Raw genomic sequence first — 288358 nt, forward strand, 5'->3', positions numbered from 1 at the left:
ACTCTCTACAACTTCCTGAAGGGTGGCTGTAGTGAGCTGGGGGTCGGCCTCTTTCTCCGGGCGACAACGGATAGAACAAGAGGACACAGTCTCAAGTTGCGTCAAGGTAGATGTAAGTTAGAAGTAAGAAGGAAATACTTCACAGAAAGAGTGGTCAGAAACTGGAATCATTTACCCAGTGAGGTGGTGGAGGCATCATCCCTTGAAGAATTTAAAAAAAGACTGGATGTGGCACTTGCTGCCATGATCTAGCTGAACAGTTAGAACATCGGCTGGACTAGATGATCTTATAGGTCTCTTCCAGTCTTGAAAATTCTGTGATTCTGTGATTCTGTGATTCTGTGATTCTGAAATACAGATTTTTTGGCAACATTTCACCAAAATCCTAGAGTGTCCAGCTCTTTTGTCAAGAATCTTACTTTTGAATACTTTTTACTCAGAAATGTTTGACTGTCTCCTACCTAGTTTCTTTTCCTAGCTTTATTTTTGTTTTGTGATATATGCATCCAAATGTGTAGATGCACCTCCTAAGGCTTAAGTCAAATGGTTACAGGGCCAGTGGATCAGTCAGTTGCATGTACTGGTTGTTGATCAGCAAATTATTGAAATTGAGAAAGATACAAAACAAGTTTTATGTGCAGCTGCCAAAATCAGACTTGGCATCAGTTCCAGATTTTTATTTTTTAGTACTGATCTTCTTGTTCCTCTTAATGTTAATGAGACTAAACTGTATATGCTTTAAAAATAGCCGTTTCTTTGAATTCTGGACAAACATTAATTCATCCCAGACAATCTATCTTTTTAAAATGAGAGCTGAATCTGTATCTCTACTTGATGTTCCTGATTACATGTTTTCTTGCTTTTGAAAAGGGGTTTAGAATACATATTCTTCACCTTAAGAAATCTTTGTCTGAAGTCTGAATTCAAATAAATAATTGATTTTTCAATACTTAAGTTACCTACAGTTTTTGTTCAGTTACTGGGCATTGCAAAAATCCTTCACTTTTTCCTAGGTTTCCTGTATCTTCTGTGCTGTTTTCTTTATATACTTCCAGTTTCTGAAGGATCACTTCTTAAGGTTATATATAAACTGGTTATATATTATTAATTTGTTCTGGTTGTTGTTTTGTTTGTTTGCTTTGTTTTTGTGTTCTGCAGAAAGCTTTAGTACTTTTTTCCTAGTTGAATTTGTTTTCTTTTCTACCTTATTCAGAAATTAAGCAGTTAGATATGGCTTTCTTCTTGATTTTGTCAGAGTAACACAACAGTTTAACAGGAAAAAAAAACCTCAAACCAAAACAAAACAAACCCAATAATTTTATGCAAAAGCCTGAAAAAGAATGAATGTGGTGGACCTGTATCAGTCAAAAGGGGAAAGATAACAAAAGCAGGACGCATCAAAATCTAGTATTCTATTTAAAAAATAAAAATTGATGCTTTTGTAGTGCTCTTTCTTGGTTATTCTAGGTTGAGAAAATGAGTGAGGTGTTTTTATTGTGATTTTAGATTTTTTCTTTTGCCATTTGATATAACAACAGGAATATTTATTAATCAGCTGAGGCCCCACTAGGTTAAGATTCATGGTATCAGCAATAGAAATAATCACAATAATTTTCTGATAATCTCTTTCTTAAATAATCTCCAAAGGGAATGTTGTGAGTTTTTTCCAGCTATCACTAAGTGGTTTATTTTGAAGTGTGAAATTTATGCTTTCTTGTTTGGCAGGTAGGAAAGTGCTGTAAGCATAGGAGCATCTTTATATTCTGAGGTTTTGTATTATTTATATTCTTAATTCTTTTATTTAAAGATGCTATCTAAATCAAAATAAAACTAGGCAATTTTTCTAATGTGCAATACAGAATTCAAATATTTGTGTCTGATGTTTTGAGAGGTACGTGAGAATGACAACAATCAATCATATTTTATTAGCTCATGGTACACTGAACTTGCAGTAATTAAACAAGATATTAGTGCTTACTGATTAGGATCGCAGATATTGTGAGCCAGCTGTTAATCACTTTTCTTGCAAGGCTAATGTTATTAGCAGATATGTATCCCTAAGGCTATTTTTTACTATTGAATGGGTGGTGATGTAAGGAACAAAATAGGCTTTTAAATTTTATATACTGAAAGCATCTTTTCAAACTTCTGTTACTTTCAGTATGGCCCTTGAAAGTTTAGGAAAAATTGGGCTGAGTTGTTAGAAAGTGGTGCTGTCATGCTGCAGTTAAAATTTTCTAAAGGCTTGTAATGCTAATACACCTTTTACAACTGTGTATATTGAAATGTCAATTCATAATATTGGATTGTTATTAATAAATGCAAATGTAAAAATTTCTTTACCAAAATAGTGCTATTGAAGTTGCACATTTCAGATGTAGTCAATGTTTTTGGGAAAAATTCACTCAAATATGTCCTAAATATCTAGTTTAGACCATCTTTATTTCTGATGCTGATTCTTATCAAAGAGTGCATTTAAAATTTACAGTACGTTTTAATTCAGTGTCTTTAGTCTTAATTGACTTACATGAGAATCAATAGTGTCCACCAAATAATATTTCACTAGCTTTGTTGTGAATGTGAATCACCTTTCTGAAAGTAGTTGTCAGAAATTTGTGGTTTTCTTCACTGAGAATGATTGTGAACATTATGAAACTCTGAAATGGAGTTACAGCTCTAATAAAAATGCATGATGTATTATACATCTTAAAAAATGGTATGACAAACACAAGTACTTTTACTAGCTTCTTACTTAGGCTATGAAGCAGTTGTGGTATTTTTCATGTAATTTCCTGTGCCTTTGCTTGTGGGTGTGCTTATTTTGAATAACAGCTGAAAGAAGCTGTGTATGTTCCCAGTAAATCATAAAAGTTGGGTAGCTATTAGATCAGTTTGATTGTATAATATTCTAGTTTACAAGGTGGGGGGGTTTTATTGGTTTTGTGATACTAAAAATAATCCAGTGTTAAAAATTAACATTGGCAGTTTCTTTCCAACTGGAATGAAATTCCGACTTAACTTGCTTTTATCTTAATTTGAAATGTTTCCCTTCAGACATGAGCAGTAGTGCATGGGTTGGAGCACTGGGGCAGCCACAGGTTTCATCATGTGCAGCAGTGCTGGTGTTGGTGCTGTTTCCCAGCTGCAGGGCTTCTCCTCTGGGAAGAGAGGCAGAAGCAGCTGCTGGGGGACAGCGTGTGGGGCTTTGTGTGGAAGGGGGATTGTGGCCCCTGCCATGGCTGTAGGTGTGTCCTGGCCCTTGGACTCTGATGGGTGGGCAGGTCTGCTGGGTCTAATGGATGTAAAGGCATTGCTGCATCCTTCTGTACATGGGAATTGGACACTGCTGAAAGTGGGCAGTGGTACTTCGGAGCAGAAAGATACCTGATAGTGGCAATAAGCATGATGTTTTTTTCCTGAATTTTTGAAAATTAATGTTTTTTAATGCATTTGTGTCTTAAAACAAAGAATCAGTTTTATTATGAACATTGTTATTGGTACTAGTAGTATTTTAGTATAAGGAAATAAATTTTAGTATAAGGAAATAAATATGTTTGTTTGCCATAGCCTCCATCTAGATGGGTGGGTGGACAACTGCTTCCTTGCTCAGGCTGGAGGTAGTGCTTAATGGGGTATCCTGTGTCCGGATTCTTTTGGCAAGGGGTGTTTTTCAGATGGGTCCTGTGGCCCATCTTCTTTAACATTTTTGTCAGTGCCCTGGAAGGAGGCTCAGAGGGCTTGGTTCTCAGGTTTGCTGATGACACCAAACTGGAGGGTGCAGTCACTATACCATGGACAGACACCTAGGCAGGCTAGCAAACAGACTGCCAAGAAATTCATGAAATTAATGAATTAAATTCATAAAGTCCAACAAGTGCCCCATCCTGCACCTCAGAATGAAGAGCCCCTGGCAGTGATACAGACTGGGGCCTGTGTGTCTGGGGAGCAGCTCATATGAAGAGTCTCGGGGGGTCCTGATGGGTAGTGAGTTGTAGCTGAGCCAGCAGCAGAGAAGTGAACATTATCCTGAGCTGTATTAGGAGGAGCACAACTAGGAGATTAAGGGAGGAGTGTGTCTCTCTCATCCCAATGCTTGTTAGACTGTATCCAGGATACTGTATGCAGTTTAGATTCCCTTAGTACAAAAACAGTACTGATAATACAGAGAAAGTTCACTGTGGAAGCTGACTGGGGCTGGAAGCACTTTCTTTGTGAGGGAGCTGGGCTTGTTCGGCCTGGAGATGGCTTCATCAGGATTTAAATGGAGCATTTCCATGTCAATGAGGAGATCAAGAAGATAGAACCAGGCTCTTTGTAATGGTGTCTGGATGGACAGGAGACAATAAGCGGAACTTGGAATGGGACACAATGAAAAGCCTTTCCTCATGAGGACAGACAAGCAGTAGAGCTGGTTGCCCAGCAGTGGGGAACAGCCTCCATCCTTAGAGGCTTTCACCTGGGCTGGTCACAGAATTTCCTCGCTTTGAAGTGGGCTTCATACATTTCCAGATCCCTTCCTACATGTGATGGTAAAATGATGTTTTCTCTCCTAATAGAGGAGTCTTGAACTACTCTTCCAAGATATGGGACAAATCCATACCATTTCTCCTCCACAACATTTTTTGAGATGCTTTTTCTAACTTGTTCTCAGAATCCCTCACCCTCATAGTATTGGGGAACCATAACCTATCCTCCAAATAGTCTGTTTAATGGCTTCATTATCATTATAGTCAAAATTTGTTAAAGGAAGGAGTACTGAGGTTAAGTATTTTTGTCTCTGCATTTGTGAAACAGTCTCATTAGATGTAAAACTTGTATGTTAAAGCTGAGAATAAGGACAACTCCATGTGTTATTACAGGAAAAAACATACTCTCTAAGGGAGCTCTGTATGACTGATTTCAGCAAGTTGTAGTTTATTTCTGTCTGCTTTTAGTTTTATTAATTGTTCTTTGTGTCTTTGTGGTGCTAATGGAATCGTTGATTCTCTGTGTTCCACAGATGTGTTACAGCTCTCACTTATCTACTGCCTTATCCATTTGTCCCATGTTGGTCCATTAAAAAGTGTGTATTTGTGCTCTTACTCAAGGCTCCTTAAGCCTGGAATTGTCTTTTCATCATGAAGGACATGAGCACATTTCTTCTTAGGTTACAGTCGTCTTTCAGATTAAGTGCTATGAAAATTATGATTATTTCCACATGTTGTAAATGTCACTCATCCATTATCAAGACACCTAAGTGATGAACTTCTTTAGGCCTTAATAGTTACTTTTCACCCATCCTATGGCATTTGCAAGTTATTCATTCTGGGTGTCCTTGTAAAGCCAGTCAAGTTTTCTCCTGGATTCAGAAGTTCATTCATATGCAAGAAGTCACATAATTTTGAATATTAGCATGAAGTAGATCTAAAGGAGTATTTCTTTTCTGAGATTTTGCCCTGTGAGAGGATTACTGATACCATTTGGGCAGATGTTTGTTCAGTGTTCTCTCAGAATCTATTAGCGATGGATGTCCATAATTCATCCAAGCACTCTGTTCAAGGACTTCGGTTTCCTCATAACCGGAATATGTTCAAAGGAGGAAATTTCTGAATTATTTTCTTCCTGATTGCTCTATTTGAAATAGATTATGAAGTACTTAAAACTGTTCTTATGGTCTCATATGTGCTGTCTTGAAACAAAATAACCTGAATTTTTCTTGAATTACCTACACATCCTATTTTACAGATCTCTGACCGCTTTTAATTTTTTTGTTTCTTTCATGACCCTTTTTAGCTCATTACCTCTTTGATGTAGTGTAGCCATGAAACAACACTGACATAATACTGTATAAAAGGAAACAATATACTAAGATGTATTAAATGCAACACTGGTGATGGTTACTTAATGGGCATGAAATTTTGTTCCCTCACATTCAGCAGTGTTTAAGGAACCTTCTCTAGTACCCAACTTTACTTTTATTTGTACAGGAAATAATGTGAAAAAAGCATTTGCCTTTATTGCAACAACAAAATATTGATGCCCATATTGTTTTGCCAATCCTCAGTCCTACATACCTGTTTCCATTGTTTAAGACATGGTGAAGAAGAGCTTTTCTTCTTCCATACAGGTGGATGTTCTTCCTATAGTGTAACACCTTGCACTTTTTTCCCCTTTATATTTTATCCCATTTTTAATCTTTTTATGTTAGTCAAGGATACGTTAAATTTTAATTTCTCTGAGAAAGTATCTTTCTTTTTTGATCATGATAGGAAATGTGCTGTAGAAAACATCAAACCAGTTGTGAGAGAGAAAGTAGATTTGAGCCTGCTGTAATGTAGTGCTCAGGTCACTATGTGGGACTGCCTGAAGTTCTATTTCTTCCTAATCTTAAATGATGAAGGATAAAAATCAGTGACTCCAGTTCCTATGTGTCTTCAGCAAGTTTTCCAACTATAAGTATACCAAAGAGTTAATTTAATTTTAAAAAAATTAAATAGGATTAGAGAATTTTATCACTAGACCTATGAGGTATAAATGCTGCTGGTAAAATATTAGTTTGGAAATACAATGTGGCATTTCAATGGGAAAAAAGTTCAAATATAGTGCTTAAATAATTGTATTTACAAGTAAAGGAAAGTCATTTATGAATGAATTTTAGCAGATAAAGTTGAACTGCAGTGCCCTTGAAGCTACGGATGTATTTATTAAGGATCAGCAAATGGTGTTTTCTGCTGGAGAACCAAAGTAACTCAATGCAAAGGAATTTTTTTGCAAGCTATTTCAAAATAAAATAGCAGTGACGACAAGTATTTTTTGCCAGTAAGACTGAAGTTTGTTGTAGAGATGCCTATCTTGAAACATAATTTACAATTGTGAGCTTTAAACTGAAGATATGGTGTATTGAAAGAGTGATGTTACATTGAGTAGGATCCAAAACATTGTGCTGAACCAGGGAATGCTTCAAGGCAAGTACATTGGCTAGGGACCTTCTTAAGTAGTCAACAATAAAACTGATAAAAAGATTCATCTGCTGTTCTAGCTTTCTCTAGAGATGAATGTTTTCTGTGGTATTGACAGTTTTTGAGCTGGTTTGAGAACATAGGTTTGTGGTTTTCTTTTTTTCAAAAACAGAGCAGTGTCTATGCTGTTGTAAAAGTCACAGCTACGGTGATGCTTGTACTACTGATCGTCTCTCTTCCTCCCACCACATGGTGAACATGCACATGAGCACCCACACATTCCTCTTCCTGAAGCCAGTGTCTAGAAAACTAAGAGATATGAAAATCACTATTTGATTTCTTTTTCTGCCCAAGTGAATTTAAATTCGTATTCCCCTACTTCTCAATATAAACATTAAAATCCTGTTGAGATGCAACTCACTATGAACTTTCTGGGTGCTTTTTATTACAAAATTTATGAGCTCTAACAATACTATATAATTTTGGGGAGTTATTTTGACTTTTCAGTCCTCAGTTTTTTATATCAGTTACATAGAATGACCACTGTATAGACAGTTTTTAAATGAGAAATCAAGATGAACATAGCTAGTTAAAATGTAGGGTATACATATACATGCAGAGACTAAGTTCTCATTTCAAGTTTCTTATTTGAAGAACGCTTTGTCTGGACTGGGATTTGCCTGCTAGAGTAATCTATCTCTTTAAAACAAAGAATGAACAAGGGAATGTGCTGAACTTTGATTCAAAGCTATTTATAATGGTCAAGAAAAAAGCTGACTTGAAAGGCTGAGAGAAATCCAGATTAATCTTATTGATTCTGAAAGCAAATAAGGTATTGCTGCACATCATCTTGGATCGCATCAGCAGTTAGATGAAGTGTAGTGTAGGTATTGGATTTTAATAGTAATAGATGAGCTTCAGTGGGACTTCATTCGAAATAGTGTGATGGCAAATGCTAAACTATTTAACAAGTCACTCTGCATATTTCATTTGTTACCTGATCATCTGTTACAAATGAAAGTTCAGAGTTTTTTTCATCGGGATTCTTCTAAACATATGTAACAATTTCTAGCAAGAGAGTTGTTCTGTGTGTAAGCTGTATAAAGAGTGCTCCAGAGCTCCATTCTTGCAGTGTTTCTGTAAAGCATGCTCTGTACACAGCAAAAGTAACAGTGGTCACCAGTCCAGATTGGACAGTGATGCTCAACATCTGAACAACAGCAAAAATCAGGGACAGTGGGTTTTTAAGTCTGTAGTTCCACTGTTTGGAAATACTTCCTGCTGGCAGCATGGCTTCTAGGCAGATGGTACTGGCATAGTTTTCATATGTTGTCATTCACAAAAATGTATTGATAAGACATTCACATATGCTGAAAATGTGAAAAGACTCAAAGTCTTGGAAAAATAAATATTGGATTCCAAACATGTGAGAATGATTGAGGCTTTATACCATGACTGAACTTTCTTACCCTTCAACGTACCCAGCAAACACTGAATAGGTTTATCTTCCCACAATTAGACAGTTATATTTGAGCTGTTATTTATATTTACCTTATAGTTCAGAGAGCTATGACTCACTTGTTCCCTTCTAGATGGATGTATAAAAGACATCAGATAGAATCATGCTTCAGAGGTGTCTGTTGCTCATTGCTGCCTGGACAGATTCTAAACAGCTGTCTTAGATGTGGGTTTCTCTTACAAAAACAGGCTGAGAGAATTGGGGTTCTTCAGTCTGGGAAAGAGAAGGCTCCAGAAAGACTTTAGAGCAGCCTGCCAGTATCTAAAGGCCCCTTAAAGAAAGCTGGAGAAGGACTCTTTACAAGGGTATGTAGTAATGGGACAGGGCAGAATAGCTTTAAACTGAGAGAGCATAGGTTTAAGCTACATATTAGAAATAAATTCTTTGCAGTGAGGGTAGTGAGGCACTTGAACAGGTTTCACAGAGAAGCTGTGGATGTCCCGTTCCTGGAAGTGCTCAAGGCCAGGTTGGATCTTGAGCTTTGAGCAATCTGGTATATTGGAAGATGTTCTTCCAAAGTATTGGAAGTACATGATTTTAAAGACCCTCCCAGCCCAAGCTGTTCTGTGATTTCTGACTGTAAACCTTTTATGACATCCATTACAGGCTGAAGATACCTACATGTGGATGTCTGCTGATGTGACCAATGTTTGTATCTCATTATAAACATGGAAATCTGGTCTTGCCTCCAGCTAGAAAAGGACCTGGTTGTCCTAAAAAGCCTGTGTCAGCTTTACATGCGCAGAGGTCTTAGGATATCTCAGTGTCTTGAATGGCAGAAGTGACCTACATAGGGACAATTGCTTTGAGCTCAGGGATAGCCCAACTACATGAACAATTAACCTAAACAACTGTTGTGTATATAATGCAGAATAAATCTAATTTCTGTCTAGCCATTTTCTATTTCTACTGTAAGGGAGGTTATGACACTCAGTTACAGCATAGAGCCACATCAAAGTGTTGCCTAAGTGCCTTAAGCTTAACCTGATTCTGTTTTTAAAGATTGAAAGGTTTTATTGGCAATCACCGCAGACCTTTCTCCCTCTTTTTATAGAAATAGAAATAATTTTTTATGTTTAATGTTATTTTTAAATCCCTTAAGCTTTCATTCAGTACACAGGACATGTTTCTTCTTTAATTCCATTACTCTCTTTTTTATACCATCTACCATTTAAGAAAACATAGATGAACAACTTCATTTTAAATCTTCTTTTTAAAAAAAATACTGCAGCTAAAACTTAAATCATGCTTGATTTTTCTTCACTTACATAAAGTGCAGTGCTGTGATGATGCTGTAATATACATTACAAATTAATAAACAAATAGTACTTTTATATATGATCATTCATTTCAGAACAGGTGTTTTTGTCTTCTGAGCAATGAATGTAAAGATTTGAAATTTCATTTGTCTGCATATTTTGACAAATTAGGACAAGCAGTCCTAATACCACAGTTTTTGTTTGGAAGAGGAAATATCTGACTGAATGTTAAGGGAATAATGAATGAATATCTGAATGAATGTTAAGGGAATAAGCCAGAAATTAAAGTTTCTTTTCTACTGCTAATGGAGAAAACATTATTTATACCAAATAGTTGACTATCCTATGTAGTTTACTAGTTATTAATCCAGTGATGATGTAACTTAAGAAATGTATGTTCATCTTATCCTAAACAAAATAAATTCTGCAACAACTGGGTTTAATAATGTTTTACATTGTGAAAACATAGTTTTCTGCTGTAACTCTGTATCTTAAGGACAACTTTTATGAAGGGTACAGTTCTTTTTCTGATAGAGTGGAATGAACATCTTCAAGACAAGAACAATATTTCACTTCCCCGCTTCTTGCCAAAAATGGAAAAGGTGTTCACATACGTTTACACATACATATCTGTTTCCAATATATTTTCATAAGTCTTTGTATAAATAAAGTCAAACAGGACATCATTACATCATTATTGGCAACACTTCTTTGTGTAACAATACAATGGAGAAAATTTTATAATTTTTTTACTCTTTGCATATTAATGTCTACTTCAAAGACCACTTATCCTGTATTTTCCTGTACAAAAGAGGCTTTTTATGTCTAATCCATTTGAAGACTGAAAAGCAGACCAGTTTTCCTCTTTCCTCTTTCTTTTCCTCATACAAATAATGCCCATTTGTATGCTTTTTATTTATTGAATGGGATAGAGCTTGTTTTTCACCATTATGAAATGTTAATATTCTTTAATTTTTGTGTATGCCTTTCTTTTTTGCAGACTAAAACTGGTATTGCATTGTTGTATGATGAAGTATCTGAAAATGCTTATGACATCCGACTGAAGCTTACAAAAGAGGTATTAACAATTCAAAAACAAGATGTCGTCTGTGTTAGTGGAAGTGATCACAGTGCAAATGTAAGTGCTTCTATATCTCTGTGCTTTTGGCTGCCCACTTTAATGAATTCTGCAGAGGACACCTTTATTGTATTGGAGTGCAAGAGATTTTATTGGGTAACAAATACAAGTAATTATCAGTTGCTTGGCTCTTCTGTGCTACCTACATTCAGAAGTATAAAAACTGCATTTCTGACCAGTGCTATACATACTTTATGATGGCATTTATAATCTTAATAGAACCAAAAAACATCTTTAAATACCAAGATTAAAGCATTCTTCCCCAGATATTGCTGGGCCATTAAATTATGGGAGAAAAGGGAAAAGTGTTTCCCAGTGAAAGCATTTGAAGAGTAAACTGATACACCAAAGTTTTCTTCATTTGTGTATCAGACAGGATGTCTGTTCAAGGGCTTTGAGCTGACTGAGAGAACACTTGATGGGCACTTATTTCACTGTAATTCTCTTTCAGGCACAAATGGAGCTTAATCAGCGCCTGCACGTATGTGGTGCTTTTTTTAACCAAAATTCAGTTATGCTGCATTTTCAAAGTCTGTGGTGCCTCCAAGCTATAGAGGAACCTTCTGTGTGACCATTTGGTAATGTCACTACATAAACTGGTGATGTTTTGCATAAGCAGTACAGCTAGGGTGTCTAAGTTATCAACATCCTTGTGGTTGGTTTGCTGAGATAAGTATAAGCCTCATTTCCTCATATAAACAGTGTTCTTGAATTTGGAATACATGTACTTAATTTAACTGAGTAAAATTGATTTCATGAGCTTTGTTGGTGTTTCTTAGAGTGCACAATTCATGGCAGCCTCCTCAGAGTGGGCCAAGGGAGAGTATTTCTGTGTGCTTGCTGTATTGCATCCTGTAAACTTAAAATCTGGCACTTGGGGACATCAAGTGGGTTTGTGATACTCCACTAAGAATTAGAAGCAAAAAAGCATATAATGGGTATTTTTGTGTGTATATGTGAGTATGTCAGAGAGTCTGCCTCTATAATATGCAAATATTTCATTCCTGCTGCAGTAAATATTTAAATTGTTTACTGTCACACATAAAATAATTTACAATAGCTTTTAGCAATTCAAAACATTAAGTACCTGTCCATGGAATTCTGTGGAACATGACTTGCTCTTTAAAATGTTTTAAAAGGTTGATGGGTGACAGGCATGTCCACTTGTGGTTGGTTTGCTGAGATAAGTATAAGCCTCATTCATCAGCTTTGCATATACTTTCTGCTTCACTGAGAAGTATGAAAAAACACAGTTGTTTGGGTTTTTTTTTACCAGGCATTGCTGGTAATGCTGATAAGTTGTATGCAAACTAGTTGCAAGAGTTATAGTAAAACATAATGAGACTTCAGCATATAGTATTTGTGCATATAATTATACATGATTGTTATGGACTCAATGGTGTTTAAATGCGTTGTGTATGCATCTCATAGAAGAAGAATCACAGTTTTATCCTACATACGTTATTATGTATGCTATTTCTTGATTGAATTAACATAAGCTAGGTGCATCTGGGAAAATATTGTATCAAATCTGTGTATGTATTGATCAACACCCAAAATACAGCAAGTCACCCCCCACCCAACATTCTCAATGTCCAACCTAAAGCAGTAAAAAAACCTGCCCTGAACAACACAAGTCTGCCTCTTCTTTTTGGAATCAAGATTTGGGTTGATTTTGATGCCTTTTGCCTTCTACATTTTATGGGTACCCTAAATAGTATTTCCTGATGAAAGACAAGGCAGGGAAGCAAGCTTTGAATTGAATTTTGAAATAAATTCTGGGAAGTTATAGACCTTGCAGAGGAGGCATAGCTGGGATATGCAGCCACTGCATATAAAATGAGTCCAAGTTTCTTTGTTGTATTTCATTGCCAGTAGTGATCACAGTAATGGGTAGAGCCTTGAAAGAAGTGATTTCCAGGACTGTGGCAAGAAGAGACAGTTTTTCTTGGTTGTATATGTAGTGTTAACATGTAAAAGTAAGTGAATTTCAAGTATAATTCAGACAGTAATTTAGGTTAGGATTGCAAAGTATTAACGTGGCTCTAGGTATGACACCCATTCAGAAGAGATTTTTCCTACCTCACACTATTGCGAAATAAGAGTGGGCAGTTCTGCCAAGCTGCCCTTTCCTGGAAAACATTGTTAACATTATCCTTATTTTCCCTAAGTTGTCTCACTGGAGACACTGAAAACTAAAATTTTAGGGTAGGGTCTGATCTATTTTTCTGTTATTTGCAAGATATTCTCAAGGTCCCTTTTCTAAAGTGTTATCTGCAGTCCTCACAGGATTCTGTTGTCAAACTGATGAGAAAAATGAATTAAACTGTCTTCATGGCCATATTCACTTTTTCTGCATTATATTTTGAACAAAATAAAAGCTTCTGGACTGTTATCATTTAATATGAACACAATTTTAGTGTAACGTGAAGATAAACATTTTTTTATCTTGTATAAATTTCTAGTACATAGGAGTTTAAGAGCAGAATTTGAAATCAGGCTGAAATAGCTGGTAGTTGTCTAGTGCTGAGTTTGGTAAGTTTTACAATTACATTTACATGACAGAAATTCCAGAGATAAATGGTTTATATTTCAAGTGGTTAAAGAGAATAGTTTTCATCTCTGTTCTGTATAATTCAAAATATTAATAGAAAATTGTAACCTGAAAGTCAATGCTATAGCAGTCATAAATGATCACATTCTCTTACTGATTTATTCTCCTTTCTCTGTACTTTTTCATTCTCAGGTACTCCTAGTTAATCTTTATTTTACACATGGCCATTCATCAAATTAGTTCATTTTCAACAAAAATAGAAATAGCTTTGGCCTTCTTTTTGTATTCACCTCAAATGCATGGGAGGAGAAAAAAACTGCACATAGAATGACTTTTCCTCTTAGGTGGGATATTTGAATGGAAAATTGTTGAAAAGTTCTGTTTCTACTTGTGGTAATACTTTTTCTTCAGCCACTTACATCGGTCAGCATTTGTGGGATGCATTTTCTTCCAGCCTCCCTTTTACTGACAGGTTAATCCTGAGGAACACTGAGGACAGAATTTGCAGCTGTGCATATTTAGTTCTGCTGGTCCAGTGTAGTTCTGAATGCTACGCTGAGGACTGGCGAAGACATCAGTGATCACTAAAGCTACTGTGATGAGTGGGACTTTCAGCAGTAGAGATTCTACCCAAGCATAAAAGACTCTTACTATAAAATGCATTTTACTACCATCATCAAGGTCTGTTCCTGTTTCATATTTTGTCATTTGCCATTCATTTAAGAGATACTTTTGAGCATTGAGAAAGGCTTCACCTTTGATGAGAAATTTTTTATCTGGCTCACTGTAATTTAATGATAGTTCAGCCCATTTCACTTCCTGCAATCTTGGACTTGATGAGAGAGTAATGAGAGAAAAACATAGTTTTGAAATTCAAGGTGTATATAGACAAAATAATGTAAAATCAGCTGCTTTCTTTTTGGTATTAAATTTTTTCACAGTAGACAAGCTGCTTTTAAGTATCTCTAAATATCCTTCTGGATTTGGAGCTAATTAGGGAAGTAATATTTTACAATGTTTTTTATACAATATTACACTAATGAAAATAATTGTCTATATAACTATTTATAAATATTTATATAATTTAAATTTGTATACTAAACCTGCAGTCGTTCCATCAAGATGCATTTCAGATTTTCAAACTTGGCAAATTCTAGCGTTCTAAGCAAGTCTTCATGATTTGGTGTAACGTTTGGGGTGTTCAGATTTCAAGGATAAAGGGTGTACGTAAGTGTATGGGTGCATCAGAATCACAGTGGTGGAGTTACCCTCTGTGTGAGACAACACTTGGAATGCATCAGGCTCTGCCTTGGGGTGGGTGATGAGCAAATTGAGAGCCTCTGAGTTAGGGTAAAAGGGCGGAGTGGCAAGAGTGACGCTGCTGAGGGTGTTTGCTACAGGCCCCTGGTCGGGGCAGGGAGTGGGCCAGGCCTTGTACAGGCAGCTCGGAGCAGCCCCACAGCCACAGGCTCTGGTTCCTTGGGGGGCTTCAACCACCCTGACATGGCTGCAGAAGCAGCACCGTGAAGCACAAACAGGATGGGAGGAACCTGGAAAGCACTGATGGCATATCTCTGACACAGCGGAGGGTTCCACAAGGAATGGTGTGCCCCTTGACCTTACACTAAAAAACAGGGAGATCCTTGTTGGAGATGTGAAGGTTGGGGGCAGCTTTGGCTGCAGCAACGATGAGATTATGAAGTTCAGTATAGAACAAGGAGAAGCAGGGCAGCAAGTAAATTGTAACCTTCAGCCTCTTCAGGGGTAAAGAACTACCTTTAGCCTCTTCAGGGGATCCTCTTTCCCATGGGAAAAGGCCTTTCAGGAGGAAGGATTGCTTTCTCCAGACTCAAGAACAAACCATCCCAGTGAGCAAGGAATTGAGCAAAGGGATCAAGAGACCTGCATGGTTAGAAAGCAACTCCTGTGATTACTCAAGTGTAAGCAGGAAATGCAGAGGAGATGGAAGCAGTCAGACCACTTGGAATTAATGTAGAGAGGTTGTCAGAGGAAGTTCAAATGAAATGAAGGCCAAGTTTCTCCTGGAATTAAATCTGGCCAAAGATGTCAAGGACAACCAGAAAGGCTTTTTCAAATTCATCAGTAACAAAAGGAAAACTAAGGATAATGTGGGCCCATTACTGCGTGGAGAGGGGTCCTCATGACAAAGGATACAGAGAAGGCAGAATTACTGAATGCTGCCTTTGCACTGGTCTTCACTGGTAAGATGAGACCTCTGGAATCTCTGACCCAAGAAACCAGGAAAAAGGACTGTTGGAAGGCAAACTTTCCCTTGGTCAAGGAGAATTGGGTTAGAGAACACCTAGGTAAACCTGACCATCCACAGATCTAAGGGCCTGGACGGGATGCATCCGCAAGTGCTGAGAGGGATGCTGGATACCACAGCAAGGCTGCTCATGATCATGCCTGAAAAGGTGTGGCAGTCAGGAGAGATGCCTGAGGACTGGAAAAAAACAAATGCCATCCCAGTCTTCAGAAAGGGAAAGGAGGAGGATCCACACAACTACCAGCCAGTCAGCCTCACCTCAATCCCTGGAAAGGTGATTGAATGCCTCATTTTGGAGGCCATCTCTATCTACATGGATGACAAGCAAGTCACCAGGAATAGTCAGCATGGATTCACTAAAAGTAAATCATGATTGACCAATCTGATTGACCTCTATGATGAAACACCTACCTGGATGGATAACAGCTGAACCTCAACTTCAGTAAGGCTTTTGTCACTGTCTCTCACCGTATCCCCCTGGGCAGGTAACCAAGCACTGGAACAGATTGCCCTGAGGGGTTGTGGAGTCTGCTTCCTTGGAATTATTCAAGAACTGTCTGGACACAATCCTGTGCCATGTGCTGTGGGATGTCCCTGCTTGAGCAGGGGATTGGACCACATGATCCACTGTGGTTATTTCCAAACAGACTCATTCTGTGATTCTCTGAATTGGTGAATGCTCATAGAATACAAAAGAATACAAAAGTATTGACAGAAATGGTGAATTGAACATAAATAGACAGTTTCCCTACCTGTCAAGTATTTTTAACAGAAGATGCTTTTCCCTCCAGGTTTAAAGTTGAACAATACTCACAGAAATAAATTAAGTGCATGACAGAGAATGATCAATTTTAGTTAAAGGATAACCAGGGAAGCATTATTTTTTAAACTTTACTCCATGAAGCTATTACTGGACTTAGACTCTTTCTCATTTTATGTGCTAAAATTCATTTCTTACATACAGTACCTCAACCTTAATATTCTTTGTTTTTCTTCTATGCATATTGCTTCGTCCTTCTCCTGTTGACAGTCCACAGTTTTATGCTCTCTTTTCATAAACATTTTCTTTCTTTTATTTTGTATTTTGTTTTTCTAAGAAAAGGAGCAGAAATCCATCTGGGTTTTTTAATCAAAATTTGTCCTTCTCACGGAGCTAAATTGTCTCTGAATTGGTCATGGGTCAGGCAAAGAGTTTTTGAATGCAGGTGGATGGCATTTTGATTGGAAGAGGACTCCTCAGAGGCTTGAGTCTAATAGAATTAGTATACCAAAAACCTTTGTATGCTGGGTACTCCATGTTCCAGCTTCACAAGCTGTGTCTTAGTATGAAGTAAAGTAAGTGAATAAGGAAGAAAAGCAGCAAGTTTACTTGTTTTTTGATTAAAAGAATAGAAACAGTGTCTGAAAATACTGTTCAGATCCCTGATGAGATTTCTATGGCTTTTCCTTTATACCTCAGATGCTAATAATGACACAGAAGAATGTTACCTTAGGAAACCTCTAGGGAACAAATCTGCAAAAAAAAAATCTAGTTTTTTATTTTTTAAGCTAAGGAAATTTCTTTCTCAATAACTGCTAATATTACAGTTTGCCCAGTGCCTGTTCTACTATTGCTGGTGTGGTATTTTAGTCCATTTTTTTTTTTTTAAGTGAATAATAAACAATTTTTATCTTTTTTTAATATCTTGTTTTAAGCATCAAGTAAATGATTAAGAGTCTTCCCTTTGAAACTAAGATCACTTGTATGGAGAAAATACATTATTTAACCGTTTGTTAGTTGTTTTCCATGCTCTGGAAAGCTGACCTAGATACTTAGAAGAGAGCTATCAAGTAATTCCTTAGGAACTTTAGTATGACAGAACATACGCTTGTCTTGCTGCCAATCTGAGAACAGTTAGAAGTTTGCATCACAAAATAAATATTTTTCGGCATGACAAAACAACTTTATTATTAAAGATAGAAAGAATAAGTAGCTTAAAAAAAGACTGCTAAATAGAACAAAAGAATGCAAAGGACACTGAATACCCCTGAAGGACCCCTGGGAAGAGTCCACCCTTAGCTGGACTCTTTCCACATTTCAGTCTCATCCTGAAATGTGGAAAGAGTCCAGCTAAGGGTGAGTACTCATACCAACAAGATAAAAGAAAGGCATCATAATGTTGATAAGCCACACATACACATAAATATGTGTCCTTTATTTGAATTTTCAATAAATCTATTACACCTGAAGATATGACAGTATCAGGACTGGTAAATTGTAGCTTATACACATTGTGAGAGATCTTGTAGCAGTTTAAAACTTTCAACAGTTAGGAGCAAACTGTCTGACTGTGATGGAAGCGTGAGGCTTTCCACTATCAGAACTTGGGATATTGATGGGTTCAACCTCTCTTGTTCATCTTCACTATGGCCAGCCTTTGAAATGCTGTGCAGAGTTGAATGCAGATTGGCATTACTCAAAGAAAAGCTGTATTCTGGCAGGATTTAGTTAATTTGTTGTTATGTGATTCCTTTTAAATTGAAAATAATCAGCTAATTTTCAATGGCTAAAGTATTATCATACACAGGGACTTAAATGTGTTATTAGTAACTCTGGAAATACGTATTTTTAGATGATCTCCATTGAAGTAATTTGTATCTGAGAAGAGTCTGGGATCTTTTCACACCACTTGCCAGAAAAAAGCTCTTGTCCCAAACTGAATATTTGACAACTCAGTGGAGGAGTACCTGAGGATTCTTCTGAAGTCATACTGAGACTGTTTCATTCATTAATATGATTCCTTCCCTCAGAGGAATAAAACACCCTGGGCTTTGTCAGTCATCCTAACTAGAATAAATCGTGTAATAATTTATTTTGAAAAGGATCTCTTGAGGTTGTCTAATTCAACCCGCTGCTGAAAGTGGTGATGACTTCCAAATTGCTTTGTCCATTCATGTTTAGACTATCTCAAAGGATGGAGGTGCTGCCAGCTCTCTGGGCAGCTCTTGATGCTTAACTGTGTGAAGTTCTTTCCTATGGTTATGCTCAGCTGGAATTTCCTTTCTTGCAAGTTGTGACTTTTGTCTGATGCTTTTTCTTTGTGCACCTGTGAGAAAAATTGTTTTGTTTTGTTTTTGGATTTTGTTGTATAATCCTCCCTTAGCTTGGCTAGGTTTGTAGCAAAATGAATGACTTCATTTTCATCTAAAATCTCCACAGAAATTTGCCAATAAAAACACTTTCCCCTTAAAAAGACCCCAAAATAACCCACAGAAAAACCCCACACAAACAAATAAAAACTAACCGACTTTTACCTACAGTAATAAGATAATATAACATTTGCAGTAAGATAATAATGTAAACTGATGAAAATGTTATCATATTTAATCTGCAGATGTCCCAGGTCTGTTTTAGCACATGAAAAGATCTGCTTTGACTGTATACAAAACTGAACATCAACTGACATGCCTTAGTTATTTTTAGTGCATTCTTCCTGTCCTTTTAGGAGAAGGTGAGAACCTGTGCAGTGCAAGAAGTAAAGCTTCAAACTCTCACATTTAAAATAATATTTTGATTTTTGTCTACCTGTGATAGAGAGGAGGGGGGGTGACTCCTGCCACAGTCAGCCAGTAGGTGCATGGTAACCTGCAGCCAGCCACTGGGTAGGTGGAATTTTGCTGTCAATAAGTGAGGGTTGTATGAGCAGAAGTGGAAATATCTATTTGAAAAAATGCTAAATACACACTGAACCATTCGCTCAGGAAGCTCAAGGTTTGGAGAGGTGGAGGTTGTGAGCTGAGAAGGCCCTCATCATGGGTACTCCCCATCTTGAGGAGAAAATTTCCTGAAGTATTTCAACATATCCTTGCTCACCACATCCTCTTTTCATCTTTTTGGATGTTTAACAACCAACAGGATGTCTGCCTTTTACTGCCTTTAAATTATACATTTTACTGGTTCTCTCATTCTTACAAGATCTGTTTCTTCAGTCATTTGCTAACGTGTAAATTCCTCATGGTTGCTGTCTAGAGTCACTAAGAAAAGGAACATGTGGCTGATATGTTAAGTTGTAACAAGAAAGCTAACTCTATCCCAAGTGAAACGAGGACAAACTATCTTCTTACCCCTTCAGGTATCAGACTGTTTCTTCCCTTGCACCCATGCAGGACAGGTCACAGGCTTCTCTTTTAAGTCTTATTATTGCACTTGTTTTGCTTTTTCCTTTCCCTTGTATGTTTCCCAAGGGTGGCAAACTGCATTATTTTTCTATTGCAAACCTGCCATGAAGTATCTGTATTTAATTTGACATCTTACTTTCAACAAGTAAGGAGAACTTCTGAGACTACTTCTTTCAATAAATACCAGATGCAAATTTAGAAGTTGGAATAAATGTCCTTTTAAAAAAAAAATCCTGTAAACAATGTAGCAATGATTTCTTTCTCTTTATTCACCTTTTCCTATCTTCTTCTTTGTCCACTTTTTATGTTTAAGGAATAGTCTGCTATCTATTTAGGTAATAGTCTGTTGTGGTTTGAGTATGGGGCCATGTTTAGTCATGGCTATTTATCAAACACATATCCATGTTCATTTTCTGGGTTAAGAAAAGGTGACTAGTCTCCTTGGCAGAAAACCAGTGATTTTTCTCTTAATTGGCAATTTTGATGATGTGTCATTGTACTGAGCCTGTTGGTGCCCTTACATTCCATGGGATTTGTTGGTGTGGCCATTTTTATGAACATTCCTGTTGATAATAATTGTTTGACCCATTTTTGCCAATATCTGTCTCAAGTAGTATAAGGCACACAGCACCCCTTGATAACTGCAGAGCTTAGCCCAACTACTCTTAGCCCAGGGGCACAGACTCAGGCTAACAAGTGGAGTTGGTACAGGAATTTAACCTTGTAATGTCATTGGTCAGTGAAGCCGTGGACTGTGTCAAGTGCCCCAGCCTTTTCTGCTGTGTACTTCAGTTTGATACTTGGAAATAATATTTGTATTCATTAATATTTTCATGCAGACTGGAACAGAAAAGTAAAATATTGTACAGACAGAGTCTCTTTTCAAAAATGTCTCTTTATATCAATGATTTTGGAGTGCTTCAAGCAGATTCTTTTTCTGAAATCCCCATAGTATATTATTCAGATAGATAGATAGATAGATAGATAGATAGATAGATAGATAGATAGATAGATAGATAGATAGATAGATAGATAGACAGATAAATATGATACTTTTTTCTGATGAGAGGTCTTTTACTACAAGTATCAGTCCTGGGTGTTAACAACCTGGTACTAATGACATATTAGGTAGGCATTGGCCTATAGGTGGATATAAAATCTTCCTAAAACACAGTAACAGAAATAAGCACTGCAGTTGCCTTCTCATGTTGCCCATTAAGCTCCAGTAATATCACTTCACATGAGCAAATAACAAGACATAAACGACCTTCCCAGAGATCAAATTTTTCTCATCATTGTTTTTTAACAGAATCTAGTAAGTCTTCTGTGTAGAGCTACCTCATACCTAAAAGATGGATATTTGACCATATAGTTCTCCCCATATTTGTAAATATCTTTCAGTTTGCAGCTTATAAAAGTATAGCAATTTTTTCAGCTGCATTATTCATTTTAGGTGTTATAAGCAGCACTGCACCTGTTACCAAGTTGTCTCTTCTCTGTACAGTGGCTGTAATAGTGTTCTTTTGAATGGTGTCTGCATCTTATATGGATAAAATTTTCTGTTGTATCTGCTTTTCAATTTATTCCCTATCTGACATCATTCTTGGAGTTCCTGAAATTTTCTGCCTCACCAGTTCACAGCTTGCAACAATAAAAGGTCTCAAAAATACAGGAATATTTCATATTGGTATCCTGCCAATTACAGCTTTATTTCTTACATTCTGTATATTCAAATGCATCCTGAAGTTTTATGTGGGGTACTACTTTGCCCTGTAATCTCCTAGAAACAGGAAGCAAATCAGACTTTTGTGCCATGTGGGGTACATGATTGCTTCTGCTTGGTAGCACACCTGTAAAGTGTGATTGTTGCAGGGTACACATCAGGTGCTTTGGAACCCATGAGAATAAAGAGTTTCAAGAAGCTGTAGATACTATTGAACAAAATAAAATGCTATTTAAAAAGCAAAAAAGGTTAATTTAAAAGATGTTAATTTCAGCTTTGCTGTTCTGATTTATAATTAGTAAGACTGTCTAAAGAGCTTTCCTTGCCTATAATGAAATAAAATTACACAGTCAACTATAGCATTGTTTTTGTTATTTTTTAACACAGATACAATTGTCTGTCTCCCTTCCTTCTAAAACCATAAATAAATTCATCTGGAAATAAAAATTATATCTAGCCTGCAGGCAACCAAAAAGTGAAATAAGATGTTTGTTTGTTTGACTGAGACATACACATTGGGTTTTCAGCTGCATATGTGCATGACATTAATGTCACAAAAAGATAGGTTTGTTTATTTCCCCACAGACATTGCAGTTCAGTTTTGGCAAGACATTTTGGAGTAGAGTTTTCTTTCACAGTTACTTGCAAAGCTACTTTGGGTTTCAGTCCAAATTTCATAGTCATGAAATTTTATCCTCGCATAACAAATTCAGGATTGATTCAGACCTAAAGTCTGCTGAACCAACTGTCCTTTTTCTGACAGCAGCTATGAATGTTTCCTTAGAAAAGCCAAACAGGGCAAGAAAGTTGTTTTTCTAGTCATAGCAAATTATATATGATCATAGAATTGAAATAAATTTATGTAAATTATCTTGATCATGATACTTAATCATGCTCAGCTTTTAGCATTTTACTATGCAATTTGAATATCTTGAAAAGAAGAAAGTTTTTGCAGTTTTTAAACATAGCCTTTACTTAGCTGTTATGTAGGAATCATTTAAGTATGAGTTTAATATCTTGTTTTAATGGAAATATTTGAATACCTGTAATAGGCAATACTATGAACTATTTAAATAGAAATATCAAGATTATACAATGTTATGCATTGGTATATTGCTTTGTAAGACTGTCTATCAATCATGTAAAAATGCATGTTAGCTCTATTTGAAAGTATAAGATGCCAATAAGTAGTTCCCTACTTGTCTTTTTTATAAAACTTCTAAAGCTATTCACATTGCAGCTTTCTGTTTGTTGTATGATCATGCTAAAGCAAACAAAAATGTGAAAATATGTATTCCATTGTCTTCTCCTTGTGATGGGATATATTAGGATAATATATTTTCAAGGTGTGAGTATAGGTGGAGTAAAAGAAGAATTAAGTAAGCAGACAGCCATTAGTTCCTGGAAAGCATCTCTTGGGAGTGAGTCCCTGAATTCAAAGTTAGTGATGTATTCTGATTCGGATTGGATCTGAACTTTTCTAGCGAGTGTGATAATTTTGATAAAAAGTTATGATGCAGTTTTAAATGAAGAAAAAACCTATAAAAAAATTGCACAGATTTCAAAGAAATTGCATTATATCAGCTGAAATTTAATCATATAAATCTTTTGACATGTCAGGTGCCATGTTCATAATGCAGCAGTTTTCAATTTTTAGCACAGACTAGAGAAGTACAGTATTCATTGGAACAGAAGCAATTTTGAAAATGTATGAAAAAATTCCTATTTTTTTTACCATAAGGATTATTTTAATCCACCTAAAATGAAACTGAAATTCCAGATACATTTTGTTTTGTTTTCCCCTGAGTCAACATGAACATATGTCTAGCATGATGAGTGTTACAAAAAAAAAGAGCTATATATATTAAAATAGCTTGTTATCATAAGATTCTGGTCTTGGCTACTAAAATAAAAATTTATGTTTATTTGAATTGGTGAAATTGTAAAACACACAGAGAGAAAGTATACATATACAGGAGTAATTCTGTATACTATTTCTAATGTACAGAGAAAGAAAAAATATTTAATCCTGTATGTTCTGGAATTACTGTAGAGATGGGATTCTATCCACTACTGTTCAGCATGTTCCAAAAAAAGTTCCCATCAACTGTATAATTATTGTCAACAGATGAAATGCTGTTATTATGTTGTCAGGCACCATGAGTTACACATTATTGAAACGTCAAATTCAGCATACTGTTAAACATATGATAGGTTTCTCTAGAAAAATATTGATAAAGGTTTTTCTTCCTTACATACTTAAAACTGAAATGAAAAAATTAAACATTTGAAGTAGACTATCACTAAAAGTTTTTCAGCATATGCTACAAAAAATATAGGGATCTGAAGATATAGAAAGCACTATTTTTGTTGAAAAACTAGAACAAGTATGCATACACAATAGTTATGAAAATATACATATCTGAGTTCTTCATATAGTTTTCTCTTGCCAAAGGAAAAGTATGTACAAATTTCTGTTCAGGAAGAATATCACTTCAGAGATGGAAAAGCATACTAAACTCTGAATACATAACTCACAGGTTCTGCTCTCTGTGATAAAGAATTAACTAAGTTCCTGTAAATCAATATTGAATGATACTTCAGAACTGATAATTCAGATTCTAGACTACTTCTAGGAATTTTTTTTTAAGTAAATGAAAGCCTAGGAAAATCTTTTATGCTCATTCAGATATTGTGTTTTCACCTAAATTTATTTTTTCTACAATTTTTTAAAGCACAGAACTGTTACACTTCGTCGACAACCAGTTGGTGGCTTGGGCTTAAGCATAAAGGTATGGGTAACATCTCTTTCCTTCTTTTAAATTTCAGTATGACCGCTTCAGTCTTGAGATCTCATGGTTAATATCTCTCTCTTACAGGGTGGTGCTGAGCACAAAGTGCCTGTCGTCATATCAAAAATATTTAAAAACCAAGCAGGTAACTTATGCTATTTATTTATATCGTACCCTAGATACTAATAGTTCCAGGAATCTGTTTTTATTTCAGTAAGACAGTTATGTTATAAAGAAAATATTTAAAGTGACTTGCAAAAACATAAGTATGATAGAGGAAATATATTGATGTACATAACTTACATAATGCAAAAGATAGAAAAAGTACAAACCAAATTTCTTTTCCTCACACAGTAATTCACAACCATATGGTATGACTAAATTCTGTGATTCTGTGACTAACTGTGCCTAGGTGCCCCCTGAGAGTAATTTGTTATGTTTATTATAGTGAAGATAACACAACACCTAAATCAGTACAGTCTATCTCAGTTAAGTATTACATTGATATTTATATAGCAAAAGGAACCTTTGGGAGACCTTTTCAGACCTGAAACTGAACTTGGCAAGTTGGAGAACTGGTCTGGAAAACAAAGGGGCTCTTTAGTGAGGAAAAGTTGCATGTGGGTGGGCAGTGCCTTGCTAAGGGTCTTGGATGACCAAAAGCAAAGTTGTGTTCTGTTCTCTGATGGGTGTGGACATGAGGATAAGCTTGTTCTTTTGTTTTCTGAGGCATTCATTTACATATTTTAAGATTCGTTGTCTTCCAAAGCTTCTATGTGTTTCCTCTCTTCCCTAGTATAAATCTACCCATCTCATGTAACCTTTCCTTCAAAAGAAGACAAAGATTGTGATCCTCAGTGCATGTCCTGCTCCTTAAAGGTCTCAAAGCCACTGACATGATCTTTTTCACTCATCAGGCTCTTTTCCTGCTTTGCTGTAATGAAAGTTAAGCACATTTGATTAACACCATGTTTAGACTCATGCTTTATTAGGTCACATACTGTGCTGATTTTTCTCCTCTGCATCTTCTTCAGGGGGTCCTTTTTGTAGTTGAAAGGAATACCTGATTTCATCTGATACCTAATGAATATTGAATGGATTATTGTATTTCTGTATCCTATTGGAAACACTGCTTCAAGTTTCCTGTGTCCAGTACTTACATTTCTTTTTGTAATATTGTTTCTGCAGAGAGGAAGAGAAGGTGTTTTTATATCAACTGTATTACTGTATATGGAATAGTGATACGCTCCTTAAATACACAGTATTTATAACAATACCAAGAAAATGTGCATTAAAATAATAACAATAAATTAATGTAAGCATTCAGATCGAAGGGAAGTAATTCAGGAAATTAATCAACAAACAAGGAAAGCTATGTCCTGCTCTCTTAGGCCATAGTACTCTCAACCAAGGTTATTAGTGAGTTTGTATATAGAATACTTACATTCGAAGTTTTGTACGTTGTGAGTAATTGTTCTTTATCTGTATTTATTTGTAGAGAAACAAATGCAACAACAATTTTATGGGGTCAGCTTTTTACTTCAAATTTGAAAATCACTCCTCAGAATGTGCTTGTTTTAAGATCTTATAATCTTTTGTCTGAGGAAACTCCAAAATCAGTAGTGATTATAACCAGGGGCACTGCAGTATCACACTAAGCCCACATGAAATGTTCCTGGCTGGATCAGTGAATGGAATGAAGACTGACACACCTGGCAAGGTATGAAGGAAGTAGTCAGGCAAGTTCCAGTTAGCTTCTGCATCCCTTCTAGCCTGAGTGAGTCTGTGATTCAGGTACTGCTGCAGGTGCTAAAGATCAGAGATCTGAGATAGAAATGCTTTTGGGGGCACGTGGCTTATAGCACTCCATTCCAGTTACTGAATTTCTGTGCAAGAGAAAATAGAGTGGAGTTTTTGTTTGCTTGTTTCTTCCAGAAAATAAATATTTCTAAAATGTGTCAAAAGATTTTCAGAAGAATTTTGGAAGTGCTCAACCTTCTTATACTGCAAATCTTTTTTTTTTTATATATATATGATCTCACAAATCTCAGAGAGATGCTGTTACTCAGTGCAGGAGGAAGATAATAACAGGGGCTATTAACAGTGTTACTCTTTTGGTATTACACATAACTGGAAATTAAGTAAGAGAACATGTCTAAATTTATCTCACAGGTGACATTGAGGCAATATTTCTGGTTTTAGATTCTAGTGATTTAATGTAAGAGAAAACAATCTGGCAAGGGATTAAGGGAAAATAAGACGTGTTCTATAAATATGTGCATTCTCTCTCCATTTATATAATATATATGTTGATACAGACACGCATACCAAAATACAAATGTATTTACATAGAAAAGAATATCTGTAAGAAGTTTAATATAATGAGACACTAATGCGCTATATAATGTTAATGTATTGAGAATATAATGTGTTAATATAATGTGTTATCCATGACAGAGAGATGAGACCGGTGCAGATTTATCTAAAACCAAGCTTTGGACTGAAAATATGTATATTCATAATGTAGATAAATCTCTAATGGACTGTCATTTCACAAGGTACTAATAACAGTGAAACTGATTGGCTGGCTTTAAGAGTGGCCTTTAGTTAAGCAGTGAGATTCATTGCTGCTTCAAGAAAATAAACTGAATTTTAAAAAATAAAAAAAAGGCTTTATTGTGCAGTAACATTAGAAAATAAATAATTTACCTGATAAAAAAAGCAATTTCTTATCAGGCATTTTACTCTTTTCTGTACTTGAGTAAAATACCTGAATGTACATGAGTAAAATTCTCCTTAATAACTAAAAAGCTGAATTTCCTAAAATGGTTGATAGTTTTTGATACTTTTCATGAAATTTAATGCCTTTTATATGGCAACACTATAAAATAATGTTTTCAACCTTACTTTGTATGGATATAGTACTATTTTTAGTTCCAAAGGTAGAAGCATAATAAAAAAACCCTATTGTTTTCTCTTTTAAATCTCTGTAACCTTTCTGCTACCCATATAAAGTAATTAGTTGTCTATTTTTATACTGTTTAATTTTTTCAAACATTGGATAAGTGATTTTGTTGGCACTGACCTAAGCATGAGCTGACAGCATTTCTGCTTCAGTTTTTGAAACAGGATGAACATTTCAATCGGATTTCATTTCATAATTTCACAGAAGCACATCCATAGCAGCTGTGCTTATAAATACTATTCTTATAGTTTTGACCTCTCAGCTGTGATCCTGTGTTTATCAATTTCGAATTAAGTTATTCTAGATCTCTCTTCTTTCCTGAGCAAGTTCACTGAAGCATACACAGAAACTCAGTTAAAGAGCATAACTTTGCATTTTTGAAATAAAATATTTGGTCACTTAGTGCTGGAGACTGATGTATTGCAAATCACAGTAAAAAATACACTGAGTTTTTCCTGAGCACGTCCTTCTCAACAGTATTGGAGCAAGTTTTGCTAATTCAAATGACTCATAACCAAGTCTGGCCTTTTAAATATTTTCTGTTCATTCTGCCTTTCACTCTAGCAAAGATTAAATTTTTTTTTCCTACGTCCAAAACTTTTGCTAAAGTTAATTGCAGTGGGAAGAAATTTTTGTGTCAGAATGAGGAAAAGTAAATGCAAACTTTAAAATATAATGTAGAGTTATAAACTCAAGAGTAAAATGCTATAATTAGCCACAGAGTAATTTTTATCCCATAGGAAATAGTTTCACTTCCAAAATCAGGTGTTTTTCCTACCCATTTATTAAATCATCAGTTGGCTCAGGGTATTAACAACATTGCTGGTAATCTCCCAGATTATTGAAAGAATTATTGATGTTGAAACTTCCAAGTAATGTTCTATAAGCCTGATTCAGGCTGGTTTGGGTTTGGGATTTTTTTTAATGTAATTTAATACAATAATGGTTTTGTTTTTTTCCTTTTGAAACTGGCTTAAGATGGAGTACATGGTACTTGTTGTACATTGATTGGTGATTTGCTATTAGTTTCTAGGTGTGTTATATTTTTATATATGTGCTAAAATCATATTAACAATGTATTTAAGGCAAATAGTGCTGTGGACTTCCAGTCAAATAAATGTAGAATCCTATTCTTAGAGCTATGTAATGTAATGTCCAGAACTTGCAAAGGAATCATATCAGTTAGGTTTTCTTGTTGTACAGTGAATCGATTAGATCAACTAAAAAATACTTCAGGGAATCTTCCACATGCTGTATGTGGATAAAGTGTACAAGACTTCATGTGTTTACATCTTGCAATGTGTATTCCCATTTTTAATTACTGAAGATTCTTTATGAGTTTGTGGAATCTAGATGGTGGAGGTTGTAAAAATGAATGGATTTTGAAATCTAAGTTCATCCTATGTATAAATGATTTACCACATATAATATTGGAAATTCTGGCTGTTTAAGCATGAAACAATAAAGTACTGTTTTGTTGCAGAATTATCCAGTTGACAATCACATTTTCATCTGATGCAACTTCTCATTTTGTGAGACCTCTTGCAATAATTTGACTACTGCTGTGAGTTCTCCTCATACCTCTTGTAATATGTGAAGTCAGACAAGCAGCAGTGATGAAGCAGAGCAGTGGATTCAGCTCATGAGGCTTGATGAAAATATGTAAATAAAATTTAATAAAGTGCAATGGAATAGGATTAATTTGCAATGTGCCAGTTTCAAAAAAATCTTCCTTAATAGCCAAAATTAATTAAAATCTTATTTTGAATGCATTTTCCTTGTGTAGCAAAAGTTGACTCATAACTCATGTTCTGCTGTGTTGAAAAATCTTCTGTTTTATGCTAAGTGCATTTCTAACTGATGCTGTCCAGGACTGGAATGAACACCAGACATTCAGCAACTAAAACATCCTTGGCTTAAAACTGTGAGCTCTGCAAACACAGACTGTGTTCAAATATCACATCCTGGACTGTCTGGAGGACATGGCATCAGTTTGATGAAGACTTTTAACAGTTTCCCATGCCAGAGATGTTTCGGTGTGAAATTGTCTGTGATACTTCCTCCATGGGTATATTTCTGGGGTTTGGTGTTGACTCATCACCAAAGGGCACAAGCACAGTAACCCAGCCCAGTCTGAACAAGCTGGTGGGCATGATGTGAGACTGCACCGAGCTGCGCAGCATGGTTCCATCCACACCTGATGCTCTTCATCCCTGCAGCTGTAGTCACCTTAGCTTCATCAGCTTTGGAGATTCATTCCACTGAGCCAGCCAGCTCAATATTAAGAATGAGTTAAGGGCATACAGAGGTATTTAGGTTTATAAGGAAGCCAGAATGAATCAAAAATTTGTTACACCCTGTGCTAATGAAGGTGAAGACTGATTACAAGGCCATCTTTGAACATACAGCCTCATTAGAACATAAGGCCTCATTAGAATATCAGACAGCTGAAGCTGGGTGGTGTTTAATTTTTAGATATTATTTCCTAATATGACTTTAAAATTTCTTCAGGTTTTTGTTTTAGCATTAATCTTATTTTCCATCAATCTTTTATTGTCTTTGATATGCTAACTTCATATATCATTATTAGAAAGCTTATGATATATGAAGTTAATATACTCATTGTTCTTTCTCATGGACCTATGCCTCCATCTCTAAACTTGTTTTCAGAAGGCATGGAAGAACATTGTTAACATTTTTGATTTCTTTTTAACTGTTGCCTTCTCAAGACTAGACAGGCCGTGAAAGGCAGTACCTCTTAACAGAAGGAAGATCTTAATGAACGATTGAAGATCAACAAGTAAAAGCAAAGTATTTTGATCTCTGATTCAGGATTTTTTTTTCTATTCAGCCTAGGAAGAATTATTTATGGTCCAATGTCTGTCAATAATTGAGTTTATATAGTTGTGTTTGAAATCACAGATTAAAGATCTTGCTTGCAGCAGGTGTATCTTTACAGTCAGAAGTGTAATTATGTCCAGTTCATGGAAGAGGAGGGGAAAAGTATATCTGGATATATTGAAGTTGTCTTTTGCATCCTTAATACTAATTTTTCCAATCTCTTAATTTCATCCAGTTTCTTAACTATTTGGATTTTCTTCATGCATTTAAATACTTATGCATATGTTTAATGTTAAGCTTGTGAATTGAAAAATCCATGAAGTCAGTGCACCTCACCGTGTGCTTTAAGCAGCATTTTTTGTCATAAGACATAGTACCTTGAATGTTTCTTGTGTGATTCAGGAATTCAACAAAAATTGAGTGAAAATATGTACTGTGACTAATCTTGAAAAATATAACGACATCAGATTATCTAGAGACTCAAATCTGTGTAGAGATGTTCATCAATTAAGTAGTTGTAAGTAAGTATTTCCAGAGACTGTTCAGTAAATTTACCATTTCACTACCTTGGAAATTTTGGAAAATTTGATACAGCCTTTCTTCAGTCTTAGTGGATAGGAAAAGTAAGCAAAGCAAAGCCAGAATTACTGGTTCTTTTCCCTTCTCACTGAGTGCAAAAGAATTTTAATAGTTCATGGCTTAAGAGAGGCTGGGTTTTTTAGAGATTAGAATGATGGATCATTTACATTTGGGAAAATTTTTCAAATCTATTATACACAAAAATAAGATTTTAGATTTTTTAGTGATTATTTTCATACCATTACTTAAACATAAGCCCTTTTAGGTTTCCATCCAGCTTTCCTTTGTTCAGTATTACTTTTGAATTTAATCAAGGTACAGCATTTAATCAGCATTAAACCTATTTAAAGCTACTTAAGATGAAGAGTAAAGGTGATGTAGCACTATTTTTCAAGTAAAACTTCAAGAGGCAAACTGGAATCTGAAAAAGTTGCATTTACTTTTTCAGTGAATAAGGTTATATGTTCTGTGGTAGTGCAAAGCTCTTTTTTGAAGTATTTTGGTTTTAGTGTTGCTTCATTTTACACGTAATGACTGATACTTTTAGAGTAGCCTTTCATAAGCACCTTTGCATTTGAGAATGTTGCCAGCGGGAGAAACTTTGATAAAGTGTGGAAGACTTTACTTAATATTTTTGTCATGAAGGGAGAATGTGATTTCATGGAAACATCAATAGATGTCTTCAGGTTTAAAATATGTCTTATAGAAACAGGACTGACTTTTTCTGTCCAAATAGTTTTTCCAGTCACTTTATTTCTAATATATTTCTAAACTATATTGTAAATTCTGCATTGTAGTGACACACCCTCTACAATTTCATGTATGACAAACGTATTTTTGAGCAACCATCATTGATTTTAAATTATAGACCATTGCCTAAACCCAGAGACTTTCATCAGAGACATGTCAGCAAGCAGCAGGAGTCCTGTTTATTGGTTTAGTATGCAGCATAATCCACTTCTAGAAAAAATTCTCTGGTTGTCCCAAAGGCTATACTTGTTTCAGTTCATAGAGTGTTTGGCATTGACCACATAATGCTCCTTCTCTCATTTGCTTATGTGGACAGCCTTGATTGTTTTTCAAGATTCTGCAAGCAGGATAGAATTGCTTTGTGCTCCTAAACTATAAAATTTATTGGCTAACACACATGAGGTGGATGGGGATATTGCAGTATTCATCATCCTTGTGGAATGGGCAATGGGTCTTTGCTGATCTGGCAGCCAACAGTCCTGGGGCAAAGGTTCAGCCTCCACTGCTCCATAGAAGACAAGGGAATTGTCTTCTATGCTGCCAAGTTACTATCCTCCATTTACTCAGTTTTCTTCCTTGAGGTTTTATACCTATTCATATCACTGCTTTTCCTTTTTAAGCCTTGATCTGTTAAATAGGGTTATTTCAAGAATTTTAGCTGTGTCTAGAATTTAGTCTTTCCTTTTTTGCATGAATACTAGTGTTTCTTATACTTTTGTTACAATGAAGAAGTTTTCTCAGATGACTTAGACAATACTGCACAACTGTGCTGTTGTGTCATTATGCAGTGTATCACAAATAGATGAACATCCAGGAAAATGGTAATACCTACCTACATGCCCACAAATCTTCATCATGCACCTTTCCATCAGGATCTTAGATTTCACACATTTTCTGGTTCAGGATGATTTGCTTTCTTACCCTACATTTTTCTGTTGCCACCTCTTACAGAAATTTATTTCCAAATTAATTTCTTACATTTCCACATCTCTTTATTTACTATGCTTTTTCTTATATTGCTGTTTCCAGCGGATCTTCCCAAAAGCAACAGCAGCTTTGACTGCCCAGCAGAGCCAACAGCACAGGGCCTCAGGAAAGCAGCACTGCTGCTGCCCATGTGCTGTCCTTACACATCTGTGGCCCACAGATCAGCTGACTGGTACTTGTTGGAGAGCAAACAGACGCATCTGCCTTGCTGCAGGGCTTGGAGCCTGAATCCAACTGTGACCCCTGCACAGACAGAGTAACATCTGAGGATTGGCTTGTTAGGGTTTTCCTCCTCAAGGAGGCTGAGGACACACTGTCCCTGTGTTTCACCTTGTTTGGTTGCTGTCCAGGTTCTGCACTGATTCCAGTTTCCGGGACTGTTGCAGTACTTGTAAGCAAGTCTGCTTCTGCCTGCTGGGGCTTCTTGCAGCTGTTACTGGCAGCAGAAGTGCCCCACAGTGTGGCACTGGTGTGCCCTAGGATAGGCTGCTTAGAGGTCCAGGAAACAGAAAGTTTTTTGTACTAATTTTCCTTGGTCAGCTTCTCTTCACTTGAGAGCACTTAGACTGGACGACCAGTCTGATCTCGTTTAAAATCCCTGAAATTTACAGTATGGATATAAGGAGCCTCATCATCAACTGCTTTGATTCATGACCTCTTTCTCTTCTGCCTCTTCACACGTGACTTTTGTGTCCTGGTTTTCAGCTGGGATAGGATTAACTTTCTTCTTAGTATCTGGTACAGTGCTATGTTTTTGATTGAGTATGGGGATGACGTTGGTAACACACTGATATTTTAGTTCTATCTAAGTCGTGCTTTCCCTAAATCAAAGACTTTTCCCTGTCCCATGCTCTGCCTGCAAACAAGTGCACAAGAAGTTGGGAGCAAGCATGGCCAGGAGAGGTGACCCAAACTGGCCAAAAATATATTCCATGGCAAAGAAATATTCCATCCCATAGAACATCATCCTTGGAATATAAACTGTGGAGAATTGTCTGGGAGCTGCCAGTTGCTGCTTAGGAATGGGCTAAGCATCAGTCAGCAGGGGATGAGGAATTGAATTGTGTATCCCTCGTTTCTCTTAGGTTTTATTGCACACTGTCTCCTTTCCATTACTATTATTATATTATAGTTCAAAAATTAAACTGTTCTCGTCTCAACCTACAAGTTTTTATGTTTTTTTTTCAAGTCTTGTCCCCATCCCTGGGGGCTAGCATGGGGTAGAAGAATGGGGTTGGAAAGGAGGGTTGAGCAAATGGCTGCATGGTAAATAGTTGCCAGCTAAGGTTAAACCATGGCAGCTTGCTGATACAAAGAATGCTTAAGATTTCTCCACTCACTTCTGAGTCAATCAGACACTGTGGACAAGGCATGCATTCTTTGAATTCATCCTTTTCTTCTTTGCCTCAACTGGAATTTCAAACTCACCCTCTTCCTTCTGTCTCCAATTCAATGATGCTTCCACTTTTTTAAAACAGTCCAATGGCCCTAACATAAGCCCTGAATTAAAAATTGTTCACGTTTTCCACTATTGGTGTATGTATTACTAACATCTCAAATAGAAGTTTATTATTGAGATGCCCACAATAATGTTCATCACCTCTACCAATGTATGTACCCAGAACAGATTACTTCTGATTGCTTTGTGACAGTTTTGAAATGCTTTAATTCCCTTAAATTTCTGTACATAGATGTCTTTTCTATGGAAGCTAATAAAAATTATAATAAAATAAATAAATAAAATGTAGGATGAGAAGTGGGGTAATGACCTCCAATGCAACTTGTATCATGATTTTTAAAATACATAGAGAAATATTTCCTAAGTATTTACTAATGAACTGTAATTTTTATCTGCCAAAAGAGTGATGAACAATTTATTTTTTAAAAAGTGCTATTTTGTAAAAAAGGCACATTTGCAGTAGCAACAGCTAAATTGCAGAAATCAAGAATATTCTATTCAGTCCTTTCTTTTTTACTTCTATTTTCTTTTCTCATAGTACTCTCTTTGTTAACATTGATGGCATTCTTCTAAGCCTCAAGGTGTGACCTTAAAGGTCATGTATAAGACTAATAGGCTTTCTTTAATACTATCAATCTTTTAAGGATAAGAGCCTTAATTTTAATTAATTATGCATTTCATGAGATAAAAATCCTCAAATTCCAACAAAAAAAAAAGTTAAAATTTAGAAAGTTAGTGAATAGACCTCAAAATAATGTCATTGTTTGTATCTATGGAGAGTTGATTGAAATTTCAACATGACATTATCCCCATTAATTCTGTATGGCAGGAAATATGCAAATTGTAGATCAAAATAATGTTATTCTTTAGGACAAAACTAACTCAAACTTCAAGTTAGAATTGTATTAAATTCTAGTCACAACCTCTTTAATTACAGCAGTCCCTGTTTCCCTTTTGTGGAAGAATAATGAAAAGTGTGAATCACATTTTCCACATAATTTATTGAAATCTTTCATTAGTGAGAATTGACATTTGTATTCCATACTAAACAAGTTCTTTATGCTTGGAAAGTAGCTCTCTTAATGTGTTTAAAATTGCTAGGAGTCTATTACCATTTTGGATGAATACTGATTGCTGTGCCATTGGTATTTTCACGACCAAATCAGTTTCAAATGAGGATTATGAAGAGTGTATTAAAACAATTGCTGGAAGAGAATATAGCATTTTTTCAGTACTACTATCAATTAAAATTTACTCCTTCTATAATCCCACAGCTGAACAGACAGGAATGTTATTTATAGGAGATGCAATAATACAGGTGAGTAAACATTTGCTTTTTTCCACAGACATTTGTTTCTTACTTGCTTTTATTTCAGTAAATAACTTCCCATTACAAATCATTTTCTCCCTATTGTATCTGTTTTTAGGTTAATGGTATAAATGTAGAAAGTGCTACCCATGAAGAAGTGGTAAGTCATTCCATTTTGATTTTTTATTGGTGTACAAAATATCTTATGTCCAAACAGTTCTGCCTCTGATCTTGTTTCAAATGAATTTACTCTTTTTTACTATAAATACAGTGCTATTTATCAGGTTTATAATTTATTTGATTATTAAAACTTTTCCAGTTATTTAATTCCATTTTGAAATCAAATTTGCCATAATGCTTGGTCTAACCTGAAACAAAATAATTGAATAGTGGTCAGGTTTTACAGATTTGCTTCATTTATCAGACTGACCATATGATGACAAAGCCAGTTCACATTCACTTGATGTGCAGTGCTTTTCTGGTCTGCAGTGCAAGGCCTTATAGATAAAAATTGTTACCCCTGTTGCCTGTTTATGAGCAGTATCTCAGAATAACATCTGTAGCAACCATAAATGACATGGGCTTTGGCAGTCTTATCAGCAGGGCAGAAATTACATGGGCAAAGGAACTAAACTTGCTTTTATTACTTGAAGGTGATCTCTCTAGGTCAAGATAAAGTGCAGCTGCATGATCTTGCAGTCCTTTTCTTGGTGTTGATTAATACCATCAAGCTGACTCTCTTACAGACAGTCTCAGTAATAGTTAGATCTATTGTGTATTGGTGAACTGCCCTTCTGCTGCCTGTGTTATTATTGCACAGAAAAAAAATTAAACTTCCAGAAAGCTACTCCTCAGAAAATGGTAAGCTACTTCCATTAAGAATTGTTTGTAAAAACTAAGAAGTGGTCCAGAACTGTCAGTGTAACACAACAGAGATGAGGAATGAGAGAGAAATGCATAGTGCTGCTCCTTTCCCTGTACATGGGAATTCAGTAGAAGCATTAAGCATAATTGCTACTACCACAGCCTGTTACTATGATGAGAATAGGGTTAGAAGAATGTGTCAGGCAGTAGACATAAGAAATGTTTCTATCAGGTGAGGTTGTCTGTTGGCAAAGCTCCTCAGAGAATGGAAGATTTATTATTTCTTCTTTTATCAAAATTATGTCTTTGCATTTTTATGAAATAATGGTTGAGATAAAGTTCTCTTTATTTGAACATTGTGGGTTTGCAATTTGAAGGAAATGCTTTAAGGAAGAAGGTATATAGCATATTAAGCTTGTTACAGTATATTAAGCTAGTAATATAGAAATGTAGTGATTATGGGTAATTGTCCAAAAAGCAGGAGGTTAAGGATGAAGAACTCATTTCTTTTAGAAAATCATGCCTACATCTTCTCTCTCTGTAAAGGATGCCCTAAATGTCACTCAGGTTAAATGAGAGGTGCTCCAGCCCTTCTATTCAAAACACATTCATTAGTGAGGCTTGGGTATTCTTAATCCACTCTGGGTTCAAGTTTACCCAACCTTGTTAACATAATACAATGGAAGTCTGTCAAAGGTTATTGAGTCATTCTTTTGGCTTGCTCTATATGCATCTGGCATTAAGGGGCAGAAGCAAATATGTTTCTTACTTTTTTGGTGTTGAACTGTTTTTTTCTGGGTTTTTTTTTTTTTCTGTTTGTTTGTCTTGTTGTGGTTTATTTTATTTTTTAAATTGTAACTCTAACAAATGCTTTCAAAAATTTTCTCTCAGTTTTTTATTTTGTTTGTTTCACGATGGCATTCCTTTTTCAGACTTTTTTCTCTGTTTTTGTTTTTACTTTCTGCCATTCTAGAATGTCTGCTAGTTCACCCTTGCAGGATGTGAGGAGGTGCACACAGTCAGCACACTCGAAAAACCTTTCTTTTACAAAACTGAAGCTTAAGTGTAATTGTACATCAGTATGGCTCACAGGTGTTAAAGACCTGAAACCCATTGGGGTTAATTCATGGGAGAGAAGGCTACAAAATGTGAGAACTTTAGGAAAGGAGGCCAGTGTGTTCTGCCTGCTACCTACCATCTTCCTTCCTGAGATGTTTATGGAGTTAGCTAGTCCTGATTGTACCAAATGGGGAGTTTTGTTTCTTGAGCCATGAACTTCAGCAGTGTTAAAAGGTGATTACTTCTGGGCAAACCAAACAATTAGCTACTCAGTCAGCAACAAATGAACAACAAACTAGCTCTCTGTTTTTCATTTCTGATACTAGAATTTGTTTTTCTCCGCAATTATTCAAGCTGCCACTATCACACATTAGTTCTGGCTAAGGGTATGGATAGAATAAATAATTCAGAATCAGTGCCAAGAAAAATTCTGCTTTTGTAGTAGGTAATACAATAAGTGTTGAAAATTGAAAATAATTTCTTTTCCTTGAAACTTAAGTTTATTTTTAGAAATAGTCTATTGGTGTGGAGAATGCAGAAAATGTTGATTCAGAGATTAATATAGTTTCTGTATTGTGTATCAGAGAGGCAATTTAATTTTCTTTCCCTGGTGGCTAATCAGATTGTCAATGTGCATAACATGAAAGGAGCAGTCAGATCTCCTGAGTGGAGAGAAAGAGGGAAGCAAAGATAAGGGAGTATTTTGGTTGAAGTTCACAAAAGTGTGCCACTTGGTGTTCTTTGGCTGGGACTTCAATTTTCAAGATATAAATACAATAAACTGTGAAAGGAAATGAAATATGAGATTGCAGTTTTCTGATTCAACAGAATTTTTTAGATTCATAGAGTCAGAAAATGGCTTATTTGGAAGGGATCTTGAAGATCATCTACTTCCAACACCCCTGCCATGGGCAGGAACACCTTCCTTTACACCAGGTTGCTCAAAGTCCCATCCAGCCTGGCCTTGAACACTTCAGGGATCGGACATCTTCAGTTTCTCTGGCAACCTGCTCCAGTGCCTCACCATCTCCACAGTAAAGAATTTCTTCCTAATTTCTACTCCGAACCTCCTCTTCTTGAGTTTAAAACTGTTCTCCCTTGAACTATCACTACATTCTCTTGTAAAAAGTCCCTCTTCAACTCTCTTGTAGCCCCTTTAGGGTCTGGAAGGTCTCCCTTGAGTTTTCTCCAGGCTGAACAACCCCAACTCCCAAAGCCTGCCATCATAGGAGAGGTGCTCCAGCCCTTTGAGCATCTTCTTGGCCCACCTGATACTCACAGAGCAGAGCAGACTTCTTGGCATTTTGTGGTGTGAGTCTGAGTACTTTTCTCTCCCTGTTCTTAGTGAAAGAGAAAAATTAGATTCAGAAAGATTTTTGTGAGTCCCCGAGGTAAGCACTGCCCTATGCTGAAATGTGCTAGAAGTACCTGCTTGTTTCCACCACAAGCAAATTGTAGGAAATGTGATGAAAAACCATCTCTGTTGCCTTTCAAAGGGGAATTGGACAGGGTTCTACATAATCTCTCTTGAAGACTGTTTTGTATGAATCTATGATTAGTTCAGATTTAATTTTGTATGAAATTAATCCTATTTCGAGGATTAATAAACTGATTATTTCCATTAACTAGAAAATGCAGGAGAGGGTGTTTAGTTATACAAAAATGGAAAATTAGGTGTTGCATGTTATTTTTTTCTTACTATATCTTATTCATGTATTTCATAGTATTAGGATGTTTGACACATTTTTAGTATTCCATACAAATGTTCATCTCTTTGGAGTTTTGCCCAGTGATGCAGGAAAGTACTTGGAAACATTTTTTTCTTTTTATTTATGAATATTCTCACCAAAGGAAATTGATAAATAAACAATATCCATTAAAACAGAGAATCTAGCCATTAAAACAGAAAATCTATTCAGTACGAATAATTTTAGATCTTCAGAATTTTAAACAGGTTTTAGTCAATAGTAATTTTTTTTTAAGTATTTAGGACTTAAGATGTTTACTGTAATGCTATTTAATGTGTCATTGGCATGTCTGGCTGGCAGTGATGAACATGTTCTTCATTAGGCTGATTAATTGAGATACAAGGATTGAACCTCAAAATTGTTTATCTTCATTGAGATACTGAGATTTTATTTTCATTTGTGAATTAGCTATTTTGGCATTGAAGTTCTCTTCATGTTCTTCTGGAATTCAGTTCCAAATGGTGAAGCACAGACTATGAATTTTATCCATATAATAACAGAAAAAAAGAGATCAAATAGAAAAACAGAGGAGAATACATAACTAGAATAGGCACATAATGGTTAATTACTCAACAAATACATCAAAACTAATAAAATAATAAAAAACATAGAGTTAGAGTGATGGATTAATAAAATAATTATGAAATTATATATATATATATTAATTATAATTATATAAAAATAATTATGAACTAGCTTTTCAGATAGATGCTTGAGAAGTAGAAAAAATAATTTTTTATTTACAAAGTTTACTGTGTAATAATATCTTACTAATATGACTATATTTATAAGTAGATTTTATTGATTTATTGCAATAATTAATCTTCCAACAAATTAAGATATGTATTTACAATGTGAAAATTACAGTGTTATGCTCTGTTGATTAAACCACATGTTAATATTGGACTACATAATTCATTAATATTTGAGGCAACAGCTTTATGACATTTAGAGAAATAAAAAATAAAGTTTTTATTTGATATGCACAGAAGTTTTAAGATTACTGCTAGAAATAGTCAGCAATACAGATCAGAGCTCAAGGAAATTTTTTAGCTAGATTGCCCAGGTAGTTGCTACACTAACATATATAGGTGCCCTTACTGACCTACGCATCTTTCTGACCCTAGACTCACTATTAGCTTCAAATTACTTCTTGAATTTCTGAAGTTTTTCCTGTGGGGTACTTTTTGGTTTGAACATGATTTTTCACCCAACAGAAAAGATGTTCATAAGTAAAAAATGAAGAGTGTAATTGAAGTACAACAAGTATAAAATGGATATTAAATGAAGGAAAAATGACTATTTTTCTGTGTAGACAAAGTGTGTATGTTTCATTTCTTGGAAGTCTGTCTTAATGGTAATATTGAAACTTCACAGTACTTTTAGCAATGCTCTGCATGATTTACTTGAATAGTTCGTCCTTTGTCCTGCAATTTTTTTGTTTTCTCAGCATAAAAGAAATACTCTATTAATATTAGAAGGGTAATTCAAACCAGATCCAGAAGAACCAGAAACTGAGTTTTTTTCACCTCATGTGAACATTGTGTGATTCCTCTGCATGTCATGAAACCGTTTGATTTCTTTCTTCAACTGCATGGCTCTCACATTTTCTCAGTAATTTCCAGGGTTTGCTTTAAGATTGCATAGATTGCTTTTGGTTTTTCAGATGGTTTAGATTATAGTAAACTATTTCTACTTAGTGTTTAAGCCAAAACCTTTAGCATCTTATACTTTTCTCACTCTAGCTAATTTCCAACACTGACCTACATTGTCATTAGGTATTCAAAAAGACATTAAGAGGATTCCAAATATCAATTTTTCTATGACTAGTTTCTGTGTAAGAAACTTCATCTTGCTTTTGATTACACATATTGTCTTCTCAATATGGTGCTTTTATAATTTTCTTTAAATGGACAATTTAGGGTGTGGAATAAGCATATCTTGAGTGGCTTAAGGTTTTGATGTGCTCCAGACTATGAGAGCATCTCCAGTTACCCAAAGGTGTGTGAAGAGAAACATCATGAGTAAAATCCATCTCCCAGAAGTATTATTAACAGGGAGCTTGCTGAAATGATCTCAGACTAACCCCTTGCTTTATTATTAGGAGACATATTTGGTATCAGCCAGTGTGAGCATATAGAATTGGAACTGTTTGTAGGTTACTTTCAAGCACAATGCAGTTTTGACACACAGCTGTTCAAGAAACTGCATCATTTCTATAGGTTGTTTTTCATTGAGAAGCTCTTTACACATGAAAAATTCATGAAGTTTATGTTTAGTTAATGCATTGTTATATATTTATAGGACTACAGACACACCAAAGCAAAGTTATCAATCTTTTGAAGATTTTACTTTCTTAACTTTATCTTAGTAGTAGTTCTCATGGTCCATTTGTCATTGCCTCAGTCAGTTCTAAAAGAATGCTTTAGTCATCTATAATGTGGACAGCAAATACCTGTTAATACTGAATATATATCTGCAGGACAGCTGCATGCATCAGACCTGAGGCAGGAACTGGGAGAAATGAACCAACTTTTATTGAGCAGCATTTATTAATGAGTTTAGTGTAGTGACTTTCATTAAGTACTGTGTACTTCAGAAAATTTGCTGTTGCTATGTTGGTGGGCAGAAATAAACATGAATAGCAAAAAGGCTAATATGTGATATTTGCTGGACGTAGTTTTCTTTCAGTTACCCCATAGAATTTTCCTGAGCTACTTTCATGGAGATTTAGTCACAGCAGAACAGAAGTTATCATGACAGTGAGACAAATAATTTTAAAAAGTTTTTCACCTTGTTTGGATGAAACTTATCTAAATTTAATTTCCTTTCTCCAGGTGCTAATTTCCCACAAGTATTCTGTATCCCAGCACCGCATAAAGATAAAGCTACCTCAAATCATCAAAGTACAATATAATTTTACAACTTTGTGGAATGTACAATTCATCCTCATTGTTTCCAGATGCTCTGAGAAGTGTGATTATTTCCTCACTGAATGCATCTGGCAACATTTCTCACTAAGAAACAAGTTATAGGATACTTTTGGTCTCCAATGTCTTTCACATGCAAATGATAAAACTCACATGCTTTAAAACATGATTTTGCCTTTTAAATTTGCATCCATTTGCTCCCTTACTGTGCTTTTGTGGGAGATAGCAAAATTTCAGAGAAAGATTTTTTTTAAATTGGAGTAACATAAGTACCTGCGTAAAATTTATGCCTAAAATATTATGAAGCTTTTGTAATGTAATTGTGGAAATCAACTTTATTTCAAGCTCTAAATATGTTAAGAAAGTATTTACATTAAGTAGTTCATATTTCAGCTCTGCTATTTTACCTCCATCATTGCACAGGAACTTAATTTCCTACGTTAGAGTAGCAGCAAGTACTCTGGCATTAGGAGCATTCCCAATGTGCATAATCTTTGAGCACAAAAGCAGAATTACTATAATTAAAACTGATGGAAGAATTCAGGTACCTCACACAAAGGAGCTTTAGGAAGAATTGAAATCTTTGTTAAGCTATGGATGCAAAATCTAGCACTTAGGTAAAGCACAACAGTGTGGCTGGACAGCTACAATTTTAAGTAATTTCTAAGGGTACAAGGAGTTAAGATATTTAAAAATTTTTTTGAAAGGCCTTTCTTTTAACCCTTTTAAATTTCTATTTATTTCTTTAATAAGTGTTGAAAGACGTACAAAGGATTTATCAGAAATTATACCAGCCACTTTATTCATAAGTAGAGGGGCACTTTCTTCCATCTCCTCCTCCAGCTCCCACCTGTACAAAACTGAGTACCATAGAGGTAGGTTAAATACGTGAATAAAAAAGGGACTTGGAATAAGAACAAAGCGTGTAAGCTATCTGTGGGTAAATCAGTGGGGAGGTTGGGGGGAATTGTCTTTGAAAGTGCTGGTAGGAAAAGAAAAAGCTACTTCATAGCTTCATGAACAATATTGTAATATGTCTCTTGTTATCCTTGATAATGAGTATGAAGACTCCTGCTTCCTTTGATCCTTATTCCTGTGCCCAAAGTAGTCTATCTCTTAGTCACTCTGCTCAGTTTCCACTCTGAGCAGTATCTCAGAGTGGAAACTAAACTAACTTAAGCAGTATCACCTCCATCTCATTTCTCTCTTACACCTTCATTTTCCTATCTATACAGTGTTTTCTGCTTTTCATTAATTTGCTGCCTTACATTAGGTGACCTTCGGTATTTAATCAAGGTATAGAGAATTTTGAAGTGCTCTAGCTCAATGTTATCAACATAACATAGCTGCAGGCTAATAAAGAGTTAGTGTGCACCCTGGTGATTCCGAAAATATTAATTAAATAAATGTTTGTGAAAGATTAGACTTAGGCTGTTTACATAAGTGAAACTCAGTTATTTTGTGTCTTTAAAGTTTGTTTTTTTTTTAAAGGAAATATAAGTTATATTATAAGGAATAAGGAAATATAAAAAGGAAAGGGAAATATAAGTTATATAGAGGCCTTACAACCACATAAAATTAACCCATTAATAAAATTGGTGTATTTCTGATCACAAGAGGGATTTACTCCTTTGAGATCACAGTATATATTGTACATAAGTACTGTTTCTCTTCAAAAAGTTATTGATTTAATAGGATTGGGATCTAAATAAGTGAATGGATCTTATAGGTATCACTGATATTTCAGACGCATTTGTTTAGCTGCTGACTTGAGGGTGAATAATAGCACCTATGCTTGTTCCTTATTGTAGAGAGCAGACAAAACAGTCATAGAGCAGAAGTGTATTCATACACTTCAAATGGCAAATATTCTACCACAGTGCATCAAAAGTATTAAAGGATTGGATTAGAAAATCAACAGGGTTTTTTGGTGTTTTTTTTTTTTTTTTTCTGTCTGATATGATATTAGGCATCAAAAAGTCTAATACAAAAATGTCTGGAAGAAAAAGTATAGCCCTGTATTTAAACAGTTATGGCTCTGACTGTAATCAGCTCTCTGAGGGAAGAGAGACCAATTCAGGAGAATGCAACATGACAGTGGGATTTGAATGCCATTCCCCTTGTCAAATAGCATGTTATTTTCCCAGTGAAGGAAAATTTTAGTATTGAATAAAATAATATACTTTATGGCGGTCTATTCTGAAGTTGAATGCAGTAGCAAAAGTACAGGGAATCAATAACAGGTCTATAATCGTTCTCAGGATTACAGTCCTGAGACAGTATAAAGAAGTTTCAGGTATGGGGCTTTTCCTAAAAAAGATTTCTCCCTGATTTGTGCTGAATATTGCAGATGATCTGCAGGTTTATGTTGATAGTAGCACTTTCATGTCTGTGGAATTGGGGAAACAAAAGCATTAAGGACTAGCATAGAGGGGTTCTGCTACTATGAAATAGTGCTGAACTTTATCTGCAGGTATTCCTCTTATTCTTTTATGTTCACCTACATGCTGTAAGGTGGCAGTGGACACACGACTGACCGAAAATGGTGGCAAGCATCAGCCCTTTATTATTCCCCCATACCACTTTTTATACCTCTTTTCTCACATGCATAGCACCAGCATGCTCTTTTATCTTTTGTGATGGGTCAATACACATCAGCTTTCCACACTTCTTCCTTAATGCATGTCTTATACAGCTGCACCCATTAGGGATGAGGCTCTGCCATAGCCCCATTTCTATTCTCCCACAATCTATTCTCTAACAGTAGGGAGTTTAGTAAAGGAGAAATGTTTTTGTGTTCTAGGTACCTCTGTTCTTTAACTCTGAAAGAATGAACATGTGAGTGATTATAAATAAATTCTGTGGCTGATTCAGACTGCAGGGCACTCTGTTAGACTGATCACTCCTTGGGTCTTCTGGCTTGTGCTTCATCAGCTAATGTGTAGGCAACAAAAGCACTTCTTGGTGCTTCCTATCTTTAATCCTGTATTAACTGTAGAGTAGGCTAGAAGACCTAGATCAAAGGGATCATTGTGGAAAAGTTTGTTGTGAGAAAAGGAAGAAATGTCCAAATTGTTAGCAATTTCTAAACCCATATGACTTGCTGGGTTTGACAACTTCAAAACCTTCTGGTTTTGTTTTTACATTTGATAGCACAAGACAGCCTTTATTCAGTATTGCCAATTCTTCAACTGAAGTTACCTTTATCATCATTTTATACCATTGCCATTAAACGATGGCAGGGTTTTTTGGTGGATACCTCTCTCCTCAGAAACTTCAGGTCAGATAAAATCTGTTTCCGAGAGCTGTGGAGGTGTTAGATACAAGCAAACAACAAAGAAAATTGGAAAGTAATGGCTACATGAAAACCTGCATTTAGTCTTTTTAGCTCAATCTGTGCTCCTTAGAGTTTGTATAAACTCAACCACTTAAGTATCATCTAGAAAAATTTCTATATATACTTGAAGATTATGAACCTGCAGGGTTAGGTTGTTCCAATTTCTTTGCTTGAAAATGACTGCAGAAATGGGTTTTTGTGACAGAAATGTTTGCAATTCTATGGGTACTGATTCCACTTTACCATATGTCTTTGCAATCACATGTAGTCAGATATGTCTATCTCTGTGTTGTGAGTTTTTGATACCTGAGACAATTCTTTCTTTTTACAAGTAAAGCAAAACATCAGATAAGCAGTAAAACATACTGCTTGTTCTTTAATTTTGAGTTCTGTGGTTTTGAACCCTTTTTGTTTATAGCACACTGATCACAGTTGAGACTGACCTTCATTTCCAGAGAGAAGTCCCCATAATGTTCTGATATTCTTGGAATTTTTTGAAAATTTGACTTTCTTAGGAATGGGTCTTCATGTTTCAGGTAATAGTTATCCTTAAGCAAGTTTATTTAAACTTTTATTGCTTCAGGGAACAGCCAAGTCGACTCAAAATTTATTTTCCAATGCACAGCATGTAACAGCACCTTTGATCTTCCAGACAGTTTTGCAAGCATTGTTTACACAATACTAATTACACACTAGAATGTTTAATTAAATAGAAAAATATGTACAGAATAATGAAAATAAAATTGAAATTTATTTTTTTGTTCATAATGCCTGGTATTTATATCATACAGAAGCAGCATTATTTGTTTAAATTGATACTGAAGCTATCTGTAAAATATTTTCTACTATATTTATAGGCAGAAATTAGAGAAAAGTTAGAAATTAGTAAACTAATAAGTTTAAGTAATGAAATTACTTAATTTAGAATTTAGAATTAAGAAATAAGTAAACTAATAAATTGCAGTTAAGTTTAAATCTGTGAAAATTTCCAAAGGCTACATTGACTGCCATTTTTCCTAGCATATTTGTATAAATTGTTCAGACACAAAGGCTTGCTTTGCATTAGCCAGCTAAGCATTTAGAAAGAGATTATTGCTCACTGAATAGTGCAATGCTAAGGAAAAGAAGAATCAAAAATATTTATTTGAAACCATTCCATATTTGACCATTGGAAAAGAGACAAGAAATTGTTGTTTCTTGAATTAACTTAATTCTGCTTTGTGGTCTTCCAATATGAATTGCAATCCAATTTTAATTTTAAAAACTATTTTTAAAGCCATTTTGTGTCTACTATAATTTTAAAATCTACCTGTACTGCAAGGTGTCTGTCACACATCTCCCTTGCCTACTCATAGACAGATAAGCACAATACCAGATTTTTTAGCCCTGTTTGTATGCTTTGAGCTGAAATTGCCAAGTTTCCTGAAGTGCTTCAAAGTATACTTTTGCTTAGGAGGCATTTTAAGTGTTAAACATTATCATTCTGTCTGAAAAGTGAAGAATTTTTTAAAACTTTCAGTTTTCTATATTTCATTGGGGTTTTTTTGTTTTGTTTTGTTTTGTTTTTTTACTATGATATGTTATGGTCTAATTCTTCATATATTTTACCACATCTCAGTTTTTTATCTGCTCTGTTGCAGGCTTGTAAATAACATTCCACCCAGATACTTTTCAAGTCCAAAACTTGCATTTCGTGTGAATTTCAAGTGTTTTATTTGGGAAATGCTTGTACCTCAAGCTCAGGCATTCATCAGGTGGTTCACATCCTTCTACTTCAGAATTTTTGCTTCAGACTTTTAGTCACATTTATGTACCTAAATATTCTTCAAGGCATGCCATATAAGATTAATTTTATCCAACTTCCTATGTTTAAAGTGTAAGGTTATCATCCAGATTCTTTTTATTTAGAGATTCATATCTGTGAATGAGGATTTCTTTGTATCGTAAGATCTTTACTGATTTCTAAAAAATATATTACCAAATACTTTCGAGTTGAATCTCTTAAATGGCCACAGTGAAATGATTTGACTTCTGCACTCAGAACAGATATTGGCTAAGGGGCCATATGGGTGAAATAATTCATCAAAATCATTCTCATTTTCAATTTTAAGTGCTGTTCTTAATAAAACAGAACCTGTTTCAAACAGCCAAAACCTTTTCTAAATCTCTGAGCAGTGTGAATAATAATGTTCAGATAAGTTTGAAGATTTAGATCAAATCACAGTAAACACAAAGAACCAGAATTTAAAAAGAATGCCAGCAGCTTTGCATTGTGCCATTGGCTTGTCTGCATAGAAGTATATAGAATTCCCCTTAACTGGGTGTTGACAGTAAAAATGAGATGACAAAGGTTATTAGGTTTTTCTAAAATATGAGTAATATTTTTCTCTACAGACTCTCTGCTGTACTTAGTTGAGATATAGAATCTCCTATTTATATTTGTAACATTTTCTCTGTTCTGTTCCTGAGAAATGCATGTGAGAAAGAGAAGCGTAATAAACCCTGGGCTGATAAATGTTCTTAGAGATAAGCAAAGCCTGAAAACTGGAGCCAGCATGAAAAGCAAGCTTTTCAGCTGAAGCCCTTTTTTCCTTTATACACATGAACACGAGTAAGTGCATGAACACAGACACACAGAGTCAGCTGCACTAAATGCATTTAATCAACCTTTGGAAAACAACAAAACCCACTCACTTCTGCAATTCTCTTTTAATAATTTTACTACAACAGTGTGGCAGTGAATGTTACTCCAAAGATACTGGATTTGTCTTTTTGGACCTAGTGGACTTTTGCAAAAGCTTCAGCATCACAGAGCAGTGCATTATTTAGTGACCTTCTGACTGTTAAGACCTTCTTGTGATCACTGAAATTGATTTAGTTCTGTTAGTATGTGTGTGGTTCAACACTCTGGCCTCTTCAGGCACTACCCAAAGAATACTAAGCAGCTTCAGAGAGTATGATACGGTGTGAATATCTTTTAAGAGACTAGTGATGCTTGGAAATTTTAAACCAAATCATTAATATTTGAAGTTATTTCCTTTTCAAAGTATAATTTGAAATAAAAAATGAAATCTCATACTCTGCAACAGTTTCTAGTCTACTGTTTTGTTTTGTTCCAACAATTTTTGGATTTATTTTTGTAAAATTTGACTGATGTCTTCCAAAAGTATATTAGGCAATCTGTCATGCTGTCTCCTCTCATCTCTTGATAAATATAAATGTTTGTGTGAAAACATTCCTTGCTTAATTAGGAGGAAACATAGTTGTTCTTCTTTGTTTGCAAAAGGTTTATTTCAATTAAGAAATTAAAATTCTTTCCTGTTGTTCCAAAGGTAAATTTAAACTTCTTCACTTCTTTAGCTTATTTTAAAAGGCAATCATGAATAAAAAGTGAATTCTCAGTATTAATTTTATTTGGTTTATATTTCTTCCCATTAGATATATCAGGACTACAGTTAAAATCTCTTTGGTTTGAAATTTTCTATTTAATTATGCAAAAAACTGTTGTTTCTGTACTGATCATAAACTAAAGTTGGCATTTTTAATAGATTTACCATGTAGTTAAAAGTAAAATGGTATTACAAGAACAGCAGCACTTGGTAACAGGATCTTGTATTTTTTTGCCAACTGTGACTTCTCCCTGCCCTCATACTTTCTGACATTTTTAATTTGGAAGGGAATATCCTTGTAAGAGTGGAAGGTTGTCCTATCTTTGAAACAGTAGAGTGAGACTAGCAAAGCTACCAATCATCTTCAGTCTTTATTGAGTAATAAATAATGTCTAAACTAGGAAATAGGAAATTTTCTGTAGGAAATAAGGGGCAGAGGAATTCAAGAGACATAGTTTTCTTGCACCTTAGAATTTAGGACACACTGGTTTGCTTTGCAGCCCTAACATACTTTTCTATGACCTTAAAATGCATGCTACATTGTCATTCTTGTTTCCTCCTGTTGTGACCATCTTCAAATGGTTTAGTCAGAAATCTTATGATTTTATTATTTTTCTCCACAATGTTTTTCCCCACAGTGAGACCTCAGGTTCTCTTATAGTCAGTTGTCCCCAAAAGCACAACACTGAGATTTCTGGGGCTGAGTAGGCAGCACTGGCTGTTGTATTTTTCATAGTAAATCATTTAAAAGCAGATTGAGTGAGGGGGGAGATGGGGGTGGAAGAAAAAAGAGAAAAAGGGTTCTTGGTTTCCATCAGACATAAGCTTGATATTTTCATGCAAGCAAATACATCAGTCTCTGGTGTAAGCATTATTTTATGTACATAAGTGGAAAACTTAAGATGTCTGAGGTAATCCTGCATCTGATGATGTTGGCCAACGTGGCATTGTGCTAACACAGTGGTCTGGAACAACACTACCACCAGCTTCCTCCCAGCACATTAAACAATTAAATGCATCTATATAAGTCAGTTTGCTACAGTTAGTTCCTTTTCTGCTTGGAGGATGAATGCTCTGGTTGTGCTCAGATTAGAGGCCACAAGCTGTAGCATCCATTTCTGACAAACTGGGTCAGGGATATGCAGGCCCTGTGTACAGGCCACATGCAAACCAAACACAATATCTGTTTCCTGAGAGTCATGGATATGAAACTGGGGAACACCTCTGCCCTGTAGTAGGAACTGAGTTCCATCAGAGATCCTATGTGTAGTTCTGCATTTAAAAAAATACTTTATGTGATGGCGTACTATTCCCCAAAGTGAAGTCTGATAGTTTAAAACATGTCTAGAAGTGTGTATGTGTATGTGTTCCCTTTTGGTTAACAAATGCTTACAGACAATAAAGACACAAAACTCAAGACTGTATTTGAATCACAAAAGTGTGCTTAACTTGGTACCCAAATCAATCAAACCAAATACTTAAGATCAAGATATGTATGATGTATTAATACATTTCCATATATCTTTCTGTTTGTATACAGACAAAATTAATGTATTTTATCTACATAGACACATATTTCCCTACTATCCTATGTCAGTTTTATAAAATCAGTTAGTGGAAGTTGTGTTCAGCTGGTATGTAATATCAGGTTCCCCAGCAAATTATTTATTCAGATTGTTCTACTGGTCTGGCCTACTCTTTTCTATTGTTGATGTGACTGGATCCTCAACTATTCTACATTCTAAGCCAGAAATACTTACACTGAATTTATTATAGATCAACAGAAATGTTGATTTCATTGTAAGTAATGTGCTTTCCATGACTGATCGTTCTTTGGTTTAAAGTAGTTGTTATTTGTCACACTTGACAGGTACACCTACTGCGAAATGCTGGCGATGAAGTTACCATCACAGTTCAATACCTCAGGGAAGCTCCATCATTTTTAAAGCTCCCATTAGGTAAGAGGAAATTAGTGAATGGGAGTAATTTGTTTTCCTCTTTGCAGTATTCTTGTAATAAGCTGACAGTGACAGAAATAGAAATCCAATCCTTGAGTGCTTCACAGGAAGAAATAGAAAATTGTCTGTCTACTTTACTGTTTAACATATAAGAATCAAATGCATACTCCCTTGCTTCTTATGTATAATTTATTCAAAATAAAACTTAAAAAAATAATTAAGATGCAGTACAGTCATGGGTGATAGCTGAAAGTTTTTCAGTAGAAGCTTTGCCTGAATACAATAAATAGTGTTTGCAAACATTTGAATCATACATTTACACTGAAAGTTACTTTAAGGACACTTACCAAACAAATGGATAACATTAATTATGTAAATTTCATTAATTACTTTACTATTTTTATTTGTTTTGTCAGCAGAATTATGTTGAGACAGCTGAGTAGTTTAACAGTAGCAATACTAAAAAGTGTATGAACAATACAGATCATGGAAGTTTGGGGCTCTTTTGATTATCAGATAAAATATTCAAATTGCACAGTTGTCATCAGTGTTGCAAGTAGAAAAGTGTTCATAATAAATCACTTTATTTGATCAAATTAATAATTTTGCACCAGTTTATTTTAGCAGATTATTTTCTCTCCAAAATAAGCAAAAAGTTTTGAAATGTGTCTTGTTCTTTGGATTGATTTAGATTTTATTTCTTTAAATTGCACTCAACTATATACTTGTGTTTTCCTATTTTCAGCAGACTCGTAGGTGTCATAGTTTAGACCTTGGCATTAGAAGAGTGTCATTCATTTAATCTAGATTTTTATACCTGTGAAAAGCCAACTTGACAGGCCTCTACTAAGCTGAACTATACATTTCATGCTGGAAACTTTCTTTCAGTGTTTACTGCTTATCATTTTCATTTGAAAATATATGGTCAGTTTTTCTTATAATGAGTCTTCATGTGTTTCTTACTTTTCCTACTGGATCATCAGACAACTCTAAAATTGTGTTGACTGCTCCTTGGATAACTATGTCCAAGCTTAAACATGAATTTGGCAAATTAGCAGCATCTTATCAGTAGTGTCTGTGTCATTGGGCATATTTATTTGTGACTATGACAGTGCTACTAGAACTTGTATCTCATCTTGTAGACTGACATCACATACTTGAACTGTATTGCCTGTCATTGGTTAACCTCCGCTAAGAGCCAAACTCTCATTCAGACACTCTCTCACTCCCTGTTCTCAAACAGAATGTGGTGTACAAATAGAACAAAAAAGAGATTAGCTATTAATTACCATCATGGCCAAAGCAGAGGCAATGTGGGAAAACTTAGACAAATGTATTGTCTATTAAAATAGATTCAGGCAATGAGAAACAAAGACAAATAAATTGTCCATCACCTTCTTCACTGACCTTGAGGTTCATTTGATTTTTGTGTCACTCTTTCCCTTGCTATTGTCTCCACCCTTCTGCATTTTACCCTTTGTTAAAGAGTTTCTCAGAGGTGCTGCCAGCTCAGCTCCAGGGCCCAGTGGTAATGTGGGATCTGTCTGGATCTGTCTGTGCCTGGCCCAGGGCAGCCTCAACCATTCCCCACTTCTGGAGACATCCCAGCCCATCAACCCCTGCCACTAAGACCTAATACACACTGCACAAGCTGGCTGCCACCTTCTCAACTAGTTCACGTAGGTCCAGCAATATTGGTGCCCTCTTTGTGCATCATGGGGAGATTGGCTTTCTCACCAGGAGCATCTCACTTTCTGCAGCATCTTTGTCTGGGAGCCTGAGAACATGGCACTGCTTCCATAAAGCGCCATTTCTGGAAATAGAAAGCAGCTCAATAGAAGCATACTCAAAAAAAAAGAACTTGCTAGGTATGATCAGACATGTAAGGAACTTAGGAAATGAGCCTTCTCCTGAACTGAACCTGGACCTCCACAAGAGCTTACATGCACCTCTCTAGAATGTTCAGTGTAGCCATTCAGTAGAGGCTGAAACCAAGGTTTGTGAGTCAAGTGATCTTTGGTAAATTACTTGCTATAAATATTCATTCTTGTAATGATAAAAGAAGCAAATAAGGTGTATGGAAAATAGTTAGGACTTAATGGAATATATAAACTGGAGTTACAGAGAATAGCACCCCATTTCAAGAAGAGTTTTTCACAAGTCCGTGCACAAAAGGGAATTCCAGTCATGAAGCATTATGACACATTTAGAAAGCTAAGTAGCAATTGCATTATGCAATAAAGAAATTCCCAAATCACACTGCAGGCAGGATTTAAGTGCGTGCATGCATATTCTGAAGTATTTTGGCTACTCCAGCCATCCCAGAAGGCTCAGGCACTTGTTCCAGCATTCAGTCAGACCAGCTGCTATGCTGGCAGTTTTAGTGCTGTGCTGTGTTCATTGTAACTGCAATCATACTGTGTCTTCCCATCAACCCATATCATCACCATGAGCACATCATCAGGAGTAGCATCTGCCTCCCCTGCTCCCTTCTTATGCATCTCCCTTCCCTACACCATCTCATGTCATGGCAAAATGTCATAACATGGAAATATCTACCTACAGGTCTCACAGCATTTTTTTATCTATTTGACTCCTTTGTTATTGCCAACAAAAAAACCCAGAATTTGACATGGGTTTATCTGTAGATACTGATTAAGTATCACTTAAGGATGAGACAAGGACTGCTTGTTTTGAATATCTCGTTCTCAGTGAAAAAAGGCTTAATCCTGAAGACAGTTAAGCACACAAAAAGACCCCATGAGCACAGCCCCTCTCAGATGACATCTAGAAACCTTTTTTATTTCTAGACATTAAATATAGTGTATGGATATTTAATTGTCTGACTTTCTGAAATACAAGTAGTATTTCTGTCTTGGTTGGGGGAATTATATTAAAAATTCTTCCTGTGTTTTACAACTGGAATAGATGTTGTCTGATATATACATATATTTTTAACATCAGCAGGTTTTTTTTCTTAACTGATTTCCAGGTTCCCCTGGACCATCAAGTGATCACAGCAGTGGAACTTCATCACCTCTCTTTGACAGTGGCTTACATTTGAATGGAAACTCAACTAACACGGTATGCAAATGAATAATAAAAGCATAGTGGATGTGAACTTTATAAGTTCTTTTCTCATTTTGAGCTTCAAAATGCTAGAGTAAGACTAACTTAGCTTTGTTTTTTTTGTTGTTTGCTTTGATTGATTTTAAGTGCTTATACTGTAAAATTGTGTACTTACAAAGTCCACAACACACAGCCATGAACTGGTAGGTTTTTGCTCTGGGACAGTTGAGACATTTGGAAGAGTGAACACAGTAAGATGTAATCATTATTTAGACATGAATTCATGTGAACTTTTGTTATACTTTGTTGCATTATACTGTTTAATTTAATCCAGCTGGAGATGCTGAAATGCAGGTGAAATTAAGAAAATAATGTAAAGTTGAATTTTTGAAGAAAACTTTTTTAATAGGAAAGATAGGGAGAGAAAGAAATAAAAGAGGAAAAAAATGTCTCTTTCTTTTACCCAGAGGATATTCAGTTCTTCTTTCTGTAGTGAACAACTGTGATTAAATTAATTGCAGCACTGTGTGGAAAGAAAAGAAAAAAATTTTTCTCCAGGAAAAGTGGTAGTCACCAAAGAGCATAGGGTGTCTTAGCAAGCAAGAGTGCTGTCCTTTCAGTAATGAAGATTGAAGATGTAAATACTAGCTGTACAAGGACATGGACCTTCATGCTCAAAACCTGTTTGACACCTAACAAATCTCAGCTCTAGTCTTTCAGTTGGATATTAAATGATAGAGAAAGAAGACACACTGAATGGACAGAAGCTTCTCCTCTGTTTTCCCTTTTCTTCTCAGACAGTAATAAAATTGTCTGATGCTTACTGTACTTCTCTCAAGCTTTGCACTTCTTCAACCACTGTCTCTCAATACTACTCCTTAAAGCTTGTTTTCATCTGCTAAAAATACATATATTCATGTATGATGGTATAAAGGCATAATGTACAATAAATAAATAAATAGAAATATGCTTTTCTGTGCTGATACCTGTACCTCAGTGTTTGGTGACCAAAATGGTCATAGATACAAAAGGTTTCATGTTTATTTGTTTGCAGTTATCCAGATGACTGTTAATTTGGACTGCCTTGTACTGTTGTCTTACTAAAGAATCCAAACCTCAGGATCCAGCATTCTGCTCTGCCTGTCCACCAGGTTCTCTGCAGGCAAAGAAAGTCCTTTCTGCAAAGAGCTTACATGATAAGAAAAGGGCTATGGTAGTGATTGCATTATCACATTTTAGTAAATTAGTGCCTACTAAATGCTAGAATGAGTGTGTTGTGATCATTTTTAACAATCATTATGACTGCTTTGAGAACTGCACACTTGTAACTTCTCATATTATAAAAATATAAATAAGTGGCTGGAGTTTTGCAGACTTGTAACAGAGTAATTTAGAGTCAGCACACAAGATAGTACTCAAAAGACTGGGTATAGGCTTGAAATATAAGAAGAAAAACAAAAATTAAAAAAGGTGCAATAGTAAGGTACTGGGTTGATTTTATACAGCACTTAAGTTTTCTGAAGCCTGACATAAACTCATGTGAAGAGCTCATATAAACTAGACACTAAACTCATATAAAATAGACACTATGACCTGGAAGTGGAATAAACAGGACAATCTACATCATAGATTGTAAAATTCATGATCTCCCTTCACAGAAAACAAAATGAAAAATTGCTAGAATCTTATTGTGAAACTCAAAAGCAAGGCCCTACATATTTTGAGCAGGAATGACTGGATGTTGAGATGATGCATTGTATGGTTAAACTTTTCCCTAGCTGTGAGTGTAACTGAGCTATGATCATATCTTGAAAAGTGGTTATGAATGTGTTTCAACTACCATCTAGTGAACACTTCTATTTTATTCAATTAAATATTTTCAGGTTTATGGTAAAGTAAAAGCAGAATTGACATTTCCTGTAATGCTATTGCCTAATGAGACTAATGATATTTAAATCCTGTTTTTACATCACCCTGGCAGGGGAGATCTGACTCACTTTGAGCACTGCATCTTGCAAGTTTGCGTTGCAGTTTTATGTACCTTCCTAACCACACTCAGATCCATGCCATAATAGACAATGCACCTATATTTATAGGTGGAAGTTCTACTCCAAAAAGCACACCATGTAAAGGAAAGGACAGGATTGAGAGCTAAAGAATTACTGTCACTCCAGGTTTACCAAGCTGTCATTTTTGATGGCTTGTAGCATAGGGGCGGTAGTTTAGCAAGCTCTTTCGGCCTAAGAGGATTGTACCATTTTCAGTTCTGGTGCTGTCCTGCCTCTGTTGGACCTGTCTCTGTCACCTCTGCTGTGAAGCATCTGTTGTATGTGATGTGATACCATCTTCAGGATTTATATACATGTTTGTAATATCAGAGCAGTTTGCAGTACAGCACTTTAACGGGGTTCTCTGAAACCCAGAGAAATGAGCCGGAGTGCTCTCTTCACACCTGATTATTTTGTGCTTGGTCACTACTGTGACAAATGCTACAGGGATTGACAGTGGCAGTCACATTCATCTGTACCTTATAAGTAGTTTATTAAACACAATGTAAGCTTCCAGAAGGGAACATAAAACATACAAAGGAGGTGGTTTCAAGGCTAGTGGGTACAGGTTGTTTTCCTGGAGAGTTCTAACTCTAAAACAATGAAGAAAGTGCTTTAGAGATCTACTACCAGATTTCCAAATATCCTAGACAGCTTTCTGGAGAAATTAGTGGTGGAGAAAAATATTGTAAATAAAACAAATTACTGTTTAAGACACCATGGGATAATTTGACAGTTACAATGCAAAGGCAGAATATACTATGTTTTCATTTGTTTGAGAATCCACCTTCCCTGAATTGTCTAAAAATGGTATTCTGATAAGTGAAGTGAGACCAGAATAAATTGTTGTTTTCTGTGTGTTTGTGTAATTTGAGAATTCTAATTTTTATAGTGTATGTTAAGGTTAGTTGGTTAGATTAAGCGAAACAAGCACTTATATTTTTCTAAACAGCTTCAAAATATTTTTCTTTGATGCCTTTGTTTTATCTGCTGAGTTAAATAGTTTTGCTTTAAAAAAGACATTGCTTACTTCATCATCAGGTTTTTAAAAAAGAAAAAATACAAATGCTCAGCTTTTGATGGGACCAGTAGAATGCTACATCTTTAATGTCTATGGTAGTCCTAGTTCCAGAGTGATAAAATGATATGACTCAATCCCAAGCGCTAAATGGCAAAAAGGGAAGAGGATTCAAGACAGGGAGGTGGACACCCTTGGGGAATGTCTGACCAGAACATTGAATTGAGATTGAATGGATGTCCTATGTATGAAAACTTCAATACTCTTGCTTTTTTGAATATTCCTGTAGTGTCTTCCATTTTAGTATAAACACACCATTCTTAAAACTTATTTTAATCATCCTGTAGCTTGCTTTAAGAGAAACTTCAGAATTTCAGTTCAATATCCTTTCTTTTGGAATGATTTCATGTGTTCATGGTTTCAGTTGCCTCTGCCAATTCTCGATCTGAAAATCCATTATTTTCTCATGTAGTATGAAAGCAAGGTAGCTTTGAACTGACTTCCAGTTCAAAGTGTATTATTTGGCAATGTAAATTCATAAAATGATTAATGTAATAAATACAAAATAATCTCACGTAATGGCACGCAATGGTTACTCATTAATTGTCACCATTCCTTCCATTTTTTGCTGAAGTGAAAGATAAAACAGATTAAACACAGCCAGCTGCACTTCAGCAGTTTGCTCTTCTGCTGTGCTGAAGACCTTTATGAAATGAGATGAACACACTGCAAATAAGTTTTCCTCAATTAATAAAATATGAAATTATTATAATGACTCAGTGAACGATAATCCAGATTTTCTGCTTCTGATTATACCTCTCAGAAATCATGGCAATAGAAGCTAGAAGAAAACTTTTAAATAACACCTTCCTACTTTACTACAACAGAGTTGTAAGGAAAATCTTTTGGATTGAAATGTTTGTGTAGATTTAGCTGTACAGAAGTGCTGTTTTTCTAATTGTGATTGGAGTTGATTGGGACTTTCACTATGACATTAATGAAGTGAATAAAAAGTATCTTTAAAAGTCTCATCCTTTCCTTTTATTAATGTCCACAGCCACTGCTAATCCTTTCAGCAGAGTTATTTCTTCTAGTATTTGATTAATCAAATTAACATTTGATTGATCACCTTGATCATTTCTTCTGCACAGAAATTCCCCAGTTAGGTATCTGGTTTTAGTTCTTAATCACATATATTTTCCCCATACACCGCCCTTGCATGTGAATACATTGTTTTTTACAGTTCTTATGAATTTTCTCATTTCAAGTTTTCAGCTGCAGCAGCAGCAGCAAAAAAGAAAACGTATTTGATGTTAGCATAGGTGAACCTTGGCAGTCCAGGTACACATCTATGTGGTTTATAGAGAAAACTGAGAGTAAAATTGAGGTTACAAGATCTCCCTCTAAGCTACATCCAGTGTCTTTCCACAAGTTCCAGCAGCAAATTGACACTGATCTCAGAGAGAGAAGCAAGAGTCAAGGCTCAGATTTTTCCTGAGGGGTGTGCAGACTGTGTGAAATTCAAAGAGTTTCCCAAACCTTGAGCTAATTTTTCTAAGCAAGGACGGCATGCCCCATTTGGGGATATAAAAGGCTGGCAAAAGCTGTTTCTAACAGCTGAAGTTTGATACACTTGCATTTATAGTGTAAAATTATAATGATCTCAACCTTGTATCTTTTATTTTCCTTATATACATTTAATGTTAGGTTTTGAATTCTGACTGCTATTCTAGTTTTTGAGCAGTCATAATTACTTTCTACTTTTTGTGCTGAGATTTGATGTAAACTAGTCTGGTCCCTGTCCCCTACCCCCAAAGGAAGAATTTATCTGGAAAGGTGTTCCAGGCAAGGTTGTTGAGGTTACTCAGAAACCAATTACATACTAGCTTGAGGGAAACAAATTAAAGAAAAAGGTGCAAGATTCTGACAAATAGTCCATATGTATTCTCTAAAAATATCTTACTCAGGTTTTTATGCCATGGGTTCATTAAAAAAATAAAAATGTATTAGCACCTAGCAGCACAGATGCAATGAAATTTTCATAATATTTCCATTGTAAATCACCTCTAGAGAAATTTATATAATTGAAAGGGTTTTCATTTGTTCCTCACTGGTAGAATAGTAATCCAATTGATTTAAATGCATAGCTATTGCATTGAAAGCAGTGTAAGTCCCCAGCAAGTACTGCTCTATGTAAACATTATATATAGGTGCTCAGTGTCTGTAAACTCATGTATTAATTAAAAAGAATTACATATTTTAAAGAGCAGTCATTATATTTCAAAAGCATGTATCTGATGCAACATTAGAATGAAAAGTATTTATTTTCTCTGGTAGGAAAGGAGGAGTTTTTCACATGCTTTTTCACCTTCCTCCCATTTAATTAAGCATCTGTCAATTAAAATATTGTAGATAGAGCTGTGTAATTAAAAGGTGCTTTCAGTGAATTTTGAAGACATCATATTACAACTTCAAATTGTTACTTCACCTGAAAGAGCATGTTTCCTCTATAGAAGACTTTATCTATTAAATGATTTGGTGATGCATACTTTACCAGATAATTACTGTCTTCTTAAAACTGTCACAGAATTGTGCACCTGCATCTATGAATTCCATTAAAAATAAATAAATACAGACCCTCTTCTGAATTCATGCTGCATCAAAGGATGCACAGGTATTTTGATATCGTAATTAAATCCCTCTGAATTCTGAGACAAGTTGAAGGCTCTGACTCCTATCTACAGTAGATATGACCATAATTTGTTTTGTTGTCTGGGCGTCACAAGAGTTTTATTCATGTCTCTACTTCTGGCTATAAATTTGGTATTTTTGTTGTTCAATTATTAAAGTGAGCTAATGTGAGATTCTGATTGCTAAATGGATCAGTCATGTTTTCTTCTCCAGTCAATGGAAAGCCCCTGCTTTCTGTCTGTCCCTGTAATAAGCATTAGCAAACACTCAGCCATACAGAGGGCAGATAGGTTCATTGATATACAGAAAATCAACCTGCCAATATATGTATATATACATACATTTCAATCACAGACCAGACTAAAAACTGTAGAGAGACCACATTGAATTCACTCTGAGTTGAATGTTGCTGGTGTTGTTGCACGAAATTATGTGATCCTAATTCTGTTTTTTTAGAATAAGTGTAAGACAAATCTGTCCATTTGAAAAGTATATTATATTGAAGGCTCTTTTTTGAGTATGCTGAAGCATTTTTAGTAACAGAGCTTTGACAAAACACATTCCAGTTGGCATCAAAAAGATGCATGAAAGCCAGTATTTTCTAATCTAAGAGATTGTCATGAAATCCACTGAAACTTAATGACCAATGTTTTCAGTTATAGCTTAAGGCAATGAAGCTATGCCAAGCTATTTTAGCATTTCAGAGTTTAAGGCATGTCTGGAAAACACTCTTAGTCATATGATTTAATTTTAGGTAGTCCTGTGAGGAAAAGATATTTAAGTGATCCTTATGGACCCTCTCAACTTGAGATAATCTGTGGTTTTATGTTTCTATAATTCAAACCACAGAGTTGTTTTTACATCATAAAAATATATCAATATATAAATATCAAATATGTTAATGTTGCTACCATTTTCATATACATGTTTTACAGAGGGATATTTTATATTCTTTTCAGAAATTCTCAGCAATCCTCACTAAAATGGAAACAGCAAAAATTACTTTGAGAAATAAATAACAGCATCATCATTATCATCTCTTTTTGAACCAGTGTTGACAAAGGCAGTAATCAAGATTAGTCATACCTCTTACATGTGCTCTGTAGAAATATAAATTTACAGAACAGGATCAAGGCTTTAATGATGTACTTTGAAATATTAAATCCTCTAAAGCAGAAATTTGATAAAGTTCAAATTATCAGTAAAAGGTTATATTTTTTCCTAATGGATGGCACACTTGAGTCTTATTTCATAAAATGGTATAATCATAGACACATTTAGGTTAGAGAAGACATCTAAGATCATCAAATCCAACCTGAGCTTAACCAAGAATGGCCGAGTCCAACACCAAACCATGTCTCTAGGTGTCCTGTTTATATACCTTTGAAATATCTCCAAGGACAGTGACTCAATCATTTCCCTGGGAAGCCTGCTCCAACCTTGACAACCTTTCTGTGAAGAAGTTTTCCCTAATATCCAGCCTAAACCTCTCCTGGTGCAACTGTGCAACTGAGGCCATTTCCTCTTGTTCTATCACTCGTTATTTGAGAGAAGAGACCAACCCCTACTTGGCTACAACCTCCTTTCAGGTAACTGTAGAGAGCAATAAGGATGCCCCAGAGGTGCCTTTTCTCCAGCCACTGGCCTTCTTATTCACCCAGGCACACCCAGGCTCATGTTCAGCTGTCAACCAGGACATCCTGGTCCTTTTCCACCATTCCAGGGACTCTGCCCACAGCCTGTAGCACTGCAGGGGACCATCATGACCCATGTGCAGGATCTGGCACTTGGCCTTGTTGAACCTCATACAACGGATAGAGTCTGTCCAGATCCTTCTGCAGTTCCTTCTACCCTGCAGCAGATAACACTCCCACCCGACTTGGTGTCCTCTGCAAACTGACTGGAGGTACACTTGATCCTCTCCTCCAGATCACCAATAAAGATGTTAAACAGGACTGGCCCAAATTCTGATTTGGGGATCACAACTTGTGACCTGCTCCCAGCTGGATGTAACTCCATTTACCAGCACTCTCTGGGCCCAGCCATCCAGCCAGATTTTAGCAAGTGATGGGTGCACCTCTCCAAGCCATGGGCTGCCAGCTTTTCCAAGAGAATGCTGTGGGAGGCAGTAACAAAAGCTTTACTGAAGTCCAGGTAGATAACATGCACGGCCTTTCCCCCATCCACCCAGTCTTGTAATAGAAGATCAGGCTGGTCAAGCAGGACCTGCCTTTCCTAACCCTGTGCTGGCTGTACCTGATCAGCTGGTTGTTCGGCATGTCCCACATGGTAGCACTCAGGATGATTGCTGGTCAAAGCCCCATTCAGCCTGACCTTGGATACCTCCAAAGATGGGGCATCATTTGTCTTTCTGCAAAGCAGACACTGTAATATGAGATTAAAAATACATTTAAAACCAAGTTTAATCTTGCTGAATAATGGGACCCTGAGTATTTCTGATTCCAAGTAAATTAACCCAGCTTCAGCCTTCCTGAAGCCCATGTTTTATGAAAAAGGCTGCATCAACTCAAAATAACACTGTGGCTGCTTTCAAGGGAGGGCCCTAGAAGTAGCTGGAAATTAAATTACTAGAGAAGGTTCAGAAAGACTTTCTTCTGATGACATGATTTTTTTTTGCAGAGATTTAAAATCAATAACAGTTTAAAAGAAAGGGAAACTGAGTTTCCCAAACTCTGTGAATTATATGGCACAAAAAGAGGAAAATTTGACAGTCCCAGCCAGCTGGGATCTTTTCCCCTTCCTTCTTATGCTGTTAGTGGAAACTTAACTATAGAGACATGTCTGATTACATCTCCCCGTTAGTAGTGGACTTTCTGAACTTATTCTACCTCTTGGAAGACTTTTTTGTTGCACCATAATGACTAGTTATATAATTGTTTAAGAAAGCCTAAAACACTTGCCTACAGTGTCATTCATAGGTCAGTGATTGCTAATGGGATACTGAGTCAGGCCCTCCTCCATGTCAGCAGTGCACAGCTGTCCCAGGTAGGTAGTGATTATGTGTCATTAAAACTTGATTCTTGTTCACTGTTCTGTCAAAAACGAGGTTTTTGTGTTCAATCCATTTCTTAATGGGCAGGTGTTAAAGCAAATTGGCATTAATTGGCAACATTGTTGGTGACCTCAGCAGAAAACTGAAGGTATGAAATGATCAAGAGCATAAAAGCTGTGATTACAGAGATGAGCTCTATTTTAGTGCTTTGGAGGAATGATGTGAAGAGTTTTCAAGATGAGCAGCAGTAGCTGTTTAGTGGAGAAATGCCTTGAAGGTCAGCCAGCTCACTACACTGGGTCAGACCAAAGAACCATCCAGCCAAAAAGCTTGTTCCCAGAAGATGCCTTCAAGAGAATGCAAGAACAGAGGAAATATGTGCAATTATTTCTGGGAATATTTCCTGCATCTCTGGTGACTTCTGACATAGATGCTTCCTGAACCAGTTTGTTATATAGACTAACACATTCATTCTCTGTTTTTATCCTATGTCTTTTACTTCTAATCAATACCCCTGCTTCTTATGTGAAAATACCAAGTGAACCACTGTTTCTTAACCCCTTTCTCTGTTATTTATTTTTTACACATCTCAGTCATACAATTCCCTCTGCAGTTTCTTTTCCAGCCCAATGAATCTTTGTTTATCTAATTGTTAAAAAAAAAATTTCAAGATCTAAATTTTGAGTTGTAATCACCTGTTCATATCCCATAACAGTGGGAAAAGTTAATATTGTTTTTCGTCATGTGCATTGCTCATGCATGCATTGATCATTGCATACATTTATCTACTATATTTTTAGCAGTTCTTTTATCTCTCATTCAGTATATTGAGCTTCTTAGACAGTGCTTTCTCTTGTTTTTTTTACTTGCTTCCTTCTCAATTTCTTATTTTTATCCTTGTGTTTTGCCGAGAATATATCACGGAGTCTCAGATTGAATTGTTCATAGATTACAGGTTAAATAGAACAAAATGAGCTGCTGGTCCTATGATAGAATTTTGTTTCTCTGCAATGGTCTTATGGACATAAGTATTCCCTGGTTTGCCCTTAAGAAAATGAAGAGGAGTAATTCCAACTTTATGCTCTACAATAAACTGGTTAGTAGAGTATGGCTTCATAAGAAATACATATTTGACACTTAGACTAGCTTGACCCCTTCATACCCTTTTGCTGTTCTTGGCCATTAATGTTCAGATCATGCAGTAGGGTCTCTGCAGATATAAGTAGTTTGGAACTGTGGGAAAAAAATAAATTATTCCTTCTAGTGTACTTTTCAAATATCAAATCTTTGAAATTGTCTGGGGAAGACCCATTTGCTTTAGGAGTTCTCAGCAGTTTTAACAGTTTAGTATTTTGACATGAATATTTCTATGCTGCAGTTTCATAGCTTTGGGGTTAATAGATATTTGACCAAGTGATGTTGGCCAATTTTCCCTTTCAATTCATTAACTTAATGAATAGCTGTGATGTACATTTTCTAAAATTCTAGGTTTTCCTTGCATTGAGATACTTTTTCTTTATGCTGATACCCTACTGAAGCATTTGATTGAAGTGCAAGGGACTCAAATGGAAACATTAAATTGCCTATGTGGCCTACTAATTTTTTTTTTCCTGCCAAATGCTCTTAAATTACCTAGAATATTACAGAATATTTATCAGGATGTTCAATAACCTGTTAAAAGAAGTAAAATTAATAATTCACAAGAAAAATATATTTATGTTTAAATTCTCTAGATGTTTTCTGCATCTTGAGAGTTTAGAGTGTGGGAACAATCAATGATGTTGTTCCAGGAATTTTTGTGTTCCTTTATTTTCTCATTCTTGCATTCAGTGATCATAATCAAGTATTTCTATACTTGATATAAATGTCTGGGAATAAAACAATGTCTTGTTTTATTCCTAGACATTTTGGTTTCCAGACAGACAATGTTAGATTATGTTGATCCTTTTCAACTTCAGATTGCATGGGTTTCTGTCAATTATTTTGGTTCATACAGAATTCTGTAATAAGTGTCAGATTCTTCATTGTGATACTAATAAATTTATTCTAGATTTTAAAGTCACCTTAGCTTTTTGTGTCTAATTTCATAAAACAAAATTAGTGTGTGTACTTGATTATGAAATACTCATACTGCAAAAACACCAGGACATCTCAGTCAAATGAGACCTGTATGGTTCTAGGGGATAGCAAATGCTCTAAATGAAATTCTTGTCCCCAAAATAAATTCTGTCTAAAACACTCCTTTATGCTACCAACTCCAGCAATTTCATTACAATTTGTTCTTTTACTAGGAAATTATACTTCTGTCATTAAGTCTCAGTCATCCTGTTAGAATTTGAAACTCATTATTTTGATTTATTTAAAGAAGTAAATAGATCAGCCCTTGTTGACTGTAAGAAGGGGCTTTAAGGGGGAAAATGTAATCCTAAATCCTTATGAGCAAGTAAAAGAAACAGATCATTCCTAGAATGCTTTTTATTATGTGTAAGTTTTATGGGTTTTGAACACCTGGCAGAACAGAACTGAATTTGGGTCATTCTGTGCTTTCTTTGCTTTCATAAATACTACTCAGTGATTCTGAACAGCTCATATAAAAATAATTAACTTTCAACTCTGTTTTCTACTGGAAAGTTCTCCGCTCAGTGTAGGATAAAAAATTTTGGTTTGGAAAGAGCACAAATGCCTAACTTTGACCTAAATGTATGTGTCTGTAAATCTTTCTCAGCCAACTTTGTGTAAATTTTACTGGTATCTTTATAAAAGAGTGAAATGCTCAACTCTTGCCTTTCTAGTAGAGACATTTGAAGAAAGACTTCAAAGATAAAATTTCAAAAGTCATCCATCTATAGTATGATAACACAGGAATAAGAATTTTAAATCTACTCCTAAATTATATAAGAGCACAATGCACAAATAAATATTCTAGTGTAGTATTTAATTAGGATATTATTTCTATCCTTTTCTCTTGATGATAGAAGGATGCAGAAGAGTCATACAGAACAAATTAATTTAAGCTACAAATGTATATTATGCAGCATTTAGAATAAAATCATGGTATTTATGGCTGAAAGCTCTTTACTTTCTAGTATCAGTTATCAATATTAACAAAAATTTAGATGTGTTTAATGTTAAAGCAATCCTGAAATTGCACTGAAGAGCAAAATATCAAGATGGGTAACATACAAGTTTTCATTTCTCTACTCCACTCTGAGTTTCTTGAATACTTTTATTGTGATGATTATTCACTTCTGAGACAAACAGAGCCAGAGATGCATATTCATGGGTTTTTCACTCTATTGTATTCTAAGCTCTCCTACTGTTTCTCATTTATTCTGCACAGGCTCCATCATCACCTTCTTCACCCATAGCTAATGAACCAAAATACGAGAAGCGCTGGCTAGACACCTTATCAGTTCCTCTGTCGATGGCTCGAATCTCGAGGTACAAAACCGGAACAGATAAATTAAGGTTTGTAATCTGAAAGGGGAGGCACTGGGTTAGTTAGCTGTACAAAGTGTTTTGCTGTGGATTGTTGGCTTTACAGGACCTGAGTGGAGATATGCAATTCTTCTTATTAAAAGCTATGCAGTTCATCTTCTCCCAAGATTAATGGTATTCATGGTGATTACCAAAGATAAGGTAAAGCTCCTACAAATACATTTCTATAATCTGTTGTATCTTGGGAATTCAGTTAGCATCAGCAGCTAGCACAAAAGTTAATCCTGGTGCTATGTGAATGAATTTTGAAGCTACTACATTCCCTTCAGTATACCTAATAGGATACTTCTGTATTCCCCAATTCTAATATTGTCAATTAACTCCCCTTTTTCATTATAAATGATGACACAGTGCATAATCATCATGCCTGTGCTATCATGTCATGTAGATATACTTTTATCAGTGTCATAAAGAAACTCATATTGATGAGATTTTGGCAAAGTACATGGTACAAAATACTGGATTTTTGATCATAGATTTTTTTTTGCATCTCAGAGACATAACTAATGGTTAATAAACTGTGGAATAGAATGTCAGAGGCTATTTTACTGGGCTGCAGGAAATATAAAAGCAAAAGTGAAGTTTAATAAAGCTTCAATAAATAATATGCTTGAGAAAGTTTTACACATTGCAGAATACATAAGCTTTTTCTGCAAACCATTCTATGGTACAACTCTCTCAAATCTACCAGTAGTTGTAGGCCAAGCAGTCTATAGTTCTCCATATGGATCAGAACAGGAGTTTATTCACTGTCCTTATTTTCCATGGTCTTTAGGGGTTGCCCTATTTTTATTTGCCTTTAATCCATATTAAGGAGATAATTGGAATCTCTATAGAAGAATCAATGTACAGGTCACTTGCTATGAGGAGGTACCAGAAATTCGTGTGAAAACCTTTATTGACTTCTGCCAGATTTTTTACCTGTTTCCTCAAAATGACCTGAAACACATTATTTTTCTAGTAGGACAGATATGCTGCTTTAACTTACAGTAATTCATCTTCTAAGGCAGTTGGCAGCTCCTCTCCCAGACTTTGTGTTAAAGCATCACAGGTGAATCATAAATTGTCCAGAAAAGTTTTAGCTTCTTCCACAGACTTTCTTTGAACTCTTAATTCTCTTCAACTTAGTGTCTCATCACTTCTCCACCACTTTCTTCCTCTCTACTTCAACTAACAATTTCTGCTGTTCAGTGTTGTCCAACCTATCACAGACCTATTACATTCAAGGCTTAGACATTCAGTGAATTAAATAAAAAAATCTCAGTGTTCACATTTAGGCATCAACTTATCATCAGTGTTCTAGAATATGAAGGATAAATGAAAGAGGATAGAACATTTAAACCTCTGACTTCAGTTACCACCCTGATAAATTTCATTCCTGTGCTGTGTACTTTACACATTGGGTGGAGAAATCCCAAGGGATTCCAGTTCCCAGAAGAGTGGCATGTGAATTTTGAGAATTCTCTGAAGTAAAACGGCTCCAGCTTTGTACTGGCTCTGGCTGAGATGGAGCTCATCTTCTTTATAGTAGTGCACATGGTGCTGTGTTTTCATTTGTGACTAAAGCAATATTAATAGCATACCAGTATAGTGGTTGTTGCTGACCAGGGCTTGCAGACCATCAAGGCTTTCTCTTTTTCTTGGTCTGTCCTACACAGTAAATAAACCCAGGGTAGGCAAGAATTTAAGAGGAGGCATAAGCAGGACCAGTGAACCAAACTGACCAAAGGAATATTCCATGATGTGCAGTATCTTTGCTCAGCAATAAAAACTGAGCAGAGAGGGCGTGGGGAAAGTGAGCCATTTCATGGAGACTGTCAGGATATCATTCTGCTTGTGAGAGATAGTGAGTGGTTGTATTTGCATCACTTGCTTTGTTGTAATTTCGTTAGATGGGGGTTTTCCCTCTTCTGTTTATTTATTAAACTTCCTTTATTTCAGTTTATGATGTTTTTTCTTCTTCAAATCCTCTCTGCTATGCCTCTGGAGAGGGCTGGGGGAGTGAATGGCAGTGTGGATTCCTGGCTGCTGGCCCGAGATCAACCCATCACAGATATGTTTTTTGTGTAAGATCTGAGGAACTTAGTGCTTTCAGTTTTAGTCTTGGAGAGACATATTCTCTTGTGATGTATCTCACTCCCATATATATTTAGTATATATTCCACTCTTCTATTATTAGTGGGTGTTTTATTATTGTTGTATACACTCTGAAGGAGTATGAACTAATGCCATAAAGCCTACTGTCATCTCATGATACTTTACTTCTAGAGTAAGTGCTCCTTGCTTGTTTTGGTGAACCGACAAATCATCTATATGAGCATTAAAGGGATATTGCCTTGAGGCTAAGTGTGGATGAGGCGTTTCCCATATTCTTACTAAAAGTGGGATTTCTGTGCCTGAGGACACCAGACTCTTCTTACCATGTACTGAAATGCATGTATGTATTTTTGTTATTATCCAACTCATATCCTCTTTTTGCATTTCCCCATGTTCATATATGTATAGTGTCCAACATATGTCTTCTGTAATTACTCTCTAAAATCAAATATTTGCTCTGCATGAAATAAAACCCCTGATCAGTCTAGATAAAAATCCAGCTTTCAACCACATCTGCCTGTCTTTGTTCCCTTTTAGATTGCAGCCATCAGTCTAAAGCCATTGGAGTGAGCACAAATTCATTCCCCTGAATAGATCTCAGATCCTTCTGACTGATTTCCTAATTTTACCATATTTATTTGGAGCCTATTTTCATACATGGCTTGACAGCATGTTTGTTTTGCCTGTACTACATGAGTCCATGAGTCTGTCATAACTTGTATGTATCCGGCATGTTCTTGGGCTGTATTATATCCTTTGTGGTTAAACTGTGCAGTTTAAATTCTTCTGTAGTTCAGTTGAGTTTTCTAGTAGCTTTGCCCAAAAAAAAGGCATGCTTTCAGCATACTCTTGTGTCATGAGATGGCCAAGATCGCATGTATCTGTTTGATTCTAATTTGTTGTTCATGTGAAAAGAAAGGCAACTTGCCTCTGGCTTTTCATTTCACTTGACTTTTTATTGTATTTTTCACAGGAAGTCTTTAGACTGTGACTTAATGACACAAGAATATTTTTTTCATATATTTTTAATTCTGTTAACACCATATGCATTAACAGAAACAAGAGAGAATGGGATAGGTATTTTCCTTCCATATAAAGGAATGGCTAAAATACTGCACACTGGGCATGTGAAATATGTTTATCAATACCACAAAACAAAAGCAAAAAAAATTTCCTCTGAATATTTTAAAGGAAAGATAAGAAACATTGTAGATGTCATTCCTGTTTTCAATGGAAGATTAAACTTTGTATCAACTACTGAAATCAGCTTGAATTAGTGTATTTCAAATTCTTGATATGGTTGGAGTCTGTCTGAAGGTATTTATATATGTAGCATGCTAATTAGTCTTTTTGGTTAGTTAGAAATTCATCATTTTTTTATTCATTTGCCCTTATTATATAGCACTTCTGCTTTTATTATTGTAGACTTCTCACTAATCCATCAATGTAATTTTTCTCTGTGAGAAGTAAGGCAGTATAAATGTAGTGAGAATGCTATTGCTGTGAATAGTCTTAATTGCTAGTTGGCAATGGAAGCATTTTTTGACTGTTGAGGATTGAATTGGTCAATAAATGTGATGTAAGCTTAACAGAGAAATAATACCAGTAAGTTTTTCTCACCCAAAGGAATTTGTGGTTCATATTCTAGTTTGAGATGGTTTTCTTTTTTAAGATAGAAAACTAAAGATAGGTAGTCTTTTAGAAGGTGAGGAATACAGATCATGCACTGCAGTCTTTCATTTTTGTTATGGAATTTTTATTTGGGGAAATGCAGATATTACTGGTTTTAGTCCTTACAGCTGATACTGGTAGTAATGTATAATGATTTTATACAGTGTATTGGCAGAAGCTTTGAGTAAAGGTACAATACATATAACATCTTGAACATTATGAGTTGAGAGACTGAAGAAAAAATGCTTATTTCGAATATGGGAGACTGAAATAGTGAGTGGAATGAAAGTAATTCATGCCCAGTAGCTATGAGCCCATGTAACTGTGATGTCAATTACAAAACAACCTAATTAGATTTAGTGCTATTTTTATTTCTTGGTATTCTGACCATTGCAATTACTCCAAAGTATTGTGTGTTTTTAATTTTTTGTTAATGTGTTCACTGGGTTCTAACAGATTTTTTCTGAAGAATGATATTTTCCATTTATCATTTCAGTAAGATAACAAAATGCCTTTAATTAGGTAAATAAATTGAAAAGTAAGAAATTGAATGAACCATTTTGAAAAAATCTTGAAATTAAGCACACTGAGTTACAAAACTAAATGAACTTTCTCAGAGTTTTCTGACACATCAGTTAGAAAATATCTGTAGAAGTATATATGTTTGCCTTACTTCAGTTATCTTATTTGATTTCTATAACTGTAATGAAAATAAAAGTTACAATACTGGAATCAAAATTTTCCCCCCAAAACTACAAACATAAAATGAAATTAAGTTTATGTTTAATGTTTTGATATCTTCTGAGCTACACGGTTTCTGTTGATAGTGCAGTTATATGCTCACATTTAAGCATTTTGTAAGGTCCAAGGTTCTGTGACATTTACAATACAAAATCCCATTACTTCTAAAATGATATTTCAAAGAGATTAAGTAATTCACATCCTTCCTTTTGGAGGATTTCCACTCAGATCTACCCATAGTCCTTAGAACTTCAGTCTAAGTAGACATTCTAGCAAGAGGGCCGTGTAGTATTATAAACAAGCCACAATAAAATGTTGTAACAAAAGCAATAAAAACTAGCTCAAACATAAAAAAAATTATACAAACAGGAGGAAGTACTGATTCAGGACCTGGGAAGATGCAAAGCTGATCAAATCCATCTGTCTGTATCAGCATGGTAGTAAAGATGAAAGAGTTGCAGTCAAGCCTACATCTAGATTTTTGTAGAAATATCTATGTAATGAAATACCTATATACGTCTAAGAGAGATGGCTTCACATGCTGCAGATACTAAAAAGTAAAAATATATGCTTTGCTGGATTTCTTAGCCTTCAGTAAAGTAAAAGTTCAGCTCTTCCCATTTCAGCTGGCACTGAAAATAGTTTTTGTCTTAGAAAAGTCTTCGGATTTAACACCTCTATAGCAGCAAACTGCTTGTATGGAAAAATTTCCTTACTAATATTAATTAGTAGTACTTGTTTGAATGTGTCAATGTCAAGAAGAAAACCTAAAGTCTTATCTGTTATTCTGACTGCCATGCTCACAAAGAGTGTTTATTTTATTACAAGAAATTAATACCATAAACAAACTCCAGAAGAGACCAGGAATGCAGATCTATTCATAATTTCACCATGAAAGTGAGATAGAAAGACACTGAGTATTGAAAATGGTGCCTCATGCTCCTTAGCAGAAATGCTTGAAGGAAACTAATTTACAGATAAGGAGAAAAATCTCAAAGTAAGAAATGTGTTGGCAGTGCAACACAAATTTCTAGTATTTAGGAAATGCAAATATTAATTTCTTGCTCTAGTTGCAGTAGTCAGTAGCATAACTTCAGTAACAGAAGATGTAGAAATTTCCTCTGTCTGTGTTTTAAAATCATCTTAGGGCCTCAGGGAAAAAAGAAATACAAACCAACAATGAAAATAAAAACCTACAGCAACTTTATAGCATCTTGAAACCTTTCAAACTTATTATTTGGTATTAAATGGAAAGCTCCTCCTTGACAGCTAGCAGGAGTAGGTGCTTTGTTGTGTCTTTTTTTTCTTTTCTCTGTTTTGAGGAAATGGCAGAGAGAAATGCATGTCACTTAAGCCTGTAGGATTTATTTTCTTGTGAATTCCAATGCCATCTCGGTGCTTGCTTTGATTGTTTCACTTAAAACAAAAGCCTTAGGATTTATTTTGTTAAGCTTTTGTTTTTAGTTTGGATATCTGTTTTTACTTGTAGCCTTCTGCACACTATGCTTTTTAGAACACAGTGTGGTACATGGAACAATATCAATATATTATAGGATCTTCAGAGAGAAACTTTTGTAACTGAAAGCAAGAAATAAAGTAAAGTTTGTAGTAAAGTTGATTAAGATTCAGGGCAAAATCACCGTGTTACTACCATGACTGGCATATATAAACTTTGAAAAGCACTGGCTGTTTTTTTTGTCCTATGTCATTTACACTGAACTGCTTTCTGCTAAAACCACCTTCCTGCCAAGCCAGCCCAGTGGGGACAGCAGTGCCCCAAAGGTCTCAGTCTCGTGTGCCAGGCAGTGTGACCACCACTGGCTCATCAGAAGCCTTGAACCAGCCTGAGCCCTGGGAAATGAATGTCCTGGTGTCCGTGTGCTGGAGCAAGGGAACGAGCTCTGCAGGCAGGGCCTGGGGACCTTGGCAGACTCCTCACTGAGCAGGAGCCAGCTGAGCACAGGTTCAGTGGTGAAGTCCCATATAAGGGGCTGTGTTAGCAATAACATAGTCAAGGGAAATGGTTGTTCTCGTCTATCCTCATCTACTTGCATTCCTGAGGCCACACCTGAGGTAGCTCCCTCTGTGTCCAATTTTGGTGTTCCTGTGGAAAAGATTTGTATTTTAAGAAAGTTAGTGAGGAGGCTGGACTAAGGGACTAGCAGGATTCCTCACACCCTATTTGATTCTGTGCAAATATCATGTTACTGAAGTGTTCGATCTCTGGATGAATATTGAATATTATTAACTGTCTGTAATTGATCACTATATTTCAAAAAAGAGTTTTAGTGTAATCCACTCTATCACCAGCACCCTGTTTCAAATGGTAAAATATTCGGTGATTTTTATAATAAAAGTTGATTTTTAAAGTTTTGATTGCCTATTTTGGTTGCCTCAATTGTTGACCGAGGAGTTCCCTTCTGTGATCTTTCATCAGCCACATAGGGAACTTTGTGCCACTGGAATAAGGCATTCAGGTCTTTGTGTGTCTGCAGAGGCTGAGTTAGTATCTAGACACCCTGTAGCTCCATGGAGAGCACATACTATTGCTTGGCTCTCTTAAATGCTCTGGACAGCCCTCTTGCAGTGTAAGGATCCTACCATCTTAGCTTTGATATTTGAATGAGATACCTAAGCTGGACATTGTGAAGGGCTCCTCCTCACAGCATTAAATTAAGTCTGTTTGCAGGCACCAGTGTGTATCAATGCATAAGGGCTGACAGATTCTCACTGTCTCAGTGGGATGTTGAGGAAATGATACCATAAGTCATTTTATTACAGCACTGTTGGGATCTATGTCAGAACCTTAGGTAAAAAGAACAATATGTTTGGGACGTGATTATTTTACTCAGTTTACTTGAAGGCAATAGAAGGATTTTCTTAATCTTTTTTTTTCTTTCTGAAGAGGTGAAAGAGATTACTGGAATAAAAGTGTCACAGAATTGTGCCACTGCCATCAAGTTTTAGTAGTTCCCATGATTATTCAATCATGAAAGAAAAATGGACAATTGGCTGATACATATCTAAGTCTTTAGGCCAAGCATGTTAATTTTTGCAAACAGCAGATATAATGCTTTACAGCTTCATTAAAAGCAAAGCATCTCACATATATCTATTCAAATACATTGTTTTATTTATATTGTATATAATGGGTAGTCCTTTTCTAGCAAGTATATAGAGTTCAGTATTCATGTTCACCATCAAACTCCCTACAAATGACAAAGGTTAGGTTAATAACTTTTTTCTCTAAGTCAGGAATGAATAACTGCACATAAACCACTATATGTCATTTAGAATGTTGACATATGTATGTCATCAATTAAGCAGTAGAGGATTTTACCTTACATCAAAGATCCCCAGGAAGACTCAGCAACTTCACAGAGCAGTATTCTGATTCATTAGTTAGCTTTCTTCTAGGTTGGTACCAAAAATGGGGCAATATAGCATATAAGTATAAATATCTAATATACAAATGTAGAAGGTGGTGGTGATATTCTCCATACTATACACAAAACAAATGTATGCAAAATCATTGAGCTAATTATAATTGTCTTTCACAATAGTATATAACTAAAATCTAACTCTCCTGGCAATCATAGGCATTTAAATAATCTGGTTGTCTTTCAGAAGTTTAGTTCTTGCAACTATTGTGTGTCACTTTTTTTAAATTTAGACCACTGTACTTTCATGCCACTAGTTAATGAGCTTTTGTGGTTCCTATAGGAAAATTTTAAGAGTTAAAAAAGCATATCCCACCACCATTCAGGTGTAGGGAATTTCAAAGGTACATATGCCTTACTTACTGCAGATAGTGAGGGAAGGAAAGCAATGGCATTTGCAGAATAAAGTTGCTGTAAACACATAAAAGTTGCATTAAAATTTAACAAAATGCAGTTGCACATTAGCCTGTGCCAATGCTGTTTTGAGAAGACTAGGGAAAATTTTTGAAGAAGCTTTTAAGAACGTTTTTCAAATTCCTATGACATAAGAGTGCTTGAAGTAAGCATTGCTTTGAATACCACATAAAAAAACTTTAGGAATCTAAGAAATGGAAGCTAAGGAAGACAGTGCTTTAAATCTTCATACATTCCCAGTAAATGAAGCCAAAGTGCAATAAATAAAATTGGCATTTTGGTTTTAAAAAACACTATTTTTGTCTTTAAAAAGGCCCAGTGCATATTTCCTGAATACACTACCTTAAGTTCAATAATTACGATTATTATAGACCCAGGGGAAGTAAATGATCATCAGCACTTGTATATATTGGTACAGAGAAAATACTTCTTGTATCTGTTACTCTTGGTACTGCCCTATTATCCTTGGGTTTGTTGCCTTTCTATTGATTGGTAAATTAAACAGTCAAAAACTTGTCAAAAGGCATAAAAATCACTTGAACACTGATAAATATTGGGCAGTTTCAGAAAACTGACATATCTTCCTTTACGGATATATTTCTTCTTACTGCAGATCTAATGCATTTGAAGTGCTGGCACTCGATGGAGTTAGTACTGGGATACTTCAGTTTTATACAGCCCAGGAGAGTGCTGACTGGCTGAGAGCAATGTCTACTAACATCAGTGATTTGACACTTCAAAATGTATGTTACTTTCTGCATATTTTCTTGTTCATACTATTGTAAAGTTATTTCTAGTTTTCGAAAGGTAAAAAACAATTCACCTTTAAGTACAATATATAAAATGCTTGTGTATGGGGAGGAAAAAGAGAAAGGGCAAAATAGGGAGAGCTGCCTGATCAAAAGTATCAAGAAGTTTTCAAGGCTTGCAGTGTTAGCATAGAACAGAAACCAGTAGAAAATCAGATTGCATTTATCATTTTAAAGATTTTTAGGTCAAAATATGTGTCAGTAGTGGTCATTTCACAGAGCTTTAGATGTGACCAAATATTTCATTTTCACATTTTTGTAGTTAAACCATGCTTGAAATTAGCATTTGTTGCTTTTTATTTTTTATTTTACCTTAATAGTCATGTTCAGCAGCTCTTTGTTAGATTTGTTTATTTTGAAACAAGCATGTGAAAATTCTGTAGCTAGTGAAGAATGATTTACTGAGACTTACTGGAGACAGTAATTTTACATCTCTGAGTTGTCTAAGAGTTGATTTATTTAAGGACACATTATTCCATCTCACTTCCTAGAAGTATAAAGATGCCTATACTATTTTAAGTTACTCCTGTAAATTAATAAGTAACAATTGTCTTTGCAAACGGAAGTATTAACTAGTCCCCAGAGAAACAGAAAATTACTATTTGGACAGCACATCTATTATTCCATCAAAGAGCAGCTAAAAAACATTGATAATTATGGAATTAATGATGAAGTTAAATAGGGAACTCAATAATGTACAATTTTGAAAGTATATTTGTCTTTAAAAAATGATAAAATTCAGTGATGAAAATGCAATAGCACAGCTGTCCCTGAAAAAATTGCCTCTGCAAGTTTTAATATTTTCTTTCTCTACATGTGCATAGTCTGTTAACTTCTTTCGTAAATTATGATTTAGTAGCCTGACTTTTATTTGTGCTTTGTACTCTAAATGAACTGTTGCTTAGGTCTCCAGATTATATTGTGAAGATTTTGTATTAAATTTCAACATAAATCTTTAAGTCTGTTGGTTAAAACAGACTTAAAATTTAATTTGTTTTCCTATTCTTCAAAAGCTACATGAATCACATTTGATCATAATAGTTCATTTATTCCATTAATTCTTTTAAAATATTCAATTGCTTAAACAATCTCTTTGTCAAAATCAGACATTTTTCCTTATGAAGTGTTCTTTTCAAATACTATTTAGTGACTCAGATAATGTACAGGGTATTATTACGTAATAATTCTAAGAAAGTGTATGGTAATATTTCTAGAGAAATTCCAATTCATAGTTACTAAGCCTTTTTTTTTTCTTTCTAGAGAAATTCACTGAATAAGAGCCATTCCAATGATATAAGGGAATAAGAATAAAAACAAATGCAGGCAGCTTTTGTCAGTCATAGGGTGCTAGTCAGTTTTTTCCAAAGGACTATGTGCAGTAATTATGTGTCCTGACACAGTATCTTCACTGTGCTGTGACCTGTCAGCAGCAATATTTTATTAAGAACTGAGGACTTTCTTAGTCTTCTCCACTATCTTTTTCTATTGAATTCTGTCAATAAAGTAGTCCATCTGGTGTTCATATAACTGGCAGTTCCCAGGAAGGACCTGAGAAACAACAGTCATGATGAATATCCATGTTTTGTGTTCTTAGTGAGTTACAAAGCAAACTCATATAAGTTCATATGAGAAGCATGTAAACTTTTTTGCTTGGACAGTGGCTTTCCAGGTTTTGTCAGGCGTGCAGCCTGTGGTACAACTGGAAAGGTCAGGCCAGAGCATTTATTTAATTATTGATCATCAGAAGGGGAGATGAAGTAGTCAGTGAGAATCCCTTTTGTTGTCCCTCTGACACTGCCATTGGGGAATGTATCTGTTATTCCTTCAGAGCTTCTTCCTGTCTCTGCACTTCTCCACTCCTGTAGAGTGTCTCCCCATTTGCCAGGACCAAAGATAATCACTACTCATTCAAAAATTATTTCAGAGAGCTCCTTATCTGGTTATGGATTATTTTCATGAGTACTTGCTTCTCCAAATAGTTAAACTATTGATTTCCTATTCTGTCCCACGCCATCATCTCAGTATGGAAATTAATTACTAGATACATGGTCACAATGGACTTCTTTTGCTAACACTGTTGGCATAATGTCAGCATCCTTACCTGAGCTACTATGAGGTTTTTAAGCAGTACTTACCATTATTCATGTTTTACTTCCACACAGTTTTACATTTTGTTTTGTTGGTAGTGGTTTCATGACTTTAGCTACTTTTCTCATACCTTAGTCATTCTTACTTAAACTGTGCCTATTTGTGTTACACTTATCTACGCTTTTTACCCTACATATTTGCATGACATTTTAAATAATTTCTTTTAGAATTTTAGTTCTTAAAGAGCTCTTAATAGGGATTTTTTTGTACAGTGCACCCAATCTTTCCTGTATCACTTTACCCTAATATACTTTATTTTTTTTTTTATTTTACCCTAATAAAGTCATGTTCAGCAGCTCTTTGTTAGATCTCCTGCTGATGCCAGGAGACAGTCCTCGTGTAGGTAGTGCAAAAATAGCTCTGCCACAATGTGACACTTCTGCTAATGTCAGACTACTCTTTTGAAGTACTACTGAAACATCTAAGTTCTATACAAAGGCAAGCTCTCTGGGGATCAAGTGTATAGGAGGAGTCATCTTTCAACAGTGGAGATGTGAGAACTTGTCACTGCATAGGAGTGCTGTCCCTGTACGTATTTAAAGGGTGTTACTTGGTAGATGAGAAATAATGATTCTGGTACCAGCCTGGACTTAATTCTTAGATAACAGAGGCGCACAGAGAATGCTACAATGTGGAGAAAAACCTAAGAGTATCTTTTCAGCCCTCATTGCTGATACATGCTTTGTATGTTTAGCTCAGAAAATCTCCTAGTTACAGTCAGCTTTACAAGCAACATGCATTTCTGAGGACCCTTGCCCCAAATTATTCATTTCTCTGTACATATTCTGTTTTTTCACATACTTTTCTACCAGCATGAAACTGCTCTATCATCGTCCTTTGTGATTCAATCCTCATTTTCAATATTCTCAAAGCTTTTTGCATTTATCCTTGGCAGAAATAAATACAGGTGAATCAGCACCTGAGATTTATTTCTTCATACACCTCTTTTCTTGCAGAAGGAGGTGCAGTTGAAAAAACTGGGGGAAGAGGAGTAACAGAAACTGGCAGTGAATCTTCCATGATTGAACAAGAACCACAGGAAATAAATTATTCTGCCTGTGCTTCTCACTGCTCCTGTTCTTAATTTCTTCAGCTGAAGGGTTCTTTGTAGGCTGAAGTGACAGTGCTATAATGGCTCTGACTTTCTAGGAGAAAGGTCTTTGGGATAATTTATATATTTCTCTCTCTGTTTTTCACCATTCAGATTGACAGCTATCAGATATATGCAGGTTTTCTCATGGATCTTAATTATTGTGAAATATAGCACTGAGTATAATTTCAGTCTTAATCAGTAGAAGCACCTAAACGTAATGCTGTCAGTTCATTTACATTGTAGAGATTTGTTTCTTATATATAAAACTTTCTCAAGGTTTTGAGGTTTTTTCACAGTAAATTTTAATGGTGTTATTGTTTAAAAAAAAATTGTAAATAAATGAGTAGGTCATAAGCAGGTCAGAGAACAAGTTATGATGCTCTTGTTCCACTTTAAACATTATTTATGATTTCTATAAATCATTCCAGCAGTTTCATTGGAGGATGGTAGAAACTTAAAATTTGACATTAAAGTGGAGTTATTAATGCAGATCACATTGATGCCCATGACATCTTTTTTAATTGTATATGTTATAGTCTGTAAACCTTCTCTTTTATTTCTTCATGTAAACATGTATCTGGGGATATTTTGTGTTGCAGTTGTGTGAAATGTCTGTTGTAATAGGGAGAGACTTAAGAAATATGAGCTCTAAACCTACATTAACAAAAAAGAAAGAAAATTGAGGAGGTTTTGCTTTCTTTACACAGCAGATTTGGGGTACATGTAGATGGAAACAAAATCCTTGTGTGTAGGAAGCAGTATACAAATTCGACTGCCTCAATGATTATACAAATGGTTCTATTCCCAGGGTGAGAATGCATAATATTTCTTCACTGATGCTTTTTTGTTGTTTTAAATGCAAAATTTCCAGTTGAAAGTACCACAGTTCAAACTGTAGAGTTGTAAAGGGTAGTCAGTAGGGATAGGACCCACATCCCCTAAACTTGGTCAAGCAATAAGCAGTCACATAGGATACTAATAACAGCCAGGAAAAAATAGGTGCCTGTGAAGATCTTTCACTGTTTTCCTGAAAGAGAATAAAGGTATATTATATGTGAAATAAATCCCAGCCTGGGAGGCATTTAGATTTAGGTAAATGGTTCTGAATAATTTTAGGTCCTTCCCTGTATGTATCCATTTAGAACAGAGTGTAGGAATTACAATTTGCTTAATAGTTCCTTTTCCAAGTAGCCTGCAGTCTTTGCAGACCCGGGATTTTTTGTTTTAGTTCCCCTGCTGTGTCCAGCTCACATTTCTATACTGCACTGCTAGCAAGGTAAATGTGTCCCATTTGTATTCCTGCCTGTCTGCACCAGTTGTGGAGACATGTGAAGGGCACACGTGGTGCTGGGTGAAGTGAAGAGTTCTTACTTCTCAGCCCTGTGACACTGGGATGTAATATGATATAGAAGCAGATCTTTTTCCTCTCCCCACAGCAACATCAGGGCTGCAGCCATCCTGCTTAGAATAGGGAATGAGTTGCCTGTGCAGTGAAAAAATGTGGAGTCCAAACATTCTTCCCTATTACCCTTTCCAATGGGAAGCTGAGCTGGTTATTAGGGTGCTCTTCAAAATATTCTACCTGCTTGGTGCAGAAAATCTTCATAGTCAGTCTGACAAACTTTTTTCCAAGCACATCTGAACCCATTTACTTGCACTGGTTTGTGCTATAGTAATATTATTATTGAGTATGGCTTTGAGACACCTGAAAGGAAATTATATTTTCTGTGTGTCTAACATGGCTTTTCTGTAGTTAATTTGTGTTTGTATTTGTGTCTGAGGCACAGGAGAAAGGTTGGTCCTGACTATGGGCAGGGTGTATCAGCATTTCTACTGACATTGAAATATTCCAGGTGACTTTTCATTATGTCCTGCACAGCTCTTCTATCAGGATTAAGCCCACCACCAAATCAGACTGGTGACTGCTTCCTTCTGCAACACTGGCCATTTCACCAATTTGTTTTAACCAAGTTAGAGAGTGAGGTTCTTGAGTTCCAGCTGGTTTGTTACTGATGGGGCCCCATGGGGGACTCTTCTCCCAGCCAGTGCTCCAGACCCGCTCCAGAACAGTGCAGCCCTGCAGTTGTGCCAGGCTGAGGAAGGCACACCTGGTGCATGATCTGCCAGGAGCCTTGCTGGGGCCCCTCTGTCCAGTTAGCAGCCAAATTCCAGTTCCATCCTCCTGGTTGCTCCCTGCCTGTGCTAAGCAGTGGGTGCCAGCTCTGCAGCCTGTGCCCCACTGCTGTTGTGGTGGGCCCTGCTCCTCCTCTAGGGTGGCCAGGAGCTGTTAGGGCCACTTCAAGAGCCTGGCAGGATCTCCCAACACACAGCCCTAAGTGACAGCCAGGCCTGGCAGATGACCCCGGCTCCCAGCAGCTTGGCCACCTCTACCTCAGACCCTCAGTCACCCCCCGCTGTCTGACCCACCAGCACATCTGCACCATTTAACTGCACACTTCAATTCCAAAGGGCTGCAAAAGTGAGTGTGTGAGGGAGAAGAAACCCTGATGGCCCATGATGGGTTAGGATTGACCAGAGACCTCCTGCAGCCCTGAGCATTGCTATCACCCTCTGTCCATACCGTCAACACTCCTGTTGTCATCCTACCCCTCCACATTGCCTTTTTTCCTAAGGTCATTTTGTTTATGATCATAGATACTTCACTCTGTGGAGGACAATGATTTGTTATTGTCCTCTGTTAGTTGCAAGAGTGTGTGTGTGTGTGTGTGTGTGTGTTTGTGTGTATAAACCCTGACACATCCTGAGGCCTGTGTCATTACCATGACACAAAGTCTGTTGGCCCATACAAGTGTACTGAGCCTGGCTGGGATGGGGGGAGCTCTCTTTGTATCAGCAGGTGCTATGTTTTGTATTTGTGGCTAGAACAGCATTAATAACACACCAGTGTTTTGATTGGTGCTGAACAGTGCTTGCATGGAATGAAGGCTTTGACTTTTTCTCTCTGACTCACCCCACCCACCTCAGCAGAGGATGGAACAAGGAATTAGGAAGGGACACGGATGGGTTAGCTGAATGAAAGTGAGCAAAGAGATATTCCACACCATTGTGCTCAGCAATTGAAATGGCATCATGGGGAAAAGAGGTGTGGGTTTATCTTCCAAGGTGGCTGTTGCTTGAAGCTTGCTTCTGGGAGGCAGAGAGTGATTGCATTCACATCACTTGAATTTTTCTTGTTTCTTTCACTTAAGCTCTGTTCATCTTGACTCAGAAGTTTTCTTGCTTTTGCTTTTCCTATTCTCTCACCCTTCCTGCTGGGAGGGAGGAGGGAGTGAGCAGCTCTGTGAGTGCTCAGCTACAGGCCAGAGCCAACCCACCGCAGCAGTCAATGGCATCACCATATTATCATGAGTTACATCCACAGGTTTGATCTTAAAAATCTGGTGTACCCAACATACAAACAATAGCCCTGGAATTCTTCTGTTCATTTCCTATGGCTGTTGGAGTTTTCCCTGTTCACAGGTGTAGGGTTTTGGTCTTCCATCACAAACCTTTCATTTCTAATAAAACAAGCTTTTTGACAACAAGGTCCTTTGGAAGTACTAATCAACTCTAGGACAGTTTTCAGCTTCCTCCTAGAATGTAGGGAAGCCTGGTTTTACACTCCAATATATTTCTTTCTAAATTCTTATCTACACTTAATAAAATTGCACTTTAAAAAATGTTACATTTAAGGAAGTATTTGTGTACTATATATTTCAGTATTTGTCCACCACTCATATGTGCAAACTATGACTGCCAGAGAAAAATCAAAATTATCAAAACTCTTCATTACCTAAACAAAGAGGAAAAACTTTGTCTTGAAGAGTAAACTAACAGGAAAGCCCATGCAATTTTCATTTCATCTGTAAATACATCTTACACTTTATGGTCCAAGGACTTAATTGCAGACATCATTTAAGAATCTGCTTAAGCAATTGTTTAATTGAGATCTAAGTGAGATGTCCACAGTACAATATAGTATTTTCACTCAGACTGGCAAAGTTAAATTCATAAATGCAAATCTTTATGAGGTATTTAAGGAAAACTGATTAAAAGCTTTTGTCTTTCAAGTCCTTGGTTTTGCAAATTTGCTATAATAATAAAAATCTACTATTTAAGCACTGACTGATAAAATTTCTTACAAATATAATTTGGAAGTATAATAACTAAGTCAATCTATGCTAATTCCATCACAGAAACTCTTCAGCATACCAATAACTCTATGTGTTCTTCCCTCTCTCTTTCATAGATGAAAATGGCAAATAAATGCTGTTCTCCCTCTGACCAGGTAAGATTTCCATTATATTATCAATTTTTTAAAATTTTTTGTGATTGGAAGATTTGTAGAGCTTGCATGCACATGTAGTCAGTTTTAAAACTGCCTAGTGGATGGACTGCAAGATCAGTGATGGGAGAGCAACGTCCCTCCCACTGTAGGATCAGATTTGTGACCACTTCAGGAACCTGAACATGCTTAAGTCTATGGGGCTTGATGAGCTGCATCCCAGAATCCTAAGAAAATTGGCTGATCTAGTTGCAAAGCCACTCTCCATGTTTGCAAAGTCATAGAAGTCAGGTGAAGTCCCTGGTGAGAAGTAGAGAGGAAACATTGCACCCACTTTTAAAACTTATAGAAAGGAGGAACCCAGGTACTACTGACCTGCCAGCCTCATCCATGTTCCTGGGAAGATCAAGGAAGAGATCCTCCTAGAAGTTGTGATATGGCACTTGAAGGGCAGGGAGGACTTGGGGAGCAGAAAGCCAACTGTGTCCTGGGCTGCATCAGAAGTAGAGTCAGCAGGTCAGGGCAGGTGATTCTGCCCCTCTGCTCTGCTCTGGTGAGACCCCTCTACCTCTGCATCCAGCCCTGGGGCTCCCAAAATAAGAAGGGCATGGACCAGCTCTAACAGATCCAGAGGAAGGGCACAAAGATAATCAGAGGGATGGAAGATCACTCCTGTGAGGAGAGACTGGGGAAGCTGGGGCTGTTCAGCCTGGAGAAGGGAAGGCTCCAGTGTGACTTTATTGAATCCTTTCAGTATCTAAAGGGGGCCTATAAGAATGACTGGGACAAACTTTTAGCAGAACATATTGTAATAGGACCAGAGATGCTAATTTTAAACTGAAAGAGTGTTGATTTAGTTTAGCCATAAAAAAGAAGTTTTTCTTACATTAAGGGCAGTAAACACTGGCAAAAGTTGCCCAGAGAGGTGATGCACACCCCATCCATGGAAACATTCAAGGTCAAATTAGTGGAGCTCTGAGCCATCTGATCTATTTGAAGATGTGCCAGCTTTTTGCAGTGGGATTGACCTCCATTACATTTAAAGCTCCCTTCCAACCCAAACTGTTCTATAATTCTGTGATTTAATTGCTCTCTTTGTCATGACTTTTAATTATTAATTAAACCAATATGAAAACCAGGTGATTATGAATGCCCGGGGAAAAGGTATTGGATTCGGATATCTTTTATTGGATTAACTATCTACTGCAAGTGCTTTAGTAACTATTCAAAGTTTTTTCCTTATCAGTTTGGACACACATAATGAGTTCAGTTAAAAAAAAGAAGACATACTCTCCTTCAATTTTCAAAAAATTTTGGAGACAGTCATACAACTATATACATATCACTAGATACATAATTTGATTTCCTAAATTAATTGCCTAGTCTCCATAAACTGCCTAAATAATCAGTGCAGAAACCTGTTCTGTTCCAGAGAACTGTGCAAGTGTGAAACTTGGTATCAGCGCTTTAAATCATCCTTTGGAGGAGTCACTTTTGCTAATCTTGACTTGCCTCAGCCTACCATCTAAAGTTAGGCAGTACAAATCTATTTCACTTTTTCCATTCTGAGTATGAAAGAAGGACAATTAGGACCTTAATTTCAGAAGTTGAAAATTTCAGGTACAACTGAGAGCAACAAACATTGGATTGTTCTCTGCCAAAAAGTGAGGAAAAAAAGTTTATAATGAATTTGGGCAGATCAAGTAAACAAAACTAGAAAACATAAAAATATTAAAAGAACAATTGTGATCAACTCAGACTTTACATATCCTGTTAAAATTTGCTTTAAAAGCAATCAAAATGTGACTTCTCAGATACATATATCACAAAGGCATCATATAAAATTTGGCAATGATAACTGAAAGCAGAAGAGAACCTTTTCTGACCTAGATTAATGGAGCCTATTAGTGTCAGTTACATAATGTTTGTACAGACCCAAATAGCTCTTATTAAGGCAATTGGTTTAAAATTTAGAGGAAAGATAACCTTAAGAGATTGAAGGTCACTTGAAGACCTGCCTTGAAGTAAAATTTTTGATAGCTGCAAATTTATCTTTCCTTTTGAGCGTGGACATTCCTGAAGAATTAAACAGGTCCTTAGAGTTTCATTACTGTGTTGCCTGCGGTGAGTTTTCTTCATTGCTTTTAGAGTCCAACTTAATCTTTCACAAAGGGAGAAGGTTAGATGTGGATAGATTCATTCAGATTCTGGTTTTCATAGGCCATTAAAAAACTAGGATTCAAGGTTATCAAGAATGTAAAAAATTACTTTGTTAAACCTGGCTTTCTTCTTTGTCTCTTATATTGCCTCTGATTTTTTTTTTTTTTTTTTGCAAACTGAATCTCCAGAACATAATGAATTCTGTACACATTTAAGTAAAGAAAAAGGGAAAGGACAAAGATGTTGGTTCTTGGGTCTAAACCAGCTTTATTTATGGGTCTCTTTGCCAGAAGATGTCAAACAAATATGGTGATTCTTAGCCTGTGAAGGGCCATAATTTAGACTTTGATGATGCTTGTGGATCCCTTCCAGCTCAGAATATTCTGACTCTCTGATTCTATGACTTTGCTGTGTGTCTATGACCCAAAGTTAGAGGTATTAGGCAAGGTAGTAGAAGCTGTAGTTATTATTGATATGTTTATATTGTTAAACATATCAATTTATATTGACAGTACCAGGTTATGAAGTTAATTGGTCTGGCTACTTCCACACTTTTAAATTCCTTTTCCCCACCAAAGTAGGGTGTTTGCATTTAAACTGCCTATTGGAAATTATTTCCACCAAAGCTAAAATCCCAGACTATTTGTGGAAATTGTTTGGCAAGTTCTAATTATACTAGGACATGTCATGATAGTTACTCCAAGTCAAGGACTACAAGGTTTTAAGAAATATTCAAGGTTTACACAAATTTGAAAGGCATTTAATAAGTAGCTCTGCTGAAGCTCTGGTTCTTTGTGTAACCTGTGTTAATGATGAAACACACAGCATCTAAGCATCATAACTTTTTCATTTTGCTTGATATTGTTTATTATAATTCTCTAGAGATTTGAAAGCACTTGATTCTTTGTTAAATTTGGGACTCAATTTTCAAAAATACATGCTGCTGGATTGCTTTTTAATTTTTATTAAAGTAAATTAGCCAATTCTCTCTCTGTACAGATAAAAATACTTGCAATGTTTTTTGGTTTGTTTGCTGGATAGTTTTTATGTTTTAAAGACCTAAACTTTTATCGTTATTATTTCAGGGGATTTGTGTCTGCCAAGTATCATATCTAAACATTAGGAAAGGGCAAACATTATGGTTGCTAATGGAATAAAGAAGGAGAAATTGGACAATTAGATACTACTCAATTTGACTTCAATCCCTCTAAAGAAATTTGAAATAAATAAACAAAATACCTGTGTGGAGCAGAAAGATGACAAATGACTGCTCTGAAGGATTTTTCAATAACAAATCATGACAACCAATCTAATTTTCTCTTGTGAACATGTAAATCCTGTGGATGTGTGACAGGAGGTTGCTGCAACATATCTTGATTCCAGCAAGGTTTTTGACAACTTCTGACATTAAAATATTTTAAACAAGTATTATATGGATTTGGTTGTACAGATTTTGTTGGATAATCCAATATTAGGTATAGATGGTTCACTTTCCAAACTGACATATTGACTAGAAGTGCTGAAGATGTGACCCAGATCCAGTTCCCTTGAATACTGCCTTCATGGTGCATTAGCAAAAGTAAGCCTACTAATTTTGCAGACATTAAGCTTTAAAACACCATGTTAAACATATGAATGATCTTGCCTTATTGAAGAGTGAGTCTGAAAACCAGGATTGAAGCCAATTAGTACATGGCATATATGCAAGAACAATTAAGTATATGCAAAACACGGGGAAAAAAACTGAAGAGGTTTTTGCTGCAAAATGCTTGATGGTTTTCTGGATGAGATAAATTCTTTTAGAAAGGTCTGGTTCATCCCCCATTGTTTTACTAGAACTCAGAGATGACCCTATCTGCACAAGCCAGTCAGATAGAGATAATATGAAAAACGGGTTCATATTTAAGACTTACTACTATGATTTATTATTACAGTTTATTATTACGTCTGTATGCTGTAATCAGGTACAGGATTGACCAACAGACGCCCCAAAAATTTGCATTCCTCTGGTATACGTAATATTCCTTCCCCCCCTCCCTTTTTCTCCTTGCAAATAAGGAATTCACCCACAATTTACTGCTTCTCCAATGGCCCTTATTTTTTCTGAATTTTACATGCTCATTTGGCTATTTCAGCCTTAATCTGTGATAGCACCACAGCTGTCTGCAAATCAGTCCCCTTTTTCATTATCTTTTAGCATTCTTCATCCATTATTCACTTTCTTTTAGTGTATTTCACCTTCTGGTTTGCCCCCTTATTGATGTTTACCCCCTGGTTGGCTTCAGCTTCCAGCCAACTCCTCCCTTCACACTGTGAGCGACGTCCAGCAGTTTCTCACACTGTTACCTGTCTGTTTAACATCAGAATATTGTTCAGAAAATGTTCACCTGCATGCCAGAACAACCATGGTGGCTTTTGAGAAAGGCAGGCACTGTGGGCTGTACCTAAGCCAGCTACTGCAGAACATGCTAAGCCTTCCTGTTGCTGTAAGGCCTTGGCCAGAATGCTGCCTCTGATTTTGCGCACTGTGTTTCTGAAAAGGCATTGACCAGAGGTTTTCTGTGGCCTCTGTGGACAGGTTGAGAAAAATACAGAGGTATGAAAGAAATATTCAACAATGATAACTTTTTGCTCAGAGAATAACATGTGAAAAGCAGCAAAGAATGATGGCTACACCAGCTACATCTCCTTGTTCGTCTATTTTTGCACCATTTGTGAACTAAGTTTTTTAATTCTTCCACTTTAAGGTGAAAACCATTTGAGTCTTTAGTGGAAAGGGCAGTAATTATGATTACAGTGAGGCTGATTCATGCTGGACATGAGAAATAAAGTGCTAGAATAGATTACTGAGAGAAAATAGGCAGCCTTCACTATAGGAGAGGTCCTGAGAACATTAAGGAAGCATTTTTTAGAAACAAAATACGTATCAGGGCTACTGCATTTTTGAGAGGGTAGGATAATTAGTTTCTCAGAAATAAGTTTCTCTTTTCTACTCTGTGTTGTATAATTATAAAATCATAATTCTAAATAAGAAGCTTTTCAAATATGAAGGGTTTTCTCATTGTTCCTCAGAGCCAAACTGCTGCTGCAGGTGTGCCATGGACATGTTTGCCTGACTTCATCCTGCAGCATACAAGAAGCCCTACACCTACTCTTGAAATACCATTTTTTCTTCCACTTCTCTTTCTATTTTTTTTTCTCAAAAAAGAGAAAAATGTTTCTAAAAATATAACATATAGGAATAAAATTGCTTTATCCTTATGGTTAGTCTGGGAAAGTTAGGTTCTTGAAGACTATAATTTTACAACTTACACCTGTAGAAAGGGAGCAGGACTAAATTCCTTTAAGCATAAAGAGACCACATAGAGATAGAATTGAGATCTTCTTTGATTTTTTTTACTTTATTTATGTGGGAGGGCAGCTTTTATTTCCTAATGAAATTGCCTTGATTAGCTTCAGAGACTTTTTCTGGCACTTCAGATCCACAACTGAAAAAACTTTAACAGAAGAAGAATCACTTAAAAACACTGAGCTTTTTAACCCCTAGTCAGCTGATATGCAGTGCTGTGAGGTATAGATGCTCTGTGAGATAAACAGCTATAGTTTGAAATCATTTCTTCTTTATTTTTCTACTTATTGTTGTAATATTGCTAAAATACAAAGCAGACATACAAGAAAAAAAAATTTGTGAAGGACAATCATTTTTCTTTAGTTTGCTTGATTCCTGCTGCATGAATAGTGCTACTGATCTGCTATAAGAATGCATAACCATAAGGCAATTTACTGGTTGTAGCTGTCTTCAAGATAGTGTTTTGTGCTTTGGATCCTAGCTTGAACAAGAAGGCTGTAATGAGTAAAGGTGAGAGGCATCAGGTCCAATTTACCAGCCTCCTGTTAAAACAAGAAAACAAAGAGAAGAAACTTTTATTGCTACCCAAAAGGACTTGTAATCTAAATTTTGCCCAGGTAGACAATGCCTGGGAAGATGCATGAATTCAGGTACATGCCTATCTTCATAGTTCCCTTCAGCATAGGGTGGATATGTTGCTATTTGTGGTGTTCAAACTGTGCCCAGCTCGGAGTTACAAATTTTGTTCTTGAACTAAAGCACAAAGAGCACTTGTGTCATAATTTCTGAGTTCCTCTATGCTTTGCTCTTTAGAACATTTTGTTTTGAATAGCAGCCATTCAGACATAACTGAATGCAACTGGTGTAAAATGGAAAACAGTAATGTAATATATCAAAACTTACAGCATTACAATCTTATATTTTATTTTTATTTTGCTTTTAGTTAAACTTTATGTATGTGTAAGGACTGATTGTCGTCCCCCCCCCCCCCCAGTCCTGCCCCAATAGCTGTTTTCTTCAAAATATACCATCTACCATTGTTTTGGAAAAGACCCCCCAAAATGATTTAAGATGCCTCAAGATGTACTTCTCTTTGCTTTCTTAATTTGTTGTAGTTCCAGTGTGCCTCATTGTATGACACTGGTTCTTAACTTGCAGGTCAGTCTAGCATCTCTTGTAGATTATTATCCCACTTAAATTACATAAGTGTATCTGTCTGTTCTGATGTGTCATACACAGATATCTATTTGATTTTCTTTCTTCAATTCCCTCCTGAGTGTTTTGCATCACTTACTTTTCATAAGTATTTAACTAAAATACTATATACAAAATTTACTGCTACTACAAAACTGACTGCTTTATTAAATTTAACACATTAAATTTCCAGTCATTGCAGCATCTAGATGCTTTATTACTTCAGGAAAACAATAAGTGCAAATAAGAACTTTCATTTATCTGCTATGATTGGATTACATTTTGTTAGTGACTTGTTTTATCTCCTTGTAATGAGTGCCATTGCTCATTTTCTTCTTACGGGAACTTTTGGAAGGTGTATTAAAGCATGTTAGAAACTTCATATATCAATGATATATGATGTAGTGAAAGCAGAGCTGAGAAGGGACAGTCTGTTGTATAATGCCTTGCGATCTCTCCTGAAAACTTCAAATGGCAGGTTTCAATCAAAAAAACAGAATATTTTTTATCCCAGACAAACATTCCCTCCCACATACTAAAATCACATTAAAATCTCAGTAACCCAGTAAGCCACAGACAGCCTGTAATTAAGTAGCAACACTTGTTTGCTTTTGTTCCATAGAGATTTTGTTGAAGTGAATAATAATTATTTCTCCATTTCTGAAATCTAAAAGACCATTAAATAAACCAGTCAATAGGAAAGATATGTAGAAAGAAAGTAAAACCCCCTAAAACTATATTGGATATAATTCTTTTTTGTCTGTGTGATTTGATATTAAGACCCTGACAAACTGAATATATAATATCATCTCAGTAGAGTAGCAACAATTTTTATTTTTATTTTAAGTAATGTGATGTCTGAATATCCTGCTTCAACACTTTTGCTGACTACTATAGAAACAATGTTTTGGTGAGAATTATTCAATTTACAGAACAGCAAATCAAGAACTGAAAGGGCTACTGTATTTATTTTGCAGTTTTATAGATCTCCTTAAAATGTTAGTCCTGGAGCTCAGAAGAACAGTATGGTGAAGGATTGTCTGGCTCAACATACTGATTTATTATTCATTTATTAATAAATTGATTGACAAAAGACATAATTCGTACATTAAATACCAACATTAGAAAGCAATTTGTGAGGTCTTCATAATATAGGTATGAAAATTCATCCATACTATTAGTGAGGGCTTTGACATTTCTTCCCCCTGTAAATCATTTCCTTCTCTAAGTGTAGCCTTAGTTGAAAATGAGCAAGCTGCTCAGCAATACTTGTACACTCAGATTGGTGATTCACTCTAGATTTAAGTACCTGTTTCAAGAGCAATATGTTCCTCTTAATTTATGCAAAATGGAGCCTGGAATGTTTTTGCTTTGTTATTTTTCAGTAAAGACATTTATGATATTCTGCTACTATACCATGGCATTCTTATTTATGGCATTTCGTTATAAATTTGTATTTGCCTCAAAAAGGAAGCATGCAATCTTACTTCTCCATTTCATTTTTTCTTAGCATTAATTTATCCGGAAAATAAAGGCATGCATTGTAACACTGCTAACATTGTCTACCTACTGGATTTGATACCTAACTCTTTGAAAACATGAGTGTGATAAAGCATATATGAAAATGCATAAACTCTGAAAGACAACGAGTGTGACAAAGACTTTAACAGTTGCAGACATGAGCCTGGTGAAAGCTGTTTGATTTCAGATAAATTCAGTGATTTGTTTAGAGGTATTTTTTTAGAGGTATGTGTAATAGAAATATCAGTGTGTCCAAGTTTGCTATATATAAGGTATTATGGTTTTATAAACTGCTGAACTACTGAACTACTTTGGTACATGTAGATTTTCTGCTGGCTCAAATGAGAGTCTGCTTTGACCTGCCTAGGTGGCTTTTAAAACAGGGATTATTTCAGATAAGATTCAGACTACCTGTACTACAAGTTTAAGTCTCTTCAAGGACTTGTGACACACTGGCATTGTACTGTATGCTTCAAGAATATGGAAATGGTTGCAAGGCAAATGTGAAGTAGATGATGTATCCCATGCTACTAAAACCATGATCCACTGAGAAAGAGAACTTTAATTTTCAATTTGCTTTTACAGGTCATACACATGGGATGGGTAAATGAGAGGCTTGAAGGAACTGGTTCATCTCAGCTCTACAAATTCAAGTTTCTGGCCCTGAAGGGTTCATCCTTCTACATTTTCAGCACTCCACCGGTAAAAAAATTGATATTTTTTTATCAGTTTCATTGTAAATGGAAACCTGTTTGTTACGTCTGGGTTTGTTTTCCTTTATCAAGCAAAGTTTCCAGCTGAGATTTCAATGTAAGTTAAAGTCACAGATGCCACTGAATTTCAATAAACTGTAGATATTTAGCATCTTTCAAGGTCCTCTGAAAAGTTTGCTGTATATTTTGTTTTTGAAGTTGTCAAGGTCAGGTTTTATTTTGGTTGGTGAGGCCTAATATTTCTTCCTTTATTTATTCTAAGGTATTTTGTAGATGTAATGAGTTGGTAGTTACTCTGCTTTCTGAAAGACAAGATGCATCATGAAATAAACCATCCATACATTGGATGATACTTGGGGATTTTTCACACAAGCAAGGGATCAAAGTGCTAAGCATACAGTTTGGGCAAGTCTTGCTTTGATCATTTATATACCTCATTACAAGAATTCTGTTTCACAACAGGTGCCTTATAAAATGTTTTTCTAAAAATTAATTTAGAAGGGTGAAATGGAAATGAGCTGTAGAATTCCAAAAATGTTTAAAAACTACCTATACTTACCACATGTAATCCTTTATTTAATTTTTCCAGAAAACCTTTGCCTTAAACAAATGATAAAAGAATAAAATGTGGACTTAGCATGAAATTTCGATTATACAACTTGCCTACAGTTTTGCTCAGAAGGTGCTCAGTCTCCCAGTTTTGTCTGCTGGTACAAAGAAAATCTGATCTTTTATATATGTACTCTCTGCAGTACCATTGAGAAGTGCATACTTTTCAAAAGTTATTTGTGAACCTCAATGAAATGCAATAAGTAAAATTTCCCCCTCTCTAGATTGAAATTATTAATCCAATGATTCCAATTAATTTCAAACATTCTTAAATGGCCAATAGTATTCTTTTTAAAATGAGACAACACATGTGGGAAAAGCAGGGGGATTCCCCCTCTGAAAATTGGGGGTTTCATATGTTAAGCCAAGGAACTAAAATTTGATACAATTACTACAATATAATTAAAATGTAATATCCAGAAATATTAAACAAATAAATAACACACCAAATGAATTATATTCCTCTCTAAAGTTAAATTATTGTCTTCAGACCTGTTTCTAAGACACATTTTTGATATAATTAAAATTGTACATATATATGATACTAATTTGGGATAAACTACTTCATTTTCCATTTTCAGCAATATACTAACAACAGGCAAGTACGGATGACTGCTAGTAGAAATTACTTGATAGAATCTATTATCCTTTTACAAATTTTTGTTGTAGGATCCTTGGCTTTCAAAAAATGAACCAAGGGGATCCCTTTGATCAATGTGTTGTGCCACCTCAATACTATGATGCACCAGTAAATGTGAAAGAGTCTATAAATCATAAAACTTGTTGACCGGTTTTCTTGCTCGTTTAACATGCCCCAGATGTCTCTCATCAAGGGAAAACCCCCCCAAAACTAAAGGCCAAATTCACAGTTTCCAGTAACCTCCTATGTGGAGACTTCAAACCTGGATCTAAAGCTTTGAAGCTGATTATCATTCTCCTGAGGCCACCTCCAGCCCTGGCTTTTGTTGATGTCCCTCCCTGCAGGGCAGCAGGGCCAGTCTTGGGCCCCACAGCCCTGCCCAGCCATGGTCCCACAAGCCAGGGCCACCCAGGGGCCCATGTCCAGCCCGGCCTCAGGCTGTCACTGCTCCCAGGGACACGGCTGGTGCCCCGAGCTGGGGCTGGCCCTGTCCCCATGGCTGCCCAGTGCCCATGGCTGCCCTGCTCCTGCCTGGGCCCTGCTGGGAGGGGGCCGCCACTTCAGAGCAGCCCGTGTGGCAGTGGTTTCTTCCTGGGGCTAAAGCAGAGCTAACACAGCCCTGTTTGAGCCGATGCTGCGCAGGGCTGGTGCAGCCTTTCCATTCTCTCTGCTCACCCAGCAAACTGCCTGGGGCTGGGACCGGCTGTGGGGGCAGAGCCAGGACAGCTGATTTACATAGAGCAAAAGGGATATCCTGTACCATGAAACATCATGCTCAGCAATAAAAAATGAGGATGTGATCTTCAAAAGTAGCCTTTGATTGGAGAATGGCTAGGCGTTGCTCTACTTGGGGTGAGCATTGTGCGATTGTCTTTGCATGAATTGATTTCTTCCCCTTTCCATCACTTATCAAACTGCTGTCTTCTTGCCCCATGTGTTTTCTTGATTTTGCTCTTCCTATTGTCTCTCCCATCCCATAGCAGGGGACTGGGGAGTTAGTGAGAGGCTGTGTGGGTATTTGGCTGTGTGACAAGGTCAATCCACTGCAGGACCCTGAGCTGGGACCTGCCTGGCAGGGACCCTGCCCTGACAGACCCTGGACAGCTCCCATGGCACTGGTTCTGTGCCACGTGTCCCAGCTCTGTAGCTGGAAACACAGGTCCCCCCACAAAACTGTGAATAGAGCTCTTTCACTTCTTTTAGAGACATTGGATGCTACTGCTCTTACTGTTGCTCCTATGGAGGCTTGGTTTTTTTTTTTTACTATTTTAAGCAGGAAAAAAATTAAAAAAGAAAGACTGTTCACAAAAATACAAATGTTTCAACTTACTTGATCTCTAGAAGATACAAATTTAACACATTTTATTTCAGAGATGTTGCTATTGCTATTTATATTCTAAATCAGTTGCATATCAGTGTATCAATATCGTGTGCACAGAGCAGATGACCTATAAATTCTAAACTTATCTTTATCCATAATTTTACAACTGCTTGTAAAAGGATGTAGTACAATTTCCACTCTTTTTCTATTTCATTGTGGGTAAAAGATGACATGATTGTAAATACAGCTGCTCATTTTCATAAGAATGGAAAACATAGTTATATATGAGCAAAAATAAAGAAAATTGTGGAAAATAATGGATACTTTACTATGAAATAAATCACTATGGCAAGTAATATTCTATTTATATGTTATTGCTACAATATCTCAGATGGTGATTCCAGAAATGTCGAGGCTTCACCACAGTAGTAAATATCAAGGATCATGTGATTAACAGATAAGGGTCCTTTTGCATCTCTGAAGTGGCTTATCTGATTGTATTTAAGAAATTTACAGATTTCATTTACACACTGCTGTATTAGAAATGTGACCCATTTCTAAAAACTGAATATCTGAAAAACACTGCTGAACCAATAAAAATTATTCTTGTGTAATTTTAAATATACAAGCAGTACTTTTAATGCTGTCATGTAAGTTCTAAATACTAAAAATTATCTTTTTTTTAAAAAATTCTTGGTTTTCTTGGTTTGTTTTTTTTTTTTTTGTTTGTGTTTGTTTTTTTTTTCCATTAAGGAGTGAAAAGATTATTGAAATTAATTACTCTTTACTTATAAGTATTTCATCTTCTCCTTAGACCTTTTTAGTACTTCTAGGGAGGTTGGATGATTCTGCTGAATTCTCAGATAATACAGCCTTTGCTGTATTCCAGTAATAAATATTATCAGCACTTCAGTTTTTTTTCCTTTACATTTATTCAAATATTTTTAATATTTTGGGGGGCTCTGGAGACTTCTAGAATCAGAGTCTGTGTTCAGAGAAAGTCCAAGAGTATGTTATGTTAATTTGATTTCAGTGATTTTTGAAGTATGATTCTCTTTTACATTCACACCATATTTCTTTATTTAATAGTGATCTCTGAGCAGGCATGAAAGTCTTTTATGCCTATTGCCAGTTCTTGGCTTCTTTTCTCTGCCTCTGTTGAGGTCAGGATTGAAGGCACTCGAGATTATATTTTGTGTTCAGACTTAGGTGTTTATTTTTTCTTATCTATGTTACAGTCTCACAGGCAGTGAGTTCTGCAGTATTTCACTAACAAGGTGCAAAATGGCTAACTATCATTTCTTACAAGGTCTTTTAAGGCTAACCTATCCAATTAAAGAAATGGCACCTAAATTATCTTCACTTTTAACCCAATAACCAATCACTCAAAGTCCGTAATGCAGACTTCTCTGTCCAATTACAAAATACCACCCAAACCCATGCAGAGGAAGGAAGAAGGTAAAGAAGAAAGACCAGCCTCTGCCCTAAAACCTCCATCTTTCTCCATATATATTACTATATTCTAAAACCTTAAACTCTTAAGTTTTACACCCTGTGATGTTGCACACTTCTAATCAAACTACACACCCATAATCTCAGTGCTATCAATCAGTTTGGGAAGCCTTCTCCCCAGCCTCAGGTCAAATGCAGTGCTCTCTTGGGAGCCAGAGTCTGTCAGCACAGAAAGTCTAAAATTCTCAGCATCCAGAACTCCAACACCTATTTTATAATTCCAGAGTTCTCTTACAGAGCGTAATTTCATGAGCTAATTGCTTACTGTGTGTGTCAAAATGAGTTTAACTTCATTGTTTTCTCTCTATTTTAAATAATAACTTTTTAAAGAAAAGCCAATTATTAACTCACATATTTAAAGGTAAATATATTTGGAATTTAAGTTTGGACTGATGATAAGATCACCTGGTCTATGTAAAGCTAGATTTTTTCAGTTTGTTTATTTTCAGAACTCCACTGTAATGCCTGTTTTTAAACCATGAGGAAATTGCAGAAACACATGCTAAAGTAAAAAGTTTTCTGCAACACTTGGAACTTTTGTAACTCTATATACCTCTTTTAGTCTCTCATAAGAGACTTGCAATTGTAATTTCAGATTCCTATTTTTTGTAACCGTGTTTGGTTTTATTATCTTTCTGATCAGCTCAGTGTTTACCTGTGAGTTTACAAATGTCTTAGTTTTGCAATGTTCCTGAAAGGATTAATATAGCTAAATGTCTGCAGAACCAATTACTCAACACGTACTAAACTGGGTTAGCTATGGAAGTGGTCTGCCAATAATATAGATAACAACATTCAGCTCCTCTTGGTCATAAATTCATATAGTAGATGAACACAAATTAAAGTAGAAACTTACTGAATGCTAATTGAAACTCTCATGCAGTTTGACGCTATTCCTGAAACTGTCTGAACTAAATTCATATGAATGCAAGCATGTCTCATTGAGTCATCTATTCTGAATGGAGCTGTTTGAAATGTTTTGTCAAATGCTTCATAAAAAATAATAACACTGTCATGCCAAGAAATTGCAATCTATAGAATACCTGCAGGAACAATTCCAAGGGGAAATAATGAGGAAAAACTACTTTATTGACTAAGAAATATACTTGGGTATCTCATTTATCTTAGGTACTTGTTACCCAGTTATTACATGTGTGATGATGGATAACCTGCAATAAACTGGAACATTCTTTAAATCAAATGAAGGATATCACAATTTTCATGAACTTTCCTTATTATTTCCAGGTTTTCTTCTTGACTAGGACTGTATGGTTATTTGTGGGGTTTTAAAAGTAAAGCAGTCTGTAACAGTAACATTTTAAACTTCGACATGCTATGATAGTGCTGATAAAACTATAAATAATGTCAGCTGTCTGTTTAGATTCTGGTATGTAATATGTTTATTTTGCCTCCTTAAAATTCCTCTCAACATGCTTTTTTATGTTCTGAGCACCTTGCACGCAGTGGTATTCAGACTGTTTCACTCTCTAAGTATGGCAACCTTTCTCTGACAGACACAGGTAAAGAAAACCTTGGCTTATATAGGTGACAGCAGCTGTCACTATCACTGCCTGCCTCTGCTGAAAAAGTCATATGAGGTTACACAGCATCAAAAGATGAAAGAGATGTGTGGAATAATGGGAAGAAATCTGAAGCACTCAGAGTAAATTCAATGGCACAGCAGTGTCACCTTCATCCATCATTAATGGTGCAAAGATCCCCAGCAGTTAAAATTAATCTTCAGGAATCAAAACAAATGATATGAACAAATGAAAGTCCATTCATATCTCAACAGGTTTCAGGTCATAGCCTATGTCACCAAAGCCAGTGGCACAAACAGCAAATGAATCAGTGCTTATGCTTCTATGTCTAGCCACTTAGAGCAAAAAAGGTTCTCCTGCTGTTAACTGAGATGGAAAATATCCTTTCCCTTTGAAAAATTCAAGACAAAATAATAAACTAGACTCCATTCTACTCTAAACCTTATTTTGAAGAAGCATGAATATCCCTTTGGAGTATCAACAGTAATGGGCCAAAACATGTATTATTTAATTATTTTCTTTTCAAAACAGCCATCAAAGTACAAACTATTTTTCTGGACATAAGATTAATCAAAGACCTGCAGTGCTTACTCTATTGTGAGCCTGTTAAAATGTACATTTATCTATGAATTAATTTTATAAGTCCTTTGTTTCAGTTCTTTCAAAACTTAGGTTATTTCTTATTTGTGCAATAATTAAATTGAAAAAATCAAATAAATTTTGAATGGACTTACAAAAAAATAAGTAGAAATGGAAACCTAAAAAACAGAAAGATATGTCTTTAAAAATTGCTGCCCTTTTATAAAGGGATGGGAGGACAAGTTAGTACCTAGAATTTCTTTACATTTCTTTTCTAAACCAGCTGACATCAGATTTAAATTTGAAAAAGTTTAAGTAGTACTATATGCTTTTATCATGTAGCTTTAAAATTACCTGTATGTAATGTTTTGAGCTTTAATTTTTGAAACATTTCTCATAGTAAAATAAAGTGCGTAATCTCTTTTATATATTCTAGTGGATGTATTGTGTTCAAGTCATGTTTGCCATTTGATTGTTAAGATATAGAAATGATGAAATGGAGAATCCTAGAATGTGAGTCCCTCTATATCCTGAAAAGATGTGGTGCTAGAATTTCTAGAGTTCTTCAGTCCCATTTCAGTCGGCGATTCATAATATCTAAATTTAATAATCCAAAAAAACTAATCTAAACCTGAGAGAAGTTGGGGGAAGATTAGATTATTAGATTTAGTTCTTAATAATTAGATTATTAAGAATTAATTCAGGTTATAAGATTAGAAGGAAACTAACACCAAGTTCACATTACTCCTCCAAAGGACCCTGAAGTTACATTTCATAACTAACAGAAGTCCCATTAGAGTCCTGTAAGTGTTGTACTGGTTTGGAATCTCATCAAGTTATTACAATTCTGTTTAACAGCTTAGAATTTTAAGACACTTGAAAATTAAACATTAAATAAATTCTAAAAGAACCAAAACATGTTGATATCTCCATGCAAATCATCAGGAGAAATACTAAATTTTTTGAAGGTGAATTATGTGCTACTGTGAACACAGAGAAAAAGAATCTGTGATTGAAAATGTTTTGACAGAAAAGTCAAAACAAGTGTGAGTTCTTTTTTTCTTTTTTTCTTTTTTCTTGAACAATATAGGCTGGGTACTGTTTTTAAGAGAAAACAGATTATCACATCATATCATGAAGTAGAATTTTAGTAAAAACTTCAGTCATTCTTGCTATTTAGATTTTAACAGCCTGTCATGTCAACAGGATTAGGTAATGAAATCAAAAGAAAAGAAAGTATAGGTGTTTTCATATTATTGAGCACGCAGTTGATATTTTCCTTGATTTTAAATATTGCAGTCACATGGTCCTTTTCCAGTTTTAGAATAAATATTGAGTTATTGCCTCCCTAGTGCATGTAAATTCAAAACTGAATTTTGGAATACGTCTTGATGTATTGATTGTAAGATTTTTTTCATATTTAGACATGAAGCTGAATGACTCTGTGTTTGAGACCAAGTTCTCTGTGTTAGCATCTTGAGAAATAAAATTGCTTATGTAACTAACCACAGAGATTACAAAGACATTTCCATCATACTAGGAAAAGAAGAAGTAAATTATTTAACACGTTTTAATTCCTGCTTCTGTAAAAATTTAATACTATTTGCAGTCTTTTCTAAATGCTGAATATTAAATGTAGTGATATGCCTATATTTAAAAGATCCAGTAGAATAATGATGGGTGAAATATTTTCTTTTTTTTTATCTAAACATGATTTTCAAATTAAAAATGTGTTAATAATTTTTTTTTATATTATAGGTGAGCACACTAGACTGGGTACGAGCTGAAAAAATCTATAACCTCTGTGAGGTTCTATTTAAAATTCACAAGGTAGGTTTCCCAACGATTCCAGTGATTTTATTTAGTAAAGTTAAGCTTTTCCTGTTGATGATAAGCTCAAATTAATCTCAACTAGGAATAACTAGTATTCAAATAGTTCATCTGTTGTTATAAAAAGCTATTTGCAATTGCTAAGGCATTAGCTGTGGAAGTATAAGAAAATATGGAAAAGGGGGTAAGCTCCAAGTGAACAAGTTACTAACATGTTTTCTTATTGAAGAAAGTTTTCAGTATTAGAGCTGAATATGATACTTCAATATGAAATATCAGTGAGACACACTGCTAAGCATAATGATATTAGTTTTTTCTTAGTGGGTCAGATTTTCAAGCAAACATGGTAAAAAATGCTCTTGCTGTAATTCTTGATCCATATAAAGATATTTTCATTTTTGAAATTAAAAATATAAAATTATGTCCTTGTTGTATCATATGTATTGATTGTTGTATCAAGTATTGTAGTGGTTTTTTTCTTTATAAAGGGCAACATGTCGTGTTTGTTTCCCATAGAATTAATTTTCTTCCCCCAACTAGAAAAACTCCATGTTTTCTGTCTAGCTTGTTCCAATTAAAAATTTGCATCAAAATATTAGCACTTTATGGAAATAATTGGCTTATGGAATATATTGTCTAATAAAATGCATCAGATAGATTAATTTTGTTCTCCAACAGAAACAAAACCTTCGCAGGTGAAATAAGGCTACTGTGAGAGCCTATTTGCCTAGGAGAGTAAAGAATATTTTCACACAAAAAAAAACTATCTTTTCAGATAAAATAGTATTTCAGTGAAAAATTAAAGCTCACCTTTAGTTCTCACCAGCTGCTGCCCTTCTCTGCTGTTTCTCTTTGACCACACACTGATGTGGTGGAAAAGGCAGGTTGTTGCTGTTACCTGTAACATATCCTGCACTGAAGCAAAAGTGCTTAAGGTTTTTGACTTGGTCTTTTTGGGAGTTGTTTGGTTTGCTTTGGTTTGGGGTGTGTAGGGGTTTTTTTAGTGTTGTAGGGGTTTCTTTATTTGTTGGGGGTTTTTTTCTGATGCAGGTTATTCAGGGCATGGAAAGGAAGTGTTTTGGCAGTGCCATGCCAGGAAAACATTAGTCCTGGTGTTCAGGACTAGAGCACAGGAGGAGAGCCATATTCTTGTAGTCCTGGCATTAATTTATGTGACCATGTCTCCAGCTGGGAACATATGGGGAAATTCAGGTCCTTCCCATCACTAACATACCAACAAAAAGTAGATGTTCTGTCACAGATCATTTATTTAGTCTCTTTCATATTTTTTATAATTTTAGTTTTGGCTCATAAATAAGTCAGGCACCAATGAAATATATAGACATTAAGCCTTTTGGGAAGATATTCCTGTGGCTTGGGTTTTGGTTTTGGTTTTTCTCCTATAATTGTTACTGCTAAAACTCAGTTGTTCCTGGAATATTATGGTAATTTCAAGGATATTCTGTCTTTCTGCAGCTTCTGCAATACTTTTTCATTAAGAAAAAGAAGTTGGGAAATAAACTACTCATGGTTCAACTCTTTAATGTTCTTGACATTTTAATAAATGAATGCCTAATTGCCAGTCTTCATGAATAAGTAAGCTAAAGTGCAAAAGCTCGAATTGAACTCCTTAACCTCTTTTCTGTTGATTCTTTGGTATAAATGACAATGAGGCAAACAGAAGAAATCCAAAAAATTGTAAGAGATTAAGGTTTCTGCATTAGATATAATAGGCTTATGTTGTAAAATCTGCCATTTGGGGAGGGGGGTTCTTAAGGATTTTCAGAAATGCTGGTTAGAACTAGTGCAAAACTGTGGGAGTGTGTGTTTTGTATCTTCTCACGAAATATGGATTTTAAGGAGAAGTGTTCTTGTTACACACCTAATTGTAAACTTCTCATCTATGTTTATTATGATGCAAGAGTTAAACAGGGAAAATATCAATCCAATATGGAACTTAAATTTTAAAACAGAATGTTTGATATATTTTAGATTTGGATGCATGTATACATAAATATAAATACACAAATATGTGAATTAAAATTCATAACTATAATATGCCTTTGCATATTTCTGTTCATTTGGTGGTAACAGCCAGATGATTTGAAATGTAATGTCTTGCATTGCATGTGTTTATTCTTATAGCTTGCCTCATAATTCAAACTCTTACTGTGATCCTGTACATTTTTAAAAGTCATTTGTCTTAAGAACATTTTATTTTCTTTTATTGTCTGGTATTTTCACATGAAAATTTAAAAAAAATGCTAATATAGTAGTCTAAAAGCCAGGATATGCAGCACTGAGTCTTGAAGCATATGTAATATCTGTCACTCCATAGCTGCTGAACACCAGAATATATGCAGGAATTTTGTTCAACTTCCTTTTCAACAGTGCAAAGTGTTGTAAAATAACAGAGCTTCATCACGTCTGTTTTCTCCTCAGGTAGTAGCAGGGCCAATTTTGACAACACAGTGCTTTGTACCCTAGTGGCAATATGTGGTGCTCCCTAGATGCCCCATGAATCATTGCTAATTATTTTGGGGTTTCAGTCTTTTCTGCCCCATGATATCAGAGAGAAATGGGGATAGGGAAGGATTCTATCTGAAAAACAGAAAAGTAAAGATATGTGTAATTTGGAAATTCAAGCTGTGAAAGTACTTAGATGTATAAGTTGTATCTTTTTAATTTAGTTTTATTTTCCTCTATATTTATGTTAATCAATGAAGTCTTGAAATATTAGGGAAGTTTCTTGTATTAATTTCTTTACATTTACAAAACATTGTATTGCAGGTATATTTTTTTATTATGAAAGTTTAATGTAAATTTTCTCTGCTTTATCTTGAAGGTGATGGCAGGATCTTGTTTCAGTCTCCTTGTAGTTACAGAACAGCGTTGACAGCTATTGGAGGACATTCCCCTGTTGTCATTTCTAGAATTAGCCCTGGGGTGCTTGAAAAATTACTGCATTCCTTGGGGTTTCACATATTGGAATCCAAGTAGAATGGATTAATTATAGTCTCCTGTAGAGCTGGTATACAGCTCCTGGAATGTATTGAAACATTCAGGGGGTTTCCTTCTTTTTTCACTGTAAGCAATGTATTTGTACAAACTCCCTTTAAATTATAGATGTATTCCTTAGGTAATTTTGACAGTACTTTGGAACTACAGGAGTAGCATGGATTAAAAGATAGGGAATAAAGCAAATAAGAAGCAAAGAGAAGCTGTCTTTGACATAATTATTTAACTCCTAGAACATTTCTTCAACACAATTGTTGACATAATGGCGTAGTATATCCAAGTACCCATCACTTACAGAAGGCAGTGTTGCTTCCATTGTTTGGTTTTGCCAGATGAAGAATCACTTACTGAAACATATCTTTCAGCTCTGGCTTGCTGAGGATTGCTGGCTACAAGCAAACTTGTATTTAGGTATTCACCAGGACTTTGATCTTGAAGACCAGAGGCCGTATTGTTTCAGTGTCATGGTTGGGCATGGCAAGAGCCACTATTTCAACGTAGAGCTGGGCAGTGAATTGGCAGTGTGGGAGAAATCATTCCAAAGAGCAATTTTCTTGGAAGTTCAAAGAACAGGGGTAAGTAGTGAACAATTTAAGTCATTTAATCTGCAAAATAAGTATAAAATATTTTGAATTATTTGTATGTTTAATAATTTCATTCAATTGATGTCCTCCATGACTAAGGATCTGAGTACATTTAATACAATGAAGGCTTCTGAAAGCTTCATCATCACATCAATATTTTTCTGACAATGACTGTGTAGTACCAGTCAATGGGCATGTTATGACAGATTGAAAATTGAAAGTAATCATTTGTAAGTTCACCTTGATTATTAAAAACTGGAAATTAATATATTTTACCACTGGAAAACTCTCAGAAGTTTATTTAGTCCAACTTGAACATTTTATTCCAGAAAGCTAATTTTCTTCTCATGTAAGGTAAATATTATATGGTTTACATAATGCTTCTGTATTCAAAGAAATATTTTGCTCTTATATTGTTAATTGTGAATTGGGATTGGCCTTGTTAACACTGGAAGAGTTTGAAGACAGTATAAAAGTGAAAAGAAGTTTGTAATAGTCGTGAATTCTCAAAATTAAACAGTAGATTTTCACTTTCTGCTGGCTAGTAAATCTAGATCCATACTCTCAAGTAAACTGGACGAATGTTAGGGGAGTGTATTCATTGAGACTATAGACCTCCTCCAATTAAAATTACATTTGGACAGTTTAACACAAATGCAAACTTGATTTGGTGTGCTCAGGTTTCCAGTGCCCTGTGAGCCTCCTAAAGACATTTGAAACACTGAGAACGGTGGATCTCACCATTGTATAAACACGACTTGCAAGGAGCAGGAGTCCTATCGCAGGTGGTTAATCAGCTTGTCTAAACTTCCAGATCTCTGGGATTCTAAACAGGTTTCCGAGTTCTTACAAGGTACTTAATTAGAACCCTTCTATTTGTCTCTTTGGACTGATGAAGGAACAAAAAGATTTTTTAACAGTTCTAAGTACTGAATTCCTGAGAAGGAATGCATTTCTTCAGGAAAATATTGATCCTTATATATATTATCCATATAAAACCAGATAACATGATTGAAATTAAGTATAACAAGCATGCAGATTAGTTGGCTCTTTATCTGATTAAATTTCTGAATATTTATTGTTAAATCTCAAAGCTTTTCCTTTACATCTTTAAAATTAAGGAATGATTCTTTGCTTATGGAATGATCTTTTGTCATTTGAATCAGTCATCTAGACTCATTTCACACAAAATACATTAAATTTCCTGCAGCTGTGGTTTAACCTATCTGAAACCTCCAGGAAAGTAATTCAAATAAAATCTTGATTATAGTGCTCAAGTCTCCATATGTGTTTCCTATGTCTTCATTTTCTCTCACATAGTAGGATACATCCAAATTTACTGTAAACTACAATGTCAGTAGAGTTCAGAGTACTATGGTCAGTCTCCAGCAGTGAAAAGTCTTTTTACTGCACTATTTTCTTTCTCCATTCAAAGCATAAATTCTGTTGTGAGTGCCTTTCTTTTCAGAACAATGTCAAGAGCAGTGTGAATGAGGTGCAATTTAATATTACATAGAATATTTCAAGTCCTAGAAAAAGAACTGGCATTCCAGTACCCAGAAAATTCAAGCTTTTCACTGGTTATGTCAGTGTGTAAAAGTTCTTTCTTTTGGAGAATTTTGGAAATTATTTTTTATTCATAAATGATTGGGCAAGATTCATGGCAGCTGTTGGATTGCATTGTGCCATTTCAGCTATTCTTATTTAAATGGAGCTTGGTCCTGTTTGATGTAGAGTGTAGTTAAGATCTTGCCTATGAGTTTTTGTTAACCCTTTCCTGTACATACCCTTTGTATTTGGTGTTTCTATAATAAGAGCTGTACTTCTGAGAAGATTCTGTCCTTACACAGTCCATGAAGAGAAATGCTAAGGTGCAGTGCTCCTTTTGAATTTTATCTGCCGGTGTTATGTCTTTGTTTTACAATTCTTTTGAAAATGGCAGCAGCAGTAGATGACAGAAAGAATGCAATAAAGCAGGAAGAAACACCCCTCACAATATTGCTCCCCTTTTAGCTATCTTAAATCCCTATTTCTAGCTGCAATTGTTTACAAAAGTTTTACCAAGAAACTCTGAAATTTAGTGACCCTGGTGAAATTAATCTATTTGCAGACAATGATAACAAACAAACAGATGTTGAATCCATGTACTAGAAATACATGGGGTTTTTTCCTAGAAAAACTATTGTAGTTGCTGATGGCATAACTTGGATAGATGAGGGCAATAAAAATGCAGGAGAAGTGAGGCAGAAAGGCAATTGAAAGAGAGAAAAAGTGTTGTTGAAAAGTATTTCCATGAGGCTGGTAATAAAAGTCAGCATTGCAATAGTGGAAGATAGGCAATGAAATCCTCTCAGTCATATACTGAAGTTAAATTACCTCCTGCAAATCCCAGCATGAATACTTGTTTCACCTGGAACATCCTAAACAGTGCAAGATAAATAAATGATGCTATGATGCTCATATTAGGTAATTTTTCTTTTTTTTTTTTTTTTTCCAAGATTTTTATGGTGCAGAAAAATCTTAAAAACTAAGAGATTGGTACATTTTCCAGAGCTCTTACTAATTCTTTGACCCTTCAGCTTGGTCTTGTCAATAGCATAGGATATTATTCCACATTGTTTTCAATTATGTCTTTTTTAAATTTCTAAATCAGTATTCTTGCTTTGCCTCAGACTAGTTTTTCCAAAGGAAATTATTTTGACTCATCTGAGTCTTGGATATGGTTATTAAATTAATGCAGAAACATCTCAAAGGGATGATTTGGATCAGTTGTGTTCAGTAGGAGGATGGAGGATAATACTGGAATAGTGGAAAGAGTGACAGTAATGTATTTTACCGTCAGCTGTAGAAAAATTGGACCAACAGTTTTGTCATGTTGAAACCTTGTACATGTAAGCTTTGTTTGATGGCTGGAAGAGGACAGAGGAGAGGAATCTTCTTTACAAATGAAAGAAGTATCAGGAGACTGGAAAAAAACCATGCAATGGGAAAATAATCTACCACAGCGTTTCTAAAGTACCTGTGGTGGGTATATAGTGATAAGACATGGTTGCATACTCTCCTCACTAGCAGTTCTAACACAAAAGAAAGTTTTCCCTTCATACTTCCAGCTGTGATGAAGATGCTGCAAGTTCTTTCCAATCCTCATACAGCTGAACAAATGTATTGAAACCATTTTTGTTGCTTGGACAAAATATTTGTTTAATGTGAGTTACTCCAAGGATTAAAATAGGCTGGATCTCATTCAGTTATAACAGAATAAGCAAGAAGTTTTGATGCCTCATTATTTTCCATGCTTAAAGGTAAGTGCTTCTAGTTAACTTCTTTCCATTTTGTTCCATGATTCAGTGACTAATATCAACAGAGAAATAAACCCTTGAAATACAATTATTATTTATTTTTTAAGTCAGGGATATGAATATATAGAAAAATGCTAGCAGTAAAATTCATATTCCTGGAATGATACAGGTTCCTCATGTGAAGAATATACATTACTATAAATCAAAATAATACTAATAAAATAAAATAAATAAATACTAATAAAATCAAAGTAAACAAAGCAAGCAAAGTAAACAAATGAAGATTAATGAATGTTCCAACATATTTCAGTTAACACAATTGGAAATCCAAAATTATTTTATAATGAACATAAATGTATGATGCATTTTTCCTGTGCTTTCCCTCTTTTAAAATCAGTTAACATAAACCACATATTCTGTGGATGTTTTATGTTCTTTTATGCATTTTTAATATGTCTTTTTTTTTTCCGAGAAGTTAATACCAAACCATTCTCTATAGAAGGATTCTTGATGCTGCATATATGACTCAGAATCATTGTGACTCAGAATTGCTCTCAGACAGATAATGTCTGTTCCTGGACAAAGCAAAAATAATTATTGTGAATAATTGTGCATGCAGACCTAGAGCTTCGTTTCTAGGGATTCCCACATTAGACTTTTAATTTTATTTCCTCAAATATTGTGCTGCTAAAACATCATGATGAAAATTCCAAAACATTATATAATAGATAAGTGCAATTGATAATTCTGTTTTGTTTTTTAAGCAACAATTAATTGCTTTTGCATATTAGTTATTCTATCTAGTTACTGTTTTCCTCTGTGAACTTGAGTCTTCCATGCTTAAAAAAGGTGACAGACATGAGAATGACATAGCTTACACAATGCTTAGTTCACCATCTTCCTGTTGCACTTTAACATTTCCCCCTAAACACTCTGTCTTCTTCTGGCTGATTGGTACAAAGTACGTAAGGAATCTGCAGTCATGTTGTTGATGATTAAAACCAACCAATCAACCAAAAAGTCACATAACTATTTTAAAGAAATGGTTGACTCAATAACCTTTCCTCAGCTTTATATGTCTTTGCCTTTTTGCTTGATGGACAATTTTTCATTAATTATCTGGTCCTGGTTATCTTTGGTATCCTCTCTTCTATCCATCTTTTAAATTTCTTTATAATACGTTGTCATAGTTTTTGCTAGTTCATCAGTTTGAATTAATTTCTAATGTATTCATAATATGTTCATTTCAGAAAATGAAGGTTTTTTCCATGAAAAAGATATTGTTCATTGTACAAATCCTTTCAGAATACTGTTGACAGGTGTTGATTTTCACCTCTTGACTTTCTAGTAAAGATTTATGGGTTTAAATATTTTATAAAACTTGTCCATGTAATGCTTCTTTCTCATCATTCCTTCTCAGCTCAGGAAATAATCAGTGCAACCTCCTCATTACAACATCTGCTTGCTGTTTGTTCTAGACCATTACTTAATTTTAGATGCATATCTTTGTTTAAAATCTTCTTAAAGGGTTAACTACAATTAATTTAAGACATAGAGAAGTGAATAAGTTCTTTCCAATTGACTTTAACAACATTTCAAGGAAACCATTTTTTTGGTCATAATTTCCCTTTAAAAGCATTCAGTTGACTATATTGTATAAAATAACAGTGTAATAGTGACTGTATGCATGCATGCTACTTACTAACCAGTCACAACCAATAATTGATTCATAACATGAAAAGCAGTGTTTATATTTTAAATCACATCATTGCTTCTATGATATGTAAAACCACATAATGATGAAAGATCAAAAAGAAAGAATTGCACAAAATTGCACTGATATTTTAAGACTTCACATTTTCGCAAAATTAATGGATAAATAGCTCCCATATCTTGAGCAGCTCAAGAAAGAGCTAAAATTAATTTAGTTAGGCATTTATTCTTTGTCCACTGGAGATAACTATAAATTACTCATGATTTCAAAATTAGGAGCCAGATGGAGAAAATCCCTTACATAGAAGCTCAAATGGCTTCTAAATAATTTTTTTTGTAAACTGAATTTCAATGCATATTTTATCAACATGCCTTCATATTTGCTTAATGCTGAGTGTTCAACGAGTCACCAATAAAAATAGTGATGTGTGCTGGTCAGGGTTATGGATTCCTTGCATTCCCAGCGTATGGAAACCAAGCTACACGGAAATGTGGAATTAGCCCACTCTGAAACTATTTTTTTAGCATGAAAGGTACAAGTTCAATTGAAGATTTTGGATTTAGAGAAAACAGAAGAGTTTGTGATATTCATACCAAGACAGCCTACAAGAAATTCAGTTCCTGTGTCTCCTTCCTGCGACATTACACAAAATGTGCTTTCTAGTCATTCACTAGTGGCATTTTGAAATGATCTTACTACAATTCAAGTTAGATGTAATCAGAATAGATTTTAGAGACTGTGTCCCCAATGGAACTTGCTCAGAGATTAGTTGTGTTTCCACTTATCTACCACAGCTTACCTAAGTTTTCCAACTTGCTGACTCTTGAGATTCTCAGAACTTTGACTTTCTCAGTAAGGCTGACATCAAAACAAACACACTCATTGTTTCTGGGCATCTTTGGGAATTAAGTGCAGAAATAGGAGACTAAACCACTCTCGGAGACTGAGCCAAAAGAAGTCCACTGAAATAAACAAAACCTAGCAGATATTAGGTGATCTTGATAGGAAGCAATTGTCATTTCTATGATCCATTATTGGACATTTATGATTTTTTTAATTCTTCATGGTGACCTGAGAGGTAGAAGAAATCGTGATTGGTTGATCACAATGTAAGCCTTGTGAGCTGCAAATACTGTATTGAATTGCAAAAATATTAAATACTGTTGGCCAGGTGTTTGGTTTTTGTTTTTTTTTTAATTCTGTGATGATTGCCAAGCATATATGAAACGTGAAATTATATGTAGGAGTCCCTTTAAGAATGGAAATGTCACCATGTGCTAATTTCAGAACTAATTTCTGAGACAAATATTTAAGCAAAGGATATATTCTCCTTATATTCAGGCGAGATATTAAATAGCATGTAGATTAGGTGAGATTTATAGTGTCATTAAAAGATACTCTCCAGTTTGTTACAAGAAGCACTCAGTTTAATTGCACAATTAAGTTTTAGATTGTTTCATTATGCACAGAAAGCTTATTACAATTACAATTACAATTTAACTGGTCACCTTTAGAAATGGTGTTAGATTCTAATTCTTTTCCACACAGATGCAAAAAACTCACCATGCTCTAACACAAAGAAAGGTTCTGAGAACCATACAGATTAATAGTAAATACATTTTCAATAATTATTAATAATTCAACAATTCACATGACAGATGAAAATCAAACAATGCATTTATTAGAACTTTTAAAACAGTGAATATACCAATTTTCAAGGCTATTGAACTCAAACTTGTTTCTATATTCTGTATTTTTGACATGATTAACATGAAATGACCAATATTTCTGAAAATATAATGTATTCTTAAAATTACATTTATTTATATTAAAATAATAAATCTAAATATTTTTATATTACATATAATTCTTTCTAAATGCAAATATTTAGATAAAAATCATGTCATGGGAATCTAAGCTTGTTATTATTTTCTAGAGGATCTTATAGACTGGAATAAGGAAGAAACCAAAAGAGAACGGTACTTTTTCAAGAGCACATAGTGATAGAACAAGTGGGAATGGCTTTAAATTGAAAAAGTGCACGTTTAGATTACATAGAATTTATTAGGAATAAATTCTGTACAGGAAGGTGGTGAGACACTCAACAGGTTGCACAGAGATGTTGTGGATGCCCCGTCCCTGAAGGAGTCCAAGGCAGGTTGGACAGGGCTCTGATGAGCCTGGTGTTCTGGAAAGTGCCCCTGCCTACGGTGAGTGGGCCCATTTTGGAACCCTTCCAACTCAAACCATTCTGTGATTCTTTTAAATCTGTCAAGAATTTGCTGCGAAGAATATTCTGTCATGGCACTTCAAATTTGTAGAGTAATATTACCTTAGAAATTTACTGTCGTGGAACTTCAAATTTATAGAGCAACATTACCTTAGAATTTTGATGCTGGATTTTATGGTTTTAATTTTGGTGTTCCCTGTCATTCTCCACCCACCATTTATAAGAATCAGGCATAAGAAAATCCCAGTAAAAGTGCCACTGATTCACAACTGAATTGTGTACTCAGAAATGACTTTTGATGATATTTCTGATTAATTCCCTTCTCAACTGTGAAATCCCAGAATTTACAGATCACCAGAGAAGAAAAATATTTATTATTATGTAATAAAAAACTGCATCAGCATGACATTGTTGTCTTTGCTGAAGTAAGCCAGTAGTGGTCTACTGGTTCTACTAAATCAAGCAGTGTCAGCTTGATTACTGTGTTTACCACTGAGAATCTGCCTCAGGTTTATGAAAATATGCTTGGGACATGTAGGAAACAAATAGGAAATGTAGGAAAACATGTAGGAAACGCTTAACATTGAAGTCACTGTTGATTCTTGCTTTTCCTTATGGAAAAATGAGTTGCTGCAAAACAATGAAGGTATTCCTCAGACGCAGAGAGGAGAAAGCACAATCTCTTTCTGACATAAGCAAAGGCTAAAGAACACAATTTGAATTTTCCCTGCTAGAAGATAACCATTTCTTAGTTGCTACACGTAGATTTTCATCCATTTTGCTCACTGCTTTTTCCTACAACCAGTTTAAGCCATTTTCTGTCTGTTCAGCAAAGAGGGCAGCAAGTCTTTTCTTCTGTCAGATTTACTAGAGTCATGGGTTCATATCACAGAGAGAATGCCATGGCCAAAAGTTGGCATCCACCACTGCATTATCTGTCTTGCCAAGAAATAGCTGAACCTACAGGTTCACCTCAGTCTTCCTACAGGAACACAATTCCCTGTGGAGTAAAGTTCACTTGTACATGTAATCCCAAATGTACATGTAATCCTAATATTTGAATCCTAAAATCCCACATTAATGTAATCCTAATATTTGAATGCTGGTTTAATGCTTTATCTCAGTGATGTTGAAAGTTTCTGAAAAGACAGTCTGTCCAGTGAGTGCTCTTCTAAGCAAACCATTTTTGCTGTTAGCTGCTATAATGTCATAAGCATTAAAAATTAAAAATTACAAATAGATCAGATAGTTATTTCAATAGATGACCTAAAAGGAAAAGTTTCAAGTTGAGCTGTATCTTAAGCATTAAAAACATGGATGTATTAAACCCAGGTATTATTTTCTAAAGCACTGAGCTAGTCCCACTTCTACTGAAATAAATAGAAACTTTCTTTAAAATTCAGTGAAAATATAATGAGCCATCATTTGAGTCCTTTGAAAAATCTTACTTTTACTGCCAGAGTGTCTCTTGTATACATATATGCTGAACCACAAATATACAATAAATGTTTTAAAACAACAACTATAACCTTCTTGAAATCATCAGATTACAGTTCCATCTTTTATAAGAGAATGTACTTTTCATAATACCAACAAGGTATGCAAAAAAGAGTCATTTTAGGATATTAAGATGTAATTCCTTTGGCAGCAGAAACAGCAGATCTTGAAGGAATGTACAAGATTTTAAATCAGATCTCATTTGTTTAGATTAAGTGGTTTTATTTGTATTTGTCCATAATTATCAAAGTTCTGTAACATTTTAATTGTGACATGATGAATTCCTTAAAGGTATGGGCAAATAAGTGGATCTGCCATCGTTTTTAAGTGAAGATTATATTCATTTGATCACTCTCACTGAAATTATTTCACTGATTCTTTTTTACTGATATATGGAACAGGAATACACCTGAGCTTTGGGAGTCTCTTTTAGATGAAATTTCTGAAAACTCTCATGCTTTTGGTGAATGATGGATTTCATTGTTGCTTCATTTTCTCGTGTATAATGTGAATTCGGAGTAACAATGCTTTTGGTGTACTTTATAAACATGTTCTGAAAGTTTTGTTTTTTAAAAAAAAGACTATATATAGAATATTTTATGCTAAAACCCCAATTTTTTAGATATGAGAAAGCCAAAGCATCTACATTTGTAATTCAGTGATTCTGCTATTTCAAAGGTTTTAAAAACATTTCAGTTTAGCACTATTCATTCTACGCAGAAAGACTCTTGGAGGTTTTGCAGGCTGTGTTCAGAATTAAGGGGTTTAATTTTGCCTTCTAATACTCTTTCTATGTGTGGGCTGATATATATTTCTCAGTACAACCATAATAACTCTAGCTGCTCTTATCTTTATTTTCATACCCTGCTTGGATTTTTTTAATGCTAAAAGGGAAATTTTCAAAAATACTTTTTTTCGACATATCTGGTCCCATATTAAAGCTTTTGCCAAACTCTATATTTTTGTAAATACTTGGGATGCATTAAGACACCTTACTCCTGTCACTCCTCTATGATTCAGAAGCTTTTAAAAAGCTGCCATATAAAGTCTTAATGCAAGAACCTGTGTTCCAAACAATTTTTTCCCTCCCTGTCACTATATCTTAAATGCTGGTGTATATTATGTGTATTTCTAATGCAGAATAAAATAACACATCATTTAGGTCCTTCTCTCTTTCATGCATTTGAGTTCCTCTGACAAGTCCTACAAAGTTCCTTTCAGTTCCTTGGCAGAAAGATGAAGAAAAATATTAAATGTAAGGTGGTGATAGATTTGGTCTTAGAAGTAAAAAGAAACAAATAGAAGTGATATTTGGAGGATGCTAAAATTTTATCAGTTCAAATTGGCAATGCTGGAGTCTTCTACTCCAAAAATAAATTCCTTGGCTTCATAGTATAATTTAATTTTAATGTAAATACTTTTTCTAAGGAAAGGCAAATTTTCAAAAATATTTTAGCATTTTTTACATTGATGGCATATTATTTCCAGAAGCATAGCACATACTTTAAGTTAAAGTAAATGAATACAGCATGCAGTAGATGCACTGCATAGATATGGCTATTGCCTAAATGCTGTCCTGTCTGGTTAGAATTTAGTTTTAGAAAATGTGTGTTAAATTCTATATCATGAGTATAATGAGAAATACTGTCTGTGATCCCATTTACATGTAATAAACCCTTACAGCTCATCTTAGAGCATATGGATATCTTTATCTATAAAGTAGTTAACAGCATAGCAGGGAAAATGTATAGTTCAAGCAGGAAAGTGTAATGGTGCTGCCAACTTTCCAATTGCTTTATGGAAAATAAACAATCAAAATAATATACATGCCCAATTTGTATTCACTTAGACTAGAAGGTAGGTATTATTTTTGCATTTTGGCTGATTAAAAACACTAAAATTCCTGCTCATTCAACATGGCTGAGTCCAAAATTAATGAATACATTGAATATCAGTGCCGTAGTTAAAGCAAAATGAGGGCTTCCTTCATGCAAGAAAATAATTAACTGCAATGTAGCCAATCACCAGCTAAATTTTTGAAACACTAAATCTGATGAGACTTTTGGACCAACAGCATTAGAGTTGTAAAAGTAATATCCTTTGAAATGAATATACACTGTGTCATTTTTCTGTGTTACACTTAGATGAGCAGCATCACTGAGTCTCACTTGATCCTTAGAAAACTTACTGCCATGAACTTAGGAAAAGGAGTACTGACTGAAAAGGTTGGTGCCCTGATTCTTAAAAAATTATGTGAAATGGTATTTTTTATTAAGAATCTTTGTTGATGATCTCAGAATATGCTATCTCAACTGAAAGTTACTGTTATTAATCTTGATTTTAAATAATTTTACTGAAAAACAAAAGCAAGTTGAACCCCTGTTTCTTGGACAGAATACAATCCCCCATCATTAAGTAACATTTAGGACTCTGTGTCTTCAAAAAAGAATCCAGAGATACTACACTGGATGCCTGTGGCAGAACATGGGCAAATCCAAGTCCTCCATCCAAAGCACTGCAATAAACTCATATTCCAGCAAAAGTCTATTGCCAAAAAATCTATTGCATGTCATGGTTTATTTGGAAGCTTTTGGACTTCCCAGTCCCAGAAGAAACCAAATGTACTTATGGCTTTACCCTACATGGGAGACCAACAAGTGTGGAGAAATCAGAAGGCCTCTCTGTGATCCAGGGGGCCTTCATGCTGCCTTCTGCCATCGTACTTCAGCTGAAAGGGGACAAGGACACCAACACAAAGAAGGAAGCTGAAGAAGAGAAAGGTTCCTCTTTATTCCTGCCTTTTCTTCCCCAGACTTCTGTGTCTGGGCTGCAGCAGTGCTTGCTACCCATCCAGTCTTTGTGCTTCAGCCTCATCACAGCCTGGTGACTCCCCATGAAGAGATTCCTCTTTCTGTTTGTCCCTCAGGCTTTGTCTCTCACACATACCTGAGGTATATTGGTGCTCTCCTCTCTGAGTGGAAATAAATCCCTCTTGTAATCTTTTCCCATGCGTTCACTTTGCAGTTAGAGTGTTTACTCACTTCTTGTATTGGGTCCCTGACACCCATAAACCAAGTTCAAAGCCCTTCTTTTTGTGTTAGCTGATCTATTTACAGACACATTCTCTCCCATGAGGGAAAGAGTCACAGTAACTCATAAACATAAAAGCTGGTTTTGGAATTAATTGGCTTGTCATTGTTTATATTTGTAACATCTTTTACTGTTAGACAGCATCCTATGTCAGTCTTTCTTTTAGAGTACTGAAGCAAACTGTCCCATGTCCTTGCCTGTTTGTAAAAACTGGTGAAAAGGACCTCTGAGATCATCAAGTCCAACCAGACTGATCACCACCTTGTTAACTAGACCATGGACAACACAGACCACATAGACCAAGTGCTATGCCTGGATCCTTCTTGACCACCAAGCATAGTTCAAAGCCGAATTATTTCAGGGAAATCTGTCTGTGGGAATGAAAATGAGTGTATATGTGTGGTCATTGTAACTATTAAGCCCTCTCAGTGTCTTGGAGGACAAATGACAGAGCCAGAGATAGACAAGAGTCACGCTTCTGATCAGCAGCAGGCAGGCTGTCTGAGGAATTCTGACATAAATGAGTCAGATACAGTTTCTTTTGGTATTTGAACAGTGGTGTTATCAACTTAATGATCTTTTTATGAGTTAAAAGAATATACATTGAGATGCTGATACCTGAACATTACACAGGTAAAAGTTTGTTATTGTCTTTTTTTAAAATATAATATTCTATGTATCTTTACATTGCTCAGAAAATATCAGAGATTGATCTAGGTCATATACTACAATTTTCTTATCTACTGCACTGTGAGGCCTTTTCTTCTCTCTGTTGTTTAAACTGTTTAGACTTAGCAAGCTGGCTGATATTCAGTGCTGCTTTTTTTCCCCAAATTCACTTAAAGACACCTGAACCTAGACCTCTTGTGTTAAATTTCCACAATTGTTGTAAACAATCTTTGTAGATAGCCAAGGGTGATCACAATTGCAAGTGTATGGGAAGCTTATTCCAAAGGCAAAAATGGAAAGGAATAAGGCTCTGCCCTAGAGTCAATGAGTCAAGATAAGGTTCTTACCATAGAGCTTTCTGAGAATCTGTTCAAAGTCACTGAGGAGTTGCCAGAAGCAGGATTTTAAATTTGTATGGCAAAATACAAACTAATTCTGTTGTAAAGAAAACCCTGTGAGTTTTGTAAGTACAAAACACATATATATTTTCAATAATGGTGAAAATGAAGCATATTATGTTTTTCTCCAGTATTTGTGAATAATTTCAAAATTGGTTCCATTATTTCCCAATAGTGAATATTTTTAAAGTACTCCAAGATCATTATTTGTGCACAGTTCATTTTAGTATTCACCATTTGTGGCTGAGCAATTTGATGCTTACCCATTAGGGGAATCTAATTTTATTAGTTTTAAAAATTGCTTTGCTCAGCCAGAGCTCAGCCAGCATGACCTTTTTAATTGGAGAATAATGGAGAATAAGTTATGGCTGGTGCTTAATGCCACCTTTTAATTACTGAATAAAATGTAAGGATATGTAAATGTCATTCTAATTGAAAATCAATCACTGAAATATTTTTAAATGCCAAATAATACAGTCTTTGAACACCAATGAGCAAATTAATTTATTCAGAAATATTATACATCTCCATTATTGTGGAGATGATTATAATACTAATCTGCACTTATAAACTGATATTACTCCTAGCCCTTTCAAAATCCTTTTTAAAATGTCATAACTGTAACTCAAAAATGCTTGTTTTAGTATAACTAACTTTTTTTATTAATACTGGAGTGAGGAAACCTTTACAATCATCCAGAAGTTTTAGACTTTACTAAAAATTCTTAGAAAACCAATTAAAATGGCAGTTTGCCTTTTAAGCAAGTTTTATTAATGCTTTCAGTCTTCCCTAGGGAATTCTTGCATGTAAAAGGATGTCGGGGTCTTTTTGGGTTTTTTTTTTGTTTTTGTTTTTGTTTTTTTTTTTTAATTAAAAGAAACTATCCAGATACAAAACTTCTGTGTAAACAAATGTCTAAGCATGAGGCAACATTGAGATTTATGATATATCAATGACAATGAAGTAATGCTTCTTTGGAAGAAACGAAAAAAAAAAAAATCCAAATTTCATATGGCACAAGGGTATAATCTTAAAAATGATCTTTCCTATCAAGGAAAGTCTTGATACAGGATCTGATCTCTACCTCTGCTGAAGGCAATGGGCTTTTTGCTATTATGGCTGTCAACAGTGAATGTCATCAGGCTGCTCCATGTTACAGGAAATCTCACTCATGTCTTTCCAGAATCTGTCACATACCTAAGTTAATTTGCCTTAAAATGCCTGGAATGGGTTAACTGACTTTTTACTGTAAAGCTTATTCACAAGTTTCACCATAACTTCTGAGTTTTGTTACTAAAACAATTTTTTTTCCTTTCTAATCTGAAAGTTTCTAATGGAATTGGTGAATAGATAGCAGTGTCTGGCAGGTATCAGTGCTAACCAAGATGTGATAGCCATTAGGCCTTACTATGAAATTACATTAACTAACTTTAGCATAGGGCTGTGCCAGCATATCACCAAACCCAAATTAAACAGTGTTGTAAAACAGAAAGATTCTCTACAAAGTTTAAATCAGATGGAGAGGTCAAGCAGGCAGAGCACTTTTCTATAATTAGATAGCAATGACTAAACATTTAGGCACTGTTGCCTGCACATTTGCTGGAAGTGACATCAGAAGTCATTAATAGTTCAGGTCTAAGCAGTTTAGAGTAGTCAGATCTGGTTTTGTGTGTTCTGTGTTGCATTTTGCAAGGGTTGGTTTTCAAGAATATATTCATTTTGTGGAAGAGTGACTTGAATATAAAAAACCTGCAGTTAATGTCTAGCTGGCAGATGGGACACTGATTTACAGTCAGAAGTTTTGACCATTTTCAAACATAGTAATATAAAGATGTACCAGTGCTGTCAGCTGAGTGTCTTACCAGCCAAAAATACCTGCATAAAATATTATTTGAATATGATAATTTACAGTGATGGTTGTCCTCTCAAAGATCATACCTTTTTTTTTCAGTCTAAAACATATATGTGCAGTTGGCAAGGGGATGCCCTGTGTTTCACAGTCGACTTTGCTCTAGGATTTACCTGTTTTGACAGTAAAACAAAGGTAAGAGTAAAAGAAAAGGAAAATATAACAATTAATTGTTATATAGTTATTGAAGTTATCATCTATTGCATTTTCTTTATGTTTATGTCCTGTATTTATTCTTCCAATATACTGTACTATTTATTTATTTAGCCCTACTGAAATGTAGTCAGTTTGGGACTTCAAAGGGGTGATTTTAGTTGCATAGCATGTAAAGATGAATTTTGAAGAAAGAAATAAAAAAGTATCTTCCTTTTCAAGTAACAAAAGGAAAGGAAAATTATATTTAGCAGAGAACTTGGTTTATTGAAGAAACTTAAAGATTTATAAAAGATTACAAGTCATGAAAAAAATGAAATGTCACCTGATTCTATTTGTTTTGAAGCTACAAACATAAAATAGGATTAATTATTCTTCCATCATAAGAAATTTAGGTCATGTCTAAAATAAACAGAATAAGGGCAAATGTTTTTCAAAGTGAGAATCTAAAAGATTACATGCACTTGTCTTACAAAAGAGTGGCTATACAGAAAGTGCCTATAGAGAATGGCTAATGTACATGCCATCTTCCAAGACCTGTCTATAATGCTACTTTTTTCTGTATAACTTAGTGGTACTTTAATGTATATTATTCTTAGTAGATTTTGACATTTTTTTGAAGAAAACAAATATACAAAAAATGTTTCTGCATTAATAGAACTGTTCAGTAGAAACTTGGTCTTCTCAAATATTTTTTAAAAATTCAGTCAATCATTCTGAGAAAAGAGGGAACACGCTGCATTTTGAAATACTGATGCAGGATCTAGTTTTTGCATGTTGGTATTTTGTGGGTTTGGGATGAAAAATGCCCCCAAATTTCAAATCTATCGAAATCTTACTGCAGAGAAATAATGACCAAAATGGCATGAAAATTTAGACTAATTAAGTGTGCATCCCATGCAGCAGGATAAAATTTCAGAACATACTTTAGTATACACTTTTCTCCCTCAGGTGATACTGCATTCTGGAATCCTGCTCTTGCACAATTATACACATTTTGCATGTAACCACAAATTAACTGTGAGAAGTAAGCTCTCTAATGTATAGAAGGGGTTTCTTTTAAATGTGAAGAATGATTGCACATACTCTCACCTTTAAAATTATAACCTTACTCTATTGATAGGACTTTGTGTCACAGTACCTACCTTCATTATTGGTGATGAGGAAGATTTAGATGAATTATTGTTGCTTACCTAAGGAGAAACACAGAATACCAGCAGACAGACCAATTCCATTGCTAAACAGTAAAAATTCTGGAGAGCTCAAGTACATTTATTCTTCGTCTGTGTGAGAGATGGGGATGTTCTCTGCATCCTCAAGCCTGAGAGGCAGTAATGGGTGACTTCTGCAGTTCATCTTGCTTCCCATAATTGCCAGCTGAAGTTGACTGTGTTTTCCTATGTGCATAGCTATTTTAGAATATTTCCTACGGATGCAAAAAAGATTCTTAAAGTGGTCAAGCAATTAACAGTTCATTAAGGACACAGAAATTTTACTCAAGAATCTCTCTTTTTCTTGAATTTAATGAAAAAAATAAGGTCTTCTATTGATTTAAAGAATGCTCTTACACCCCAGCAGGTGTTCAAAGAGGATTATTAAAATAAAGGCTAATTCCTTGTCTGCTCTATGATTCTAAATCTGGATCTCAAATTTTGGGCAACCAGCTCATGTAGTCATTGAAAAGCAGTCTTTTTTACACTTTGAAAAACAATTTTAAAAGGACCTTATTTTTACAAATTCTGAAACAAACACGACAACAATTGTTTGCTTTGGAGAGTGGGGGGTTGACCCTGGCTTCCTCATGACTCAGGCAAATGAGAGGAAATACAACTAAAGGCTTGTGGATCCAGATGAAGGCAGGGAGAGGTCACTCACCAGTGACCATCATGGGCAAACCAGACTCCACTTGGGCAAATCAGTTTAATTTATTGCCAGTCAAGTCAGAGTATGATAATGAGAAATAAAAAACAGATCTTAAAATACCTTCTCCCCACACTTCTTTGCTTCCCAAATTTCTTTATCTCCTCCTCTCCAGCAGCACAGGTGGGTTGGAAATGGGGGCTGTAGTCAGTTCGCCCCATGTTGTCTCTGTCCTTCCTTTCTCCTCAGAAGGAGAACTTCTCACACTCTTCTCCTGCTCCAGCATGGAGTCTCCTCTACAGGGGATGCCCCTCCAGAATCCAGCATGAGTCTTTCCCATGGGCTGCTCCATCAGTCCTTCATGAACTGCTCCAGTGTGGCTCCTTCAGGAACAGCACCTCTTCCCCCTTCTTCCCTGACCGTGGTGTCTGCAGGGCTTATTCTCTCCCATATTCTCATTTATTTCTCCAGAACAAGAAAAATATCTCTAAAGAACTTTTCTAGAAGAGTTTCTTTTCCTGCATATTCTATTCCAGGCTCTTGATGGACTTAATTCATTCAGCTTTTATCTTTTTTGGGCTCATCACTGAACTACTTCTGCAGCGTGCATCCGCTTTTTATCTCATTGTAGAGATTCTTTTTATCTTGTCAGCTTGGTAGGTTCACCTTCCCCATCCTGTGCCTCCAGCCTCTCCTCCAATATGAAGGGATCCCAAAGTGTGCATCTATTTTCTGCCATCTTCCAGCTCTCTCTGCTTCTCTTCTTCCCCACTCGGTGTCAACTGTTCAGGGAGATGATGACTCCAGCAATGCTTATTATTCCTAAATTGTTCCTAAGTTCTTGATTTGTCTCCACCTTAGCAGTTATTACATAGCAAACATTCATTTATCCTGTTTAGACCCAAACTTATTTAAGCTTTTAGCACTTTTCAGGTGCTATAATTAGGCCCTCTGGACCCAGGTAAAGTCTGTTCATGAATGTAAAGTTTAAGCACCATCACGGTGCTGTAGCATACTTCAGTTTTTCTTCATCTGTTATATCTCTCTAAGAACTCAGTGACATTTATGTCTGCAAGGAACCAGGAGATAGGTTTTTTTATAGGACATTCCATTTTAAACTGTGAATAGGGTTCTGAAGCCCACTGGTAGCCCTGGTCTGCTTAACAAAAATATTTTGAGAAGAGGCATGTTGGAAAATGGAACAGAGAAAATTTTTTCCATGTATGCTTTTGAAATAAGCTCCCAAGTATTTAAATTGTGTTTCTTCAGCAGTGTCCAGGAACTGAAGCACACTTCAACATGTGCAGAGAATTTTCATTAAGATCATAAGTATTAAAGGAAACATCAACAGAAAGTCCAGGTGCAAGTTGATTAGCTTGTGGGGTTTTCTTTAATTATGCATTTTCAGATGATGAATAGAAAACATTCACATAAAATAACCTTGATTTCAAAAATAATTTCCCAATTTTTTTTTACAAAATATCTCCATAAATATTAAAGCATATCTGTCAATCTAGAGTTTGCCAGCACTACTAAGATGCCATGGATAAACCTGTGGGAGACCAAGAAGCTTAGAAGTCCTATATTTTACAAAGCATTATGTAATGTAGGACACATTTTTGTGGTTTCTGAGACTATGTTCAATAATAATATTTTTGCATTTCTATAGCTTTTTTGAGAACTTCAAACCACATTTCACACATCAGTAAGTTCAGGTTTGCAATATCTGTGTAAGACACAATTATCTATGTTATGCAAATGAGCAAACTGAAATAAAAAGAATCGAGATACGGCATGGAATTGTATTCCTAAAGAAACTGATACAAATGTCCTCATGGATCTTTATGGAATAAGCTTTTGCCAACTTTATGTGATGTAGGCAATTGAAACATTTATATCTCAGAGAATTTCAAAATAGTTTATTAACGAATTTTAATATTGCATATTTTGCTTTCACAAAGGGTACAGAAGTGTTAATTTTAACTGCTCTGCAAAGAGCCTGTTATCATGCACCACATTACTGCTATAGTGCTTTATTTTAGTACATGAATATCGATCATCCTTCTATAGTTCTAGGTAAAAACATGTAGCAGAGTCCTTAATCAAATTTCTTTTTCTTTAGAATGTGCTGTGGAGGTTTAAATTCTCTCAGCTTAAAGGCTCATCAGATGATGGGAAAACAAGAGTAAAGCTGCTTTTTCAAAATACAGACACCAAACAAATTGAGACAAAGGTAAGCAACATCCTCTTTTTCAATTTAGCTAAAGATGACATAAAATTACTGTCAAAGCATCAGAAATCCCATTTACTGGGACATAGATATGGTGAACACATCACAGCTTATCTTTTTTTGCCAATTCTTTAGAAACTCCCCAATAAACGGAAGCAATGTAATACCCATAGATTTATTGCACTATTTCTACAAGCCAGTTATTATGTTATGTTATGATAGTATTTTACTTTTTCAGAAAGATAGTTTATCTCAAGTTATTCTGTCAACCTATAGTAGATATAATGTCTAAAAATTGTGTTTATAAAAGATAATGTAAAAATAAAATTTGATCCCCAGCTTGCTGTTGAATAAAAATGACATTTTTTCAGTTATGTGGTTTTAAAAAGAAGGAGAACTTCGGCATGATATGACATAGAAAAGGAAGATGAGACTGTGGTTCAACTGGCTTTTGGTTGACAAAAGCCAGTGAAACAAGAGAAAATATCTGAAGACCTGTGAATGTTTCCAAATACTCTTACCTGAGTTGTACAGGTTAAAGTCACTTATAAATTAATATTTTTCTGTACTGACCATACGCAAAAGATATATGTTTCCTATCCTTCTAATGTTTAAAATAATTGTAAGGAAGAAGTCCATAACCTTCCTTATTTGTCACAAAGTTACAGTACATGCAATATATCTTTCTTTATACATCTGTATTAGTAAATTATTCAGGATTTCATCAGCAAGCTTGACCCGAGTTGCCTCTTGGCTCTACTGTGAAAGATATTATAAGATCTGTTACAAAAGGTACAATACATAATAATTTATCCAGTAGCAGGTCATTTCCACTTCATGTCTCACAGTAGACCTTGGAGACAAAAAAAGGACTACTGTCTTCATTTTGTATGTGATCATCTGTTGCTGAGAGCTTACATAACTTGTTTCAGGTCAGACAGGAAGATTGTACTCATGCATAAACTACTTTGTGTATCTCTTACATTAAATCTTTAGATAGCCCTTGTGTGGGATTAGCCAAGGGCTGCAATTCAATGGATGCAATTGTGATGGAATTTTATTACTTTAATACTGTATAATTCCTCTTTTTGTTGTAGCAAGCAATCTGGTTTTTAAAATTTTATTTTCTTTTTGTTTTTGTGCAAATTAGCTAGTTTGTAATTGGTTTTACCCAACTTTACTCTGATAGAAAAATTGTAAGTGTTAGTATTTTTATGAAAATTTAGTTATCTGTAAAATTGTTATAAGTGAATCTTTATTATAATTTTGCTGTAAATTTTGATCAAGAGACAGATTTGCTAAAACACTAAAATTATTCTTTTACATAGCTCTAATGAAAACCTCTTGTAGTTGGCAAAATTCACCTTCAAAGTATCAGATGGAAGTTGATATGGGATTAGTTCATACAGAATTCTTGATATCTGTGTACCCAAAAGTACATATGTGTTGCAAGATCCCAGAAAAAGTTCATTAAAGGCCAGAGGAAAGGCTGATACAGAGTAGCTGAGGATTTATTAGAATTTAGGTGATTACACCTTTTACAACCGCCTCTACAAAGTGCAATGTAGCCACTAGGATTTCACATTTAATGGGACTGAGACACAGCTGTGTAGCCTCTCCACTTCAGATAACTGATATATATCATAAACTGTATGCCCACCACCTAATTGGAATGAGTTCTTAGACTTGAGAGTTACAGGCTGGCTGGAAAATGCCCAGCACTAATACTCATAGTACAATCCAGTAGTTGCCTCTGCTTATTGCACTGAAAGAGATTTCATAGGGCCAGATGGTGCTATATGGTGAAATGCAGCCAGTAACAAGAAATAAAAATGTTATCAAATAACAGAAGTTTCATTTTTCTTGGGTAAATGAGCCACTATGCACAAAAGAAGCTTGATACAGATGACTTATATTCCTTTGGTGGAAAAGAGAGTCAAGGTTGCAAAAGAATTTTTCAAACTGTATTTAATTCTACATTATTATGAATTCTTGGGAGTAAAAAAAAAACCACACTTGGGAATTCTATTTTTGTATCTTGTTTAGTAGCTAGATGTGATGTTTCTTCTCTTATTTTGGCTTAAGCCAAGTACTTCTTCCTGTGCCCTTTAGTTTTAGGTGAACAGTACATTCCTCCATTTAAAAAGTTTTCTGTTGAAGGAAGATAATAAGGAAAAGATTCCTGTCAGTTTTTTCTCTTTCAGGTTCTTCATATTCCCTACAACTTCTAATAGTTTCCCACTTCAGTGGTTCCCTGAACTTACCCTGCCTTTAGTATTGAGAAATTACAAGTAATCTTAGTAATAGTAGATATTCTTTACCCAAAATGTCAAGGTTTCTCATAAAAAAGAAAAAAACTAAGATCAACACTTCCATGTTTGTATTGATGCTTTATTTCCCTTCACTAAACTGTAGCTATATATCTGAAAAATATATCTGAAAAGTATGACTTTTTTAAGTCTTTAAGTCTTAAGACTTTTTCAAGCCTATTTGAATTGAGCATTTATTTCCCTTTTCTTTTCATCTTACTTAGTCTTAAATATCTGTTGAAGAAAGATAAGAAACCACTGTGGTCAATAGAGTATTGTGAGCCATACTGGAGTCTCAGCTAGATGTTGCTGGTCTCATAAATCTCTTGTCTATTATGAGAAGATAACTTAAGAACCCTGCATATTCTTTTCATCCATGATATGGCAACCAAGCCCTGCTATATTTGCTGAGATATAGAATCAAATTTAGAATTCTGGTTTCCATTTTGACTTTGACGTTGTCTGCAGCTAAAACATCTTTATTTGGGCTTTTAATCTGAAAAAAAACCCCAACCCAAACCACACCAGACTAACAAACAAAGAAACAAAAAACCAACAACATCAAAAACCCACAACAACTAAAAAAATCAGTCTGATTGGAAAACATATCTTGAACAATACAGTGGTAACAGTTCTATTCTGGTCAACAGATAACATACACTGAGACTTACCATTGTCCCTAAAGTCGTGAAATGCACAGGGCACAACGCTATCTGTCAGCATCTCCATTATTTGCCTTTCATGTGATAAAGGCTCATGTCTTGTTCAAACAGCGATTCAACAGCTCTCAGAAGTTCTCAGTAAAGTTGCATGCATGGTAATAATGCAGCAGGCCTGTCAAGCTCTTTATGACATGTAATAAATCCAACTCTCCTAGTGGGTGGATGAAATAAGAACATATATTTTTCTTCCTTGGCTGTGCACATGCAGTGAAGGAGGTCAGTGCATTGTGCTCATTTTTTGTATTTTCAGTACCAGCAGGAAATTTTGCAGTCTTGTCCTCCCACTGCTTTAATCCAATCTTTTGTATTCTTCTCCCAGTGTCTTCCTTCCAGTGCCCTTGTTGTACTTAATCTACTTATTATGGTACATACAGTAAACTGAAAGAGCTTTGGTTATTGAAATATTAGACATGCACAGATTCTCCTTAAAAACTGACAATCTCAATTAAAGAAAAAAGCAGCAAACTCAGATAAGGAAAGCAAACATAAGGGTGCTGCTAGATGGTAAAGCACAAATAAAATGATCAGTTACTCATCTGCCTGACTGAATACAGAGACTTTAAAAAAAATGAACTATCAGAGCAATGTGTTTGTTTGAAAGAAGTGTCGTTGGTGTTATTTTCTAGGAAGAATTAATATTGCATTTCAAAGCTAAAGAGGCTGCATTTCCATCTATAAAACTATATTCAAGATAGCAAGAGACATATTGTGTCCCAGACAGACTATGCAACAGCTACATTTTCCCAAGTCAGAAAGCCAACCTTATCTTTTACTAAATCCATATTTTCAAATTAACCCCCTCTTCCCCCTTCCCTGTTGTAATCAACATGTAAGCAAATCCTTACCCCAGCTTATCCTTAGGTATGTGTGACTATTCCTCATTATCTACACCTGACTAGCAGGCTGCAGGATTGCAAAGGCAGCCAGAACAGGCATCGAACATCCTTCAGACACAAAGCTCCACAGCCTTACCCCATTAGTGGACTTCTTGATCAAATACTACTGTTATAAGCTGCATTTCTAGAAGCTTCTGGTGCATGAGGCCTCAGATGAGCCCCACCTTTCTGATGCCACCATGGGAGGCCACATCTAACCGGGGCCTGTAAGATAACATCTCCAGAGCTCTGCTCCTGTTTTATGATCCCAGAGGATTGCTCATCCCTGCACAAACCTAACATAAAATAGTGAAGATGTGAGAGACAAGAGGTGTGGAAGAGCTGCTAAACTGCATGAGGAGTGCTTATATGCCACACATTTTGCTTTTCAGCTCTATAATAACTTTCAAAATTGGCACCACTCTTGAAAATAATCCAAAAATAGGGAACTTGCAGTATTAACTGCAGTAAATAGTGTTGTTGTCACATAAAACATAGATTTAGTGTTACTGCTGGTCTTCCACCTCTAAGTAGATTGTATCTTCCAGAAACAAGAGCATATTAGTATTCAAAAGGTGATTCACAAGAGATTAGACAACTTCTCTCAGATACAGAGGAGGGGCTACTGCAGTTTGATCCATGCTCTGAACTGTGATGGAAACAGAGAGAACTCTGCAGTTGGAACATTGGGAAAAACTGACTCACAGTGATGAGATGTTCCTGTCTTTGCCCTTTTACTAAACCCAAAGCTCTCCAAATAATATTGTTAGAACAGTCTGAAATCCTGTCCACAGTCTGTGTTATGTTCCCTCTGCTCATCTCTATAAACGTTTATCAATTGGAAGTGCATAAAGCTGGAGAAGAGAAATAGGAACTCTGGGAAGGGCTCCATTCTCTCAGTCTGTTTGGCTGTGTTTTGTCAGGGTGTTAAATGTCAGAACCTAAGGTGAAATTGTTGGGTGATTTCAGTTGATTTTGGAGCAAATCTAAGATTCATGGGAATGGTCATGTTTTTTAATTCCTTGGTTTTGAAGACGGAATTTCAGTAGATGTAAAATATTTGATTGAGCCAAAACTTATGTATTGAGGCCTATATTTCATCCTTCATATTTCATTAATAATCATTATTGTGTATATAACTTTAGTTTTCTTAAACTTAGATAAGGATATTTAAATAGTGCCATTATGAGGTTTTTTCCTGGAAGTATTTATATTAATTTATATTAATATTTAAAGTCAACATCTGCTGTCAATAAAATGTATTTTAAGATACCTCCTCCCATATTTGCTCCTCAAATGTCAGTTAAAATGGAAAAAACAGGAGCTTTTTGCCCCCAGAATTTAGGACAAAGATGTCACGGGCTCAAATACACTCACACTTTCCTCTGCTCCACTATGGCTTCTCCATCAGTTTCAATCCCTTCAGGGGTGTTACCTGCTCTGCCATGGAGTACACTCTACTTCACATGCCTTGTTACTTTTTTGGGGAATTTTCTGCCCTTTGTTACCTATGTTTACCCTGATGCAGCCCTGTCTCACTGTAGGGCTGAGCCATGCCTGGTGGATGGACCTGGCTAGAACCCGCTGTATCTGGCACAGGGCAGCCCTGGTCTCCTTGAAGAGGTTGTGGATGCAGGTCCTTCCACTCCCAAAAATTTCCCAGTTGTGCCCCAAACAGGGTCACAAAATCATGTCCCACAAACACAAGTGAGCAATTCATTAGTAGGACCACTTGTGCCAAGTAAATACTCGGCCGTGGATAGCAAAATGGTGTGATGGTGAGCTTACTGGGACAGTAAGTTTGAATTCCAAATATTCTGTTTGGGCTAATTTTGTTTAGAACATACTGTAAAATTCTGTTACAGAAAAAGCAGTAAAAACAAGCACAGAGAGTGTGCCTCAACAAACTAGTTAGCCAACTGATTGTTGAAAATAGTCTTCTGCTCAAACCAAAAATTGTCTCAAGGGTCCCCACAATATATTTACCAACTGCAGACTTCACACATAGTGGTATCACTTAAATTGAATGTGTTTTTTACATTATATTTGTCTTTTATGTTATATTTGCATGTCATTCTGTCAGACTATCCTCTATTACTGTATGAGTTCATAGGGAAAAGAAAGTTAATTTGTGCACAGAAGGTGAAATATGTTGTAAAAAGTCAAGTGAATCTGAGAACTGTTTAGGCATAATTCTGCCTTTCTTTGTGAATCAGGGCATCTGAATTTCATACTCGCCATGTTTGTTTCTATCATTAGGGTGTGGTGTGACTTCACCTTTTCTTTCACCCTGCCTCTGGCTTCTCCTCTCTCCTTCAGAGGCTGACAAAAGATGTGATCCCCTCACCCTACCCTTCTTGATACCTCATGATTCTCAAACAGCCTTAACTTGTCAAATACTTTAATAATGCTCAACAATGCTGAGGGCCGAGTCCGGGCAGTGCTGCAGGCTGAGGGCAGAGTGGCTGGAAAGGTGCCTGGTGGGGAAGGACATGGGAAAAGGGTGCCTGGTGGGAAAGGGGGTGCTGGTTGACAGCAGCTGCACATGAACCATTGTGCCCAGGTGGCCAAGAAGGCCAATGACATCCTGGCCTGGATCAGCAATAGCATGGCCAGCAGGAGCAGGGCAGGGATTGTCCCCTGTACTCAGCACTGGTGAGGTCACACCTGGAGTCCTGTGTCCAGTTCTGGGCCCTTCAGTTTAAGAAAGGCAATGGAGCTGGTGAAAGATTGGACGGGCATAACATTTGAGGAGTGGATGAAGGAGCTGGGGATTTTTAGCTTGGAGAAAAGGAGTCTCAGGAAAGTTCTTACCACTCTCTATAACTGCCTGAAACAAGTTACAAGGGATAGGATGAAAGGAAATGGGCTCAGCTTGTGCCAGGGGAAGTTTAGACTGGATATTAGGAAAAAAATTCTTCACCAAAAAAGTTGTCAAGCATTGGAACAGGCTATGTAGGGAAGTGGTTGAAGTCACCATCCCAGGAAATATGTCAAGTGTAGAAGTGGTATTTAGTGGCATGGTTTACTGGTAGACTTGGTAGTCTTGGGTTAATAGTTGGACTCAGTGATCTTCAAGATGTTTTCCAACCTGAATTATTCTATGCTGCAATATTCAAATATTCTTTCAAGTTGACTGATTTCATTGTACAAGCTGAGTACAATGTAAGCAGTAAAGTATCACAGAGTGAAAACTAAATTGACATACAGCACTGTGAGTGAACAAGGTATGGATATACAGATTTTATTCTTAACAATTTTAATTTTACAGTTTCCTATAAAAATTCAATTTTCATGTTAAGGCCATTATTGTTTTCTAACTAGTCTACTCTTTTACTCATATAAAATGTTTATAAACATGAATTGAATTCATTTTTTTTCTTTTTTTTTTCTCTTACTTCTTTCAGGAACTTGAATTTCAGGATCTGACGGCAGTTTTACACTGTATTCACTCCTTTATAGCAGCAAAAGTGGCATCTGTGGATCCAGTATTCATAGACAGTCAGAGTATTGCAAGAAAATATATGTACAGTAACTGATACTAGATTATATGTTGTGACTATGGAAAATAAATTATTTTCTTAAAAAAAGTAGTTATTTCATTCACAATATTGCAACTTGGTGATTTTATAAAAAGGCTCTAGTTGTGTATCTGTAATGTTAAGAGTTTTCACAATCTGATAAATATTTTGAATCTGAGTTAAAAATATGAGTTGAATCTATGAGTTAAAAATACTAAGTCAAAGCTTGTATCTTCACCATTGATCTAAAATTCCAAGTGAATATTTGTAGAGTAATTTTGATTTCTGCTCTCATGATGACACATTCTACCCCTTATTACATAGTAATGTGGAGTTACATTTGAAAAATGTATGTCCAAAATATGGCCTCTGTTTTGAAAAGTGTTGGGCATACAGACAATTACTACAGTCTTCACTGCAGAAAAGAGGTAATTATTGAAGACAACCGCTGTAGGAATCGAACTTTCATCTTCCTTCTATATCCTTGGAAAATTGTAGTTCTGTGATTGGGCTCTTTCAAGGCCTGAGAGTTTAGCTCTTGCAAAACACTAAATACTCTATTTCAGATCTAGGAACATAGCTAAGCACACACTTGGCTCTAAGAATACTCAGCAGCCCCAGTCTATTTGCAAGGTAATGTTAAGAGTGTATTTGAGTATCAGCTGTGAAGAGCTTTAGACTCAGCTCAGCAGCCTGACTATAGACACTCAGTTTTAAGAAACTTGCCACAGGGTTTTCTTATCTTTCAATAAAGCTTTTATGACCCATTCATTTATTCATTAATAGATTGACTTGACACCTATCCTTTGATGTAATGCTCTGTATGCTTGGGAACAGCTTTTATTTGGAGAAACATGCTTCCAAGATAAGATGAACATAACAAAACATAAATATTTTCCTGGGACATCTGCCTTTTTTTTTCCTATAGCTTTAACCTTGACTCTTATTTGAGAAAAGTGGATTTTGTCCTTGCTGAGGAAAAAATATTGTGTTACTTTTGATATATGCCTAACTTTCCTTCTGAAATCATAATCTTAAATGAACAGATAATACATCCTGCAATTGAAAAAATTATTAAAAAAGAAGACGTTTAATCTTAGGGCAAATTCCCTGTAAGTCATACCAGATGTTGCAGGTTTTTGTGATAGGAGTTTCTGTTTTTCTCACTTGTACTTTTGAGGCAGCATCAAGAAAATAAAACAATCAAAATCGAACAAGTAGAGTATCTTAAGTAGAAGCCATGGATAAGGAGTGAATTCATCAAAGTCCTCCCTAAATTTTAGGAGTGTTAGAAGGTGCCCTGATAAAGTTACAACCTAAAGTTACTGTAGCCTAACGAAAAGAGATTGGTGCCTTTAAAAGCTCTCAAGTGAGGACTGTTTTTACATAAACTCAGTGCTTAAGTCTACTCAGCTAAATTCTCTCCTTCAGGTCTTGATCTGTCTTTTCAAACTGCAGTGAGGACTTGCTTCAAACAGATGCTTCTCTGTCCACCTAAAGCTTGGGTACAAATAAAGTGCCTGATGCAGATGATTGAATCCTGCCAGGAGGACCACGTGTTTCTAAGTGTTATCCATAGAGAAATTAATTTGAATGGTGCAGACTCTGTTTGTAATTCCAGTGTTGTTTAGAGTTCTAGTGTTGTTTGCATTGAGGCATGCTAACTCCTGGTAAAGCAGTATTTAGCAAATGTGATAAATATTTTTAATATTTTAAAATAAATTTTTATAGCCATTATTGTATCTTTAACATACATAATCTCAATTTTATAATAATTTGATTTCAAGAAAATAATTTCAAAAGTTTACTTTTTTGAACATGCATTTATTGAAAATGTTTCATTTAATTCTCAGCTTTCTTTTTTATTTTCAGCTCATTGTATTTACTGAGGTTTTAACAGGCAAAAATTACAGCATTAACATTATAATATCTTTATTACAACCAATTCTCAATTCAGTTTATTAGTATGAATAATTAGAAGCATCACATTTTCTGTAGGATAAAGAATGATGGAATTAATTCAGTTTTGTTTTTCTAATATTTTCTCATAGACAAAGTTCAATATTAACATGTTAGTTATAGTAGAAAACTGTACCAGCTAGTTCTGAACTGGTACTACAGTCAGGCATCTAGACTTAATGTTTTAAGAATCATGTAATCATAAACTATCATATCTCCTCAAATACTGTAATAAAACCTTAAAATAAATTAGGCCTAATTTATTAAATAATCTTTCATTTCCACCAAAAAATGTTCTGCAATTCAAAAGGAGCATTATTGATTTTTTTTTCAAAACCACTGGATACTGCACTTTTCCGTTAGCACTTTCAAATTTCTTATATGAAGTTGCTGATGCTGATTTTAATTAATTTTGATATTATTTAATGTAATTTCTAAATTCTTTTAGTCTTTTGATGAGCTACTGTTTTTGCAGCACAGTAGTTTTCTTCTGCATGTTCAAATCAATCTCAAGGAATATTAGAGAAAAAATTCTTATAAATTCACCATCTGAAATTTAGCATTGTATTTTAGAAATAATTCCCCAAACATATTTTTAATGAGGAACTTCAAGATCAAGCTCAAGATTAGCTCACTTGCGTTTTTCCTTTCTTTCACATTCTACAACACTTTCAAGGCAGAGACTAAAGGCCAGTTTTTTGAGACAGTTGCCAGAGGCTGGGAAAAGCTAATGGGTTGCTAGTTTTTTAGCTATTATATAGGCTGTGTAGAACCTCCATAGCACCTTGTATTTCTTAGTCATACACCTCATATTTGAAAATGTTGCATTCCAAATTTGTTCCGTTGCATATGTTTCTTTGTCAAAGCATATAAATTCATCATTGCCTTCAGAATGCGGATCATATATCATGCATATATTTTTCTCTGTCAATGTTTTGAGTACCTGCACCACATTTCAGCTGACAAAACACCTCAAAACAGGAAAATACTGGGGTTCACAATTATATCTGCTGATAGAAACCTTCCACAGTCACCCCTCAGGAATTGTGGGCTGAGGCATAGGACATCTGCTTTAGGCATTTCAAATGTCAAATATTTAATTTCTAATGAGATCATAAAACAAATTTTTATATTCTTTGTTACATTATTGTGATATATTAAGCTTTAGTCTTACAATCTCATTATGTATTTGAGCATAGTTTTCCTTCATATTTTTCTAGGGTGACAAAGGTGTAGCAGAATTGAATATGGAGTAGGAAAAGACAACCATTTATGGAAGCAGCATCATAAACAGCAGACTGGGGAAGGAAGCATACAAACACAGTGTTATAAAATTGGGCCCCATCACAAAATCGAGATACAACTTTTGATTGGAAATGAGTAAAAACAGGACAGTCTCTGTATGTCCGAATTATCTTTATGCCTTTATTTAAATTCAAGACTATGTTAAAAGGCTAAAAATGATCCCATCTACAAAAGTGATTTTGAGCAAATGGGTAGTAGTGTTGATTTAAATTAGAACAAGGCTCATCAGTGACTTATAAATTAAGGAGTGGTACAGCCTGGACTTAGGCACTGGACTTGAATCATACTGATGATTTGTTAATATAATTTCTGGATTTTTTTCCTCTAACATGATTAAAATCTGTTGAAAAAAATCCTATTTACAATCAAGCTAAAGTCAGCTCAGCTCTGTTCTCAGTGCATGGCATGGTTGTGCTACCCTGTTGAAAACACCAGAGCATTTAATAGAGGGAACGTGGCCAGGGTGTCCAGATGGCCTCAGGGATAAAAAACAAGACCTGACAATTTTAGTTATAAATTTAGATGTTACCAGAGTATTTCACTGACTTAATCTGAGCTGTAATAATTTGTTTTATTTTTGCCTGTAATCATAAAGTCTGAGAGGCTGAGGCTGTGCTGATCCAAAGCTCAAGTTATGGAAATCTGACTGAATTTTTCTAAGGTTAGTATCTTAGAAAAAGTATTTCAAAATTATTCTTAACCTTGAGCCAGTAGGCCTGAAGCTTAAAAAATAATTTTCTATGGGAGGAAGACTAAGCTATGCCAAATTTTGAAACCATTAATCTAAAATCCTGTATTATATCCGAAATACATTAATTCATAAGTAACTTCTGACAAAGGCATGCTTTTTCCACAAAACCTTTAATGTGTAATCTGATTTTTGCAGTGGCCTAAGCAGAATTTAAAATTGCCTGAATTTAGTTTTAAGTACATGTCTATAAATGCTTCTATCAAAATGCTGTCAGTATTTTGTAACACTTTCCTGCCCACCTGAGTATCTCCTCTGTCGCAGCGCTCAAAGTCAGGTGTGTCTAATGGCAATGCAATTTTTCTGCTTTTTGTTTACTTCTGTCAATTTTCTTTTAATATAGTTTGCCTGTGTCGTCCAGTAAGCTTTTTCAGAGCAGAGAGAGTGAAAGTTAGGAAGGAAGCACTTTTCTCCATGCTCTCTTGAGAGGCAAAGCAGTGATTTCTGTCCCTCCTTCCTGTGCATGAGAAATGGGAGAAAGCACTGAAAAAAATGGAAGTAGGAGAGGAATGGACAGACAGACAGACTGTGAAATCCTAAAAAACTTTTTCACTTAGGTATAAAAAACACCTCTTGGAACTCATTTGACTTCATCAGGAAATTTATCTTTCAGTGTAGTTCTCTTTCTTTGAATTGCTATTATTGAGCTATGGATGCGGAAGAGTTAAAGGCTGCAAAGAAAAAATGTAAAATATATTATGCAATTGTATTTTTTTAAACAATGCTTCAAAATGTTTAGGTACATTTGTGTTGACGCATGCAGACAAGCAATTATCTTATGTGAACTAAAGGCCTTGTAGTAAATTTACCAAGTGCAAAACAGATTTGTGCAGCATGCAAAATGAAATCAAAATATGTATTTTAATATGGTTCAACCACAAAAAAAATTCTTAAGTAAAATATTTTTATGAAATTTGAAGTCATAAATTCCATGGACATGAGCCGAAATCCACTGCTGTTTTAAGTCCCAGTAAGGTATACAGGACTTTTCCTGAAACAAAGATAAGTGATTTTAAATAATAAACAGAGAAACCAAAATGCTTTTCTTTTCTAATATTCCCTCAGTGCACAGCTGCCTACATGTTCACTTAAAGGATTCATTCCTGCTGAAAACACTGCTGACTGTTCAGTAGGGAATCAAAACCTGAACTATTTGGGCTGAAAGCCATAATCTTTTTTTTGGGAGCAGCTGTCACAATGCCCTGTACAAGCTGCATTTATGCAGGTACTCCAACCTCTAGTTTAAATGGACCCCAGATATTTTTTCAGTGCAAAGACATGATCTATTGTGCAAGTCTGCACATCTGGAGGTGTGAGTGGCAGAAGCATCTCAGCTGCATAGGTCTCTAGGATTGCAAGACAACCAAGCACGGAAAGGAAGTTAAATGGAAGAACTTTATTTTTCTTTCCTCACTACCAATTATTCTTGGAACATTATTTCTCTTCTCTTTCTAGGCTACTAACTGACCGTTTCTTACAAGTCTCTAAATTCCCAGCTATGATGGAAATGTCATACTCAATATTTATTAAGGAATTAGTGTAGAAATTAGGTGTCCAGTCTGTGTTAATCATCTGGTCTCAACCCCATAACCAGTGGATAGAAACCAGCAAATCTGAGGAGTGCTTTATTCCATACTGCAATAGATGCCTAAAACCAGTGGAATAAATAATGTTCTGAGAAGGCATCTTTCTCCATCAACAAACTATACTACCACATAGATTTTTGACAGCTCAATTTTCTATAGATAGGTTTAATATCAGATTTATGTACCAATACAATAAAAGTAGCAATCATGAGCAATGTTGCAGGATTATGGAAATAAAATTAAACAATGCTGAAGTGAATGAAATTTAAATCAGAATTTTGTCATCCTATTTAACTGACAGAGGAGAGGGAAGAAAAGGTCTTAGCCTGTTTTACTAGCTATGGGTTACTACCTGGGGCAGAGTAGAAAAAATTCCTAAAATAATACAGTAGAAATTGTATTAATTCATAGATGAGTTCTACATCTCAGGAGATGCACTGACTCTTGGAACACAGAGCTACTCATGAAAAAAAATATTAGAGACATTCTACTGTATCTCTAAGCACTTTGTTCAATTAACATTCAAAACTGAGCTAAATTACTACACTACAACATCCATAAGTAGAGTACATAATCAGCTCACTGTTTTCTTTTTGCACAGAAGACAGACAAGTATTCCCTGGTGGAGTGAATATGAATACCAAATTGGTTTCAGGGATAAAACTTTCCCTGTCTTTTAAAGTAGACGTCCTTTACTGAACCAGTGTGTTTTATTGCTGGATAGAACTGGAAAAAGCTGCTCTTAAGTTTTTCTCACTAACACTTGGAGAAGTGCCATGACTTGCATCTGTCTTGTACTCTAACTGTTTTCAATACTATGAAGAATCTTTGGAATGAAGGCAGGAATTTTCCTTATTTGCCTAAAGCAAAAAGAATGGTGGCTTCCACAAAAGCCCCAGCAGCTGTTAGCACATACCACATCATATTGCTTGAGATATATTGATGCTTTCACAGAACTCAAAAGAGGAAATATGTGCAGCCAGAGAGAAGTAGGAAACAGCAACATCCAAATGACTTCAGAGTTGAATCTCACAGACATTTCTGGGCTTCAATCCATTATTCAAGTCAATGATTTTTATTGGCATTTGTATTATTAATATTATTAGAGATTTATTTCTCCCCATGTCTGGGATATTCAGAGCAGGTTGAAAGGAAAATGAATCAGATTAATAACCAAACTTATATTTAATTTGCCCTTTACCTTTCTTTGGACCAAGACACTGTAGAATTTCATTTAGCTCACTCCATAGGATAGGTAAAAATGCTCTTATGACAGCATCAGATTCTGAGTTCCTGTTCAATCAGAGTTAATTTATTCCCAGTCCTGCAAATAATTTTCCTGAGTTTATTTGCTTGTTGTATTCTTTTGCACTTTAGAGTTTTACTAAAAGCTGAAAATATTCTTAATATTCTTTTGTTTCATTACAATATTGGTCATCCTAATTATTTTAAGCCAAGTGCTTCTATGTCTTTTGTTGCCACATTAACTATTTTTATTCTTAATTTCCTTTTAATTTCTTAATAACTTTCTCACTCAGTGTTTTATATACTATAGAGAAATATCTGCAATTGCAATCAGGAAATTATCCCTAAAAAGACAGTTTCTGAATGGTCACATGAAAAGGATCTAAACAAGGTTTCTCTGCTTTAATCATGCATATTTTTTACTAATTTTCTTCTTGGAAAAACTTGTACCATACTTCAGTTTTATCTGGTGTGCCATAGTATGCACAGCAGTGTAGTAGGTCTTTCCCATGCTAATTATTATACAGCCTTCAACAATATGTGCCTTTCATCAGTAGTAAATCCATTTATGTGGCATGTTTTAATGTGACTTTACTTAATCTATCTTTAAGACACATAGGTTTTCTGGGGTTTTTTTCTTTATTTAAATAGCATGGCCAGTCACCAAGTGGTCCTTTTCACTCAGAATTGCTTAGCCCCTCTGCCTCTGCCTTCAAAGAAAATGTTCTCCCAGCGGGACATGACATCTTTTGCTTTGTAACAATACAGGCAAGTAGGTAAGGTGTAGATGTTATTTTTTTTCAATTATTTTCAATAAGCACAGTCTATTCTCTACCATCCAAAGCTGCACTACTTTCCCAATAGGCTGAAAATGCCTGTGTGGTAATCTTTGTCTAAGAGTGAGTCCCATTTTTGCCTAATGTTTGCTAATCAGTTTCTTAATTTTCATTGGTGTATATTAATTTGAATAAACACTACCCCAAGATTTATCATACCACTGCCATTTTATCAAGGTCATTTTTCTGAAAGATTATATGTTGTGTTCATTTGTCACAGCTCTTTCAAAAAAATCTATCAAACTTTTTTTCTTTCACAGGTACATTTTCATCTCTTGGTCTGAAAAAAATTCAATTGCCTGAAAAAATAATCTCTGTAGTTTTCTCCAACAATTTGCTTCATTGATGTTATTTTTTTCTCTTAATTTTCCTTTTTTTTCCCTTTTGAAAAAAATGAGAAAAAAGTTACATGTGGAATAATAAGTTGCATGCTCCATCCTATTTTTCTTATTCCCACATTCCTTTTAATCCTGACATTCAAAACACACCTAGAATTATGTCTCTGTGACAGGAAAACACACCATCCAAAATCAAAAATTAAGACTTCAAACTGTGTGAAATAACCTCACAAGTACATACATGGGTAGGTTACTGTACACTATTCTTTCACATCAGAATTTGAAAATTGCCAGAACTGTGTGGAACTCAACTTTAATTATCTGAACTGCAAATAAAGTTGCAGCTGAGGAAATGGGTGTTTCATTAAATATTGCAAAAACTAGGAACATTTCTATAGCATAAGGAAGAGGGGACATTTTGGTATCAGGCATGTGGGGATTTTTTATATTAAAATGTTTTGCAAGCCATGTAGACATAACTACCAATTTGTGTCTGGCTGTTTTTTATCACCTAGAAAAGCCAGGGACCAGTAAAAAATACATAGGAAGGAATTTCCCAGAGTAATTCAACTCTTCAGAAAATTTCTTGGGTAGACAGACATCTTGTCTCTGTCATTTTAAAGCATCATATATCAGACTTCAAAAGCTGAACTCTACCTGACAGTATAACCCAGCAGCATCCACTGTGTCTACTTGCAATTTGCAGACTGAAGGATTTTCCATCAGAGATCAACTTCCATCTAACAAAGAATGAGCAAAAGATGCATTTTAAACACCCACAAAAAGGACATGGAGCTTTAAACCAGGGTAAGGTAGAGTCATAAAGGTTGGAAGGGATCCCCAAGATCATCAAGTCCGGCTGCCCACCCAACACTACCACTGTAACCACTAAACCACATCATCCAGGTCCAGGTCCAGACACCCCTTATAAACACCTCCAGGGATGGTGACTCCATCACCTCCCTGGGCAAGCTATTCCAATGCCTGGCCACCCTAACAGTGGCATTTCACAGAATCACAGAATCACAGAATTTTCAAGACTGGAAGAGACCTATAAGATCATCTAGTCCAGCCGATGTTCTAACTGTTCAACTAGATCATGGCAGCAAGTGCCACATCCAGTCTTTTTTTAAATTCTTCAAGGGATGATGCCTCCACCACCTCACTGGGTAAATGATTCCAGTTTCTGACCACTCTTTCTGTGAAGTATTTCCTTCTTACTTCTAACTTACATCTACCTTGCCGCAACTTGAGACTGTGTCCTCTTGTTCTGTCTGTTGTCGCCCGGAGAAAGAGGCCGACCCCCAGCTCACTACAGCCACCCTTCAGGAAGTTGTAGAGAGTGATGAGGTCACCCCTTAGTCTCCTTTTCTCCTTTCTTTGCTAATATCTAATCTGAATCTCACCTGTGTCAGTTTAAGGTCATTTCCTCTTGTCCTCTCACTGCAGGCACCGCAGAAGAGACCGACCCTCACCTCACTGCAGCCTCTTCTCAGGGAGTTGTAGAGAGTGATGAGGTCCCCCCTGAGCCTCCTCTTCTCAAGACTGAACAAAACCAGCTCCCTCAGCTGTTCCTCACAGGACAGGTTCTCTAGTCCTTTCATGAGCCTTGTTGCCCTTCTCTGGGCATGCTCCAGTACCTCAATGTCCCTTTTGAAATGAGTGGCCCAAAATTGGACACGGTACTCAAGGTGTGGCCTCACCAGTGCTGAGCACAGGCAGACAGCCAGTGCCCTGGCCTTGCTGGCCACACTATTGCTGACACAGGCCATTACCCCATTGGCCTTTTGGCCATCTGGGCATACACTGGCTCATGTTCAGCGGACTGTTAACCAGCACCTCCAGACCCTTTCTGCTGGACAGCTCTCAAGCCACTCCTCCCCAAGCTGTAGCACTGTAGGGAGTTGTCATGACCCAAGTGCAGGACTCTTCCCCTCATTGAACCTCCTGCAGTTGTCCTCAGCCCATTGATGGAGTCTGTCCAGGTCTCCCTGCAGAGCCTTCCTGCCTTCCTCGATCAGATGAATGCTCCCTCCCACCCAGCTTGGTATCACCTACAAATTTACTGAGGGTGGACTCAGCCCAATGTTCAGGTCTTCAGTAAGGATGTTAAACAGGAGCGGCCCCAGCACCGAGCCCTGGGGAACACCACTGGTGACAGCTGCCAGCCAGAGTGCTCCACTCACCACAGCTCTCTGAGCCTGGCCAGACACACAGCTTTTACTCTTGGAAGAGCCTACCCCTCCAAGCTGCCAGCAGCCAGCTTTTCTGAGACGGTGTCAAACACTTCACTGAAGTCTAGACTACATCCACAGCCTTTCCCTCATCAATTGAGCTGGTCACTTTGTCATAGGAGAACATCACGTTGGTCAAGCAAGATCTTCCTTAGGTGTTGATATAACTGTAGTTATATCAACATATATATATATGATATGTTGTATGTTATATATATATATAAAATATATATATTATATTTTACTCTATAATATATATAATATATATTATATATTATGTATTATGTATGTGTGTATGTATATATATATATATATATATATATATATATATATATATATATATATATATATAAAAAATATGTATATAATACCCTCTGTGAACTCTAGTTAGTGAGAACAGTGAGAATCCAAACTGTTAAATGTCTTTGGGGGTTTCTTCACAGGAAGCTCAAGAAACAGAGTTCCGTAATCAACTTCCCCCTTGCTGAGCAGGTCTTGCAGTAGGAAGTAGATCCAGCAGTTCTAGTATTATGTGTGATTATTTAGATCACCCTTAATGAAAATTGCTAATTTTACAACAGTCTATTCACATTAGGCATTCACTTTTAATTCCTAGACCTTCACAGTTGTTTTCTGAGCATATTTCAGTTAATAACTCCAGCTGGCTAGGAGTCTGCATATAAATAATTGCTGAACCTCAGTTGATGAGTGGAAGTTGTCATTAAGCTGTAATAGCTTGATTACCTATGGTTGCTTATCTGTAAATCTATGCTTGGACTTCTCAGGTCAAATAGATCAGCCCCACTAGAAGTGTGCTTCAGTTGTGGGTTTGAAATTAAATCAAAAATATAAGAAATTTTCTGCAAAATATTCTTAGGGTGGTGAGTGCAAGCAAGTAGTTGCATTAAGAGTAGAAGAAATTAAGCACATTTGATGTACTTGAAAAGTCTATTGAAATCCATCTTTAGGTTTTGAAACTCTAAGGATTTCTAATCATATGAAAATGAGTTGTTTTGTACTGATGGCAACATAATTATGCAGCGTAGGAAAGTCATAGTTCAAGTTGTAGTATTGTCACATTTTCAAATGTGAGAGGTCATTCAGAACACCTGTCTGTTCAGCTGCATCATTGCTTATGTTCCTCTCTTTAAATGCATGCCTGACTCATTTGTGTCCTTATCCAGAGCCATCACCACATTATCCTGGAGGCCCTTGATCCTGCTCATTCCCTCATTCCTACATCAGAAAACAAAGAGCCACCATTTCTCATTTGCATTTTGTCTCCGATTCTTGAAAGTGAGGGATTTTTATGTTTAGACCTAGAAGAAAAATGCTTTCCTTCCTTGAATCAAAACTAAAACAAACAAAAAAATAGAAAGAGAGCAAATATTCTTTTCCCAACCAAATGGTTCCTATGTTTCTAAAAGCTATCTCAAAGGGGAAAAAAACCCCTTTAATTTAGCACAGTGTTCCTAAATATTTTCTACATTCCCTCAAGCCTCCATGAATTAGTCAAATGGGATTACAAGCAGCTTAAAGGTGCTAGAAATCAAGCGTGGCCTCAGCCTGTCTTCTACACTCACAGGGTGAAACAAAGGTATAATTCTCAACTAGGAGAAGAAAGTTTAATATTTTTAGAGAAACATATACTAATTTGATTTCTTTTCCTCCACTTTTTTGGTCATCTATACTTTTGTTGTTGGCTTCTTTTCCTAGCTGAACTGTTCTGCCTCCACAAAAAAAAAAAAAAAAAAAAAAAAAAAAAAAGGTTTTTCTGATACTCTAATTATAGGCTGAATTTAGAGGAGTACTTACTGGGATGAGTTAACCAAGTAGATTTCAACCAAGTAGATTTCTGCACATCCCAGCAAAACTGTTGTGCATCTGGCAGTACCTCTCAACCAGCAATCAATCTGCCCAAGTCCAGACCGCAGAGACTTGAAGCTCCAGGACCCAGCACTTGGGGAATTCTCAGCCTGTCAGTTTTCCTGCCACCATGCTTCATTTCAGAAAACACGCCCTGGATTATAGAGATGTTTGCAACTTCTTCTCATTTAATAACAGCAGAGCTTTAGGCATAACCAGTCAGAAACAGAGCAATGCCCTTTTTTCATTAAAACTTTCCATACTGCAAATTAGAGCAGAGGCAAATTCACTGTTATGAAGTACTGAAAATGAGTGGTGCCTAAATCTCCTTTTCCTCCTTTTCCTCTTTGTGACCCTGATTGTCTTGGTTCCATATGATTCCATGATTTTGGCTGAGCATCCTCAGCTTTTTCATTGCCATGATGATCACAGCACCCACCACTGTTGAAAACGGTGCCTGTTCGTGCCGAAGACCTCGAGCTGGGCTAATTCACTGCCTAGAATTTGTGCAGTTGTCTCTTGTTCGCCTTGTAAAGGCAACAATGGGCTAATTTTAAGTATATAAATAGAGGGCAGTCTATGGGAGCGGCTTGTCATTTAATTTCAAACATTTAATATTTACACAGTGAATTTTTTTTGTTAGAAACAAGTAGTGTTACAATCGGTGATTACAGTCTTAAAGGCAAAATTTACATAAAAACCATCTTGTAAATGAGATAGCTGCATTCACAAGGCTCTTGTCTGTAGAACACAAAGCTCTGCAAAAGCACATATAAGTGCTTCTAACCACCTTTTATGTACAACCAACTTACTGCTGTTGAATAATAGCTGCGGCAGTGTTTGAAATAAAGAGCTCTGCTCTATCAACAGGTACACCACTGATATTTAAAAGTAATTTTAAATATTAATTCAGTAGTGGGGGAAAATATATTTAAACTGTAAAAATACTCTCTCAAATGAAAAACTTGGGATGTGAACAGAAAACAAACAAACCAAAAAAGCAAACTAATGAGCTCAACTGGAGCAGCATGGAACCAGGAGCTTAGGAATATGCTGGGTCCTGAGAAGTTGTTATGCTGACCAGAGTAGGCAGCATACATGGTTACAAAGGTGGAGAGCAGGAAAAGAAAATTATTCAACAATTATTTGCACAGTGTGAGCAGAAAACTGCTCAGTTGTTCTGGAACAGTGGTCCTCTCAGAGAAAGTGAAATATTTGGTTTTGGTTTCCTTTTTGTGCTTGTGAGTGATTTTGCAAGTGCAAGTACTTTCTATATCTCTTCTTGAAGTGTGTAAATGTATAATTCACTGCCCTATTCCTAAGATTATAATATCAATTATGCCTTTCGGAGAAAATCATAAACGTTCTCTCAGAGGATGCAGTTCCCTTCTCCAAGAGGCCAAATCACTGGTGGCCACTGAATATTTTCTCATTTCATTCCTCTGAACTCACTGTTCCCATGGCAGGTGTCTGTTCACTAAATGTGTTACTGCTGATTTCTGTATTTTTCACTGAGCATCCTTGAATGGCTGAGGTTTTTTTCATATCTGGTCTAGTGACTCTGGAAATCAAATTTGTGTTCTCCTAATCAATTTAATCAAAACTTCTTATTTACAACTAATATTTTTGAATACTTGAATCTCTCAAAGACAGATGGAGATAGGAGTTTTAGCCCTATTTGGAATATTCTGGTAGCTTACTATATTGACAATACAAGATGTCAGTTATTTCAAATTTTTACACTGACATGACATTATCAGATGTATTTAAATGATTAATTATTCATGCTTATTGCATTCTCTTTATTCCATTACATGAACAAATTGGATATTTGTTATATAAGCCATGGTTTTTTTTAAAGGGAATAGCAATTTATGATGTTAGATGATCAGAGCTGTATTTATCTTTCTATTGACTAGAAATTAAAAAAAAAAAGAAACATTTTGCAATGACATTGGGGAAGTTAATTTTAATTTAACTATTTTTGCATATTTTGTTGTATATTAGTTGAGTTAGGCCATGTTTCAACAAAAACATGACCAATGACTTATGTTGATAGAGATAACAATCTATAAATTACTTAAGATTTAAAGTAAGGAATTTAAGGTTCTCGGGATGTTATACTCAATGTAACTCAGGTTATACTTAGCTGTAAAAAATTGAGATTACTTTATTCTTACTGAAAGTGCTAAGTGAAAAGAAGGGAAAGCTACATGAATTTTTATTTGAAAAAAGTAGTTTTATGAGTCCTTGAAGTTTGTATTAGGAGCATTCCTACATGTGCTTTTGTATCAGTATTCACAGTACATCTGTGGGAATTTCCATCCCAAAGTAATCTGTTTGAAATATGCAGCTGTTGCTTCTCCGCCCCTCCATCATGCCATCTTGTTTGCAAAGTGAAAGGCAATTGCCACTTCTTGGTGAAAACTTGCAAGAACATGTGATGGAGGAGAAGTGTGGAATTTTTTAATGAAATCAGTGCTTTTCTCCAGTGTATGAGCACCATTGGCAGTGATGTCCAGAGTTGGTTCATATTCTGATCAGTAATCCTTAGTGTGGCATAAGTCTGACTCCTGGCTACTGTTGTTCATGGGAAAAGAGGTGTATAGTTCAGATATTCCTTTTAATGTTTTTTTTAACCCAAAGAAGAAAAAGATAAGTAGACACTTTATCGGAAATATTTCAAACCACTTCCAGATATGCCTTTGAAAGTCAATGGGCATTGGCAGAATTTCTTAAGAACTCAGGGCTTTAGGATTAAATAGTCAGTGTTGACATTAATACTCAGGTATTCCCCTCTAATTGCCATTTGTTCTCATTCATACCCTATAAATCTTTATTGAAAGGGAAAGATCATCTTCTCTTCAGTAACTGACATAAGTTTTGAACAATCGAGTATATTGCAGTATATGGAATAGGGAAAAAAGTGATCTACAGCAGGTAATTGGCACAAGATTTTCAGTTTTAAAACTTTATTAAATGTGATCTCAGAAGTTCTTTTTGAAAAAGAACATTTGAATTAGTATACTCTATTGCAGCCAGTAACTATACTTTATTAAATGTTTCCTGACAGTTCACTACCTCTGTCCTAAAAATGCATTTGTTCAGGAGTTCATATTAGAGCCAAACCTAAATAGGTGTCAAAATTCTATATAGACACATAAAAATTGAAGGTTGTTCATCTTTGCCATGTGGTAGTTGAATTTTTATTGAAGCTCTTTGGGGTTTTGCATATTGCAGGTTTCTTTCCTTTTTGGAGGAAAGTAGTACTGAGGGACACAATGCAACAAAATGAGCTCATATATGTTATTGTCCTAGTATAGGGAATTACTTGCAAGTGACCCTGTAATGATCAAAATAAAACTAACAAAATTTTTTCATACTCATGGTGTGGTATTCATTATATATTTTACTACACATTTTATGTGTTTCAGTTGGCAAATTAAAAAAGACATCTGAAACGCAGCAATTTTTTGTATGTGCAGCTTTGCTTTTGTTCCTTTTTTATGGGAAATGCAGCCTCTCAACATGTGCATGATTATAGATTTGCATAGTGTAAAATTACTGTAATTTTATGTGTTCAGGAAGTCAGAAAGGGATTTAATAAGTAGTAAAAATTAAACCAGGAAGTAATATAAAGGCAGAGTGTATATATTTTGCACTTTTAAATAACCTTTTATAACAAGAATCTATTATCGTACAGTATACTGTAATTCACTCTGTAGTGATACTCTTGCTATTGTCACAGTATCGTCTTTAAATCTGGATATGAATGGTTTGTATATGTACACACTTCAAAAGTGATTTCTACAATGGAATATGTGCTCCCTGTCACTGTTATTAGCATCCAACTGGAGAAACATTCACCAATTATTTTTTTTATAAATTATGAATGTACAGTGTAAATTAGCAAATCAAATATTGTAGCAATGAAGAGATGCACTTTAAAAATGTAAAAGTGTATATCTCCAAGAGTGTTATTTTGTATAGATGTTTTTGAATAAATAATTTATTGGTCATTAGTGGGGGGTTTTGTCATTTATGAAATAAATATAATGTATTTGAAAGCAGCTATTTTTTATATTTTATCATCAGTGATTTTAGTGGGTTTCTTACTTTTTAAAATTAAGCTTTTGGAATTAGAAAATTGAAGGACTTAGTCACGTTTTCCTTTTCATTCACTAAATCATTGTGGGCTTGATCTAGTTGCTGTGAGGAAGCCAAGGTGTGAGCCATGATCAGCCCCTTTTAGCAATCAGCCAGCAAAAGGACATTGCCACAGCATCTTCCTCCAGTCAACAAGATCAATTTGGCCATGGAAATCAAGGTATGGAGAGAGGGGAACATAGCAAGGAATTGGAAGCACTTCCATTTTCCATGGTTTAAATGCAGCCAGTTGATATTTACTGAAAGGCGTAATGACCACAGTATACATTTGCTTCAGTGAGAGATTAGTGCTGAAAATCTGAACTGAAAAGTACTAAACAGCAAAATGTCTGCAGCCTTCAAAGCTGAGCATAATTCAGATTTTTAATCTAAGATTTCTTCTAGATTTGTGCCTTGCTTTGCTAACAGAGAAAAAATGTGGCACATTAGGACCAAGTCACCTCTACCAGACAGATGTTTGGAAAAAGAGACTTCAGAAAAGTTTTATAAACAGGGTAGGTTTTTTTTCTTTTTTAATGTCTTCTAGTATATCTAGCTTGTAAGAAGAAAACACAGTTATATTCAGAAGGAAACGTATAAATCCTGAATTTAAACCTAATAGAAAAACAGTGTGTGCTTTAATGGAGCTGGGCTTGCTGTCTTAGATAATGACCATAGCAGTGTCATCAAAAACAACCTATAAATTGTCTTTAAGGTAACACTTTTCAGTCACCCCTCCTTTTAGTCTTTGAATCCAGAGTTGTCCTAGTCTCACAAAATTGAATCAGAAGTAGGACTTAGACAACTAATCTGAAAGCGCGGAATGAAAAAGCAGTCACAGAAAAAGTCTTTTGTCCACAGAGAGTATAAAACTTTGGACATCTTTAATACCCCAAATTTCCCACACACTCTCATGTGTTCTCCATGTAGGCAGAGGCCAGCTGGGAGGAAGGCTGCTTGGTCAGCAGAAATTTCAATGCTACAGTGCAATTTTAGAGTGCAGTCAGACTCCCCAGAAGATGACATGGCAGCTGCAATTTCCATTAAAATATGTCCTGGCAGCTGGGGAAAGGCAGCGTCACACCAACATTTAACTGCCCATTGGTTACAGCACTGCGCCCAAGGGGAAAATGTTCTTCTAGAAAGTGAGCTCCTAGAGCAGAGAAATTTATAGGTGCATGCCTGAACCTCTTCTCTGTGCAGGGCTACCCCTGAGCAGAGGCAGCAGAGGCGAGTGTGTACCTGCACTGTGGGCGGCAGTCTGGCGTTTCAGGTCCAGCAGTCCCTCAGAGGTCAGGTTCAGTGTCCAGCCTGGAGGGACCAATGAGGCAGGAAGGACAGGGCAGGCAGCTGGGGGCTCTGTGCTCCTTAAGCATTGACTTCTCTTTGCATGTGCCCGAGCCCTTGAGTGCAATACCATAACTGCCTCCATTGTCTCAGGAGGCTGCTGGGAATAACAGCACTTTCTGGGCTCCTGCTTGAGGTTGTGCCACTATAGAGGAGAGGAGGCAGATTCCCTGGAGAGGGAAAGCAAACACAGCTGAAGGCGCAAGCTTTGGTAACCCAGCAGGCAGGGCAGTCATCTGGGGAGGTGTAGCCCTGAGCTCTGGTTCCAAAGACAAATATGCAGAGATGTGAGGAAGGTCTCATTTATGTGCAGTTAAAGTGCATTTTACTATGACATATTGGACTTTTTCACTTCCCTGTGGTACTAAATTGTGCTTCACAGGCAATAGATGTAATTGCATTGCACTAAATTATACTAACTATTTCAGGTGGTTTGTTCTACTTCATGCTTGGAATGACAGAGCTGAATTACTTTCTGCAGTATGCACCTCAAAAGAGAAGAAAATTCGTGGTTATTGGGAAAATAAAGTGGGGTTTTTTCAACTACAGAAAAAATGTTAAGACAGTGGCAAATTTTAAAGTATTAGCATTTATTCTTTTCTTATGATTTTTAATACTAGCTGGTGTTAGTTGCAAACTTAGTGATTTTTTGCAAAAGAAAGAAGCTGTTCTTCGCAGTTCATTTTTCATTAAACTAGATTGTACTCAGTCTGAACTCCAGCCTATGAACTGGGCTAGCAGCATTGCACCTGACAGAGAAATGGGTGGGTTAATTTTTAAGTACCCAAAGAGAAGAGGTTTTCCTTTTTTCTCTTCTGAGAGCTGGACTTTGTTGTTCATATGCAGCCTTGTTTAATGATTCAGGTGCAGCTTTTGTGCATCCAAAGGGGGAACTTTACTTGGTGGTGTCAAAAGTAGAGCAAGAAGAGCTCAGGAGTACTTGTCCTGAATCTCTGCCATCTGGGAAACTCCCATCGCATGAAATACTTATTGCCTACCCAGCAGAGAGGATTTTAAAGCATGTAACTCCTTCCTTTTTCTATACAAAATTGTGATGGAATTCAAGAGAATAGTTAAATGACAATTAAAAGAGATCCACAACAGAAGAACTAGTGTATGGACAAAAACTATTAAGAAAAACAGAGAGGGAGAAGGAGAGGGAGGGAGTGATGGAGGTAGAAAGCCTGAGCAAATGGAGGGTGGGAGCATGAGAAAGGGCTGGAAAGTGAAAACAGAATGAGATCTGAAAGAGGGGGATACATGATGATACTGAGGGATGTAAAGGTTGGAGAGGTAAGTGTAGGGAGGGTGCTCTTGCCTGGAATATTGGCCAATACCTGTACCTCTGGATGAGAATTAGAGGGATGCTCCCTCTCAGACATTAATACTGAGCATTTGGAGGTGTGTTACTGGGGTGAGGGAGCAGGAAGTAGGATGGAAACTCTGAATAGAGCTGGGTCAAAAGGTGTTGTCAGGAAAGACATTTCCTGGTGATGCAGGTAAGTTGATACAAGTTTTTTACAAGCATAAAATTATTCAAAAGTAATAGAAAAAGATCAAAGCTGGAAGGAAAGGCCTTAAAAGGGTATGGTCTCATATTTTAATTTCTTGCCCAGAATACTTACATCTTATCAATTTTCAGAGTTGTTATGTTGTAATTTGTCCTCTTAGCCAACTCAGACATTAGGGGTATTCACTTTAAGGAAAGCATGAGACAGTTATATGTGAAAGTTTTGACCAATATGGGGAACACAGAAAGATGAAACTTCAGGAGATAAATGAGATCAAATACAGCTGGAAAGAAAAGGGGAGAAAGTTATCAAAGGTTTCAACAAAAACTAGTGAGGAAAAGCAAAGTGAGAGCAGTCTGGTACGGACGCAGACAGCTAAGTTGCCTGAACCCATTGGCTTACACACATGGTTCAGGTTAACACTGACTCATAAAGCAGGTTTAAATGGCAGACCACAACTTCATTTTTGCAAAAGTGTTGTATCTAAACATATGCAAAGCCTCTTGAATAACAGTTCTTTGTCATTTCATTCCTACCTATTTAATTCTCTGAGCATTTTATTTTTGAGAATTACTGTAGTTGATCAATACAAAATATTCTGAAATATAAAAAAATAGTATTAGACATAGGATGTTACTAATAACATTTTTCATTGAGGACCTTTCACATTTCTGTAAGAGAGCCATGCAACTACGAGACCGTGTTCCCGTGCCCCTTCATTCCAGCATTTTTTTTAAACAGCACCTGGCCTCCAGATCTCAGATTCAAAGTCTTCAGTACCCAAAACAGCAAACTGGTCATTTCACTGCATGGGATTAGCCACAAAGTGTTGGGGTCTTTTGGGAAGAGATGAGTTCTCTGTTTCCTGCAACTACTCCTTCTTGAATACCCGCATTTAATCTATATATCCCTGGCATTCTCAGGGCTAAAGGAGCATATGTATACCTGTGCAAGGTTGTACATACTGGAATATCTACAGCTTCATGCACATCTCCTCCATGTCTCTCAGAGAAACATTCCTGCATCTGCTGTCCTGCAGCCAAAGTGAGGCATCTGTTAACCCATTACCCAGACCTGGCACATGTACTATTTTAAAAAGAATGTTATGGCACAAGCAGTGGAGTGCAAAAGTCATCACAATCTATGGTCCCTGTGGGGCTTTAGCCATCTGCTTGCTAATTATGTATACCACAGCCTGGCTGTTGTACAGAAAACAAACATTGCTGCTGGCAGGTTTGTTCTGCCATATAATTACTGCAAACTGGCACAGGCAGAATTCCAGGAAAGTTATGTCTTTTTCTGCCCATTGCTGTTACCATTTTTGTGTGTTCCCCCTTTAAAAGATCCACCTGTTCTTTCTGCCACCTTGTACCTTGTTCTAACCATCTGCCTTTTCCAGCCTGTGCTAATCTCTCTCTCCAAGAGTCAGAGCACACCACATTGCCTAAAACATGCTTGCTATGGGGCAGCAACTTTGTTCATATTAAGGTAGTGTTGATACAGCAGTGGTGTATTTAGCATCTTTGTGCATATTGAGCTAATGTTGATAGGTCAGTGGTGTATTTAGCAACTTTTCTGCAACCTTTCATAAAAGTCATCTATGTAATAAGGCAGATATGTTCACTGCCTGGGGAAATGAAGCTGTTCTTTGTGTGAGATTAGATCTCAAGAGGTGACAGTTAATTCAGAGCAGTCAACACTTCTTTGTGGTCAAATCTCCATGAAATACCAGATTTGCACTCATCAGCACTTTTCTCTCCATTATTTTTCCATGTCTGGGAATAGCTCTCCCTTCTGCCCAAGTAGCTGTTAACAGGGGACAGCCCACTGCATTCATCTGTTACAGACAGGCGGGAGTCAGAGCAACCTGTGGGAATGAGCACTGAGGCAATGTCACAGACTGCTAGGTCTGGTGTTACACTAGCCATTCTCTTGCACAGCCACACAAACGTGATGACTTTTTATTAATGAAAATTCAGGTACTTGGGCGCTATCACATGCAGCAACTGAAAAAAAAGGTGAGGATCTAAAACTGTCTGTGCCTCAGGGAGAAGAGAATATGGACATCATTCTCAGATTTATGTATATTGAAAAAAGCTACCTGCTGTCATAATATTATTTGGTTTTAAATTACATATGAAGATTATAAACATGTCTGTATGAGTTACACACTCAACTTCACACCCTACTTAATAATTTCTGCAGGGACAGAAGTAATTTCTTATTCATGGTCCTTCAAGAGTATTACATTATATTTGTCATGTCCCAAAGCTTCTACTGGTCCTGTTGTCAGTGTGTTCTTATTCATGAATGGATACCCAAAACAAATTGATTGATCATGTCCTCCTGCTAGCGCTATGGGAAGTTCATTTTGCCCTTCAGAGTGGTCATCAGGAGAGCCGGGTACTATTCTATCACACAGTTAAGAGTCTGTCTTCCATAGTGGCCACATTCAATCACCTTGAAAAACTGATCGGAGAGCCCCCTTTATAAACCAGGCTGTTTCTCTAGTGAAGACCTTTTCATCGCTCCCATACAAGCAAATTAAACTAAACTATATTAGGAAATGGCTGGGACTTGGGTTATTGCTGCCTCTAAGGTAAATTTGTGAAAATTCTCTGTGATGTATTTTTGCCCCAGGCCGGTCATTAATGTGCTGAAATGCCTCTGGGCATGGCTGAAGAATTAGCACAAGCCAGATGCTCTTTGCTACAGGCTGTGTAACTGCGCTCATCTGGATGTGGAGATCTCCCGTAGCACGGATGGAATCTGTAGTGTTTCACGCACCTTTAACTCACTCTGCAGAAGCAGCTTTCCATTTCAGGGACTCCAGTGTTTATATACAATCTTCACCACATGAAGCTGTGGATATTCCAGTATGTACAACCTTACACAGGTATACATATGCTCCTTTTGCATTGGTACCATGCTCCAGAGAAAGGCATCCATGTCTTCTGTGCATGCCTTGTGAATAAGAAGTTCTTTAATTTGTGATGGCCTTGTTGAAATCTAGAAAAAGGAGCTGGGAATCAAAATCCTGCACATTTTCACAGTAAAATCATGGTATGGACTTACAGCCCTTAATATTACAGTAACATATATGGGTGTTTTGTGGCCATTAAGCAGTCCAATGAAATAAGGTTAGAACTCTTTTTGGGACCACATGTTGCCAGGAGGCTACAGCTACAAAAGCCAGTTCCCATGAAATGGCATTTCACTCAAGTGTTTATTCCTCATTAACACAAATTTAATAATTTCTCAAGTGAACTGTGATCCTCTCAGGAGGCAAAAATTCTGCTGCCAAATACCATTGATCTGAATTGTGCATAGATTTGGTTTTTTCTGTTGTTGAAGAAAGGGCTACCTTGCACATCAGGGATCAAGTGCGTGCCTGGAGAAACGAGGGGTACATTGTTAGAGAAAACTGACATAGATGGCTCTCTATCTGTGGTGCCTACAATTATATGCAAAAGCATCCTGCTGGTTTAGAGCAATGAGCTGATCTGCCAGACAAGATTACCCACCCCAGATTACCCACAATTAAATGCCACCTACCATCACACACCCTGCAATAAGCTGCTGTGCAGAGAAGAAGCCAGACTGGTGGTCATGGATGGGGGATGCCCAGGCAGAGCTCGCTGCTGCCTGCACAAGAGCAAGGCTGGGGAGCTGGGCAGGAGCACAGGAAGGGCAGCAGGTAAGGGCTGCACACCAGTCTGCAGGAGGAGTAATGAGAAGATGGGGGTGGTTGGGGGGAGGGGGGGAGGAAGAGGAAGAGGAAAAAAAATGCTGTTCTTTCTGTAAATTCTTGGGTTTGTTCTCCTTCTCACAAAGAGCTGGTCTGACAGGAGACTGGGACCCAAGGGTATTGTATGCAGGAGGCCTGAACTCAGGCAGGCCTTGGGGGTCAGGACCCTCTGGAGAAGGCTTTCTATCTTCTCTTTCTTCTTCACTGTGCACCCTTGTCCTGTAACCACTTTCAATTTTTAATTGGTTTTTACTTTTTTGCAATTTGGGAGTTATTTTTTTTTTTTTTATTGCCAGAGATGTTTAGTTCCAGTACAGCTCATCTTACACCTTTTTCTGCAGAAATGAAAACTTGCTCCCTACAGTTGGTTTTTTTTTTTAAAGTGTAAATGCTCAACCACTTATAAAACCAAACTTCAGCATTTTCACACCCAACCAAGAACCTTCACTTCTTTAAGCCTCACATTGTAAAGGCTTACTGACAGTCTGCGGGTCTCAAAAGTGGGTATCATGAACTTGTAGCAGAGTTACCAATTCCAAATATTGACAGCAAGGGGTTTTATTTGGTTTTCTTGTTTTCATTTGTTTGGCTGGGGGTTTTTTGGGGTTTTTTTTGTTTTGTTTTGGTTTTTTTTTTCTGTTGTTATTATTTTCCTTTTATATCTCAGGGATGCACATTATTTTGTCTTGCCGGAGTACTCACCTGAAAAGTCTGTTGAGAATCAGTGATAAATGATTCCTTTATATATTTTTCTTTCTCCTGAGCCTCAACTTCTCCAGATTCTCTTATCACGTTTATTGTCTATAAAATTTATTTCCAGACACCACTTTATATTTGACTGTATTAAAAAAGGGGTTTTTAATTTGTCAGTCTACAATGTTTCTATTATTAATTTTGGCTCAGTTAAGGTATGAACACTTCAGTAAAAAATATATTCTTTTGTTGTGTCTATCTCTGTGTGTGCCTATCTCTGTGTGTGTGAGTATGTGTGTATATTTTTTATGTATGTTTACATACAAATACATACACATACTCTTCCCTGTTCCTTCACTCATTTAGTAATCTCAGCTTATTTTTCACAAAGTATTGATTCTTATTAATGCTCATTTAAATGTGATAGGTTTCATGCATGCTATTAGCAACTATTTAATGCTGCATGATTATTAATTCTTATGTGCATCTGGAGAAATAAGAAACCTGTAGTATCTCCTGTTTGCTCAGTTTGAGAGTTTTCTAAAATGTACTTCAGCTACAGAATGCTTTGAACCCACCAGGGCATTAAAAACAACAGTTCAGGATTTCTGGAAGCTTGACATGACGTCAAATAGCCAAGATGTTTTTATTACTCAGCCATAAGGCTCACTTGAACACTAAATATTCCAGAGAGTAGTGCTTTGTGACCTCTTAATATCAGCACTCATGAAGAATGTTTCATTTAGCTTCTTCAGATCATTTACTTTTCTGATTTGTGACAGACTAATGGAAATTTGGAGATTAATTTGGAAGCATACACATTTGCCTGAGTGAATATGAATTTGGATGAAACAGTTCAAGAGTAACTCATCAGATCTAAAATGTGGTTTTCAATTAACAAAATGTGTTTATAATGTAGGATGTGCCTTGTGAACAGTCCATTTAATGAGCTGGTGGTCATCTTGAGATCATCAAACATCATTGGCTGTTTGTTTCCCTTTACTACCCCTATTTCCAAACTAATAATTCCAACTTCAAAATTATTTTTTACTATGTTAATATCTATCATTGCCTTTATCTTTGAATTGATAAAAAAATAATTAAAAATTAAATAATAAAGTTGTAAAGTCAATGCCATACCTGGGAAAATGCACCTACCAGGTAGGTCACTAAAGCAGAACAGCAGAAAGCATTTAAGTCTGAGGAGGAATTCAAGCACTGCTCTCCAAGTTATTGCAACATTTGTGTCTACAGAGGGGCTTCCACATCACAGCCATCTGTAATGCCTCATTTTGGGCATGGTATACATCCTAAAAAAGCCCAGGATTTTGGTTTCAGACAGTGCAGAGAGTAACACTCCTCAGAAAGGACTGTACTGATGTTGTCCTACTGAGATATCTGACCCAGCTCGTTAGAACAGTTGAGAACACACAACTACCATAAAATGCTCTTCATGATATAGCATTCACACTGATCTGCAGGGCAGATTCTCTCTCCATTATGATTCCCTGTTCCTCTTCCTTCATATATGTCACCATCTTTTCTTGAGCATTTTGACTACACCACCTTTTTTTCTTTCAAATAATGGGTACAAAATGCAAACATTGTCACTCTCAGGATCTTCCCAATAAGTTGGTCCTGGGAGGCAGGAGGTCAAAGACATTGCCCAGATCCTAGTGCTATCAAAAGAACTTCTGAAGTGAGATATCCATTTGTCATGATTCCTACCATGGAAATATTTCACTACAAAAGCAGGACAGAAACATCTGCCATCCTTTGAGTATGGTAATGAATCACTGTCACTATTTGCACTTCCCAGTTTTCTCTCTGGAATTTTAAACTCTTTTGTGGATTTGTCATTAACCATGCTGAGAGCCTCATTCACAGCAGGCTGAATATTAAAATTCATCTGTCATAATTTAATTATATGGTCATTGTTTTTGTTTGGCTAAATACATTTCTGTTTTCTCCTAAGTTACAAAAGTACATGTCTTGTTAGTATTTGATCAGCTTTATGACTACATGACATATGGTGTACCTACTAACCATCCTTAAACATCCATCCAAGACATAGATTTCATAACACAAATTTGCAGCAGTCTCTGCAAGAAGACCATGCATTGGAAGAAGGCAGAAAGTTCACCATTAAGCTTGCAATTAAAATGATCTGTCTGAAAGAGTCTGAGTTTGGTCTGAAACTAGTGCTCTGTGAAGATGAAAGATTAATTTTCTGTCTCATTTTAGAAGGAAAAGTTTTTGTGATTCAAGCCACTGAATTTCAGACCTTCTATAGACCTTAAAAATTGTTCATCTGTTCCACATCCTTTCACATAAATCATAATTTGCTCATTAGTTAAGGCAGAGTTTTCAAACAGTGATATACAGGATTCGCATGAATTCAGACACAAGAAATTGAGTGGGTTCTTCTCTGCAGTTAAATTTAACTTACATAGTTTTTTTTTCTGCAAGTTGGGTTACTCTAAAACAGAGCATCTGAGAGATTCTTCCTGTAATTAAGAGTTTTTAATGCTTGTTTGCATGAGATAAAACATAATCTGGGGTTTGAATCAACATTTTAACAAGACAATCTCATGTTCTGTAGATGTTACATGCCACCTGCTTCTGAGAAAAATTATTTACCTGAGAACATGAGTTCAGCATCATAGACTAAAATTAGTATGTAATGACCAAATCTAACTCTGATCCAGCGTGTCCAGATCCCTCTGTAGAGCCTTTTTACTCTCCAGCAGATCAACACTCCCACCCAAATTAGTTTGATCAGCAAATTAGCTGATCAAATGTCCTTGTCCAAATACTTGATAAAGGATTGGCCTCAGTACTGAGCCCTGGGAACCCCACTAGTGACTGGCTATCAACTGGATGTGGCAGCATCCACCACCACCCTCTGGGCCTGCCCAGCCAGCCAGTCCTAAGAACTATTTAGCATTATATCTTTTATTTGACAAGAACAACAACAACAAAAAACCAAAAACCAAACAAACAAAAAACCCAAACAAAAGAAAACAAACAAACAACAAAAAAAAAGAAATAAAAACACAAAGCACAAAAAAAACCCACAAGCAATAGTTAATGTTAGGAGAAGCCTTTAAAAAAATGGATAAGAAAAATTCCAGCCATACTTAATTTGTGATTCAGGAGTCCCTATTGTAAACCTTGTACCTCACAGGCCTTTATATATTTTTATTCCATAAAAGTTTGAAAACATTTAAATGAAACTTACATGAAATTTTTTACCAGACACAAGCTGTTTCATGGTATAGCTTTGTGTTGTCTAAATAACAGTACTTTTTTGTTTGTTTTCAACCTGTGTGAGCCTTAGTTCTCTGCTGCAATAGGCAGTGAATGATTGTTCCTATTCTCCTTCTTCATCCCATTTCTGGCTTCAGACACCTCTACAAGGTCTTCTCTATCTAAAGTGAGTAATAGCAAAAACAAAACTTTCTAATAAAATTAAATTGATTTCAGGAAAAAACTTAAGTACTTAAAGTAGAAGTAATTGCATCATTGAAACCCAGCTAAATTGATCATCCTACTTTTCTTTCACCCTTTTCTTGCCTTTTTGACTTGTGATATTTTGCTCAGCATATTAAAATGAGGCTTATTGCTGTTGCTTCTATGTTGTTAAGCTGGAACTTCAGCAAAATTCCTTCTCTTGAACTATTGTGCAGTTATGTGCACTTTTTGCCTTTTCTCTTGCAGGAGTGTTCTTCGAGCTTTAAAAGCCAGAAGAGATTAGAAACTAATTTTTCTATTATAGATTAGACATCCATATTAACAGTGTCCTTCACGCTTTGCTAGACCCCAGGATCGTCACTAAATGCTATAAAATGGTGTAATCTGCTATCAAAAATAGCTCCTGCAGCAGCACAGAGTTGTGTTGGATGTCTCTCATTCTAATCCAATGCTTGTAAGAACTGATGATGCCTCAGAGAGCCTGACAGGGCTGCAGGCTGCTACAGTGCAAATGTAAGTTGTTTTGAGATTACAGAATTGTGTCTGTTTCCTGTATCAAATATCATCTGTGTAATTGCATAATATTTTGAGTATGAGTTAATTTTTCTAAATGCAATAGTAGCTTTGCAGAAATTCATATTTGTGAGTAATCTGAAATTCTATTGTTTTGAGATATTTCATTGAATAGAATTTATTTTTTTATTATCAACTCAGAGATTTATAGGTCTTTAACTTTTAAGGACACAGATACAGCATTGGTCTTCATGTGCAGATTTAAATCTTGAGAATATAGCAAACTGAACAAGTCAATTTAAAATTTAATAATATTAATATGTTTAAGATTCACTTCTGCTATTGTCAAGAGTTTTGTTTAGCATAAAAACTGTTTTATACTGGTCTTGCATTCCATGTTTAGACCATCATTGATCTGTGCAGATTCACTGCTGGGCATGAAGGCTGAAACCCTTTCTGCAGGAAGAATGGCTTAAGACAGACAGATAACAGAAAATCTGGAACAAAGAGGGCACATTCATTGAAATTTTCTGCACTTACAATGGCAATATGTGAATCTCAGAATAAAAATTAAGGCTGTTCTTGAGCAACTAATTTTTACCCTCTTAATTCTCTTTAATCAGATTTAGATAACAAGATTCTGAATGAGGTCCAGTAAGAATAGGAATTCATCTGTGCCTGCCTGTGTGAGTCCAGTATAATTAAGACTTTGCACAGGTTTTAGCTAAAACTGTGTTTGTGGCTCAGTGGGCAGTTAAATGTTCATACTCAGGAAAACACAAAACAAATGTTGCTATTCCATTTTTTCATCATAGACCAATTTACTGTCTGTAAACATTTAAGGCCCACTGTTGACAAATACTTCTACTGCAACCAATGAGCAAATATTGAGAACCTCATTCAAACAAATCTTGATGTAGGTATTATGCCCTTTTTGAACTAAATGGGGAAGCTTTGATTTTTGACTGTGAAACAGCAAAGAAAATCAAACCTTTTTTTCACTTTAAGGAGGTCTCTCATCTCTCAGAAATTAAACGTGTAGTGCTTGTGAAGTATATGAAAGGATATAGTGCAAGCTTTTTATTCTATTAGGTGTTTGGGATGGATCTGCTTTTCTCAATACTTAGCTCTGCCTCAGAATTCAATCTCCTTTATAATTTCTTATGTGAGGAAACATAAAAAATTTGCAGTTTGGAACAGGATGAAGAGGTATTGCAAGTTTGACTCTTTGCCTGCAATGTTAAATCCTCCAGCCAGGGAGCATAAGCCTACTTTCCCAACAGAGCTCTGCTCCCCTTGGCTCTGTGCTTTCTTCTCAACCATGTCCACTCATCTTTGCAGTGAGCAGGTTATGGATAATATTCCCAAACTGCTGTAACAACATCCTGGAGTTTGTCCTCCAGTCGGTTTACATGCTCCTGGGTTTCCTTTCCCCACCGTGTACCACAGCCTCCAGCTCCAGGATGCTCCCTGCCACCCACCCCAACCCACCTTGTCCCCTCTGGAGTGACCAAACTCTGATCTTGGGCTCCACCCTGCGATCCCCTGGTGTGGCCAGCAAAGAGTGAATGAGGGAATCCTCAGTACTGACTCCAGATCTCATCTCGGCCTCTCTGCCTCTATACAACAATGGAAAAAAGCCAAATAGATTCTTTAGGTCAAACTACTGAGTTTAAAAGAAGCAGCAGTGCTGAAAAGTGTAACTAAATTAAAATAGCTAGAGAAAAAGTGCTGGAAGGAAGTTGGTGGGCAACCTGGGAGTTAGCACCTGAATTCCAAATGGTTGCTTTGGTAAAGCAAAAACTATAGCACACATAAAATTGGACATAAAGTTGCTTTTTTGTCAAATAAATTAAAAAAAAAAAAAAAGAAAAACTAATGAAAAATATTTTGGTTTACTGCATAACATGGCAAATATATATATGTGTATATTTTTTTTAATATGTATAATATGAACTTATTTTTCTTCTCATTTTCAGGAAAATAATTCTGATGTAAGAATTGACAACACAATTTTTGGTTCCCAGCAGGAAAAAATAAACAACTCAAGTATTAACGTCAGTTTCTGCTTTGTGGGAACATAACTGTGGCCAAAAAGATTTTGAAATAATTTGCACTGCTAAAGCTTGAGTGAGTACCAGTGCATAAAGCTGATAGCATAAACTGGGCCTCTGGAAAGTACTTGGCTTTCATAATTCAGAACTGTTACTGCCATCGATAAAGTACAGAACTGTGGAAGATAATCTCCTCAGCAGACAAAAGGTCAGACAATAAAACTTTTGCTTGACATTTTCCAGAAGTAATTCATCATATTAACTCATGAAATGTAAAAGGAAGGGGTGTTTTCATATTGAATTTCTATGGGCAATATAGTTTCTCTGAATTTTCAGACTTGATTTCTTTTTTTAGTTTTGATAGGATATGGAGCTAAAAATATTTCAAATCTTTCCATTTCCAGTCAATACAGGGCATGTGAAAAATGATACCTCTTGGAGAGTTTATGTATTTGCACTGCTGTAAGAACTGCCAGAGTACCAGTGCTGAAATGGAGAATGCAGCTCTCCTCAGCAGAGTGAGCACATTCACTGTGCTGCTTTGATAGCACAGTAATCTATGGATAGGAGCATGGATAAGGGTCTGACTAATTGGTATTAGTTTGGCCACTTTATTATCTTATGTGCAATCACTAACTTACAATCAAATCAGTCCTGTGCACAGAGAAGTTCAAAACGAATGGAGGTAAAATGCTGCTGAATTTCCAATGTATAGGCTAAGTGCTGCTGATATTGTGAGAATGCATTATGTTATAAAATAAAGTTATGTGTATCATTGTGCTAGAAGCGTCTCAAAATGCAAAAGAATGTAAAAGAAAATGTAAAAGAAAAGTAATAAGTAAGGAAGGGGAAAAGAGAAAGTGAATTACTTTGAACTTCAAAAAATAGTCAGAACATGGTTGGAAATCTAATTTTAAAGTAAAATTTGCCATATACAGAAAATTATTTATAGTCTGGCTTATAATTAGAAGATGAAGGTATATGTATTTTCAACTGTTATCTCTTCTTTCTTGTAGATGAAAGTTTTCATTATTTTGGGATTTTCAGCAGCTATAGCCTTCACAGCTGTTTTCTTTTCTTTCCTTCAAACAGGGAAAGACACCATCTTTGGTAAGTAACAGTAAAAATACACATTACTTTCTTATGTTTACTGTTAAGCTGAAAATACAGGGACACTGCAGACAGTTTAGCACCAGCAGTATAGCTCAACCTCTTTTGTGTGCAAAATACACTATCTGGCTTCTCTGAGAACTATTCCATGGAGGTGTTCTTTTAAATTGTAGTTTCATAAACTCAGTGAGTAAAACTTTGTATGTGTAGGGTATCTCAATCACTGCTTCGACTAGGAGTGATTTTACTTTCTTTGTGGCATTCCTGTGTCAGATGATGCGTTGCCAAGCAGGATTGCTAGATTTCTTTCCCTATCTGCTAATCATCCTGGGCTAGAGGCCATAGGATGTCCCACCTGCACCCTCCTGCTGTCCCAAAAGGTGCTTCTTTCCTGTGGATCTGTTGGCTGCTGGCACCCAGAGGATTTTAGAGCATCTCAGATTGACTTATTCATTATGTTCAAAAAATTCAATCTAGTAATTTTTACCAACATTTGCATCTGCTCAATTTAAATCAGCTAAATCTAATAAACTAGAAGAGTAGCAGATGCCAGATTAAATTTTAAAAGAAATCTGCAGAAACTGATTTTACATGAAATTAGGGCAAACATAGTAAAGAAACAGTATTTCAAACCACAACCTCATACTATACAGCTGTATGCTTGATTCATAAAGTTTGGTGATATGATTCCCTAGGAAACTGTTCACCTGAATTTAGTGTAGAATCACAAATAAAATAAAATTATATGCAAAAAAATTAAATTTAATTAAATTTAATTAATTAAATATAATTAAATTAAATTCCCAAGCTATTATTTCTTATAAGAAATCTTTTTTTTTGCTATCACTTGAAAACAGGAGACCCAGTTTTCTTTCCATACTGGATTCTTTACTTTGAGTTACCATACACATTTTTTGGAAAGATGTGGTCTAAAATGACCACATTATGTTGTATGTTAGTTAATACAAAATGGATCCAAGAATAATAGAATGTTTTAGGTGGGAAGGGACCTTACAAATCACCTAGGTCCACACCCTCTGCCATGGGTCGGGATGCCTTCACTAGCCCAGGTTGCTCAGGGCCTCATCCAATCCGGCCTCCAATGCTTCCAGGGATGAGGCATCCACAACTTCTCTGGGCAACCAGTTCCAGTGCCTCACCACACTCACAGTAAAGGATTTCTTCCCAACATCTGATCTCAACTTGCTCTCTGTCAGTTTAAAACCATTGGCTATCATCCTGTGATATAAGAAGTCCCTTTCCCTCCTTTTTATATCCATCCCTAAGACACAGGAAAGCACCAAAATATAAAAGATACATGGACAATAAATAGAATAGAATAGAATAGAATAGAATAGAATAGAATAGAATAGAATAGAATAGAATAGAATAGAATAGAATAGAATAGAATAGAATAGAATAGAATAGAATAGAATAGATGAAATGTGATTATTTTTATAGTAAGTGTTCTTGGTCTGATGAAACAGTACAAGATAATGTTTATTACTCAAGAACCACGTATTTGAAGCCATGGTATTGGTACCAAATTCATGCTTCTTAGAAGAAAAGGAAGAGAGACAATGGAATTTAAGTACACCGAGTGGATATTCTCTTTTACATCAGAGCATGAATAAATATCACAGAATGAGCAATACTTCAAACATGTTATATTTCTCAGAGATAAGCCCCCTAAAAGTAATTCAAAAATTTGCTATATTAAATTCCAAAAGAACTACTTATTGTATGGCTTGTAAAAATCACACTTCTTTTTTAACATAGGCTCAGAAAGGTTTTCAGAAGTAGTGAAATTCCAAATGGTAATACCAAATGAATCATCTGAATATTTTATTATGCATAGGTGAAAAAGAGAAATAACTATGCTATACTTAGATACTGAAAACTTTAGTAGAGTATAATTTAGCCTAGGAGAGATTACTCCTCATCACACATTTCTCTTTCTTGAGCTGAATGCCCTATTCAAAAAATAGATGATAGAAACAGCACAGACTGTACTACAAATAAAACATGCTCCCCTAAGATTAAATTGTACATAAAAGATGAACAATTTTACATAAATGATGGTTATTATTTTTTATTATTTGTTTTCTAAGAAAAAAATGGGCCATCCCACAAAATTCAGACAGAAATAAAGCAGTTGAACTTTAAACATGACTGGTTCTTTTATTATAAAGCAACATGTACACAAAAGAGGGATAAGCTAAGCTTCATAATAGCATTATACAAAATAGCACAGCTGAAGTATTATTATGTTCACATGTATCTTCCCATTAAACACAGGTGAAGAAATGAGAATAGGGTTTTCATGAACTGGCTCTATCCCAGGTCTTAGTTTTGCTTGAATATGGACTTGAATTCTTTATGTGGCTCAGACCAGCTAATATTACCTGGGAAGGAGGGTCAGGTTTGTCCTGTCAATCCAAGGACAGTTTGATGAAAAATACAAATGAACCTAAGGAACACAGTTGCATACAGAGAACACAGCATGTTTCAGCTGGACCTATTATGTTTGGTGACATGTTCATAACTGGATTTATACTTCAAGCAAGGAAATCTAAATCCCCATGTCTTATAAATTATGGAATTATTTAGCTTTTAGAAAGCTCAGAAGCCACAACATGAATTTCAGGAATAAAATATGGAATTGGTTTTAAAGGGCAAAAATGGTATCTTAATATTAGAAACTTGTATATTTTCTAATTGTAAATATTTTAATAAATATGCTATTTATTAAAATATTTGTCTTTTTCTGTTTTTTTCTTTTTGTTTTTTCCCCATTGAGAACAAATTGAAGATAACTGCATAACTAAGGCTATCCAGAAGGGTTCTAGTCTGGTGGATTATGCTGCACATTATGAAATTAAAAGGTAAAAAAAGAGGTAAATAATGTACTCAGGAAGAAAGCTTTCATAACAAAAAAATTTGATGCCAATCTTTCTGTTTCTTTGAGCACCTATATAATCAAAAAATCACTGCCTCCATTACCTTTGAGGGATCTGATCTAGAGGAAGGTGACCCTGCCCATGCCAGGGGGGTTGGAACCAGGAGATCTCTAAGGTTCCTTCCAACTCAAACCATTCTATGATTAGGTCACTGATAATCTGATCCAATAGGACCTTGTGCATTATCACCATATAAGTTGCTCTTCTAAAATGTGGGACGAAATAAATAACACAAATATAAATATGGATGTTTTTCTGAACTAAATACCTCAAAAATCATACATTTGTGGACCTATTTTTGAACATCGATTATGTTTTTCCAGTGCAGTGAGACAGGAACAACTCGTATGGCATCAGGAGCCAAGCCCTGTTGCCTTCAATTGGATTTTAAAGTGAATTGCATATTTCCCCTTTCATCTACAACAGATGTAAAAAAGATAAGGGAAAGGAAATGAAACATTTGTCTTGGATAGGCAACAAATTAGGGGAAAGCTCCTTTGTGCTTGAGATACAGTATGAGAATGAGCTCTTTCAACCATTTTCTGACTAGATTTCTGTGCAACACAAAATTAATTTCTCTCCAAAATTCGGAACACATCATCTAAGTTTTACAGGGTAGAATCCCCACACTTCTGCATAGACTTTCCCTAAAGACTTATCTCTGTGATTTGAAAATGAGTCATGATTTGCAGAGCTCTGTGAATGTTAACTGTTTACATGGACAGAACATATCAAGAACTGTTGCCCCTCTATATGTAGAGACTGAGGTCACTCAAAGGTTTTAGTGATAGTATTTTGGTGACAATCCTAAGGCATTTAAAATTTGGAAACCTAAGTCTCAAGCTTTCAGTGGCTCAACTGCCTCATGTAATAGATGGAGATACTGACATATATGTCTCACAAGATGTGATGTAATTTTGGCAATAATTTGGTCAATATCTTAAACGTGATAAATGCTAAGAGATGCTAAAGATAAATGCTTAACAATGATTATTTCAATTAGGAATTGAAATTTTATTAGGAATAAAACTGAGACCACTTACCCCAGACACCAGACTATTAAGCTACCTTTGAAATACTGTGTATGTGGATATATAGACTTTAAAGAGAATTGGTGCTCAGAAGTTGACTGACGATGGTCTTGGGTATTAAATGTTACATGAAAACAAAACCTACTCACAGCAGGGAGTTTGGAGACCTCTTTTGTGACTGTCCTGCACAAGGTCTTTCACTTGGTGCTGCAGGCTCTGCTCACCCCAAAAGTTTCTTTCTCATCCTAAAGACTTCCCACAAGATGAACTCTGGTTGTGTGTCCAACAGAAGCACAGTTTCTCTTTTAGAATTTTCCTTGCAGAACAAGGTCACAAAACAGCCTTCCTCTTTGCTTTCCCAGTGTTCTCTTCAATCAAAATACCTTAATACCTTAAATACCTTAAACTTACAACATATCCAGGACAGACAGCTTTATTGTTATGAAAATGTTCTAAAAACATACACATTGCAAAACCTTCTGTATTTTTCTCAATTATAGAAAGATCCAAGGAAGTGAAATAGCAACCCCTACCTTACTGCTGGCTTTCTCAAAATTTCCTGAACAAGAGAGTCAAGAGATTTCCCAAGCAGCTGAACGAATGGAAATGTCAATTCAGGTGCTGAAACAAAAAGTTTGCCAGAGGCACAAGCGTTCATTGCATCCAACTGGTAAATACAGTGTATTGACATTGGCAAACCACCCTATTGATTTGTTGAATGCTGTCTTTTAGATTAAGGTTCAGTTAAGTTCACTTTTATTTTATTTTTCACTTTCTTTTGTTCTTGAAAACACCTCAGATAGGTTTACATTTTTCTTTGCTGGAGTGTGGGTGGTGTTACAGTTGAGGAGAGCAGTGTTGCACTATTGGCACCCTGTGGACGTGTGACTGTGTATTTGTATTGCCTATAAATCAGCCTGCATATCCTCAGTGTTGCAAGCGTATTGTTTGCAGTGAAATGTCTGTCTTCCCCTGCAGTTTGGGTTTAGTGCTTGATCTTCTATCACACTATGGCACTGGCCTTTTCAAACACACTTCCTCTCAACATATGCATATCCCTCTTTAAATAATATATGTTCTTATTTCCAAAACTAATTTTATAATGCACTGCTGTTGTACATTTATTTCCACTTAAACTGGGGTTTTTCATATCAGATGGGGAAAGAAAAGAGAAAGTTCAATGTTGTCAAAGTGAAATACTTGCTGCTAATTAGATATGAATTTCAAGATGTCTGTTTGGTGTCTGGAAGGATCAAAATATCTGAACCATTGACTTTTTCCCCCTATAATTTAATTCTGTCACTTACACAAAGTGTTCTATCTTAGTATTAGAACATTATTTTCCAAGATATAGAAGCATTAGAGTGCTGTAAACAAACATAAAGCACACACCACAGTTATTATCTTATTTCCTTGCAAAAATATCTGGTTTAGTAAACTAATGGGACATTTGCAGAAGTAAAAATATATCTTTATCTATATGATATGTCTGTGCATATATTTATATACACACGCATGTACACAGATGCAATTATTTTTTGCTGTGCGATCCAAAAGAAGTTGGATTTCTAAACTTCAGAAGTGCACAAAGCTCTTGCTAATTTTCAGAACTGGAACAATGTTAACAGAATGTGAACAGACACTGTACAGTCTATGTGCCACAACAGAATAGTTTTACATGAATTACAGAACTAAATTGACTTTAAAGAAAACATACGAGTCTCTGCCTAGGCAGCCCAGATAACTGGGGATCTGGGCTCTGAGTATAATTTTGAACCTGAACTAACATAGAAGTACAGCTCTATTCACAAATTTGGCATGAGTTACTAGTACATAATGACAAGATTATGCAGCCAGTCCAACAACCTATTCTCCCTCTGTTCTCACTACTGCTTTGTGCAGGTTCTAACTGCTCAGCAAACATGTTTTGAGCTGATTTGGTTCTTGAACCTTTGTTCTTTGTTTTTGTGGCTTAATATTTTGGTTTGAACAATGGACTAAAGCAGCTTACTTCAGAGTTGAATGGACAGAACAAATAGATATTGGGACTGGGTGGCATGCATTAGCCAGTGGGGAGACAGGGGCAGGAGTTGTATGTTACCTCTACCCTCTTCTTTCATCACCTGATGATTGTACCCGCTTTGAATGTCAAGGGTTCTCTGAGTTCAGGAAGGATATTCATAGAATTGTAGAAAGGTTTGAGTTGGGAGGAACCTTGGGGACCCCCTAGTTCCAGCCCCCTGCCATGACAGGGTCACCTTCCTCTAGACCAGGTTGCTCCTATTTCATGGGTACATCCACCTCCAACTGGCCACACATATTTCCATACCTGCAGAGGTGAGAATAGGTACCAGCTCTCTGCAACTTACACTATAGTGTGGCTTTGTCCCTCATCGTCAGATTCTCACTGGGAGACCCATCTTGGATTGTATCAGAAATATATTTATAACATGCTGTCTACTGGTATAAAGGGACTTGACTTTACCTAGCTTCCAAATTCCAGCTAATAATTTTGATTCTCTTCCACTCAACACTGAATTGTATAGTCAGCTGCAGGGTCTTTAGATTTCTGCATCTTTCCAGTCACACATTTTTCTTCTTTGGCATATACTTTTGTCCTTGAATGGCATTTTTTACACCTTTGTTGTAAACACAAGGACCACGCAAGTAAAGGACTACAACACAGGAAAAGAAGGAAGCAGCAAGGGGGTCAACCTCAGCTCTCAGCTATTGCTGAACCTCTTTCTTCTCATTCTCTATGCATCAGCCAATAAAACCAGCTCTTCCTTTAAGTCCCTGACACAGCCTCTTGCAGCACTTCTCACTAAGTGCTCTTTCCGAGGAAGAGGCAGAATTCTGTTGATGCAGCTGACAATAATGCCTTTTCTACTCTAGCAGCTAAATCCAATACAGCAAATTGCTTGTCTGGGTTCTTCCTTTCAGATCATCTATCAGCTGATCTGCTCACTATGATTGCTAAAATTTCTGGATGCCTGCCTTATATGTTGCCACCAAAGTGTCCAAATAATTGCTTAGCTAATGAATATCGACTCATCACTGGTGCCTGCAATAACAGGTATGTATGATAAAAATTGTGTCCTGAAAAATCCTTCCTTCTCATTCTTTAAACCCAAGAAGCTGTGTTTACTTTTTCCAAGGAAATTGGTGAAGGGGGACTGGTGTTAATCAGTGGCTGTAAATGAGGTGCCAGTGAAAGTTCCTGGAGGAAGAACTCATCATTTACACTTTGGTGCACTACTTTTTGTAAACAGGCTTTCCCTCTGAAAGCTTCTAGGATTATGTGAGGAACTTTATAGTTAGAGAGAAATGATTTAGTAGATTCCTTCTTCAATATAAAAAATGAAAACTTAATTCTAACCCAGCATTTATTTTTGATTGAATTGGATAAAATTATATAAAGCAGGAAAATAATATTATTTCCCTAGGAGAAATATTTTTGTATTTTCCCACAATTCTAACAGTTAGAAAGCATGAATCAAAAAGTCCTAGGTGTTCTTTTTAATTTTACATATCTGTTTTTATATGTTTAGTGGATATTTTTTATAACTAGTATCTATTTGTTGCCTAATCTATTTGGCAATTGTTTCCTGCAAAACCCCACACAATAGATGTGCTCGTCTTTTCAGAACCCTCCAATGCAATGAGTGTGAAACTGAGAATGAGGGCCCTTTTAAGTACAAGGGTAAACAATATTTCTACTCAGCAGCCTCTGGATACATAGACCTAAGGTCACAAACTGAAAGTTGGGCTGTAAGTTTACAAGTGAAGTGCTACAGAGATGAAAATGGAAGGCCTTCATCATTGTACAGGTTAAGGTACTCTGCAATGTGGTGAATAAAGAACAGTACAATTCTGCAGTTCTATTATTCAGTGAGTCTGGTTTTATGAGATGAATCTGTTTTGCTACATCACAAGTCATTTGCAAGGAACATGCCTGACAGACTATTTGCTGAAAGGACACAACCTGATATGCATCAGTGTTATAAATCTAACTATGTGGATATCCATAATTTCCCCCCAGGCATGTTCAGAGTTGCTTGGAGTCTGAACTAGCAGCTAGTACAATATTTTCACTGACATCTCCATCAGGGCTTGAATACATTGGCCAAGATTTGTGCAGCTGAACACAGACAGCATGGATGAAGCTCTTAATTTACAGGGTGGCTGTTTAGTCTTTCTCCCTAGTGATGGAGAGAAACACTCTGCTATAGGTAAAGGTAAAAGACCTTTTTCTCTTCAGTGACTGACAATACTAGGATGTGTACAAGCATTTCAGTCTGATATCTAAAGCTGGGTAGGGTAAATATGATTTATTGAGTCTGGTCTGTAGTCACTCTGTTCTACTGCGTACATTTTTATGCCTGTACCACATAAACCCACCAGTCATCTTTGGTAGTATTTTAGACTTTGTGCTCTAAATGTAAAAGGTGTAAGGTGACAAAAAACCCTTCAAAACCAAAGGAGTTGAAAACAGTGAATCAGATCTTAACTGAGTCTAAAAATTTGTGAGCCCCTTGAAATACCTCTAGTTCTACTGAAATACATCAGCCTAAAAAGCCCATAACACTGTAATGTAAATAACATATTCTATGATGTAAGCCAGCTTTGAGGACTTCAGACATTAGATGAAATACGAGTCTGTGCTTTTATTTGCTTTACAGCTTCCACTGTCAGGCAGAAAATACATCAAGACCTATGTTGCATTTGCACTTTTGTTCACTCTGTTTGAATCTACAGCTGTACTATAGATCATGAAACTCTGCATTTCATGAGTGAAATTTAGAAACAAAACTTTTAGTTTAGAAGAGAGCAAGAAAATGCTTTACAGATGTCCTGCTAAATCAGTTTGCATGTTTGGGACAAATAAGATCAATTGCAAAGGATGTTTTCCTTAGCACTGAGATTGCTTTGTTTTAGTGTGCTCTTCCTAGAACAAAAATGTAGTAGAATAGCATAAACATGACCTTCTATGGGCAATATCAACATAACATCAGGCATTCCCAGCAGAGATATTATCCTCTTTAACTAGTAAGAGATATTAACAGATTTTAGTTTCCTTTCTGCCTAAACAATCAAAATAAAATTGCATTATTTTAAAATGAAGAAAAAGGAACAAAAGGAAAATCCAAAGAGGTTTTTTTCCCCATTTATTAATCCCAACAAGCTAGCATTGATCTAGATATTTTTTAGCATCCAGTACAATGAAAGGAATTCAAAGAGTGAAGGAATTACAGGTACTAAAGGAAGGGACTCTCACAGTGCAATTAGCTTCACCTCATCAGAGCTTTCAGAGTTATATGTCTACTGCAAGGCTGCATCTTTGGCTGTTCCTGGTAGTGAGAAACAGAATGAAATGACAGGATGGCACCCAGAAACTGTCTGTCCTTGTGGCTTGATGGACCTGTTGTTCCATGACTACCTTACTTTTTGTACACCTAATATTTGGGGCATTGTGAGGAATTTTATCTGCAGCATTTCTATTTCATTGTTGTGTCATTAACCATTCTCTCAGATAAGGATGTTATGCTCACTCTGGAGGCGCAGTACTCCAGAAGTATGAGTATGGCTCACCTAGTGGAAAGAAGGAGCAATCCTGATTGACTTCCAGAAGAAGGAATGGAATGTTTCCTTTAGGTTAGCTACTTTACCTCAATGCAAACTCAGTGTTCAATTAGTAGCAGGCTTATTTTCCAGAAGTGTCCCATGTTTCCAGAAGTTACACGCATGATAGTTCAGCAAATCTAAAACATCACAAACTCCAATTATTAAGTTGTCATATGGCATTGATTCAATCTACTTGAAACTAGGCAGAACATTAAAATAAGATTCAAAAGATAAAAATCTGGATAGCAAATGGCAGCTTAAGACTCCAGATTGCTTCTCAGGCAGCCAAAACAAAATCCAAATGGTACAATTCCAACATTTAACAAGCAAATGAAAACTCCCACCTTCCATAAACAGAATATATAGTAATCAAATTTGGGTACTTTATAAAGCTGTATGGTAGCAAAATCTCATTATTTCAGCTGCCTTTTAAACTCAAGTAAGATTCCAAAACATTAACATGTTTAATGCAATAATAAAAAGGCATGTGAGAGGGGTTTTACTAAAGTAGCATTCCAGTGATCTGCTAAAATACAAAAGCAATCAGGAGAAAAATCACCAGTTAAGCAGTTACATTAACATTTCATTATTTTTAATTGAGTGAAATAGCACTACACTATGTGCAGTATTTTATGCAATTTCAATAAAGGCAAATCAAGTGTAACTAATTTGAATGCTTTATTAAAGCATACATCAACCTTCAAGTGTGAATTATTGTGGATAATTAAGTGTATTACAGCACCATATAGCTTGGCAAACTGAGTCTCCTCAGTGTGCTGGAGATCAATGAAAAATTAATATAATTGTTTAGCATCCTGATAGATATGTAAATGTATTTTTTTACACTATATATTTCTACCAATATTCAGAAATATTTCTGGTTCTTTGTGGCTTACTTTACAAGTTTAGTTAACTTGAATGCATTGCGTAAAAATAATTTCTTCCTTTTAGTGTTGACATCTATTTAAAAATTATGAAATATATTGAACAGGACGAGTTGAAAAATAAGCAAAAAGAACAAATCCTAAAATTTCTAATACTCATGACAGAGGGAAAATTAATTGGGTCAAACCCAAGACTCACTGACTATACTAATAAATAGAAATCACCAACAATCATTTGCTGACCCTCAAATTAAATATGACCTGATACTTGCTACCCTCTTACTTTTACACGTTAGACTACACTTTTTTACTGCCCTTCTCCCTTCCAGGTAGGCTGGCTGTGGGGTGACAAACTGGTATACAATGATGCCAAGATGTGCTCAGGCAGGTGACATTCAGAGAAAAGCAAGTTTTTTGTGAGGAAAAAATACCTGCAGTTAGTGCTGACAACCTAGCAGCATAGTTCTGTGACCAGGCTTGTGCACAGGCTCTCCCATAGATGGACCCAAGAAATTAGCATAGCTTCAACCAGAGGCAGCATTGCCACTGGATTCAGCTCCCGTCTCCTCAGCCCTGGCTCCTTTGGTCTTGCTAAAGGATTTCTTCTCTATGACTAGTGTCCAATTTTCATTTAAGTTTTCTTTTCCTTCACACTGAAGCGTTTCTTCATATTTTCCTAAGTTTTTATTTCCTCTCTGTTGCTCTAACACATCTTTTTAAAGAGCATTTTTGTTGCTCTTAAACATCTTTTTAGAGATGCTAGGAAAGGTGCTTGAGAGTATATCTGACTTTATGGGGAATGAGGACACTATCAGGAACTCACCTTCACAGCAAGTATTTAAAAAATGTCAAAAGGTAAACAGGTTATAAACACGAGTAAAATAGTAATAATTCGATAGCAATTTAGATTTTCATTATTTTCCTTTTGAGTAAAATAAATATTGGCATGCCTGAAGACAAGTATTTTACGCCGTTTCAAAGACTGCTACATGAACATCTTATTATAATGGCATATTGCTCTGTGACTGATGATTATTTCATATTATTTTATTTTTATGATCTGGTCTTATTTTTGGAACATTAATATAATGTAATGTAATATAATACAATGTAATATAATGTAATGTAATTTAATATTATAATATAATATAATATAATATAATATAATATAATATAATATAATATAATATAATATAATATAATATAATATAATATAATATAATATAATATAATATAATATAATATAATATAATATAATATAATATAATATAATATAATATAATATAATATAATATAATATAATATAATATAATATAATATAATATAATATAATATAAATATTTTATGTATGTATGTATGTATGTATGTATGTATGTATGTATGTATGCATGTATTTATGTCTCTATATATTTTATTTATTCAGAGGTTCTGCTGCTGCTGTTGCTTTTGGGGGATTTTTAATTTTGTTTTTCTCTTCACAGGGAACATCCTAGATGGGGGGCATCCAACACAGCTTTGGCTAGGTGGCTTCCAGCAGCCTATGAGGATGGCCTCAGCCAGCCTCGAGGATGGGATCCCAGTGTCCGCTACAATGGATTCCCGCTCCCCTCGGTGAGGAAGTGCACCTCCAGATCACTTGAAACACACATTATCACACCTGCCACCACAGACCTCCATTTGCATCAGTAAAGGAAGTATCTGTGGAGCTCGGTTAAGAAGCCAGAGGCTTTGCTAAAGCACAAGTTCAGCCCATGGTGAGAGGCTCCCTGCCCCTGGCTGGGGTGAGCCCATGGAGCAGCGCAGGGGGCACTGACCTTCCTGAGGGGCAGCCCAGGATTCCAGAGTGCTGTAAGGGAGAGAGGCAGGACAGGAGCCAGCCAAATGCCTGGCCTGACAGGCACCAGGCAGCCAGCAGACACAGGGTGATGATTGCTCAGGCAGAGGAAAGGCGCACAGAGGACCTAACTCTGACCTTCCCGCGATGAAATTGTAGAAACAAGAGAGGCCTACAAGGATGCATGCTTCCATGGCAAGAGGAAATGGTCACAAGTTTTTCCAGAGAGAACTTTGTCTTGAAACAAGAAATTGTTGTGAGCATAATAAATGTTGGAAAAGGTTTTTGATGGAATATGGATTCCAGCCTAGAGAACTTCTGGCATATCCCTCATACCAAAGATCTGTCTTCATGGGGCTCTTAATAACCTAATACCTGCCTTCAATTTGAAGTTGCACCTTGTGGTCTCCAGAATTTCCTTCCAGCCTACATTTTCCAGCGATTTTATGATTCTTTGTTTTAATAATGGCACCTCTATTCAGGGAAGGAGGGGGAAAAGGTTGGATGTTAACTAAACAGATATAAAGCCCAGGGACATGTTAGCATGTGTGTAGGTGTGTGCATGTATGCCATTCCTCATAGGCTAGCAAGCCTTAACTGAGCAAGAATTGCTGTCAAATCATGACTTCATTTGTTAACTTGTCAAACTTACTGATCTTAGAAAGTATTGCAATCTTTATGGATTATAGCACCTCATATACTTAAAAAACAGCAGACCTGCCATAGAGGGAAGTTTGAAAAAAGAGCATTTGCACAGAGGACTGGGAGAAAAATTCCCCAGTGCAGTGTGCAATGATTTGGGCTGGATTTACAATTTGTGATTTGTCATCATTGCTTTGAAACCTGACTTTTAATGGACTCAAAGTCTTGCTATTTTAACCATTGTATGTTTAATAAGGATAATCAGGAGAATTTAGTGTTAATGTCACCTACAACTCATGTTATTAATTAAATAACATTGTCTCTAAGTTGCACAATTTAGCACTCAGAGATAAAAACCTGACATTTACACAGGCAAATTTCCAGTAGATAGTACAAACTGCCTTTTTCTAGATTCATTAGGGTACACTCTTGTAAAGCAAAACTCTCTTAAAAAAAGATTATATAACTGTACCGAATCTGATCATCAATGTCTGACCATCAGCAAGGTTTTCTGCTGTGTTTTGGAGCAAAATAGGTAAAGCTATTTTCCTAAGTGGTTTTTCTTTTTTTTTGTACTTTTAGCTATCTGACTATATTCTTTCAAAAGTAACGTGAAAATATTGTGAAAGTGCTAGATAAGCGTGAGGATTACTATAAAGCAAAACAGTGATCAAAAAATTTTACTAATTTGAAGAAAACATTTGTGGCCACCAAAGCCATTAAAATACTGATTTAAAAATTTGGATTCCTGATGAGCTGTAGGTAGCTTGCTCTCACCTATTTCAGTATAAATCCTGATGTTCCTAAGAAGTCCCATGTTGTCCTTACCAATTCTATTTAACTGAACCTTCCTTATACATTCATTATATAGTCCTTGTTTTTATTACAGGCTCTGTCAGTCGATTTTATGTGCTGCCCTTTCAATTGCTTGACTTCCAAGGCAGCTGCTATTTGCCAGGGAATATTTTGCAGCATGAGGGAGGAATCTGTGAACAATGATACCCTTAACATCTCCACAAACTAAGTGCTGATTTTGCCCTTATAGTTTTGCTTGGTTATTAATATAGGCTGGACACGTAGCATAGATGTCTCCAAGTGTTCCTCCTCAGAGAGCATCTGTATCTCTATGCATCTTGCACAGAACTGCATCAGAAATATTTTTTTGGCTTCTCCTCACCTGGGAAAAGGAAGCTGAACTTTCTGCTACCATGTGTTCACAACCTACCTCATGTCCTGGGTTGCATATGCTCTTTCATTCACATACAGAGCCTCTCAGACTTTCTGAGTATCAACAGTGATTTGAGATTTTCCAGCAAATTCTTTTGTTTAAGGAGGAGAAAACAGAATAAATAGAATGAAAACCTTTGGAGTGTCGAAAATAGATGTGTGGTTTTCAAAATTGTCTGGAAAGGAACAGATCAAAGATACACTGCTCACTGGGAAACATATAGAAAAACTCAGCTGAAACGTCCTTGAAGCTGTTTGTGGCACCTGGGTGTCAGCTCCTGAACAGAAATAAGAACCTGGTAGAAGCTGGATTTTATATTGTTATTGGATTCTTTTTTTGGTTTTAGTTTGGTTTTAGTCAAACCATTAGAAGCACTCTATAACTTAAAGTTGGGGAAGATAGATTTTATCACAGTCTCCCCTACTTTGTAGTGTTTTATCACTTTGTGAGAAGTAAAAACTGTTTAACACTCAAGGTAAATTGGTTCTTTTCTCAGGTTCGTGAAGTAACAAGAAAAATTATTCATGCACCTAATGAGGCTGTTACTGAAGACAGCCTGTATTCTGATATCATTATGGTATGGGGCCAGTACATAGACCATGACATTGCATTCACACCCCAGAGCACAAGTAGAACTACCTTCCTAAGCGGGATGGAGTGCCAGATGACTTGTGAAAAACAAAATCCATGTTTTCCAATAAAGGTAAGATTCCAACTTAAATTCTTCAAGAGAAATTCCAGGCTCTAAACAGGTGAGTAAAGCCAAGAAACATTAGAATTGACAATGATAGAAAAATAGAAAACAATACAACTATTAAATGAAACCGGTAGACATTTAATTTTTTGATTTTTTTTTTTGAGATAATAATCTATAGTTAATGTACTTAATAAAAACATCATTTTTTAACCTAAGGTTTATGCTGCAGAGAAACCTTACTAGTCTCTCCTAATGTTATTGTTCTCGTGCTTTGAGGTTTTGAGTTCCATTTGGGAATATAGCAAAGTAGTCATTTACATTTTCAGCCAGATAAAATGAAAGGATCTTAACGTTACTCATTGAAAGCAAAGATAATTCCCCCAGTTAATGCAAACTGTCAAAGAGAGCTACCTTTTCAATGTATGTATAAAAATTATCTCCAGGGAGCTGCTGAAACCTACATATATCACATCTTTGCTTTGAGCATGAGTTCAAAGCTTGTTAGAGGGCTAGAAGAAACATAAATAGGTATAAATTTAGGATACTGTAATTTTGATCACTTAATTTAAAAGTATAGTCCTTCTTTCACTCAAAAAATTGAGTAGCAAAGTAAAACCATGTTTTTGTTTCTCAAAGCACAGCCTGTCCAACTCAGGCTAAAGGAAAGCCCCATGCTCATCACAGCCCTTGGCAATGTTCAAATCAGAGCAACCTAAATTGCTTTACTTACTGTTGGAGCTAGATTATTGACCAGCTTCCCTATGCACTGCCATGTAGGGCTTCTATCAGAATAGAAAACCTTTTCTGCCCCAGCAAGTTGCAGTTGATAAACATTCCAAAGTCTCCTTTTCTTTAAGTGCCTCATTGCTCTTTCATTAAATGTAGAGGAAAATATTTGGGTAACTGTAAAGAGAACCAAATCAGGTTGTGTTGAAAGGTGGCTTGTCTTCCATATGGTGGGAGAATTTAAAATACAGGGAAGGTTCAGTGAAATTAATAAATTACTAGAATTTGACCACAGGCAAGTAAATCTAGACCCTCTCACCCTGGAGATATGGACTTTTGAAAGTTGCAAACATATCTTGAGAGCATTCAAAAAGAAAAGAGTTTCCTTAAAGAACCCCATTCTTTCAGGTAGTGAGCAACTGAGAGCACTGAGTAACCTGAATCAGCCGCAGCAGCCCTGATTACTAAAAGTATGCCATAGTTCTGACAAAAATCTCTAGTTTACTGTGTTTCAAATTTCCATCTGGGACATGAATTTTTTATGTTTTTAAGTAATATTCATAGAAACATTCCCATTCCTAAAGTCTTACCCAGAGAGGCGAGGGTGGACATCCACTCCCTGACCAGCAGTGCTTTGTATGATGTGAAGATGGATTCATCTGAAACATATATCATAATATATGTTTATAAAACATATATTAAACATAAAACTCCCTGTTTTAAAGTCTGTTTTCTGTAGCTGTAAAACTGCAAAAATCTTCAAAAGTCATTTGTGTTTACAATAAATTCTTTGAAATAGCATGACTAGTATTGATTTTTAAGTGCAAAACCCCCACATTTTTTTATTACTACATGGATTTTTTTGATTGAGAGGAGACTCATACTGTTTCCCATAACTTGAATGAAATGTGGATCACAGGGACCACAGTAGTCTAATTACTGAACCATGACTAATTCCAGTCTCGAAATCCCATCTACTTTAAAAAGGAGACAACATAAGAGATCTTTAAAAAAGACTCCAAGGCTAACATTATTCATGTGGTAGAGGCATTCAGTGCAGAGGGATAAAAGGTGCACAGATTGATATGGCATAGACTCGCAAGTGGATCCTTCAGTGCTCTAAACAAGGCACAGACTTTGGATTTCTGTCTTGGAGCTGTGGTGAGGTTCAGAGAGCATGTTTCAAGGATGCTCTTGAAGGCAAGTCATGTTCACGTGTACTAAATCTATCACTGAATATTTAATGTGTAGCTAAATCTAGCACTGGATGCTCCTCCTACTCAGCAGTGTAGCCCAGCAGGAGGATGGCTCAAGGCTACCTTCAATGTAGCCACGATTGGCCATGGCAGGGGACATACAAAGAAATTCAATCACAACCCTGAAAGTATTAGATACATTTCCAAACTTGTGACCCCTTTACATGGTTAATTTTTCAGCTCCATTTTGTTATAACCTGTTATTCACAGCTTTGATGGACAGATACAAAGATGGTTGTTCTTTTGCTTTTGTTTTATATGTTCAGAAAAAGAAAGGGCTGTTGAAGTACATGCAGTAAATAGTGTGACCAGAGGAGCTAATTTTTGAACGCTGAAACAAAATGCTATTACCCTCTAGAACTCCTCTTCTTTCAGAATTTTTAATTAAATAAATCTCCACATAGTAAATATTTGGAAAACTGCCACAGTCTGTTTTATACATTAATTTTGTGCATGAAGAAAATATGGCTGGTTTCCAATGGCAGTGAAATCAATAGCGTATAATACAGCAGTGTAGACACAGAGGCTGCAGTTTGCACTCTTGCTGTTCCGACAAAAGCAGCACCCAAAGGAGAATCCACCCACAGAAAAGGACAACTGTGCCTGCATCTGCACATCCTCTCTGGGGGTTTCAGCAGGGAGAGGAGGCTCCTGACTGCACAGGTTAGGGAATCTGCCTAGAAAACATTCATTCAGTGCAATTCAATGAAGGATCAAAAGCTGCAATAGTGCATTGATATTAATAGGAAGCGTAGGTAAATGATTCACAGGTTCTCAGGAACCATTGTGATTTCCTGTTCCGGATATTTTTATAATAAATGCTATAGAATTTCTCTCAGAAATTCTCACATAGAGCCTGTAATTTCTGGTAGAGACTGAACATTCTTTTTGCTGTATATTTACAGGGTCCTCTAATGGGAAAAAAAACCCCAAATCCACTAGCTTTAGTTTACACTTTTTTTACTACAGCATGACATGCAGAACAGGGTTGTAGAGAAAACTTGCCATTCCTCAGATTATTATTTCAGGTAGGGCTGAGACATTAAGAAGCATTAGAAAGGCTTTCATAAGAGAGCTACTGACTTTATTCAGTATTAATTACGCTGCTGCTGCTAAGATAGACACGACGCATACATTTATCATGATGCAATCCAGAAAAGCTGACAGTTTCCTTTTTTTAGTAAAAAAAGGTGGAAAAGAAACAGAGCCACAGAAAATTGAGGTGATTTGAAAAATGTGACATGTAACATGACAGGTTACTGTCTCAGCTACAAATAGATCAGTCATCTACACTCAACAACCAGCAAAGTGAGTTCCTGCCTTCTTCTGTTTCAGAAGCAGCAGCTTGCTGTCAGATGGGATCATAGACTCTTCTTCAAGCATTATTATTTTCCTTTTTTTCAAACATTCAGAGACCATAAGCTAGGTTTTCTTTAAAATCTACAGTAAAAAAACCATTTACAAGGTCATTTCCCACAGGATTAATTCAAAATAAGCAAGATTTTTCTTTAACTGAAATAACAGTTTAGAGATTGCAGTACATTTAAACAATTATTACCTTTCATTTTCCTTCACATAGAAGAATTTCACCATAACTAGGTTTGACCATGCATATATAATAACCATTTAAATTAACATGCAGCTATACAGGAAAATTATTGTGGCCAATCAGGGTTCTGTTGCAATTTTTTCCCTCTAGAATTATACACAAAAAAGAATCACAATAATTTCAGTAATCAGTTTTGAAAAAAAATGTTACTCAGTACCCATTTCAGCAGAAAAGGGTCTCTTTTTTCACTCAGATTATTTTTAATGTCTCTAAATAATAATAGAAGGAACCTCTATTTTATACATTCAGCTATTGGCTGCAAACTACTAATCCTATGAAAAGGGAAAAGACAGCATAATGCAGCTCTGCCAGTCCCTTAATGTTCATTACTGCTGTTTTTTCTCCACTGGGACCAGAACAGATTGAATTGAAATTGCAGAGGCAGTTTAATAAAGATTATCCAGTATGAACTTTATTCAGTGTTTATATGTTTTGCTGTGAGCCTTGCTGTTTAACAGCATAAAGGCATCTCCTACATTCTTTTCTCGGTGATATCTGAATTCTTCCTGGAATATCTCCTGATGACTAGAAGCAGGACACACTCAAACACATACAGGGCTGTGGCTGTCAAGTTCAGATATTTGTATTATGAGATGAGCTACCTGCTTACATTACCAGCTGAAGGGAAAAAGAAGCCACACTAATAGCAAAAGACATAATAACAAATACTAAATAGAAAACACAAGACAGAGAAATTACTGATTTCAAAAATCAGTAGAAAAAATTACTTGTTTTCTTCAAACATAACCTACCTTGATTTGCTAAAACCTAGGCAATGAAGAAATAATGGTAGAATTTCTTTACCAAACAAAATTAAACCATTTCCTAATGTAAATGATTTGTTGTTATCAATCTCTACTGTCATGAGCTCTCAGTAGCAAGAAGATTTTACTTGGTTTAACATGTGAGGTAAAGTTAATATATAAAGTTAATTAATTTCACTCCAAAGTTGCTTTGTTACTGTTAACCCCAATTTAATGACTGTTCTATCTTTGCAGACTGATCTCTGCATTATTAGAAAAATGAAGAAGAAATTACATCACATATGCAGCATTCACTGTCTTCTGCCGGAGAGTTCTGAAAAATGAAAAGCAAGCAGATAGAATACAAATAAGGGTTAGCTCAGGTGTCTGTACAAAACATTTATTTTCTCTTAGTCAGATTTTTGAACCTCATTATTTGACCTCAGTGTCTCAACTGCGTGGGGTTCAAATCAATAAAGGACTGGGCAATCTTTCATTTAGCCAAGTCTATGTTCAGCCTTTGCTTTTTATAAAGATGGTCAGAATTCAGTACTTGTAAGACAGCTGTTGCAGCAAAATAATGCAGCAGAAGACTTGTGGGGGACTGGCAGAAAGCAGAATGAATATTTACGTCTGTCCTTTTTAGTTAAGAAGCTGGATTAGAATTCAGCATTGAACCAAAGCTTTTACAGAGTGCTGCTTCAGACACTGAAACTCATTATGTTTTGATGCAAACAGGTGAACCTGCTGTTTCAGTTGTTCTTCAGTAGAACAGAATTTGACCAGATGTTCACGTCTTCACTCTGATACATTTTATGATGAATTTTCTTTGTAAAGCCAGACTCATTTAGATGTAGATGTATTACATCAATAGCTTGTGATAGAGTAAACGTTTTGGGGTTTATTTGTCTCTGTGTAAAAAAGATTCATCTTTTTCCTTCAGTCTAAAGGAAAACAATCTATACATATTTAGAATATGTCACTCCAGTAGATGAGGTCTGAGCAATGAAAAACTGAGAGAGAGAAGGTAAATATTTAGACAAGACTCAATTCAGCATCCACAGCTGTTCTCCTCACCTCAGAAAATATCCTTATTTTGTATGCAGGTAACCACCAATGATACATTATCTGCAGGGATGGATTGCCTGCCCTTCTACCGCTCATCTCCCGCATGCGGCACTGGTGATCATGCTGTTCTCTTCGGAAATACATCTGTGCTAAATACAAGACAACAGATCAATGGCTTAACTTCTTTCCTTGATGCCTCTACAGTCTATGGCAGTACCCGTGCTGTTGAAAACAAACTGAGGAATTTAACAAGCAAAGAAGGCCTTCTTAGAGTAAACTTAAAGTATTATGATAACCATCGGGAGTACCTGCCTTTTACAGACCAGATCCCATCCCCTTGTGCGCAGGACCCAAGCGCAGGTGGAGGTGAGAGGGTGGAATGTTTCCTGGCTGGGGACGGCCGCTCCAGCGAGGTGACATCCCTGGCTGCCATGCACACGCTGTGGCTGCGGGAGCACAACCGCCTGGCGCGAGCCCTCAAACGCATCAACGGCCACTGGAGCGCCGAGACCGTCTACCAAGAGACGCGCAAAATTGTCGGCGCTCTGCATCAGGTGGGCTGCTGGCTTGCTTGTCTACACACTGCAATGAATGTCTCACAAGAGAGCTCACAAAGCTTCAAACATGCTTCTGTGAGGGTTTTTTGAGATCACGCTACCTTTTCTTTCCCACCTATTTCGGTGCTTCAAATATGGCATGTTTAAAGTTGGTTTTGCTTTCCACTTTCTAAATGCAATGTCCTGGTGCTTAGTCTGTCTAGGCACCTTAGTGCTCTGATTTTCATGACAGTTGATACATATTTATGCAGGCAACTCCAATGTCTATTTTGTCTATAAAAGAGGCCTTTTCAGATTTTTTTTTCTTTTTTTTTTGGTAAGGGAAATTGTTTAATAGTAATGTACGTCTCTGTATTTATATAATGTACAAAATGTTTACTTTCTCACAGGTATATAATAAATAATAAATCCTCCATGTAAAAATGCCAGTGAAGTTCTCAATGAAGTAGTAATGCACAAATGTCAGGGGCTACTGTTGACAGGAGATAGCAGGAGAAATAAGAATGGCAAAATACAGAAGAGTCCATATGAATGCTTACATTAGACATGTTTTCTGATTCTAACAGTATATTTTGTTTTCAGTACCAAAGGAGACTCTTTTGAAGATAAATTAGGGAAGGATGCAATAAAACATCACTTTTCCGATAAAAAAATTTTCCTTTTTTCTGCCACAATTTTTAGACAGTGGAATAGATTATGAAGCACTTTTCCTTTAAGAAACCACCTACATTATCTAATGCATTAATACTTGCACTCAAAGCCATATAACTTCAGAGAAGTAACATACTTCACTTTATTGTTTTTAGTCCGCTCTTTTGAAATGTTTGGCTTTTTGTTTGCTTTAACCAAGTCAGCTCCTCTGCCATAAATATGCCATTTTCATTAAAAGAATGGCATTGAAGAGTCAGAATGGTTGTTAATACTTGCTAGAAGAAAATTGCAAGTCCAAAAGCAGATCTCTGTGCATTTATACCCTTCTGGTTTGCACCACAAACATAACAGCCTGAAAGAAACAGCTTTGTGCACTGCATGGATCAGCGCTGCTCATTATCTCTGCTGGTATCACAGACTAATGAGATTTGCCTGTGGCTCATTAGAAATGGGTTTGAGTTATCTCTAGCTGGTTTAGAGACATTCATTCAGGACAGATAATTGGAGTATCTCTATTAGTGTGGTATGTTAACTGGCACACTAATGACAGCTATGGTTGAACTTACCTTGAGATTTCCATGATCAACTTTTGTTTCAGTTGCTAGACATTTCTAAAATTCTCTTTTTTCGGAAGGAATACTTTCAAGCACGAGTCCTGCCTGTGGGTGTGTAATTATAGAGAATTGAATAAAAAAGCCTTTTCTTCTTTCTAGAATAAAGACAAAAAAAACCTATTTAGACCATACTTTTCTTCCTGGATGTTTTTCTGGCACCATAAATATCTCTAGTGACAAGTATTTGATAATAGAACCTTGCCAAAGTTAGCAAACATAGCAATTGTCTGTTGATATCCTGAACAAAACAAGTTTTTTTTGGCTGCATTATACAGTTTCACTGATAAGGAGTAGTAACTGTCCTTTCTATTTCATGGGAATGACACATGCTCAACTTTATAAAGTTAATATACTGCAGTATACAGTGTTAAAGACATATTCTTATTTACCTCATCTTTTGTGCAAAAAACCATTTTTTCATTGTCATTTAATATGTGAAGGAAAAATGTTCAATTATGCAACTGCTAGTCTTAACATTACTGTCTCATACATACGAAGTTTGCACACACCTATGCTGCTCTTTCTGGAGACAGTTTCCCCCGATGTGCCATTTGGATTATGAAACATGGATTATTTGGCACTAGTCAGACTGAGCAGGACTTCTGCAGATCAATCTGAATCCAATTCTCTTTGATTTATTACCAGATTTAGTACCAGAGAACGATCTCTGAATGAATGCAGTTGCTCCCACTTAATCCCAATTTTAGGTGACAACTGCCTTTAGTTTTCAGTGTACATGTAGGTGTTTATTTCGCTTCCTTCTGCATCTGCTTGTGTTCTCTGAGCATCTTACATGGTCCAAGGCATGGGTTGAAAGTGGTTTAAAGTCTCTATTCTGAGACTTATATAAATTAACTGCTTGGATGTGAAATTAGATTCTTAGATAGCTCCTCTCAGAACTTGAAATTATAAAGAATAAATAGATAAACGATATGTCTTATAAAATAGTATGTATTGAATAATGTCAGAACTCATGTTTATAAAGTGTATAGTTTAGACTATTAATAAAACTATAATAATGTGTTCATTTTTTTTATTAAAAATTGAACTCTTGTAAAATCACCTTTTACCCAAAAGTTTAGGACTTTAACATCATTTTCATCATCTGTAAATCCTTTAGTATTTTCAATGAGAACTGCAAACTAACCATGAGTAGCACTTTAATGAATTAGACATCATTGCTATATTTGATAGTTCTCTATTTTTTTCTGCAATCTTTTCCAAGTGCTGAAGCTTCATTTAATTGACACTACACTATCTCAGTGAGATATCATTCCTCTACAGTTACAGCTGGCCAATGGCAATGACAAGACACGCTTTTGGCCTTACTCATCCTTATGGTGGTTCACATATTTTTATATTCACTCCTCCAACCTTTTTTTTTTTGTTTACCTGTTCCAACCATTGTGCCCCACTCCCACCCACTTTGGGGTATACTTGTAGAGGCTTTTGAAAGGAAAGTCTCCTGAACCCTATGAAAAGTGGTAAGAATTTCTGGATCTTTTGCATCTAATTGACAATAATGTTTTGCTGTAATTCTGCCTTCTGAATGAGAAGAGTGTTGCCTTTAAGAGTAATATCCTGACTGACTTGCAGTATTCTATTGTTTAGAGGTCAGGATTTAATTACTTTTTCTGTAAACTGCACATGGGATTCATGATATGATGCAAAATCTATACAAAGCCTTTTCTGACTCTCAGATGGTGTTTCTATCTGGATACTTACCAAATTATTGGCAGAATTGCTAAGAAATTAGTGTTTTATTTTCTCTGGTATGACTAAATGAATAGCATTTAAATGATCTTAATTTCTCAGTTAATATATGGTTATATAGAATAAAAAGGTCATATTAAAGCATCAAGCATATGGGCCTCTGTTTAAAACACAGTGCTCATCTGTCATAATTTTCCACTAAATTAAACTGTTGGAACAACGACTGTCATGAGATAGTAGAAATATTGATGTTACTGATTAAAATTGTTTTCTTCATGAGCCTTCTGCAGAGTTTGGATGTGATGCTATGAGGTGATGAATGTAGCCTAAGAGGAATCTGGATTACCACTAATCTCATAAATCTCATGTGACAGAGTTGAGACCATGCAGTAACTTGCAGGTTCAGACTTAGGATATCCACATACATTCCTAATGCTCCTGCAAACACACAAAAGTTAACATTTTTTTAACAAACAGACTCAAAGTAAGCCAGAAATGATGGAGCCATTCATTATGCTAGCTTGTGATTTCTTTCCCATAGAGTCGCTTGCTGTCTGATTTTATTGACATATTTTGTAACAAGCACATTCCTTTGTTTCCACAAGAGAATCTCATTTAAAGAAAGAATACTCTACTGAAAGAAAGTACTGTGCTTATTTATGCAAGCAAATAAACATTTTATGTCATTATCTGAGAGAAGGAACTGCATGCAAAAGAATTTTAACAAAAATAATTTTGATGCTTGTCAGCTCTTAACATCTTCTTTCAAATTTATATACAAGTCAGTTGTAGGAACCTGTAGTGAGCCTTTCCTTGACTTCACACAGACAAATTAGTCCACATCCAGAGACTATACACAAATGCTTGATGCCATTTCATATGGGCTTCTTTGGCATCTTCCAGAAGCAGTATTTTATTTTTCTGTATTAGTAACAACTTTAGCCTGTATGGTCTAAAACTCACCTCTACTTGATGGAGCCTCATTTAGCCTTTGGATGTTTCTATCAAACAGATGCCTCTCCTAGGGGAGGGGAGGCAGGCATGAGACCCCTTTTTACCCTTAGCCTTTTAATTTTTGTGTCTTGAAATGGCAACCCCTCTTTCCCTATCAAGGCAATTAGAAATGAAGACGTTGCCTCTGGAGCAAGTGGAAAATCTGAGTTGCCCTTTCCTTCAGGGAGTCTGGCCTTTCTGAGCAGCTTAGCTAGGGATTTCATTTAAAATAAGCCAAATAATTAGTCATGCCAGGATTTTTGTATCCATGACTAACCTACTCCTCCATGAGGTCTTTGATTGTAAAAACTATATCTAAAATTAGAACTGCTGTCTTGCAAAACCTTTATGAATAAAGCAAAAGATTAGCTTTTCAAATGACAGTGTCAGTATTAGTTTCTTGCAATAATTTCATTTGTTTCATATGCTGCATTAAAGGAGATGCAAAAGGGATTCTAACATACTGTCTTTTACATATTTTGTTCACTGCACAACCTAACCTGAAAAACTAAACCGCTACTTTCTGAGGAAAGTGATCAAATTGTGGAAAGGTTTGCTTGTCTGTGCTCTGTGCCTAAAATAAAAATACAAGTTTTTTATAAGGTCATTTTATGCCAGCTAGTTTTTCAATATGCACTATATCAAGTTCAAAGTACATTTGTCCATATATTCACTGCATATTATATTGAATCTATGAGGTACTTTATTGAGTTCATTATGCTTCATATTTATCTCATATTGCTTTATTGAGTTCAGCATAATCTTTAACCTATAATGCATTTTCATTTTATTTGGTACATTAGAATATTTTCCCCTCTTTCCTTTTGTCATGATTACTCCTATGCTTTTCCATGCCACTATAATACTATTACATTATAAAAGCATTTGACAGAAGGTGTTTATCAGTCTTTTAATTTTTGAAGTGTATTTTTTAGAAGTCTATAAATTGGTTTAAGTTTAGTATAAAATGTCTACAGGGAGATTTTGGGCACCAGTATTTTAAAGCCTCATCATTTCAAATTTAAAAAAAAAGGATTTGTGTCACAAACATATGCCTGAAAATAGCATCTGTTCACATCAGAAAGCATTCTTGAAAGATATCATAGTCCTTCTTGCCTTCATTGCCATTTTTAAGGCCATTATAACTTACATTTTTAATCTCAATGCACCTCCTGTGAGCTGGATTACCCCTGTGGTTTGTAAATGAGCAGCACTGGTAATCTCTGCTCAGGAGGCTTTGGTCTAGCATCTATGGTAAGACCTAACAGGGCCTGACTGCTGCACTGCTCTGAGCTGCACCACCAGTTCTCTCTGGTCATTTGTCCCCTTGCTGCAAAAATAAGACTGATATTGTTTTCCAGGTAATACTGCTCTTACTTATGCCAAATGCTTGGGCACAGATGAACGAAGAAAAAAAGCATTTAGCACCTGGGATTAGTTACTATTCATCTATAGAAAAGCTGAAATATGTTTCTTTTTCTTTTCTTTCAGATTATTACTTTAAGAGATTACATTCCCAAAATCATTGGTCCAGATGCTTTTAATCTGTATATTGGCCTTTATACAGGTTATGATCCCACAGTGAATCCTACAGTTTCTAATGTATTTTCAACAGCTGCTTTTCGTTTTGGTCATGCAACAATCCAACCAACAGTAAGGCGATTGAATCCACAGTATTTAGATGATCCTGAACTCCCAAATCTTCATTTGCATCAAGTTTTCTTTAGTCCCTGGAGACTCATTAAAGAAGGTATGGTCTTATTTAAACTGCTTCTGTTGTTCTTTGGTCTTTTTCTCCCCAGAATACTATAACATTTTCAAAGTAACTTATCCTGAATTAGGAATTGGAGCATTTATTTAATTAAATCATTTTTTAAAGTTGTTGACTGGGTTCCAGAGCACTAAAAAGAACTTGAATTATTTTTCTCAATTAAATATTTGACTAAATTGGAAGAACATTACTCTGCAGATCAAGCCAGTTTGATATATCAGCAATAGAAAGATGAGTGATGATGAAGATATTTCTGGAATTTTTTGTGTATGAATTTATTAACAGGTTGCAAGTTCTTTTATACCTGAAGAAGATGAAGCTCCTCCTTCATACCACAATTACTTTTTCTTTAAACTAAAGGAGATTTTTGCATGTGTCTGAATGTAAAAACCTATGTGGACAATGTTTTAAAAACATGGAAACATATATGTATTCACATTTGCTAAGAAAGTTATAATGGTTTACATATATGCTATAATAGCATCATTTTTTAATTTTTAAAGGAGGCTTGGATCCTTTAATAAGGGGTCTTCTAGCACATCCAGCAAAACTACAGGTACAAGATCAACTGCTGAATGAGGAGTTAACAGAAAAACTGTTTGTGCTGTCCAATAATGGTTCACTTGATTTATCGTCATTGAATTTACAACGTGGCCGTGATCATGGACTCCCAGGTCTATTGATTTTTCTTGAGTTTTTCTTCCAACTGCTTACTGAAGTATAACTGCTTATATTTGGGATGTAATCATAAACTTTTAAATAGTAGCTTTTGTAATCAGAAAAGTCAGTTAAGGCTCTTTTAAAATATACATTGCTAATATTCTTAACTTTGATGGAAAGTATTTGACAGTTTTGAGATTAAAACCAGATTAAAACCAGCTGGAACCAGTTGTGAGAAGTGGGGCTTTCTGCCTGAAGAAGCCACTCCCCATCAGCAGGCAGTCCCCAGCCTGTGGGATAGGTCAGTTCAGGCACAGCCTCACCAGCTCCACCAACCACAGAAGGTGTTGACAGATGTCTTCAGGAGCGCTATAGATGGCTTAGTTAGGTACACTCTGCATTTTGAGAATAATTACATGTTTGTCACTGTTTTTTGCATTTTTTACTCCAGTCAGCCCAGGGTAAGATTTAACTAACAGTCAAGGAGTTAATAGCCCATCAGACCATGGATAAACCTGCTTAGAGAAAGACTGCTGGAGCTTAATTCAGAGCCTGCCATAATTTCTCTCATCAATTTAATCAGTAATAGTAGACCTTTTTTATACTTGTCTATGACTATGATCAAGATTGTCAAAATCCAGTCCTTATAAATTTTTAAATTTCATATATCATGTCTAACAGACAAATCTAATCTTCCTTTAAACATCACATTTGCAGGTTACAATGAATGGCGAGAATTCTGTGGCTTGCCAAAACTGGAAACTCACGCTGACCTGAATACAGTAATAACCAATCCCAATGTCACTGAAAAAATCATGGAATTGTACCATAATCCTAACAACATTGATGTTTGGCTTGGTGGTCTCATGGAAGACTTTCTTCCAGGTGCAAGGACTGGTCCCCTGTTTGCATGTATAATTGGAAAGCAAATGAAAGCACTAAGGGATGGTGACCGGTGAGTTTATTACGAGTCAAATTCTGTAGAAACGCAGTAGCAATGGAGATTTTACAGCCACTTAAATATGCTTCAAACAAATCATTCTCTACCCCTTGCACATTTTTGTCTTAGCTCCCTCAGTTTTGTCAGGTGAGCTTTTGATTTTTCTTCTTTGGCTGCTACATAGTCTCAATTACAGATGACATGGAATTTTTTTGTTTCTATGGTACTGAGGTGTCCTGAGCACTCCTGCTGAAAACTCCTCAGCACTCCAGCTGAGCACTCCTGCTGAAAATGCAAGGTGCCACCAGGAGTTAATTGTGTCAGGGGCCAGTAGCTCCTGCAGGGATGGATGTAGGACTGTGCAGGATTTATTCCCCCTGAGGGCTGCACTGGGCTCAGGGGCTGGAAGAACCTCAATATTTTTCTTTGGCAACTGCAGAGAAGTCAGAAGGGATAGGAAAAAGCTGCAATTCAGTCCTCATAGAGGGGATAATAAAAACACCACATACTTGGCCTTATGTGAATTGGGACTGCATAGTGTTCCCAGAGTTACCTCACTGGACACAGCATAGGATGTCAGTTCAACCAACCCTGCACAAGTGCCACCAGGATCTTGTGCCAGTACAATCCTTCATACCAGAAAAGCAGGAGGAATGCAGCTTTAGGTCACAACAGGGCACAAGAAGCAGTTTATATCTTGCTTCTGCTCATGAAGCAATTAAAAAACCAAACTTTTTTTTATTTCTGTCATGTACTTGTGGCAGTAATTTTGGATCTTATGAGACAACTAATTTAAAACTGCTCACACCATGCTAGCAGGGGTGTTTAAGTACTTCTGGTTCTTACAATGACCTTTAAGCTCCTCTAAGTCACTGTTATGGAAAATAACCATTATGGAAATAATCATCCAAGGCAGAATTTAAATCTGAACTTTAAAAAATGTTAATTAATTAGCTCACAAGAAAAAGCAATGCTAATCATAAAGGTAACATTTCATTTGCAGAAACTGTATAGACAACAAACATTCTACTCATCTGTGTTAAAAACATGGCTGAAAGTCCTCTGAATTGTACAGGCATAGTTTTCCCTATCTGAGGAAGGAGTATCTATGGAAGTCTTTTCATCCTCCATTCTATTATTCAGTACCTTACACAGTTACTTAACATTCAGTGTCTTATAATGCTACATGAATTAAATAAACATAAGCCTAATTTAATGTATTAACTCCAAATTGAGAAAAAGAGAGCTCTAACAATAAAAGAATTCCCCGGGTTTCTGCCACAAAGTTTGTGGCAGTTAACTTAAATATTAAATGGTATTCTGTCATTAATAACAAAGAAACCACCTAAGAGAATTTAGAAGTATATGACAACACATTATAGTTGTCACATAATAATGGAAAAGCATCTGGCCAGGTAGTGTTGGGCATTACCTATAACTGCACCAGGGACACTGCATACACTAGATATCCCAATTGACAGGTCTGTATGCAGGGATTTAAAAGTAATTCTTCTAATGTATTCTTTAAGTTCAGAAATCAGGACTACCTGGAATTGTCATCTAAACTCAGAATTCTGATAGCCCTAAATAATTTTTTCAGTAATCTCACAAAAAATAAAAGGTTTTCTTCTACCTACTCAGGCAATGTCTTAACCACATCACCTGAAATAACTTGTTTCTGATCCATCAGCCTTCTTCCACCTCTTCCTCCTCTGAGCATTTTTGCAATCTCAGTATTTGAAATATTTGGGCAAAATTTCTGAAGTTTTGACATACCTCGCAAAGGGATTTGGTCACCTGATGCAGAAAGAATTGAATAAACCAAAATTTTTGTTAAAGTAAACACCTATCTCTTTGGTATATTAAAAAATCATTTTTCATCTAGACCCGTAGATAAAACTGAATTTTGTGATGAAAGTAGAATAGGTTTTAATGTACATGAAAGGGGATGTGACAGATGTAGAGCTGAGTGGAGAAATGTCTTTGATAGCTTTGTTTATAGGAAGTGGCCTTGGAATCATGAGAGAGGTTTCAGGATGCTCTGAGTAGTTTAGGAACAGTGTGCAGGTGAGGTATAGGAGGAATTTCTTTCTTTTTTCCCCTTTAGCCCCCCCATCTCTCCCCATTTCTTGCCACAGTGCTGCTGAGGTATGGAACATTTGCTCCACCCCTGGTTCTGTACCTCCTTCTTCAATTTAGGCAAAGTGGGATGGGTTTTTTAACAAATTAGGCTTCTGAAGATAACTATTGGCCTAGAAATAAAGCCAGTTTTCCAAAATTTCACATGCACTTACCTTATCCACCAGATATGCTCCTGTTGGCAGCAGGATCCAATTTGCCTTGAAAAGCCACCCTAGGGCACACTGGCAGTCCTCATCCTCCCCACAACACAAACACAACTATCAGACTTCCCATCTGTATGGCACCTTTACAGGCAGCTCATAAAAATCTTCAAATACTGCACATGTGCCAGGTTTGCATAGAGTCCACAGTCCATATTGCTGTTCTGTTTTATTCAGGAAAAAAACCCCACAAACTCACAGACTTTCTAGAAGCCTCAGCCATCAGCCCCCTGTATTATGAATCATAAGTCCTCTGTTAAACCTGAGCTCAGTTTCTATAGTGTGATCACTCCCATACTCTACTGCTGACTGTGCTCAGGCATGTTACCCCAAATCCTGCCTAGCATTTGGGAAAATCCTAACTGGCCTGGCCTGAGTACCACAGGGAACTAGGCAGTGTAGCAGTGCTTATCACCATTTAATTTACTAATAGAGATTTTAAATCAAGCTCTCCAGAAGTATTTTTGCCATTAATGACACTTCTTTATATAGAAATGTTTGTCTTTCCTTTTCCCCTCATTGTTTTCTTTCCTTTAACCTTTGAATGTATATGTGTATGCATACATATATATTTTATATAATGTCACCATTTAATAGATACATTTTTGTAGCACCAAATGGTTCCTCTGCTCTGATGCCACACTCCTGACAAAAATAAACAGGTCTTGTCTATTCCAGACAGTCCTCTTAGCTTACTTTTTGTATGATCAAAAACATAACTACTATCTTATGTTTTTCTGCTATAATTAATCTGCATATCTACAGGTTTCTTAGCAAATTAAATGGTCCTAGTTAACCAGAGAAACATTCAACAATACCTGTTTTCCTAGCAACCATTCAGTAAGAGCAAGCAGAATTCAAAAGCTTTAGTATGGGGAAATCTATTATGGTTACTCCTCTCAGTCTTCTGTAATTTATGCTTTAACAATTTATGAGTGAACAGCACATATCAATGTGCATAGGAGTAAGGATCCAGTCCAATCAAGTCTGTCTCAAGTTTTTGTCTCAGGATTGTAACTTTTTTTGTGGACCAGTTTAATCAATGAAAAGCAATTCTGTTGGCTTTAACGCAAGACCCAAGTTTACCAGCATATCAGACTCACACTAGCCTTTTTAGGACTGGTTCTGTATGGTCATCGCATTTACTCTTCTTATTGTTATATTCACCTATTTTACTGTAATTCTTATTTTTGGTCTTTTATATAACATACTTACTTACTGCGTAAGTAAAAATAGCCAGCCCTTTGAATTTGATATTTTCAGAAAAAGTTTATATTATTCTTTCCAGATTTTGGTGGGAAAATGATGATGTTTTCACAGAAGCTCAAAAGCAGGAACTCAAAAAACATTCACTGTCCCGCGTGATTTGTGACAACACAGGAATTTCTGAAGTGCCAGCAGATGCTTTTCAACTTGGAAAGTTTCCACAGGATTTTAAGCATTGTAACAATATACCTGGGATGAATTTAGAAGCTTGGCAAGAATTTTATCAGGAAGGTAATCTGTAGTTACCAATCATTTTGGAGGGGAAGGGAGGGGAGGGACAGTAAAGAGCAGTTGAAGTTCTGACCTTGGTTCTGGAAGATCTTAAATTACTGGTCTGGGTGAGACCTTTAGTATTTCTATCACTTAGAAGTGGGATTATAGAATCATAGAACATTTTGGCTTGGAAGGGATCTTTATAAGACATCTAGTTCAACTCACCTGCAATGACCAAGGACATATTCAATTATATCAAATTTCTTAGACCCCTGTGCAATCTGAATCCAAATGTTTCCAGGGATGGGGCATTCACTTCTCAGGACAACTTGTGCCAGTGTTTGAGCACTCTTGTGTGGCAATGACATATTCTCTGAACAGAGACAGACATAATTCTCTTCCAAGATTTTCCTGGGAAGCTGTGATAAAGCTCAAAGAAAACAATTCATATCTCTACTTGCTGCACCTGTTGTTGTGCACATGTGGAATGTGTTATGGAGATTGTTTACCAAAGAGTGATTTCTTAATTGGACTCTGGTGATGGTGTTTTGATTGATTGACCAATTAGGTCAAAGCTGTCTGGCAAGGGTTATGGGTTTTTCATATAGTGGAATATAGTATAGGATAGAGTAATGTAGTAGCAGTAACAATAAAGTGATTGATCAGCCTTCTGCAATCATGGAGTCAATGCTCATTATTCCCTGTTCAGGGGATTGCTGCTACAATGCTCTTGTAAAAAACTTGTTCCTTATATTTAATCTAAATCATCCCTCTTTTAGTTTAAAAACGTTATCCCTCGTCCTATTGCAAGAGGTTCTGGTAAAAATTTTGTGCCAATTATTCTGAAAAGACTTGGTTAAATTAGGAGACTGCAAAAAGGTCTCCCTGGAGCCTTTTCTTCTCCAGGCTGCAACAACAACCCCAGCTATCTCAGCCTCTTTCTTCAAAGGATAGGTGCTCCAGCCCCTCCAGCTCCAGCCCTCTGATTATCTGTGTTACCCTACTCTGGACTTGATCCAACAGGCCCATGTCCTTCTTATGTTGCAATGCTAGTTTTGTGAGGATCACAAGTCAAACATGTTGTATCCCATATAAATTCTTTTCCATAAATGAACAATGAAAGCCTTGATCACCTTAAAACATGTGAAAATTTTCACTGAAGGTAATGTTTATAACAGTAATGAAGAATACCATCCATTTGTAAGTATAAGGGGATGTCATAGTTTGACATGGGATATCAAATGTTTAATGTTTTAAAAGCCTGTAATACAGACTTTCTATTTGTAGATGAACTATGTGGAACACCAAAGAGTGTGGAAAATGGTGATTTTGTATACTGCTCAGAATCTGGAAAATCTACAGTGACCTATACATGTCACTATGGATTTCAGTTACAAGGAGAAGAACAATTAACCTGCACAAGCAAAGGATGGAACTTTGAGGCCCCAGATTGTATAGGTATCTATTATTATTATTTATTTATTTATGAGTTTTCTAACATCAAATGTCCACCATAGCTCATCAGATGTGAATTCACTCCTATGCTTTCTTGTAGTTAGCATCCTGGGGTTATAGGTGTAATAGCACAAAAATGTGAAACCCTCTCCCAGAATCTCTATCTCAATTTCTACCCATCCTGATTCAGCAATCAAGTTGATGATAGGAAAATGGCACTAAAAATTGCCCGATTAAGCAAAAATCAAGTCTATTAACAACCAGTGGGAGGGAGGGGGAGGAGAAAGTGAGGAAAAAGGCAGCAAATCAGAATTATACTTTGCTTCCTCCTACATTGAACATAACAGCATGACAGATAGTTGTCATTTTTCTGGCATTGTTTCAATGGATACTCTAGATAAAAGTTGAACTATGCACCACTAGGTCATGTGTCATCCTAATAATTTTAGTAATAGTGAAAAAAAAACATTCTGTGAAGTGAATAAATGAAATTAAGGAAACTAATAATCACTTTATGTCCAACCTCCCTCTCCCAAATAGCTGTGAAAAGATTTGCCAGAAGTTAATTACTTCTGCAGGTACAAAAGTAGAGCGGGTGAAAAACTCAGCAAAAGGACATATTTCTAGCACATTTTCACAGGAAATCTTTTCTGTTATTTTAATAATTCTTTAATCTTCTCTTTTCTTTTTGCCTTTTACTGTTTAATAGAATAGGTTAGAAAGAGAATGTGGCAAATTTTTCAAGACTTTCACTCTTCATGTTATGAAGAATGAATTCTCTTTTCACATTTCAAATGTGTGCTTTTATAATGGTGCTGTGTGTACATATATATGTAGATATGTAAGTGTGTGTGTGGGTGCACATTCACATTCCTCTGCTTTATAAGAACATGAGAGAAAACTAAACCCAAAAAGGCTGTGTTTCAGAATATATTATGGATGGTGGTAAAATAATTTGAGTGCAAGTGCTGCAGCTCATCCACAATAAAGTCTGCTTATCGGTATTTCTGTGATAGCGGAATAGAAAGCTCTTCATTCTAATTGTATACCTGGTATGGAAAAAGTCAAATGAAATTTGCAGCTCTTTCCTTTATTCACACCCTATTTATCCACTGAATTCCTCCCACATAAATACTATATAAAGAAATAAAGCTGTTAAATGAATTATAATAAAACCTTTTCAATAGATTAATGTTCTGGCAGTGAATGGAATAAATAAGTTAAATGAGCGAATCATTCCTTGTCCTAGTTTCTTTTAATATGTTCAGTAATGTAAACAAAAGACTGTATATCTGCTATAGGAAAACAAGCTGCTGCATATATTAAAAAAGCAATTCCTTTATTAAAGGAAAAACCATCAAAACCCACTTATGCAGATGCTGCTTGAGTTTTACAGTAGAAAGCACTTTGTTCCACGCATGCCTGTGCAATATGTTCCCATTCTTTTAAATATTCAGCAAATTAGGGATAAATCAAGCAATATAATGAGGAGGATAGAGCTTAGCATTTCTGCAGATGGTTTCAAAATTATATGCTGCTCTGGAAAAGACAGAGTGGCTTGTTGGCAAAAGCATAGGATTCTGAGAGCTGTTAATTCCCGCTTACTAACTTGGGCTTTGACTGAAATCATTTCTATTGATTCAGGAAGTCATTTAGTGCTAGAATATGCCACCTTCCTTTATATTAAGTGATGTCATACTCCTGATAGATGACTATTTTGATTTAGTAAACTATTGCTCTCTGATTAGCAGGGTGGACTGGTCAGATCTGACATGCACTATTTAGTGATGAAGAAGTGTTAGTTACTTAGCAGAGAGCATGACTACGTATCTGTAGAAGTGGAATTGGCACATTTGAATTACAATGCAGGCAAAGGTGCAGGTTTTCTTTCCTGGATGATGATTAAGGCAGTGAACATTGACTCAAAATTTAGTTTTGAAGTGAGTAATACACAGAAATCTTCATCCTGAACAACAGATTCTTTTCCTGCTTCAAAGAAGTGTTATGAAAGTTAGTGTTTCTTAAAGGTTCTGAAGTTTTAGATTTTTTCCTCCATGTTAGTCTTTTGACCATCTTAGTTGACAACTATCTTTATGCACAGCTACTTTTTTGTACTAAAATGTGAGAGAATCAGGCTGATCCTATTTCTGATGATGGAAAGTGGTCTCAGTGACAATGATAAACTAAGTCAGTAAATACAGGTCAATTTCTAATACTGATTGAAAATAACTACTAGCATTGAAGTAGTAGATCAAACATTGTGATAGAGAAGGAAAGGAATAAAACCAAAAAGAGAAGACACTGAAGACTTGACTACTTGTCTACATATGGTTTTGCAATGTTTCACAGGTCCACTGGTCAGAAACATTAAACAAGGTGTCAGATATACAGAACCAATTGGAAAGTACCTAAAATAACGGTGGACACCTACTTTTAGTCAACTAAATTCATTCATGCAAGTAAATATTACATAGAAAGAAGAAAGTTGCAAAAATATGCAACTGCTGTTTACCATTTCATCGCATGACCAGAAAGTGAGAGTGAAAGATCTTGAAAGGCTGCAAGAACAGTATGTGTATGCACATTTTCCAGTGGATAATTGTTTATCTGCTCAACATTCTGCTAGGATATTGTCATTTTACAGAATTTATATACCATCTTGAAACAACCATTCTTGCAGTGATATCACAAATTGTGGTTATAAATTTTGTAACCAAAGCTAACCTGAAAATTTGACTTCTCAAAATCATGCGTGGATGTGTACAGAACTGTGTCTGCATTATTATTTTCATTATGTCTATAGAGCACAGGATGAAAACATTTATGGAGAATAAAGTCAAATTTTAGGACATAAACACATGCAAGAAGAGCTCTCAAGTTTAGGATTTGCATTTTTGAAAATTCATCCAATTTCCATTTGTGGCTTTTGGAGGATTATGAAAGCAACATTTTTTTTTCATCATCTCCAGCTTTAAAACAAATAAACAAAAAATCAAAACAAAGCAATAACAACCCTGTATTTTGTCCTTTAAACAGTAACAAAACAGATTTTTATCATCTGTCTCATTGAAAATGTACAATGCCTTTCATTTATGAATCCTTGTAAAAAGTATTTATGAGAAATTAGTAATCCCTTTGTAATTTGTAATTGTTATTGATCAGTGTGTACTTATTTTGCAGACATCAATGAATGTGAAAATGAAATTAATCCACCATGCCATCCTTCTGCTATATGCATTAACACTAAAGGCAGCTACAAATGTCTCCACACTGATCCCTACAAGCTGGCAGAAGATGGAAGAACATGCATTGGTAATGGCTGTGAACCTACTGTCCATTAAAATGTTCTTTGTTCCACTTTACAATGCTGTAAAAATTCATCAGATTACATTTTATTGAAGACCTGTTAGCATATGTGAAAAATCTCTACACACCCATGGGCATAAAGATACAGATTCTGTAAATGAAGGTGTTGAATAAATAATTCTGATACATAAATAAGCTTTTCATTTCCATTCCTATTGCATATGAACCACTAAGTATTTCCTGACAGTGCATATGAGGAGGGAATCAAATTTGTCTCAGTTTCTCCTAGTCAGTATCTAAATTCAGCATTTAAATATTAACTAAGTTCTACTTGACACATTTCAAAACTGTCAACCCTTTCAGAGCTAGCAGAAATGACGCATTTTCTTGGGGTTTTCTACTTCTCAGCATGCATGGAAGCTGTATGGTAGAAGTTTAGGGGGAATATGAGTGCAGTTGCCCTCTAAAGCTGAGCAATACCTGCTCTGGGGAAACCTCCATGAAACCTACAATTCAAACTCAAGTGGATGGGTATTTGCTTTACCTGAGTGCCCAAGGGAAGCACACAATGTTTAAACCCCTCAGTTCTTGCAGATAGAGTGCTGTACACCACACAATCATAAGCACACTGAATCTCACTGGTAGCCAATTACTTTCTTCCTGTTTCAGCAACTCCTTGGTTATGATGTGGGACTACACTGTCCCTTATTATTAATTGCTCTAAGGAAACAAGATCATAATTCCACAGGGGAAAAAAACCCAAAAAACTTAGTTGCAAACAAACATCTCTTCAATTATGTGAGGTATATCCAGTCAATTTTACAGCTGTATTTCAGGGTCACATGAGCAATCCAACCAGTGAGACCGCATTCTTAAAAATGACACCTTAAGCAAGGCCACATGACTTCATCAAAGGCCCAGGAGTGAAGTACAATGGGAGACTGCACTAGCCCAGAAGACATTCCAGTAGAAAAGCTTCCCCAACAGGAGGTTGCCAGTATGGACCTACCTCTCTCTTGCTGTAGAAAAAGCAAATGCAAATCTTCAGGGCCTAATTTTTATGAGACTAGACTAAAAATTCATAGTGGTAGCCATTCAGAGTTCCATCTGAATCAGAAAATAGAAAAAACCCCCACTTTTTTTTTAGGTGTTTCTTAACTTTATTATTTATTCCTTTATCCAATCAACCATGGCTACATTTGTTTATTCCTCTAAATTCAGAGACAAAAATCTGCTTTCAGATTAATTTAAAGTGATCAATTTAATTCTTTACATTAATTTCTTTATTTAAAGAATTTAATTTAATTCACTGGTGTTGAATGCAACAAAGATAACATGAGGACACTGCATTGGCATATGGCTGCTGTTGCAGTGTGTATGTGCTATGGACTTCCTGATCAGGAAGCAATAGATGGGTCTTTCTTCAAACAACTGAAAGAATCTTTGTGTCCACAGACCCTGGCCCTCATGAGGAATTTTACCCACAGTTGTAAGGACAGCACAGCAGGGCACATGCAATCTAGAAGATTTTTGGAGGGTACTGACAGCTTTCTGACAGAAGTAGATCAAGGAGACAAGAAGAAAAGGTGCTCTGTGGGATCTAGTGCTTAAAAATAGAATCACAGAATGGTTAATGTTGGAAGGCACCCTTGGAGTTCATCTTGCCCAATTCTTCTGTTCAAGCTAGATCACCTAAAGCCAGTTGCCCAGGACCATGTCAAGACAGCATTCAACTCTCTCCGTGTGTAGACTCCACAAACAATACCAGTGCCCACTTAGCCTCCCAGTGCCAGTTTCCTGATGACACCCACTGTACACCAGTTTGTGCCCATTGACTCTAGTCCTGTCACTGGGCACCACTGGAAAGAGCACAGCTCTATCCTCTTTGCACCTTTCCTTCAGATATTTATAAAAATTGATAAGCTCCCCCCTGAATCTTCTCATTGCAAGGCTAAGCTGTCCCAGAGCTCTCAGCCTCTTCTCATAGGAGAGATAATTTAGACTCCAATTGTCTTTGTGCCCCTTTTCAGAGCTCTTTCCAGTATGTCGATGTCTCTGCTGCACCCACCCAACTCTAGATGATGTTTTATCCAGAGCAGAGGGGAAGGTCCATGTCTCTTGATCTGCTGGCAATACTTGCCTCAATGCATCCTAGGATACCATCATCTTCCGCACCGATGTCTTTATTGGGTGTTCTGTGAAGGGTCCCAGCGACAGCTCTTCCACAGAACCAGGCTAAAACAGCCCATTTTATAGGGTACAGGGGGATCAGAAATTGTCCAATAGCAGGGGTTAAGGGGAAGTGACCTATGGGCTTACAGAGAGATAAGCAGGGGTTCGAAAGGCAGGAGACAGGTGCTTGCCATGACTTAGCATTTCCTATCTTTAGGCCTCTGCTCTCCGCAGGGCCTTTGCAATCCCTGTGCCTGCTACAACTACCATCCACCTTTGCAGGAAGGGTGCATCGCCGGCTCAACTTCAGCTTGGTGCCACCAGGCCGCACAGGTCCTTTTCTGCCAAGCCATTTTCCAGCAAGTCATTCACTGCTGTGGACTGGGGCCTGGGGTTGTTCCTCCCCAGATGCAGGAGTTTGTATTTTCCCTGTTGAACTGTGAGGTGTCTGTCAGCCCATTTATCTCATCTGTAGAGGCTCCTGGGCAACCTGCTGATCCTGCTCAAACAGGGAAATTTGACTAGTTGACCTCAAAAGGTCCCTTCCAACCTCAGTGAATCTTTGATTCTACATTTAGGTAAAGAGAAAACAGGTTTTAGCAGTGTTTTGTATGGTTTCCCTGTAAACTCGCTCTTAACATACTAGCGCACATCTCTCACTGTCATTTCTCATATTTTTTGAATTGAGAAGAGTCAATTAGCTACTAGATAGTAGATTGCTTGCAAAAATATTTGTATTAACAAGGGAAAGGAGAATGTTACAGCTAAGTGTATTCCAGTTTGTTTAATTTCCATATTAAAAATATGATTTTTTTTCATAAAACAAGACATTTGTGTTTTTATTTCAGACAATAAGTTTCTCTCAAGGTCATTGAGTGGCTTCTTTTATTGGTCTATTGCTTTTGCATTTTTAAGGACATCATTCATAAGGTCTAGCTAATTTCATCCTATGATTAGAGTGAGGTTTTGAGACTTGGTGAAAAAAGGCAGTGCAGCACTTTTCTAAAACAACATATTGGTGATAACAGATGAGCTGCTGAAACTGAGCAGTAGTAAGAGTTTGGGAATCTGCAGTATAGAGTGATTTAAAATTATGAGAGCACTTCACATTATTATGAGCATTTCAGTCTTCAAAACTAAAAAGCTCTTATAAATTTTGAAGAGCTCTAGTAATGCTAACTATTCAATAGTAAAAATCTATATAACCTTCAATCCTGTTTTTATTGATGGAATTGATCAGTAGCCTCAAGGCTTTTTTTTTCTAAGTTTGGATAATGTCTTTGACTCAGATGGAAACTTGTATAGGATAACTTTATTCAAGGAAGTGAATTTGTTGAATGGTCTCAAATCAAAGTTGCTCATCCCTTACCACTCTGGCCCATGGTTTGTGATACTTTTAGGAGTAAAAAGACCCAAACCAAACAAACCCCAAATAAAAACAAACAAAAAACCCCAACAAAACCCTTAAAATTCTCAATTTTGATCTATGCATACTCTAATTACATTAAAAATACTGTCACAATTTAAATATCTTCACTTTTGATCCACAATTATTTTACCTCTGCACAAAATAATTTACTCTCAAGATTCTTCATAGTCATACAATTCAAAATATTGGCCTCCAATTTAAATTAGCTTTAGTTCTTGTTTTGAGCTGTATGACAGTGACAGATTGTAACCTTTGGATAAATGTTCTTAACTTTTTGCATGTTTTTACTGCCATGTCAAAGGAACATAAATCCTGAAAATGACACTTCCTTAAACTTTGATGGAATTATAATATTGGATCAACTTTCTTTGCTGTGCTGCAGAATGTTGTAGAAGTGACTCATCACAGCAGGTGCTTTAGTCTGCAAAGTCAGTTGTTACACTCAGCACTGCACCCTGCAGGGCTGAGAAAGCCAGCTGGTTTGAGATGGCAGAAAACAAGACTTTTGACACTTTCATCAAAACTACAGGAAAAATATGGCTCATTTGGGGAAAAATTTACAACAGGAACTTTATATTCTGTGCTACCCACGTGCTTACAAAATTGATCTTTTTGTGTGCTCAATTTTGTATTTACCAGTGAATGGATATTGCTGTAAAGACTTAACTGAGAAACTGAGATAAATAGTGAAGCATGTTCAGGGGTGGGTAAAGAGAATAGACTGAAGCAAAATAGTTCAGCACTTCAAATTAAATATGTACTAAACTCAAAACACAGTTTTATTCCACTAATGATGTGTAAAAGCCAAACTAAGTACTTGAATTAAAACAGAATAAGAGATAAGCAGCATTTTTAGCAGTTATGATGTTATTTTCTGACATGTGCCCTTTAATTAGATTGTTTCAATGAAAAATATAAAAACTCTATTATGATTTCTGTGAGTGCTCTTGGCAATTCCATTGTGCCTTTCAGCATACATAAGAAAAGTTTTTTACATGTATAGTTAGTTAAAAGCAGTGACAATTAAAAAGCTAAGTTACCAGTGTAATCAGTTTTTAAATCTGCATGGCTTTTGGTGAAAAATGAAGAAGGAATTAACACTCCCATTTTACTATTCTTGATTCTGACTCACAGCCTGCAAATGAGGTTGGTGTACCTCTCTTCAGAAGTCTATCAGTCACATGATTACACCCTTTGGACACTAGAATTCAAGAAAAAATGGCAATCAGACCTCCCAGCCTGGAAGGTCATTTTTATTTTGGATGGCTCTATGTGGCATCGGAAGCGCACACATCTGCCGAGCTGATGGCCGCCTGCCCACTCCCAAAACAGGAAACCAATTTTGCAAGGATACAGATGGCAGCTGGAGATGGATGGCGTGCCCATCACTGCAGAGGCAAATTCCACCCTCCAGGAAAGTTTTGTTGCTCTATCACCGTGTGCCAGTTTGTACTTTATCATGTTTTCCTCAGAAACACAAAGTGAAAAACGGAAAAGATACTGTGGCGCTTGACACATCAGAATATGTTTGCTGTAATGGGCCACATGCTGGATCCCCAATTCCTGCACACAGTAAAGACAGCAAACCTCCAGCCAACCTGTTAGCCCAGGCTGAACTCAGAGGCAAACACTTCAAGAGAAACACAACCACAAGGCTGACAGCCTTGTCCAAACCACAGGGCTGAACTCAGGCAGAAAAGCCAGTGGAAAGGCAGAGGTTTGTGTACTGACCATTTCCCCAGGGGGTGTTTGCTCTCTGTGTTCCAGGCTGTGATTTTAGACTCTGTGTCATTGTAGAGCCATGTCCAAGTGCCTGCACAATGCTTGGAAAGGGGTAGACAACCCATCCCGAATCAGAATTATCACTGTCCCTTTGGGTGTTTCACTCACCTGCTTACTTACCATACACGCGACTTGTGCATACACATGCTTGCTCTTTCTCTGGCTTTATATTATAAAACTGTGGAGTGCTTATCCTTTATTTCCACTCATGGTTTCTTGAGGTTTCTATATTAATTGTAGTTAATTATTATTTTGCCAATATGATTGCAGAATGAGATTTGACCACAAGGGAAAGAATGAACTTTATCTTTTGAAGAACATAGGAAATGTTAATATTGGATTAGTGCCATAAAGGTACCAAGAGAAACTTCAGCCAATGTTCAAAATGAACTGCAGTTTTCTCAGTTATTTTTTCCCAGTACTTATCTGTCATTCAGCTTGTCTGAGCACTACACATTATAAGTGCCCAGTTCCAGATCTTTGATAATTTTTGACATTAATGAAATAAGACTCCTGTATTCCTTTTCCTTTTTGAGCTCCTAAAATATAGAATAATGATTGGTACCACTTTCTGTTTAGCCAATTAATAGTGAAGGTAAACAAGCACAGGCTGAGTTTAGGGCCCCACTAGATGAACTATAAATCAAAGGTAGTGACCCATTTGGGTCATTAAAATCCCATGATCCCTTGTGTGAATGGAAAGACTTAGAACTATGGATCAAAGTTTATTCCACAATGCTTCAGGGATTTTTCGATATTTTTCACTATGATGGCAAGTAACCAAGATGTCAGCTGGAAAAGCATTTAAGATACACTGACTTCTTTGACAAAGAAAAATACATCATCATCTGTGACTTTTTTCTCTTTTACCCTTTTCCAGTCTGTGAGAAAATTTCCAGCATTTTTCTGTCTTCTATTATTAATTTTAGGAAAAATACAAAGCTCTCAACTTCTTTGGGTGATTTTGCAGCCTGAATACTTCTACCTTACCTACCCCGCAATATCCTTAGATTTTTAACTCTGCCGTGTCAAAACTTATACTAGGGACTCTGATCTGCTGCAAATGGTCTCTGCATACCAAGTAGGTAGATTGTTGACCACCCCAAAAATGTGTGAGCTTTGAAAGTAGAGCTGGTGGCAAGATAGTCAAGCTGTTGCTGGCTACAAAGACATGCTGACTACATTTCTGAAAAACTGCTGATGTTTACTTGTACCCAACAAAGTCAAATGTGACTCTTCATTTTAACTTAAATATAAGAAATTGTTCCCAGGTAAAGCAGTACTATTTTCTTTGACCTCTTTGTGAGCTGGTGATATCTGGCTTCTGTCTGGTGTGTATTACACTTTCAAAATAAAAGGAACCTGTCTGTTTAGTTGAGGTAGAGTAAGTTGGGAGTATTTAAGTGAGCTTATTGTGATCTTTTTGTGTTTTGTGGTATTTTTAAACTTTTTCTTGGATTACTGCAAACTCCAGTGACAATTGTCCTTATGCTAAAAATAGACCCAAATAAATATATTTACCTTCAGTGGAAGAAACCTGACAACAACAGGAAGAAGGAATTTAAGCAACTCAGATGGTCTCTTTTTCCACAGAAACCTTAGAAATCTTCCTGCAGCAGACGTGGCTGTTGATTTCTCACAGTTGAGGGCACACTGCATAAAACTTAAATCATAAGTAATTTGGTTTAAAATAAATGAGGAAAATTATGACATGTGAAGTCCCTCATGCTTGTAAAAAGTGTTCTGATGTTTTCCATGAATGGTGCAACATCTGCTCTTCCATTTTTGTATTAAATTACCAGAACCAACACTTCCATACATTTGTGTATACCCATATGGATCTAAGCTTTGAGATTTCAATGGGTAAAGTCAGACAGAGCTCTTTTTGTGATTCTGCTCTATTGATTTGCTTGATAAAGACACATTGAATTCTGGTAACATAACGTTGCATGTTATGATGCACTCTGCTATATGTTGTTATTCCATATGCCAGATGAAGTTGGAGAATAGGATTTACACCACTTGATTTTAGATTTCTAACTGTAGTTAAATAGGTCCCTTTGTGGGGTTCTGGGGAAAATGGACTCTTTTGGGGCACAGTGCCACTGGCCATTATATACATTCACAAACGGAGACAGGGCACTCTGAACCAGTGTCATGAGCTATTTATTCAGCACATCAGACTCAGGACATTGTTAGGAAAATGGAGACAGGATGTTCACAGCTCTCTGATCCAAAGGGAACGCCAAGGGGGTGTTACATTACAGCATAGCATAAAGCTCCTCCAATACTCTTCTGACTTCAATTTTCTACTGAGGATGAGGATGAAGTTAATGCTCCATAAGCTTACAGCACCACAAACGTAGACATATAACATACAGATATCTGCATTAAGCTTAAGGAACTTTGCCAGGGCATGAGGGGGACTGGAGGCTGTTGTATTCATATTTCTAGAGTCCCATACTGTTGTTATTATATTTCTAGAGTCCCATAACCTTCTCTCAGTGTTTTCTTATGGTTGCAGATCATCACAGCACAGACTCCTTCTTCTGCATGGTGCGCCTTCTTAGCCAGGGCTCCTTCAAAACTCTCCCTAACTGGCCAACCCACCCACCCTTTTATACCAGTTATCTTCACTAGCCACAGCTGCAGCCCAGCGAAGGACATTGCAGCTGCAGCCCATCAGGAACAACCAGAACCTCCCAGGGCAAGGCCACTTATACAATACAGATATTTTACTAGGACACAAAGGCCACCTATACTGTAGAAGGCTGCTTGAGGACAGTTGCTGGAGATGCTGGAGGCTGCCTGGGCTGGCAGGGCAGGGGCACTCAGGCAGGGCATGTCCCACCTCCCAGCCAAGAGCAGGGCAGCCAGGGGCACCGTGGCAGCCCCAGCCCAGGCACTGGGTACATTGCTGGGGACGGGACAAGGCTGGACTGAGACATGAGTCTACAAGTGAAGTTCATGTTTCACATCAGCAGAAGACTGCCATGGGCATTACTGTGCACATCTGTAGCAGAGAGCAGGAGGGAAACAAGCTTGAGGGGGCCCAGCTTGAAAGCAGGTCCCAACCTAAAGAAATTTCAAAATGCATGCAAATGCTAGAGCCCTGTTTTTTTCTTTTTTTATCTGATAAAAATGTGCGGGGGGCTTGCAATCTTTATGCAATCCTCTTTATCTTGTCAATCTGAGGTCTCTCCCTGTTAAAATAAATTCAACAGCTGAGACACCTCCTGTGAAAGCTGGTTCCAGGTTATGCTAATTTGCGCTGCATCTTAAATATATATAAATTTTTGTTTAAGAGAATTTTTTATTTAATTAACTTGTCACTACAAAAAACTGATAGACAAGACTAAAATTTGTTTTAAAAAATTAATAATAAATAATTATATGTCTACAAGATCTATTTTTCTGCAGGCTCTAGAAATACTTAGGAGACTGCTAGCCCAATCTGAATTAGGAGTAGCACTCTTACTCACTACACTTCTAAACAATTACAGCAATTTTTCCTTACTATAAAAGCTATGAATGAGATTTTAAATTTTTTTTAGAAAAGGAAACAACACCAACACAAATTCTTCTGTTTTAATGGCAGAGCAGAATTAGATTTTCAGTATTTATTAAATATGTGAAATATAATCCTTCTATGGTATCCAGTTAGCCTATATATGTAAGATTATTAAACATGAGGGCATCTAACTCTTTTCCCTGTTTTTGAGACCCAAATTGCTTTCCTGAGTCCAATAATATCAGATCTACCCTCATATCCACCATGACTGATATTCCTAAATTCTTGCACTCATCCCAATTCTAGCCTATTATTCATGATGATGCTATTCAGATATATATGAGAAAAAGAATAAAAAATTAGACACACATATATATATATATATTTCTAAGAGTTTTCTGGTTTCTGAAGAAACTCCATTTTTTACATAGCACCAAAATCTTAAGTAGTACTGTTAAAACAGGAAGAGTATTGTGACAGTAAGGTAATGCTAACTACAAGCCTGGATTTACTTCTGTTTTCCTGTCCTGAATCCATTGTCTTTGTTTCACTTCTCTGCCCTCTTTCTCCTGAGTATGCTCTCTGCAGCATTCCTTCAATACAGTTCAACAGAGAAAAACCTCTTGCTTTAACACTGATGTATTGGAAATCTCTAGGCATTTACAGGTAACTAATTTTTTTAGTAAAGATTGCTCTCCTAATTCATCTTTCATGCAAGACAGGAATTTACACAAACTACAGCCTGGAATTTTCCATGCTTATTCCAAAGTGAAACTACATTTACTATTGATCATTTCAACAGAAAATCTTGGTTCATTTTCATCAGACAATATTTAAAAATATTTATAGAAGGACATAATAGTCCAACAGCTAGATCAAGTACAGCAATCAAGCAGCTAAGCCCAGGCAGTCCTGAAACCTCAGTTCCTGGCTGAAGGAAAATGCATTTCTGCACCCAAGATCTGTCTTTTCTTTTGCAAATAGACCCTCATCCCATTACAGGTTGGAGAAAACAAAATTTCACAGGGACTCTACAGCTACATGCAACTCACCCCAGAAGACCAGGCCTGACTCTGTTAGAGTTGCCCCATGGTGGACTGATATCCAGAGTTAGCAGTATGAGGAGGTCTTGATTTTGTATATAATTTTATTCCTGGTTTTATTACTACATGAGATGAATTGCTTATGTAGCATTTTTAAAGCATGTTTTTATTTTTTTCCCATAAGCTTGCTAAGCCTGGTAAGCTTTGTTTAATTGCCCTCCCTTTGCAGAAAAAAGCTGTGATAAGTGGACTCTTTATCAAAGAGTGGTCGTGCAGGAAGTGCAGACTGCATCTCCATTAGGTGAGAGAAAATAATCAATGTAATAATTCCTGTACTAATCTAATTTGCATGTTTGAGCCATTTCTATGATCCCTGTTCATAATAGCCAACCTGCTTCAGGAGAATTGTATCAATGATGAATTAACATTTGCTTATCAGCATTCTCTGATTATATTGTGTTGAATCCCTGCCTTAAATTCACAAAGCATGGAGGGAAACACCACTTCCAAGAACTTATTTCGTACTGAATGACTATTCTGTGACTGTAGGTGAACAGGATTTAAATTCACCTTTTTTTTCTGTTCAGTTTTCCTTTCTTTCTTTTTCTTCCTTCCTTCCTTCCTTCCTTCCTTCCTTCCTTCCTTCCTTCCTTCCTTCCTTCCTTCCTTCCTTCCGCCACTTCCGCCACTTCCGCCACTTCCGCCACTTCCGCCACTTCCGCCACTTCCGCCACTTCCTTCCGCCACTTCCTTCCGCCACTTCCTTCCGCCACTTCCTTCCTTCCGCCACTTCCTTCCTTCCTTCCTTCCGCCACTTCCTTCCTTCCGCCACTTCCTTCCTTCCGCCACTTCCTTCCGCCACTGTTGTAAACACGGCCGTAAAGCGCGACTGTCGTAAAAGTGTCGTAAATACGGCCGTAAAGCGCGACTGTCGTAAATACGGCCGTAAAGCGCGACTGTTGTAAAAGTGTCGTAAAAGGTGCCGTAAAGCGCGACTGTCGTGAAAGTGTCGTAAAAGGTGCCGTAAAGCGCGACTGTCGTAAATTCGGCCGTAAAGCGCGACTGTTGTAAATACGGCCGTAAAGCGCGACTGTCGTAAATACGGCCGTAAAGCGCGACTGTCGTAAAAGTGACGTAAAAGGTGCCGTAAAGCGCGACTGTCGTAAATACGGCCGTAAAGCGCGACTGTCGTAAAAGTGACGTAAAAGGTGCCGTAAAGCGCGACTGTCGTAAATACGGCCGTAAAGTGCGACTGTCGTAAAAGTGACGTAAAAGGTGCCGTAAAGCGCGACTGTCGTAAATACGGCCGTAAAGCGCGACTGTCGTAAAATCTGCCGTAAAGCGCGACTGTCGTAAATACGGCCGTAAAGCGCGACTGTCATAAAAGGCAATTTTGGGGGGGGCTGTTTTTGGTCCTAATCTGGATTATTTCTTCTGGTTTTTGTGATAACTTTCACAGATAGGCAGGTCACTGGTAGTATTCTCCCAGTCTAAGTAAGTTTCTAGGAAAATTGAGTAGTAATAAAAAAGTAGGCATAGCAAGCTAAGGAAAGAAAAGACCTCTGCTGCATCTTTGTAGCCTTTTTTTTTATTTTACTGTGATGGAACACCACTCAGCTGAGTAGCGAAATATTGTCCAGTTCAGACTGTAATTGAGTAGAATCTGACTTATTTGTGGCTGATCACAAAAGTGAGGATAAATCAAGGAATTAACAAGACCAAGAGAACAGACTCTACTTCCAAATCCCAGAGTGCCAGTGCTGGAAAGTTTATTGTAATGGAATTTCAAGCAGGGATTTCCAGGCTCAGGAGGTTTAGTTATTTTGGATACATTTCAGATCAGCAGTGCCTGCTTGGCTTGCTGTCTGCTCCTGTTGCAGCATTTAGTTTTGTGACAGGTTCTGTGTGAGAAACAAGAATGGCCCATATCAGCACACTTCCTTCCTTCCTTCCTTCCTTCCTTCCTTCCTTCCTTCCTTCCTTCCTTCCTTCCTTCCTTCCTTCCTTCCTTCCTTCCTTCCTTCCTTCCTTCCTTCCTTCCTTCCTTCCTTCCTTCCTTCCTTCCGCCACTTCCTTCCGCCACTTCCTTCCGCCACTTCCTTCCTTCCTTCCTTCCTTCCTTCCTTCCTTCCTTCCTTCCTTCCTTCCTTCCTTCCTTCCTTCCTTCCTTCCTTCCTTCCTTCCTTCCTTCCTTCCTTCCTTCCTTCCTTCCTTCCTTCCTTCCTTCCTTCCTTCCTTCCTTCCTTCCTTCCTTCCTTCCTTCCTTCCTTCCTTCCTTCCTTCCTTCCTTCCTTCCTTCCTTCCTTCCTTCCTTCCTTCCTTCCTTCCTTCCTTCCTTCCTTCCTTCCTTCCTTCCTTCCTTCCTTCCTTCCTTCCTTCCTTCCTTCCTTCCTTCCTTCCTTCCTTCCTTCCTTCCTTCCTTCCTTCCTTCCTTCCTTCCTTCCTTCCTTCCTTCCTTCCTTCCTTCCTTCCCTCCCCAAATTGCTGCTGAGGATTCATTTGTTTTAAGGATCCTATCTGAACTGCTTAAATGTCCATAACAAGGAAAGCTATGTTTGCCATATGGTAAACCATATAGGGGGGTTTTATTACTTGTTTTACAGTAAATTACTCTGAAAAGAAGAATGACTGCAAAGTGTTAAAATTGATCTGTTTCCTTGCCAGTGCACATGTGGGTGTTTGCCTGTCTGTACACATGCTCTTTGGTAAAATACTTGCCAATTAGTTGGAGTGAGATGAAAAACAGAGAAATTTCAAGGATTTTAGAAAAGGATTATGAAAGCATCTCCTCTGCCCCACTTAACTGATATAAAAGAGTCAGAAACTCTTTTCAAGAGCTAAGGCTGAAACCTGAACTATCCAGACAGCCACCAGCATTGACATTCAGCCCTCAGAAGTTTCACAAAAGTACTCCAGTTACTCTGTGTAATTTTCCTTTTTCTTTTGATGTTTGAAACCTTATTTAAATAATATATGTTTTATTTCCAAATTTTGCTCAATAATTTCTTTAGGCTTTACCTGAAATGACCGAGAAAATATGTTTTGATTCATGCTGAATTGCTCACTTTATTGGCTGTGGGAGTAGTTCAGCATGTTTCGTTTTTTTGTTTTAAACAGAACATATTTTGTTAGCACATAAGGTCTGTTGAACATATTCAATAGATAGAATTAATCTAGTTTGTGAAGAGAAGCTGAAAAACAGTGCCATGACAATGAAGACATCTCAATCCACCATATTGGCCAATCCAGCCAGTAAGGTCTAATGTCCCCAAAATTAAAGCATCATAAAAAATAATTCTAAACTGAAATCCTACATCTGATCAAAGTTTATCTACAGGGAAGATATTTACTTAAATTCCTTAACAGAAGGGTTGGCATATAAACATAGAATTCTCCCATTTCCAAATCCAGGGTAACAGTATAGAAAACAGATAAAGTTGACAGCAAAGTGTCTATATAAAGTCCTGCAAATGCACTGGGACTTTCTTACATGTTTTACCAATGATTTATTCATTAGTTTTGAGCAAATTTTAGTTTTAATATAAATAACTAGAATATTTGAATATTTGAATCACTGCCAGAGGCAACCTGTAACATGCTAATAAAAAAAAAAAAATTCTCACCCAGGAACTTGACACCAAGTGCATTCTTCTTTCCTTCCACATGAGGTACCACAGAAAGGAGGATTACAAATAAGCCTTGGAGACTAGGGATATCAACAGAACACTGCATGCAAATTGGGGTACAAACCTGCTTGCAGACTGTTCTCTGAGCTGAATACTAAATTAAGCAGGGAGCTCGTGAATCTGTATGAGATTGCATTTAGCTGTTTTTGGGCATTGTGGGTTTTAGCACACCCATGAAAAGACAGATGACAACTGTGCTCTGAAAAAGGTAAGGCGCATGGACTTTGGCATGTAGAAAATGTTTTTTATAAACCCAAGGTAAGGAAAAGATGACTGGGTGCAGGAATCTATCAGCAAGTTGCAGAAAGAGCCATTGTTACAGACTGAATGCTGAGAAAGGTGCACAAAAATTGCAAGTGGAGCTCATAGATCATGGCATACATTGTATAACAGTAAAAGTTACTTTGAGAAAAAGATAAAATCACTATGTAAAAGACAGAGAGAGAAAGAAAGAGAAAACTCTCCTCAGTGGCCAGCAGGAGGAGAAGTGATGGAGGTTCCCAGGTAAGCAGGGACCCCAAGGCTCCTCTCCAATGCAGCAGGGTTTCCCCATAGCACTCTTGCAGTAGAGACACAAGCTTTATGTTTGAACCCTTGTTGATGGCTCCTGACTATGTGATCTTATCTCTGATGTGTTGACTGGGGCTGCTGCTGCATCCTCACTGCTACACTCAGTATTAAGCATATTATTGGTTCTCCAATTTACCCCGAAGACCCAAAAGAGGTGCAAATAAGTCAGATTGAGTTTTTCTCCTGCCTGGACCAACAGCTTCCTTTGAGAGCCCACCACAGCCACATCACCAACTTAGCAGGAGCAAGGCCACGAGAACAGATCATGGAGAGGAAAATCCAGGCTCAGGGCGATCCTTCCAAGGGGCTCAGGTGATGAGCACCCCACCACTGCTGGGGGAAGGCAGGCTGCACACCTGCAAACAGAAGGCTCCCAGTACAAAGGAGGCTTTATCACCCCAAGCACTGTGCAACACTCTGCACGCACACAGCAAGTTAGCACCGAGCACCACCATTGTGAGAATGAAAATTCTCTTCTGAGCTGTAATAAAACAATTTTGTTATTGCAGCCATTAATCAGCCTCGGCTCTCCAAAATTAGATACTTGGGATCAAATCAGCAAAAAATTTTATACATGTGTTCGGAATTCAGGCGAAGCTTTAGATACAAAATTTAAACACTCTTTTCCTTGTCTTTAGGACCATCATAATCTACCTACCATGTAAAAACCTTAAAATGTCTTAAAAGACAATGGAAAATTTCAGAAAAAAAATCACTATTTTGGGAGCATTCAGCATCCAGACACTTTTGAACTTTTAGCAAAGAGTTTGCATAGTTTCTTCTTACTTAAAACATTTTAGAGTTTTAGTGTCCTTTATCATGATCATAATGATAATATCATAAGACTGAGTATGTTAAAATTTCATATGTGGGCTCTTCCAGTGCTTCCAGTGAAGTAAATAAAGAACAGTACTGCATTTGCTCTGGAAAATCCAAGATGTGTCCTTAGCTTCTTTGTGAACAAAGCCAAACAGCTCTATTATTCTCTGATGCCAGACAAATCTTTAGTAAAAATAAAATAAAATAAAATAAAAATAAAACCCAACCAACCAAACACCCCCACAAACCGAGATACTCTCTCAAAGTCAGATATTTTAACTTCAATAAAGCAATAAATGCTTCATTCTCAGCCACTTACATATGCACTTGCAATATATCTTCCTTGTTCTCTATTCACCCCAATTGCCACTTTTACATACTAGCAATTTAGAATCTTTAGAGATTCTGCAGTTTGGTAATCTTTGTCCAAAAAACAAAATTATTAACCTATAAGAAATACTTATTAATAGTTTAAGAAATGCAGATTAAATTAATTACATTTATACCAATGTATGGCAGTATTTCATATTTTTTGCTGGTATTTATATCCTGAATGACCTCTACACATGACTCATGGTTAACACACTTTATCTTGATTACAGCTATTTTCTTATGCAAGTTTGAAGGTGACTTTTTAACTTTCTCATGTGCCTGGCTATATGCAAAAATGTCCATGAATTTTTTGACTTTTTTTTATTAATTTGACTGTATTTTCAGAAAATATAGTCAAATATTTTGTGAGCTCAAAGTGAGCTCAAAGTGAGCTCATTTTTATAGCTGTTGGTTGAGTTAATTTTAAACACAATCCCATTGCACTCTAATAAAATTTGCATAGAATTACAAAATGGGTCAATTCACCTCACTGTCCACTCACCTGGTTCACAGTTCCTGAGTTTACCTATGAGGATGTGTTGAAAGACTTGTTTTGTCTATTTTAGTTACTTCTGCTTTCTGAGCTTCTCTCTTGATTTTCAGGCACCAGTAGAATATGTGATTTTTCACATCAAATGCTCATTTGAAAGAACATATGAGAAAAAAATATTTATTTTAAATGTTTTTGTATTTAATAACTGTAGAAGACAATATGTAAATTCATTTTTTTTAAAAAAATTATAGTCTTGTTTGTTGAATGCAGCAATTAGAAAATAACCAAAACCAGAGTGAATGCAAAATACTTGTCCTGAGGCTTATGAATTGTTACAAACATGAAAGCATGCATAAATCAGGGAAAAAAACCCCATACTCTAATACCATCTAGACCAGAGATAAAGCAAGGATTTAGTTACAAAGACTGACAAAATATTTGAGCTGTGTCACTGCCAATGGATATCAAAAATATGTTGTAACTAGTCACACTGAGGCTTTCCCAACTTCACTGTGCCTTCATAGTTTTTCTTTCTGTTGTCAAATTCCCATTGTGTTTTCAAAGGGACTGTTGAACAGTGCCCTGTTTCTGCATTGTAAGACATAACAGCAATGTACTGTGGTACAACGGATTTACTTTAAGACATTATAAGATAACAGGGAACTTCTAATGAGCTCCATTTATCACTTGGAAGTGAAAAATTCACCCACACTATAACAGAGAGAGAAAATATTAAACTCTTGCTACTAAAAAAAAAAAAACAAACCCAAAGAAAACTCAATTGGTCTTGAACTCTTATTTCTTGAGGTAAAAAGAATCAATTACATGTTCCATAGGGTCTGTAATTTAAATGTAGAACCACAAATAAATACTCAGTTTAACTCCAACAGTGTTGCTAGTTCTGCACAGCACAACATAGAGACAGTGTCACACTTCTGGATGTGTCATTGAGGAGCCAACTTTGGGGCTCTTCCCTGCCAAAAGCTACACAGGATGTTGCAGATATGCCCACAGGCTTCTACAGATTTGTGAACTCGCCACAAGACTGACAAATTGACATCTACTTCACATTACCCCCAGAAGGCACCACTCAATAGCAGGGCTGACATTGCTCATTATCAGCAACATTATCAGCAACACGTATCACACACACTACACGCTCAGCAAATGCGCAGTTGTTGTCAAATTAGGAATGACACCAGATCAGATGGTATCATCTGCAGCAGAATAAACACTGTCAAACCTGTAGGAAGCTAACAGGCAGATGCAGCTCCAGGACTGCTGCAGACAAGAGTGGTCAGTATAAAGAAGGCCCAGACTTGTGGTTGATGTTTGTCTCACAGGCATCATAGTTTGATCCATATCACTAAAAAAATTATCTTGTTGGGGCTTCAAGCATCATTTCCAGCACTCAGTGTGATTTGCTCCAAGATGGCTCCAAAACTGACTTCTGAGATTAAGATATTAGGATGAAAAGCACAAAAAAGGGAATAATTCTGAATTAGAGCTGAATTTAAAAGATGTACAGTGACTATGGCACAGGGCTACATATTGAGCACAACAAGAAAGCACTGAAGGCCATAAGCAATGCTGTACTGATTTGTGTGGAAAAAAAGATACAAGCATATAGCTAAGCAAGCAAAGCATAAGCACAAGGGACAAAAGTCACAGACAATCTTCAAAATATCATCCCTACTTGAATTTGCTCTCTTAATAAATTGTTTTGTTGCTATTGCTGCTGATCTTATGTAGCAGATATTTTCTTATTATTTCAGCCTGATTTCCTCTACCTTCCTGTTGCAGATCTTTAGGATAAGAGAATATAAAATTCTGCTAGAAGCAGGAAATTAGCTTCTAAGAGTAAAACTATGCAGCACTATGAAGCTTTCTTAGAGATAGAAATAAGGGGAAGAGTTAGAAATTACTCCCACATTGCATTCCTGTCCCGGACTGAGTTGGTTTCAGACAATTTTTCTATTTCCCTCTGTGTTGGTTTTACATGGCCCAGTTTTTGGTAGCAGGGGAGAAGGAGGGGCCAGGCATAGAGGTGGCCTCTGTGAGAAGCTGCTGGAAGCTTCCTCCATGTCTGGCAGAGCCAATCCCTGATGCCTCTGAGGATGGGCATGCTGCTGGGCAAGGCTGGCCCAATTAGAGAGGTTGGTAATGCCTCTGGGATAACATAGTTAAGAAGAAAATCAAAACTAAGTGGGCAGACACAGTTTTTCTTCTAGTCAGAGAGGAGGAGGTGAGACCTTGCAAGGGAAAACAACATGGAGACACCAAGGTCAGTGCAGAAGGAGGGACAGGAGGTGCTGCAGGTGCTGGAGTTGATTCCTCTGCAGGCTGTGGTGAGACCATGGTGAGGCAGCTGTGCCCCTGCAGCCCATGGGGATCCACAGGGAATGCAGAGATCCACCCTCAGCCCGTGGGGATCCACAGGGAATGCAGAGATCCACCCACAGCCCGTGGGGATCCACAGGGAATGCAGAGATCCACCCTCAGCCCGTGGGGATCCACAGGGAATGCAGAGATCCACCCTCAGCCCCTGGGGATCCACAGGGAATGCAGAGATCCACCCACAGCCCGTGGGGATCCACAGGGAATGCAGAGATCCACCCTCAGCCCGTGGGGATCCACAGGGAATGCAGAGATCCACCTGCAGCCTATGGAGATCCACAGGGATGCAGAGATCCACCCTCAGCCCGTGGGGGAGGTGCCCATGCCGGAGTGGGAGGAGGCCTGGAGGAGGCCGTGATCCAGTGGGAGACTGGTGGACATAGTGCGTGCCTGTTTGCAGGCTGGAGCAGCCTGTCCTTGGAGGACTGCACCCCGTGGAAGGGTGACCCACACTGCAGCAGTTTTGGGAGGACTGTGTGCCCATGGGAGGGACTCACATTGCAGCAGTTTTGGCAGGATTTCTGCTCATGAGATTTGGAGCCACGCAGAAGAAATTAATGGAGAACTGTCTCCCATGGGAGGAGCCCCATGGTGAAGCCGGGGAAGGCTCTCTCCCTGAGCGGTGGAAGAAGATCTTGGGTGATGAACTGATCAAATCCCCATGCCCTGTCTCCTGCACTGTCATTGGGAAGGAGGGAGAGGTTGGGGGAAAAAAGGTGGTTTAAGGGCACATTTTACTTCTCATTATTCTCCTCTGATTCTGTTAGTAAGCTGAACCTGTTTTGCCCTTGGAGTGTTTTTTCTCAGTCCTTATCTCAACTCATGAGCCCTTCATTAATGTTTTTCTCTCCTCTGCCCAGCTGTGGCAGAGAAGGGTGAGCCAGCAGCTTTTGTGGGTGCTGGGCATTTGGCCAGTGTCAAACCATGACACCGTCTCTCCCACGTTTGTATGAGAATCAGGATGTCCCACAATGTTGAAATCCACCTCAAGTTCACAACTTCCTCCTGCCTCTACTTCCTCACCAGCTCTTCTAGCTTTGACAGTATCATCACTGTGGGCAGATATATATCCCTGGTATACTGGTAAGCAAAAGAATACATTTAAAATTTAAAAAATTTGCAGCCACTGGAAATTCTGCTCTTGGTCTCAGTGAGACTGAGATGTCTGCCTGAATAAGCAATAAATGCTGGCCTGTTGATTCTAATAATCCTTTTCACAATTAATTCATCTTCATTTTCTTAAGCATACTTTAAGTGGGAGCACAATTTCCAGTTCACTGTGTCACATGGGCACTGCAAACAGGCAGTCAACACTGATAGTGTAAAGGTGCTTTAATACTTATTAAGGCAACATAGTTTATCACTGATATTTGCAAACCATTACCTTGGTAGAAATTAAGTCTAGATTTCCATGAGTCACATAAAACAGGTTTCTGTCATGAACCATCCTTGGCCTCCTCTGTACATATTTAATCAGCAGAGACATACAGATTTAGGCTTGCCTGGCTTATAGCCACATGTCATTGGAGTAGGGCCCAGTGTTGGGAATCAAACTTTCTGACCAAAGACAGCTTGAGTGAGAAATCACTAGTTTGCAGCTCCTGACAGACTAATTCCTATGTATGGGACTCCATAATAATTTGTCTATATTGATCCTGACTATGCAGTGTGAATTGCTTATCTAAAACTCTGGAAATCCCTGTATTGTGCTCTATTTAGCTGTGTAAATGTGCTTGCCATTTATTGCAGAGCTTTTACAGTGATGGCTGTTCTGCATGGTTTCAGGCAATAGTATTGGGGAGAAAGAATAAAGAGGGATTCTGGAGATGATACATCTGTGATCAGCCAGCTCTACCAAAATTTTCAGGCAGCATTACAGATGAATATTACAACTGCTTGTCTCAGTTATGTGAGTTGTTTTCATTGTGTAGCAAATCTTCAGTATCAGTGTGAAGTTTTATAACTTTTAAGAAATGTCTTTATATGATTACCATATTAATAGTTTCTTGTATACAATTGCCATTGATTTGGGCAACATCCTGGGGAAACTTCTCTGGAAGCTTCATTTGTAAATACTTTCATAAATCATTTTATTTGTTTAAGTAGTCAGGAAAAGCAATCACCAATATAACTATCTACCATCCTCCATGGCATGGAGACAATTTTTCCTTCATCAAGAAATACTGAGGGAAGAAGGAATTAAGACAGCAGCAACAATGACCATTTGGAGTGTGGTTGTGAATGTCTGTGAGAACTGTGAAAGCTTTAGAGATAAAACTAAAAAACAGAAAGAATGAGGAGGTTTTAAACTATTTCCAGTGATTTCAGACACATGCCATGTAAAGTCTGCCCTAAACAATGAGAGATAGACAGTGATTTAGACTCCAGATATTTTTGTGAATGAACTTGATCATGTCATAAGCAGTTGACAGAAAATTGACACAGCAGTATTCAGAAAATACTGAAGATAAAAAAGAGAGGGGAGAAGAAGGAGGAGTACAGAAGGAAGGAGGGAGGATGGTATAAAAAAATTTAATTGCCACAAGTTGTGGCAATATTGGAATAAAAAGTAGAAGTAGATTCTTTTAGCTAAATGAAAGGCACATGAAGTGGGAAAGAAAGAAAACTAATTCACACCAAAAAAAATTGCTAGCTTTGTTAGAAATATGCTGAGTCAGAGATGTTAATCTTTAATTTTCAAAGCAAAACTTATGTGCCACTGTAACAAGTTATCCAGCTCTGAAGTATCAAGAATTCATAAAATCATTCAGGCTGGATGGGAGCTCACACCAACTCTACTGTGACCTTCTGCTCAAAACAGTCTAAACCAAGTTCAGACAAGGTTTCTGAGGTCTTTGGCCAAGTGGGTCTGTAAAATCTGCAAGAAAGGGAATTATGGAATCTCACTGGGCAGCTTGTTCCTGTTTTGCATACTGACTTGTTGTTCCACTCACCATGGACTTCAGCAGAAAGCCTGGTTCCCTGTTCTCTGTAACTCCATGCAAGTGTTGCAAGGCTGTTGTCAGGTTCCCTCGAGGCTGTCTCTGCTCCAGGCTGCACAGTTCCATCTCCCTCAGCCTCTTCTCTCAGGGCAAGTGCTCCCACCCCCTAAGTATGTTAGTTCCCTCCAATGAACTCATCCCAGTTTATCTTGGAGTCTGTCCTGGACAGAGTAGACCAGAAGCTATATAACAAGTGCTGAGGGAAGGAGAGCAATCCCTTCACCCTTAGCACAGCCCAGGACACTCTTGATTGTTGCTGGTGCCAGGGCTCAGTGCTGGCTCAGGCTCAGCTCACTGCCCACAAACTTCATGAGGGCTTATTCTCCCTCCTCCTCCTCCTCCTGCACTTTGCCAGTAAAGATATACAGAGGAGAGTGTCCTGAGGGGCTGCACCTGCTTCAGGCATTGAGGTGGAGCACAAGGCACTGACCCCTACTGCCTGGGCTCAACAAATGGGACAGTTTCTCACCCTGCTGGAAGTGTCCCAGTCTGGACAGTGATACATCTACACTAAACATAAGAGTCAGTGTTTAACCAGGCCTCTCAGATTGAAGATCTGCAAGACAAGCAAGGAGCTCCTCATGCTGAGAACAGTCTGTGGTAAGTGTAGTGACACAACTGGGTGCTGCAGGTGTTGAGCCAAATGTGAGCAAAGTAAAACTCTTCACTGGTCTGGATGATTTCATGAGAGTTTTGGTTGCCTGCAGAAGGCCATAAATTGGCCTGCATCAAGCACCTTAATATTTCTAAGCACCTATTGGAAGCTTTCACTCATCACAGTCCCTCCGTGGGTCTTATTCATAAAATGGCAAGTGGCCAAGTATATCTGTTATTTTATAATTACTTTCAGTATTTTTCATGTCAACACTGAAATGCAAATTAATGCAAATGTTATTGTAAGTTCTGCTACATTTTAAAACTGAATGAATATACCAAGGATGGCATTGCATGTCATGGGAGCCACTCTGACTGAACAGGCTGTTAGAGAAAATGATACTGCATGCAGTCAAGATCCTCTGCTGCTGAGCTCTGCCCAGAAATGCAACTACATCTGACAAGTGGAGCTGAAAGAAAGTCCCTGAAGCCAGTGCAGACATTTCTTTCATCCAAACCTTTGCCATTACAGCTGAAATTTCAATACATCACTCTAAATGAAAAAAGGTGGGGGGGAAAGTCTCTGTTCTTCTGTGCTCTTTCTTTGACTACCTAGTTCATAATTGCCTTCATTTGATATTATTGGAGCAACATTTAAGGTGTCTGAATCAAAGCCTATGTTACACTGCTAATCTGCAGCGTTTATTGCAGGGTGAACATCCTGAAGACAGAAATTGTTTAACTGTAGATCAGATTTATCTCTGCTGATAGGTACATCAGGCACTGTAGGCTGGCTGGGAGATTGGTATCTCTAATATTTTTCATTCCTCATTTTTGTCATTTAGATGTATTTTTTTCAGTGAAAAAGCATGAATTATAGTAAAATGATCCCACTGATTTTTCTCTCAACTTCAATCTTTGAAAACAAAATGAGGAAAACTTCTTTGGTTTTCCCCTTTCTCTTACAAGTGAAGTTAATATTCACCTAAATGAGAGCCATGTCAAGTGGTTGAGTTTATGACATAATTTTGAGTTAGTATATCTAGTGTTTAAAAAAAAAAATTAAGATCACAACTTAGTTATGTGATATTTTATATCTGATGTAAATGTGTCTTTGAATAAAAATTATTTCTGTGGGAAAATATGTTATAAAATCAAAATTAAATTCTGTTACTGAATTAAGGGACATACTTATGAATTTCCTCACATAATTTTTATTCTACAGATATGTCTCTGAATTCTCTGTACTTACTCATAATTTAAAAACCTCTGCAGTGCTGGCTGATTCACTCAGGCTTTTCAGCTCTTCAGAGTTGTAGAAACAATTGTTCAGGACTTATACCTGCTCCTTTTAATCATTAAAAATAAAAATGATGTATGGGCTGGTGAATCTTTGCCCTTGAGAAGATGGGATTTTCATATTTATGGCTGAAGTTCATTTGTATCCAACCTCATTAGTTGCACTTTTCAAAAGATTTGTATTTTGTTTCATACTGTAAGTTATGAGTCTAGGAGCCCTATTAAACCAAACACTACTGTTTTATATATAGTTCAGATGAAAATATACATCATAAAAATACCCATTAAGTAGGGACTATCCACATTAAGATATAAATAATAGTGAAATTCAAAATGGTAAATTCAACAGAATTTTACTTTTACATCAAAATTCTAAATTAGCGCTATTCTGGACAGATATATTTAGACTAACTGCATATCTTCCAGTTTAATTGCAACATTCATACTTCTATTATTGCTAAAAATATAGAGAACAGATCAATGCTATAATATAAAGCAGATAAGGTATTTTATCAGAGGTAGGAACTACTTAAATTAACTAGCCTTTATCTGTGCTATTAATTTTTTTTCTTAATTAATTATATGCTAAAAATACTACATAGTTCTTTTATGGTAATTATGCTAATTTGTATTCAAGTGTCTTTCTGTAATACAAGATATTCTTTGCTTTTTCTAGCAGTTATAGGAAAGCATGCCAATGAAAATACAGTGACTTTATCTGAACATATGGAAGAAATGACATAGCTGTATTTTTCAGGACTGTATTTGGTCTGCTGACAATTATGTTAAACTTGATTTATTAGTTCCATTAAATTGGGAGCCATCAATTAGGTCAGATCCCTAAATGCAGTACTTTGCCATTAAACAGTTCCATGTACTCTAGGATGGGCCTGCTTGAGCACAGAGGTGACAGTCTCTAATCTTTTCCAACCTGACCCATTTTGTGATTCTTTGAAATAAAATGTCAGACTGGGTTTTTTGGTATGTCTGAGGACCTACCCTCTGTGTACATGCTGTGGGTCAATCTAGCAAGCTCCTTATCCCACGCACTCTGCCCCTTCTGAAATCTCTTGTCTTCCATCACACAGACATCTGCCGAGCACAGACCTGGAAAGAGGAGCTGCAGCATTTGCGACCTGAAAAGGAACAAGAAAAACATTTTAATTCCAGAACAGGTAGCACAGACAATATGCAGTGAAAGCATGAACTCCTCAAGGACCTTTTAGATAAGGGGGCTGTTGCCTCCAGGGAATAGCAGGGACAGGACAGCACCTGCCCTCCTCTGCACCAATCACTCTCCTGGGGTCCCTCCTGCCCCTGAGGCCAGCCCTAGTTTGCATCATAACTGGGTAGGTTTTTGGGACTTCTTTGGAATAAGAATTGCTTGTGGCACATGCATTGAACTTGATTTTTTGCCACACTCTGGGTTTGTCCTGCATAGAGAAAATTAATTTGCACTGGTTCTCAACAAAGGAAGAAAATATAAACCAAAGAAAAATACAGAGATTTATCCTTTTTGACAAATGTATCCCACAGATATTTCTAAACCTTTATGTGGCATAGCATTTCATAGATTCATAGAATCTTTCAGGGTGGAAAAGTCTTCTAAGACCATCGAGTCCAGCCATTAACCCAGTACTGCCAAACCCACCACGAATCTATGGCCCCAAGTGCAACATCTGCATGCTTTTTAATTACCTCTAGGGACAGTGAATCAACCACTTCCCTGGGCAGTCTGTTCCAGTGTGTGATATCCCTTTCAGTGAATATTGTTTTTATTAATATGCTGTAATAGACCAGCATATTAGTGATATAGAAAAGAATTCGTTTTTCTTCCTTTTTTTTTTTTTAACAAACACTTGCTCACATGGGACCATGCATAAATTGCAACATGTTTACATAATCCCTCACAAAAATTTGTGACTCAATCCTGTGCACAGTGACTTGTATTTGGTCATAGCTAAATTGTTTAAAATCAGGAGTTAGAGTGCAATGCATATTTTATGCTACAGCACCATCTACAGTAAAGACAAAATATCTCATGGTAAAGTTTCTATTTTATCAGATGTTAAATCACAGTGTGCTTGAATTTATATTTGTCTGCAGATTTGGCAAATTTATTCCCAATTTGCAGTACAAAAATGGCTTATTTTCTGATTAATGAATAATAATGTTAACTTTCTCATCTGTTTCTTAGGCTGCCTCATTTGTTTGTATTTTATAGGCTAACTTGTGTGCTTTTTAATTTTATAATAATTTTATAGTCTGTGATAACTCTTTCAAATTCTATAAAACATAGAAAGTATTTATTTTGCATCAGTTGTTACAAATAAAATAAATCCTGAGTTATGTCACATGTTATGTTCCAAGCACAGATGTCCCTGCTTCCTCCTTTTTTCACAACAGGTAAGTATTTGTTGCCAGACAAATTATCTGTCTCACTGTGCCAGCATCCTGGTCCAGAGGGCATCTACATATCTGTCAGTTCACTCCCAAGTTCTCACTCCACATAACTGATCAGCTCTGTGTAGCACAATTCCCAGCAACTTTTCCTTGTTCTAAGCAGGAGAACAGAAAAAGTAATATGTTTCTTCCATATCATTCAAGTTTCTGGAAATATCTTATCCATAGAGAGCACTACCATACAAAAATATCTTTTAGTCTGGTTGACCATATATATCTATCCTCCATCTCCCTAAATCCTGGCAATTATAAAGTGTCAGTGCATACTGCATCATAAACATTTAAATTTAGAATTTCTGCTAAAGTGCAAAATCTACTGTACTTGTCTGTAGTTTAAAAGACATTTTTTATATTTCTTTTGCCTAAAATGTTTCCTTTTATTTTTCTTTTCCTGCCAGTCTTAACCTGAAGCATAGCAAATACTTTCTCTTAAGTGCTGGAATTTTTTTTTCTTAGTGACCTATAACAATTTGCACAGTGGGATCCAGGGAATCTGCTTTTCCCTCCAAAAGGCTACAAATTGCAAAATTTTACTAGGTGACCAAAAGAAGCAAACTTTAAACCTTCAATTCTTTATTGCTTACCATCTAAGTAGTAGAAATGCAACACTTTCACAGATCAGACCAGACACTGGAGCAAATTAGGCAAAAGTCCTCTTATTTTATTGTTTTCTGTGCTATTATGAACCCTTTACTTCTATTCTGCAAAATAAATAATAATAAAAAAAAAAAAGCCAGGTGAAAAAAAGAATGTATGACAAGTAGGGGCAGGAGGTCTGGGAAATGGCAGGGCAGGTCTTCATAAACTTCTCCCAAGTGTCCCACAGTAAAACACATGCAACAAATTCTGAACAATTTTGGCAGATTATTTTTCTTCTGACAATTTATCATAATCTTAGGTGAATCACCTCATATTTTCTCCTATTATGCACAGGAGTTTGACCTAGCAAACAGGTGTAATTAGAACAACAATATTTTTTAATTTAAGACAAGAACTCTATGTATGGAAAGGCTCTGGTGTATGTTGGAGTAACAGCTCCTCACAAGCAGGATTTCACAGTTAATAACTTTACCTCCTAAGTGTCAGAAGAGTATTGACAGAGCTAATGAGAAGCTGTAAGAGCTTTACCAGAGGCCTAATGCAGATTCATAAGTGGAATAAGTCTTGAAAGTATGTGTAATGTAAAAGCATGTGAAATGATAAAGCAGCTGCTCCACAGTTTGCTCCTTTTTCACAATAACCTTAGCAGAGGGCTCATGAATTGAGAAGCCAACTATTGCTTCCTGTAAACTGGGCAGGGCAACAGAGCAGCTAAAAATTCACAAATTTTCTATAAGTTATAATTTCAGGTGATTGGATATGGCATTTATTTCACTTTTTCTATTTTTTAACAGGTGTTGAGTCAGTTTAAATAATTTTTTTGACCATGAAATCTTCCCAAGAGTGCTATTCCATCTTTATATCTCTTCCAGATCTAAAAAAAACATGGCTTTCTACGAGTGAGAGAATTTTATTATACACAGGCTAGTTACTTAAAGACATAAGGTTTTAGACAATTACGAAGCATTAGTCTGGTCTGACTTTCCACGTCTGACACATTTTTCATTTGTGTGCACTTAATCTACCCTTTTTATGAATTATGACAAACCACCAAAATTTTGTTTAGACAAAGTTTGAGGAGATTATCTGATCTTTTTGTAGCTGAACATCAAATAAGAAAACAGTGAGAACCCTAGACATGACTGGATTTGGCCACTTGTCCATCCTAATTTCGGGAAGGTACTGCCCTTTCTATGCTTTAGGATTGCTGCCATGTTCTTACAGATGGTGCCCCTGGTTCTCCCCCTGTCTGTGAATGGTGATGAGCTTCAAAATACATTTAATACCTCATTTGAGACATGATTGTGACCCCTGGCTTGTGAACTAGTCATGATTATATCATAGAAGAAGAGGAAGTATCCATGTCTGCTTGTGCCCCAGCTGTTAATGATGAGGTGTCTTGTTTAATATACAAATTCTCTCACTTCAGGTTTCACTTGCTACTTGTTGATTTTCTCTGCTGCATATTTTCTTCTCCTGTGGATATTAAGGTTCTGTGAAAAAAATCATAGTTTTGTCTTTTTTCCCATTAATTGGATTTTTTAATACTCACAAAGTATTTCCTGTAATCTTCAACTGATATTTTGTGGCTCATTTTTCACATCTTTAACTCCTTCAGAGATTTTTTAAATACTGTATATGCTTAGTATAGATAGAAAATAACTTCACTAACACTACTTGTTTTTCTTTTATTAATTTTTTACCCATCATATCAGCTATTTTTGAAACAATAGTATCTTGAAGGCTTCTGTTGACTTACTTCTCTTCAAGACTTCTCTGAGTTACAGCTTTCCAGAACAGAATACTTCTTTCATTAGGAACAGACTGCATATTGGGTTTTCTTAGCTTTAAAATCATGTCATAACTTTAAAAAAGTAATTGCAAAAAGTTTAATTCCAATACACCTTTCTTACTGTTCCACTAGCTATAAGAAGTCTGGGCTCATAACACCTCCAGAGAGACATGAGACTTGTGGCTCATACTGAATGTGGAACTCAGGAAACTGGCTGCTAAAAGTCAAAGCCATTGGTTCTCTCTCAATATCCTCTGGATCCCTGCCCTATCCCAGATTCTTTCACAGCATTGAAAATCTACCTGCATGCCAAGTTCTGTATCAGTTCCATAGGCTGGTGGTCCTCATGCTACACATACTGACCCACTTGCCCATAAAATTGCCCTTGTGATGAGTCAGGAGCTGCACCCTATGCGTTGACTTCAGGATTTGGAATAATGGCCTGTAATTTGCAGCAAGATAAACTGAATTTACCACAATGTGTAAGTGCTTGCCAGTCATTTTCATCACTGTTCATTGTACATTGTTGTAGTGACTAAATATTACTGGCCATAAATAAGTGCACCCCTTTAATCTGTCTTTGAAATTCCAAAAGGGAATTGTTTCCAGACTTTGAACACAAGGTCCCATGTGGTAAAGCTAAGTTCTTGCTTTGGTTTAGCAAATATAGAGAGTCCAGGCACACATTTTGTTGTTTCCATCTTTTTCCACATTATCTGTTATAGCACCATTCATAATGCTTCTCACAGCTGTGAAGTATTATATTTAGTTGAGGAAGTTTTTGATTTCCTCACCCCCTCCCAGCCTTTGCCAGCAGACTGTGTTCACTAGAAACCATATCACAGATTAGGCCAGCATGACAGTTTTGCATGACAGGTCCAGATCATGATTCAAGACACCTTTGAAAATTACATAAACATCAAGATATATACACAGAAATATTTTTCCTGATATTTAATTCAAAATTCAACAGGAAAAACAAATAGCCGTTGCTGAGAAAGGGAGCATCAGCTTTTCTAAATGTTGCCAGTGACTTTCATGGTGAAAAATACATAGGCAGCATAGTTCCCATCTCAAAAGGAGATGATCATATGGGACAAGAAACTCTGGCCTCATTCACTCTCCTTTGCTTTATATATTTTTTTTCCTAATGGTATCATACTTAAGTACAAAGATGAATAATTACTTTTGTCACCAAATAACTCATTTCATTGAAAATGAACATGCCAAAATAAATATATGAAAATGTTCTTCTAAAAAAGTATTCAGGCTTCCCTAAACAAGTAAGTTTTGGGATTGGGGCAGGGAGTTAAATGCATGTATGTTTGTGTTCAGGGGTTGTACAAAGGAATTGCTGAAGTTATTTCATAACTATGCACTTAGAGACAAAAATAATGCAAAACACGGGTTTTGAGTTTTTCAGCAGTCTTTTTTCAGATGCTCACTAATAAATTGCGAGAACCTGAAATCGCTGATGAATAAATGCTTTGATTCTTATCTTGGGGGAGAAAGGCATATTCAGTTTGTTTCTCTCAGGTATTTATGTGATCGTGTTGATTGTCTTTGCATGTGTACTAAAGTTTTCTTTGTTCTTGGTGGCTTCTTCATTATTGACAAAATAAACAAATTGATACAATGGAGAGAAGGAGTTTCAAAGGAAAATAAGCAGGGATGCTGCTGATAGCAACTTGAGCAGAAGAGATGGAAGGGGTCTGCCAGTGTCATGCAATAAGCACTCACATCACAGCTGCAGAGACCAGACTGAGTGGTCCTACCGCTTGGGATTCAGTCTTGTCACAGAAGAAAAACCAGTGTAGGGCTGCTTGCTAAATTTTTCTGAATGTTGTGATGAGCCAGGAAACCAGAGATGACTGAGGGGTTGTTGAGCCTGAAGGAAGAGAAGGCTCCAAGGACACCTTAGAACACCTTGTAGTATATAAAGAGGGCTTAAAAGAAAGATGTAAAGACTTATGGCAAGGGCAGGTAGTAATAAGACAAACAGGAATAGCCTTAAACTGAAGGAGGGGAGACATTAGATATTAGAACAAGTTCTTTATTGTGAGAGGGGTGACCTGCTGGAACAGGTTGCCCAGAGAATCCATGGATGCTTTATCCCTGGGAGTATTCAAGGCCTGGTAGGATAGAGTTTTGGAGGAACTTGGTCTAGTGGAAAACATCCATGCCCTTGACAGGGGAGTTAGAACTTGATGGTCTTTAAAGTCCTTTACAACCCAAGCCATTCTACGATTTCCAAGCCAAGCCATTATATGATTCCATTGTATGATTCAAAATGTACCTCTGTAATTGAATTGAAGAAAGTAAATTATCATTGTCTATCAAGACATGTAATAACTGTCTCACCCTAACTCTTAATAATTCATCTTCATAACAAAGTATTACTCTGGTATATTTTAAGATGTATCACAGCATTTGTGCTATAATAATTTATCTGAATAACCTGGATTCTTATAAAAAGTGCTCAGTGTTTCTAGCACAGGCCCTAACTTCTTCTGGGTGACAGAGTTGGATAGACTGCTACGCTTGGTGTGACTTGAGGTCAGGAAGAGGAGGGCTCACTTTACCTTGCAAGATGTGTAAAACCATTGCATTCCCAGTAAAGTGTCTATACCTTATTTTATTCTGTTTAGGTTTAGCTACAGTCCATGGACATTTTTATGCCCTTGTTCACAAGATTGATGGTTCTTATATACTGTTAAATCGTTTCCTGTGTAGGTACTTACAGACATTGATTTAGTTACATACTTGGCTTAGATTAGAGATTGATATCAGCTGTCTTAGCATTGCAGTACATTTTGAGTTCATGTCCAGTTTGTTATCTACCACAATCAGACTAATTCCCTTTCTGAGTCGGTCACATTCAGAACATATTCCCCCATTTGGAAATAGCATCAGAAGCTAGCATTAGTCTCCAGAATATGGCTTCATATTTTCTGTATTAAAATACTTATTATACATATTAGTTCAGGTGGCTGCTCAAAGACGTTTTGGGGGTTTTCTGGAAAAACTTATTTCTTTCACTATTATTTTTAACTCTGATATTTGTTTCTATTATGTACAGCTATGTTAGCATGGATTTGCATTTCCAATAGTTTTCTTCAGGATAGTAAAAGGTCAATTACATATTCTTCATTAATCCCACTTGAAATGTACCAACTGGATAATGATTAACCATTAACTTACCTTTCAAGGAGCTATGAGGTAATCACTTTAGTGTAGGCTTGAAATGATACTGTCAAAATTTTAATTGAAATGGGGTGCAATGTTACATCAACTGACTTTACTAAGTTAAGCATATTTTATCAAACTCTTTGTAAGATAAATCTGTAATCATACAATGAAGATTGCTTCAGCTGGGATGATCTATTAGCTATAAAATACTGTTGAGTGATATTTATAAGGCTACATTTCTGTAAGTGTATAATACTTTTGTATAGTGCTTTCAAAAGCATCATGCATTAACAACTTCATGAGAACTGCATCAGTATAGTTAAGGAACAAAAGAAGTGGAGGCTGTGTTAAGATCTGGCAACTGTTTTAATGAATACTTTTATATCTGCCTGATTTCATTGAAAGACAATATAAACAGGCATGAGTTGAAGGATTATGGTTTAGAGTAACTGCAGAGACTGGCTGTTAGAGTGGGTATTATCCAGTCTAAGTCAACATGAATTTCAGTTTCACAAGCAGAATCCATTTTCATTCCTGGAAATCTTGTCAGAGCAGAATATTTGCACTGTACTTGTCCAGGATTGCTAGGCATATCTCAGCACAGCAGGAGCTCAGAACATAATGTCTATAGATCAGATATTCTCACTGTGAAACTTCAGACCATTATCACTGGATCAAAATGTCCACTCTTACAGATCTGAGCTTGATCTACTGAATGTGTCACATCAAAATGTCTGGACATAGTGGAGTTACTGTAGCTTAAAAAAAAGGTAAATACATGTAGATCATGTCTAGTGCTTTTTGGCCATATTTGACTCTTTGATTTACACTACATAACACACCCACAACTATTTTTGGGAAGAAAATTTAGCAGGACTTTGGAGTTCTTGCTGTCAGCCACATGGCCTTAATACTCCTTTGTGGACAGGAAGTATAAAAACATTATACCAGAGGATTTTGCTTGCAAGTTCCCAGTAGGCAGTTGCAATACAATGATCCTGAACAATAGAAAATATCTTGGATGTTGTGACCTGCCAATTCAAGAGAGCAGACCTGAAGCCTTTAATTTCCGTCAGCAAATTACCAGGCATCTTATCCCCATTGAAGAGAAAGGTCACGTTGTTGTTTTCGCAGGAGAGACATGCTAATGCAATACTGATACAAAGGTAGAAGGTGGACCAGGGAGTTAATGTGACTGACTGAGACACCTGGTTTTGGTGCAACAGGACCTGAATACTGGATGCAAAGCACCAGCGAGGAAATGTAATCTGCTGTTCTAAAAGAACATGCTTAAATTCTTTCTGCAGTCAGCACAGAAATAGCTACAGCTCTGGAGGCTTCTGGAGAGCTGTAAAGTAAAATTACACTAAGTACTTAGATGTTCTGTTATTGAAAATACCTACATCCACTGGCAACCTGAACTAATGGTGTCTTTTAAAAGATATAGCAAAGAAGTCAGCAGAGGACCACTGGGTGTGAATCTTTTTTCTTTTAGGATCTCAGCTCATCCTTCCAAGGAAATGCCTTAACTGCCAGCTTTTGGGGTTGTTTTCGCTCTTTTTATAGTTATGGAGCCAAAAAAACATGAGTGTAAAATGGTGAGACATGGAGCTAGGCAAGACAGAGTCCAACTCTCACCTGGAGGGGAAAGAACTGGACATTTTGTGCCTGCTCTGTTACATTAACTGAGGTCTGTAATGACAGAATGAAAAGAAAAATGGTGTTTGTGGATGAGAAAAGAAATATTTTTGATTATTGATAATGAATAAGTAACTTATTAATGCTGACACTTTTACTGAGATGTATGAGACATTTGTGTCCCCTGAAGATAAAAACATTAAAGCCCACGTAGCAAAGCAGTGCTGCAGTGTTTGAAAGGCACCTGTCAGACAAACTGTCAAAGCTATTCCATTGATTTTATTCAATGTATATTAGAAAACTGGATGGCTTTATTGATAAAGTGAAATATTTTTCATTTAATTTATACTGCTGTTAGCAAAATTTTGTGGGGATTAGTTCTGAAATTGAGTTACTTGGAGAAATTCTATAAAGAATGTACATGAAAACTCAGGTGAATTTGGCATTTCATTACTGCTTATCATGTTTCAAGAAGGTGACATCTCATTGCTCATTGTCACAGCACATGGCTTTGTGCTCACTCTCATCACAGGTGTAAACTCACAGTTATTTCTGATTAGTACAAAGAGTCTTTCAAGTCACAGCCGCTCTTTTCTTCTCTACTTATTTTGGTACACCCTTAAGTTCCATATTTTGCACTTCTTATTCTCTTTAGGTAAGAAATAGGGAGGGAAACAACCTTGTGATATAAGCATGAGAGCTGCAATGAGAACAAATCCCTAGGGAACCTTCAGTCATGCCACACAGAGCAGAAATCAAGCATTTTCTTGGAAAAATACTTGAATATAAGCAGCTAAGTAATTACTGATGTATGACTGAACTAAACAAAATGTCAAGCAGATTATGAGTCCTTTGGCTGAACTTTTTCATTAGAAAATGGTGATTCACTCATATTGAAACTCTGCAAAGGAATGTGCAGCTCTAGTGAGATGTTCTCCTCATGGGGAAACCAATGTCCAGAGCAGCACCTCTGTGCTGGAAAGTTTGCTTTGAAACAGCATCTGGAGCACTCACTGTGTCCATGGCCACAGAAGATGAAAGACATTTATTCATAGAGTAGAGCAAGGAAAAACTGCTCCAGTACTGTGATTGAATCAAATCTGGATGAAGGAAGTTTATTGTTTTTGCTGATGTTACAGAAATTACTGGTAATCAATAATTTGGGATCATTATCATCAATACAACAGATAATTCACTATACTAGACACATACAAAGTATAAATAGATGCTATTCTATAAAAGTATAAATAGATGCTATTCTATAAAATATAACATTCTAATCCTATCCCACCGCTAATCCTACACTCATGCAGAATGATGTGCACAGTTCGTGGGCCCTCTTTGTCTCCCTCTGAAATTACCTGTGCATCTCATATCCTGAGAATGATTGTTCCCCCTTTGCAAAATACACGTTTTCATCTCCTACAGGTGATATGTAGGAGATGAGATATGAGCCCCTGCAGCTCCCTATAGTTTGCTGGGGCTAGGACTGGTGCAAAACACCAGTCCCACAGGCACACCAAGGTGTGAGTCCCCATGTGTGAGTCCCTCTCCTCAGGCTAGACACAGATGCCTTGGGGTGGCCCATGGGAAGGCTGCAGTCGTTGCAGGGCAGCTTCTGGCAGTGCCACACCAGCCTGTGCTTCACAAGAGTTTCTTACACCCCTATCTCCCAGTAAAAAAAAAAAAAAATTAAAAGAGTCTTTTATACTTCTTTTCAAGCTGGCCCTTTCTAAGATTGAAAAGTCTCCAAATAAATACCTGGTCGCTGGTTAATCTGGCTGGTGGTCATCTTCCTCCCAGCAGTACCAGTCTGTTCAAGCACTTGGGCTGATTGGCTTTCAGAAGTTTGGGTTTGGGTCACTTTTTTATCATTCCCTGACCACAATTAATGACTTCACCTTTTTGGATCTTCTAAGAGATTGAATGGATTGATTGCAAGTAGTAATTAAAATTTTGAAGAGGGATTTGAAACTGGGTGCTTAGTTTTTATATTCCTGAAATGAGATGGCTTACTAAAACCTGTTATGAAGGATGTCCCAAAAGGGAAGACAGGTAAAGGGATAGCTGATTGCTGCCTAATACAAGGCAATACAGAGGCAGATTCTCCTCAGAGGTGTTCAACAAAGGGACAAGAAGCAACAGTTTTAAATTTCATGAAGGGAAATATCAAGGTTGTATTTACCTATAGAAAATCCCCATGAAAGTAGATAAACACAAGTTGCTAGAGGATTTGGGATATCTCCATTATTGGACACTTTCAGAAATTGACTGCGCAGGGCCAGGAGTAACTAGAAGTAAACTAGAAAGAAATGTTACATAGAGAAGGATGTCAGATTGCCTTTGGTCATCTCTTCCAACCTAAATAGTGCTGTGGTTCAGCACTTCCACTTTCATGTACTTAGTGCTCTCCTGAGGACAAATACCTGCTTACCAAGAACATGTCTGCAGTCTAGTAGGACAATCAAAGATCTCATCAAGAGCACTGCATCTGAAGTTGTAAGCTTCTCAGTGCATAAGCAGCAAGTTGGCAGAGTCTGGACAGATAAAGTGTCTTAAATTCTCTTAAACATCAAAACAGATGCAATTGTTTTCAGGACCCAGAGAAATATAGGAAGGTAAGACTTATAGAAGAAAGGGTAAGACACTAAAAAGTATCTGTATATCAGTGCTAACTGCAACACTATTGGAAAAGAGCTGTAATAATTTAATAGCCTGATTGTAAAAGGTAATTTTGGTGCAACTGGCTTAATAATATTGCCAACTTTAGACTAATAATAAATAAAGTATTGGTTCCATATAGAAGGTATGATTCTTCACTTTATTCACTTTATTCTTCACTTCACTTTATTCACACAAGGTGCAGCCTTGAGAACCAGTTGTGAAATTGGTGTGTAATGATGTGGAATGTGGGCAATAAAGAATATAACAGGAAATGCATCAGCTGATCAGGTCAAACAGCTGCTTTGAACCCAGGATTACTTGGAAAATTCTGAGACAGCCTGGGTTACAGGCATACATAGAAAAAAATTAACCATGGAACTCATCAAGTTTCAGTGTCCTTGCTAACTAGCACAGGCATGTTCATCTCTTCCACGGACATTCAAACCTGCATTCTCCCCTTCCTTTGTCAAAGCCTTAGACAGTGACTGACAGAATAAGTAAACCATAGCTCTATTGAAAATTGTTAGGAAACTACGGATATCAGAGCCATGAAGGCAGACTGAGATAAAATGCAAAGTGTAATAGTCACTCTGATTTGGATGCTTATTTTGATGAGTGAAAACAGACTTGAGCCTGCCTTCCCCACCAGATCAATATGCATTTTTCCTGGTGTCTCAAAGTGAGCAAGCACTCCTTTTGAGATAAAAAAAAAAGAAAAGCAAAAGAATCTGGAGAAAAACCACCCTGCTTCGGTACCTCCAGTCGCCTCTCCTGAGGGAGTGCCCTAGCTTTTAATCTGCTCAGCCAAGCGGTTCACTACTCCCCTTTTTCAGATGATAGATGCCATCTGTGGCTGCTTTGCTGTCTGCTGAACTCTGTGCTTAACCTGTGGTAAGTGGTGCAAAGATCACACCTCACAGACCCTGCTTTCCCCAGGGTTTTAACAAGCTCTTTGTCTCAGCTCTGAATCATGACACAGGTGGGGCAGGAGCTAAAAAGGCTCCTTTCTACATTTGCATACCAGGGAAACTGCAACGCCAAATGTAGACACTAATTACAAGTATGTTCTGGAGTTTATCTTTTTCAAATTGCTCCTCTTGATTGTGGATCTGAAGTTGATAGGATTTTTTGAAAGTACTTTATGTCCAAAAGTTAGACATGAGGCCAACTAGATGGAGAAGAAAATAAAAATCTAGTGATCATGTTCAGGCTCTCAGGAAAAAAAAAAAAAAGAGAAGGAATCTGTTGCCTAAACAGCATACTTTCTTGAGGAAATGTATCTATAGGATACAGAGAATGCTTGAGTATTCAAAAGCCATCAGCAACAATGAAAACCAGGAGCAGAAAAACTAGGAACCTCTCTCACTAAAATCTCATTCTCACAGGAGTTTGGCTGATTTTCTTGCTTTGTTTGCACTTTGTGGTGTAAAAAGTTCAACAGAAAAAGCTCAAAAGTAAATTAGCCCTGACTTTTCTGCCAGTTATTTGGCTGCAGAGTAGTAGAAATTTTGGAGCAAACATCCTTAAGCTAATGTAAACCTTAAGCCTTTCCCTGATTTCTTGGCAAAAGCTCTACTGTGTGAAGTAAGCCCTCTCCTTTCTATCTCCTTCTACATCAAGTACCTGCTCCCAAAAGAGCATTAACCCTTCTGGGACTATTTATGAATCTCTGAAATCACAGTCTAGAGATCTTTATGGTCGGGTAGAAAGCCTAGGACCAGGTTAGATTGCCTGAATTAGTTTATGACAGCCAGCAGTCAGCTTTCTAAGCACAAGCTGAGTGTGTCAAGTGGGCAGTGTGAATGGCAGGTCTGTCTCACCTTAGAGCAGTGCTGGATTTCTACAATGTTTTGTTCCAATGCAGGACAAGAAAAATAATTTTTTCACCCACATAAAGTCCTCTTCAAAGACCAAATTTAGTTCTGTTAGAGTGTTTTAAATGTATTTTATCCCAATAGCATTCTGCTATACACAGACTCCTTTACTGCTACATGGATACCAGGATGGGGAAAAAAGTCACTTCTAGTAGTAAAACAGAATTTCCTTGTTCAACAGTACAAACCTCCTTCATTAGTATATATGTTAGTAGGTGTTTAATACTTGCCAATAAAGAAAATTTGATTTTACTTTTTTAAGACCTAGAGTTACTTCAGTGGTGGTATAGTAATGGATTAAAGAATATATTTCTTCTCTTTAAAATGGTATCTGTAGAAATAAACATAGAAACTGTTGTGTTGGCTGTTACTGACATTGAAAATTACTCAAAAGTATTAGGAAATTCTAGAGTTAAGTTTTCAGTGCTTGTGCTAAATCCTAGGTATCATTTTTATACTACAGCCTTTAACAACATAAGCATATAATATTTTTTCCACAGGATACTACGTCATTCAGTGCAGAGGACAGACTGTTAGGCCTGCAGTGAATGAAACCATTGTCTGTACAAACCCTGCCTTATGTTAGATACAGTTGAGAACTTAAATACAAAACAAAACAAAACAAAAAAAAAGGGACTTTAGGAAGAGAAAGGATAGTCTTGTTCATCAGTTGATCGAGTACAGGCTGGGTATATTTCAGCCTCTGCCAGATGTCTAGTTTGTCAGAACAGCATAATTTCAATGTTTTCTATGAAAATGAGAGTTGGATAAAGCAGAATTGCAGGAAATGCTGTGCAAAGTGGCACTTAAGCATATTTATCCATAAGTATTTTTTATAAAAATGCATTATTTTATAATACCTTTATAAACACATTAAACATTTATAAATTTTAAATATCTTAATAAATCAAGAGCATGAATAATATGTTTGTAGTTAGCTGTGCAGGTTGTGCCAAGTTTACAGAGCTGTCATATTAAGCCCAACTCAGAAAGTATACCTATCCAAGTAAAAATACTTTGTTGTTTTTAATACAAATTACTTTCTATTAGAATAACTGTTTCATTTATAATTTCAGCAATATTAACTATGTATTGGTTTTGGCTCTGCCTGTGGAGTACATAGGAATATTTGGACATTTTGGGACATAACTTCCTCCCCACAAGGTGGTGGTATTACTATGCTATATAGTATCTTTTCTTCACAGTGAACTGAAGCAGTTTTATTTCCAAAAGGCATAAAATGTCATGCCATTTCGAGCCATGATCAGAACAATTTAAGCTCACACATATCTATTTAAAAGGTTAAATAACCCCACCCACCTCTACTTTTAAGACTAAATTATCTTTTTACAGATGTCTTTACCTAGATTTGCCTAGAGAGCAATTCTGTTGTAAGAACCCAAGAACTGAGGAATCAGTTTTTCTGTGGTGAGAGGTGTGGGATCACTTCAGTCAGACAGACAACAGACTTGTTTCTGAGGGTGCACAGCTCACATCTCAGGGGTCTCCGGGGAGCTGCTGACCAGCACATCCCAAGGTGTGTGGCAGAGAGGGTTGATTAAATTGGGCTGTGGAGGGCCAAATCCCTTTCTTTTATATAATTGATTAAAACCCCACATTCACCACTGAAAATTCAAAATTGCTAAACAGCTAGATAAATTAACAATTAAATAAGTCTCAAAGTGATATCTCCAATTTCTTCCTTGCTGAAGGGACTTATAAATCACCTAGTTCAAATTTTAAGGGAAAAGGATCCTTAAGGAAAAGGGAATTGTGAGATTATCTAGCATCCTGTTCAATCCAACCTTGAAAACCTCTGGTGATGGGGACTCTACCACATCCCTGGGGAGGGAATTCCAGTACTCTAAACACTGTCACTAATATAAACAAGTCATTTCTAAGGGAAAGGTGTTGTAAAGATTGACAGCTTTAGATCTCTCCTCTATTTCCTGAAACATAAGAACACTAAGCATGCTGAAAATCCATTGAAATATTTGATTATTCTGAAGCATCATTTAAGCACATTCTTTAAGCAGAGCAATATCTAAAGTAAGACAATACATCGGATTTTAAGGTTTTCACTTCAGGGGAAATATGGGAACAAGCAGATTATCCATAGTGAAATTTCTTTCAAAGCTTTAAAGAAGCCCAAAACATTCTACTAAACAACAAATAGGTGCAACTTCATGGGAAACAAATTTTTAGAAAGCCAATGGTAAACCAGCCAAAGTCTGCCTTCAAAATCACACACATAATTCACATTGGGGAAGTCATGTTCTTAATTATTCTCTTACAACCTGCTTCTTTGGCCACTGGCACATAAAATAGCAGAATTTTACATCCACATAAATGGAAGCAGACTTTGGCACTGAGCGCTTTCTTCAGGAAGCTTGGTCATCTGGGAGCATTACTGATGGATCTGCATTTATGTGACAGAATTTCATTTAAACTCAGCTCAGAGGAGGTATTTTTGCTCCAAGCTATGAAACAGAATGATCATGTTAGTCATTTTTAGGACAAGATTATCTGGTGTGAGAAATGGCCTGCTCTGAATAGCATTGCTTCAGAAAACAATGTGCAAATGTAAGAAATCAACAAAAAAATTCAGCAATAATTTGACTGCAGGCACCTGAGACTCCTGTAAAAATTGAGGGCTCTACCATAGTCTAAGACATGACAAATGGAGACATTCTTTATAAATTGGATGTTTTATATTAAAATCCTTAGCAATTAAATTATTTTCACTTTTCCCTTGAACCATATTAAGGAGAAATTAGATGAGAAAATTATTACATGCTCATGGTGTGTTTTACTGAAGCTCCCTAAGATGACCACAGAATTACTTTTTAAGGCATTTTCTCTCCAGACTTTTTTTTTTTCCCAACAAACTGTCCTGTTAAGACATTTTATTTTGTAAATTGAGGGGCAGGGAAGGAATGAGAAATTTCCTACTGGAAAAAAAGAAGTGAATTAATGATACACCATTGAATATTGCTTCATTCTGCAGCAATCACTATGTGATCATATTCATAGGTAGGAGAAAAGTAAATAGGAAAAATAATTTGGTTAAATGGTAGCTAAACCAGCTATTTTTATGGTCTTTGCTCTTGTGTTTGGAAGATTATAGACTGCTGGCTGTATTTCTTACTTTGGCCTCTGAATCTGTGAATCTTTTGATTCCTCTTTCCCTGTTTTTCCTATTTTTTAATAATGTGTGATAGGTGGTTACTCACATAACCTGCCACATACTCATGCCAAGTGCACTTTCACATTAAGATGATGATAACATGTAAATCTCAGCTTCACAGTTTCTGTCAGCTGTCTGAGGATTTTCTCTGATACCTTTTTGGCCTTAAGAAGTGTGAAGAGTTGCACACGTGTATTAGTTATTTCTAATTCCATATACACAACTTTGGATATCATGGTACAGGAATTCACATGCAGGACCTCAGGTTCCTCTTCCATGAGGATTTTAGACCACCTAAGTTTTTGAGATTAACTGCCCATTTCTTGCTCCTTCTTGTAATTTTTTGTGTCAGGCTACCTCAGCTGAAGCAATGGCAATAGTTCCCATCCTACCTCAGGCTCACATCTGAACTTCTCTTTGACAAAAAAAAACCTTGAAGCTTATAGTCCTCCTTTAGCTGAAGCAGTAAATAAACCTAAGTGCCCCAAATGTTATACTTTCCCAGGTAAGGAAAGTTTTAATTATAGTTATAAAGATAGTTATGCAAAAGATGGGCATTTTATTTTACCTATATAATTCACTTATGTCTGGCACATACTAAAGCCTGGAGTTTTCATAGAACCAGCTGCAACTTTTGACATCAGTGCTTGAACATCACGGGAATCTCGTTCATAACATGACCTATAAAGAGGCCTTAATTATTCTTTGGTAATTAATGTAACTCTAAAACATATTTTCATTCAGCAATATGCCTTCCTGGAGCCTTAACTCTGTACTTAAGCTCCAGGCAGAAGAAGATTTTCTGCCATAATCCATCTTTGGCAGTTTCTGTTGGCCAGTCTTCTCCTCAGAATGCAGGAGTTTGGGACTACCATTTTGAATTATATAACCCTTCCCATGCCCTGAGGACTGTAACTCTTAATTCTGGATTGCATTTCAGGGAAAAGTGCTTAAAATGTATGTGCTACACTGCCTGTTTTCAAGATCCATAAATCCTCTTTTGGCTTTAACATAAATTCCCATTGAAGATCTATCCTTTAATGTCTAGGAAGTCTATGAAAACTTTCAGATTGCTGAAAATGCAACACTCAGAATAAGGGTGAAAAATTCTTGAGCCTGAATACACTGAAAACATTTTAATGATTTCTTTTTTCCTTCCAGCTGGAGACTAATTTAACTAATGCAAAATTTTTGCTGTAAAACCTGACACTGGGAACCAGATCAGATAATGTACAGAACTCTGTACAGCTCTGCATGTTTAAAGATTGCCTAAACTTCATGAGCCTTTTCATATTTACCCAGACCGTTTTGAGGTTTTTTGCTGAAATTATGTTTAACTTGGGGTTTTGACATGACACCAAGTGAAATTCTGTTCCAAATTTTAGTTCCATTCAAGTTTAAAAAAAAAAAAAAAAAAAATGGAAGGGGGGACCATATCCTTCTCTGCTGTAAACCAGCATCTCTACATTACTTTCAATAAGGCTCTGTAAGCTTACAACAACTGAAGAGCTAATCCCAGTGAAGTAAAGCCATGTGGTGAATTGAACCAAAGAAAATGTTCAAACGAGTAAGGCCAGCTGTATAGCACAGGCAGACTCTGCAGCTGGGCATTGGGCCAGGTTTCCCCATTAATTGCCTCCCTATGCTTCATTGAAGGAAGTTTGAAGCCATTCCAAATCTCCTAAGCTCCCCAGCACCACCCCTCTGTTTTTACTCCAGCTGAGACTTCCAGACATTGCTCTCACCAGCAACAAAAATGGGAATTCACACAAAGAAGTTTTCTAAATAGTACTTTGCATGAACTGCAGAAATGGGGCTTAGTCATGAGTAACTCTAGTTCCTGGAGCAGCACTGTTGTAGGGGCTGATGATGAGGATCCAAGTAGAGGAAATGAGGTGGGAGGAGAGGCTGGGGCTGGAAAAACAAGGGGGGAAAGCATATGGGAAAATTAGGGCTGGTCTGAGCTGGTTGCAAAGGAAGGCAGAGGAAGCAGCTCTCAAAGCATAAAGACTTCTGAAAAAGTCTGAATGGAAAAGCAGGAAAGGAAAGTCCAAGAAGAAGTGCATGGGTAAAGTTTGTGAGTTAGATGCTCACAAGGCAGATCCATGTCTGGAAAGGAAACTGAGCAGGGCAGTGTGGGAAGGAATTGAAGACCTTCTTTAAGACAAATCATCAAGGAATGTTGAATGGGCCGGGAGAATGTGGTGGCAGTAAGCAAAGAGACACTGAGGGTAGGGAAGTGAGAGCTGGAGTGGGAAGAACTTCAATTGGATAAAACAGGACAAGTCTGAACACCTGACTGAGGAGCTGGGAAAGCAGAGAGACTTGACATGAACATGGTGGTGAAGACATCAGCAGAAAAGGTCTCCCCTCAGGAAGAGATGGCCTAACACATCAGTATCCAGTAAAGCAGTCTCCCTTAGAACTCTAAAATATAGATCCTCATTTCTCAGAATCAGAATTTCCAGTGGCACCACATCACTGAAAGCCAGAGTAATTTTTATGCTGAAATGATCAAAAATAGCATGTATTAAAATGGTTCTGCCCATCAGCTCTCTGTGCTATCCAGTATCTGTTTCTGACACTTCACATACTCCAAGACAGCACTACTCAATCCTATTGGCAAGCAGTCTAAATTCTTTCTCACAGCCACGGCAGAGACGATAGCAATATTATTATTATTACTGCTATCAATTAATCTCTGAGTTGAAGGGGGGCTTGAAGAGGAAATGAGAACAGTGTGAAAGCCATGGAATGGTATGGAACTGATGAATGAATGAATGAATATGGACAAGCCAGAAGAGCTGTTTTGGAAAGATTAGATATTTTTCTTTACTATGAAATTAACACACAAAACAGAAAAAAACCCACTTAAAGGCTTTTAAAAAAGTTTACAAAGCAAATTTCACAGCTTTGCTGTCAGGTCTTCTGCCTTATGTCTTTCAGAACAAAGACCTCAAATGAATAAGACAGGGATGCAGGGACCCTGTCAGTCAGGGCATGAAATTCATACTTCCCTTTTCCTAGTCCTTGGTTTAGAGGACTGAAACAAAGACTATTTGCTGCTGCCTTCTCACCTCAACTGTACTCTCCATGAAAAGTGTTCATCTTCAGTACTTGAGCGTTCTGTCAAAATTTTCAACTTGGAGGGACTGATGCCCTTAGCCAGACCTCTCTCTGTTCCCTGTAGTTATGACAATAGCTCTGTAATAGAGCTGTGCATGCTAATCACATCATGGGCAAGATGGTTTACTAAATGCTTTACCAAGTGTTATACAATATCAGTAGCTAGAAAACTACACTTGCTTCTTCCTTTTTTAGTCTTCAGAGCCCTCAGACCCCCCAGCCTGGCCAGTGGGAGCTGGCAGAACATCCCCTGGGAAGTGCCATCTGATAGCTGTGATAGAACAGCACAGGGTGGGTGCATTCCCTCCCTCTCCTCCTGGCCAAGTCCTCCAAACATGCAGACTGTACCTCTCTGTAAGTGGGAAGTCCTCAGTTGGTAAGACAGTCAGTTTTAGCTCTCCCTGCAATGCCAAAGGCGAGTCCTGAAGCATGAACGGAGTTCTTCGTGTTCTCCAAGATATCGACTAGCAGAGCCAACAGCAAACTTTGCTCTTTTGCCTTCTGTTCTGATTAAGTCAGACTTTAGGCCAAACATTGGAGTCACTTGCAGTGATTCTATTTCACTTCAAGGTAGAATAGTGTAAGCACTATGACTCTGTATTTATAACAGCCTAAATTCCCAATTCTTCCCTACCTTTCTGTGCAATTGCACTCTGCCTTGGTCCTTGGTTACTTTTTATTTGGCCTCTCTTTAGCTTGTTGTTATGTCTGACAATAACACATACAGCTTTTTGTCATCTGTAGTCTTCAGCTTTTATAGCATTTAGGTTGTTCTGGTGAACTACCATCCCACCTCCCAGTCTTCCATTATCAAGTTAGTATTTGGGGGAGGCTGGGAGAATAGGGGGAACAGTGCATGACATAGTGATTTTCCCTCTTTTAAGCAATTGTATTTAGCAGACTCCATGTTCTTTATCCTAGAACAAAACAACAGAGGTTATATGAAGATGTTTGAAAAGAAAGCGGATGGCATGGAGTGAATTCATTACCACTTCAAAAATTCCCACAAAGGTTTGATTTCCTTTGTTTTTAATTGCCAGCAATGAAACAGTTCACAGTACACTGCAAACACAGCCCCAGCTCTTTGTTAGAGACAGTTGGAGAGGAGGGGAGAGAGGGGAAGGCTCATGAGGAACATGAATGAGTAAGCTTTGCTGACTCTTCTAACTACAGAGCCTGAAAAAGTGCCTATAAATACATTTCCCATGGTGGTAATAGCTGAGCAGGACTTTTGTTGTATGATAAATGGGAATTCAATCTTGTCAAACTTAGACAAGTGGGAATAAATTATAATTAATATCTTGAATACAAAACAACTTATTACATTGATCTGTATTTTAAAACATAACTTTGACATGTATATCATAAACAATACATTTGCTTTACTGATTGTGCTTTCAAGTTACCTCTCTAGTATTTATTGGTATTTTACTACATATAATCTCTTAGCCTATCTAATCCAAATCACAGATGTCAATCACAAATACTATTTTTGGTTAAGAACAACTGTCCATTCATAGTGTATCACATAAACAGACTTATTAAACATGTAAGGTTGCATGTATGCAAATAATGACAAAAAAAAGAGAAGTATGTTTGTCACATGGTGTATCTGAAAGAAGTGAATTTTTCTTTTATTATCTTTCATTTTCCTCTAGGGATATTTATTTTCTGAAAACTTTTTTCAGACAAAAATTGAAAAGAGCTATTGTAGTAACATCTCAGAAAAAGTTTTAGCGAGCATAAACATAAATCAGTGTCCTTTCCACTAAAACATGATAAAAATGTATTTCAAGATGTTAACATTTATGGAAAGAGAATTTTAATCTCATGGATTTATGTCTTGCAAAAATAAAAGTTGCTTTTAGCCACTGATTTTTTTAAATTACCTAAGATACAAAGTTCAGACACTGGATCTTCTGGTATCCCTAGTTATGCTTTTTCACTTTCCTTTAGAAAAGGCCATACAGTTTTGCTCACTTCATGTGCTCATTGTGGTTTACTGTGCCAACTCTATTGCACTAAGCCTTTTACAGGTTTTCTCTTTTTGGTTGTACTTAACTAAAACAACTCTACTAATGCAATATAAAATCTGATATTTTTAGCTCAATAAATTAATGTACTATTTTATTAGGAAGAGAAGATGCTACTTCTAGTTCATCCCAATCATACCAATATCTTCTGAAAATTACTCAGTGAAATCATGGTGCATTTTCTATTGCTCCATATTTGCATAAGATCTGAGAGGTGTTTCTTTGCTGTTTTTAATGGAACAAAAGTACAGACATATTCTACTGTAATCTGATGTCCATAGTTTGAAGCCAGATGATTTGAAGCCGGCAGAGTCTAACAGGATGATGTTTAGTAAATCCAAGTGCCAAGTCCTGCATTTTGGCCACAATAACCCCCTGCAGTGTTATAGGCTGGGGATGGTGTGGCTGGACAGTGCCCAGGCAGAAAGGGACCTGGGGGTGCTGGTGACAGCCGGCTGAACATGAGCCAGCAGGGAGCCCTGGTGGCCAAGAAGGCCAGTGGTACCCTGGCCTGTATCAGGAATGGTGTGGCCAGGACAGGGAGGTCACTGTTCCCCTGTACTCAGCACTGGTGAGGCCACACCCTGAGTGCCATGTCCAGTTCTGGCCCCTCAGTTTGGGAAGGACGTTGGGATGCTTGAGCACATCCAGAGGGGGCAACAAGGCTGGTGAGGGACTGGGAACACAAACCCTGTGAGGAATGACTGAGGGAGCTGGGGGTGTTTAGCCTGGAGAAGAGGAGACTCTGGGGTGACCTGATCACAACTCCCTGAAAGGTTGGGGTTGGTCTCTTTCACCAGGCAGCAACTGACAGAAGTAGAGGACGCAGTCTCAGGCTGCATCAAGGGAAATACAGGTTGAATATTAGGAAAAAGTTTTTCATGGAAACAGTCATAAAGTTCTGGAATGGCCTACCCAAGGAGGTGGTGGAGTCACCATCCCTGGATGTGTTTAAAAAAGACTGGATGTGGAACTCGGTGCCAGGGTTTAGTTGAGGTGTTAGGGCATGGATTGGACTTGATGATCTTTAAGGTCTCTTTCAACCTGGTCATTCTGTGAATTCTGTGAACACAGTGATCTTCAAAACAGGATGAGATTTCAATGCAGGTCTATAACATACCACTCATACTTGCACTCTGGAGTTTCCATAGTATTTTTCCTGCCAAAGAACCACAAAAAAAAATTATACATTTTCTCAATTACATTTACCGTGTGTTTCAGTATTTTTCTATTCACTCCCCCGTTCCCTTCATTATATGTCATCTTCCATGATACCTGCATGATATACATAATTACACTCCTATGCACAAATGCAATCAAATATTGCCTGCTGAGATACATGTTTTATAAATTGTTTGCTTCATACTTCAAAGTTACAGATTCTGGTGCAGCACCACTTCCTGCAAGCCTTCAAAGTTCACTCTTATGAATCTAATGAGTAAAGTTTCTTCCTAGTGGTCTTCATCCTTTTCCTCACCTTAGCTGCCTCTGAAAATAATCTCTTAACATGCTTAAATAAATGTTTATACTCACACATTCTTTTGATGACTTGAGAGGCTACCTAGAACAGGGACTAGACAGTGTTAAAGGAATAAAGTAGTAAATTTATTAAAAAGGCCTTCAGAGGATATACCTTGGGCAGTACAAGAGCCTGGTCAGGGCTACACTCAAGGGTGTAGCCATGGGTCACTAGTTTTCACACTTTTATTAATTTTTGGTCCATTTACATATTGGGGTTAATTGTCCAATTACAGCTTCAGGTTATGAAGTCCCATCCTCCCAGTTTGCTCTCCTCAATTCACTGTTGTTTATACTTTTTGGCCCTGAAATTGCAATGGTGTCCTTGGTTCTTGGGCTGGAAAAGAATTGTTTTGTCTAAACTGTGATGAGAACTTGATAACTTTATATGAAGTTCAGAGATATACTAATGCAGTACAGAATCTGAAAAATATGAAAGCTAAAACTTAAGGCATCACTTTCACATAAAGGTCTCAGCCCTTCTTTTTTTTTTTCCATATGAGACAATTTCTGGGGTGACAGCAAATTGAAGTGTTTATTATTTATTATGTTATATGAAGCCTCACTCTCAACAGGTACAAGAGACAAAAAAATACTGTTTTTTTAACATTAGAGATCACCCAGCTCCCAGAAATACAACTAGATGCTTCTGCTCTGAACAATTGTAAGACACTGGAAGGCAGAAAGTGCATGATAATTGCTCAGGGCAGCTCTTTCCTCTTCAGGCAGTAAGTGGCAGCATTGCAGTAGCCTTTGCTTCCTTATCTTCTTTGTTGTTGCCTTCCTAGGCAGTCCTGCTTTTCTGCTCAAGCTGACAAAACTCCTTCTGCCATTTCTATATCCCTAAAATATAATATTATATTGGAAAGCAATATAGTATATTAAATATAAATAATTTTGTGTAAAATTAAATAAAAAATAAAATTTGCAGATGCAGGGTCTTGTGAATGGAGATTATGCATATGAAAAGCAACCCCTCCCTTTCTATGCTCTCAGGGAGTATTTTGTATCCTTATCAACATTTCTAAAAACTGAACAAATTAAATAAAAGGAAGCCGAAGTATTTTCTTCCTGTTTCTGAAGCAGAGGATGTAAATAGGGTTCTATCTATAGGTAGATATTATAGTCTAGATCCTTATTCTTGAATATTTTATAGCCACTAAAAAATAAGCATCAGATCATTTCATGTTAATTCACTTCTCAGTGATAAGGTACTGGATTTACCCAGTTCTAAAAGCACTTTTTGGAACAACAGCTGTGATTTTTTTCCTAGCTCATGATCATCATCAGCCATAAGGAAACGGCAATCAGAAGGGAGGAGACAGATCTGCTGATGAAGCACAAGCCTGCCTTGTATCTAATTCCCTCTCGAGCTTTGTTTGCTCTGCAGTGCTAAAAGGAGCAACATACATCAGGAATTTAGTTTTGTCACTTGCATAAACATATAGTCCTGAATATGAAATACACCCTTTTCAGTGTCTGCTGAAGTGAGTGGCAATTTTCAGTTGTAGAGTAGGACTAAAGAGTAAATCTTTTCCTGAGAAGAAATGGATTCTCAGGATAATTGAATTTTTGGTTAGGCCTGTCTGTGGTGATTAACTTGTGTGGTCATTAGTTCTTGGGCTGTTTTCACACTATCTGCCTCTGTACCATGATGCTGGATGTTCCTGTCAAAGGTTGTCGTTTTCTCTGGTGTGGCATTTATGTTACTGGCCTTTGCAGAGGAATGAAAACTGTATGATCTCTCTCTTGTGGAAAATTGTCTTTATAAAGATCTAGTTTTCCCATAAGAGCATGGCAAATTGTGTAAGGCAGCTTTTCATTAAAAACCTTTCTTATTAGCTGTCAAGGTTAAGAGGTGAATGAGAAGACTTCTTTATTCTTCAGGGCAAAATGGAGCATTTTCAGTGAAGAACACTAGAAACACTTGCAAGAAAAGGAAAAGGAAAATGGCTTTATAATAATTTGCACCATGCCTGTGTCAAAAAATCATTTTATGACATTTCTGATTCTCCATTTTCAGTAATGTTTTATTAACTGAGGCCTGATTTGATGCTTGGGCATTTTTCGTCATGTTTAGGACAATCAGTCATAGTAATATTTTAGTGAAAATTTTAAAAGAATTAATTAAAAGGATAATACAGTGCATAGTCTGGCAATTATTCAAAATTCTCTTTCAGTAATATTTATGTTTTTCTGCAACACCACATAAAAACACTTTTAATCAGCATGTTTTTAACATACTTTGGAATACTGTGATAATAAAAGTGCTTTGTAAACAGTTACTATTAATTATTACTACAGAATTTTTCCTTCATCATCTTTCTGATCGTTAAAGAGCATTAATGAGAAAGTTTACTCATTGTGAGTAAACACGCATGAGCTGGTTTTCATGAGTGTCTTTCCCTGAGACTATATGACTGCTGAGATGAAAGCTCTCAAATGTTAATGCACTTGAGGTTTATAACATCTCATGTTACTGTCACAGGACATAGGTCAGGGAAGAGAACTGGGAGTGATTGCTCATGATAAACCATCTGCATGTTATTTTGCAGCAACATAACAGGGTAAATTAAGTCCTGGGACGTGTCTACTGAGTTATGAAGTTACTGAAGGACTTCATCTAACATTAATGAGGCATCATTTGAACAAATGGGAAACTCTTGAAATAGGATATCAGAGAACTAATTTCTAAGGAGCTGAAGGGAATAAATGTTGAGAAAAGGCTAACTGGATTTGGCCTTTAATGATGCATAGGGAAAAAGAGGAGAGTACTTCTCACATTTCATATTCCAGTATTAGGCTACAAAAACTGCCCTGTGATCCCTTGAGAAATAAACAAAGTCTTTTTCAGAATTTCTTTTTTCCCTTTGTTTTCTTCTCCTCTCTTCTATTTTATTTTGGAGGTCAAGACTTGAGATTACATGTTCACACACAGAACAATGAAAGAAATCTTTAAGCAGACTGTGTACATTCACAGCTATAAAGCATAAAAATCTTTTAATATCACTGTGCCTACTGTGCTCTAAACTACATTTTGCCGGCTAGTATCCAGCTACAAATGATATGTTTCAGGCTGAGTTGCTTTTTCAGTGATTTACATGTGCTTTTATTTTGTGTTCTGGTTTATATTCTTCTTAGTTCTGTGATAGGGACAAAATCTCTACCTACAGTGGAGGAGGACTAGAGAAATTAAATAGCTCTTTTAAATTTTCCCTGTTTGAAAATGAATTTAATATTGACTACATGATTTGAACTAAGTCTGTAAATGTTCTGAGACCACTAGTTTCAAATGTTAAATTGCTTTTTATTGATACCGATTACAGCTTCAGAATATATAAAGGAAGCTGCCCTTAAATCTATTCTGTTCCACTAATGGGATATGCAAGACTTACATTACCCAGTTAAAGGCTTGTGCATCCTTCTAGCTTTTAAGAAAGTAAACATACAACTAGTTTGTCTAGTGTTTTGTATAGACACAAAACTAGTTGTCTTAGAAGAGATGCATTTATTTATCCCCATGCTCTCAGACTCAAAGAAGCAAGGGTTATGTCCAGCATCCTATACTCTTCTGTGGGATAACTAAATCTTTAAACTACAAAGTGACAAACCCGTGTGTACTCAAATTTGTTCCTACAGGATCCCCTGGAGGAGAGCTGATGGGAGTGAATGGGGTTAATACCAGCAGAGAATTTGAACCATTTGTTAAGTGGGAAAACAGCATAAACTACCATTGTCATAAGTCTCTTTTGTAAGCTTTATAAGAAATTAGAGATGTAAATAAGGTACAGGAAATTATTTTTCTTTCCAGGGAATTAGACCATTTGATTACAGCATGCTTTGGTTATTTAATAACATCTGGAGAAGCTATTTCAACTGCCTTCAAGATAAAAATTAGATAAAAATCTTGGAACATAGCATTTCCTATAAGTGGAAATAATGTGGTGTATGACGGAGGAAAATAAATAACAACTCATGTATTCATGTTATTAGGCAGTGCTCAACATTCATTTTTATATGAAATTATGAAGTTCTTTTACCTTATGTCTGTCATTTGTGATGAGTAATTTCTATATTGTTGTCTGTTGCTACATGAGAGGAACGTTTAAAACACTGCAGGTATTTTTGGGAACCACCAGAAGCTAGCAGTAGAAATGTTAAGTTAAAAACCTTCACAGTACAATAGATCTCCAGATCTTTCTACTGGGCAGAGAGAGGTCTGCCTCTAAATTTAGCTTTTGTCTTGTAATCTGTAGGATAATTCCAGGACATTTCAGTTCACTCAGACCAGCAGCAACAGTGAAAATAAAGCTATGATCCTTCAAGTCATGTTTGGGTTTCACTCTTGAGCCTTTTATATTTGATCTGTAATAAAATAATTCAGTGTAGCTGTTGGTCTCAAGGACCTGGGCACAAGTGAACTATTTTAATTATTCTTATGGGACCTACTGCCAGTGAACTATTACATTTTTTCTCTGAATTTCCTTGTCTTGAAACTGAGCAACCAGATTAATATCTGTTTAGTATTTATTATTAGCTGTGAATATTCAAGCAACACATTCGAGCTAAATTCAATAAATTATTGAAATGGTAGGTAATGTAGTTTGCAGGTGACACTCACAGAGAGAAAGAGAAGAGAGAGGAGAGGAGAGGAGAGGAGAGGAGAGGAGAGGAGAGGAGAGGAGAGGAGAGGAGAGGAGAGGAGAGGAGAGGAGAGGAGAGGAGAGGAGAGGAGAGGAGAGGAGAGGAGAGGAGAGGAGAGGAGAGGAGAGGAGAGGAGAGGAGAGGAAAGAGAAAAAAGGAAAAGGAAAGGAAAAGAAAAGAAAAGAAAAGAAAAGAAAAGAAAAGAAAAGAAAAGAAAAGAAAAGAAAAGAAAAGAAAAGAAAAGAAAAGAAAAGAAAAGAAAAGAAAAGAAAAGAAAAGAAAAGAAAAGAAAAGAAAAGAAAAGAAAAGAAAAGAAAAAGAAAAGAAAAAAAGGAGGTTTTTACAGGTCTCATCTACATGACAGATGAGCAGCTGTTAGAAATAGTACCTGAGCTGAATGGTCTGGAATGACTATGTCCTTTAGCCAGCTGTGACTAAATACACATACCCAGCAGAATGAATTACATTAGATTAATTTACATAGGAACAACAACAATTTTCTCTATGCTGATGTTGTAATTTCCTCTGCATCAGGGCACTCTTACTTATCTGATTATTTAGTTGATCAGCAACCTAAACCATCTGCACTCAATTAACAATGTCATTCCTGCTAAAAGCTGAGCTTGTGTGATTTCTAGGGATATTCATAAGCTTCTTGTTAGTTTGAAGAAATGCTGTGCTTACTTAAGTAACCATTCATGGGAAAGGAAGACTTGGCACTCACTGTAGGTACTATGGCTCCTATCACATATCCTCCATTGCTACTATGAAGAACCTTTTGAAGCAGACATTATTAAACACCCCTTAGCTGCCAACCCTTCACTGGGACACTGCAAAACAAAGTGGTTCAAAACATGTATGAGTTTTGGACAACTTGGGCAGGAGTCACTCCATGTAACTTTGAATACCTGCAAGGTACAGGTTAACATCCAAGCTCCTCACCCTTGGTTCCTTCTGCCATCAACAGAGGGAATGAGTCCTGTCTATGATAGGATCCACCACAGCATAGGCATTCACAGGGTGAATCCTACCAAACTGTAAACTGTGGAGTTTTGGTGATGAAAAGAGCCTAACTAATCTGAGCACAGATGTTCACTTTATAGTTTTCTGAAGTGAAGTAGGAGGAATCCAGCAAGGTTTTGGTGCTCTTTGAGAATCTGAAATGTCTGTCACCTGTCATTTTTATTTGCCATGATTCTACTGTTTTAAATTCAGATTACAGTGGAGATTTTCAGAAACTCAGCATACTCTCAGAAAACATGCAAAAAGATGAAATATCTTTAATGGACAGCAGGAAGGAAAAGGAGCAGTGAAAGAAGGAGGCATTGCAAACTGTAAGATGGAGATGTTATACATTTCATTTCTGGCTGACAAATGGCATTCTAGCACTTTGCCACACTTTCCTGCCCTGTGTCCATAATCCTCAGAGTTCCCAGATCACAGCAGAGCACTCCCTCCTGTCTGCCTCTTGGCTGCTGGCAGTGAGTGCTCTGTGTGACAGGTGCGAAGCTGTGTCTCATAAAATGTAAAGGTATTTGTGTCCCTATTTTTGCTCAGTTACTCTTTAGGGATGGACATTTTCCTGTGGCTATATGCCTGGGGCAGATGTATCTGTTTTACAAGCCAGTCTCACTCACTGATTTTTCAAAATTTGCACTAATGAAAAAATTCAGCATTTCCTTTCCAACAGTAGTTACTATATATATCAGAAATACTCAGTAGTAAAATTTCAATGTTTATTTTTAGTTAGGTACAGTAAAAATTTCACATGCTAAAATGCATATTAATGCAATGATTCTTTTTCAATTTTTTTTTCTCCTTAAAATACATTTTTCTTCAGTTTTCTTATTCCCATTATCAAAGACTGATGATATAATTTCCCTTCCTTTTCCAGATATCCTTTTTCATTTAATTCTAAAACTTTGCATTTTCAAGGGAAATATATCAGTGTATAAGGACTCGGTTAAACTTCTCCAAGGCAATGCTCTGGAGCAAAGTTCTTCTACTTCTCGTAGGCAGTGATGTGGGTGCTCACTGCTCTGAGGAATAAGCTTTGTTCCTGAAACAAATTGGCCCAAGAGGTGTCTTGATAGTGTTCTAGCAATGTCTAGTGTGCTAACTGCCAATTGTTATTCTGTTCCTTAGAGTCTCTTCCTATTCATAAAGGCAAAACTTTCTAGATGCCTTTCTGAGCACTGATGAGCCAGCATCCAGCCTAAAGTAATCTACATTATTTCATCATGCAGTTGTACCCAGTGCATGGCCTTCTTTTTGTGGACCTTACTTTCTGTTATAATTGAAATCTTGAACCCTCTTTTTTTCATGTTTATGCAATCTCTTTAGATATGGCAGCTTTCCAAAACACAACTTGTATGTAACAGTATCAAGACTACCTCATATTTTCTGTTTATATCACATTAAGTGAATGAAGTTAAATATTCAAATAGATTAAAGCTTGACATGTATTCCTGTGCTGGCATAATCGCACAATCTAAATCAAAACAAGATACAATGACTTAGGAAACTCAGATATATACTTTACATAATTATCTTAATAAAGACTGTGTCAGTGCCATGTTGGCAAGGATGTTACATCAGTTATAACCAGCCAGATTTATATTTATGCTGTGCAAGAGAAATGTGCCATTCAACAGGCCAATAATTCACCAGTTGTTGTTCTTCATTTCTTAGTGATTTTCTGTGATGAAAAACTCAAGTCATGTTGAGACACATGAGTTGAGCATTATCTTATTACAGCCTGCACAGGAGCATCTTCCAGTCTTTCAGAGCTCACTCCTCAAGGAATGCACATGGCTAAAGGTCTGTAATGCAGTAACTTCCAGGCAGGGTGATTGGTTATTTCCCTCTTTCTCCAGAAGAACGTGAGGAGAAGAAGTGGGAGAACAGGCATTGGTTCCTGTGTTTGATAAATAATTGCCTTTGCTGACATCACTCTACTCATGTTATGATTATTGCAGTCTTTCTAAGGATCTGCTGACTTCAAGCAGGGATCTTAAAGGAAAGACAGCACAGATAAGCAAATAAGCCAGCCCTTTCCTTGGAAGGCATAAAATTTTCCATTAAAAAGCAGAATATAATATTTGCTGGTGTTGAGTCTCCCTGGAGAACACATTTCTGCCAACATGCCCATTTTGTCATTTTGAAAGTCTAAGAACAATGTTAATTTTTTTAAACATGGTTTATTTTTTAATTCCTGTTTGAGGAGGTAAAAGAGAGTTTCAGTAGTGTTAAAGAGCTTTCAAGTAGCTAAGGGGGAAATGTAAGAACTAGCTGTGTTAATTGCAGTGTCTTCAAACACATCTGTTAACAAAATGTGCACATGCCTGTAGATTTTGATTACCAGAGGACTGTGAGATTTCATGCCCAATTATGCCAAGATATAAAGGAAGGTCTTAGCAGTGGCATGTGGCCACCACACACAGGCCCCAGACTCCCACTGCAACCTGGTGGTATCTGTGGCACGTCCCTGCAGGCCTTGTCCTCGCCCTCGCAGGCAGAACTTTGGTCACCATGCAGCAACACTCCTGCTCACGTTTCTGTATCGTGTTACTGTCACCATGCTGCTCATTTGGGTTCATGTGGTGCTTCTACACATGATTTTACACTGGCACAAGGAAGGCTGGATCCACAACTGTCAGCCCTCAGCAAATCTTCATTTGAAGAACTGAAGTTTGAGCATCAGGCTTTGAGACTTCATGACTCATCTTAAATGGGGTCATAATCTCTTAAATGGGGTATTAAGTGGGATTCAGAATATCAGTTTCTGGACTTCCTTCATTTGCAGAAAGAACATATGGACACAATATTCCTCAAAGTTTCTAGAGCCACTGCCTACACTTGCTCTCAAGCTGTTAGCATGTGAAAAAGTTTTGTGACTAAATATAAACTGAGATTGATTTCTTCACAAAACTAATTCATGTCCAGGGAAACGTTTGTGTTTGTTTACTTCTCTTACACTGTCTTTTTTTATTTACCAGTCACCATGTCCTAAGCTGGAATTTTCACTGACATTCCTTTGAAGTGTGACTACAAATAAGTAAGAAAATTGAAAGAGTTTTGTTTGTTAATTTGTTGGATCTTATACCTAGAATCTTTCAAATTCTTCATCCATATTTCACATCTAAATATTGCGATTTGTTTCCTCTTAGTATTTTCAACTTGACTTGAAAAATTAAGAGTTTGCTTTTCAGAAAGTGGAGGTACTTTGCTTTAAAAAATGAGTATTACTACAGTTGGGAAGCTTTTGAAGGCATTTCATTTATTGTTTATGTATTTTATTCCACTTATCAATGAGGCAAATTAAATCTAATATTGTGTCTAACTCTATTTACTATAAATGCGTTTGTTTTCTGAGAAACATCCTGTGAGAACAAAGTTCCCTGCTTCAGAGCTCAAAGGATTAGGCCAATTGCAAAGTTTCCTTTCCAGAAAGAACGTTTAGCCCAGAAAATACAGCAGTTTGCCCTAGGCTTAACTAACTAGAATAATTGAATCTCCTGCCAGCCATCTTAGATACGGGTTAAAGTTGTTTTGTCAGACATTTCAGATATCTACATTTACTAGCTCAAATGATGCACTAAGATTCTTACAAGGAGGTCAGTGGTAAATAGGTGAAATCCATACTGGGTACAGTGGGAGAGACAGAGAAAGATTTTGTATAACTGTGTTGGAGTTTTGCAAATTTGTGTTATGGGGCAGAGAAAACCCCTGAGAAAATTCAGTAGTTTCCATATACTTCTCTGGGTTTGTTACTCAGGTTCCCACACTTCTCCTTCCTGCCTCATTTCCATCACAGCTGCACTTTAAATAATCAGGGCCTAATTTCTCTTTCCCTTGATCCACTTTCACTGCAGTCTAATGGAGTTAGATTTTGTTTTATTTCTTTACTTCAGGTAATGGTGATATTATTATGCACAGGGACATGAAGGCAGAACTTGTCAGAGTGATGAAGAGTTTGGGAAAGGTGCTCTGAGAGCAAAAGGAGAATGAAGATGATTTATTCACACATGTTAAGTGGATAAACTATGGAGAAAGATTTTGTCAAATTCCATGTCTGAAGACCAAAGCCTCTGTATAAAGAACTTTTTTCCAGTGCACTGGCTGCAGATGAAATACCATGTAAAACAGAATGCTTACTGATTTGCAAGAATTTCGTTCCAGATATTATTTGTATTGTAGGTAGAAATAAAGTGAATTACAATAACTTCAATACAGCTCCCCCAAAGCATTGTATCTGTGGTGTACATATTTAAGACATTTTCTTTCTATTTTGAGTGAATAGTGTTCTAAATTATCTCTCAGAAAGAGACTGGATTAGTGTTTGAAGCATGTATAGATCTATGGTTATCAATGCTTAGTCTACACTTCTAATAATGAATTAAAATCTACACACATGTAAGCAAAACTAATCAAATTTATGTTTATGAAAGTTGGCACAAATAACATGTATACATGGAAGCTTCTTCTCCTTGAGAAGAATCTGTACCTGAAGAAGGAGCCCTTATTTCTCCTTATATTTCTGCAGTGCAACTTACCAGTGACTTTTAAAAGTACATACTGCAAAGATTTTTGAGTCAGCATTCAGACCTTACTCTATCAGTGAAAAGAGCTCATGGTTACTTGGATCTTTTCATGTGCAAGATCTATCCAGTCAGAAGACCCAGATTCCCCACCCAGATGTAGCTCTGGATATCTACACATAATGTGTAGATAAAACCAGCAGATTTCCTGTGGTCACCAAAAGATGGGAGCAGAGAGCTCCTCCCCCTGCAAAGCACGAAGACACAGTGTTTACATAACATCCTTAATCATTTTTTTCAAATGTGTCACACAGAAGTTTTACAGAGCTGCTCATCTCAAAGCTTCTTCCTTTCACGGTAAAAAAAGGGGCTACTCTTGAGTCCAATCCAAGTCATTGTTCCAACTAAAGACAGATTGTGTTGCTGCATTTAGCCGAGCCCTGTTTATAAAACAGTTTTTTAATATTTTTTGTTCTGTCACAGTAGATACAGTCCATGTCTTCAAACCTGAAAAAACCCAATTAATTTATTTAATTAAAAGAAAAGCTTAGATAATTTTTGCTACATATGAGATTCCTTGAGATTGCATAATGTGTCCAGAGTTTGTATACTGTATATGTACTATATATAAAATGCATACTCAGTCAAGATTAAAAGGGCATTGAATGAAATGCACATTGTAAAATGTTGCTAAATTATGACAAACTACTTGATTTTGAGTAGCACATGAAGTATATAATGAAACTTATTCCTAAACCAAATCAACAAGACCTTTAAAAAGTTTCCTATTTGGCCCTCACTTTCTCAGGTTATTCAAAGAGAATACATATAAATGAAGTGTCAGTGATTCAATGCACAAAGCATAAAAAGCCAAAAATAATTTAGAGGGAACACATTCTTCACACACAGCTTTTTATACTATCACTCTGTTTTCTTTAATACCCAGGAGATTTTAGCATAAATTATTCTTTTAAAATGGATAGCTGTTACCATTCATACTGTTCAGTCCACTCTAATGAACTTCATTTGAGATTGAATTATATGAAATCATTCCCCAGCTGGCAAGCTATCCATTAGCAGTGACTTCTGATGATTTTTTATAAAGTTGGGATACAGTGAACATATTCTTCACTATATCTAAAAATCACATGCTGGAGTCAAGCAAACTTAGGATCATAGAGAAACCATGGAATTATGGCAGTTTCAGAATGTCAAGAAAAATACTCCTTCCTGTTCAGGCCTGAAGGAGTTGTTTAGCATTGGTGGACTAGCACATTCAAACAAGGATAGAAAATACTCTAAGTCTGCAAAGATTTGTTCAATCATTAAGCCTCAACTAGAAATAAATTGAAAGAAGATATTTCCTAGATATTATGTTTAAAAACAAGCATTTAAGCTATTTCTTTTTAATTAAATATTGAGTATTGCTTTGGCAAGTAAAAAGCAATAATGATAATTTCAAAACTATGTAACTTCAGTGGAAGGGAGTAAGGATGTACATCACAGCTCCTGTGAAGCTGCTCCACTTTAGTGCTTCTATCACATCTCTGCTCCTTGGATTCCTTTACAGGTTAACTTCTATTCAGACAGAGGCTGCTGCTCATAAATCCCTATTCATTTTATAAGGCTATGACAGAATAGTTAAAAATATTCTACAGGCTGAAGGGAAGGATATTCACAACAGCCAGCTTTACAAAAGAAGTGAGGCTGGGTGAGTTGAAAAGCCATTATGCCTTGAACTGTGTGTGAAACCAGTTCCTCTGAGGGGGACTGAGACCAAGACTCCATCCTGTGCTCTCTCGCTGGAATAGAACAAGGTGGGGACAACCATCAGAAATCAGAGAAGGTCCTGGGAGTCCTGGTGATATTAAGCTGACCATGACCTACCAAAGGGACATCACAGCAAAGGCAAATAGCCTCCTGTACTAGGCAGCATTGCCAGCAGGATCAGGAAGGTGATCCTTCCCCTCTTTTCAGCACCAGTGAGACCCATCTGGACTGTTGGGTACAACTCTGTGCCACTCAGAACCAGAGAGACATTGGCATATTGGAGCAAATTCAGCCAAGGGCCATGAGGACGAGAAGCCTAAAAGCCTTCTTATTCCTATCTGATTTTTTTTTTTCTTCTTAAAATGTAGATTATATCCCTGCTATAATTTTCACTTCAATAAATCACTTCTATGAGAACCTAATAGCATTACTTAATGGCAGTAGTTTTAAAGAAACTAAGGGTTCACATCACTTTCATGGTTTTTGTCAAAAGATGTTAGTATTTTAATCTGTTCACATACTGCCCCTACATTTATAATGAAGAAAGGTAATGCAATTCTAAGTACCCATTCCAAAACAGAAAGGCCATGAAGGTAGAGCCAGATCTCTGTACAGTGCTTTGTATTATGTTGCCCATTTACATAACTTGCTAATTCCATTCTGTGCATCTAATTTCTACACTTAATGAGTTTTTACTTTTCAGAATGACCTTGCTATCAATAAATAAATTAAGCATAAGGCATGAAATTAACCAGTACTACCAATTGAAATTAAAAAAATCCTTGAGCCATAAAACAGTTCATAAATAGAGAACACATCTCAGGAAGCATCTTAACATACAGTTAAGGAACAATTTATCTTGAGCGCAATCACATGGCACATACAGGACAACCAAGGGATCAGGCTCATCCAGGATGGATTTAGGAAAGGCAGGACTAGCATGATCCATCTGATCTCCTTTTAGGACAGGGTGACCCACCTAGCGGATGAGGGAAAGGCTGTGAATGTTGTCTGCCTGGACTTCAGTAAATCCTTTGTGACTGTCCTTCACAGTATTGTCTGGGAGAAGCTGGCAGCCCATGCCTTGGACAGGGGCTGTGTCAGGGGAGGTTCAGGCTGGACATCAGGAAGAGTTTCTTCACTGAAATTATGGGTAAACATTGGAAAGGGCTGCTCAGAGAAGTTGTGGAGTCACTGTCCTTGAAAGAGTTCAAGAAATGACTGGATGTGGCACTCACTTCTATAGTGGGTAGTGATTAAAGTGAGGTTGGACTCGATGATCTTGGAGGTCTTTTCCAACTTTAATGATTCTATTCTATTCAAACAATATTAAAATTGCTCAGAATAATCACACATCAGGCTCCTTTTACAATTGTCCATCATACCAATTTTACTGTCTCCACCCCAGACAGCCCAGGCTATGTATAGGTATCACAAACATATACAAAACCAGACGGCAGCGAGTATTCTGGCACAGCTTCCAGCTCAGCTGTCATCCCAGCTGATTCTCAGTGAGCTCAAATATAATCCATTGAAGATGTCATTCCCACAGGAAGCTGAGGATCAGTTCACACAGGACTTTGTGTTTGTTTGCATATGTGTATTCACTGTAGTTAATGTCATTTTACTGACTGCACTTAAAAATTGCCCTCCTCCCGAACCGTGTGAAATGAGATTATCCCTCAAACATGAGACTGTTTCTGAAAAAATACACGTGAATCAAGCCCCAGCTAGTCTCCCACGTTCATGAGAACCACTGGTTTCAGAAAAGCAGTATCTGAATAATAAATCTTCACATCTTATTTTGTCTTCATTATTCCTAATAGAAACAATAGACTGGCTACCCTTTTGGGTTTCTGGTCCAGAATGATTGCAAAGTGATTATAAGCAAATCTTTTATGCCTCAGACAGAAATCAATTTTTTCCTTCTTGTATCTTGTTTCAAGGATAAATGCTGAAAAAAATGAAGCTCTTTTCACTGAAACAAAATTACTGTAAGGGTAAATGCACGAATTAAAACAGAAAAAAAAAAAAAAACCCTCAATACTACTATTAACTACAGTGTAATCCTAAACCAACAAAGTCCAAATAAGGATTTATGCTATATCTGTTACCAGTTTCTGACTGGCTGTGAAAAGGCTAGATCTAGTTTGAAGAAAGATCCTGCTGCAACACATGTTAGCCAGTGGAGTCTGTTGAAATAAATGGAGTCATATCAATTATTATGAGAAGGACTGCACGAGAATGAGAAAAAAATCATCTTTCAATAAAGAGCTCTCTAACAAGGAGTAGTTCCACAGCAATATGTAACAACTACCTTTATTTGATACCCAGAGCAAAAGGAGAAAAAAAAATACTTGAAAAAGTGGCAAAATTCTAGAAACAAGCATCTGTCCACAAAGAATAGGGAGTAATCATTGTGTAATAAATCTGTGAGGTCCCAGCATGGCTCTAAGAATATGTGGACAATAACCATGCATTCCTCTAAGCTGAATAACTTCTATAACTAAGAAATAGGAAAACAGGAACCAAAATGTTGTTGCTAGGATAATAAACAAGCAAAAGTCCCCATCTTGGGTATATCCTTAACCATAAGATATCTAGTATCTTTTTGTTTCATCATGTGTCAGTTGTATTTTAGTGTTTTATGTACCCTAGAATAAAAGTAGAGTATCTTATGTGGCACAGCTTCCAAACTTAGCAAAGGCAGCCAACACTCACTCACTCACCAGTTACAATGCATTAAATCTTTGCACTGATGGGACTCACCACCAGTTTACACTGTCTGGATGCCTGAGTATCCAGTACTGGTATTACAGGACAAATCTTTCCAAATCCTTTAGCAACACTGCTAATACAAATATTATCTTGTGCCAGCGCACTGTCAGGAACTATGATGCTGTCCACAGCAGTCTCAGAGAAGAAATAAAAGATGAGGAAAGTGAGGTGTAAATATGAGATCATGTAAGACAAGTTGGAAAAGGGAAGTAAGAATCTTCTGCTTAAATAGGAAGTGTGGAAACCTCTTCTCTTTTCCTCTTAAACTTTTCCTCTCTCAATCTTCAGTCTTTGAAAAGATGTCTAGGGCAATCTTCTGGGAATTCCCTTAGTTTCTTGACCAAGTTTCTACTCAACAAGTGACTTCTTATGAAAATAAAAAAATACTTTTGTACTTTAAGACATATGGATTTTGTGACACGTATTTTGTGGCATCTAAATTCTGGGCCTTACCCAAATTTCCTTTAAACTGATGAGGCCAGCAATGACAAATATTTCAGTATATGTAATTCTCCTGAGGAATACTTTCAAAGCTGTGGGAAAAAGCTTTGAAAGATCATATCCAAATTTCATACTGCTTTCTGTTTCATTTCTGTTACTTGGATTTCTTAACATTTTAGTAAATACAAAAAAAATTTTAATGTGTATTGGAAAAACAGACAAATATTCATGCACAGTCCGGAGTAACAAATGTTTCCAGAGAAATCCAAAAAGTAGTGGAAATGGTAATAAAAATCCTACCTGGCAAAAAGCCAGCTAACTTTCTGCAATGGAAAAGCACGCTAATTCCAGAACATGGTTTGACAAAAGCTCTAATAAACATCCTGAATGCTTTGTACCCAGAAAAAAAAAATCCCTTCTACTATGTTCTCTAGTCTACTATGACTACTGTTGCTGTGTGATCATCTCCTTCTGCATATCCCTGTGAAGAACTAGTACTCCAGGGATTTCTTTGCCTTTGATGACTAATCTGTCTCAGCAGCGATGGGAGTTTGCCCTTGACTTCTGCAGAAGCTGGGTCAAGATCCAGAACAAACAATGACAGACTGCTATCTGAATCTGTGCAAACTTGCTGGAAAAAAACCCTCACCAAGTATAAGAGAAGGGGCAATGAAATGAATTTAAATGAATTTTATTTTACCTGTGACATCAAACAAAACATTTTTGATTGATACTATAGGCCAAATTTTCTCATATCGAAGCAGAATTCAAATTAAGCTACTATGTCCAACTTGGCAAACTTATCTGTTGTTTTAGTGAACAGGCCAAGGATTGACTAGACACTAGATCAGAGCTGGCAAAAATCTTCGTGGTTGTACTAGATTGATTTATGCTGACTGAGGATCTAATCATATATCATCCTTTAATAAAGTCGGGTATACAAGAGGCAATGGGTTAAAACTTTTGATAGTTTTCTCTGCATGGACAGAAGACTTCAGAATTAATTCTGGCAACACTTAAAAACATACATTCACAAAACTTTTGGAACTAAGCCATTCTGGCAGCAAAAACTCAGACTAGATTTGAAAAGTAGTCTCTATGGAAATCTTTTATTGAAAAAAAAAAAAAGTCCATGAAATTATTACTCTGTAGACCAGAAGAAATGCAAGCCCATTTCATTAGGTGTTAACTCTAGCAATTAGCAATTAGACATAAAAAGACTTTTCAGACTAGCATAGCCATAAATTCAAGGGATTGCTACTAATTACATCTATGTATTCTCATTTCAGTGAGATTCTGTCTGATTTGAATTTTATTCATCTAAAGCTTATTCCAAAATATTTTAGCTTTTCATCCATTATAAAAATATTGTATAATGCCAGAGGAAATACATGCTTCACACAGTTTCTCTTCTGATATTTCAAAGACATTTGGCACCTTCCCATTTAAGAAGGAACATCTTGTTATTGCAAATAACAAGACTGTAATTTTTTTAATGTAAATAGTGTGTCCCCTTCTTCTCTAGAATTTTTAAGTCCCAATTGCAGTGATTCAACTAAATATTTCTGAAATCAAGTAGGTAAGAAGAAAAATCGTACATGGCCAAGAGTCTGAAAATATGCAGATATCTTTGTTTCACAGTTTTTTATGATTTTGTGGCAACTGTTTTTAAATTCTATTTCTTCAGTATGAGGGGAAATAAATAAAACTACTGTTTTCACAGATTACAGGGGTTTTTTCTAATTAATTATTCACTGTGTTCACATGTTGATTTACAGCTAATGTAACAGAAAGGCAACTGTGCAAAAATCTCAGGGGTAGGAATAGTCAAAATTGTCCTGTTAGAATTGTCAGGCTGATTTCTGCTTTTCTCCTGAACCAAGCCTGTGATTCTCTGCCAAGATTAAGAGTCTGTCTTGGGAAGCAATTCTTACAAGTAATATAGCCCTTTCTCCTTCGTAGTTCCTTAATGTTATCTCTCCTAGACCTTCATATGGAGAATGCAATTTAAAACCTAAAGTCGCAAAAAGTAGCAGAAACCCAGTACTTAAAATATATGCTTTGGATCTCCATCTGGTACAAACTTCACCTCACTGCAAATATTGATGTAAGAACTTGGTTACAATGTTCTTTAGTTCTCCAGTCCTCATGTCCAAGAATGCAAAGGTGAATTTTTCAGCTTATTCTCCTGTCTGTGGATCTGACACATCACAGGGATGGGAAAGCCACCACTTCACACAAGTGTAGCATTTGTGAATCCAGTTTTTTGCACAAGCAAAACCACATGGCATCTAATGAGGGTTATGCTAAGGTTCACATTAGACAAAGTCAAATTAAGAACTAGGAAAACTTTAAAACTGTTATGGAGTTTTAGCTGGGCATTCTCCAAGTGTTATTCTTACTTAGGTTATGGTATTTTACCTATGCAAGGTGCAGACACCTCTGCTGGACTTGGGATGGACTGTTCCTGGAGAATTGTTTCTATGGTCGCAAATGTTTGTGAATATAAGTGCATTCATGGCTGGACAATATCATGATAGCAACATCATGACAGTAAGCTTTCCTGTATGAAGTTCCTGAGCAAATGGTGGAAAAAGAAGTGACTTACTAAATGAAAAACAAAAAAGTTAGGACATTAAAATTCCTGATAAGAAGGAATTTTAAAAGTCATTTCACATTGATTTCTGTGGGATTATCATTGGGTGATACTTTTTTGCATATTTATGATTTATAAAGCTCATTGCCACACATTATAATTCTCCCAGCTTTGAGATTGATTTGTATGTTCTTAAAAATTTTCAAAAGTATTACGTGAAAACATTATACTTACCAGAATGTGTCTGATTTACAGACAATTATGGAATGGAAATATTCTCATAACATCGACGTGCATTAGTTAGTAAAGTTTTTGCAAACCATTCAAAATTCTACCAGGAATCAATAGGAAATCCTGTTGTTCCATTATGTGATTTATAACTTGGAGAAAGATAATGAATAGGGGAAACTGCTGATATGCATTAATAGCCACACAATGTAATTATTCCCTGAATGCAAATGAGTACAGTAGATTTTTGATAACTAAAATATTTTGAAATAGTCATAAGCACAGAAAAACTCCCCAGTGTATATCCTCTCAGGCAGATATACTGGGAAATGCCCCTCAGCCTTCAGGCTCCCTTTGGTTTAAGGAATTCACATGGATAATTAAAGCTTCCATACTCTCAGACTGAGGCCAAGCAAAGCTGTGCTGGAATCCTTTAGCTGCCAGATGAACAGAGCCCCAGAACTTTCAGAAATTTTTCTTGCATCCTCTTACAATAAAATGACTGCCAAGGTTAACTGTCAGGTACTCGTAAGGAGAAGTAAATCTCTCAGTGAGAAAGGTATTTCCCATTGTTTAGTAAAAAAAAAAATCTGGTTGGAATAGGTGAGAGAGGGAAAGACAAATGTGCTTTGAAGCCTGAGCCTTTTTCAAGACTGAACATCTTGAGTCTTTGCACCAAATAACATTTGCAAAGAATTAATATGTGAATGGGAGCTAGCAATTCAGCAGCCATTAGGGAGAGAATTATAGACCACAGTCTGAGGCTTTCCAGGGCACAGCCAGCTTTATATACTAAAAGAACAAATAAATTAACTTAATTTCTCCTGGTTTTGCTATGAATATAGATCACAATTATTCTATAATTTCATTTGGGTAGTTTCCCTGATTTTTTCTAAATATCTAAATAAAATTTCTCCAGCAGTGTTTTCTAGCACACACTAATCCTGTTCCTCTATATGGAACACTTCCAAATTGGATTGCTTATGATATTCTCTTCCTGCAAGCTATATTTCATCAGAAACACCTGTGATTTATAAGTTCTTTCAGCATTTTGTTATTTAGAGAGTAGGATCTGATATTTACACTGTACAAGCAGCAATCCTGCTTGTCCCCTAGGAAAAGAATAACAAAATGGAACAAAACTGTGGATACTAGCATTTTTAATCAAGATAAAAATGCAATTAAAATAGAAAGATTCTTGAGGATTGCTCCACTGAGCTTACAGAAACGATAGTATCTATTTCTTTTTTTCTACACAACCCTTGTTTCCTTACCCAAGGAATATCATGCAATTTTTTTCTCTTTCAGCTTGAGTGACAGAGCTTGCTGAAAATTTATTCTACTTGCCCTCATTTGACAGGGAAATTCTCCAGAAAAGTTTTTAATTTCTTTCTTAGAAGCAGTTTCAAATGTCGTGTAGCCTCTGATTGCTACCCTGGATTAGAGAATGTCCATTTTATCTGAATTTAGGTAATAATTACTGTGGTGATGGACAATGCATGAGGTAACACTCATCTTCTTATTGCTTACTGCAACACAATGCCAAAAAAATTGTAAATATCAGATTGTGCATCAGCTTTCATTTAGATTCCTCTGTGTTGTCAGCTATAACATATAGGTAAAAAAATAACTCCATCTCTGTTTTCACACATCTTTTAGAATATAAATGACAGAACAGAAAAATATATGTGCATATTTTGACATCAATAGCACTTAACAACAGTGCTTATAAATAAAAGATTGGGGAATAGGAAAATTAAAAAGGGAAATGCAAAGTTATAGAAGCATAGTTGAACTCTACACCATATAATAAGGAAGCCCAAATAATTCAACAGACTTACTCAACTTCTCTAAATATATAACCTCAAAATAAAAAAATTCTCTTTCCAAATTCATTCCTATGGCAAGTAGAACATCAACTGTGATCTAGGTCATGTTTTCTTCCCTACCTGGAGTTGGAATAAATATCTTTGATATGAAGTGATATAATTCATTCAATAAAATTAATCTAATTAATTATTAGAATCTTAACCTCAATATTATATAATTGATACAGAAATAAATGTATGGGAAATTATTTTTTAGACCAAAAATAATCTTAACATTTAAGAATCAAAGCTGTAGAAAATAGACAACAAGAGGGAAATATTGCTTGTTGTGTTTTTGAAAATCTTTGATTCATTCTATAAAAGAGAATGAACATCAGTGTAAACATCAGCCCAATGATTAAGGAAAATAAATCTGTTATACAGTGAAAGCAATACGAATGAAATACAAGAATGTGATACTGACAATACTTAAACATTCTTGAAATTTCAGCATACATTACACAGTAGTTCTTTTATTCTATCTGAATGTATATGCAAGGAACTGAAATCTCATTGTGAGAGATAAAGTTGAATTTGTTGTGTAAGCAAAACTTAATGACAGTATAAGTACAAAAATGCAGTTTGATCAGTCTTGCTACATTAAGCACAATAAAGTCCAAAGCAGTAATATACATAATTAGTGCTTTGAAAGGAGGCATTTCCCAGAACTGAAAAGAAATATGAGCCAAGTAAGCTAACAGAAAGAATTTAGGCAGAAAAATCATATGTCAATTAGAAATCAATTATGGGCATTTTGCTTCATGTTCAAAATGTAATAAGCCTATAAACAAACAAACAAAAAAACCCAGTAAACAAAATAAGAAGGCAGCTATAACTAGTGTGATATCTTGTAAATTCAGAAAACTAACAGTAAAAATATACAAATTAGAAGTTGGAAAATTGGAAGGAAAATAATATAAAACATTAAAACACAACAAGAATAAGGACAATGAGAAAGAATAATACATAAGGATTAACGTTGCATAGGTCTGTTATTCTATAGAAATGGTACATCCATAAAATGATAGACATGATGCTAGAAAAGATGATCAATATTGATTGAATGTGGAAGGAATCACAGTAATGCTTCAGAATGAAAAGACATAATGCCATCAGACTGATAATTTTAAAATGTAGTGCCGTTGTTTGTTTTGGAATTTTAAAATCAAGTAAGATTAATAGATATTGATTTTTTCAGCGATTTATCCAATAAAAAATTATATTTTTAATTGCACTTTTCATATCCCTTCATCCATCACCTTCACAATTCCTTTGCATTTTTTTCTGCAGTGAGTGCTTTAATTTTCTGTAGAGATCATCTTTTGCTAGTGGTGTCCTAAGTGTCATTTTAAGTGTCTAAAACAAAAGGCTTTTGGCTACTTCTGTGTTAACAAATCAAGCACTGCCAGGGAACATTCCTGGGCACTGGAGCTTGAATATGTTAAACTCTTAAATTCCCTGGCACCATTTTTCCTGGGCCAGCAAGTACTCTATCAAACAATTTCCAGGTATGGCTTGAATGTTAATGCAGACCAGGAGCTGATCTCAAAGATGTACAACCTGCTTTGGTGTCTAAGATGATAATGGATTCTGTCCTCTCCCCCTTGGCCTCAGTGCCATAGAGCAGCCCCAGGTGCACAGTTGCCTTGTAAATGTGTAGCCTTTTGTGACAGACCAAATAAAGACAGATTCAAAATTAATGTCTCAGATTCTGAGCCAATGAATGCCCTTTCATATTTTTGGCCATAAGTTTTAACTATTCCCAGAGCAAAGTCACTTTTTATGACTATTTTCAAGCTGCATTTTGGGCTTAATTACCCTTGCAGTATAAACCCCAGTTTTCTGTCCAATTTTCTTATTGTGATCCTGATAATGTAAGTTTCCTGTAGACAGTTTTATTGGGTATAACATGCCCCTTGTAAAAGTAAATGGGTTTAGTTCAGAGTAGGTCTTGAATCTTTTTCATTCTTTTTAATGTCTGCTGCTTTTTTTCACCTGGCTTTGTAAGTTCCCAGTACTGCAAAACAAATCTAGCAGTTTTCTAAAGGACAGTATGAAAAAAAACTTGACACCTGTAATTTTCTATAGTGTCTTTCAAGCTTAGAATGGTCTAGGCAGCACTTTTGCCAGATGAAGTCTCACATTTCATAGGTACGAAATAAGCATTTCATGAACTTAAGGCAGATTACTTGAGTAACATTTAAAGTATAGTCTTTGTGAACATGAACTATGACTGTCTAAAATCAGTGCCTGATTTGTCTCTTTAGAGGATGGAGACACCACCATAAACCAGAAAAGGGACAGCCATTCTGCCCAGCAGAAGCACCTTCTGCAGCTCCAGTGTCATAAATAAAATCCACCTCCCCCTTTAGGCTCTAGGTAATTTAGAAGTCTATATTTGTCTTTAAAAGTACAGAGAACAAGGATATAGCATGTCCCTGGCTTTTCCTTGATAAGACCATGTGTACAGTGGGCTTATTTTTCTTTGGCCTAAAAGGATAATGAAAAGAGAATTCCAGCAGCAAAGAAGAAAATTTAATTCTTGGTTCAATTTTGTTCAAAAGAGAAATATTTAGGCACACAAATACAGAGCAGCTAGATGGAAGCTCCTTACCTTCATTCTCTTTTGAAGACAAAATACTGAGAACAAAAGTAAGCCAGAAGTAAAAACAGCCCCTCTGCAGATGAATGGAATGAAAAATATCTGTTAAAGGGTCTTGGAAACTCTCAAGCTATGTTAGAATGTGCCTAGTTAGTACCGATGCCCGTAATTTCAGGGCATCTTTTGAAGTTACAACTGTTAAGATTCCTGTCTGAAATGCAGAAGCATTTTAGGCATTCAAATTTTAACTTGGGAAGGAAGGGACCTAAGGTCTACAGCTATGGTACAAAGTTAAAAATGCCCAGGAACCACTTCTGGCACTGAGGCAGAAACAGTTTGTGTCATTAATAACAAATGGTTTATCCCACTAAATCATGATGGCTTCATCCAAACTGTAAACTGGATGTTTTGTAGCACTATTTAATTTATTGCTATAGAGGTTATAGGTGAAATGGATCTCATCCAAAATTAGCACAGTCCCATATCTGAAACAGTCTCCAGCAGAGTACTGTATTTCATCAGCTGTTTTTCTTTTCTGTTTTCCTCCACAAATGCCTAGATTTTTCTATGTGTGACTAGTGGCATCTGCACTCATAAACTGGTTTTATGATCAATGCAGTTAGAACAACTAAGATTTGCATTACCCACAGTGCATATTTTTTTCAGTTTTCCAAGAAACAGTCATCTTAACTCACCTACAGACTTCTATTACTGTGGATTGTCATTTGGAGCTATTATTGATGTCAGAGGGAGTTGGATATGGGGATTAAAACAAGCTATTTCCTTTGGAGACTGATGTTACTACTTTGGTTTAACAATATTATATTTGCTCCAATTATATTCATTTACTATCTGCTAGACTGAAAAATCCAGATCTTCCTTCCTTTCCATAATCTCATAATTTTACCGGAACTTCTATCTGCTCTAAACACTGTGTTTTGTTCTGTTTCATTTCTGCAGGAATTTTGTTAAGAGATATTCCCATATGATTTAAGAGTTGTGAAGAGTGAACACATTTTACAAGATTCAAACATGACATTACTGAAGCCAAATAGCTTAGCTGTTTTCCAGTGTATTGGACCTTTGTACGAATAGTAAAATTATCCAGAGGATAGAAAATACTCACAGAACTTTTCTTTGATACATAAGTCCTCAGGATTTTGGTATGAACCAGATTCTAACTGTTCAAGGAGAAAGAACTTCCCCATAGGTGGTGTCTGCCACAGCAGCCTGTAACGCCAAGCTGAAATATCTGCTTTCAACCACTGTTGGATAGAAATACACACATAGTTCTCTGAAAATAATTAAAATCTTTTGTTGCTTTCACCATTAGTAGCATTCTTTGAAAACATTTCCTACAATTACTTACAGTCCTAATATAATGAATTTGCCAGGGTCATGCCCATTGTTTATTACCACCTTTCATCAGGTAGGACTGTACAAATAAATGCACATAGAAAATGTGGGAAACAAATTGATTTATGCATCCAAGACAGGAACTCAACTGCAAGAAATATATTCATCCAACAGGGGAAAAAAATAAATCAAGATAAATTGAACAAACTTTGTAAGTAAAGCAATAGTGCCTGATTTTTGGGTTTCTTTGTCTGACTGCCAAAGGAAAAGGCAGAGTCAAATAGTAAGATATCCTGTCCTGTCAAAACTTATGGAGAATACAACAAAGCTCAAACAGTAAAACCTTCCAGGAAAACTGGAATCCCGCTGTATGTTTTCCTCAGAGAGGCAAAGCGGATTGGACTCATGCACGTGATTAATTACAATGACCTGCCAGGAGTCCCCACCACCATGACCCAAAAATGAATGCAGAAAGGATAGCAATGTTATAAAACAGGCTGTGAAAAAAAAGTCTGAAGGAAGGCAGAATTGAATAGGGAGCCAGTAAATTAGCTGTCAGGCTGGAGAAAACAAGACAGGAAAAGGAGTAGCTCAACAGGAGACAAAACGTCCAGGGGCTCAAGCTGTCATAATAGAACAGCTGGAACAGAAGAGCTTTTTACTCTGGTGGCTATTTCGTCCCATTTCTATTTTGTGCTGGGATCTTGGGAGAAAAAACAGAGTCTATGTATGACTTCCCTTTACTCTGTCCAGGAATTCACTGGAACATGGGGACTCAGATTACATTAATGTCATTTAAAACAAATAAATTAGAAATTACATCAGCAGAGATCCTTGCTGGTGAAGTGCTCTCTAACATGACCTAGCAAGCTGGCCATATTTTGTCCAAGTGTGGACAAGAACAGCATTCATTTAGTTTGACTCTCCATTAAAACAGCAGTATAAAAAAGAGCTCTCCCAACAGAAAACAGGCAAAATTGTCTAAAGCTTTGAACACTGGAAGAGCACATTCTGTTTCCAGTTCTGCCAGTGAACTGCTGTTCTTTCTCCATCTGTCAAGTTTCTCAGGTCATGGCTGACAGTAATGAAGTGTCATATAAAGAATAAATACACCATAAACTTGATAAAGAGGCTTGATAAAGAAATGCTATTTATTTTAAATAAGGGTGCTGAATTAACTAAATGGCAGTTGTTGCCACGGACTTTCGGTTTTTTTCTCAATTCAAGAAATCAAATAGCTTCAATTACTTCCTACCCTTCTCTTTTTTCTTCTGTCTCTTTATTGCCTAATTAAATGGGATGTGAATGCAATACTAGAGAAATTACAGTGACATTGCATGCTGTTTAGAATGAAAAAGGTTTTGTTGGTAGGTATCTCTGGAGGCTGTCTAGTCCAACCCCTGTCTCAGAGCCAGCTACCAAGCCAGGTCAGGCTGCTCAGGGCCTTGTCAAGTTGAGTTTCTACTGTTTCAAGGATGAAGATCCCATAGCCTTACTTCTCCAGTGCTTAACCAATGTCACAATGAAATATTTATCCCCATATCCCCAGCTGGAATTGCTCTTGTTACAAGTTGTCGCTGTTGCCTCCTTTCACTGACTATCACAAAATCACAGAATACTTAGAGTTGGAAGTAACATATGGAGATGAACTGTATATTAACTGTGTAGGGGTTGGTTCCATCTATCAGAGGCATCCAGTACCTTTTGAAAGGATCTCCTTTTTGACACCCTGCTGCCATCCAGCAGGTCCCAGATGTCCCCAAGTTCAATGACTTCTGTCATTCTGCTGCCAGGCTCAGGTGTCTCAAATGACACTCAGGAATCATTGTACTGATGGCTGATTAAGTAAATAATCCTCCAATATTCATAATTTACACTGAACCATATTTTCATTGCCTTCAGTGGAAGTCTAAGTCCTGAAAATGCCTGTAGATACTTGATCCCAAGCATCTAAGTGGAGGTGTCTTTTGTGCTGTCTGTGTCTGAACTACTCTAAAAGAGGGACAGAACTGGCACAGCAAACAATAATCTGTGATAATCTGGCATCAGTGATCAGAAGTGCCTTTAGCTACCTTCTGCTAACAAAATTGGTTGTAAAAATAAGCTTTCAACAGAATCACTGAGCAATATTAGAGATATTTTCTGGGGAAGAATACAATGCAATTCATCAGGAACGAATGTCAAGTTCTGTACATAAGAGTGATCAGCTGTATAATGACAGGCTGAATAATTATGATCTCTGCTGCTATAGAAAAGGGTCTCTAAAGTAGAATGAGCCATGAATTGAAAGTTATTCAGTGTTAGGCTGCTACAAAAAGCCAGAACATACCATATTGTGATAGATAAGCAATAGTTTTGTTTGCAAAACACGAGAAGTAACTTGTTAGTAGCGTAACCTCAGGGGGAGCACCATGTCCATTTTTTGGCAGTGCAGATCAAGAAGAACGTGGGTTGGTTCAGACAAGCAACAGAAATGACAGAAAACATGGCCCATAAATGTTGAAGGAATTAGGACTGCAAAATCCAGATAGGGCTGAGGAAAGAAAACATGGCATGACTTGATCTTTTCTGACTTTAAAAGAGACAAAAAGAACAAGGAGGACATAAAGACTCAAGGCCATTTCTGGTGCTGATTGGTACTAAAGATGTTTGGCCACTATAATTTATTTCTCCCATGTGAGTGTATCAGGAGCAGGGTCCATGCAGCCAGTTCATCCATCACTACTGCTTAGGTCACCCTCATGAGCTAGGATTTTGGCAACAGAAGTCTCTCAGAAAATATGAAGCTGCTGCCAAACACTGAGGACTATCCAGTCTTGTAATCTTTATTTTCCCCCATACTATGTGTCAGCTTGTATTTGCACAAAGAGTGTTTACACCACATAAAGAGCTGAGTCAGAAGCAAGGGCAAGCTATACAAATAATTTCATGACAAAATTTGACCATATTTCCATTTCTTTAAAGACAGAATCCAAGTGCAATTATCAGCTCAGAGTTAAGCAGTGCTGTGGAGTTGTGCACAAAACATGTGCTTCTGTTTAAAAGAAAAAAAAAGAAGAAAATATAAATCCATTGGTAAAAATTTGATGCCAGGGAGTAGCAAGGGCTAGCTGTTGCCTAAGGACAATGACAGGGAAGGTGATACAGGGCAAGTCATGCCCTCATCAAGTAGGTGCAGTCCTACAGGGCTGAGCAAATTGGGCAGGACCATGGGCTGGTAGCCGGCTGTGGTGGTTTGACCAGGAAGAAGTGGGAATTCTGGGATGCTGTGGTCAAACCAATGGGTGCTCGGATTTTGATATTGGCACCTGGTGTAGCCACTGGGGTTTGGACACACCTCTGAGAACACACACAGGAGGCTCTCTTGGAACTTCGAGGCAAAGAGGTCAGATCTCCCCTCCTGTCCAGCCGCTGCTGCTGGGCGGGGGAGGGGCAGCCATGTGGTAGGCCTGGGCCTGGACAGAGATGGGGGTGAGGAGGCCCTTGAGGATGGAAGGGTGGAGGAGCCCCAAGAGACATCGGGCAGCCATTCCCCCCCAGGAGTGAGAGAGAGGAGAGCCGGCGTCTGAATTTGATAGCGGCCGGCCCAGGAGGAAAAGGGGGGGGAATGCAGTGAGGAGGTGCCGGCCGGAGCAGCAGCGAGTGTGGGAGTGCCGGAGCTCTGGGACAGGCAGAGACTGAAATTTTTAACCCTTTTCTTACATGATTGGGACCTTGCAAAAATGCTGATCCTCCTCGGAGCTGAATAAGAAGGGAGATAAGAGATGAGATAACAAGGACCTGGCCTGAAGGATGTGGAGAAGCCTGGCTGAGTGGGGAGAGATGATTGGAGTGGCCTTTTGGCTGGACTTTTCTTGTGTAGCCATAGACTCAGTTTTATTCCTGTGACACGGAGACTGCACTTAGGGGGAGGCAGTGCCTCAGAACCAGGAGGGTTCATTGTGGGGACCCCTCGGCCCCAGGGGGTTGGAAAAAAATGAGGGGAACAGATTTCACGAAGGAAAGATTGTGCCTTTTTGGAGTGAGACAAGGCATCCTTAAAAGACAACCCTAGGAGCAGCTCTGGTCCATGCACAGTGGTGAGAGCACTGGGCATGGAAGGAAGGTGTCACGATGGCAAAGGACTTTCTGGGCGGTGTCGAGTGACACGGAAGCACAGGAGGTTTCAGCGTGTTTCCAGGGGAAGCCTATGGTGCAAGAAGGACTCCTCTCCTCTTCATGGACTGAAGTTTGCGTATTCTGAAGGGTGGTGCCAGACTGGGCAGTTGGTGATTTGGGGGAATGTATCAGATTGGGAAATTTTGGTGGTGGGGAGGAGGAAAGTGCTTTTTGTAAGGTTTTCAATTTTTTCCCTTATAGTTTTTTCCTATTTTCTTGTAGTTTAGGTAATAAAGTTTTCTTTATTTCTAAGCTAGAGCCTGCTTTGCTTATTCCTGGTCACATCTCACAGCAGACACCAGGGAGAGGGTATACTCATGGGGACACTGGCTCTGTGCCAGGCCCAAACCATGACACCGGCCCACCAACAGCCCCAGATCCAGGTCCACAACTGATAGACTGCCAAGGATCTGAACAGGGGCAAAAAAAGATTGAAATATCTGCAAACAGACACAAAACAGTCTGGACAGGGACAAGAGAGGCTGTGGCCAAGATTAAATGGTTTCCTGGCCTACAGGGTGGGGTGTGGAAGGCCAGCAGGATTAGTAAGGTGTATCAGTTCTCTCATGGCTCTGGAAAGTTTCAAAGGAACAAAAAATGACTTATTCTTGATTTAACACAGATCAGACTGATTTTAAGGGTAGCTGTTCTTAGAAACAATTGATGCTACACAGATTTTAAAGTTCAAAGGAAGATGTATAAAATTCAATAAATACAATTTATTCACTACTATTGAATTCAAATAGACACATTTCTACCAACAGCAAAACATATTATATATTTTCTAGTAAATATGGGCTGAAAGAGAGATTTTTGGTCTTGGCTCATGCTTGGAGTTTACCAAAATTACATCTTGGGTTGATGGCAGAACCAACTGTGCCAAAATCTTCTCAAATAGTCATGTGGTTTTGGAAAAAAATCTCATTAAATCTCCTGAGAATTGTTGTTTTTTGAAAGTCTTGGCTGCATCTGAAATGGGAAACAGGCTCTTCCAGCATTGGGATTTTACTGGAAACCATAAGCAAAGAAATGATGTTGAAGCTGGGAATTCAAATGTTTCCCCGCCCTTCTTGGCCAGAGATTAGATGAGCTGGATGTGACATACTAGTTTCAATCCATCTGTTCTTTCAGGCACTATCAGATACATAGCTCATTTCACTGACAGCAAATGCTCTGAATAATTTGTACTACTTGCATTCTGCAATATCCTTGGTGATCTGTTCCCCTTCCCCACTTCCCCCACAGACACAGACTTAGCTATTCATCATGTGCTCCTCACCTCATTGTACTGTGAGACAGCTGTGCTCTCTTTAGACCATTTGGCTGCAAAAGTTGGCTGGCAATCCTGTACAGCTGTAACCTTGGCCCACTAACTTTCTAATGAAACCCATGCCACAGTGGGTACCAAGGGGAAAACAAATACCCTTTTGTCCATGGAAAGTCTGGCAGGGAAGCAGATCCACTTTTGTTTCAATAACAAATTTCCTTTGACTGCAGCCCTCCCTTTGATTTTTTTCACAGTTAGTCAAATTGTCAGAATAGCCAAGGGCAGGAGGGGACCTACGGTACTTTGGGTAACAGCTGCCAATTATTCGAAACAAAGAATTTATGCACAATTAGCAAAGAAACTGCTAAATCAATTCTTAGAGTTCTTAATGGGAGGTGGTTTCATTCCTCAGACCGGTTTCTTTTTCATATGCGCACACATTCAGTAGAAAAGCCTGGAGCAGTGAGGAATGTCTGGCATTTCTGCTGTCAGTGTGCATGTACGTTGGAGTCTGTTATTTTTAGCAGCCCATCACATTCAAGTATGCATGAATTCTCACGTAACCTCATAGCATGAGCAGCTCAAGGAGTCAGGGATGTGAGGCTTTATCAGATCAAACACACAACTTGGTTCCTGCTGAGTGTTTTTCACACTAACACTTGCTGCATATTCCAATCCAGGGGCAAATGATACTATAAGATTAAAATGGAGAAGAGAAGCAGGAAAGGCTGTGGTGGCTGTGGTATAGCATAACTCTGCAGGACAGAGCTAAAATTCATTAACCTGGAGATGGCATGGGGAAAGCTGATGTTCAGTGCATTTTAGACAGCCATATGTCTTTTGTAAGTGGCTCTAAGAAAACGTTTCTTTCTTAGGGGAAATTTTCTGTAAATAGAAGATTTCTGGTGGGTGTACTGTAGTTTTCTGACCCGTGCCTAGAAATGAAGCCTTCTTTCTTCTGTCTTGGCCAGATTATCTGATAAACAGCCTTTAAGGGCCTTCACAGTAGAAGTAAAACAGGGTCAGCTTTACAAAGAAAGCCCAGGGAAGGTCAGCTTTTGAGAATGTTTGAGACATAGTTATTCATGTAAGAGAAAGGGGCAAATTTGAACTGGAATTTTCCAGAGCTTTTTCAATTTCCCTTTAATTCCAAAAAGAGTAAGGATACCATTTCTTACAATGCCAAAGCCCAGCAAAAGTAAGAAAAAGCACTTAAGAAAATATCCCAGTGTTAGGGGCAGAGGATTTACTGGTTCAGCCACAGAACAATTTAACAATGAGCTTCCACTTAAAGAGGGCATTGTTTTAAAGATAGGGCAAGGATCTCTAAACTGCTGAGTGGTTTTAGATCCCTGAAATTTTGCAGGCCAAGCAGAGGACAGTTTCAAGTGCCTTGCATCTCTGCTCTAGCACCAAAACATCCAAAATCACTTGACATGTAAATGGGAGGTGGATGCACTGAAAAAAATAAACAGGACTGTATTCCATCAGAGCACTTCTTAAAAAAAATTACTTTTTCAGTAAAATGAGGCAGAAATAAATGTGAGCCATGGGTCAAGTATTTTTTAATTTTTTTCATTGAAGTGTTTAATCAGACTTTCACTATTTAATTTAATCACCAAAGCTTGGGCCTAAAGCCCTTTGCTGAGGGAAATCCAAGTTTAGAACATAAATACAACATTCCTGCCTAATGCAGCTTTGATCTAATGAATAATAACATGGAGTGATTCTTGTTCTATTACTCCCAGAACACAAATGAAATGGCCTTTGTGTTAACTTTCTCTGGTCTTGATTACATCTGTATGTCATTTATGTCTAAGAGAGTAAGACAAAAGCAATTATAATTCTGTTGGCTTAAGGGCAATCTCTGCTTTTGGACACAGAGAGGTTTAAAAAGGGTTGAATTGACTTTTTCCCCCTCCCCCATTTTTATTTTAAGTTTCTTTTAAAAAACAGAATGAAGAAATGGAAAAAAATGAGCTAATGATATGGCTACTAGTGCTACTTGTTGCTTCTTGTGAGCTTGTCCAGAGTTCATAATGCACATTTCCTTCAGAGAGGAGATAAAGTTTTACATAAATATAGATAGCATGGTGTCAAGCTACTAGGGCTGTGCAGGCTTAAGGCAGCCTCTAAAAATACTGTGTATGAATATGCTGAATGTCTTTCTAGTCCCCATGGTAACCAAAGGAACAATCAGTTGCTCTGAGGACAAGTGGAAAAGAAATGCTATGAGAAAAACAGACCCTTTCTGACTAGAGCAAGAAAAAGGCATGATCTCTGCAGCCTCCTAGAAAAAATGTACACTGTCATTATAACTTGCAGTATGCAAACAAAGGTCCAAGTATCACAAAGGGGATGGAAAATACAGAGCTGGCACGAGGCTCTGTGGTTTTGTGATTGAGCTTGAGGTACAGAGGTAATTTTCAGCCGGTAATTATTATTTCCCTGCTACTGCCAAGGCTTCCATGGACTAATCTCTACTCTTTCAGGGTTTCTACTTGGGTATCCTCTGAACAAAGCCCCACAGCTCATCTTGCTCAGCATCAGTCATCTTTTAGAGGTGCATCAAAGCCACTGCCAGGTATAAGTAGGATTGCCTTACTCCAGGGCAGAAGTACCTGTTAACGCCAGCATATCTGCAGCATTCCCACCAGAACTCACCAAGCTGAGTTTCTTGTCACAGCATAATCTTATGTGAATTTTCATAAACAAAAATATTAATTTTCCGTAATGATGATGTATGAGAGATCAGCTTGGTATACCAAAGACATGTGATCTTGTTTATCTTGTAGAGATCTCAGAGAGCAGGAAGGAAATGTTCCTGAGGAGCACAAGGGAAAGGAAGAGGATCTGGAGCATGAACTTGCAGCAGAGAATTGGAGGAAATAGCTGGGGAAGATGGACACCTGGCACAGTAATTGAAGTTCATAACATGATTTTACATGTGAACGTCAAACCTGTACCAAACATTTAAAACCATGTATGTTTAATACACTTTCTAAAAACATTTATCTATGCAGCAGAACATATAAAAATGTCACTAGAATACAACTATAGAATACAACTTCACTGTAACAGTGAAGAGTTCATAGTCGTAACTGATTTTAGTCATTGTCTAAATCACTAATTGAGCATCCCACAATGCTCAAACTAGCAAAATAGTGTTTTCTATCAAATGATTGCTTAAAAGCATTTTCTTGCATCTTACTCTAAAGCTTGAAGAGTTCTTTTGGGCTTCACACCAGAAAAATGAGTGCCACTGAAAGAGATCCTTTATGTTGTGTCTCTGATCTCAGAAACACTGGCTCTAAATGCAGATGTAGGAATCCTTCACCTCATCATTCTCAGCAGGCATTGTCTTTTGAAATCTCTCCCATTATTTGAAAAGACAGCAGAAAAATTTCAACACATTAAGTGTAAACTGTAGAGAAAAATGTATTTCTCATTCCTGCATGTCACTTCTAGAATTTCAGCAGCAGATGTAGCAGAGCTACCAGAGCTTCTGAGACCAGATTCAAGATCCCTTCCTTCTGCCCTAGGTAAGGTACACTGTTTTCTTGGCAGTTTTTGAGTGGCGCCTCCTAGGCAGAAATACATGTACGTGTGCTAGGCTTTGGAATTCCACACGGTTAATTTGGAATTCTACCATATGTGGAATGATCTGGACAGCGTTCCATGACACAGGGGCCCACTGGATGTGATGCACAGACTGACCTCTCAGACCTGAAGTGTACACTTGCACTAGGTCTGGCCCTTTCAAAGTATGATCCATCAGTGCACCATAAGCAGAATGCAGCTTATACAGCAGTCTCAATTTACATCATGCATTACTGCCTGTCACTGTAGTAATTACCATTAATGGATAATAAAAGACAAATCATCCTCATGTGTCCCTGTAATCCTCACATTCATACATGTCCATCTGGTAAATAAATTTACTTTATATTAGTAGCATGTTTACCAATTTATTTTTCAAATTATATTTAGTGAAAAATTATATTTTTCACCATTATATCTCATAAGGCAAAAATTTTTAGCATTATTGTTGTCTGTCTTCTCTTGATGCAGGGAACCTAAACCCCTCATGTTTTTTTTGCTGCATTTATTTACTTTCCAACATCCCTTCTCTCTCACTGGAGAGCACATGTCTCAGAAAAGTTATGGCCATGGAAGAAGGATGTTAGAAGCAGCAGGAAGAAGATGGATGCAAGATCCAAGTTGGACAAAACTTCAAAGCAAGAACATATGCACTCACCCTCTTATCTCCTTTCCGCTTTATCAAGACACATCTCTTGCTTCAAACACACCTAACAGCATAAGGTCTGTCAGTGTACCTTAAAACATCAGTGAAAGTGCCTAGGTCTACAGAGTCCTGGGGAAAAGAATAGTGGCATTTCAACCACATGAATGCATCATTAATCAAGTAGTAAAAAAGTGCTGGGTTTACAAAGTATGTCCTTTTTCTCCAGTCACACTGGATTTTATCACTTCCAACAAACTGTTGGTAGAGCATGACAAAAGAAAAGAACAAGATCTTTGGATTATCAAAGCTCACTGTCAGTCATTGTGAGGACTGCAAATGTTGATAACATCCTGGGCTGGGCATCCAGGTCAGATGTCCGAGTGCAGAGCTGTTTTTCACTCCTGCATGTGCTGAGGGAGAGCCTTAAGGGAGTTGTACAAAGGCAGTCTCAAGATCATTGCTCTTCCCTGCCACACACTTCATGGCCAAAAACTGGAGGGAAACTAACGAACACTATAAATAAGGAAAAATAAATACGAAAAGACTAAAAGAGGTTACAGTAAAGCAGAAATTAGAAACAGGCATAAGTAAAAAAACAAGCAACAGTCTAAATAGAGACAGGCTGGCATCAGTTCAAGCTATGGGACTTAAAATAATTTAAGGCAGTCACCTTTAAAAAGAAGCCGTAGCAATGCACTGGTTGTATCAACAGCTTAAGCCCTTCTACAGAGTAAAATCTCTGTTCTTTCCCCTGTTTACTCTGTTTTTTCATGCATCTTGCATTTCCCTCAGGTCCTAGTCCTCACAGATAAATTTTCCTCCTTCTCAGAAATGCATTATTTAGAGTACTTAAGCCCAGAGGTTTTTTAAATTATACTGATAAGCAATGGTATTTTTCTGGGTCTTTGACAAGGGGTGACAATTTTTAAATTAAGGCAACACAAAATTTTGCACAATTGTTTTTACTGTATTATGTCTCAAAATAACAGCAAAGCAGTTAAAAGTATAATCACTTATGGAGAGATAAAAATGCTTTAACTTAGCCATCTATAAAGATGAACAATGAAGAAAAACTAATGTATGGAAATGAGGTTACCATAAAATAGCCCAGAATAGTTATGCTGAACATTTTTTGTTAAATGGGGATAAAATATTACTGAAAAATATTATAAAAAATCTTTTTTAAATGCCCTTTCACAGAAAACATAAATGGTATTGGCTTTGTCCCAAGTAGAAACAAGCTAAAATGTCCATGGGGTCATGAAGATTTCCCAGAAACTCCACAAAACTGTGAAGTGTGTCACAAGGAGGATTTTCCTGATGAAACCATGTATAAATAGTTTAAATAAAGTAAGCAGAGGAGTTAATTCTGACAGAAGAGATCCACCTTGAGTTATTGAGAAGTTGCTAACTCCTCAATTTAAATCAATGGATATTACAGCTCAAACCATCAGAGAATAGAAAAACCTGGGACTGGTAACTTCTTATTTAATTCCCAGTCATAGACTTTGGGTTTCTGGGAATGTTCTCTGCCCCTTCTTGGCTCAGTACAGGACACTGCTCAACCCATCTGCCTACCCCACTGCCTTCCTACCCCTTCTGCACACTGAGGACAAGGTAGGTGCAGCTAGCTAGTTGAGAAACATAATTTGTTCCAAGCTGTTATGTTTCTCAAGTGAATGTCAGATGAATTTGTAATTGTGAGAACTCTTGAAACATTTCCAGCCTTACACAACATGTTTGTTTTAGGGCTCCGGTAATGTCTGTAATGTGTGGGTCTGCTGAGATTTGGAACAGATGCATTATTTTCCTCAGCCACCTGGAAGAAAGTAAAATATTGAAAAAAGGTGGTTTATAACAACTCCCTGGTGTCCACAAGCTGGTCTGGTTAATAAAAGAGAAAACATTTCTGATTTTTTTCAGCTGCAAAACAAATAGCAAACGTATCATTGCTGCTTTCTGTCAAGGACATTAAAATGTCAGGAGGTTTGCAAGGCTTAAAATCAACACACAGTAGCTTGCTTAGTGTCCTGGTTTGGGGGTACAGTAAGGATTTGTGAATATACTTTTCAGACCTGTCCTGTAAACCTGAAACTGAAGAGAGAAGGCCTCAAACCTGTGTGCAATTTAGTGTAAACCAGGTGGTTTTAGCAGGAGTTAGAAGAAATTCATAAGGTTGTTTCAAGTTCATAAATTATTTTACTGGGAAAAAGACACATTTGAAGTTTACACTTTTGAGAGTAAAAAATATTTGAAAAAGTGGCCAAGATCAAATGGCAGCCCAAAGAATGGACCTCTCCAGACTGAGCAACGTTCAGCTTGTTGCAAATGCCCTTGTAATTACTGGCAAACTCTTTCACATATACAAATATTACCAGCCACAACATTTGCTGAAGTCCTTCCTTGCTTCCCTTCAATATAATGAAATGCGACAAAATCTTTTGTTATCCCCATTCCCTTCTTTGAGACATAGGGGCCTGTCTGTCTTCAGGCTGAAAAGGGGAGCTTTGTGAGCACAGCCCTGGGCCTAGGGGCAGGCCCAGCACGTTGTCTGCCAGCAGTGACGTTGTAGATGAGCAAAGCCTCAGGCAGGGATCAGGAATGTGTGAGGAGACCCTGCTAACCTGCAGGGATCAGGAATGTGTGAGGAGACCCTGCTAACCTGCAAGGCTCCATCTGCTGCTCTGCTCATGTATGGTCTCATGGCCTCAGAGCTGGTGGCATCCATAACAAGAAATTCCCAAGCTGGCTCAAGATGGAGCTTCTCTCATGCAGCCATTGGTTCTTAAAGGTGGTGAATAACAAATCTTCCTGTATGCAGAGGCCATGGACTATTACAGACCAATCCACAGAATCTGGATATTGACAGGAGAGAAGCCTTTAAAGCATCTCTATAGGCGTGCTTTAATATCCAGGATTTCTCAGGTGGATTTACTTTTAAAAAAGTGTTTTAAAATGTCTTCACAGGCTTACCAAAGTTTTCCCCCATTCAGATATACAAGGTTTTACCTGAATTATTTGCATGAATTTTCCTGAAATGTCATCAATGTTAGGTAAATGAGGTGTTTCTTAACTAATGCTGTGAATAGGGAGGACAATAGTATACACAGCAAAAAGCACTTGTCAGAGACAAGAGGTTTTGTCCCAGATATACACATTTCAGCAGTAAATGTAAAGACCAGTTGTTTCACTGGACATCTTAAGCTGCTGGCCTAAAAATAAAGTTTGGGTAGATAGTATTCTAAAGAAAGAACTCTGGCCGGCTGTGTTTGCAGGCTTTACAACCCTGAATGTACTTCTCCTTCACATGTTACAACTCAGCTGCAAGACATATACACTGGAATGTCCAAACTAGGTTTCAGATCTATATATTTTATTGAAATTATTTTTTTTATTTCATGGAAACGCTAAAATTTCAAAGGAAAAAATCTGCCTCTATTGCCAAGAGAACATCAAGTTTATCTTTTGTCTCTGCATTTCAGAGATCGAATGGCAATGATTAAAATATGATTTTGTAGCAAATATTTATGCATCACTAACAAAATTCCTGCATTGTTCTTGTGTGCTAGCCATTGTGTAAGACACAGTCAGTTCATCTCATCTTTGAAATATAAATTATGACATTTACATAGCAAAGTGCTGTGTAAAGGGATCAGTGTGAGAGAAGCTGGCACTTCTTGAAAAAAATAAATCAAATAAAATGTTTATTTTTCATGCCTCTTCTCTGCTAAGTGAGCTAGAATATAAGGACATTTAGTTATAATACTAAGAAAATGAAAAATTGAATACATTCCTTTCCTTTCACCCCCTCCGAAATCTAAATCTTCATTATCTAACAATTTACAATGAGCTACATCTGCAAAACTGCATAGCTGCATTTGAAAATCCCAAAGGCCTAGTGCAATTCCTAACAGATGTATCATTGCTTTTATACAAAGGGGAATAATATGGCCCACCAACCACAAGAAATACATCAAATTATATCTCTGGTGATGACTCTAGCGTCTGGTGATGATATCATGTGCCAGAGTTTTTTCAGCATCTTACACCGACCTAGAATTAGGCCTGTCTGTGAAGCTCAGCAGAGAATTGCACTATAGCTCACTTCTTATTGACTTTTCAGAAATGCTATGGAACATTTAATTGAAATGATAATGCATTTATGAAGTCTATTATTTAGTAAACCATTTGTTATCCTTACATCATGGTATAATCCAGATATCAATTTTACGGGCAATGTCTTCTTGTGTTAGACTCAAAATTGCTCTCCCGGGGTTTGATGGCGTGCTTGATTTTTCCAACTAAGCCCAATCTGGAGGCAAAGTGGGAGTGAGACAAGCAAACCTGGATGAAAATCTAATGGGAGTAGAAGGGTTAAGATGAGTAGTTAAGGATACAAGGGGAGGAAAAAGAGCAAGCAACCAAGGTGACAATGCAGAAGAGAAGGCAAACTGAAAGGTACATCAGAGAAGTGACAGCAGGTCTGGACCCAAACAGGGCTTGTCAGATAATATAGAAATTACATGGACCTGCAGCCTTCAAGCAGCTCACATAATTGCCAGTTATCCCAGGCATTATTTTGTCCATTGGTTTTTAGACATCTAAAAATTGCCACTCTTCGAAACTCATTGGCCTGTTTGCGCTAACTTTTTGGAAAATGTTAGTTGGAATGAGATGGGAATGTGCAGGTTCTTTCTAACTCATTCACAGGTATGAAGCCTGGCATCATTCTATTTACTGTCATACAGAGCTCCATCAGCCTTGGAGTCAGCTGCATGTCTGCATCACTGCCCTGGCCTGCAATCAGCTGTTCTTGCATGCAGAACAGCCTAGCCTTCTGATAAAGTGGTTCTTAAGTCTGTGAATTTTCTCTGTCTTCATTCCATCAACATTTAATATTAGGCACCACCTAGCTCTCAGCCTCTCAAGCATAATGAGCTAATCAGCAAGACTGCATTGCTGCATTGCTCCTCTGATGCTTTATAAGCCATTAAATTACTGTCAAAGCATTAAAAAAATAAAAGTCTCAGTAAACTTTTACATGAAGTATTATCAAGTAGCTGAAAATTAGCACTGGCATGCCTTTTCCCAGTTACCTAAAGAAAAAGGTTATTGTAGGTTGCTCACTGTTAAGCATATTCTTTTATCATATAGCCCATTTTTATTTTCTTAACTGCCATTGTGCATTATATTAAGTTTAATATCCAGCGTCACATTTTTATCTGACCTTTTAGAGGTATTTCTCATAAAGTAGCTATCTTCAGAGATCTTTCTACTCACTGGAGAAATACTATATTGATTGTCTACCATTGTACACAGTAAGTTCTGTCAATAGCATCTAGATAAGTACAAAAGGTTCTTCTTCCTACTAGGAGTATATATGAATACAAATTTACTTTTCATGTTATGATATAAAGCAGTTAATGGTCATTCAGAAAATTTGCCACAGTGTAACAAGATTACTGGTGAATAGCATATAAATATTTTAGTAAAAACATTCATGCACACTAGACAAGGAATTCAAAGACTAACAGAGAGTAGGGTGTATCTAAGAAATACTTTGCTTAATTCTACCTATGCTCAACTTTTTACAGGGAAATCTCTAATTGAACTTCTTATAATAGATTTAAAGCTGCTAATTTCTTTAGGAGGAAGGGTATAAAAATATAATTCATGCTATAAAGAATTACCTGTCTTCAGTCAGAAGATTTTGAATTCAGCTGTGAAATTAGCCCATCTCTCATCCCTCATCAGGTACATTTATGAAAGGGACATCTTTACATCTTTATCAAGAACTCTTGTTGAACAACTTGAAAGAAACAAACTTCTTATTAAGATTATTGAACATTGCATGGCTGCAGAAACTCTAGTGTTTTGAGAAAGTAGAAGCATGTCTTGTCTGATTCCATGCTTGCCTGGGAAAATTTCAAGGTAAATATGCCAACAGAATGTGAAGACAATATTTTCCAGATTAATTTAGGATGGAGATTGTCTGAAAACATCAGAAATTCTGATGAAAGATGGAATTTAGGACTCATCAAACATCTTAGAAAATTAAACTGATAAAAACTTAATTCTATCTGCTAGCAGAGACAATATTTTTGCCTGTGCATTGTCTGATGATGATTTCAAGTTCACTGGGGTTCAGTGAAATTCTGGGATGTTCTATGATTGTTTTCAAATGATATTAACTGGCATTTTCAGTTTAGTTTCAGATGAGCAATCTGATGTTCAAGTGATTTGAGGATTTATTTTTAAGGGCACAGGCTATCTGTGGCTATCTGACAGGAATTAGATTTGCACAAGTATGGTCTCACTAATTCTTCTTGTGCCTAACTCCATCTGCATGAGAGGAAGGAAGAAAGGACAGGGAACTCTAAATCTCCACTACAGGGCAGCTGGTAGGAAATGACAGGCACTGCAAGGCCATTATCAGCCACTCCCAGACCTGGAAAACTTCTGTCATAATCAGACCATCTAAGACTCAGCTTCCCCCTCTGGTTAAAAGTTCATGGAGGTGTTGTACATGGTAGATTTGTCTTCCTTTGATCAACCAAACTTCTATTCAAAATAAAGGCAAAGATCACCAAAATGAAAAATAAACAAGGAAAGGAAATAACACATAAGAAGGAACAACAGTAAGCTTTCTCTGAGACACAACAGGCCACCAGTGAGCTTCAGAGTTTTTAAAATACTTTAAGAGGCCTGCATTATTATGTCTTTCTTACAGACAGAAGACTTAAATATTGAGAGCTTAAATTAATTGCCTGAGCATGCCCAAAAGCTAACCCAAGAACTAAACCTTCCTATTTCTTATCTTCAAGGCCATCCTGCCTTCAATTAATTGCTCCAAATCTAGTCAAACAAAGTTGAGATGTTTTTCCCTCTGTCTACCTTGATCTAGAATCTACTTTATGATCAAGATGTCAAATAGTATCAATGTAAATCCAATAAGTCTGGAGACAAGAAGGTGAGCAGCTTCATTAGCCAAGTGTCCTCTCCAATGTGTTTAAGAGCAAAAACTTCCTCCTAAATTCTATTTAAATACTTAGGCTAACTCACAGCTTGACTGCTAGAGTTAAAAACCATTTTCTTGCTTTTTTATTCAAGTTTAGGCAACTAATTCTACCTCTGACTTTTAGTTTTAAAAAAGCATTTTATTTTGGTTCTAACATGTATATAAAACACATTAAAAAAAGGATATACTGTGCAGACTGTAGAGTACTCCCTAATAGTTCATTTCCACTTTTCAGTACACAGGTCTCTGTTGCCTTCAGGTCAGAGAAACAGAATTGTACCAGAGAATAGAAACCCCAGTTACTGAAAAAGAACTAATATATGGATAACCAATATACAGATAAATATGTAAAAAATATTAATCTCAGATACAAGGAACAAGACTCCTAACCACTGGTTTTGGCTGGAGTAGAATTAATTTTCTTCCCAGTGGCTGGTATGGGGCTGTGTTCAGGATTTGTGCTGAACACAGGGTTGATAACACAGACATTTTTTTTTTTTATTTCTGAGCAAGGCTTGCACAGAGCCAAGGTCTTTTCTGCTTTCCATGCTGCCATGCTAGTGAGGAGGCTGGAGGTCCATGGGAGGCTGGGAGGAGACAGAGCCAGGAGAGGTGATCCAGATTGAGCAGAGGGATATTCCAGACCACACAACATCATGCTCAGTATAGGAAGTGGGGGGAGAAAGGAAAAAGAGGGAATGTTTGTTTTCCCAAGTGATCATTGTGTGTGATGGGGCCTTGGTCTCCTGGAGATGACTGAGCTTGGGAAGCACTGAATTAATTCCTTGTTTTGCTTTCCTTCCCCTGTTAAACTGTTTTAATCTCAACCTATAAGTTTTCTACCTTTTTTCCCTAGCTTTTACCCTCCTGACCCTCTCCACATACCCACTGATAGGGGGATAAGAGGCTGCTTGGGGTCGTTTGCTGGATGGGGTGAAACCATGACATCCAGTCATCTTAAAATATTTATCAAAGAAATACACAATCTATTAACACAGTAATGGCAACTTACCACTTACAAAACCACATTCTAAATACTGCAAATAGTTCTTGCATGGTGGCATTTCTTTCACAAGGAATAGAACTTTCTAGGTGATAATGAGTAAATCAGCATATAAGTAAAAGCAGGTACAATGTATTTAGATATGCTGCAAATCTTGAAAATTAAGAATTTAATATATATTTATTTTTGTACATCCTGCACTCACTTCTGTGTAGATTTCACCATGGACTGAACAAATTAATTCCCTCAGTTTACTTCAGGGATTATTCCACACTTTGAGGAATTTAATAGGGTAGCTCAATGTTCAATGGCCATTTTTCTCCTCCCAAAATTGCGTTCTATTTAAACCACCTCAAAAAAACTCTTCCTTCCACTTTCCCAAACATTTCCTTCAAAATAATTGTGAATTGTTGCCATATTCAGACACTTCATGATGGTTGCTTGGCAAAAGATCTGTTAACTCCCTTAGGAAACGAGTCCCTGTGGCACCATAAATGCTGGTTTTCTCTTACATCCATTCCCTTTGACAGAACACTGGTGAGGATTTTGTATCACTTGTTTGGGTACAGGGTCACCAGAATCATGCAATAGAGAGTCATGTGGACTACAGAGGTCACTAGATAGGCATAAGAAGTATATACATCTTAGAAATAAATACATGTAATCACTACAGTCACAAAGACTTTAACTCATATAAATATAAAATATTTCATAATTAAAAGAAAATACACGTAATAAAGGAATACGATTTTCAGTGGAGATTTCCTTTCTGGCTCCAGCTGGAAATTCATGTATTCTATAGAGATATTTAACTAATTTGCTCTCAAGTTTACAAGACAAAAGGGAAGTATCGATTTTCTGCCTGATTGCCAGAGGTTTTATTCAGGGCCCAAGAGAGAAATGTGTTCATGTAAGTCATGATCCTGTGCATGCTTCCTTGGTGTGCTGTGCCAAGACTGATGTAAGAAGCCTTGGGAATCTTCACTGAGGACCCTAATGTGCTAACTGAGATCTGAGATAGCAGCCATCATCCTGACAGTCTGGCAAGCTGTCTAGAAGAATTCTCTAAATCTTCTGAAAGAGTCAAAGATATTCTCTAAAAAGTGAAGGATTTCCTGATATCTTGCCCAAACCACAAAAGCTACCTTTTATGTGGATTCCAATTTCATTTGTAGCTAGCACTCACAAGGATGGACCCTGCGTAATAAAATCTACCTAGGAAATAAAATTAAATCTTTTCTAGGATAACATCACCAAGGTTTTTATTGGTGTCCTAGAAAAGGAATACATTTAGTGAAACCCTGTCCTTAAATTGTAGTCACATATTATCCCTGGCAATCTTATTAGGGAAGATTTCTAAGTAAATTGGTCATGAATGTTCCTTGGAATACTTCTGTCTTCAGGAGCTGCAACTAACTGCTCTGTTTATTCAGTTTACTTGCACTGGGCACTTGTGTAAACAAACAAAAAATTAGGACAGAGGCCTGGGACATTAAAGAGAATAGGATTTCTTCCTAATGAAAATATACTGTTCAGTGGTGTCATATTGAACTGTAGTAAGATGACATTACTGACACTGATCTCCCGATCTTGTATCTAAGACACCAAATTCCTTCTCCTTAACACACAGAATTGAGAACTACAGGAGTATTATTCGATTATCTGGGTGGAAATCCTGGCCCAACAAGAGTCTTTCCCAGGACTGACCATGAAGTGTCAATGACATCAGAGCATTGACTTAGCAGAAAGAAGATTTCAGCCCTGTCTTATCCCTTGGTAATTTTTATGAGATTTTAATGTTAATGTTTTAATGTTAATATAAAGATTTTTATGGGCTTTCAGAATGAAAAAAAGGCCACCTGTTTGGTTGAAGATAGAAAGACAAAACAGAAAAATAGTGGTCCACTTAGGTAAGTGTTGGAGAATTTTGCTCAGAAATGGCTTATAGAGTTTTGTTCAGACATGCCATAATCATATACAGCTGATGGAAAAGTAAAAGGCAGCTGTGAGGAGCAAATTCTCACAGCCTGTTTCTGTAAACAGCAAAAGTTCTCAGGCACATTTATGTAAACAGCAGAGGTTCTCAGCTTGGTTTTAATAACAAGTAAATATCTTGTCCTTGGCTGGTTTGGGAAAGCAAAAGTTGACAAACATGGAGGCCTTGAGAACTTTCACAACAGGGTGAGAAAATAAATCTTGGATTCAATAACAAACCTCAGGTATTGAAAACAAAAGGAGGGGTTAATGTGTAATCTGTGACCTATGATGAGCTCGGATTTTGCAATATGCATGAGCTTAATTAACACCACTATAAAGGTGTGTAAGTGAGATCAATAAATTGGAGTCGATGCTGATCAACAAGGATGGGTCGTCTCCCTTCGCTTTCAACAGGTAAGCAGTTTCTATAACACTTTTCCAAGATCATACCTTATTAAGAGCTTAAATTGTAAGTACTTACATTTTCTATA

General features: G+C 36.7%; 2 protein-coding genes across 2 annotated transcripts; both read left to right on the plus strand.

Moving 5' to 3' along the window:
* The first annotated feature begins 10671 nt into the window (after positions 1 to 10671).
* SNTG2 (syntrophin gamma 2) lies at positions 10672 to 129735 on the plus strand. Its single transcript, XM_063153410.1, has 16 exons — positions 10672 to 10854; positions 24312 to 24368; positions 24456 to 24513; positions 35224 to 35267; positions 35377 to 35418; positions 50456 to 50543; positions 53536 to 53627; positions 65723 to 65850; positions 74857 to 74986; positions 82543 to 82581; positions 91388 to 91504; positions 99476 to 99547; positions 102931 to 103140; positions 117998 to 118090; positions 122091 to 122201; positions 129512 to 129735. Exons 1-16 carry the CDS (start codon positions 10672 to 10674, stop codon positions 129641 to 129643), a joined length of 1596 nt encoding a protein of 531 aa, XP_063009480.1. The 3' UTR covers positions 129644 to 129735.
* Positions 129736 to 160244: 30509 nt separating this feature from the next.
* Positions 160245 to 197180, plus strand: TPO (thyroid peroxidase). The gene is made up of 13 exons (XM_063153411.1): positions 160245 to 160338; positions 163139 to 163223; positions 164830 to 164999; positions 167273 to 167405; positions 172320 to 172449; positions 175039 to 175245; positions 180680 to 181195; positions 186661 to 186919; positions 187444 to 187614; positions 188318 to 188555; positions 192171 to 192379; positions 193649 to 193819; positions 196997 to 197180. Exons 1-13 carry the CDS (start codon positions 160245 to 160247, stop codon positions 197155 to 197157), a joined length of 2544 nt encoding a protein of 847 aa, XP_063009481.1. The 3' UTR covers positions 197158 to 197180.
* Positions 197181 to 288358: the final 91178 nt, after the last annotated feature.

This window comes from Melospiza melodia, chromosome 3 (assembly GCF_035770615.1).
Source record: "Melospiza melodia melodia isolate bMelMel2 chromosome 3, bMelMel2.pri, whole genome shotgun sequence".
NCBI classification, from domain to species: Eukaryota; Metazoa; Chordata; class Aves; order Passeriformes; family Passerellidae; genus Melospiza; species Melospiza melodia.

Excerpts from the sequence above, each read along its gene's own strand:
- SNTG2 (XM_063153410.1), top strand. The coding sequence starts at position 10,672 with ATGTTAATATTCTTTAATTTTTGTGTATGCCTTTCTTTTTTGCAGACT. Across the intron at positions 53,628-65,722 it reads ATGGAAACTCAACTAACACG|GCTCCATCATCACCTTCTTC; the intron begins GTATGCAAATGA and ends TATTCTGCACAG. Across the intron at positions 82,582-91,387 it reads GCTGTTCTCCCTCTGACCAG|GTCATACACATGGGATGGGT; the intron begins GTAAGATTTCCA and ends TTGCTTTTACAG.
- TPO (XM_063153411.1), top strand. The coding sequence starts at position 160,245 with ATGAAAGTTTTCATTATTTTGGGATTTTCAGCAGCTATAGCCTTCACA. Across the intron at positions 163,224-164,829 it reads GCACATTATGAAATTAAAAG|AAAGATCCAAGGAAGTGAAA; the intron begins GTAAAAAAAGAG and ends TCTCAATTATAG. Across the intron at positions 192,380-193,648 it reads GCAAGAATTTTATCAGGAAG|ATGAACTATGTGGAACACCA; the intron begins GTAATCTGTAGT and ends TTCTATTTGTAG.